The 288,358-nt window shown below is 41.8% G+C and overlaps 1 protein-coding gene across 4 annotated transcripts; it reads right to left on the reverse strand.

Annotated features, from left to right (window-relative positions):
* Positions 1 to 22,715: 22,715 nt before the first annotated feature.
* Positions 22,716 to 205,063, reverse strand: PDE7A (phosphodiesterase 7A). 4 transcript variants are annotated; one of them, XM_089685335.1, is made up of 14 exons: positions 203,741 to 205,063; positions 106,732 to 106,792; positions 71,733 to 71,765; positions 71,190 to 71,273; positions 60,501 to 60,652; positions 58,950 to 59,013; positions 55,612 to 55,707; positions 40,401 to 40,501; positions 40,147 to 40,278; positions 34,515 to 34,606; positions 32,349 to 32,493; positions 28,620 to 28,716; positions 26,061 to 26,141; positions 22,716 to 24,746 (listed from the first exon to the last, which is right to left on the reverse strand). In XM_089685335.1, the coding sequence occupies exons 1-14, from the start codon at positions 203,876 to 203,878 to the stop codon at positions 24,577 to 24,579; spliced, it is 1,446 nt and encodes a 481-aa protein (XP_089541461.1). In that variant the 5' UTR covers positions 203,879 to 205,063; the 3' UTR covers positions 22,716 to 24,576. The 4 variants fall into 4 exon arrangements, with proteins under 4 accessions (XP_089541461.1, XP_089541463.1, XP_089541462.1 ...); XM_089685337.1 differs by lacking the exon at positions 203,741 to 205,063 and adding an exon at positions 123,111 to 123,279; XM_089685336.1 differs by lacking the exon at positions 71,733 to 71,765 and having other exon boundaries at positions 203,741 to 205,062.
* Between the last annotated feature and the right edge of the window lie 83,295 nt (positions 205,064 to 288,358).

Below are 288,358 nucleotides of genomic sequence, written 5' to 3' on the forward strand. Positions count from 1 at the left end.
TAGTCCGTAGGTATTGTTTGACCCCATGCATATCGGTTACTGCAGTTTGAGAAAAATTCTGTCCAAGCAGTTCATGATCTAATTCAGATTCATGAATTTGTTCATCCTTGTACCAATCAAAAACTAATTTGGCTTCATACAGGAGGTTGATTTTTAGCAATAAAAAAAAAAAATCAAGAAAAGTGGAGGAGCATCTCTGGACATTTCCATCTGCAAAGAGAACAGGCTTCGATATTCTCATGTAAGTATAGGAACAGAGGGTGCAGAAAACTGAAGATTAGAAAATTGTAACCTGTTTTGATGCGTCAGAATCTTCCCCCAGCACACACTCTTAAGTGATCTGGGGCAGCTTGCAACGCCTATGAACAGTGCCACAACTGGAGTCCTGTGGCCATCTGCTCTTGGAGTCCTCTTTAGCTCTATCGGGTGTGGCTGAATACTGACTTTTCAGCTGAAGTGTCTGCCACAATCGTGCAAAACTTTATGGCCCAAATCCCTCAAGTTTTGTGCAGACTCTGTTCACAGATTTAGAAGACCCTAATTTTCCAGTCGTTGATTTATTACCCTTGAGGAGTTGCCTTCTGTTATTACTCCCAAAGGTAAAGGAGACTGTTTTGACTCTTAAGGCAATGCACACCACTCAAACTAGAGGATCAGCCTGTTTCATCTACTAGTGCAGTTTCCAATCTTGGATTGTTTAAAGCTCCAAAGGCCACAAAGACTTGCCCTTTTTTCTCCCTTTTCTCTCTGTGAAGATTGGAAGTACCTGATAAGTTGTTTTCCCCTCTTCAGGCACTTACTAGCCATCTATCTGTGCAGTGAGGATTTAGTACAGATGTCATTCCCACTGTGTATTCAGCTATGTCTCACCTTTAAAAAGGTGCTTGTAGTTCAGCCAGAGAATGCGCTTGTCTTTAAGGAACCCAACTCTTTCTAGAACTCTGTTCTGTCTGGCAAGTCCTGCCCTTTACCCAGTTCTGACTGTGATAATACTTTTGTCAAATACAACTGACTTGTCAAAATCTCTTAAGCTGGATCTAACAACCACTGCAGTTGATTTCTTATTTGCTGAACATGTGGAGCAGATGGCTGCATTGAGCTCCTTCCAGCAAATTGCCACTGCTGAGATTTATCATTTCATATGTGTCATGTCCATATAATATGCATAGGTGCAGGCTTCACTATTTAGCCCTGCTGCATCTCCACTGCCCGATACTTAACCACTTCCCGACCGGCCGTTGTATATAAACGGCCGGACAGTGGCACTGCAGGGTCGGGTGGCCGTCTATAAACGGCCTCCCCGCACCCTGCTTGTGCGCGCTCCCTGGGAGCGCGCAGCACCGCGATCCGGTCCCGCTGTGTCTTCCGGTCACAGTGAAACACCGATCGTCGGACGGGACCTCTGTACGAGGTCCCGATCATGTGATCACTGATTGGCCAATCAGTGATCACATGCAAAGTAGTAAGCAAGATGTCACTTCTGACATCATTGCTTACTATGTGTGAAATCTGTGAATGATCACAGAGGTCACATGGTACAAGGCTATTCATAAAAGCCTTGTACCATGTGACAAGCTATGACCAATCACAGCTCACTCAGTTCTTTTCAATTATTATTATTATTATTATTATACAGTATTTATAAAGCGCCAATAGTTCGCTCAGCGCTGTACATTACAAAAGGGAGACAGAACATGTGACAGAACAATACCAATACAATGCAAAACATGAGGGGATCAAGGGCCCTGCTCTTTCGAGCTTACAATCTAGGAGAGTGCAAGAATGCACACAGAGAGAAAGAGAAATGATTGCTTTTATATCCTATATGGGTGTAAAAGCAATCCGTGTAAAAAAAAAAAAAAAAAAATCTTCATCACCCCTCACAAGTAGTACAGTGTCACCATGGTGACACTGTACTGCTAGGGTGACAGTATGTAAAAAAAAAATAAATAAAAAATAATAATATAAAAATGTTTAAAAATTATAATTTTTGCTTATAAACTAATTTGGATTTTTTTTTTTACTAAAAAGATAACGGAATAAATTTTGGCTAAGATTTATGATGAAATATTATTTGCAAAATTTTATTAAAAAAACACTTTTTTTCAAATTTTTTGGACATTTCATTTACATAGCAAAAAAATACAAATCCCAGTGGTGAATAAATACCACCAAAATAAAGCTTTATCTATCTCAAAAAAATGGTAAAAAATTCATTTGGGTACAGTGTTGCATGACCGCGCAATTGTCATTCAAAGTGTGATAGCGCTAAAAGCTGAAAATTGCCCTGGTCAGGAAGGGGGTAAAAGTGTCCGGACTGGAAGTGGTTAAAAGACCTCCTGTTGAGGGAACAATCAGTGAGGAATCTGTTGGATGTGTCCTTCGCTGTTCATGCATTCCAGTAGTTTGGATGGAACCTGAACCAAATAATCACTTGAAGTATCTAGGTGTAGTTCTGTACATAGCTTCACAGCAGCTGTGCTTTCTACAGGAGAAATTTCAGACTCTAGTCTCTGGTTTGAACTCCACTGCAGGAGCTGTCTGACTGTTTTTTTGCTTTTGAGACCCTCTCCTTTACCAACTACCACTTAACATCTGCAACACAATATTCTATCCTCATAGAACAAATCTATCTGGTAACTGGGATTTTTCACCAAGAAACAGGTTCTCCCTGCCTTGATGGCTCAGGAATCCAACTCTAGAGTCAGAGGTCCTTCCTTTCTGACTTTTTGTACAACCCCAATTCTAAAAAAAGGTGGGATGCTGTGTAAAATCTACATAAAACAGAATTTAATGATTTGCAAATCTCAAACTGGGTCGGCGACCCATCGATCGCAGTCTACCTGTCAACTGCAGGCAGGTGACAGGTAGACTACGCACAGGTCCCTCTCCTCCAGCCTCCTCCACTGCTGCTGTCATCCTCCGTGCACAGCAGAGAGCAGAAGGCAGCACAGCTCCGGACAGAGGGCAGGTTGAGGAGCTGGCCAAATTAACTTTTCACATTAACCCGCAGGTGATTGCTAGGACCAACCTAGCAACCAAAAAAAGGGGGTGAATGTGAAACTTTTCTCTGGCCAGCTCCTCCTCCTGGTCTCCTCCATGAGCCCTGCTGTCTTCCACTCTCCACTGTGCACCGAGGATGACAGCAGTAGCGGTGGAGGCTGGGGGGGCAGAAGACATTGCTGAGGGGGCCAGAGGTCACTGCTATGGGGGGATAGGAGAGAGAGGGGTCACTGCCACCCCCATAGCAGTGTCTTCTACTGCCCTTCATATCACAACACCCCACAGTAGTGTCCTCTGCCCCCCTTCTCCCCCCTATATCAGTGACCCCTATGCTGGCACTCAGCATGCACCTGCCACCTTAGGGAATTGTGATCCCCAGCCACTTGCTGGGAGTTCAGATTTTTCAAATACCTGCCTTCTAATGATCCCTTTTATTGTCCTCCTGGAGCAGCTGAAAGCTAGAATCTTCTCCTCACACTCCCACCAGCGTAGTACAGCTGCTGCAGGAGGAAAATCCAGGGGATCAGTTTAGTAAACTCTTACTCCGCTGTCCCTGTTCCTCTTATTTTTTTTTCTACGGCCTGGCCCTTCCCCTCCAAGTGCTCCCCTTTCAACAGGGCTCCTAAAGAAATTGTGAAAAATAATAAAAATGTAAAAATAAAAACTGCCACCATCCACTGCTCTACTGACTGACACTGTCCATTTTTAAGTTACGTTTGTATTTTTACAGTGACATTTGTTTTATTAGATTTTTCTACATTTTCCTTGCTATTTAGTTAGGCCTTGTTAGTTAATTTTGGTTTTTTAAAATGGTGCTGAACCCTGGTGATCTTTGATCTTTCATGTCCTTCAGGTAGTTCTCCACCTTTCAAAGGTTGCCTACCCTGTCATAAACCCATATTTTATTAATATAAAATGTTTAAACCGAGAACATTAATATTTTAAGAAAAAAAAAACACTTGAACTTTATGACAGAAACATGTCTTAAGTTGGGACATAGTACAATTTACTTTGCCATCTTTTTGTTACTAACAAGGAAGAGCTGGAAGAACATTTTGCAACTAATTAGGTTAACTGGCAACAGGTCAGTAACATGATTGGGTATAAAAGAGCATCTTGTAGAGTTATGCAGGCCATAGATGGGTCGAAAACTGTCCGTTTAAAAAAAAAAAAATTAAAAAAAAAAAATTAAAAAGCGGTCAAGACCAGGAGTACACATGAAATGAAAAGAACACTTTTTACTCAGAATATAGCATCGTCAATTAAACGTCTGGGATATTGATCTGGCAGAGGGGGTTGTTTATCAGTTGCTTTGGTGTTAATGAAAATAACAAGTGCACTAGATGGGCAACAATGAGACAATCACTAAAACAGTAATAGTTTTTACAGGTGGAGGCCACTGCTGTTTTTTTACTAGTTTTGCATTTTTCTAGGGTCAGTGTCACTACTGGTAGCATGAGACGATACCTGGACCCTACAGAGGTTGCATGGGCAGTCCAGCTCCTCCAGGATGGCACATCAATATGTACCATTGCCAGAAGGTTTGCTGTGTCTCCCAGAACAGTCTCGAGCATGGAGGAGATTCCAGGAGACAGGAAGTTACTTTAGAAGAACTGGACAGGGCCATAGAAGGTCCTTAAGACATCCGCCAGACCGGTATCTGCTTCTTTGTGCAAGGAGGAACAGGATGAGCACTGCCAGAGCCCTACAAATTGAGCTCCAGCAGGCCACTGGTGTGAATGTCTCTGACCAAACAATCAGAAACAGACTTCATGAGGGTGGCCTGAGGGCCCGATTGTCCTCTAGTGGTTCCTGTGCTCACTGCCTGGCACCATAGAGCTCTTTTGCCATTGAACACCAGAATTGGCAGGTCTGCCTCTTACACCCTGTGCTTTTCACAGATGAGAGCAGCTTCACTCTGAGCACATGGTAAAGGGTCTGGAGAAGCCATGGAATCCATTATGCTGCCTGTAACATCATCAGCATGACCATTGTGGTGGTGGGTAAGCGATGGTCTGGGGAGTCATATCCATGGATGGAAGCACAGACCTCTACAGGCTGGACACTGGCATCCTGACTGCCATTAGGTATCAGGATGAAATCCTTGGACCCATTGTCAGACCCTACGTTGGTGCAGTGGGTCATGAGTTCCTCCTGGTGCACGAAAATGCCTGGCCTCGTGGTGAAAGTATGCAGGCAGTTCCTGGAGGATGAAAGAATTGATACCATTGAATGGCCCCCCATGCTCACCTGACCTAAATCCAATAGAACATCTATTGAGGTTGCACTTCAGACTGTCAGTGATGTCCTGGTACATATCTGGGAGGAAATACCCGAGAACACCATCTGTCATCTCATTAGGAGCATGCCTTGATGTTGTCAGGCATGCATACAAGCACGTGGGGGCCATACAAACTACTGCGTAACATTTTGAGTTGCTGCAATGAAATTTCAGCAAAAGACTAGCCTACTGCATCATTTTTTTTCACTTTGATTTTTGGGGTGTCTTTGAACTCAGTCCTCTGTAGGTTGATCATTTTCATCAAATGATGGGGCATCCCTATGTTCCTAGCGCCTAGTTTTTTTTTTTCCCATGGGCCCGCTAATTTGCGTACCTGTCTTTCTACTGGGAGCTTGCCTCACAACGCATTCCCAGCACAAAGACCAGGGTGTCAGTGAGAGCCCCTGGTCCCATTCTAACAATTGGGACTCGGAACTCCCGATTCCGGGTCAACTGATCACTGTGATAGCTTCTGATTGGCTTTTGCAGTGATCAGTCACTGTGAAGCCCACCCCCCTTGTTTTCTCTTTTTTAATGGAATCTTAATCTTTATATTAATGTATCTCTCTGTCCTTTCAGAGAGAAAACGCACAAGGGTGTGTAAAAATAAACAAAAATACCTGGATCAATGTTTGATCTAGGTCTGTGCCAGGGTTAGTGTTTGGATCAAGGTCATGGTTGTTTGTTTTTTTTTTGTTTTTTTACATTTTTAAATTAGTATTAGTGACAGGATAAAATAAAAAGCAAATTGCGCACTATAGTTTCTGACCTGTACTACAGGTACAAACAACCAACAGACAAATGTGGTATCACTGCGATCGTCAGGAGCAGGAAAAATTATTTTGGGTTGTTTGGTGGCAGGCTATAGTAGTAGCAAGAAATATACAACTAAATTTTTTTAAAAATATACGGTTTTGCTAACATGTCAAAGTTACAAAAATTGTGCTTGGGTGTTAGGCTTTGTTTTACCCTCAAGCACGAAGTTAAATATACAGAAATACTCAGGTATTGCCACATTTGACCTGCAAGCATCCAAAGGAGAGCACACCTTAATGCCAGAGTAACAGCAATGCACAGGGAATCCCCTTGGTGGGCACCAAAACACAAAGAGAGGCTGACAGAATAGAGGATGGGTTCTGCATACCTATATTGAGAAAAACCTATAATTACAATTGCCTGTTTATGGTCATCCAGAATAGCAGCACTGTCCCATTGAGTTATTACAATTTATAAAATGCAAAATCTTGTGAGCTGCTATGCTAAAAACCAGAAATAATACTAAATATTTTTACAAAGAATTGTGAATTGCCCACACTATTCACACTCCTATACAAAATGTGTTATATGACAAATAGCAATCCAGTGCCACGCTTCACCTATATTTGTAACCATATAAACCAACTGTGACAAGTGACCTTGGATGTCTCAAAGAGAACCTGTCACCGATTAAAAAAAAAAGGGTTTTTTTTTTTCATTTTAAGCATATACCACCCCCCTCCCCCCCCAGAAAAAAATATTGAGGCCTCCATCCCCACATACAAACGTATGTAGATACCAAGCTGAGAGAACGGGCAGAGGAATAATAAAAATCAAAGGTAACTAGTGCCAAGATTGTTTAGTCTAATACTAGGCCATACCTTGTTTGTGAGAATAGTATGAACCATAAGCTTAATAGCTGTGTTTTAGATAAGATTTTAAAATCAGTGTCAATAAATAAGGTGATTAGACCAAGGGAAAATGGTAGCCTACACTTCAGGCTACAACAACATGGCGCCCAGGTAGACCATATATATTCAGGTATGAGCATCTTGCTGTCCAACCATTTCCCCTGATGAAGCCACATGACCCAGTAGCGTAACATATAGGAAGCGGCTTTGACGTCACAACGGTCGTAAGATAGAGTGTAGTACAGCTGGCTGCATACAAGCGGTTAGAGGATCCATACTAATATAATTTAATCCAATTGGATTTACTTTATGTGGCGCGCTTAATTACATCATACATGTGAGTAGAATACTGGAATTGTTTTATCAATAAATATTTTATAAGGATAAAGCACTATGTTCTGGTCATCTTTCAGTGCACATTTGATGGAGGAGGAGAGCTAAGAAAGTGGAGAAGATTTATGCCTATTGGACACAAGACATCAGTAAGGGACACATGCCATTTATGACCTCACCTAGTGGTTTGGTCATATCAGGTGAGAGCACATCCAGTGGAGGTGAACACACATGTTCATTGATTTACAGTAATAGAAGCACAGGGTGTTTTAAGAAGCACTATGGAATTAAGGCATCTGTAAAGATATACAACAATTTAGGACTATTTCTATTATCAGATGGACATATTTCATATTTTACAAATAGATGTCTATGTCATTTGTTAGAGCTGGTTTATATGGTTACAAACATAGGTGAAGTGCGGCAATGGATTGCTATTATTACTGTCCCACTGAGGCTGCGTTTTCATATGTGCATTTCCGAACACATTGCAACCCACAAGAAAACGCATGCTTTGCCGTGTTTCGAAAACGCGTGGCAACACATCATGTTTGCGCTACCATTTGTCACATTTGCCTGTTTCTGAACGCATGGCAACCTGCAATAAAAACCGCATGCAATGCCGCGTGTTTTTAAAATGCGCACTAAGGGGATTAAGAATATGTATGCTTCATACATACTGGGGGGGTACAACTGGGGGAATCAATGGTGGAGAAGGATCTGGGAGCTCTGGTAGATCACAAGCTTAATAATGGCATGCAATGCCAAGCTGTAGTTTCTAAAGCGAGCAAAATCCTCTCTTGTATTAAAAGAGGTATAGACTCCAGAGAGAGAGAGATATCATATTACCCCTGTACAAATCATTAGTAAGACCTCATATGGAATATGCAGTTCAGTTTTGGGCACCAATTCACAAAAAGAACATTGGGGAACTGGAGAAAGTACAGAGAAGGGCAACCAAACTGACAAGAGGCATGGAGGAACTCAGCTATGAGGAAAGATTAGAGGAACTGAATTTATTCTCTCTTGAGAAGAGGTGATTAAGGGGGGATATGATCAACATGTATAAATACATCAGTGGTTCATATAGTGAACTCGGTGTAGAGTTATTCATCCTGAGGTCATCACAGAGGACAAGGGGGCACTCTTTACGTCTGGAGGAAAAGAAATTTAATCTCCAAACACGTAAAGGTTTCCTCACAGTGAGCTGTGAAATTGTGGAATGGACTCCCTTGGGAGTTGGTTCTGATCAGCTCAGTGGATTGCTTTAGAAGGGGCCTGGATTCTTTCTTAGATACACAGAATATAACTGGATACTAACATTTATAGGTAAAGTTGATCCAGGGAATATCCAATTGCCTATCCCTGCAGGAGCAAATTGGATCATGATTTGCTGTGTTTTTTTGCCTTCCTCTGGATCAACTGTGGGTGTAGGATTCTAACTTTTTTTTTTTAATGGTTGAACTGGATGGACTTTTGTCTTTTATCAGCCAGACTATGTAATGTATGTGACACTTGCGTTAACATTTAGGCTGCATTCTCATTTACGGATTTCTGAATTTAAATAGCACAGAAAAAGCATTGGTTTTCTGTGCATGTTCTTGTGCTACTTTGGGGCATTTGTCGCATATAGGGCAGCCCATTTAAGTGCTCGTGTTGAAAAATGTGCAAGAAAGTGACATGCGTTTCCGCTAGGCTGAGGTATGAATGGAATGTGCTTGGGAGGAAGTTTTTAGGTAGCAAGAATGACCTAGGAGGGGAGGGTTAAATAAAAACACCAAAACACTGAGTTATGTGACTTTCATGTGGAGCTAGTGAACCAGGGCTATCTATTCAATCCCTCCCAGAATCAGCACAGCTATCTTTCAGAGCAGGCTTTGTATAATCCCTGGCAAAAAATTTGGAATCACCACTCTTGCAAAATGTTCCTTCAATTATTTAATTGTGTAGAAACAAAAACAATCACAGACATGCCTCAAAACCATTTTCATTTAACATTCCAGCATTCCGGGTTTAAGAAACCTATACAAATAAAAAAGAAAGAAAACTGTAGTCAATTACAACTGTTTTTGCAGATCAAGTAGAGGAAAAAAATATGAAATCACTCAATTCTAAGGAAAATATTATGGAATCACCGTGTACTTTGCAGTTCTAAAACAAACATTTGCATCAGATTACATCTGTTGGTAAAAAAGAGTGCTTGCACACCTAGGTGAGCTGTTCCACGAAGCTGACTGACAAAAATCATGACTCCAACACGAGAAATGTCAGTTGAAACAAAGGAGAGAATTATAAAACTTCTTTAAGAAGGTAAATCATCACAGAATGTTGCAAAAGATGTTGGTTGATCCCAGTTAACTGTGTCTAAAATCTGGCCAAGTACAAATCAAATGGGAAGGTTGTAAAAGAGAAGCGTACTGGTAGACCAAGGAAAACATAAAAGCATCAAGATAGAAAACTTGAAGTAATATGCCTTGAAAAAAGAAATTGTACAACAAAACAAATGAGGTACAAATGGACAAAAACTGGAGTCTGTGACCGAACTGTAAAACATTGTAAGAAATGGGATTTACATACACAAAAGCCAAAAACAAAAACCACCATTAACACCTAAACAGAAAAAAAGAAGATTACAGTGGGCTAAAGAAAAGCAATCATGGACTGTGGATGACTGGATGGAAGTGATATTCAGTGATCAATCACGAATCTGCATTGGGCAGGGTGATGATGCTGGAACTTTTTTGGTGCCGTTCCAATGAAATGTATAAAGATGACTGCCTAAAGAGAACAGAAATTTCCACAATCATTGATGATATGGAGTTGCATGTCAGGTAAAGGTACGGGGGAGATGACAGTCATTAAATCTTCAATAAATGCATAAGATTATATTGAGATTTTGCACATTTTTCTTATTCCATCAATTAAAAAGATGTTTGTTGATGATGACATCATTTTTCAGGATGGTAATACATCTTGCCAAAGGGCAAAAGCCGGGAAAACTTTCCCTCAAGAAAGACAAATAATATCAATGACATGCCCTGCAATTGAAAATCTATGGTGGAAATGAAAGAAAATGGTACATGACAAGGCTCCAACCAGAGAAGCTGATCTGGCAACTGCAATAAGAGAAAGCTGGAGCCGGATTGATGAAGAATACTGTTCGTTGCACCACCTCTGGCTTTTATAACAGCTTGAATTCTGTGAGGCATGGATTTAACTATCAACAAAGTACTAGTGGTGTACTGTAGTGTTTTTTGTTCATGATTCCATAATATTTTCCTCAGAATTGAGAGATTCCATATTTTTTTCCTTTGTTTGATCTGCAAAAACAGTTGCAACTAACTAGTTTTTTTTCTTAGGTGTTTCTTAAAGCCAGAAGGTTGGAATGTTAAAATAAAAATAGTTTTGAGGCATGTCTGTGATTAGTTTGTTTACTACACAATTAAAAAAGCTGAATGAACATTTTCCAAGAGTGGGGATTCCATACTTTTTGCCAGGGGTTGTATGTGTGTATACGAAAGGGTTTCCTTTTTGAATAATGCTGTGATCTGTGAGGCAGGATTGGGAGGTTTAGACTCTTCCTGTTGGTGCGACTGGGCAAGACTCTAATTAGGATGTATTCAATTCCACCCACCATCAGAGCTGTGAAGGAAGTTACATCATTTGCAGTCTGAAAGACTACAGAGGGCTGTGTTTCAGGCTATAGCTGCTGCAGGAAGTGGCTGTGGAAAGAAGTCTATCAGCAGGATATGCAGTGTGTCACATGGTACAAAGCCACAACTAAACCCAGAATATCAGGGGTTCTGCAGACAACAGAGCATCATGATCAGGTCTGATCTATGCTGGGATTGATCATTCCATTCAGTTCCAGTGAAAAGAAAGTTAGAGTTTAGCTTTAATGCAGTGCCATTTGGGGGCCTGAAGATCATGGGCATCCAATATTGTGTTTGAGTGGTGTGCATAGAGATTTCTCCAGATTCTCAGAATCTTTAAATAAATATATCATCGTCTACAGTACATGATATGAAAATTATTTTGCGATTGTAGATTAATGAACATTATTCTGAATAAATTCAATAAGTTTTAGATGCAGCTTTTCATAGATTGCTGAACCTCTGCCCATTTTTACTTCGAAGATGCTCTGACGCTCTAAAGCCAGATATAGATGCAGCCATTTTCTTTCCTGCAACCACAGGTCGCTCGATACCCCCATTAACAGAGTCAATGTTGATGGGGGAATCCCACCCATGCAGCCATTGTTTTCCTGGGTGTAGGAGCCTTCGCCCCTGGGGGAAAACAGTGATTATTGCTAGAAGCTACTGCATATCAATAATTGCATGTAAAACCCAACAGGCTTGTTGTTCCCAAGTTGATCGATCAATCAACTTGGGTACATTTAGCTTGCCCATACATAGTTAGAACCATCTATGGCTGGCTTAATATGCTCTTTTTGTTTCCCAATCATGTTACTGACCTGTTTCAAAATGTTCTTCCAGCTCTGCCTTATTAGTACCACTTACTTTGCCAGCTTTTTGTTGTTCTGTCCCAACTTTGCTGCCATCAATTTCAATATAACTGCACACAGTGGGAGTCAATGGCTTCATGGCTGGGACCTGCTGATCAACTGTGTTCAATCACAGGCCTGTGCCCTATGTTGACAATCAACACTGGGCTCTGTACAGAGAGAACAGTCTCTCTGTTTCCTAGATACAAGGATAAGAAACACAGAGATCTGTCAGAAAAAGCAGCATACTTTACACAGCACACATTTAACCCCTTGATTGTCCTAGATGTTAACCCCACAATTTATGTCTCTTTTTATATTGCTATTTGATTATATTCATATTTATTTTTTCCACTTCACTTGATGGTCTTTAATCACCTTTTTTTCCACGTTTCAGTTAATTCTGTTATTCATTCCACTTCCTATTGATTTTGATAGTGGTTTTTGGGTAACTTATTCACTGACATTTGTTTTCTCCTTGTGATCACATCATTCTTATTTGTTACACCATTGTGGATTCACTCCTGTAGCTATTATTGTGCACTTTTTGGCACTGGTTGTATGTGAAGTATTTTATCTATCTTGTTTTGTGATTATTCACTTATCAGCAGTTAATGTGATATTGTGTAATTAGGCTCACCTAAGTAGCGCAGCACCATTTTTTGTCACTGATTGCCTTTCACTATTTGTTTATAGTCAGGTGTTAGCAGCTACTTCATTTCTTTCTTTGGGTTAGTCCTTTTTTGGCAGCGCAGTGGGGTTCTCCCTTTCTTTTTTTCTACGTTGATGGCTACATACTGTAAATAATCAATGATGAACCTGAAGTCTTGCTGTGATGAGAGGTAGTTTGGATCCAGTCCTTGACAGAACTTGTCCAGACTTGTCAGCTGTGTACATTCCAGGCAGAGAACTGGCAGGCAGATTTCCTTAGCCAGCACTGTCAGAACCTGGGGGAGTGGTCTCTTAAGCCAGGGGTGTTCCAGGACCTGTGTCACAGGTGGAATACACTGGATGTGGACCTCCTGGCCTCCAGGTTCAGCAAAAAAAAAAAAAAGGTCTGGGTTGTCTCCAGGTACTAAGATCCTCTAGCAGAAGCAGTGCATGCTCTGGTGGCCCTATGGGATCAGTACACACTAATCTTTGCCTTTGCTTCCCTGAGAGTTGGTTAACGTTCACATTCCAGTGCGATTTGAGTACAGTTTGTTTTCAGCCCCTTCATGTGAATGGGCTGAAATCGCACAAAAAGTAGTGCATGCACTACTTTTGAAAAAACACTGCAACTGGATTACATGGTACTTTGGTACCATGCAATCCGGTATGGGCAAACACACCGCATTGGCTTTGTGAGTTTGGGAGGGCGGTAACTTTACACTGACACCCACTGCAGCCTGCAGACACAGCACACTTTAAACGTGGTACAGAAAATGCAAATGGATTATGGGTTTCCCACACCATGTTCCAGTTGGAAGTGGCACTAAAACTTCTTTCTTGTCTGCTTTGCAGGATCAAGGTGGAGGGCATTCCAGTTATCCCCATTGCTTTGGACTGGCTCAGGTTGATATGGTACACTGACTTGGTAAGACTCCTGGCTGTTGCTCTGTGGGCACTGCCATATCATCAAGATCTTCTGTCTCAGGCCCGACTTTAACGTCACAGCTGTTAAAATCCAGGTCTGTGATGTCTAGAAAGTCTATATTTTATCATCAGACTTGGAAGGCCTTCTTCACTTCTTGGGGTCTGGCTCCAGTTCACCCAAAGGAAATGACCTTCCCTTGTTTGGATGTGGGTTGGGCTGTCTCTCAGCTGCTGCCTCTTTCAGACAGGTTCCCTTTTTGTCATCCTAGCTTCTTGTTCACCATTCCTAGGTGGCTCAGACAAACCATCATGCAAGCTTGTGGTTTCAAAGATCGGGGTCCACCCTTTCCAGACAGGGTGCACTGCTTGGGTTTTTCGGCATCAACATAGAGATGTAAAAATTTCTAGAAATTTTGAAACCATGGGGAAAAAAAAGAAAATTTTTCTCCATAAAAAAAGGAAATTATGGAAAGATTTAAAAGAAAATTCAGTGTGGTGTAGTTTTACAAATTGAAAGTCATTTTGTTACACTCGGACTGTGAAATGCAGTGTATAGAAATGTATTATGATTGCAATAAAAGTACAGCTTATTCAGTAAATAAACTAAACTTGCTTTTTTAAAAATGCATTTTTGCAATTTCAAATGAAATAACAAGAACTTTTATGTTAAGAACATTTCAACTATACATGAGAACAGGTAACCACCCCCCTTTCCCTCATAATAATTTATAAGCTTCCTGCCAAAATGTATTTTCAGTTATTGACAATGCTGATCCAGAAGCAGATATTGCTCTTGCAATAGCTTGATCAATGTTCTCCTGATTTTCAGGTGCCATTTTATCTATAAATGTAGATATTGCATATTTTTGTGAGGCCGTGGTTTGGAACACTTCCTTCCTTGAAGATGCTGCAGGTGAAGAAACAATTTGTGGTAATCCAGAAACGGCAGAAAGTGTGTTTCTGGAATGAGAACTCTAAAGGGAAAAGCTACCTGCACTTTTATTATGGACCTCACCATTTCATTCCATAAAGTATTTTTAATGTCGTTAGGGTACCTCTGCCATGCAAGGATTTGTTTTGCTATCCTTGCAGCATTTGGACAAGAATATTCACAATATTTGCAAATTGCAGCTTCGCTCTTAGCAGAAATTGCAGTGTGAAAATGTTCCTAAACTCTAGATGTTGGTTTCATCATTCTACTGAGGAGAGGAAAAGAAAAAAAAAATTACTGATCAGATTATAGGTTTATACTGTGATGGTGGAGAATATTAACAGTCATCCTGATATAGGCCAAGGGGGACCACTCTCGTTCTGGGAGGATGTCCTATCAGTGATCAGTGGTGCGCTGTGTCCCTTGGTTACAGTGCATTACCGATCATGGTAAGATCTAATGACAGCGGCTCTTTACCACGTGATTGCTGTGTCCAATCACAGCTGATCACAAATGTAAACAAGGACCAGTAACTCATTTGTACCAGCCTCTTCTTCTCACACAGAGATCCTGTGTGAGGAGAAGCAAGTCCGGGAAACATGAGTTATGGATCTGTTATTACTGTGCACACCACCCCAGAATAAATAGTACTTGTCACCCATTTGTAGTGTACCCGTCACACATCGCCCATTAATGCCGCTATCACCAGTCCACGTCGCACATCACTCATCAGTGGTGCCATCAGCAGTGTACCCGACACACAGCAGCCATCAGCAGTCTACCTGTTCCAGCATCACCAGAGCCAGCCATGTCCAAAAAATGTTACCCTAGTGGGGAGGCATTTCAAATCCTCAGTATAACGGATGAAAGCAGCGGGGAGTTCTCACCATCCAATTCCAATTCGGAGTATGAACCTGTTGAAAGTATATGCTCAGTGACCAAATTAGAGGAGGAACGAGTCCCTCCAAAATAAGAAGGCACTCTGAAAACCAGTCAGCCACCAGCAGTGCTATACTCCCCAATGGTGAATCAGGAAACACCAATGGCACTAGACCCCTTGATGAAAGGCCCAGTACTAGTACTGGGGTATCATGTCAGACCCCAAGAATTAGGGCTCATAAAAACCTCCCAGACGCACTTGCGAACCCACCATGACCACCCTCCCACTTTGGATCAGCAAGTATTCCCCCCGCCCCCCTTTCACCGCACAGCCAGGTATTCAGACCAATACTGAAAATTTTTCATAAATGGGGAAAAATAATTAAAAAAATAAATAAAACTGACAGTTTAATTCTTTGTGGACCAGACCAATCTTTTCTGCCCAGCAATATATTGAAAACAACCCCAATTCATCCTATGCCCATCTGTTGGAATGGAGACGTCTCACAGTGAAGTTCATTTTTTTTTTTGTAAGCCCCATGTTAATCATGAGGCCCAAAAATAATTTGAAGGACATGCTTACTGGTCCACCCACCCCATCCATCACATTTATTCAGTAAAGACACTGACAGTATCTTTCTCAAATTTATAGAAAATATTGTCACTTCCCTTATCTACATCAGCAAGGATCTCCACCAGAAAACATTTTGGCGCTTATGAAGTCTGTTCACAGTATCACAGCATTTTCCCATGAACATTCCACCAACAGAAGCAGGCCGAAGACCCCCCCCCCCAAAAAAAAAAAGAAAAGAAAAAAAGTTGGGTATGCAGCAGAGGCATAGTTGACCCCAATAACCCTCCAAACTGGGCTATGCAGTGGAGACTGCTTCTGGCATTTTCACACATCACTAAAATATTATTTCCCCTTATTTTTAACAGACTGCCATTTCCACTTTTCTAATATCTGTGTTGACCAATTTCCTGCTGTCTCAACTAACCATGCCTCTGCCTTCCATCGTAATTCACCCTAGCCTGTCAACTGTACCTCTGCCTGCCACCTTTATCAACAACGTTTCTGCCTCCCACCTGAATGGATGTCGGCCCGTCAATCGACCATGTTTATTGCCTGCTGCTTAGACTGGTCGTTTGCCCTGTTACTGCAGTAGTGGGATACAAGACAACACAGGGGTTTCACATATGTAAGAGGCTTGAGCAGTGTTCCCAGTACAGAAAACCAGATTTTGGTTTTCTCCTGGTTTTGTAATTCCCAGATCAGGCTCTGGAGTCGAGAAGATTCGAAGAGATTTAGGTAGGAAGAAGCCTCTATCCCTGTGCCTAGGTCTTACCTGACTGAGGCCCTAAGCCTGATGTTCCTGTCTGGACCAATACTTTGGCTCTGCTAACCGTATCTCTGCTTGCTGCCTGTACTGACCCTGGCATGTTTATGGACCACATTCCTGCCTGCTGCCTGGAAGATTCCTTTGGCTGTTGCTAACCTTGTCTCTGTGGACAACTGCTCTACTAAAACCACTGGTAATTTTTTATATACCCTTTGTTCAGGCTCCTATACTTCCTGGCCAGTGAACATAGCATTGTGCTATGGGGGCAGCCATGTACCAGTAGGTTAGGCTTGCTTGGCTTTTAGGAACAGGAACCGCTGTAGGTGAAGCTACACTGCTATATTCACTGACCACTCTTACAGAAATGACCATTACAGTACATTGTTGTCTGTACAGGGTTGGTTGATTTTTATGTTACACAGGTTGCAATGTTGGGTATATAATCTGTTCAGTTATTGGAAAGGCCTTGTACATGTGGTATCCCCATATTTGGGAGGAGTAGCAAAATGTATTTTGGGGTGTAATTCTATGTATGTCCATGCTGTTTGTTAAAATATCTTATAGATTGACAACTTTGTGCTAATTTTTTTCCACTTTTTCCAAAAACTTGTGGAAAAAAATGACATGTTCAAAAGACTCATGCCTTTTAGAAAATATGTTAGGGTGTTTGCTTTCCAAATGGGGTCATTTTATGGGTAATTTCATTGTCTTAGTGCTCCAGGGCTTTCAAAAAATGTGATAGGGAGTTAGGAAATCAGATGTGTTCCTAGGACTCCTGAAGGTGCTCTTTAGATGTTGGGCCTCTCTATCTGGCTAGGCTGTAAATAAATCTCAACATGTGGTATCACCATACTCAGGAGAGTGTGTTTTATGGTGTAATTGCAAGCATGCCTATGCCGTGTGTGAGAAATAACAATATGACAATTTTGAAAATTAAAATGTTTTTTCTTTTTTCACAAAGAATAATGCCTCTTACTAAATACCTTGAACTGTCTACTTTCCAAAAAGGGGTAATTTGGAGGGCATTATGTACTGACTGCCTAACTCACATCTTGAGACCCTAAATACCAGGACAGTACAAAGGACTGATCAATTTTCAATGTTAGTATTCACAGCTTGTAGACTCTATAACTTTCACGCAGACTAAAGAATAGAAACTGATTTGGGTTAGTTTTACTAAAGCAATGTAGCAGTATAAATTCTGCCCTAAATGTACAAAGAAAAATTACTTATTTGCAAAATTTTGTATTAGAAAAAAAAGATGCATTTCTTTCAAACTTTTAGGTCTTTTTTTTTTGCTTATATTGCAAAAAATATAACCCAGTGGTGGTTAAATACCACCAAAAGAATGCTCTATCCTAACCACTAGCCTACAGGGCACTTATACCCCCTTCCTGCCCAGGCCAATTTCCAGCTTTCAGCGCTGTTGCACTTTGAATGACAATTGCGCAGTCATGCAACACTGTACCCATATGAAATTATCATCATTTTTTTGTGACAGATAGAGCTTTTGGTGGTATTTAATCACCTCTGGGTTTTTTATTTTTTCTTAAACCAAAAACCACTGAAAATGTTGAAAAAAAAAGTTTTTTCTTAGCTTTTGTTATAACATTTTGTAAATGAGTGATTTTTCTCCTTCACTGATGTGCGCTAATGAGGCTGCACTGATGGACACTGATAGGTGGCACTGATGGGCATTGACAGGCATCACTGATGGGCACTGAAAGGCAGCACTCATATATGGCACTGACTGGCACTGTTAGGCGGCACTGATAGGCAGCACTGACGGGCACTGATAGACGGCACTGATGCACACTGATAGGCGGCACTGATAGGCATTGCTAGGTGGCACTGATGGGTGACACTGAAAGGCAGCTCAGATGGGCACTGATATGTGGCATTGATGTGCACTGGTAGGCACTGAAATGTGGCATTGATGTGGCACTGGCAGGTGGCATGGATGAGCACTGACAGGTGGCACTGCTGGGACTACACAGATAATCAGTGCTCTGCTGATCAGTGAACATGTCCCCTCTGAGGGATGCCGATTACCGTCTCTCCTCTCCTCGAGCTGTCAGCATGACAGCTCGTGAGGAGAGAAATGCTGATAACCGGCATTTCCCTATTTACATGCAATCAGCTGTGATTGGACACAGCTGATCACATGACCGAGCCGACATCTTCGGCTCTGTCGATTGGTGATCCACATGTGCGGTTAGAATGGGAGGACGTCATATGACGTCCTCCCAGAACAAAAGAACCGCCTTGTGTCTGTCATTTTACTATATGGCGGGCGGAAGGCGGTTAAAGAAGGATAAAAATTTTGTTTGGGTGCAGTGATGAATGACTGAGTAATTGTCAAAGTTTGACAGTAGTGAAAGCTGAAAATTGGCCTAGGCAGGAATGGTGTAAAATAATCTGGTGTTGAAGTGGTTAATAGGAATCATTTAAATGTTATAAAGATAAACTAATTTGTCAGACAAATTCACCTTCTTACTTATCAATTAAGGCCTGATAGTTTCTGTCCTATCATCTACTGTATCCCAAGAATCAGCCAACTGTACAGGATGGAGCCTACAACCAAACTAAACTAGAACCTTTCCCCTGCAGTGCCCCCTAGTGGCTGATATGCATATTTCTGTTTGAGAACTGCATTGAGAAGTACAGTGTTACTTAATTGTATTCCAGGATTTGCTTGTCTTCAGCTGAGAGAACTTGCAATAATTTGGATTTTACATAATCTCATAAATTTTTAAATAAGGTCTTGATGTTAAATAGTTTAACTACCATGTCAAAATATTATATATACAGTGAAGGAAATAAGTATTTGATCCCCTGCTGGTTTTGAATGTTTGCCCACTCGCAATGAAATGATAAAAATCGAATGGTAGGTGTATTGTAACACAGAGACAGAATAGCAACAAAAAATTCAAAAGAAATGCATGTCCAACAAATTTTGCGCTGTTTTGCATGTTCATGAGGGAAATAAGTATTTGATCCTCTAGCATTCAGCAGGATTTCTTGCTACCAGGTGTCTTTCATACAGGTAAACAAGCTGAGATTAGAAGCAATCTCTTAAAGGGAGTGCTGCTAATCCAATTTTCTTACCTGTATAAAAGACACCTGTCCACAGGAGCAATCAAACAATCAGATTCCAAACTCTCCACCATGACAAAGACCAAAGAACTGTCCAAGGATGTCAGGGACAAGATTGTAGACCTACACAAGGCTGGACTGGGCTGCAAAATTATCGCCAAGCAGCTTGGTGAGAAGGTGACAACAGCTGGTGCAATAATTTGCAAATGGAACAAAACAACTGTCAGTCTCCCTAGGTTTGGTGCACCATGCAAGATCTCACCTTGTGGAGTGTCAATGATTATGAGAACAGTGAGGAATCATCCCAGAACTACACATGAGGATCTTGTCGATCTCCAGGCAGCTGGGACCACAGTCACCAAGAAAACAATTGGCAACACACTACGCCGACAAGGATTGAAATCTTGCAGTTCCCGCAAGGTCCCTCTGCTCAAGAAAGTACATGTCCAGGCCCGTCTGAAGTTTGGCACTGAACATCTGAATGATGTAGAGGACTAGTTGAAAGTGTTATGGTCAGATGAGACCAAAATCAAGCTCTTTGGCATCAACTCAACTCGCTGTGTTTGCAGGAGGAGGAATGCTGCCTGTAACCCCAAGAACACCATCCCAACTGTCAAACATGATGGTGGAAACATTCTGCTTTGGGGGTGTTTTTCTGCTAAGGGGACAGGACAACTGCATTGCATCAAAGGGACGATGGGTGGGGCAATGTACCGTCAAATCTTGGGAGAGAACCTTCTTCCCTCAGCCAGGCCATTGAAAATGGGTCATGGATGGGTATTCCAGCATGACAATAACCCAAAACACATGGCCAAGGCAACAAAGGAGTGGCTCAAGAAGAAGCACATTAAGGTCCTGGAGTGGCCTAGCCAGTCTCCAGACCTTAATCCGACTGAAAATCTGTGGAGGGAGCTGAAAGTTCGAGTTGCCAAACGTCAGCCACCAAACCTTAATGATTTGGAGAGGATCTGCCAAGAGAAGTGGGCTAAAATTCCTCCTGAGATGTGTGCAAACCTGGTGACCAACTACAGGAAACGTCTAACCTCTTTGATTGCCAACAAGGGATTTGCCACCAAGTCCTAAATAATTTTAATAAGTCCTAAATAAATAAGATTTTTAGACTGATCATTTCTTTGTGAGTGGGCAAACATTCAAAATCAGCAGGGAATCAAATACTTATTTCCTTCACTGTGTGTGTATACATACATATATATATATATATATATATATATATATATATATACACACACACACACAACGTATCCCACCCTTTTTCCTTATAGAAGCATTTGGGGGGAAAAAAACGGTTTTAATTTTTTCCTCCCAATTTTTCCGTTTATTTTTCTAAAGGCCTTCATGTTCTTTACCCAAGGTGACAATGTTCACTGTGCAACATCAATAGGTCAATGGGAATAGTAGTAGAGATTACCTCTCCTTTTATATGGTGTTATGTAGTCCACAGAGATAGCTAGGGGCAATGTACCTGTGCAGTACAAGCAGAAAACACAGTCATCAGCTCAGAAGATTTGAGGCCAGATCAACAGGTTTTTTTTTTTTTCGCACTTATCAAACAGATGAAATTATTTCAATAATATATGAAGGGTCAAAAGCAAGAAAATACAAGTAAATTTTTAGGATCTACCTACACTATTTTTCCACTAAAGCTGGCCATAGATGGATCAAAATGCATCTGGTTCAGCAGAAACAGGCTGAATTTAGATCCAACTTTGGTCAGGCTGGTTGTATTCAAGTCAATTTATCAACTTTGGTACAACCAGCCTGTCAGTTGCTTTTTGTAGCTGGTTTTAAGTTACCTTTTAATAGGCCTTTTGTTTATATAGGTATTCTGCTTTAATGCAAACATGACATCACCCTTGCTTGGAAATCTTCCTTATATTCAAAAAAGTGTAGCGCTAAAAATTATTCAATAGTTCTATATCTACCAATAAAAAGTGAAATAATAAATTATACACGTATATGTATAAAATGTGATCCAGTCCCACCACAATTAAAAGGAGAAGTACAGCCAAAGCTCTTTCGGACGTATTTTTCATGTGGATTACAGAAGTGCAGTTTATTCTGCACTCCTGTGACCCGTTTTCAGCTGACAGTCAGCTGACGTCACTCTGGGGAAAGATGCCGACTTTACAGTTTGGATCCACCCCAGAATCTAGAGCGGCACCTAGCTCAGTCTCTCAGCGAAGCGCTGAGAGCCTGAGCAAGCGGCTCCCACCCCTTCCACAGCCCAGTGCTCCAGTGAGATCTGAGAAGACAGCGGTGACTGACAGTCCCACACTCTGATCAGAGCGGAGAGGAGAACTCAGCAACCAGCTATCATGTGATCGCTGAGTTCTCACCCTTAGAGCCGGCGGGGGACAGATGAAGCATCGGACCGATGCTTCATCCACCTAGGTAAGTATAAGGGGGAAAAGAAAAAAAAAATAAATACCCATACTTATACCATTTAAAGTAGTTTTACTTGCACAATTTAAAAGATAAGAATAAATATCATGTAAAATAACGTATATAAATTATATGTATATATTTATAATTTCACTTTCTATTGGTAGATGTAGAACTATTGAATAATTTTTAGCGCTGTACTTTTTTGAAGATCATTCTTGAGTACTGTGTATTTGGGTATAGTGCTTGTTGCTGTATATAGTTTATTTGTGTCTTAGCTAATTTCTTTCTTCTTTTTTCAGTTTGTGAATCTGTTTGCAGAACCCAAAAGTGTACTTTTTGCCAAAAGTTGATCTGGTGGGCAGCAAACTTTATGGTCTTTCAATATTAAAGTGGAACTTTAGATCAAAGTTAAACATGGGTGAGCAGGCAGGAATTGTAATGCAGAAGAGACATGCTTTGTCTCTTCTAAATTAAAGTTACTTACCTGCCTGTTTGCCTTTGTACAGTAAGACCAAGCATGTGCAGCTTATTGTACAAATTCGGCAATGCTGAATCTGACTGAACACCTGCGCATGCACGGGAGTGACGTAATCCCCACCTAGCACTTAAAACCGCTGGAGACGAGGTGAGTATAGCTCCGCTTTAATGCACTCTCATATCTAAGGAATAGCAGCCATTTATTTTCAAAAGCAACACAAAATTGATTTTTTTCAATTTATTTTTATTCATCAAAACCGAACAGCAACAGGCACGTATTAAAATGAGTGTGGCAAAGCCGTGTACAAATGGCTTCACGCTCAAGCAGTCTCCCCCCACCCCCCCAAAAAATGTCTGTTGCAACAAACTGTAAACAGATGATAAACAGTCTTTAACAGCAATACCAAAGAAATTACAAATTAGCTAAAAAAGCACCATTTTTTTCCTTTTTAAATCTACATAACAGTTGTGCTCACTATACTTAAAACAAATTACAAAATAATGGAATGTTTTAAGTTTAAAATTAGTCCTGCCACTGGTCCTAAAAACAACTCATCGTACAACAAAATCCCACAGAACTGTATTTCACTTAAAAAAAAACCCAAAAAATAAAAAATAAAAAACAGAACAGTGAACAAAAAAAAATCAAAACAAAAACAAAACAAGGAACAAAAATAAATGCACATATCAAGAAGAAGAAGAAGAAAAAAAAAAAAAAAAACACCACGTTTGGTCACTTAGCTTTGTGCATAGATTAAGGCATTTTAGCAATTTGTTACAGTTCACTCATCGTACAGCGATGATGACTGAACCAAAACGTAGACCACGGGTGGCAGAGTCAACACAGCAGCTGAGCTGAACCTACAACTCCCACCATCTATAAGACTTTTAAAAATTATGGGAGTTGGCGTTCAGGCAAAAGCTTTTGTGAGGAAGATTCCAAACCCATGGGAGAGACACAAAACTGATCGCATGCACACTACGCATACACACACAATACAGCCCCTCTCAGCACTCAAACACACAGGCACACTGCAGCAAAAAAGGCATTTGTACCCTTGTCCGAACGACAATTCCCTTCCCTCTTTATTTCAGATTGGCAAATACCCTGAGCTGAATATGGTGTTTACATTAATTTCACCTTTTATGTGCAGTTCAAGTGTTCAGTAGTGGAAAAAGGAAAAAATAGCATGCAATGCATTTCACTGTAGCTCTGCCAAACAGCCAGGATACACTCCTTGTACTCTGCTGTTAAATTAGTAAAAAAGAACAAAAAAAGCTGAATTCCAACTACTTCTGGATTGAAGCCTGGCTGTATGCTTACAGAAATATTGCAAAATGGGGGTGTAGAGGTCTGTGGTAAAGAAAATGAAGTTGGTGGTGTGTCAAGGGTAAGGGAGGATTGCAGTCCAAATTTGTTCTCTTAAATAATCATACAAAAAAAATCCAGTTAGTGGTTCCTTCACAACCATGCGTCAAGGCAAGTTTTCAGTCAGTATTTTCAGTGTATTTGTAAACAGCATTCCTTGCCAAGGCAGCAAAGCAGTGCGGGCACTTCACATTTCCAAGTGAGAATTCAACACAAAGTGGAAGGTAGAAGATCAGTCATTAGATTCTGGCAAGATCCCACCAGGTGCTGACAAAAGGTTTCTTCCATTTCTAAGAAAACCGTTTCCCTTTAACGTCACCTAAAAAAAAAACCAAACAAAATGGGGGGGAGGGGGGGGGAGTGTAGGGACCTGTGGCACATAAATAAGAATCTTCCTGCAGTTTTCAGTCATTGCTGTGCTTTGCATATTCAAGCTTTGATACAAAAGCCAACTGAGGTATGTGCATATTGCTCTATGTTCAGGTCTTCTTGTGGATGGGGCCAAAAGAAAAAAGAAGAACGTTTAAGGAAAACTTGGAGATAAATAATGCTGGCATTATTTTTCTTAATGTGTAACCTTGGCAATCAGGCTCAATTGCTTTCTCACCAAGACCTTTTTCGTCTCTCTGATAAATCCACCAAAAAAAAAAACCTGCTGTAATACATGCTCTAGGTTCATGGTGCACAATCTTCCTGAGGTAAAACAAAAAATAGGTCAGTCATCAAAAGCAGGATCAGCTTCTTCACTACTAGACCGTTCCTGCAGCATTCCTTTCCAGCTGGCTTTATTTAGTCCGACGTGGCCTAGCATGGTCTGTGACAGCCTGGTGTTACTGAACCTGGCCCACTCCACAAACAATGGTTCCACCAAATAGGTGATAAAACCTTCGCAACAAAGAAGAGACAAACAAAGAAAAAGAGGACAAATTATTTAAAGTGTTACTAAAAGCAGATTTTTTTTTAATTAAAATAACAAACATGCTATACTCACCTGCTCTGTGCAGTGGTATTGCATAAAGTGGCCCGATCCTCCTCCTCTTAGGTCCCCTGCCGGCAATCCTGGCTTCTCTTCTTTGTGTGTCCCCATACCAAGCCGTTTGCTAGGGGACACACTGCTTGCTCACTCCTGGCCTGTGTTACTACGGAGCCGCGCTTCATAGACACACACAGCAGGACTTAACCCTGCCCCCACTTCCTCTTTACCGCATTTGATTGAAAGAAGCAAGAGCCAATGGCTTCTGCTGCTGTTCGAGTCCCTGTGTGAAGAGGAAGCGGGGGGAGAAGAGATGCAGCCATGCACAGTGCTGATCTTTTCTCCTCTCTCTTCCTCTTCCCACAGGGAAACTAAAAATGTTTTTTACCTTAATGCAAGCAATGCGGTAAGATAAAAAAAAAAGCTTTCAGGTTTAGTATCACTTTAAGATTAAAGTTCAATTAATGAAAAAAATCTAATTTCTGATGTTTTGGTCAGACTTGATATATCCCTCTGAAACCCCTATAGGTTACTACCCAACTTTTTTTTGTGCAGAACATTGTTAACAAATACAAACTCTTACTTAGGTGCGTAGGGTAAAGAAATAAAAATTACAGAATTCAGCCGGCCATAGACTGATCAAAATTTGGCTGATTCAGCAGGAACCGGATGAATTTTGGTCCATCTGTGGGCAGGCTGATTGTACTGAAGTTGATGTGTCTTTTTTTTTTTTTCTCTTTTTTCGCTTAGTAAGGACTGGTTCACATCTGTGCAGGCACAGCAGCCCATTCACCTAAACGGGTAAAATGTGAGTTTCATAAGCAAGCATTAGCAATGTTCTAATGAAAAAAATGTTTGCACTAACCTTTAGTTATTACAATTCTACAAGGGAAAGGATTTGAGTAATTTACACTTGTGGATATATAATCTAGTGCTGCTAATGCACCAGTGTTGAATGCTTATTTTCCTACACAGAATCCAGCTAGGTTGGGAGTACGGTAATGCTTAGCATAAAGTTGTGAATTTGCTTTAGCCAAAGAATTGTTCGGATCCTGTAAAGATCTTTCCCAGTTATTTATATGGAGGTTCATGCTACTCATGTGTTAAGAATTACCTTGCAGAGCTACATAATAAAATAATCAAATCCGGTTTTCAATATACTGATCCTGCAACCATGTACAACAAACGTATAAAAGTTACTTGCTACCACACTTGGTGCTTCTTACCGATCTGGATGTTGGCTATGTTAGATGTGTTCCTGTCACACAGCGGACTGATGTCCAAGTTGCATTTTCTTTCCACATCCCCTAACAAACAGATATGTTAATTAGTCCATTTTCAGCACACACTACAAATTTCGCTCTATGGTGTTTGATCACTAGAGGAATTTGTTGAAGATTTTTATGATATTTGTATGATATTTTTCTTGCATTGAAAGTTTCTAGAAAGTATTTTTTGCTCCTCCCCCCTCCCCTGCCCCCACTATTACCAGCAATTAAAGCTGGAAATTTCTTTGTATTACACAGCAAGAGCAGCTATCAAGATACAGTCACCACTATACAAAAAAAACCCCCAAAACTTACAGATAGCCTGCAAGAGTCACTGAATAAGTGCAATGTATTGTTTCATTGCATTTACTATTCCATTCATATGTAGAACTTTGATCTGCATATGATATCACCTAATAAAAAAAAGGCTTTTTAAATAAAACGTATTCCTATTTAGCCACTTATTAATGCTTAGTTAACCCTAGTAAACTCAATTCTTCGCTTCTCCCCTTATCTATTCTTCAGCTGCTTTTTCTGTTAACACTTCTGTTTACATATTTGCAAATAATGGTCATTCATATGACGGTCATGCCAAAAGGATAGTGCAATTACAAGTACAATTAGGAAAGGTGATGCTGGTTAAAGTAATGTCTCAGTGCACATAATGTGTGACAAGGAAAAGGAAGCAGAGAAGACTTGTAATACTAGAGCAGAGGAAAGTATTGCTAATAAACGCTGACAAAAGGAATATAGTAAATTACATATATACAGTATACTCTAGTAATCCAAGTCTCTACACTTGAATATGTAAAATAGTGCAGTCTAACCTTTCAGGAATTATTACAAATGTCCACTGGGCATTGGCTTTTTTAATGCAACTATGAACAAAATAAAAATGACATTTAATCTGAAACAGGCCAAGCCATCTATTACATTTGGCAGTTACAGAACTGGGACAAACCACATACACTGCAGGTGCTTACAAGAGTCGTATTTGACAGCCATACAGGTGCGTATCCTCAAAACGCACACTCTCTGCATTCAGGGACAAGCATCTGTATGGCTATCAAATTGGGACCAGTGGCTTTGTCTCAATAGACACGAATGTGACTGCCTGCACATGGATGCATGGAACACCTGTACATCCCAGGAGGGCAAACACGGCCCTTCACACACATGTACTCTTAAGTACACTTGTTTGAACAATTATTATTACGTGTCCATCTAAGTCTACCCTGTCAACAGGGTGACAAACTTGCTGTTCGATTTCACTTCAAAAGGAACAGTGTTTTCAACCTATAACTGGAAGTAGAAAAACAGCATCTGTACTAAACAATCGCATATCTCAAATCATAACTCAAAGTGCATAGATAAAGTGATCCTTCGTTAAAATCAGTATACAGAAATCAAATGACAATTACAGTATATATCTAAAAGTCCATATACTGCACGATCACATAGACTATAACAATGCAACCATTCACAGGTCAGGTATAAAGCGGAGTATACACGTATTGAAATTCAGCTGGACCAGCAGTAACCAGACTAATTTTGGTACGTGTTTGCATCTCTCTGTTCAACAGAAGCAGATTTAATGACCGGCTTCTGTTGAACGGTCCTGCTGGTAAACTAGCATTCCATCTGCACATGTAGTCATTGGCCGTCAGAATACAATAGTGCATCCACATAGCTTTTATGGATGCGGGGAGCTGTTGAGTCTTTTTCTGGTGAACGAAAAAAAAAAAGAAGAAAAATATGCCTATATACCCTGCTTAAGGGTCTTCCAATCTCATCTCCACCGGTAATGGGACATGAATTCAATACAGGGAGAATAAAAACACAAAGCACTCACAATAGTGAAAGACCAACAGTACCAATGATTTTAAAACAAGGGGTTTAAACCACATATCTGAAGTAATAGCAGATATATAAAACTGAGGATGCTGACTGGAAAACTCAGGAAGGATGGCCAAATATACATGGTGACATCAGTCCTAATTCAGTTTGAAGCATTTCATTATATGCAATGTCATCAGGGGCATGGTGTTCAACTTGTGTCCATGCCCCTAATGATGTTATGTATGATGAAACATGTTGGGTAGAGTTAGGGCGTGATTGATTGTGAGATACCTGTTATAAGTGTCACCTGATTCTTTACAACTGAATGTCATTTGTTTATTGCACTTTAGAACTCTGTTTGAGACACAGTGTGATCGTTATTGTCTATTCTCATACATGTAAATTGTTTTTGGCAATAACATTTATTGATTACTTTATGCATTTGCACATTCACATGCATGCAAGCTATTGATTTTATGAGGTGGGTTTAGCACATCACACTTGTCTCCTAATCATTTTGTGTATTGACAGTGTTTTGTGTTTATGTATGAGTGCTTATTCACCCGTTTGTTTGTTTTTTTCCTTGGATTTTAAGGAAGTCATGTAAATTTGTTACATACACAGGGTTTATTGCAGCACATTGGTTCTCACATTACAATTTAAATATGCTTTACTTACCTTGGTAGAAGAATTCTTCAGTCACTTTCTCACTCCACTGCTTGCTCAGTTCCCAGGTCCGGCAAGGGTTACAGATGTCTGCACACTTCAAAGCCATCTGTCAAGTCAGGACACAAAGCTGATAACATGTAAGCATTACAAAAGGCTCAACCTTTTCAAATTAAAGTGGAATTTCGACCTACTTGTAAATTCCATATCTTGGGAGAACAGTAAAGGACACAGGCTGAGTATTCACAGACCTCGTATTATATATATATATATATATATATATATACACTTTCAAGTGACTGGACACTGGCAAAGCTTATGAGGACATGTTCCTGAGTGCCCCAACTATAACCTGCTAGTTCTCTGTTTTGTAGCAAGCAATGCAGAGTAACCAGGCAACAGAAGGTTGGGTGGCCTGTGTTCGGTTCCAAGATATGGAATTTACAGACAAATCAAAATTTTTAATTGTACAATACAGGCCACAGGCTGAGACACAGACCCTGGGACCCTCCCAAGCAAAGAATGAGAAGGTCAGGCAAAGAGAACTGTGCCAACAGACCCAACACAAACACAGGTCAACAGATCCATCTTCACAGTTACTGCAAGAATCTTGTGGCCAAAAGCTACATCTGCAGAAAATTGGGCTTTCACCTGGTAAAAATTTGAAAAGGTATGAACAGAGGACCAGGTGGCAGCCTTACAAAGTTGGGTCACAGAGACTTGGTGCTGGAATACACCCACCGACCTGGTGGAGCAGGCAAGGAAAAGCACAAGAAGAGTTTTTTCTTTTAGAGTGCAAGCTCAAACAATTATTTGCGTTATCCATTGAATGATGATGGACTTGGATGCAGGGAGATAAGACAAATAGGCAGTCCATTTTTCTGATAGAAGCGGTTTTGCAATGAGGTAGACTGATGGCTCTGACTAAGTCTAGGCAATGAAGAGCAATTTCCTGGGGAAGAGCACAAATATGGAAGAACTATGACTTCACTGACATGAAAAACTGGTGCCACCTTAGGAAGGAATGATGGCCTTACATGTAGGATCACCTTTTCATTGTGAAAAATTAGCTGGCGGCTCTCTTGTAAATAAATCGTTACTCAGAGACAAGTCTGATAGGCGTGGTGGCAACCAAAAAAAAGCCACTTTGCAGAAGAGGGGATATACCTGATGGGCTCTAAGGATGATTTCTGTAGGGCAGACAAACCATTGGAAATCCTAAGGAACCACATGGTGCTGTAGGAGAGCCTGATCTGAGACACAACATGAATAAAGGTTTTGACAAGGAAGAGTAATCTCTAGGACTGAAGTGCCTGTGTTCACACCATGCAAAGAAGGATTTCCAGGTACTATAATAGAAGAACTTCCTTCTGGCAGTTGCCAGATTCCAAGACTCCTATGTGTCTTAAGACTTGGGATTCAACAGCCATGCCTTTAAAGCCAGTGATTGAGAATAGAGGGCCCCCTGAGACAATGTTTTGGGGAGAGGCCAAGGGTCATCTCCTAGTAGCCCAAGTATGTCTGCACACCAGGTTCTTCTCTTCGCCAGTTTGGTGCAATGAGAATCTTTTGTTTGCTCTTGATTTATTTTGTGGAACAGACGAGGTACACCTCACACTGGAGGAAAGGCATGATTAGGCTAAACTAAGACCAGGGGATTATCAAGGGATCCAATGCCAGTGCTAGAGGATCCTTGATCCTGGCCATAAACAGAGGACGTTTGTTGAATAGGGAGGCCAGGACTTCCACATACAGGGTCCTTCATCTCAGACATATCATGTTGAAGGGCTCCATTCCCCTTGGTCTGGGTAGTGGCAGCCTAGGTAATCCGCTTTCTAGTTATCTGCTCCTGGGATGTGGACTGAAGAGATTGCTGGACAGCAAGACTGTCTGACTTGCTTCCTTCAAAGCTGTAGGATTCCTGGTGCCCCCTTGGTGGCTGATGTAGGACATAGCAGTCACATGCATGGTGTCCTTGCTAAAGGAGGGGTCTAGTACTGCAGAGTCATCTTTACTGCTCTCAGCTCCAGGATGTTGATGGGGAGCTTTGTTTCCACTTATGACCAAGGGACTGGAACACTGCTCTCAAGCCTGAAACACTGGCATCTGGTGTTCTCACTTTCCAATGATAAGGAAGGAAAGATTTCTCTATTGTTAAGGCTGGGTTTGAGATTCAAGCATCTGAGTATAATATAAGGACTCTAGCCAGAAATGAAAGCAAAGTGTGTGACCATTGATGTGATGTGTTCCTGGTCATTTTCCTGAGGCTAAGGTCTGAATGGTTGAGTGTAAAGTTTTGTTGCAGGGTCCTACCTGTTTCTGGTTTGAAAGAATCACTTTTTGTTAGATCATGTCTTATATAGGACTGATTCTGAATGGGAGTGATTTTTTTTTTTCATTTTTGATCAGCTGATGCCCTTGCAGGGTTCTAATGAAAAGAGTGGCAGGGTCTGCATTCCCTCAGAAGTGATTAACAGTTTAGGAAAATCTCACCAAAACTGACATTTTTGAGGAATGCCCAAAATCAAACTTGTATCTTAGAGCCAACGTCTGGCCAGTTCAGTGAGCCAATCAAACAAGCCTGAAATGCCATCTCTTCTCAACTGTACAGAAAGCCTCAAAATTGCAATATTGCATTGAATTTTAAGTATACACAGGTGAGCAACCGTACAGGATCCAATGCCCGTAGCAACATTAACACTAGCCCCATGGTGTGGGGTTTGGGTACCAAGGTTTTAATAAGGTTGGACAGATCTGGATACCCTGCTTCCATTTTTGTATTATGAATACTCAACCTGTGTCCTGTACTGTATGATTAAGACATTTGTTTTCCAAGAGCTACATAGCATAGAGTTCCTTATTTGCCATCATACATTATCAAAGGATCAAATCGAGAAGAAAACAGGGAATACTTTTTACAGACATTTTGGGCAGGTTTTATATATGAGTAGCTCTGCAGCACATAGTGTGCACTTACCGCTGCCTAGCTGCAGTATCTTTCTATTTGTGTGAATTGGGTTTTTCACTTAAGCTTTTTTTTTTTCCAAGGCAAATCCCAGGCCATGGCTATTAGAAATTGCATCCTTGCGCCTGGGTTCACACACTACCTCCCACTGCCTTCAATGCAAAAATTGTGTCCCATTGACTGCAAGGCAAAAATGACTCCCATTGTCTTCAATGCAAAAACTCCTCTCAATAGCAATCCTATGTGAACACTTATCTCCGCTTGCCACTTATCACTTGTGAGTCTGGAACGCACCGCTACAAACTGGCACAGGACCCTTTTTGTAATGGCCCTCAAAACACAATGTGTGTGGATCGATTCTGTGTGAACCACCTCAATAGGAACATATAATATCTAGCCTGTCGTGCAAATCTGTGAATTTGGATATGCCTCCAGAACTGCAGATGTGCGAACCAGGGTGGTTCCATTCACAGCTGGGCATTTTTGTATTGTGGCAGAATGGCTGTGATCACTTGATGCAGGTTCAGGTGCCACCATTTTCAATGGCACCTAAAACGTGGTGCAATTTTTGCCATGACTGTCATGCAGCAAATTGCATGAAGCGTGTCGCCCAAAAGTTGCTTTGGCCTGGAGCTGACAAACCACGCTTTGCTTAAAAAAAAAAAAAAAACCTGGCTCCTAAGTTTTTTAGCTGGCTCTTAGATTCAAAGCAAATTTGTCAAGCCATGACATAAATGGAACTTTAAGGTGAACTAATATAAACAATTTATGAATACCTGCAGGATGAAATGGCGATGACCAGCATTGTCCAGGCATAAGTCACCTTTATCTAGATGGGTTCTGAACTGTGACAGGTATTCATTTTGCCGACTAATGTCTGTAGCAAGAATGATGGAACCCAACTGGCTTTCCATTTGTTGCCTGAAAAACAAAAAAACTAATGAAACATTGAATTTTTTTTTTTATTATTATTATTATATAAACTCACCCTCTCACGTTTGTCACATGTGCTCAGAGTGAAACCGCGCTCATCTGTGAAAAGCACAGGGCACCAGTGGTGGACCTGATGATTCTGGTGTTCAATGGCAAATGGCAATCGAGCTCTATTGTGCTGGACAGGGAACAGGGCCCACTACAGGATGTTGGGCCCTCAGGCCACCCTCATGAAGTCTTTTTCTGATTGTTTGGTCAGAGACATTGACATCAGTGGCCTGCTGGAGGTAATTTTGTAGGGCTCTGGCAGTGCTCATCCTGTTCCTCCTTGCACAAAGGAGCAGATACCGGTCCTGCTCATGGGTTAAGGACCTTCTACGGCCCTGTCCAGCTCTCCTAGAGTATCTGTCTGTCTCCTGGAATCTCCTCCATGTTCTTGAGACTGTCTTGGGAGACAAAGCAAACCTTCTGGCAGTGGCACGTATTTATGTGCCATCCTGGAGGAGTTAAGACTGCCTGTGCAACCTCTGTAGGGTCCAGGTATCGCCTCATGCTACCAGCAGTGACACTGACCCTAGCCAAATGCAAAACTAGTGAAAAACAGTCAGAAAAGATGAGTAAGGATAAAAATGTCAGTGGCCTCCATCCGTAAAATCATTCCTGTTTTGGCGGTCATCTCATTGTTGCCCATCTAGTGCACCTATTAATTTCATTAACACCAAAAGCAGCTGAAACTGATTAACAACCCCCTATGCTACTTTACTGACCAGATCAATATCCCAGGAGTTTAAATTGACTTGATGCTATACTCTTAATAAAAAGTGTACCTTTAATTTTTTTGAGCAGTGTACATATAACAGTCATCACAAATTAGAAACACACGCACATAACCAAATAAAACAGGGTGGTAATGTCCATGAAAAAATGGCATTGTTTAATGTTCAACCCCAGACTACAAACTTTACAAGGTCTGAAATACATGAAAAAGTGTATACTCTCTTTCTGAATTTTGTCCAGCCTTATGACAGATTCACATACAGGAAGGGAAAAAATATATTAATCTGTCACATGAAGGCTGGCACAGAAGCTGGAGTGTCCATATCGGATACCCTGATCTCATTTTAGTAACACTCCCTGTGAGCTCCCTGTCCATCCACTCCTCTTGCCATGTAGATAGGCATGGTAGCCAATAGGTTTTACTGCTGAGGGGACAGAGTATGATGAGAATTCTGAAAGACTAGCTTCCCTGCAGGTCTGTCTCCCTTTTGATTGACAATGAGCGAATTCCTTAACCGCTAGACAGCCCAGCCCAAACTGAACACTAACTGGTCTCTGTATGCGAACATAGACATGATCTTTATTGCATCCAGTTTTATCTACAAACTGGTAGTAATTTCTTCTTGAATTTTTACAGCCATAGAAACACATTGTGAAATTGGCAACCATACTGCCAAAAAAGTGTCACAAATGTATTATTGAATTGCCATCAAATCCCTCTTTTCTTCCAATTTTATAAATCTATAATATTTTTTTTTTGCACCATAAATTTCCCACCTACAGACACAATAAGATGCCCACTATCTCAGTTTTTCTACTGTGTCCCTCAGTTTCAGTTTGTTACCAGGGCCCAAATTTCTCTGCCTTCACAGTTTGGCCAAGGCAATGGTCATTTCCCTGTCCACGGAAAATACCAGGGACCAGTAAAGGTATTCTCAATGAGCAGGGTGATGACAGTTGTGGAACGTAACCCTGTTTTTCTGGCAGAGAAGCTTCTAACAAACACTGGCGTTGCAGTGTAATCCATATAAAAATTTAGTCAGTTAATAGTGAAACAGAAAAAATACAAACTTTCAGCAATGCACAACAGATATTAAACTTACACAGATATATCCAGCTTGTGCTGGTAATATTCTTGCAAAGTTAACTGATGCTCTGAATATCACAGAATAATGTGAGGGACATAAGCATTTCACATTAACCAACTAGAATGAAGAATACTAGTAACATACCTTTCTTCCAAACACGTGTGTGCAAACAAACCAGATTCTCGCAACAAGCCCACTGCTGACCTCCAGTGGTGGTTTTCTAATACTGAGGTATTCTAAAATGCAAACAGACAAGCAGTAAAAAAAAACAAATAGCACAGACTTGCTACATTATATACTTAATACTATTATTTCTATATTACGGAACACTGTTGAGTAGAACACTGAACTTCAGCTATGTTATCATATACCACATACCAATTATTCTGCTGCCAAACAATTCCCTATAAACTGCCCCTAAACGAAGCAAAACAAATTACACTGCAGTATATCCTCTATAAATAGAAAGGGAGCGTCTACTTAAATAAACTGTTGCAGTAATAAAGCGTAAACAGCTAGAGGTGGTGCAGAACCATTTCAAACCACATTCTTATTGATGAACCATTCAGGCAGGCAAAGCTCCAATACTTCTGGGTAGTGTTGGGGTCTGCCATTACCAATCCACCCACACACACATTCTTCTTGGTCTAGTACAGCGGTTCTCAACCTGGGGGTCGCGACCCCTTTGGGGGTCGAACGACCATTTCCCAGGGGTCGCCTAAGACCATCGGAAAACACATATTTCCGACGGTCTTAGGAACCGAGACACCGCTCCTCTCTCCGGCGATGTGTGGGCGGGATGATACGCTGCTCCTGTCACCTGGCCACACCTCCGGGATCGCTCAGCAGCTCCGCCTCCTCGCCGCTGATTGGCCACCGGAACTGTAGCTCAGGAGAGGCACACAGGCGGCCAATCACCGGCGAGGAGGTGGAGCTTGGAGAGGAGGAGCCGAGCGGCAGCACGCGTACATCAAAGAAGATCGAGGGAGCTGCCGGAGCGAGTGAAGAGGAGAGCGGCCAGAGAAGGAAGACAGCTGACAGGTAAGTGAGAGAGCGAGCCCAGGCTGTCACTAATACCAACGATGGGGCACTATTCCTCCCCCCACTGACACCAACGATGGGGCACTATTCCTCCCCCCACTGACACCAACGATGGGGCACTATTCCTCCCCCCACTGACACCAACGATGGGACACTATTTCCCCCCCCACTGACACCAACGATGGGACACTATTTCCCCCCCCCCGACCCCAATGATGGGGCACTATTCTCCCCTCCACCACACTGACATCAATGATGGGGCACTATTCCTCCCACTGACACCAATGATGGGGCACTATTCCTCCTCCCACTGACACCAACGATGGGACACTATTTCCCCCCCCCCTGACCCCAATGATGGGGCACTATTCTCCCCTCCACCACACTGACATCAATGATGGGGCACTATTCCTCCCACTGACACCAATGATGGGGCACTATTCCTCCCACTGACACCAATGATGGGGCACTATTCCTCCCACTGACACCAGTGATGGGGCACTACTCCCCCCACTGACACCAGTGATGGGGCACTACTCCCCCCACTGACACCAGTGATGGAGCACTATTCCTCCCACTGACACCAATGATGGGGCACTACTCCCCCCACTGACACCAATGATGGGGCACTACTCCCCCCACTGACACCAATGATGGGGCACTACTCCTCCCACCAACACCAATGATGGGGCACTACTCCTCCCACTGACACCAGTGATGGGGCACTACTCCCCCCACTGACACCAGTGATGGGGCACTACTCCCCCCACTGACACCAATGATGGGGCACTACTCCCCCCACTGACACCAATGATGGGGCACTATTCCTCCCACTGACAGCAATGATGGGGCACTATTCCTCCCACTGACACCAATGATGGGGCACTATTCCTCCCACTGACACCAATGATGGGGCACTATTCCTCCCACTGACACCAATGATGGGGCACTATTCCTCCCACTGATACCAACGATGGGGCACTATTCCTCCCACTGATACCAACGATGGGGCACTATTCCTCCCACTGACACCAACAATGGGGCACTATTCCTCCCACTGACACCAACGATGGGGCACTATTCCTCCCACTGATACCAACGATGGGGCACTATTCCTCCCACTGACACCAATGATGGGGCACTATTCCTCCCACTGACACCAGTGATGGGGCACTATTCCTCCCACTGACACCAGTGATGGGGCACTATTCCTCCCACTGATACCAACGATGGGGCACTATTCATCCCACTGACATCAGTGATGGGGCACTACTCCTTCCACTGACACCAATGATGTGGCACTACTCCTCCCACTGCAAAATTACAGTTATGAAGTAGCAACGAAAATAATTTTATGGTTGGGGGTCACCACAACATGAGGAACTGTATTAAGGGGTCGCGGCATTAGAAAGGTTGAGAACCACTGGTCTAGTACTATGATGCGCAGTCACACCATTTAAAAAAAATGTGTAAGACTGAAGCAGGGACAGACAAGTTTCATCACTATCAAGAAGTGCCAAGGATAAGTGTGTCAGAACAGCTAGGGATTCAGCCATCACAGAAGGATTTGCACTCCTATGTGTCTGTATGTAGCTTTGGAAACAGTGGCAATCAACTTTAATACAGAAAGCCTCAAGTGCAGCCCCTGATAAAACTAAGTGGACCACAAAAAAAAAAAAATCACTGAATGTAATGCTACAGAAAGTGGTCAGACATGCAACTGGAGATGGTCAAAAACTGCTAAAAGGAGTTTAAATCGGTAGTAAACTCCACTTGCTCACTTGTACCTACAGGTAAGCTTATAATAAAGCTTACCTGTAGGTACAAGGAATATCTCCTAAGCATGCACGGGAGTGATGTCATCGCAGCCATTCACATGGGCAGAGCCCGCAAACCTGGATGGAAGGCCGGGTGAAGATGGAGTGACAGTGTGCCACTGGTGGGCTTCATTTTGAAGTCTTTCATAATGTGCTACTATACGTTGCATACGAGAACATTATGAAATTAACTTGAGGGTATTTTTTTTTCTATGGGGGGGGGGGGGCGACACTTTACTACCACTTTAAGACTGGGGACATACTTCAGGTAACAGACTGGAGATACATTACATAAAATTTCTAAGTGATCACCATAACTACAAGGTAACAGGGAAACTGAATGTCTGCAGGAGCTCCAAGGTGTGCAGACAAAGTGCGGCATGCTGCAACCCAGGCCACAGGTTGGTCACCATGGTATTAAGAGGAAGCAAAGTTAATCTTACTCAAGACTGTCTACATCAAGTGCCACAAGTCTCGCTGTCTTGGCCGTGCCCATGCAGTACAGCCCTAAAAACCTTAATTAGGCCGTCACCTTTACTCTATGGTCTCACGACAGAGTCCCAAAGAAGTCTATGTGGCTGTAATGCACAGGCGTGGCCAGGACATTAAGGTTTTTCTCCAAAATTAGTTGTTTTTTGTAATAACCTTTAAACCTTTGTTAGTCTAAAGCTGCAATTAGCAGTCCACTAATGTAACAAAACATTAAACATCCAATTGAATGTGCCAACATGGAATGCATACACATACTTGTGAGCAACAAAAGCCCATTAACATAATTTATTCTGATTTACTAATCTATCAAATGAACAGCAATCCAATAAAATGGAGCGATGAAAAACTCAAAAGGACAAGGATACAGGATTATGAAACACTGGAAGCAGTCTGAGGTTTCACTGGACTTTAAAGAAAGAAAGCTTTTTTCCTATTTGATATTGTAGGTAAATTTCAGGTTAACAGCTATATAAAGGGTTAAAAATTGGACATTCAGTGCTCAGCATTAATGAGTACACCCCTTTTGAAAAGTAAGATTTTAATCAATATCTCAATGAACACAAGAACAATTTCCAAAATTTTGACAACACGGAGTTTTACAGAACATTTGTTTAGTTCATTACAAGAAAGTAAGGTTAATAATATAACTTAGATTACAAAATCTTCAGTTTTACTCAAATTAGTTGATGCAAAAATGAATACACCCCACAACAAAAACTACTACATCTAGTATCTTGTTTGGCCTCTATGATTTGTAAGGACAGCACCAAATCTTCTATGCATGGAATGAACAAGTTGGCGACATATTGCAACTTCTATTTTTTTCCATTCTTCAAGAACAACCTCTTTTAGAGCCTGGATACTGGATGGAGAGTGATGCTCAACTTGTCTCTTCAGAATTCACCATAGGTGTTTGCTTGGGTTCAGATCAGGAGACATACTTGGCCACTGAATCACTTTCACCCTGTTCTTCTTCAGAAATGCAACAGTGGCCTAGATGTGTGTTTTGGATCATTGTCATGTTGGAAAAATGCATGATGACTAAGGGCATGGAGTGATGAAAATATTTTCTCTTTCAATATAGAGCAGTACATCTGTGAATTCATGATACCATCAATGAAATGCAGCTTCCCAACACCAGCACAACTCATGCATCCCCACAGAAGGACACTGCCACCACGTTTCACTGTAGGCACCATGCATTTTTCTTTGTACTCCTCACCTTTGCGACACTATACAGTTTTGAAGCCATCAGTTCCAAAAACATTTATCTTAGTCTCATCACTCCAGAGTACAGAATCGCAGTGATCTTATTTTTCAGCATGGGCTCTGTCAAACTCAAGGCAGGCTTTTTTGTGCATGGGCTTTAGGAGAGGCTTCTTTCGTGGACGACACCCATGCATGCCATTCCTCTGCAGTGTACACCCCATTGTGTCACGGGAAACAATCACCCAAGTTTGGCTTTCTACTTCTTTAGCTGACAGCAGTGAACTTGCATGGCACGTTTCTTCAACCCTTCTCATCAGAAGATACTCCTGTCTGTGGATGGTCTGGATGTCTCCGTGAGATGCTTACAGTTCCAACAAAAAATTTTGCATCACTTTTGCTACAGTATTCTGACTGATAAGTAAAGCTTTGCTGATCTTTTTGAAGCCTTCACCTTTCTTGTGTAAAGATATGATTTTCTTTCTCAGGCCTTGTGAAATTTCTCTTCCATGTGGTGCCATTGATGACAGCATAAAATGGGAAGGGGTTTTCTTTGTTAAGTAATGCCCTTTTATAATCAACTGTCTGCTGGACACCTGTTTAATGAATAATTAGACTCACCTGTAGTTGAATTCTTGTTAACTAGGTTTTTGTTATCTAAAATTTATCTTTGCTCCTAAGACTTTCATTGGGGTGTATTCATTTTTGCAACATGGTCTTGAATGAATTTGTTAGGAAAAATACTTTTTTGTGTGTGCAAATTAGCAAATCTTGTTTGCAATCAATGGCCCGCATTTGCGGAAGTATTTTGTAGTATAGGGTCTCATAGAAAATGTGGATTCTGAAAGGAAAATAAAGGTTTTCTGACAAATATGTTAGATTTATGCTGAGCACTGTAATTAGCCAATACCACATGCAACACAGCATACAAAACTCAGTAAGTAAATAATTATTCACAATGAGCACTGGCACCATTCACTGTACCTTCTGAAAGTCACAATGGCACAGGTAAAACAGCATTGTCATTGTGACCAGGTTACATTGAAAATATAGTCATTTTATGCCATTGGACAATAAATGATTTACACACACACACACCTACTTTCTACAAGTACTGTCCCTCCCTCTTACAGTCTGAATTCTTCAGTACAGGCAATTATAGAAGATGTTATGAAAAAAGATTCAATCACCTAAGGCAGAAACCCCTTACACTCACTTACCTTATATAAAGTTGCTAAGTAGTGGTTTGTTTTTATTAAAAAAGACTGATTTACACCAGGATGATCCAGATCATGTGTTGCAGCTGCAATTAAACCCAGCAGGACATCCCATGGAGTGAGAGACTTGGCAAGCTGAAAGAGACAGTAAGACAGGCATTAGAGAAAAAATGGCAAGACTACCAAAACCGTTTATGGAATTAAAGAACTCTAAAGCACTGTATTTTCATCTGTACCCCAAGAAAGGAGATTATTACCTTGGGTTCCTTTAAATAACAGTACATGGCCTGAGTCACATCAGCAGCATGCACTGCGTTGTGGTATGGGTTCTGACTGTGGTAGTCTTCTTGAACCATAACTGTAAAACAAAAACAGGTCTTGGTAAAAACGTTAGCACATACCATTATTACTGGAATAATGCTCTCTGTGTGTCCAAACCTGACTATAATTACATGTGCTGATGCCCCTTGCACAGACACGGCAGAAACTCAAGCAGAACAGTGCCTGCATTTTGGACTTACTGTGCAACACAGAGTGATTAAAGCACTGATGAGCACAGTGCATGCATCTTAGCCAAAAGTTTGGGGAAGTGGGTTCAAGATGTGTACAGTGCTGGTTGATGTAAAGAAGCATTCTGAACAGAAGGTTTAATGCTACTTTAAGGCACAGTGCAGTAACAATGGTAATCATCAGTAGAAACAACATGAGACCATGAATCTATGCAGGTTGAGGGCGATGGTGAAGACTGTATGAATAACCATTTTTACATCCTACAGCAGTACCTCCAGCAATCTCTTCTTCTAACTGTTGCTTTATGGCAGCTATCCTCACTTTGCCAACTTATCAAACATAGATATAGGCAAAGTGGGGAAGAAATGATTGCATGATCACTAACTTCAAAGCACCTAATTTTTATACAGTTTGCAGGGAAAAAAACTTCAGATACAGTCCCTCCTCTCTATATTAAAACAAATGGTTTTTTTTTGTGTTGCATGTTAAAAAAACTACACACAAAAAATAAAATTACCTATTCCACCCATCACTAAACATGTTCTCCATCCATTTGTACACAAAACCGATATTCTACATTCCTGAAAAATCAATTTCTTAGAGCACATCACAGGACACAAGAGAGTTAATTCTTAGACTAATTCCCAGCATTCCCTCAATTTTGTCAGCAAGCAATACAGAGTGAAACCAGAGGGGAGGGATCTGCATCCTGTCCTGTGATGTCGTAAAGGGATTTTACAGGCAACTCAAAACTCCAGTTTTGTTAAAAAAAAAAAAAATCACAGGACACAGGAGAGTTAATTCTTAAGCTCAGTTTGCACAGGTGGCAGCAGCACATGCTGATATGTCACTACTTCACTGCCTGCAACCAAGTGCACTTGAATGGGTCGCATTCGGTGGCTGTACTGCCAGGTATTTGACTGTAGCACGGGCCTTACAGAGCCACCTGTAGGACTTTCCAGGCTGGCACCTGCTAAGGCTTAAATGAATACAAGCTAAAGCTTGGGCACTATGAACAGGTTGGAATAGTAACAGTGAAACATTTCTGGTTCTATAACATGGGCTATAACCCTCTGGATGCAATTGGTCCAGTACAACAAACAAGGCTGCACTTTTGTCAGGTGCAACATGTACATCTGATGACAAAGTGTGAAGCAGGCAAGACACAAAACTCCAACATGTAGTCTGTGGACACAAAGTTATAAACCCCTACATCAAAGACATTTTGATGGTCGCCAAGTCTCCCTCCCTACACAGTGGGGATGCCCCTTCATTGGGAAATAGGTTTGTTGCCTATCTTAGGAGGCTTGGGGCACCAGGACTTTTTCTGAAAGAAAATGTTCTGTTTCACCCCTAAGTTCAGGGGGCGTGGCCTGGACGAAGATGGAGTAGGACGTACGGGTACTGAGCTCCGCTTTAGACAATATCCTTACCTGCTATCCTGAGTGTCATATAGTTGCTATCCTGCATTTTCGAATCTACCTGGACCCTTGTTGGACTTTTACACTATGTCACCTCCTCGGAAGGCAGCAGTTGGCACTCTTTCCCTGGACAAATTTCGGAGACAGGAATGGGGCCCTCCAGAGGACGACGGTGCCTCTCCTGCCTCAGAAGCTCCTACTGTGGACATGGCGAGAGTACTGGAAGCAATATCCTCCTGTCAGGCGTCATTGATGAAAATAGAGGAGGTGAAGTTAGATATATCTCTTATACACCAAGACCTGCACAAACTCCGTGACAGAGTCACTGAGACCGAGGCTCAAATAAGCCAGGCAGAAGACACTCTCCACCCTCTGCGACACACCACTGAGGCCATGCAGTGCCAATTGCAACAGCACGCCTAGAAACAGGATGATCTGGAGAACCGGTCCCGCCTATGTAACCTCCGCTTTATTGGCCTTCCGGAGGGCAGGAACCCGGCCACGTTTTTGGAAAATTTGCTCAGCAACATTTTTGGTAGAAAGTCCTTCTCCACCACACTGGTAGTGGAAAGGGCGTATCAGATGCTGGCCCGCCAACCTCCGGAGGGGGCACCCCTTCGTATTTTAATGGCGAAACTCCTTAACTTTAGAGATCGAGATGCTGTGTTAAGATTATCTAGAGAGAGAGAGGCAACATTCCCTACCAGAATGTGAAGATATCGGTGTTCCCTGACTTCTTGGCTGAGATTCAGCGGCAGCGATCTCACCTCCTGGATGTTAAACAGCGCCTCCACGCTAAACACCTAAAAAATGCCATGCTCTTTCCTGGCCGCCTTTGGGTGGTGGGCGAAGACCGAGTACACTTCTTTGAGGACCCGGAGTCAGCCTCATCCTGGCTTGACTAACATGAGGAGCATTGCAGTCGCCCTGGTTGGTCCCCCGTGTACGATTCTGAGTTCGTATGTCTCCTGTTACACCAAAGGAGTCGGAAGGGGACTCTACCTTTGTCATTTGACCCTTTTTCTCAGGAACTTTTACAGCACAGCGTGCCTTTGAGGCCCCTGGTCTCTTTTTCTTGTTCCCTATTATGGTTATTTTTCATCCCACATCATGGTCCAGGTACCTAACTTCCTATCCTGCTCATCGCACTTTGAAACCATGTTACCTTCTCCCCCCACTCATGTGCTCCTCATCCCCACCCTCTGCCAACCGGGCTCGAATTATTCTGCATCACTGAGCGGCTGATCTCATGGCTAACCAGCATTACTATGACCAGCCACTTCCTGACACTAGCACCTAGTGTTCTGCTACCTACAGTGAGGAACAGATGTATTTGAACACCCTGCGATTTTGCAAGTTCTCCCACTTAGAAATCATCGAGGGGTCTGAAATTCACATTGTAGGTGCATTCCCACTCTGAAAGACAGAATTTAAAAAACAATTCAGGAAATCACATTGTATGATTTTTAAAGAATTTATTTGTCTTGCACTGCTGAACATAAGTATTTGAACACCCGAGAAAAGCAGTGTTAATATTTGGCACAGAAGCCTTTGTTTGCAATTACAGAGGTCAAACGTTTCCTGTAGTTCTTGACCATGTTTGCACACACTGCAACAGGGATTTTGGCCCACTCCTCCACACAGATCTCCTCTAGATCTGTCAGGTTTCGGGGCTGTGGCTGAGGAACACAGAGTTTCAGCTCCCTCCAAAGATGTTCTATTGGATTTAGGTCTGGAGACTGGCTAGATCACTCCAGAACGTCGATATGCTTCTTACGGAGCCACTCCTTGGTTATCCTGGCTGTGTGCTTTGGGTCGTTGTCATGTTGGAAGACCCAGCCACGACCCATCTTCAATACTCTGACTTAGGGAAGGAGGTTGTTGCTCAAAATCTCACAATAAATGGCCCCATTCATCCTCTCCTTAATACAGTGCAGTCGTCCTGTCCCTTTCACAGAAAAGCACCCCTAAAGCATGATGTTACCACCCCCATGCTTCACAGTAGGGATGGTGTTCTTGGGATGCAACTCATCCTTCTTTTTCCTCCAAACACGACGAGTGAAGTTTAGACCAAAAAGTTCTACTTTGGTCTCATCTGACTTTCTCCCATGCCTCCTCTGGATCATCCAGATGGTCATTGGCAAACTTCAGATGGACCTGGACATGTGATGACTTGAGCAGGGGAACCTTCCGTGCAATGCATGATTTGAAACCATGACGGCGTAGTGTGCTACCGACAGTGACCTTTGAAACTGTGGTCCCAGCTCTCTTCATGTCATTGACCAGCTCCTCCCTTGTAGTTCTGGGCTGATTCCTCACCTTTCTTATCATCAGTGATACCCCACGAGTTGAGATTTTGCATGGAGCCCCAGTCCGAGGGAGACTGACAGTCGTCTTTAGTCTCTTCCATTTTCTAACAATTGCTCCAACAGTTGATCTATTTTCACCAAGCTGCTTGGAAATTGCCCCGTAGCCCTTTCCAGCCTTGTGGAGGTCCACAATTTTGTCTCTGGTGTCTTTTGACAGCTCTCTGGTCTTGCCCATGGTAGTAGTTGGCGTCTGACTGTGGGGTGGACAGGTGTCTTTAAAGAGCTCAGACAGGTGCTAATAAGTTAGATTAATGAGTGGAGTAGAGGTGGACTTTTTAAAGGCACAGTAACAGGTATTTGAGAGCCAGAATTCTTGCTGTTTCTTAGGTGTTCAAATACTTATGTTCAGCAGTGCAAGACAAATACATTCTTTAAATATCATACAATGTGATTTCCTGAATTTTTTTTTTTAATTCTGTCTCTCAGAGTGGGAATGCACCTACAATGTGAATTTCAGACCCATCCATGATTTCTAAGTGGGAGAACTTGCAAAATCGCAGGGTTTTCAAATACTTCTGTTCCTCACTATATACATCTCTCCAGCAAGAGTTTGTCCCCTTAGGACTGTGTTTTATGATAGCCTGTTATGGGATTTATTCCCCCACCAGGTTTGGGTGAGGTGGGGGTAGGGGAAATGGTAGAGTTTGTATTTCAGTTTGTTATAGTTTGCAGTTATCAGATCAATTGGTACATTGCGATATGTCTTGTAGTTGCTCTATGTATGTTTCTCCAAGTCTGGGCCAAATCTTGTAGTATCTCTGCCATGGGTGTCTCGCTGTCGGTTACCTGCGGATATGTTACACAGCACCATATGGCATCAGTGAAATTTCCAACATGGAATGTGCCCGGGATCCACGTCAAACTAAAGCATTCAACACTGTTTAAATGCCTTATCGGGCTGACACTGTGGTGCTGACTGAGATTCATGTCACAGGCCATCTCCAATTGGCCTTGAAGCGCCCGTGGATAGGCTGGGCGTACCAAGCCATGCACACCCAATATTCTCGAAGAGTGTCGGTGTTAGTGACTAAAACTGTGCACTTAGAATTGCTCTCTCTCAGTACTAACCCCCATGGCATACAGTGAAGGAAATAAGTATTTGATCCCCTGCTGGTTTTGAATGTTTGCCCACTCACAAAGAAATGATCAGTCTAAAAATCGAATGGTAGGTGTATTGTAACACTGAGAGACAGAATAACAACAAAAAATCCAAAAGAAATGCATGTCTAACAAATTATGCACTGATTTGCATGTTCATGAGGGAAACAAGTATATGATCTCCTAGCATTCAGCAGGATTTCTGGCTACCAGGTTTCTTTCATACAGGTAACAAGCTGAGATTAGAAGCAGTCTCTTAAAGGGTGTGCTGCTAATCTTATTTTGTTACCTGTATAAAAGACACCTGTCCACAGGAGCAATCAATCAAACAATCAGATTCCAAACTCTCCACCATGACAAAGACCAAAGAGCTGTCCAAAGATGTCAGGGACAACATTGTAGACCTACACCAGGCTGGACTTGGCTACCAAACTATCGCCAAGCAGCTTGGTGAGAAGGTGACAACACTTGGTGCAATCATTCGCAAATGGAAGAAACACAAAACAAACTGTCAGTCTTCCTAGGTCTGGTGCACCATGCAAGATCTCACCAGGTGGAGTGTCAATGATCATGAGAACAGTGAGGAATCATCCCAGAACTACACGAGAAGATCTTGTCAATGATCTTCAGGCAGCTGGGACCACAGTCACCAAGAAAACAATTGGTAACACACTACGCCGACAAGGATTGAGATCCTGCAGTGCCCGCAAGGTCCCTCTGCTCAAGAAAGCACATGTCCAGGCCTGTCTGAAGTTCTCCTCTGCATCATTCAGATGTTCAGTGGCAGACTGGTTGAAAGTGTTGTGGTCAGATGAGACCAAAATCAAGCTCTTTGGCATCAACTCAACTCGCTGTGTTTGGAGGAGGAGGAATGCTGCCTATGACCCCAAGAACACCATCTCAACTGTCAAACATGGTGGTGGAAACATTCTACTTTGGGGGTGTTTTTCTGCTAAGGGGACAGGGCAACTGCACCACATCAAAGTTACAATGGATGGGGCAATGTACCATCAAATCTTGGGTGAGAACCTTCTTCCCTCAGCCAGGGCATTGAAAATGGGTCGTGGATGGGTGTTCCAACATGACAATGACCCAAAACACAAGGCCAAGGCAACAATGGAGTGGCTCAAGAAGAAGCATATTAAGGTCCTGGAGTGGCCTAGCCAGTATTCAGACTGCTTCTCTACTTGGCTGAGACAGGCCCTTCTCTTAGTGCTGCTCTCTGGGCTATTGAGGAGTTTGGAACACACTCCAGGCTTCGTATTAATTGGAGTAAATCGCAGATCCTTCAATTAGATGCCTGTCCCCCGTCATACATTTCGGATTCCATGCCGATAGGCAGAGTTTCTGTAATCCAATATTTGGGGGTTTCCGTCACCAGGGAACCTTGAGACTACCCCATGCTTAATGTTGAGCCACTATTTGCCACCTTAAAAGCACGGATCCAATCATGGACGAGGTTCCCACTGGGGGTTATGCCATAGCAATGGCAGCAGCAGAAGTACCCACCCTGTTGCTATGGCAACCTGTCAATCACATTACATTATTAGGCTTCCCAAAGACTCCTGGGATAGATGATGCCGATATCCCAAGAGTCAATGGGAATCGCCCAATGACGTCATCGCCTAGGCGGCCGGGACAGGAAGTGCCACCTGAAGAATTAGAATAAAGGTATTTAGAAACAAACAAAAAAATAATTTCCATTTCGCACTGTACATTGGAGGGGTACTGGAAATATTAGAAGTTTAAAAAAATACTGAAACTCCATTTTAAGATGATTCTTCTGCCTAAGTTCCTATATATGTTTTGGCACTCCCCGACATTACTACCCCAGAAAGTTTTGAAAACACTCGAGGGAATCCTAAATTAGTTTGTCTGGGGATCGGGCAGACACAAGCTCTCCTGGCTCATCCTTAAGAACCCTACTACGATGGGGGGGGGGGGGGGGGGGGGGGTTGGGGACGGCTCTCCTGGATTTTCACCCGTGTTACCTGGAAGCACAGCTGTCTCACTTTTACCACCTGGCTAGATCGGAGGCTATTCGGTATCAGGCTTTGGTATGTGGGCAACCTGGACGTACCTTATTTTTCCCCTTACAGGTGGTGTTGCGGGATGGCGGACATACAAGCACCCAGGCGCCTCGCAGCACGTTAATGCACCATCATAGATGCATATGGGAATTGGCCCTTAGACTTGTGGATGCCTCTGTGCTTCATTCACATGTTCCACTGTGGCTCAACCCTAGGCTGCCTGAACTCCTCACTATCCCCAATCCCGAGATGTGGTGATTGAGGGACATCATGTACTTTCACCAGGTGTTCACGTCTACCGGGCCCAAGCAGTTCCAAACCTTAAAGGAAGAGGTCAACCTCCCTAATCACATGCGATTTAGATATTTACAGCTCCGTTACACCTTGAGGGCCCAGTGTTCTGAACAGGTCCCTTCGTTTCAACCCTTAACTTTGATGGATGTGGTGCTTGGGTCTGAAACTACCAAATTGATCTCGGCTCTGTACACTGCCCTACACGCTCCAACTATAACCAGTGTGGTGGGGATGGCTAGAGCTCGTTGGGAGCTGGATGTGGAACCCCTGGAGTCGTAAATCTGGGATGAGGTGTTAGAGGATGTTAAACTGATGTCCCCGAGACTCTCTGACAGGCTCATTCAGCTCTATATCCTACATTGTGCCTACCTCACTCCACTCCAGGTCTCTAGATACCGCCCCGAGCAGAGTCCCCTCTGCTCAGGTTGCCTTGGAGTTTAGAACAGAACAAAAAGTAACTCTTCTTGGTTCCAGATGTAGACAGCTTCTGCCGCTTCTTTAGAGGTAAGAGTGTGCTTTCCTCCTATGATCTTCTGGATAAACTTATCAAGAGCAGTGTCAACGAGGTGCTACCTTCTGAAAGACGTTTTCAACTGTTTTTTTGTAGGGAAGCTCAGTTGACCAGCATTAACTGTAAGCCACATTGCTTGCATGATGTGGACTGACATAAGCCAGAGAGAATCTCCCAAGCCATCCAGGCAGAGGTGCAAACGCTTAAGGGAGGAGCTTCAAGTGTTGTCTGGCCAATCTGAAAGGCTCCAGGTTCTTTCACCATGCACTTGCCCTTTCCAGTAAGCTTGTCAAACTTCCATAAATGTAATGGAGTTTTGCTTGGCTGCACTAACAAAGGAAAAAATGCCTTAAAAGCAATTCAAATATTTTTTTGCCCACAGGGTCCTTCAACACCAACACATCATCCACTTGTACAATAAATGGACAATTTAAGTAAGACAAGCAGGGTCCACAGCAGGGACTGGCTACTTTTTGCAGAAACCAGGCATTGTTGCAGAAACCTCTTAGAGGGCCTCAAATACCTTGTCCAGATGAACCCGATGCTTGTACAGGCCCCCTTCAGAATGAGTATGCAACAGAAAGGATTTGGTTGGTTTTGTCGCTTTCCAAGACCCCAGCCCTGATACCTTAGGGTCCTGAAGGGTTCAGGAACAACAGTTTTAAAAGTTCTTACAGACCACCACTGAAAAAGCACCACTGTGGACCACTGGGATGGAGACACACAAGAGGCTTGGACATCCTCTTCAGAGGATTTGTCTGTTTCCTCAGACCCTGCTTTCTCCAGTTCCTCGTCATTCAACCCATGAAAGGGTGGTAGGGGAAATTCACAGGGTAGCTTTTGTGGGGATGAAGACCTATACCTCTTATGGTCAGCTCTCTGCAAATCCTTATGGGTATCCACCCGATGCTTTAAAACAGCGCAGAATGATTATGAGAATTCCTCCTTTGGCACAAAGTTGCCAGAGAACAGAGCTCCTGAAGAGTTAGAAACAAGATGCTGCCTGAAAACCACAGCTATTTTTCTGTCCCAGTAATGAATCTGTGGAAGTAAGGCGGTCTCCTGAAATAAGGTAAGAGAAAAAGAAGCGCCTCTAAGTGCAATATATGACAATGTTTATTGGCAGACAATGTAGAACCACTCACATTGTGTAAAATCAAAGTTAGCTCAACTGGGTAGGTTTGATTTTACACAATGTGAGTGGTTTTACATTGTTTGCCAATAAACATTGTCTTATACTGCACTTAGAGGCGCATCTTTTTCTCTTTCTTCCATACAGAGTTTGCTACTATATGAAGCTGGCCCTAGTGCTCTATGGACTTTTAGTCTTAAATTGGACTTTTATGCTGTTATATTAAATGTTTCAATAGCACTCCTGATATATAGGAGCGGGGTGTTTGTTCTCTGCACTGATTTTCCTCTGTATAGAGTTTTTTGTTGTTCCTGAAATAAGGTAGGCTATTCCCCCTGGTCCCTGCCCCTGACCTCAATATCATCGAGCCACTCTGGGGAGATCTCAAAACATGCGGTTCATGCAAGATAACCAAAGATTCTGAATGACCTGGAGGCATTTTGCCAGGACGGATGGGCAGCTATACCACCTGCAAAAATTTGGGGCCTCATAAACAACTATTACAAAAGACTGCATGCTGTCATTGATGCTAAAGGGGGCAGTACACAGTATTACAGAATAAGGGTATGTAGACTTTTGAACAGGGGCCATTTCATTTTACTTGTTGGCATGAAAATAAAAAAAGTGCAGCACAAGAATTCAATAAAATGCATAAAATACAAAAATAATATAATTAATATGATGCCATAAATATAAAATTAATGCGCATAATAAATCTGTGAAAAAAAACCAAACATCTCTGTGAAAAAAAATCTATAAAAGTCCACACAATCGTACTAATATGACTCCATCTTCCACCAGTGAATATATGAATAATGCAAGCGATCCACCTCTGTGCACCTTCACCTGCCTCCACTGACCGTTACCTCCACGCCGTGACCCATCTATGTTAGAGCACAGGTATAGCTTCTTTCTATTGCATAGCAGGTATTTCATCCCTTATGGTTTTAGTGGGTGGTCTACAAACGTATTCATTTCCGCTTTTACATACCCAATAGGTGGGTCACGGCATGAAGGTAAGGGTCAGGTAGAGGTGCACAGAGGTGGATCGCTTGGATTATTCATATAATCAATGGTGGAAGATGGAGTCACATTAACACGATTGTGTGGACTTTTATAGATTTTTTCACAGATTTATTAGGAGCACTAACTTTATATTTATGGCATCATATTAATGATATTTTTGTATTTATGCATTTTAGTGAATTGTTGTGCTGCAATTTTTTTTTATTTTCATTGTTTGTTCGTGTGGGAATACATTGCAGTGGAAGGCAGCAACAAGATTTCACTTAGCTTTTGTTTGTTTTTTAAATTTTTCACTTTTTATCTTTATTTAATATGACGTGAATATAGTGTGAGAAGATACATAATTTCAGGTGAGGTAGCATGTTAATATTTTGTTTTTAGTTTATTTTTTTACTTGTTGCCATGTTTTGTTTTATAATTGTGCCATTCTGATATGACTTACAATTGAATATGAATCCCATAAGAAATAAAAACATGTTTTGCATGCTCACTCACGTTTTTTTTTAACTTGTTGCCGACCGCAGATAGCCGAATGACGGCTGCACTGCGGCCGGCCAGTTCTGAGTGGACGTCATATGACGTCCCCCCAGAACGCGCTCTTCTGCGCGCCCCAGGGGGCGCGCACCCGGCGATCTCCGTGATCGCTGTGTCCTACGGACACAGCTGATCATGTGATGTGGTAAAAGGCCAATCACAGCGGCCTTTTACCACCTGATCAGCGGTGTCCAATGACACGCTGATCAGAGGGAAATGCAAGTGCCGGTTCTCGGCTGCACTTTCCTCACGCTGTCAGATCGTGAGGAAAGTGCTGCCGAGAACCGGCAGTTGTCAGAGCGGGGATCGGCACCGATCATCAGGGCACTGATGATCGGTGCCCAGCAGTGCCACCCGCAAGTTCCGCCCACCTGTGCCCAGCAGTGCGCCCACTAGCTCCGCCCACCTGTGCCCAGCAGATCACCCACCTGTGCCCAGCAGTGCACCCACCTGTGCCCAGCAGTGCACCCACCTGTGCCACTCTGCAATGTCACACACCTGTGCCCAGAAGTGCCACCTACCTGTGCCCAGCAGTGCCACCCACCTGTGCCCACCAGTGCCACCCACCTTTGCCCACCAGTGCCACCCACCTGTGCCCACCTACCAGTGCTGCCCACCAGTGCAGCCCAGCAGTGCTGCCAGTCAGTGCCACCAGTCAGTGCCCAGCGGTTGTGCCAGTCAGTGCCGCCAGTCAGTGCCCAGCAGTGATGCCAGTCAGTGCCGTCTATCAGTACCCATCATCAGTGTCACCTATCAGTGCCGCCTATCAGTGCTGCATATTAGTGCCGCCTATCCGTGACACCTCATTAGTGCTGTCTATCAGTGCCGCCTATCCGTGCCACTTCATTAGTACTGCCTATCAGTGCCCTTTAGTGCTGCCTATCAGTGCCCATCAGTGCCGCCTATCAGTGTCCATCAGTGCTGCCTCATCAACGCACATCAGTGAAGGAGAAAAATTACCTGTTTGAAAAATTTTATAATAGAAACAAAGAAACTTTTTTTTTTTTCAAATTTTTGGCAATTTTTTATTTATAGCGCAAAAAGTAAAGCGCCCAGTGGCGATTAAATACCACCAAAAGAAAGCTCTATTTGTGAGAAAAAAATGATCAAAATTTCATATGGGTACAATGTTGCATGACCGCGCAATTGTCAATCAAAGTGCGGCAGCGCTGAAAGCTGAAAATTGGCCTGGTAAATAAGGGGGTATAAGTGCCTGGTAGGCAAGTTGTTAAAAATGGTACTGTATATTACCAATTCTCAAAGGATATGCCAAATTTTGAGCACAACTGTATATATTATAGAAGCTTCAGTTGTCTCATCAAAAAACCCACACAGAGTTGTCAATTTAATAGGATATTTCTAACACACTGCATAGGCATACTCAGAAATAAACCCCAAAACACATTCTGCTACTCCTCCTGAGTGTGGCGATACCACATGTGTGAGACTTTTTTACTTTTTGGACCTATTGTATACTGGACATTGTATCTTGAGCATCACACAAATCAACGAATTGTATTAAAACCAATGTACTTGGATGGTCTCCTCTATACGAGCTGTCGGGGAATATAGCTTAGTGTTGCATCACCTATAGCAGACCCAATTCCTTGAAGCCAAGCAAGCCTAGCCTACTGGTACATGGCTGCCCCCAGGAATGCCATGCTCAATGGCCAGGAAGTACAGGAGGCTAAAGAAAGGAACAAGAGGGTTTCAGGAGTACAGTTGTTCACAGAGGATGGCTGGGACTGGTGTCTAGTAGTAATGTAGTCAGTCAGACATGCAGATGGGTCATTTCAAGCACAGAGACATGGCCAGTAAATAGGCAAAGAATCAGTTCAGGCTACAAGCAGAAATGTGGTCAATTAACAGGAGAGGGTTAATACAGGCAACAATCAGGGACAACTGTGACTGGCTACACAATTACACGTGAAGCTGGGGGATGGTAAAACCTTGCAGTTGCACAGGTTTTATCACCCCTCAACCACTAACCCCCTGTTACACAGCTGTGGTAGGAATTATACACCCTGTACACCCACCGATCATGACCCATTCAAGTAAATATGGGGGGGGGGGGGCTTGTGAAGGGTCCAAGGGGTTAAAAGCAGATGGTAAGGAGGCAATGCAATGCCTCCTCAATGCCTATCCAATGCTCTCTGAAGAGCGATCTAAATACAGATGGCTCTTCAGAAAATATCGCACATGTGAACAAGTCCTTATTGGTGACACTATGATGTAGCGGTGATCAGGAACACTGGGACTGTGGTGTGGCAGTGATCAGGGACACAGTGACTGGTGAGGGGGTAATTAGGGACAATGACTGGTGGAAATGGTGATCAGGGATTTTTTTTTACTATATAAGCAATATATAAAACTGTTCACAAGGTTTTATTCATGAAACCTTTAGTTCAGGGCTTGAAAAAGCCGCTCGCCCGCTCGCCAAATGCGAGGAGAAATTCCTCTGTGGCAAGCGGCGAGCAGCGAGCACAGATGAAGCATGGAGCAACTGCACTTGCGCTCCAAGCCTCATTGTGAAGCCGAGTTCTGGTTTACAACTTCTGGTTTCCGGCTTCTTTGGCTCCGCTGAGAGGAGACACCCTCTCCACCGCGGCGGGGGACTCGGAGGGACTAGGAGTAAGTACTCTATACAACATGTCATATCACTATAATGGAGTACATGGGAGATGGGATATACATTACTCAGTAATGTATATCCCAGCTCCCCTGTACTCCATTATAGTGATATGACATGTAGACAGTAATGTATATCCCAGCTCCCCTGTACTCCATTATAGTGATATGACATGTATACAGTAATGTATATCCCAGCTCTCCTGTACTCCATTATAATGATATGACATGTATACAGTAATGTATATCCCAGCTCCCCTGTACTCCATTATAGTGATATGACATGTATACAGTAATGTATATCCCAGCTCCCCTGTACTCCATTATAGTGATATGACATGTATACAGTAATGTATACCCCAGCTCCCCTGTACTCCATTATAGTGATATGACAAGTATACAGTAATGTATATCCCAGCTCCCCTGTACTCCATTATAGTGATATGACATGTATACAGTAATGTATACCCCAGCTCCCCTGTACTCCATTATAGTGATATGACATGTATACAGTAATGTATGTCCCAGCTCCCCTGTACTCCATTATAGTGATATGACATGTATACAGTAATGTATATCCCACCTCCCCTGTACTCCATTATAGGGATATGACAAGTATACAGTAATGTATATCCCAGCTCCCCTGTACTCCATTATAGTGATAGGACGTGTATACAGTAATGTATATCCCAGCTCCCCTGTACTCCATTATAGTGATATGACATGTATACAGTAATGTATATCCCACCTCCCCTGTACTCCATTATAGTGATATGACATGTATACAGTAATGTATGTTCCAGCTCCCCTGTACTCCTTTATAGTGATATGACATGTATACAGTAATGATTGCTGTATACATGTCATATCACTATAATGGGGAGCTTGGATATACATTACTGTGTACAGTTTTATATTTTGGACTCTTTATTCTAAAGAAAAATTTAATTTCATAAGCTTTAAGGGGGCGTGGACCTGGGCAAGGTTGGGTGGGGCAACTGGTAGAGAGTAAGTTTTGTGACCGGCTAGTAGGTCTGGACTCGAAATTTTAACCCCTGCTTTAGTTTATTACTGTGACTGGTCACAGCTACATGGTACATGGTCACATGGTACAACCACAGAGATCACACAGTAGTAAATAAGGTGTCAAGAATGACAACTTTGTTTGTTACTGTAATTGTGATTGGTCACAGTGATCATATGGTACCAGGGCCACTCACAGCGGCCCAATACAATGATCTGTGACTCACTGTGTCCTGTGGATACAGTGGTCACAGATTGTGTGGCTATGTGCTCTAGAGCAGGGGTTCTCAACCTTCCTGATGCCGTGACCCTTTAATACAGTTCCTCATGTTGTGGTGACCCCCAACCATAAAATTATTTACCCAGAAATTCTAATTCATGAGTGTCGTTTTACCTCCAATACTGCTGCTTTCAACACAGTAGCTGCTTTTAACAGAGTAGCTGCTTTCAACACAGCAGCTGCTTTCTACACAGTAGCTGCTCTTTACACATTGGAAATATGTGTTTTCTGATGGTCTTAGGGGACCCCTGTGAAAGGGTCGTTCTACCCCCAAAGGGGTCGCGACCCACAGGTTGAGAACCACTGCTCTAGAGAGTACACACAAGCGTCTGATGTGGAAGGACATAGGGGTGTGTCCACTCACATTGGCACTACTCCTTTCTGACCATATATGTACAGTGGCCAGACGGAAGGCTGATTTGTAAGTGGCAACTCTCTAACTGTTATGAAATGAACAAAAAAAGATGTTTTCCAGTTTACTGGTGAAAAACACTTTTAAACAATGTTAAAATTGTAAAAACTACAAAAAACCTTAATGAACAAAGACAAAGGATTCTCTAATCAAAAAATTAAAAGCACCAATACATATTGAATTTGAGGCTTGTGTCTTACCTAAAAATCTCCGCAGTTTCACCATGTCTAAGTGGAAGTGATCGATTAGACCATGATGATTCAAGAGATGAAAGGTTAAGGTGACAAGACTGTTTCCTGAAATCAAATACACACATGAGTTGGTTCCTTGAAATCCCCATAACTTTACACAAGACTTGCAGGGCTCTAGATAGAAATGGGATTGTCAAGCCTGGAGGGACAGCAGACTTAATAATTTCTTGAGATATCTTCCAGGAGACAGAGGGGCTCAATCTATGAGAATCCCACAAACGTAGAAGCTAATATTTTATTTCATACCAGTCTTTTTCAAAGTAATACAATTTTGAGAATACTAACCACCAGCAAAAGTTCATTTAGACAATCAATATTTCATGAACTAGATAAAATAACTGGTTTATTAAATTCATTTAGGGTCAGACCATGCTGAATGTTGGTTTGCAGTGTCCACAGCTAGGACTTTTATATCTGATGGTGCACTGGAACATTACATTACAAGGAAACTGTCAGAAAAAAAATACACACTGCCAACTGATTTTTCCGCATGCTTCCAGGATTGTCATCCTTATCCTTCTGTCAAGATGTGTCACTGGCCTGGTACCAGCATGTGTATATTAGGTGCAGGACAGGTACATGTTTGTTTCAGGTCACTGATTTACTAGGTAATGAAGCCAAGGTAAAGATGACAGCCCTGATTCATGCATCTTCAAAAACCATTTAAAGCTGCTCCTTGCTACATTGCCATCTCGATAGGTTATCTTTTAACAGAAAGCAGCCAGATTATAGGCATTCCATGGCCAATTATTATGCAGTATCAGTATTTATAAAGTAAATTAGATTTTTTTTTTCAGTAAAAGGTTGCACCATAACATCATGATCTAGCTAACGTGCCAAATTTAATTTACACTTAAGAAATAAGCTCTGAACATTGTAAATAACTAAAAAGACGGCACCATTCTGATTCAAATGGTTTCAGCAACCACCGAGTCACTGAGCTAGAGAGCAATAACGGAAATTAGGGGCTCTATTTCCTTATCTGCATACACAGGTCAGTGTCTCAGAAAGTGATGAAGCCATGTAATCTAGGCAACAAGCATTTTCAGAACAATTAGGAATGACAGCCTCACATTTCATTTAACAAAAGAGTTAATGACAAGACAATTTATGGTGGTAAATTTATATTAAAATTTGGACAATTAGGGTGTTGTTAACTTGTACAACACTCCCTCCTTCCCATCCTCAATTCTCATATCTCCGTCACTGATAAGGGGAAAAGGGAACCAGTTTACTCTGCTGAAATAACGGCCATTTACTCTACATCTAATGGTCAGTTCATGTGTATATACATGTGTATATACAGTTAGGTCCATATATATTTGGACGCAGTTTTTTTTTCAGGTATTTACCAAAACATTCAAACTTCATTCATTTAAGGCAGCATTGCCTTAATCATTTGGCATGTACAGTTAGGTCCATATATATTTGGACACAGGTACAATTTTAGATTTTTTCAAGTATTTACCAAAGCATATTCAAGCTATAGTTATATAATGTATATGGGCTTAAACTGCACACTCTCAGGTTTAATTTGAGGGTATGTACATCCAAATTGGAGGAAGGGTTTAGGAATTACAGCTCTTAAGAGTAGCCATCCTCCTTTTTTCAAGGGACCAAAAGTAATTGGACAAATGAATATAATTATAAATAAAATGTTCATTTTTAATATTTTGTTATTATTATTATTATTATTATTATTATTAAACAGGATTTATATAGCGCCAACAGTTTGCTCAGCGCTTTACAATAGAAAGGGAGACAATACAGCAACAATACAGTTCAATACAAGAGGGATAGGAGGGCCCTGCTCCTTGGACCTTGTTGAGAATCCTTTACTGGCAATGACTGCCTGAAGTCTGGAGCCCATGGTCATTACCAAAGACTGGGTTACCTCCTTTCTGATGTTTTGCCAGGCTCTAATTGCAGCTGTCTTCAGTTGTTCTTTCTTCGTGGGTCTTTTTGCCTTCAGCAAGTGAAATGAATGCTCAACTGGGTTGAGAGCAGGTGATTGACCCGGCCATTGCAAAATATTCCACTTTTTTTCCTTCAAAAGCTCCTGGGTTGCTTTTGCAGTGTGTTTTGGATCCATCTGTACTGTGATGTGCCATCCAGTCAACTTTGCTGCATTTAGCTGAATCTGGGCTGACAGTATATCTCTAAACACTGCAGAATTAACCTGGCTACTTCTGTCTTCTGTCACATCATCAATAAACACCAATGACCCAGAGTCACTGGAAGCCATGCATGCCCATGCCATCACACTGCCTCCACCATGTTTTACAGATGACGTTGTGTGCTTTGGATCAGCATGAGCTGTTGCAAGCACTTTTTTTTCCCGTCATTCTGGTACAGATTAATCTTAGTTTCATCTGTTCAAAGAATGCTTTTCCTGAACTGGTCTGGCTTTTTTTTAGATGTTTTTTGGCAAAGTCTAATCTTGATTGTAGACTTTGACAATGATACGCCCACCTCCTGGAGAGTGGCCTTCACTTGTCTGGATGTTGTGAATGGATTTTTCTTTACCATAGAGAGGATCCTGCGATCATCCACCACTGTTGTATTCCGTGGACGTCCATGCCTTTTTATGTTGTTGAGCTCACCAGTGCGTTCTTTCCTCAGAACGTACCAAACTGTTGATTTGGCCACTCCTAATGTTGCTGCTATCTCTCTGATGGATTTGTTTAATTTTTGAAGCCTTACAATGGCCTGTTTCACTTGCATGGACAGCTCCTTTAAACGTATGATGAAGGTTCACAGCAATAGATTTCAAATGCAAATACCACACTTAGAATCAACTCCAGACCTTTTACCTGCTTAACTGATGAAGAAATAACGAAGGAGTAGCCCACACCTGGCCATGAAACAGCTTTTGATTCAATTGTCCAATTAGATTTGGTCCCTTGAAAAAGGGGGGATGGCTGTAATTCTTAAACCCTTCCTCCAATTTGGATGTACATACCCTCAAATTAAACTTGAGAGTGTGCACTTTCAGCCCATATCCATTATACACCTATAGCTTGAATATGTTTTGGTAAATACCTGAAAAAAACTAAAATTGTGCCTGTGTCCCTATATATGTGGACCTAACTGTACTAAAAAGAGCAAATGCCTTTAAAGTATTCTGTCACAAAGCACACATTAATGGAAAATATCTAATGGAAGCAGGTAAACCTCACATGCAAGAATTTTGCTTTGCCACAGAAACCCTTTCAGGCCTTTCTTGGTATGTCCAAGAATTAACAAAAATGACAATCCTAAATTAAGAAACATGAATATATTCTTACCATTCGTTAACCTATCAAAAAGAAATATATCGAAATTCCAGTTTCCGACTTTTTCCAGCATGCACTGAATAAAGATAAAAAAAATAAAAATTACTTTGAAAGTGAGAAAACCTATTGCTGTAGTTTCATGACATGCAGATTATAATTACAGATTGCTTGTTGCAGAGCTGCTGAGTTTATATAGCAAGACAACAAATACAATTGCAATAATCCATACCGTTTCAGCAGCATTCATTTTCACTGATCGAACACAAGAAAACTCAAATCTGATTATTTGTGAAAACATCCCTGATGCTAAAAAAAGTAAACAGAAAAACAAAAAATGTTTGTACACAAATAGACCTTGTAATACGTACCTGTTAGGGCATACATTCGTGCTATCTTCATTCTGTTGCATCACAAAGCTGTCTAAAGAATCATTACATCCGACACTTCCAGCTATGCAGGCCTCTTGTGTTCCCAGCCACATTCTCTGGCTGGGGACACTGGAGCTCAAAAAGCTTAAAGGCAGCTAAAGAACTTGGGCTCAATGGGGTTTTAGAGAGAAAAAGGCCTCAGGGCACAGGTGGTTAAAAAAAAAAGCAGCTTAGAAAAACATTGAATTTTGATGTGCCTGTAAGGTTATATATGCTGTAGGGTGGATAAAAATCGATAATTAAAAAAAAATAAATAAAGATTAGTTTTTTAATTATGTAGAATAAGGCTGTATATGTTTAATTTTTTGGTAAATAAATTCCATTAATCCATTCACAATGTCATGCTCTTCCAGAGGTTTTTGTAAGATTATTGGGCAGTTTCTCTGCCTACAAGATATTATCACAGATGCTTGGTTTACTTTTGCAGTTCTCAAAACTGAATTTGACTCAGCGGAGATCACATGCCTCTTCTTCACAGCAAAAATGTTATAACATGAACAGAGTTAAGAAAAAGACCTTAATCCTAACTTCTACAAACCTATGAATACAGAATCAACCCCTTCAGTGCTAAATTTCAAGAAGTTCAGTGAATAGAATAGAAACAATATTTTTCTGATTGTTTGGAGTGGAATAGATCTGCACAAGAAGAAAGTGAAACTAAGTGTGAGGAGGAAGGGGGTGACAGTAAGTTTTTTAAAATATATATATTTTGTTTAGCTAAATTAGTTAACAAACATGGATGTTTGTTTATGCAAATAACATATGCTGTAATGTTATTGTTTCAGTTGAATAAATCTATTTAAATTGTTATTATTAAGGTAATGATTATTTTTCTCCTTCCTAAAGTACAACAGAAAAGTTGTCCAAATATGAATGATTAACCTTTTAAACTGGGGATAAAAAAACGAATATGAAAAGTTGTTATTCTAAAAATCTTCATCTACTTGCATATTAAAGTTATACCAGCAAGAATTAGTCTTTATGTAGAAAACTGATTTAAATCAAGCCTTACTGACTAGTGATTTAAATTGATTTAAATCAAATCCACCCTGCCAGCTGTGCATTATTTTTTTTTTTTAAATAGCATGTTTAGCAACAAAGAGGGAAAAAAAAAACCCCACTACAAAATACAAACCTTGGCTTGTCCATTGTAATCATCATCCAAAATGTACAGTGAATTCTGTGGAGTGACACCACGGAAGAATCGAGAGGACCTTAAGTACCGCTGAAAACTTAACAAACGCCGTATGTTTCGTGCCGACAAGGAGATTTCAATTTCCGAATGTGCTGCAGATTAAAAACAAGGAAAGGTTAAAGCATACATCTTTTTATTAGAAGACTTTTAGCTATTAAAGCCCTACCACTGTCTTATTCAAAGGCAATAACTAAGACATAGATGCAATCCCTCTGAAAAAAAAAATTAAGCAGAACAAAAAACACATATCTGACAAAAACATAACTTGCTATTTTGGTTGTAATGTGCTGGTTTCCCAACTTCCTAACTATATAACACTCATTTTATTGGTTTTTTTTTTTTTTTTAAAAAGGCAGTGTATGAACCTAGCTTTAGCTATCATCGAGGCCTAAACTTTACACAGAATTTTAAATTGTTTTTGTAGCACAAAATTAAAGTGAAAGGTTGAACAGTTCATTGGCAATTCACAGCATTACTGTTATCTGCGTCTTCTTCTTATTACAATAATACCCTTTTAGACAAACAGGTGCAACCCATCCTTAAACATGAATCTAGAAATTGGAGTTATCTTTCAAAGAAGCATCTACCGCAAACTGTACTCTCTACTCAAGTGTATATAAACCCTAACCAAGGGTGCACTGCTGCACTGAAATCTCAAGCACGGGAAAAAAAAAAAGCCATGACATCATCCTCCACAGGGGATCAAGTGTATATTGCACTTGGTCCTCTTCAAATCTTCCCATTCATTTTTAAGCCACGTGGTTGAATAGATGTACCCCCTGCTGTTTACCAATGCCACTAGAGAAGAGATGGATTTGTTACTGATACCAGAGCTGCCATTCTTGGTTGTTAGGGCCAGCATGAACTGTGTCAGTCACTTATTTATAAGGCTTACCAATCGGAACAATTATATGGTTAACATGGCAAAATTACGCAGAAGCTAAATGTATGTAACAATTATAATGAAAAATTCTAACCTTATAAACTAACCCTAAACACCTGCTGCAGCTGCATCTAAAATATATTGAAAAATGAAAAAAATATATATCTACAGTGCTATTTCTGTAATATTCAATACAGTAAAGTGGAGTTCCACCTGAAAAAAAATAAAATAAAAGTCAGCAGCTACAAAAACTGTAGCTGCTGACTTGTAAAATACAGCCACTTACCTGTCCCTCGGTCCAGCAGTCCTCATGTCCGCTGTTTTCACCGGCCGTCTTTTTTCCCTGGCGCCGGCATCTTCAGTGTGACAGCTTCACAGCCAGGAGCCCACTGCGCATGTGCGAGAAGCGCTGCACTTTGTGAATGGCCCCGTAGTCTTCTGGGACCTGTCACGTGGACAACTTCCGCTTCCGATCGCATAAGCGATCGCAGAGGAAGTGGGAGCGGGTACCTGTAAAATGCGGGTACCTGTCAAATTCGGGTACCCGCTCCCCAAAGGTGCCAATCCTTAATGGGGGGTGGGCGACAAAGGTTTAAAGAGGAAATTCACCTTTTGGGTGGAGCTCCGCTTTAACCCTAAAAGTCAAAATCTATCCCAATGCAATCAAAGTGATGCTTACTGTATATACAGTACAAAAACATAAGTATAAGGTGCTGCTAGTAACCTCATAACAATTTGTGTCATTAAATTAAAGTACATTAAATGTCAAAAACCAGATTCTTAATACGGTAACATTAGCATATTCTGTGGTGTTGTATATTTCACCTATCAAAGTGCTGAATTGACAAAAAGTCCAGTGTCCCAAGATCCCAAAGTGCTACAGTTGCAAAAAAAATAATATAAACAAAATCCACGGAGGTTGAAGTATTAAAACTAGAGTGTGCAAAAACTGGTGCAGCTGAGCATGGTAGCCAATTAGCTTCTAACTTAAAGTGTTACTAAACCCACAACAGTATACGCAGTCTGTATATGCAGTAAAGCATGCAGGTTATACTCACTGTGGAACCTAAGGGGTTAATCCTCTGCATTGTGTAATAAGACGGTTTGATCCTGACTTCTCTGATCCTCCCCTTCTTCTAGTGTTACTCTTATTTCCTGATAAGACATATGGTGTGGAATCACTCTGCACATGCTCAGTTTGGTGTGTATTGCTAGAGAGGTTTTTTTTTTTTTTTCTTGGGAGAATGCATGTGATCAGCACAGGTCCAATCAGCAATGTCCAGACAGAGGTCAGGGGTTCTGCATCCTCCTAGAGCAGAAAGAAAACTCCCCCTACAAGCACTTTAACCAGTGCTCTGCTGAACACTGATAGAAGTCACAAGACTGCTCTAACTGCTGATAAGCAAAGGTATTTAGCAGTTTATATTTACTAAAATAATTGCATTTCCATGCAGTGTGTACTGTGGGAGACCAGATAGAGTGAATTCAGGGTCCTGTGTTTAGTAACACTTTAACCTCCCTAGCGGTCTGATTATGTCCATATTTCTGTGCTGAAAGCGGTACATTTTTTTGCATGGAAATATGTATTTTTTTATTGTAGGCCTGTAGTTGTTAGGAATAACTCACTGAAATCTGTCCGAACAAGAGTCTAGTAAACATCCCGGGTATGTTACAATTTGAAACACGAAATCATAAATTATAATTTAATAAATCATAAAAAAATAATAATATAATAATAATAAATTTAATTCAATAATATAATCAAACCAAAAACACTGAAATTTGAAATTGAGCGCCAACTTCGCACATCACTGAGCAAAATCGCAAAATCGTTTTCAGTGTCTGATGACGAATTTGCCCACGAATCATTATCACTCAGTTCTGAAAGTGGTTCTGATTTACTATCGCTGTTCTCTAGCTGGTCTAAAACCGCTTTTGACCTAAAGGGACGTTTTTTGGACGCCATGGACATTTCTCAGTTTCCAGGCAGAAAGAACAGTAAAAATGCAGGCAGGGCACAGGACAAAGCACTGGGGACAAAATGTATGTGAAATGGTTTGATACAGTAATGTTTTGCTATGCGATTTTAGTGTATTTAGTGAATGTCATTTTTTGTCATTTTCAAATTTCCCGCCTTTCCGTCCCCCGTACATCCTGACGCTTGCAGGGGACGGAACCCAGATAACAAATGCCGGCATCCGCCGGAGGACATTGCCGGGGACACTGCAGGAGGGACATCGCGGGAGCGCAGGACAAGGTAACAGATCGAGGGATCCCGGAGCAGCGCCGCATGGTAAGCCCGAGTGTAGCTCGGGGTTACCACTTGTGATACTGAAACTTTACTCCGAGCTACACTCGGGAATACCGCCAGGGGGGTTAAGCTTGTTCAATTAAGCTTTGACAAAAAACCTGGACATTTACTGGTTTCAGTGCAGAGCTGTACCCGATTTTGAGCTCTTCAGTTTTAGTAAATCAACCCCACGATGTCCAAAGGATAAATGTGAGCCAATCTATGTAACAGTCCCAGACATAGATAAGATGATGGTCACACTTCAATCAAAATGATAATCCTCTCCCAAAGGTTTCTCTATGGTGGTATCCTCACCTTAGGATTTGTTCACTACATTAGTTCCCAGGTCTACCCTGCTTGTGGATGGTATGGGGTAATTATGTCTTAATTTAATGACACTAGCAGCACCTTATAGTTATTATAAATACTTCTGTTATTGTACATAAGCACATTTTTTTTGCATTGGTAAGGATTTTGACTGTTAGGGTTAAAATATATGTTACCCAAACATTTCATGTTCCTCATATGTGTATGTTGCACCATATACTTGTATTAAAGAGTTACTAAATTTTTTTTTGTTTATTAAAATAAATAAACATGTTATACTCACCTGCTCTGTGCAGTGGTATTGCACAAAGTTTCCCTGATCTTCCTCTTCTTGGGTCTCCTGGCGGCGATCTTGGCTCTTCTTCATGTGTCCCCATAGCTAGCTATTAGCTATGCGTCTATGCAGCAGTGCTCCATAGACACACACAGCGGTACTTAGTCCTACCCCCACTTCCTCCTTACTGCACGTGATTGACAGCAGCAGAAGTTAATGGCTTCTGCTGCTGTTCAAATCCCTGTGTGAAGAGGAGGAGAGGGGAAAAGAGATGCAGCAGTGCACAGTGCTGAATCTACTCTCCCCTCTCTAACCCTTCACACAAGGAAGGGAGATGACTGAGAAATAGAAAACTTTGTTTTCTATGCAAGGAATGCATTAACGGAAATCACGTGTCGGTGATGTCACAGTGGGGCGGGATCTCCAGATGAAGTCACCAGATGGCCCCGCCCTTTCGTTATTTAAGAGCTGTCAGACGGCAGAGCTACAGGATGGTGGGAGCCTTTGTTGGGACCAGATGGGGGGGGTTTCCCTTTTTCGGGGTCGGCAGTGGCGGCAGGCACGTGATTGACGATGGATCTACACTTGGGGGGACTTTTTTTTTAATCTAATAAATGACTTGTCAAAAACTTGTGTTGTGTTTTTATATACTTTTTACACTTTTTTTGTGAATGCGTAAAAGGGGACTTACAGATTCCGATAAGCCCCTGCCTGCAGACCCCCACAACCACCGGCCAGGGTTGTGGAGAGAGGCCCTTGTCCTCATCAACATGGGGACAAGGTGCTTTGGGGGGAACCCCCTTGCATCCCCCATGTTGAGGACATACGGCATGGTATGGTTCAGGGGGGAGGAACGCTTTTTAAAAAAAAAACATTTGGTGTGGGGTTCCCCTTAAAATTCATACCAGACTCAAGTATAGATGGGGGGGGACTGCAACACCGTTTTTTTTCACTTTTTTTTTTAATTGCCAGCAATGTTTTTTTTTTATATATAGCCGTCAGACAGCATTGCAGAGGTGTAAACAGAAGCTAAAAGCTTGGGCCCATTTACCTCCATCTCCCTTTGGACTCATTAATATATTCCAAATGAAAATTCCCCCAGGGTTATTATATTTTTTACGACACTCCCCCGTCTGGATCCCAAGAACTTTCATTCTACAGTTTGACTTTGTCTCAACTTTTCTATGGCAATCCCACCCGGCCCCTTTTGGTAGAAAGTTACTATGTAGGACTTGGATGCAGGGCAGACTGGCATGTCTGGATCTATACACTTATTATTTAGCAGCTATGCTCACCCGTGTCCATAACTGGCTAATCTCAGATGATGCAAATGCCTCAGTGGTACTGAAGGCAGCATTCTCAGGCTCCTATGAAATATTACGCAAAATCCTTTACTGAGGATTGCGGGCCTCCTATCCGCCTCTCACCCCTGCAATGCGGACAGTCAATAAAGCTTGGAACATTACTGTGCTCAAACCTAATGTTTCTAGAGGTCATAGGTCCCCTAACACTCCACATGCTGGTTCAATTCCAGTCTCCAGAATTTCAGCCAATACCAAATCCTATATCGGCTACTAGGGGTAACAAATACTTGGAGCATATACACTATATTGCCAAAAGTATTGGGATGCCTGCCTGTACGTGTACATGAACTTTAATGGCATCCCAGCCTTGGTCTGTAGGGTTCGATATTGAGTTGGCCCACCCTTTGCAGCTATAACAGCTTCAACTCTTCTGGGAAGGCTGTCCACAAGGTTTAGGAGTGTGTCTATGGGAATGTTTAACCATTCTGCCAGAAGCGCATTTGTGAGCTTAGGCACTGATGTCGGATGAGAAGGCCTGGTTCACAGTCTTGATCTAATTCATCCCAAAGGTGTTCTATTGGGTAGAGGTCAGAACTCTGTGCAGGCCAGTCAAGTTCCTCCACCCCATACTCATTCACCTATTTATTTATGGACCTTGCTTTGTGCACTGGTGCGCAGTCATGTTGGAACAGGAAGGGGCCATCCCCAAACTGTTCCCACAAAGTTAGGAGAATGAAATTGTCCAAAATGTCTTGGTATGCTGACGCCTTAAAGATTTACCTTCACTGGAACTAAGGGGCCAAGCCCAACCCCTGAAAAACAACCTCACACCATAATCCCCCCTCCACCAAACTTTACACTTTGCACAATGCAGTCAGCCAAGTACCGTTCTCCTGGCGACCGCCAAACCCAGACACATCCATGGGATTGCTAGACAGAGAAGTGCGATTTGACACTGCAGCGAATACGTCTCCACTGCTCTAGAGTCCAGTGGCGGCGTGCTTTACAACACTGCATTCGACGCTTTGCATTGCACATGGTGATGTAAGGCTTGGATGCAGCTGCTCTGCTATGGAATCCTCCTCCTCCTGAGAGCGACCCATTCTTTCACAAATGTTTGTAGTAGTATTTTGCATGCCTAGGTGCTTGATTTTATATACCTGTGACCATGGAGATGATTGGAATACCTGAATCCAATAATTTGGAGGCATTCCCCAATACTTTTGGCAATATAGTGTATGTGCAGGGGGAAAGCTGGTCACTTTTGGAAGCCCTGAAAAGTTAATTTACATTACCAAACTCCTGTTCAGATTGCTTCAGCTTTGCCATGTTTTCAGTCGCAATTTGGCTCCAGGATGATAATTTATGTAAATGTAAACCTCTTTTCAAGATTTATAAAGCTGCCTAGTAACAAACACCTCAGTGCTGAAGGAACCAGTCTCTCGGATTCGGCTGGTGTAAAAGAAAGTGCAATTTCCTATGCCAATAATGTGCACAGTGGAGAGAGCAAGAGTAAGAACAAGAAGTTCTACCCAAGAAAAGATCAGCTCCACGTCTTCTTGAACAACACAACTTCAGACTTGTCACTCATGGATGGTTGGTGAATGCCATGGCCACGGCATTGTGTGACTACATCCTGACAAGAAGGCCTTGAAATCGACCAGTATAGAAGAGCCAACTAAAATGCGTGAGGTTCCAGGATGATAACCAGCAACTTCTGCTCTGACGATCACATTCCCTGGAACCTAGAGGTACTCCAAAACACCTCAGCAGCCACACAGTCTGGCATCTCATAAAGACTTTCCAGCTCATTGGAAGGATCTCCCGGCATCCAGCATCTGCTTGAAAATCTACCATTACAGAACTGACCTGGTCTTGGGAGTCAGATGCATTGGCAGATCTTATCTCAGCTTCAGAGTCAACTGCTCTCTGAGAAGCTGATAGTCTAGGTACCCCACAATGAAAATACCCTACGTTCACACCTGAGAACTGGAGGCAACAACTTGGTAAACAATTTGGGAGCAGCGGACAGGCTGAAAAACAATGCCACACACTGGTAGTGAAGAGCTGTCACTGTGAATCCCAGAAACCTTTGGTGAGGCTGGAAATTCAGTATGCATAGGTAGGCATCCTTGATACCCACTGGTACCAGAAGAAATTACCAGCTGAGTGGATTCCATCTTGAATTTATTTTACTTTCAAGAACTTGTTGACAGTCTTGAGGTCCAGAATAGACCTGATGTCTCAGTTTGGCTTAGGAACGTAAACATGTTGAAATAGAAGCAGTGAAGCCTCTCACTCTGCAGCAGAGGTGCAATCACCCCCTAGAAAAGCATCCTTTCCAGAGCCGCAAGGAAAACCTGCTCTTTTTGGCTCCGAAGACAACCCTTGAGTGCCTAAAACATGGAGGGGCAAAAATCAACAAAATGCCAGCTTGTAACCTCTTGACACCATGCCCTTTTATTACAACCCTTTAAAGCTGGAGACTGTGAAGCAGGGTAGAATAGAGGGCCCTGGGATAACAGATCTTGCCTGTTAGGAAGAGGCCAAGGGTCCTCTGCAAGAAGTCTGCACATGTCTGTGTACCAGGTTCTTCTGGGTCAATTCACTGCCAGAGGAATCACAGTGGAGTAGGCTAGGTAGAATGCTCAGTTAAGGGAATTAACAATTTAGCCTGAAAAGAGACCGGGTGATAACTGGAACATCTATGCCCGAGTTGCCCATTTATGGCAAATCGGACTGAACACATCTGGATGAAGTGACCATTCCACTTGGTTCAAGCAGTGGCGCCTGAGATAATTCACCCCCTTGTCCATTCCTTGATTCGGGAACTGCAGAAATTGATGGACAGCGAGTCTGTCCATAACAGAATCTGATTTGTTTCCCCTCAGGGCAGCCAGGCTCCTCATGCCCCCTTAATGGTTGATATATGCCACTGTGACATTGTCTCACTGCACCCAAACTAGGCGACAATTTAGAAGAGGCGGAGAGGGATCCAGTACTGATAGTCCGAGGGATAGCCTAACAGCATTGAGCTTGGACTCTTCTCTTTTGACCATGTTCCCTGAACTGTTAAGGATTAGAAGAGTACTCCTAGGCCTGAAAGACTTGTGTCTGTTTTAAGGACTTTCCAATTGTATGAAAGGAAAGATTTTCCTGTTGTTAGATTTGGAGTGGTGATCAACCAGAACAAGGACTTTCTTGCCTGGATTGTTAGGAGCATGGGTAGATCCAGGAGGTTACCTAGATAGCTTGCACCTGGATGCCCTGAATTTTAAGAAGGGCAAGCATGGTTGCTAGGATTCTTGTGAACACCTTGGGAGAAGAAGACAGGCAAACTGGAAGTGGTCATCTGCGACCGTGAGGTGGGTAAATGGGAACACGTAGCTAAGCATCTTGGATGTTCACAGATGCCACGTGTTCCCCTTGCCTCAGAGACACAATTACTGATGTTTCCACATGAAATTTTGTAATGTGAGGGTATTTGTAGAGGAAATTTAAGTCCAGGATAAGATGGACACCTCCATTGGGATTTGGCACTGTGAACAGGTCCCGTGAACCTGTCCTGTGGTGGTCCAACAACTCCATTTGGTAAAACTCCCTCTGAGAATATGTGGTTCAGGGCCTTTTGCAAATCTGAATGAGGAAAGAACAAAGAGAGGGCGCACAGGCCTAGTGCATTACCATAAAAAATGTTTAATAAGAAATAAAATAGGTGTTGTACTCACAAACGAGAATAAAGTCAAGGCACATCATAAAAGAACAGCTGGGTCAACACCACGCTGAGTAACAGTCCGCAATGGGGTGTGTAGATATCCAATATACTGACGCGTTTCGAGGACTTGCCTCTTCCTCAGAGCTCCGAGGAAGAGGCAAGTCCTTGAAACGCGTCAACCTATTGGATGTCAACACTCCCCATTGCGAACTGTTACTCAGCGCGATGTTCAACTTGTATAGCACTCTGTCAGGGACCCCAGGCTTTACCACGGCGCATAGGTCTGCGCATGTGCGGTATGCCGGGGCGCACTAGCGTGCGGGCATTAGGACCTGGGTGCGGTGCGGTAAAGCCTGGGGTGCGCGCATGCGCACTTGTGATCGCGGACACGCACCTGGCACCAATGAGGGCGCAGGGCGCCCTAATTACACAGGCTATGTCTATGCTCAAGTTGCCGTATGGTCTTTACCTGTATCCTGTGTTTCCTGAGAGATTGCCTTGTTGCCGACCCTGCCTGACCCTGATTCGCTGACTGTCTCCTGCTCTGATCCCTGGCTTGTCTGACCATTCTCCTGCCTAATCCTGCACTTTTGATCTCGCCTTACCGAACCTGGCCTGTGACCTGTCTATCCTTTTGCTTGCCGCTTGTACCGTCCTGCCTCCACCGTTACCGACCTAGACTGTCTGACTTCGCTCACTCTGCCTCCTCACATCAGGCTCTCACCTGCTATATACCACCGGCAAGTGCTTCTACCACAACTGGTTGCGCCCAGGGGCCGCGACCTGGTTTTGGCCTGCTCCAAGTCCATCCCCACCATCAGGGGCCCTGGTGAACAAGCAGGTCGGGGCTTAGATTCTGCGCCTTGGGGAATCCCGGTCTGTGGAGCACTAGAGGCTACCGCCGGCTGGTCCATAACACACTCTGTGACTATGAATGCATTGCACCAAGTGCCAAGGTGAGTGTCCAATGCAGGAACCAGTGACTGAAGCAACATTACAGGCCGTCCCCATAGCTCAGCATCTGGGTACAGTTTCCAAGGTTTTAGAGAGGTTGCACCAATCTGAATACACTGCTTTTTTTTGTAGGCATTAGAAAGAGTTGAGAATAGAAGTCAGAATTAGATAAAATAATAAAGGAAACAAAACTAGTGAAGCTATTTTTTTCCGGTCCGTCACCTACAGACACTAACAATAAAATGAGGACTCATGGACTGGGGTAGGGTTATAGGGGTGGCGCCCCAGAGGGACATGTCCTCAGAAGCTTGCCAGTGTCCAATCACACGAAGGTAAGAGTCTATTACCCATGTTGTATGAATAGGTTGCATGCATTCAGGGGATGGGTATATGCCTGGGCAGGGGATTCCTAGCTCTTTTTTTTTGGCCTATCCATTCATCTAAGGGTGACAGTATAACCCAAGTAGCTATGAATATGACCTGTGTACGGTGATGTACAATAAAGAATAAAATACAAGCAGCAACTCAGCACACTGATTATTTGGCTATGCATTTCAATGGTAAGCCACTTTTTGGCTTCAATATTCTAAAAGTAGGCACATTAATTATTCTACTATGTATTTCAATGGTAAGCCACTTAATTTTCTGCTATAATCAATATTCTCAATGTAAACATATCTCTGTGTCAGGATGATGTAAAACCTTTAATTATATATATATATAAAATTTATTTTTAATTACGGTAGTTCATATGGTTGCAGATGATAAACAGGCCAAACATAAAACATCACAATGAAATAAAATAAATCCAACACCGACACCTAGTGGCATAAACAAAATGCATCAATGGCCTGTGAAACCATGTGTTTTTCACTGACTTACAGTGCAAAATACGAAAATCAATGTAAGGGTGAGAGCCACGTCTTTCAGACTCAAAGCCGGCTCTGCTTCTTACTCGAACATCTCCTATGAAAAGAAAAAGAAGAAAGTAAACAGACAGCACAGTTATGTTATCAGTACTACTGGTGAAGCTCTTTCATTTACACTACAAGAAAAGAAAAAGGATAAAAAAAAAAAAAAAAAAGAGGATACACTATTATCTTACACAACTCCAAAATTATACTTTCAAACATGCAACTGCATGCTCTTATAGTGTCAATTACTGCCTGCGCAAACCAAGTCAAAGCATGTGTTAAGCATTCAGATGAGCCTAAACTGTATGTTCTTACAGTGTGATGGTACAAGGCACCTAACTGTGACAATACAAGATCACTTTTCATTCAGTAATATCTGCCTGAAGGATGCTCACAAACAGGAGTCTGCATAGTATACAAGGCTCAGCACCTAGAAATGGCAGATTTTTGCAGCTCAGCTTTTTTTTCCCCACACTCAGTAATGCCATATGGACCCACTAGTGTTACTTACTTGCACTCAGCTGTTTGAATATTACACAAGAGCCTATCAAAACACCAAAACTCAGTATTAACATAATATACTGTCAAATAATGAATTATCCACTGAAGGTGGTCAACATTAGCTATTTCAGAGAAGGGTAATACAAGTGAACCGATTCATATTTTTAAATTATTTAAATGGATACCACCCAACTGCATGCTTTCCTTCCAACTTAAACTACCTTCCAAAGCTGGCCCTATATGGGTAGAATATTGAAAATATTGAATGAAAATTCTTGGTAAAAGAAGGTTATAAAGAAAGTTTGTCCGTTTTTCTTATCATTAATACAGTAGACACAAAATTGACATTCATTTTCAACCACAGTTACGAAAACATTCGAAGGAGTAGGGTTCAAGATTTTTTTCACAAATGAACAAATTTCTAACAGTGTATGTGTTCCTAAGACTTTTATTAAGAGTTTTCCTTGAGATTCTATCCATCTCTGGGCAGCTTATAGAACAGATGAAAGTTCTAGCAAAGGAAAAAAAAATACACACACACACGGACACAGATTACAAACACTTCCTTTCCTTTGACTGCCTGAGCTGATGGGAAATTGTATTGTCTTATTTGCCCAAGTTTAACACACTTTTAGGGGAAAAAGAAAGACTTAATTTAAGCAAGCTATAGCTGATGCAATGTTCTTTCCTACAACCTCTCCTGCAGCACTGTTGTATTCCGTTATTAGGGAGTCTTCCCTGCTGGCAGAACACAATGATTACCACTAGCGGCTATAGCCACCGACAGCAATTGCATGCAAACAAAAAATCAGACAGGCTGGTTATAATTGTCAGCCATTTAGTAACCATAGTTCATATCTTGTGGCCTCTGTATGGATTTGTTAGATTGTTCTCAACTTTGTATGGGATTCCTCACACAAATCGAAAAAAGAAAATGCAAACAGGCTTTAAAAAGTGTGTTTCTGTATGATGGGTCTGCAGAAAACAGTGCATAGTTTGTTTATCATTTTAGGTCCTTGTACAGTATTAAAAAGCTCTGGTTTTTGTCTCTTTATAGAACACAAACCAATTACACTCTTGATGTCAGGTCTGCACTCCTGGAACCCAAGGCCATCCTGCAGTGCTCTTTATTAACTTTTGATAACCATATAAATGACATTAAAAGGATAGACAGAAATGTGCAAGTCTTGTAATAAACCCCTTATGTCCCCTTTTTTACTCATTAGCAAATAAAAAAAGTAAACACATATAATCTTACAAAATACTGTTTTGGGTTTTTTTTGCGAGGACATATAGGCCTCGTTCACACCATATATGTATAAAACTGATGGAAACTGATGTGCAGATTTCACATGCAGAGACACGAGTTTACATCAGTTTTCATGCACGTTTCAATTAGTTTTATACATGTTGCAGATTCCTGTGCAGAAAACATCCACACAATACTATTGTTAAGGTGTGAACTGGGAACATTGAGAACATTCTTTTTTTTTGGGGCCCTTGCAGAACACATGCAAGAAAAACTCACATCTCTGCACGTTGTGTGAACAAGGCCTTAGGTTATGTGCCCCCACATGCAGTCTGCCCCATCTGAATCAAATCCCATCATTTTTGGGTGCCCTGCAAGCACAGTTGCAATGTCCAGTCAAAAATCTGCCAAATCTATGACAGGCTGAAATATGTGGTGGTTGGATGCTGCACTGAGAAGTACTCATGTTAAGGGATGTATGACGCAGATGCAGAAGTCCTGCTTTCGGGGCATATGTCCTGAACACATACAACCCTATGGATATTCCTGTAAACACTTAAAATTGTAATACAGCAATAATAACAAAACATAGAATCCTACGTGCGTTAACGTTTATTTAAGGGTCAAAAAGGCCTCCAACATATATATCATTGTAATGGGAAAATAATGCTGAATAAATATCAACTAATATTTTACTCTGCATCATTGAATCTAATTTATTTAACAATCTATTTAGAATAAGTATATATTTTTAAAACAATTTTTGCATTTGGAAAAAAATGCCTATGGAAAAACCATTTCACAAAAAACACCTGTAACCACAGTAATAATTAAATATTATAAAATAATTCAAAACTCTACAAGTCAAGGCATATCAACAATTAGCAATCAAATGCTAAACACTCAAAGTGGTATAAAGGTATTTTACCTGATGCTTTCTCTGCATTAAGATAAAAAATCCTCAATGGTCAGTCCCCCTTTCCCCCAGCCCCCCTTAAACTTTCTGAGCCCAATCTCGATCCAGTGATCTCAGCTCTTTCCCTTCTCAGTGGCTCAGAGTCAGCAGCTGCTTTCAATCACAGCCAGTGAGGAGGGAACAGAGGCACACAGAGCCAGCTCAGGAGCGAGCAAGCATCAGTACTCCCAACAGTGTCACATTTGTAGCAGCTCTTCTCCCCTCTTCCTGGTTTCACATACTATGTTGATTGACAACAGCAGAAGGAATTGGCTCCTGCTGTGGTAAATCAAATCTTACGAGGAGGGATGAGGCGGGCCTGAGCTGTGCTGTGTGTGTTTATAGATGAACAGAGCCCGGCTTGGGAATGTGCCCGCACGAGTGTCCCATAACAAGTGGTCTGGTATTGGGAAAAGGAGAAGGGGAGAGCACTGGCGAAGGACCCCAAGAGAAGAGAAGGTGTGGGGCTGCTCTGTGCAAATTCACTGTTTAGAGCAAGCAAGTAAAACACCTTTTTTATTTTATATATATATATATATATATATATATATATAAAAATGTATTTTTTAAAGAAGTATAACCAAAGCTCTTTTGACTATACTTCTATGGATCACAGGAGAGCAGTTCAATTCTGCACTCTCTGACCAGTTTTCAGCCGACATCACTCAGCTGATCCGGGAAAGACTAAGCCAGCCCCTCTCGCACCTCCACAGCCTGGCCCTCCAGTGAGTGCTGAAGGGGCAGAGCAGAGAACCAGTGAGTGAGAGTCACCGCACTCTGCTCAGAGCGGAGGGGGAGAACTGAGCGATCAGCGGTGTTTGATCGGCTCAGTTCTCGGGCCGGCAGGGGACAGCTGCAGCTGGGATCGGTGCTGCCACCTACCAGGCGATTATGATTTTTTTTTTGCGCTTTCCTATACTTCTTTTAAAGTCAGTTTGTATGTACAAATAACCAAACATGTCTGTCTAGTTCCCAAATGGTTCTATTAAATTTAGACACAAAGAGGACTAACAGATAGAAGGTACAGTATATATTACTTTAATAATAGCTGCCATATCACCATACTATGCACAATCTAATCCTTCAGCAGTCTTTAAATGGATTTACTAAAATTTATATTTTCAAATGCAACAAAAAAAAGAAAAAAAAAAATCTCAAGCTTGTAATCACGTTCAGTTTTTAAACATACAGTATGCTCACCTTGACATTTATTTAAAAGTAAGGAGCCAAATTGAAAATTACATATAACTTTTACTTTTGTAATAAATGCTTTTAAAAAACTTTCTACATATGGGTTGCGTCTTTGTTCAAGTGGTTTTAAAGGCTCAAGGTAAAAACCTTCTGTGTGTGGCAGCCTCCCCAGCTCTCAAATACTTAACTGAGCCCCATTGAGATCCAGAGATGTGCACAGGTTCCCTGGGGACTCTTCCTCCTCATTGGCTAAGACAGCAGCGGGAGCCATTGGTTCCTACTGCTTTCATTCACAGCCAGTGATCCAATAAAGAAAGGAGGTGGCAGGGCCGCACTGTGGCTGTGTGTGAATGGACACACAGAGCAGCGGCTGGGGAGTGTGCATGCCCCCATAGTAAGCAGCTTGCTGTGGGGGGCACCCGACAGGAGGGAGGGACCAGGACCATCGGAGGGGGATCTGAGAAGAGGAGGATCCGGGCTGCTCTGTGCAAAACCACTGCACAGAGCAGGTAAATATTACATGTTTGTTGTGTTTTTTTTTATATTGTCTTTAATATTACTTTAACCACTTGCCCTCCGCCCTATAGCAAAAGTGCTGTTACAGGGTGGCAAGGCTGTGCAAAATCACGTATATATGCGTGATTTCGATTTCCGGGTGTGGGGGCATGAGTTTACTGCCCTACCCGCGCCGCTTTTGGCGACTACAGATGTCAATCCCCGGGTCCCGGCCGGCACTCTGCTATCGCCGGGTAAATCTGACAGGGGAGAGACCAGTGTGTAAACAACACAGGTCTCTCTCCTGTCAGCATGGACATGCTGTTTTGTATCTCTCTGCACAGCAAAGAGATACAAAACAGCAAGTCTCCCGAGTAAAACACAGCACACAGCAAAACACACACAGCACACAGTTAACCCTTTTGATTGCCCCAGATGTTAACCCCTTCCTGCCCAGTGTCATTATTACAGTGTCAATGCTGTTTATTAGCACTGATCACTGTAATAGTGTCACTGGGGATGTCAGTAGCAGTTAGTTTCCACCCAGTGTCAGAATGCCCACCGTAGTCATTGATTGTCGTCATTAATAGCAAAGAAAATAAAAATTCCAGTACATATACCGCCATTTGTAGATGCTATAACTTTCATGTAAACCCATTAATTTACACGTATTGGGATTTTTTTTTTTTTTTTTAGCAAAGACATGTACCAGAATACATTTTGGCCTAAATGTACAAAGAAATTTGATTTTTTTTTTTAATTTTTATTGGATATGTTTTATAGCAAAAAGTCAAAAATATTGTTTTTTTCAAAATTGTCAGTATTTTTTTGTTTATAGCACAAAAATTAAAAACCGCAAAGATGATCAAATACCACCAAAAGAAAGCTCTATTCGTGAGGGAAAAAAAGGACATTAATTTCATTTATCTACACCGTTGCATGACTGCGCAATTATCAATATATAAGTAACACAGTGCTGTATCACAAAAAATGGCCTGGAGGGCAAGTGGATAATGCACTTGGAAGCCTTTTGAAATCAAACAATTGTAAATTTTACAGCATACCTGAAACAAATCTGACAAGAAGACATATTTACATAATGAGATTTCTACCAGAGAACATGAGGTACACTAAACCTTGACATAAAATGAAAAATTTTCAAACAAAAATCTACTAGTTTAAGAACATTTGTTTGATTTTCTAATCATCAATGAGGTCAAAATGATATTCATTTTTGGCCACAATGAGAAAATCCAAAGGAGTAGGATGGAAACATTTTCTCATACAATTAATTTTTGAAGAATGTGGTTTTCATTCAGTAAAATCCATTTGTTCCAAATTTAAATCGGAGCTCCACCCAAAAGAGGAAGTTTCGCTTTAAAGACAGGTCTCTCGCTCCCCATTAAAGATTGGCACCTTTGTGGAGGGGTTACCTGAAATTGACAGGTACCCGCTCCCACTTCGATTGCTTAGGCGATCGGAAGTGGAAGTGGCAGTTTTTGTAACTGCTGACTTTTATTTTTTTTACAGAGTAACCACTTTAATGTTAAAAGCAAACAAAATTTTGAAGTACTTTTGAATGACATTCATCAAGTTACCAAATGTACAAATACTTTTTGTACGAATCTTTCTACAAAGGTTTTCTCAAAAATCCACCAGTGTATGACCAGCTTTAGTGTGTGCCCTGATGTTAGCTGAATATAAAACTGCATAATACATATTTCTAATGTCCTTTAAGATGAGAACATCACTGAATTATATAAAGTGATAAGAACATTTCAGCTTAAAAAAACAAACAAACATGTAATACTTACCTGCTATGTACAATGGCTTTGCACGGAGTAGCTTCGATCCTCCTCTTCTTGGGTTCCCCATCTTCCACACACGAGCTTCTAGCGTTCCGCTCTCCCCCCTACCCCGCTGAGTGCCACCAGAGCAAGCTGCTCGCTTCCAAGCCATCTCTGTGTGTCCATAAATACACTGTGTGTCCCTCTGCCCCCCTCCCTCCTCATTGGCTGTGATTGAGGAGGGAGAGACCGGGAGAGCCGATGGCCTTGTGCACATTGCTGAATCTAAATCAGGCTCAGGTAAGTATTGGGGGGCCTGCTTTCATGTATAGAATGCATGAAGGTAAAAAAAAACAAAAAAACTTCAGCCTTTAGAACCACATTGAAAGCTGCCCCTTTGTAGAAAGGGTGATGTCACCCTAGGACAGTGGTGGCGAACCTATGGCACGCAGGGGCCTCTCTGTCGGCACATGAGCCAAGTAGCCCCAACAGCCGAGCATCTGATAACAGCGCACATAGGGGCCAATGCACATGCTTGGAAAGGAGAACCGGCTACAGGCTATGATATCACGAGCAGTGACTAATTAGCCACGACTCGTCCAAGCTTTCGCATGGCCGGTCAGTGTGCTGCCAAGGATAACATTCGTTTTTATTAACACAAGATTTTAGCTTGTGCTGCTGGTCAGTGGAAATTTTCCCTCTCGTGCTGGTGGTCATTGAAACTTTGACCCTTATGCTGGTGGTCAGTGGAAGCTCTGTTAAGTGTTTTTCTTTTAAGACAAAAGATATAAAATGTATGGGTTGTTTTCTCTAGACTAAAACTTCAGTATTCAGGTTTTTTTGCAGAGTGGGAACTGTACAATAAATAGGTGGGTTTTGGATTGCAGTTTGGGCACTCAGTCTCTAAAAGGTTCGCCATCACTGCCCTAGGACAAGAATTGTGTTACCCTCAAAACCACTAAGTGAAATTTGAATAAAAGGGGAAAAAAGGCAGAAAAAAAAAAACAAATGGAAGCACCCAAGATATCAAAGTATTGTTACTCTGCAATAATACATTTTTGTTCCTGGGTTTAAGATTAACAATCAGAATACATCATAAACTGGTCTGACTTTAGCAGAGGAATTCTGTTTGGGTTTCACTTAATTACCACTTAAACACTGTCACAGAAAAAGTGACAATGCATTTCTAGGCAAACTCAGGGCTGTATTGCTGATAACGTTAACAATAACTTAGAAAGGATGGGGGGGCTTTAGAAACCCTTTTGCTCTGAATGGCCAAAGTGATGATTTCACTCTTTTTTGAACATGGCTGTTGTGTCTAGATTGCTACATATGCACAACTGGAAATGGTTTACGTCTTAAAATACACTGCTAACTTCATAAAAATGGTCTGCTGTATATCATTATATTTATACGTCTGTCCTTGAGATATTACAAGTTAATATAGAGCTCTCTGAAAAAATGTACCAATAAAGTAAATAAAACATTGAAGGACATAACCAACAGGAAACATACATCAAAGACTAGAGTGAATGTGTGGAAATCATTTTACTTCCAGTAGGAAACCCGTGTTGATTAAAATGCAGCTGCCATAACTAATTGGCTTTCCATGATTTCTTCCAGAGCTGTCATCCCAATTCTGGTTCGCTATTATGACTAAGCGCTGTTTGTAGTAAAACGTTCAAGAGGTCAATCAGATTTTCTATTTGTACTACTGCTAATGTAATAAAAAGATTTCTGCAATACAGGTTGGTTGTTCCGTCATCATCATCTTCTGAAGTTGCCATTGATCAGCAGAGAGTTGGACATGCACCTGGTGTTTGGTTCAGACAAGTGTGGACCAGGGGCGGACTGACAACTCATAGGCCCCTGGGCAATAGGGGATCATGGGGCCCGTGTCCTCGCCCATACCAAAAAAGCCTATGCAAAAAGCCAATGAAAGGTACCTGGGGCCCCATACTGACCCTGGGCCCTTGGGCAGTGCCCGCGTGCTTGAATGGTCAGGCCGCCCCTGGTGTGGTCTCACCTGGAGTGGTACAAACTAGTATAGTGAGTTACTAACTTGGAACAGCTATGCAAGACGTGGAATACACAGTTTTCAGTCTTCACTAGCAAGCAACTCTCTGACCTGCAGCAAGTATGCAGCTAATGAAGTAAGGATAAACAGGACAGCTCTGGAGCCTGACTAATGCTATTCCTCCTGCTATTCCATTGCTGTATCTGTGCACAGAGGCTGCTGTAAGCTTTTTATTACGTTCCCTCTCCTAACAAAGCTCTCTAGCAATTCCTAGATAGCAGCTGTGGAAACTCTGCAAAAAAAAAAAAAAAAGGACTTTACTTATTTTCACTACCTGTAACCACCTCATCTTCACTGGCTGAATGTATTTTTATCAACTGGCTGACTTCTAAGTCAGCCAGAGGCCATTGTATCTGGTCAGACTGGAAATATCTGACTGTTTAAGGCAAGGTTGAAATTTACAGCTATTATCTAGTGATTACTAGACATCTGACATGACAGAGGAAGCAATAAAATAGCTTACAGTAACCTCAATATGCAGGTACAGTTCAGCCTCGTACACATAAGACTGTCGGACAAATGATTGAATGATGCTTTTGTTTGCATGCTAGTCTCATATCAAAAATGAATGGGTTACTGGAGTTAAAAGGATAGGTTCACCTTTTAGACAAAAATAATAAATGCACTTTTTTTTTGCAGGTAAAAAAAAAACTGTGCACTTATTATTTTTGTCTACAGGAGCCTGGAAAGCATTGCACCAGTGATCAGTAGATCGCTGATGCCATGCAGGTCTCCTGCAGACCTGTCAAAATATCTGCTTGCTCTACAGTATGTACAAGCAAGCAGATATTCTAACAAGAGGCTTGAATGAACTACCACGGTGCTCCACAGCGCCGTGGTAGCTAATTGAAAACTACAACCTGACAGCTACTAAGGCTGTTGGGACTTGCAGTTCATTCATTCACGGAGGTCCGCGAATGAATGATACAGCCGTGTGGGCAGAGCCCCGCACGGCTGCGCTGTTTTCAAATTTGATAGATAGTATGGGGAGACTTCTCCCCATACTGTCAGAGGGAGGGGGGGCAGCGGTCGGATATGGGAATATGTTACATGTTCCACCCTAAAAACAGGTGGAACATGTAACATGTTCCCAAAGGTGAACCTATCCTTTAAGAAAATTCTCTTAAAACAGAATACAACTCCCATGATGATGTGATGTATTGTATTGTAATGCATTCTTTTGTTTCTGAGCATGTGCGGTCTTGGTCACTCTAATACTGTACTGATTACATGAAAATAGTTTGTTGTTATCTTGTGAGAAAAATTTTTGTGTTTGTCTGTTTAGATCATTTTGCATGAGCTGTCATGATAGGCTCTTGAAAGCTGTGTACCAACGACCAGATTATAGGATGATCGCTCCGAAAGCAGTATTGTTTGGACTATTTTCTCATCGTGTGTGCTGTGCATAACATGGTATCCATGCAATAGTGGTGAAAGTAATGCGCACTCACCGGTCCTAGAGTCACCAGAGCACAAGAGTCACTTTATCTGCTTATTGGAACTTTTTATATAATTCATATAATTTATATATTTCTATTATTTAATTTAGTGTATCGGAGAAGGGATATTCATATATTAATTTACAATTTGTTTTTTTTTTAATATTTTAGTGCTGCACTCTCTTGTTTATATTGATGTTCTAGGGTGACATTGGTTACCTTTTTGTGCATAGAATCTTTTTATATTAAGGTGCTTACATTTCTGTTTTACACATTACTAACTGTATAGTTTAGGACAGTATGAGTGACTAACGCTACTTCACCCTCCTGCAATATTAGTTCATTAAAGCAAATCATTTTATATTACATCTCAGCTGTCTTGTGCTTCCCAGATTAGAAAAGGAAACATTTATTAAACATTGATTATTGTTCTCGTGCTCTTTTCCCAATTTTTGGAGGGCTTCTGTTGTCTTTAAAATGTCTCAAATATTTCAGTGTGTCCACTTCACGCACTTTTTATTCCAATAGTTTTTATTGAATAATTTTCAAATAACAAATAGGACAAGTAAACAATAGTCATGCCACAATGAGTAGATTTCAACACAATGCAAAGAACATAGTTTATCGAACATAAGACACGCACTAGGAAACTAGAAACTCTGTAGAGTAGCTATTGAATAATCCAAATAAAAAGTCCACATCATTTATCCAACCATATATAGGCGACGGACACAGTGATGGAGGAAGGAACATAGTGGAAGAGGAATGGGAAACAGCCATTGTTCGTAGACCTGAGAATACACACAGAGTAAGTGTTGTTTGAGGCATGGCAAATGTTGTAGAACATATAGAGATTAGGCGTAACCAGCCCCAGAGCACGGAAAAAGGGAATAATAAAGAATAAAGAAAAGCGGATAGAAAAAGAGAAAGAGAGGGTCAAGTCGAGAGACATTAAGGCATGGAAATATATCGAGTCCACGAGTCCCATGTCTTATCAAATTTACTAGTATTGTTGTGTAGAACACATTTGAGTGTGTTAATCATAATCCAATTCAGTTTATTCTTAGCATAATCAATCAAGATAACCGATTGCTTCCAATGTCTAGCAATAGTAAATCTCGCTGACAACAGCATATACTGTAGGTGATCAGTTTAAGGGATTTTCTGGGAATGGTATCCAGGAATTGATGAAAGAGGACCGTCTCCAGGGATCTGTGAATATTCACCCCCCTCACAGTATAGATGAAATTAAACACGCGGATCCAAAATATGGTTGCTATCTGATATTTCCACCAGATGTGATACATAGAGCCCATCTGGCCGCAATGCCGGAAGAACATCGGTGAGGCAGATGGATGCATCTTCGCAGTCCCAGTAGGGTCCAAGTACCATTGTAGTAACATTTTGTAGTTTGCTTCAAGTAGAGTAGTGTTGATGGAAACTTTAGATAGTTCCACGGCAAATAGGCCATAAGTGTCATTCAGGTCCCGTTGCCATTTATCCATATAGGGAAGCTTACAGTTCGGATCAGTGAGGAGAGTATACACTGTGGAGAAACGGCTTCTGGGAAAATCCCTATTCTGGCAGGAAAGTTCAAAATTGGTAAGTATGGGTGATTCATCCAATAAAGCGATCTTCGAGCTAATAAAAGACAATTTGATTGTATCTAAGGATTTCGGAAGAGGGCATTTGAAATTTATCTTTAAAGTGTTGCAAAGAGTGAGTTCAATCACCCTTAAGGTAGTCTCCTATCCGTAGTAATCCTTTATTAATCCACCATTGGAATGGGGCAGGAAATAAACCAGGTACAAACTCAGGGTTACAAAAACAGGCACCAAGGGCGTGTGTGGAGAAGCTAATGATTTGCGATGGCGCACTCTATCCCAGACTGTCAAAGAATAAGACAGCATGGGGCACAGTATAGGAGGGCGAGATCAATTAGGAAGCCAAAGTAAAGAGCCGACTGCTAAGGGATGGCAGGAGAGAGCTTCGATAGAAACCTAGAGGGGAGTAGGTCCCTTAGCAGTGGTGTAGGCCAGTTGGGCAAATTGAGCAGCTTGGAAATATGCTTGAAGATTAGGAAAGCCAATCCCGCCTCGCGGTTTTGAGGCACATAATGTCTTTTGGTTCATCCGAGGTCTTCTATTGTTCCAAACGAAGCGGAGAACCTCAGCTTGTAAATGCTACAACTCCCGTCTTGGAATTGGTATCGGTACAGTTCTAAAATAATATAGCAATCAGGGTAAAAACGTCATTTTAATCGAGTTGATTCTGCCAAACCAGGATAAAGAGTAATCAGCTCATCGATGAAGATCATCTTTTAGTTTATAAAAAGGAAGGGGGGGGGGGTAGTTAGCTTGATAAAGGGTCTCAACAGAAGTAGTTAGGTGGATCCCAAAATAAAGCAAAGAGTTGCGTGCCCATTGAAAGTTATAAGTAGTCGTAAACTGCAGTTCTACAGAAGAGGGTAAGGAAACGTTAAAGGCTGTCGTTTTTTTAGAGTTTAAGGAAAGCCCAGAAAGGTCAGAGAAGTGGCGCAAAAGAGACTGTAGATTAGGTACGGTACTCAAAGGGGAGGTAATATTCATAAGAACATCGTCAGCAAATGGGGCACATTTACGTTCCTGTTGTCCACAATGGACAACATGGATTTAGGGATGGTAACGGATCGCCATAGCTAAGGGTTTGATCGCAAATGCAAAGATCAATGGGAAAGTGGAAAACCCTGTCTAGTGCCACGTCGAATTGGGAACACAGAAGATCTGTAGTCTCTATTGGAAACTTGAGCCGAAGGAGTATTGTATAGCGAATGAAATAAAGCAAGAAACGTAGGACCAAATACGAAAGCTTGCAAGGCAGTAAACAAATATTCCCAAGTTAAACTATCGAAAGCTTTATGAAGGTCCAAAGTAAGAAGCAAAGTTCCCTTGATAGGGGAGCATCCCATTTAAAGCGGACAGCTGATATCAAAGTGATAGAACAACAAATCTGATCCATTGTTTGGAGACCAGATATGAAGCCTGACTGGTCCTTATGAGCATAATGCGCCATATAGGAATTAAGACGCAAAGCCAAAAGTTTTGTTAGAATTTTCAAGTCACAATTAAGGAAATGGGGCGATAGTTGAGAATATCAGTAGAGTCTTTATTAGGTTTGGGAATGACACTAATATGTGCTTTGTTCTCATCTAAAGGGATCACACCCTCATCTCTTAAAGAATTGAAATAGAGTGTCATATGGGGGAGAAGCTGTTCGGAAAAGGTTTTATAGTATGCATTCAGGGCCCGGAAATTTATGCGACAATAGCATTCTAGCAACTTTGCTAAGCTCCTCGCTAGTAACAGGTTGTTCCATGAGTTCCCCATTGGCCTTGGTGAGGGATGGAAAAGGCAAAGTCCCTAGAAAGTTTTGAACTGAAGAAGGGTCAACAGGCTGGGGTTTACTGTAAAAAGTAGCAAAGAAGTCAGGAAATTCCCGAAGGATCTTCTGAGGATCCTGTGAGATATGACCTCCCAAAAGCAGTAGGTATGTTTAGGGGTAAGTTTACGTGCTAAGAGGGAGTCTGGTTTGTCTCGCCATGTGAAAAGTTTATGGTTCATCCAACGCAGTTGCTTTTCTGCTTTTGTAGTAAGACAGAAGTTAAGTTGCAAATGAGCTTGCTCTATCTTAAGTAACAGGTCAGAATTTGGGGCAATTTTATGCTGGGCCGACAAGGCCTCATATTCTTTAGATTTGGCAGAGATCAACTCTTCGCAAGATCTTTTAATTGTGGAGGACAGTTGGAAAAAAAAGCCTCTGACAGAGGCTTTGTGGGCTGCCCAATTAATAGCAGGGGTCATATCTTCTGCTTTATTAATTGTAAAGTAAGATTTCAAGTGTTCCACTACTTCTAGACAAAAGGACTCATTACTAAGAAGGGACTCATTTAATTGCCAGTGTGGCTTGACCAGGTTGGTTGTCAAATTAGAAAGCGTCAGCATCATAGTGTCATGGTCTGACCAGAGCGTCGATGCAATTTTGGCTGAAAGTAATTTAGATAGCATTTCCGAGGGGAGAAAAATGCAATCTATACGAGAATAATGATTATGAGCTGAAGAATAATGGGAATAATCTCTTGAGGTGGGATTAGCCTCTCTCCAAGCATCAAGGTATAGCGATACTTTGTCAAAAGTCATGACTTTGTTTGGAAGGGGATTTAAGTTTGACTGTGTGCGACCTATCAAGTGTATAATCTAAGGCTAGATTTGAATCCCCTGCCAAAATAACATCGCCTTGCAGTTCAGCGAATAAAGATTTAAATAGGGATTGAAAAAAGGCTGCCCGATTCACATTAGGGGCAAAGTAAATCAGAAAAGTTACCAGATTTCCCCCTAAATGGCCCTTAACTAAATGGAATCGCCCTTCCTTATCCCTTATCACTTTAGTTTTGGTGAATGACAGCCGTCTGGAAAGACAGAGCGCTACCCCTCGCTTTTCTTTTCAGAGGCATTAGCAAAAAAGCATACAGGAAAATCCCTGTGAATATACCCAGCTGTAAAAGAAGGGGCAAAATGTAGAGCAACATTATCAGCTCGCATGGACTTATGATGGGAAAAAACTTGGAGGCGCTTAGAAGGGGACCCAGTCCTTGAACATTATGGGAAAGCAATCGTTCACGCACTTTCAGTGTTACATGATGCTTTACTGTACAGTCAAGCAAAATCAGTCAAATAGAAATTTTTGGTAATAGAATAATGGATCATAATAAAGCAGCCTCATTCCTTTTTCCTTAGGGATAGCTAATCTATCCAGCCATATCAAGGGGAAGATGCAGGATTTCTGCAAAGTATCTGTTCAATGTAAAATGAAAACCTGCCACAAATCTGCTTAATGCAATATGACAAAAATGCATAAGCAGAGGTTTCCCATAACGCATATCAAAATGATTCGTTAATTAAAGAGATAAAAGTAGCTATACGTGTTTATTATCGTAAAATTCAAAACTGGCCTTGACCCCTGCCTACCTCAAGAGCCTGCCTAAGGGCAGCCTCATCAACCACCAGAAAGTTCAGGAGGCAGCAAAACCAAGTACAACATTCATAGGAAAAGTGGAGCTACTGGCCATTTTGACAATTGGGTCTCATGCACACTAGACTCCTCTGATCAACGTTAAAAATGTGCCTAAAGAGTGTTTGGATGCGTTCATGTCAAGTGATTGAACATTCATTCATTTCATTGGCCAGATTATTTTTTCTGGACATTGAAAATAATAAATGCTCACACACTAAAACACGCCTAGCATTTAGGAGTGTTTGGACGCTTAGGTGTTTTTTTTTCTGCCCACACACTTCTCTGAATGAGATTTTGCTACAATAAGATTTCTGCCTCTAAACATCTGTGTGCATGAACACATACGCTAACACAGAAGAGCGTTTAGGGGCAAAAAAAAAAAAAAACCTGTCAAAAACCTGTAAAAGGGACGTATGACAGTTGCAGTGTGCATAAGGACTTAGTATTTCTCTAGGGGTAACATTTGCCCACATTCTTACTACTTAGTTGGATTTTGTCACAAAAAGGTGGAGTTGCAGTTAACAGCATTCCAAAACAGAAGTGAGCCATACAAATGCCATGTAACCAGCACTCATGTTTTGTAGCAGTTTGCATGCATTTCATCTGGGCTCTTAATATATAAACTGGTGATCAACTGACTTCATGCCAATTGGCCGTAAGGTATTTGCCATATCATAAGGCTATTCAGGAGCAAGGTTTGATATAAACAGATCAATGTTCTTCATATAGCAGTTAGGAGCAAGAATTAATCCAGAAATGTTTTAAACAGACAACACAATTGGGGCAACAGAACTTAGCTTGCTTATGAAAATACACGCCATGGGGTAGAAGTATGGTATATTTTTCCATATCAAAGAGTTTTAACATTACCAATCCAACTGCCCTATACCAATAATATATAAAAACCTGTATTTTTCACTACACAATTGGGGGGAGTCTGCTTCCACCAGACTCATACCTTTCAGAGACAGGTACATGGATCTGTCTGTGTCTACACCTTCCTCCATCCCTGACCACAGCTGCCGTCACAGTGACAGGCACTATGTCAGGGAAATTGTACTAGAGGTGGGAAGAGCCTGATGGGGAACTGAGAGACTTTTTAGCCATTAGGTCTGCACTACTTTTGACAGCACACAGCAGTGGGTGGATCCATAGCAATTATTCTCTCTAACAGGAGCTTCTGAATCTGCGCACTAATGTGCACTATCAATCAATAGCAAACTGAACCTAATGGGGAACTAGTCTCTCAGTTCCCCCATCAGGCTCCTCCCACCCAGTGACAAGTCGTTTACCATATTTGGACAATGACCTCACCTGTATCCTTGTTTATATTGAGCTTTTGGCTGGGGAATGGGGACCAAGGACAAAGCTCTGTGTGGGAAGCTAAAACATTCATAACTGTTCAGGACAGGCACGACCAGCTCTGAGTACTGGCATACCTTTGTACACCAGGTCAGATGGTCTTAATTACTGCCAGTTTCCCAAACTGAGAACTGGCAGTAAAACAGTAAGAATTTGCCACTTCCATAGTGACAGATTGTCAAAGTAGTTGTAGTAAGAACTACCTAAATATGCCACGTGTTGGTAACGTCACCAACAATGGAGCAAATGTGTGAGCTACGTGCATGTAGTTCTTAACCACTTTTACCCTCTCCTAACCAGGCAATTTTTTGCTATACCGCACTTCATTGCTTTAACTGACAATTGCGCAGTCATGCAACACTGTATCTACATGAAATTCATATCATTTTTTCACACAAACAGAGCTATTTGGTGGAATTTGATCACCACTGGGTTTTTTATTTTTTGCTATATAAATGAAAAAATTACAAAAAAGTTTTAAAGAAAAAAAAACCCAAAAAACTTTTCATCACCAATTGGTGGAAAACTATGAAAAGTGTGGAGCACTGCTGTGTTTAATGTTATATTGATTGCTATTCATGACGATTGTTTTTAAACAGAAGTAGCTAGCGCTCAAGCTTAGGTGCATTCACCATTCTTACATAAGTGCAGGTAATGTGCATTGGTTGCATGCATTTTTAGCACATTTTTATTTTATAGTTTTTTGATAATCCTAGCACCTATGGATGTGGTGAATTTTTTAAATGCTCGACAAATCAATTTAGATGCACTGTTTTCCTCTGAACAAGCGAGTCAGCCTCAAGAGGATTATAGTGGTATCTTTACAGCCATGGGTAATTCTTATTATACAGGATTTATATAGTGCCAACAGTTTGCTTGACGCTTTACAATATAAAGGGAATCAATACAGAAACAATACAGCTCAATACAAGAGGGTTAGGAGGGCCCTGCTCCTTGGAGCTTACAATGTAAGATGGAGGGGCTAGTGGTACAAAAGGTAATAACTGTGGTGGATGAACTGATAAGAGGAATAGAAGATTCTGTTATTAGCTGAAGGCGGGATAGGCTTCCCTGAAGAGATAGGTTTTCAGAGATCGCCTAAAAGTGGGCAGAGTAGGCAATAGTCTGATAGATTGGGGTAGAGAGTTCCAGAGGATGGGGGAGGCTTTATAGAAGTCTTGGAGACGAGCATGGGAGGAGGAGACTAGGGAGCTAGACAGCAGGAGGTCATGGGAGGAGCAGAGAGGATGGCTTGGGTGATATTTGGAGACAAGTTTGGTGATGTAATTTGGGGCAGAGTTATAAATGGCTTTATTTGTTATTGTTAATGTTTTGAATTTTATTCGTTGGGCACTGGAGGGATGGCAGATATGGAATGGTTAGTAAGGTGGATGGGTCTGGCAGCAGCATTCATGATAGACTGAAGAAGGGATAGCCTGCGATTAGATCGGCCAATGAGGAGGGAGTTACAATAGCCAAGACGAGAGATAACAAGGGAGTGAATAAGTTGCTTAGTGGTTTCAAAAGGTTAAGAACGGGCGGGAGGGGTGGGATATATGCACCATGAAGCATTACCTAAAAGAAAAGATAATTTTTTGCAGATTAAGATGGGAGGTAGCCCCACAAGATGGTCTCAGGGATGAGAAAACTGAATCAGAATGGTACAATTTTTTTAACCTCCCTGGCAGTATAACTAATCAATATTTTTGAATGTCAAAGCGGTACATTGTTTTGCATGGAAATTTGTTGTTTTATACACCCTGATCCAAATTATTATGCAAATTCTATTTAAGTGTCACAAAGATTAAATATTTTGTTTTTCAGTGTAACTCATGGATGGCATTGTGTCTCAGGGCTCTTTTGGTCACTGAAAACACCTGTGATAATTAGATTGGCAGGTGATCCGAATTTAAAGGAAAAACTACTAAAGGAGGGTGTTCCACATTATTAAGCAGAGCACCATTTTCAAGCAATATGAGGAAGAAAAAGGATCTCTCTGCTGCCGAAAAGAGTGAAATAGTTCAATGCCTTGGACAAGGTATGAAAACATTAGATATTTCATGAAAACTTAAGCGTGATCATTGCACTATTAAGAGATTTGTGGCTGATTCAGAGCACAGACGGGTTCGTGCAGATAAAGGCACATTGAGGAAGATTTCTGCCAGATCCATGCATCGGATCAAGAGAGCAGCTGCTAAAATACCATTACACAGCAGCAAACAGATATTTGAAGCTGCTGGTGCCTCTGGAGTCCCACAGACATCAAGGTGTAAAGTCCTCCAGAGTCTTGCAACTGTGCATAAACCTTCTATTCGGCCACCACTAACCAATGCTCACAAGCAGAAACGGCTGCATTGGGCAGAAAAATACATGAAGACTAATTTTCAAACAGTCCTGTTCACTGATGAGTGCCGTGCAACCCTGGATGGTCCAGATGGATGGAGTAGTGGATGGTTGGTGGACGGCCATCCTGTTCCAACAAGGCTGTGACATCAGCAAGGCAGCGGTGCAGTCATGTTTTGGGCCGGACTCATGGGAACAGAGCTGGTCGGCCCCTTTAGGGTCCCCGAAGGTGTAAAGATGACCTCTGCAAAGTATGTGGAGTTTATGACTGACCACTTTCTTCCCTGGTATAGAAGGAAGAACTATGCTTTCCGTAATAAAATCATCTTCATGCATGACAATGCACCATCTCATGCTGCAAAGAATACCTCTGCGTCAATGGCTGTTATGGGGATTTAAGGAGAGAAAGTCATGGTGTGGCCTCCATCCTCCCCTGACCTCAATCCTATTGAGAACCTTTGGAGCATCCTCAAGCAAAAGATCTATGAGGGTGGGAGGCAGTTTACATCCAAACAGCAGCTCTGGGAGGCTATTCTGACATCTTGCAAACAAATTCAAGCAGAAACTGTCCAAAAACTCACAAGTTCAATGGATGCAACACTTGTGAAGCTGCTATCAAATAAGGGGTCCTATGTTAAAATGTAACGTGACCTGTTAAAATGTTTAAAAAGTTTAAATGTTGTTAAAAGTTTGATTGAAATAGCTTTTGATTTCAATAAATATGCTGCAAACACAACAAATTACAATTTTCAGTTCTTTACAACCTATAAAGTGTTTTGAAACTTACTGAGCGTAATAATTTGGAACAGTGCATTGTAAGTTTTTTCATGTTTAAAAAAAATACTGTTATCATTAGGAGGTTTGTTCAATAAAATTTGAATTGTACTCTTAATAGTTGATAACATGAGAATTATGCTGACTGTTATTTACATCAATTATTTAGGTAAATGAGAAAAATATCAAATGCATAATAATTTGGAACGGTGTATTGTAGATCTGTAATTTTTAGGAATAACTCACTGAAATCTGTCCAAACAAGAGTTTAATAAACATCCGGGGTATTATAAAGTTTGAAACATGAAATCATAAATTATAATATAATAAATAATTATAAAAAATAATAATATAAAAATAAATGTAATGCAATAATGTAATCAAACCAAAAACAGTGAAATTTGAAATAGAGCACCAAGTTCACACACCACTGAGCCCAGTCGCAGAATTGTTTTCAGTGTCTGATGATGGATTTCCACACAAATCACTATCGCTCAGTTCTGCAAGTGATTCTAATTCACTATCGCTGTTTTCTAGCTGGTCTAAAACCACTTCTGACCTAAAGGGACACTTTTTGGATGCCATAGACGTTCTCAAGTTTCCAGGCAGAAAGACCGGTAAAAGTGCAGGCAGGACACTGGACAAAGCACTAAGGACAAATGTTAGGTGAAATGGTTTGATATAGTAATGTAATACTAACAGATTAAAATGTATTGTGTGTATGTCAAATTTTTTTTTTTAATCTCCCGCCGGTTCCGCCCTCCACAACTAATTTGTGTTACATTGGTGAGTTTTTCACCTAGAGGAGGGGAGTGCAATGGGCGTGAGGTTTGCGCCCATTCTGGCGAACCTCTTCATGGGAGAATGGGAAGATAGACGTGTTCAGCAGAAATAAGGGGGAGGTCATTTTTTACCAAAGGTTTATTGATGACCTGTTATATGGGCAGGATCAGAGAAAGCCCTATAATAATTTTTGCTGGAGCTGAATAATAATAATAATAATAATAATATAAAATTTGAGTACCAGTGGAGTAGTGAACAAATTCACTTCCTAGATGTTAATATCTTTAGAGAGGGGGATAAACTCTTAACCAAAGTGTATTTTAAGCCAACTGACAGGAATATTTATCTGTCTTTGTCGAGTGGTCATCATCTGTTATGGTTAAAAAATATCCCTAAGGGACAGATGAGAGTCAGGAGGAATTGCAGTTTAGAATCTGATTTTGTGAACCAATCTCAAGTGATATAAAAGAGAGATTTGTCCAGAAGGGTTACAATAGTGACCCAATACAGAGGACAATCCAGGAAGTAATGGAGGTGCCAAGAGAGAAATGTTTAAGAGAAAAAAAACACAATAGAACTAATAAAAGCCAAGAGTGGGGCTTCATTTCTGATTTCTATGTACAATACAGGGAGGTTGAGGCTATTTTCAGGAGGCACTGGCACATTCTGCGTATGAACAGGGAGTTAAACCCGGTGCTTCCAGAAAATCCACCTTTTATTTACCGGAGAGACCCTAATTTGGGGGGTAAAGTGGTTAAAAAGATTCCAGACACCCCTAAGAAACAGATGACATTTTGGGATAAGATGTTTATTTGCCTGTCGAAAGTGTAAAGCTTGTAAACAGGTAAACAAATGATTAAGGGGTATAACCATCTTCACATCCTCAGCAAACAATAAGGACTTTAAAATATCTGAATTTATTACATGTAGCACCACTCATGTGGTATACGCTTTGGAATGTCCTTGTGGGCTTATGTATATAGGTCGCACAAAAAGACCCCTTAAAAAAAAGAATAGCGGAACACATATATAACTTTGGAATGGGATACCAATAGTACCGTAGCATTTCGCTACATTTTAGACAGTGTCATGAAAGGGATCCTACCAGTTTAAAATTTTAGGGGGTATATAGGATCTTTCCTCAGTGGAGGTGTAGTAATATGGTGAGGGATTTATCTAAAAGAGAAATTAAATGGATTTATATGGCAGATACATTAACTCCCAAGGGCCTGAACATTGAAATTTATATCAACTGTTTTATTAGTGACTATTAAATAGATATCAGTACTGAGCTCATAATTTTAGGGGTTTATTTGAAAGTTCAATGCATTGAATGTTATATGTATGAAGGTTATTATGCATTTTATCCAAATTTTAAATAATGTTTGTGATGTAAAGAGACTGATTATAGACAGGTTGAGGGATAAAGTGTGGCTTGATGCACGATTATTCTATGGAGGTCTGCTAACTGAGATCTGTTGAAATAGTTTATCACATTGGATATAAGTAGATGTACTATGATGTGTGACCACTAGATGTCTCTGTCTGGATACCACTGTGGTTAATAGAATGAACATTGATGGACAAGGGAGTATAAAGTGTTAAATACCAAAGGAGGTCAGTTATAAATAAGGGAATGCCATGCCATTTGGCCATTCAATAGAAGAAATTGTAAGGATGAATCGTTAGGGACGTGGCTAAACGACGTGAAGGAAGTAACATCAGTCCGTGGATCGACATGGTGGTGAGATATCGCATGCCTTACCGTGATGGCGGAGGTCTGACGTCTAACAAATTGGGATTGTGATAAGCGATCATTCTTTTTATGTTTGAGTTTTTAATGGGAATGAACAAGCAATACATTTGGGGTTTACGCTATATGTGTTGCTTTGTTCCCTTATCTTGAGTTTTAGAGTTTTAAAGTACTGTGTGGGGAAGAAAGAATTTTGATGGATCCACCTAAATGGATGATCGAATAAAAGTGCTGTTTGCCCATCAGTAATATGACAGGCATTTGCTTGCAGTGAGTGTTGTATCCTGAGGGAAAGTTGTTCACTGAACACAAAGGGCGATTGATCTGCTACTCTGATTAAAGGTGGAGGAGTGAAGCTATGAGCTATCTACCCAGAGGAAAACATCTAAATGTTCGGGATTTGTTGCACTTTTCATCAACGATTGGTGGAAAACTATGAACTTTTAAAAGTGCGGAGTGCTGCTGTGATTAACCGCTTCCTGACCGCCCTATAGCAGATACACTGCTACAGGGCGGCACGGGTGCACAAAATCACAGAGATATCTCTCTCTCTATATATATATTATTTTTATACAGGATTTATATAGCACCAACAGTTTGCTCAGCGCTTCACAATATACCGGAAGACAATACAGCAACAATACAGTTCCATACAAGAGGGAAAGGAGGGCCCTGCTCCTTGGAGCTTACAATCTAGGAATATACACACATATACACACACACACGTGATTTCACTTTTCCGGGTAGGGGGCGCATACCCTACCTGTGCCACCATCAATCACCGAGTCCCGGACGGTGATTAGTCGCCGGCACCCGATGATTGCCGAGCATCTCCGAAGGGGAGGAGAACTGTTTGTAAACAACAAGTACTGATCACTGTATTGGTGTCACTGGGTCAGTTCCCCCCAGTGTCAGAATGCCCACTGCCTTTACTAGTAAAATAAATAAATAAATTCCAGTATCTATACCGTCATTTGTAAGGGTTAAACTTTCACGTAAACCATTTAATTTACACGTATTGGGATTTTTATTTTTTTTTAGCAAAGACATATAACAGAATACATTTTAGCCTAAATTTATGATGAAATTAGATTTTTAAAAAATTTTTTACTGGACATATTTATTAGCAAAAAGTCAAAAATATAGTTTTTTTTAAACCGCAAAAAAATAAAAAACAAACAGGTGATCAAATACCACCAAAAGAAAGCTCAATGTGTGGGAAAAAAGGACATAAATATCATTTGGGTGCAGCGTTGTATGACCGCGCAATTGTCAGTTAAAAGAACGCAGCGCCATAATGCAAAAAATGGCCTGTTAGGAAGGGGGATAAATCATCAGGAGGGCAAATGATTAAGCCTTTAGAATCACTTTAACTACCGGTACTTCAACTAAGTCTGGACACTTTCACCACCTTCCAGTCCAGGATAATTTTCAGCTTTTATAATTTTTTAAAACACAAATAGAGCTTTTTTTTGTGGTATTTGATCACCACTGGGGTTTTTACTTTTTGAGATATAAACAAAAAAATTTTGAGGGGAATTTTTTTTTTACTTCCTGCTATAAAACATATCAAAAAAATAAAAAAAAATCTAATTTCTAAATAAATTTAGGCCAAAAATGTATTCTGCTATATATTTTTGGTAAACAAAAATCCCAATTAGTGTATATAGATTGGTTTGCATGCAAGTTATAGTGTCTACAAACTATGGGATATATACTATGGGATTTATTTTTATACTAGTATGGTGGCAATCAGTGACTTATAGTGGGACTGTAATAATACGGTGGTCAATCGCACACTGACACTTTGTGGGAACCAGTGACACTAATACAGCGATCAGTGCTAATAATGTACACTGACACTGTACTAACGACACTGGTTGGGAAGTGGTTAATATCTAGGGGCAATTAAAGGGTTAAGTGTATACCTATGCTACTACTATACTATTACTAGGGGATGAGTATGTCTTTATTGCAGGGAAACAAATCTGCACATCCCCGCTGACAGGGCTGAGCTCTGTATTGTTTACATACACATACAGTGCCTTGAAAAAGTATTCATACTCCTTGAAATTTTCCACATTTTGTCATGTTACAACCAAAAGCGTAAATGTATTTTATGTGACAGACCAACACAAAGTGGCACATAATTGTGAAGTGGAAGGAAAATGATAAATGGTTTTCAAAATTTTTTACAAATAAATATCAGAAAAGTGTGGCGTGCATTTTTATTCAGCCCCCTTTACTCTGATACCCCTACCTAAAATCTAGTGGAACCACTGGCCTTCAAAAGTCGCCTAATTAATAAATAGGACCCACCTGTGTGTAATTTAATCTCAGTATAAATACAGCTGTTCTTTGAAGCCCTCAGAGGTTTGTTAGGAAGACATTAGTGAACAAACAGCATCATGAAGGCCAAGGAACACACCAGACAGGTCAGGCATAGAGTTGTGAAGAAGTTTAAAGCAGGGTTAGGTTATAAAAAAAAAATAAGCTTTGAACATCTCACAGAGCACTGTTCAATCCATCATCCGAAAATGTAAAGAGTAAGGCACAACTGCAATCCTACCAAAACATGGCCGTCCACATAACAGACAGGCCAAGCAAGGAGAGCATTAATCAGAGAAGCAGCCAAGAGGCCCATGGAAACTCTGGAGGAGCTGCAGAGATCCACAGCTCAGGTGGGAGAATCTGTCCACAGGACAACTATTAGTCGTGCACTCCACAAATCTGGCCATTATGGAAGAGTGACAAGAAGAAAGACATTGCTAAAAGAAAGCCATAACAAGTCCCGTTTGCAGTTTGTGAGAAGCCATGTGGGGGACACAGCAAATGTGGAAGAAGGGGTTCTGGTCAGATGAGACTAAAATGTAACTTTTTGGCCTAAAAGCAAAGCGCTATGTGTGGAGGAAAACTAACTGCTCATCACTCTGAACACACCATCCAATTGAGAATCTGTGGCAAGACTTGAAAATTGCTGTTCACAGACGCTCTCCATCTAATCTGACAGAGCTTGAGCTATTTTACAAAGAATGGGCAAAAATTTCACTCTCTAGATGTACAAAGCTGGCAGAGACATCCCAAAAAGACTTGCAGCTGTAATAGCAGAGAAAGGTGGTTCTACAAAGTATTGACTGAATACAAATGCACAGGGGGGGGGGGAGGGGGGAAGGGGAGAAGGGAGAAAGGGGAGCAGGGGGGAAGGGGGGAGGGGGGAAGAGGAGGAAAGGGGAGGGAGACACAAGGGGAAGAAGGAGAGAAAATACTACTCAGATAACCATGGAGCCCAAACTTTGTCATACTTCCAAGGACATCCCTGATTAATGTATGCAAGTCTATACATGGGCAAAGCAGCGTCTATCTGCACCTCCCAGGCCAATAACTCCGGAGGGGCCGGGGAAGTCCACTTAAACAAGATCTCCTTTTTAGCGTAAAACAGTAGGTAAGATATAAGAAGCTTAGTGTGGTGGGACCACTGGTCATCCTCATGAATGCCCAACAGGGCCAACTCTGGCAAGAGAGGTAATGCCAAATGCAACCTGAGATTGATCTCAGCATAACTCTCAGACCAATAGGCCAGAATCATGGAGCATGACTAAAACATATGAAAAAAGGACCCAGGTTCAACACGACAACAGGGACAAACAGGGTCCCAGGCAGGGTAAATTGTGTGAAGCCTCTGAGAGGTATAATAAACTCTATGAACGAATTTGACCTGAATCATTTTATCCCTAGAAGAGATAATCAGCCTAGGACCCCTTTCCAAACAATCCTCTCTGTCCAAGGTTGGAATATCAGCCTGCCATTGGTCCCACACACACTTAAGCTTGGGAGAACATTAAGAAGCGCTCGTTGGCACGGATGGGGGGATAGAGGTACAATGTATCACATTTGGTGGGTGTGTCCTAAAATTCAAGAGTATTGGGGGCAAATAGTAGATATGATCCAGAAAATAACGGAGGTTGATATTTCAAAAGACCCAGAGACTTGCCTACTCCATGGTACTAAGCTATCGGTTAAGAAATATAAAAAATATGGTTTACTGTATCATCTTAATGCAGCGAAGGGATTGATACCCAAGTTTTGGAAGAAACAGGAGGTACCAAAAATAAAGGATTGGATAAATGGGATGGACCAGATATATAGATTAGAAGAACTTTACCATTTGAGTGAAGATAAGATGGAGAGTTTTCGTGCCAAGTGGAAAAAGTAGGAGGATTTTAAGAAGTCAGAATTAATCCTAGAGTACAGTTGCAAGAAAAAGTATGTGAACATCTTGGGATTACGTGGAGTTTTGCATGAATTGGGCATAAAATGTGCTCTGAACGTCATCTAAGTCACAACAATAGAAGAACACAGTCTGCTGAACATAATACTACACAAACATTAGATGTTGCCATGGTTTAATTGTACATAACATGTAAACATTCACAGTGCAGGGAGGAAAAAGTATGTGAACCTTTGGACTTAATAACTGGTTGACCCTGCTTTGGCAGTAATAACCTCAACCAAACGTTTCCTGTAGTTGCAGATCAGACCTGCACAATGATCTGGAGTCATTTTGGATCACTCCTCTTCACAAAACTGTTTCAGTGTAGCAATATTCTTGGGATGTCTGGTGTGAATCGCTCTCTTAAGGTCATGCCACAGCATTTCAATCGGGTTGAGGTCAGGACTCTGACTGGGCCACTCCAGAAGGCATATTCTGTGCTGTTGCAGCCATTGTTTTCTTGAATTACTTGTATACTTTGGGTCATTGTCCTGTTGCATCACCCAAACTCTGCGGAGCTTCAGTTGGTGGACAGATGGTCGTACGTTTTCCTGCAAAATGTCTTGATAAACTCTGGAATTCATTTTCCCATCAATGACAACAATCCGTCCAGGCCCTGAGGCAGCAAAGCAGCCCCAAACCATGATGCTCCCTCCACCATGTTTTACAGCGGGGATGAGGTTTGGATGTTGGTGTGCTGTGCCTTTTTTTCTCCACATGTAGTGTTGTGTGTTCTTCCCAAACAACTCAATCTTGGTTTCATCTGTCCACAGTATATTTTGCCAGTAGTGCTGCAGAACATCCAGGTGCTCTTTTGCAAACTTCAAACATGCTGCAATATTCTTTTGGGACAGCAATGGCTTCCTCCATGGTGTCCTCCCATGTACTCCATTCTTGTTTAATGTTTTCCTTATTGTAGATGTGCCAACAAAAATGTTAGCATGTGCCAGAGATTTCTTTAGGTCTTTAGCTGACACTCTGGGATTCTTCTTTACTTCATGCAACATTCTGCGCTGTGCAGGGAGAGTAGCAACAGTGCTAAACTTTCTCCATTTGTAGACAGTCTGTCTTACCGTGGACACATGAACATCAGGGCTTTTGAAGATACTTTTGTAACCCTTTCCAGCTTCATGCAAGTCAACAATTCTTGATCGTAGGTCTTCTGAGAGCTCTTTTCTGCGAGGCATGGTTCACATCAGACAGTGCTTCTTGAAACCAGTAAACCCAAAACAGGTGTGTGTTTTTTAAGGGCAGGACAGCTGTCAGCAACACATCCAATATCATCACACTGATTGGAGTCAAGGTTGGCTCACTCTTGGCTCCAATTAGCTCTGGGAGAAGTCATTAATCTAGGGCCTCACAAACTTTTTCCTCCCTGCACTGTGAATGTTTACATGTTATGTGCAATTAAACCATGGAAACATCTAATGTTTGTGTAGTATTATGTTCAGCAGACTGTGTTCTTCTATTGTTGTGACTTAGATGACGTTCAGAGCACATTTTATGCCCAATTCATGTAAAACTCCACGTAATCCCAAGGGGTTCACATACTTTTTCTTGCAACTGTATATGGGAGTGTAATAGAGAAATACTGTGGATATGTTTCTGAATTGGGATCTCCAGAGGGAGTGGGAAAGATGCAGAGTGGAGGTTTTGGGGGGGGGGGGTCGAAGGGAGGGGGGGGGGTATGTGGTTGGGTGGTAAGGGGGGGGAGGGAAAATGTTACGGATTTTTGGTTAACAATTAGATATTATGACAATCAAAACTGTGGTAGTTTTATGTGTTTATCTGTTTATGGTTTGTTTGTACAAATATGAAATTTTGAAAATGTAACAAAATATTTAAATAAAAAAAAAGAAAAACATTAAAAAGAGCAGAGAGGGGCTTCGCCAATTCGGGCGAAGTCAAGAGCTCCTCAACAGGGTCAGTCTGGAGGAGGTGTGACGCCCGGCCGAACTGAGCCCTCACAGCATGTCGCAATTGGAGGTATCTAAAAAACATATGCGGTGGAAGTTTAAAAGTGATGGAGAGCAGGGAGAAAAGGTAAAAGGGCCCCCCGTGGCATAATGTCAGCCAGAGTCCTAACCCCATATTGTGCCCAAATTGGATGGTCCGCAATGGTACGGAATTGAGGAAGAGAAGGGCTACCCAAGAGTGGCTGAGCTGGGGACCATTGACCAAGCACCAGAAAATGGCGCCAGGCTGCCACCCACACCCTCTACTTAATACGCGTAGGTTCCGGCACCCCTTCATAAGCCTTTGGTTCCCTATACATGAAGTTACGTGGGTCCGATAGGGAGCCCAGGGAGGCTGCCTCTAAAAACACACCGCCGCATTAGATTTAGAACCCATGCACCACCAATAAACGTAGACTAAGACCGCCACACAAAAATAGACTCGAAAATTGGGCAGTACCAGCCCCCCAGCCTGGGAGGAAGCCAAAGAGTGGACTTCGCCAGCCAAGGAAGAGAGCTATGCCAAAAAAACGAACTAATACACATATTGAGGTGAGTAAAAAAGGAAGGGGGAATCCAAACAGGGCAATTCCAAAAGACATAATTAAATTTAGGCAGATAAATCATTTTGATGAGGTTAATACGGCCAAGTAAATTCAAGGGAAGGTCTGCCCAAGCAGAACACTGCGCTTTGAGGGACAAAAGAAGAGGATGAAGGTTATGGGCCAGATACCCAGAAAGATCCCTAGTCACCTGAATGCCAAGGTACTGAAATTCATCGACCCAACGCAATGGTGAGGGACACGCAGATTCAGAGGCACGGGTATCAAGAGGAAAAAGAAGCAACTTAGACCAGTTGATCCGGATACCAGAAAAAGACCCATAGAGATCAAATATACAAAGGGCTGCCAAAAGCGACTGGCCAGCATCATTAAGATACAGAAAAGTATCGTCAGCATACAGGGATATTTTCTCATCTAAGGGCCCCAGTCGCAACCCCCGAACCTCCAAAGACTCACTGATCAACACTGCCAAAGGCTCCAAGGCCAAGGCAAACAGGCCAGGAGCTAATGGACAGCCCTGAAGTGTTCCCCGATGAAGCAGAAAGGGTTCCGACAGTCTGTCATTGGTATGGACCCATGCCCTGGGTGATCTATACAACAATTGAAGCCAATGCAGAAATTTCGGGCCAAAACTGAATCGCCTAAGGACTTCCCAATGGTAGGTCCACTCCACCGAGTCAAACACTTTTTCAGCGTCAAGAGATGAAACGACCCTAGAACCAGAATCAGCGTAGGATACAGAAAGATTCAGGAAAAGGAATCTAATATTAATGTCCGTTTGATCCACATTAACTAGATCTTCAATTACCTTGGATAGACGTGTAACAAGGATCTTCGCGAAAAAATGTTTGCGTCCACATTTAGTAGGGAAATAGAACGATAAGAAGTGCAATCCTGCAGGTCCTTACCAGACTTAGGAATCAAAACAATAAGGGCCTCTTCTATAGATACAGGGAGTGATTCAAGGGACGAAAATTCAGAAAAGAGAGCCAACAGTCGAGGAGCCAACAGTTCAGAAAATTGGGAGTAGAACTCTACATTGAGTCCATCCGCCCCGGGGGTCTTACTGTCCCGCAACCGCCCAATCGCCTCCTGCACCTCCTCAAGGGAAATATCTGCCTCCAAAACCTCCATACCGGACGCAACCAAACAAGGAAGAGAAACGGAGTCCAGGAAGGCAGACAGTGCAGATGAAGAAAAAGACACCAGAGAGGAATAAAGGTCCCTATAAAAATCCAAAGAACAAGCATTAATAGAGTCTGGCAAAAAAAGTAGCCGATCCGTCGCATCCCGAATAGATGGGCAACGTTGGGGACCTGTCCCTAGCCAACCATGCAAGCAGCCTCCCATTTTTGTCACCATATTCAAATACGTGCTGGGCAGAAGAAAGCAGAGCCTTTTTGGTTTGTGCAATTCTATAGGTAGCCAGCCGGCGCAAAGCCTGCCACCAGGTCGCATGGCGGGTCTGGTCAGGAGCAGCAACATATGCCGCCTCCAGGCCAGACCCCTCCTCCACCAGAGTCTTGAAAGAGCAGACCGCCTCCTTTTGGAGAACAGAAATGCTGGAAATATATTTTCCCCTCTCATCCTTGTCTTAAAGGAGTCCCATAGCACCAAGGAAGAAGTAGACTCCCCATTCAGAACCCAATGATTACAAATAGATGCAGTAAGAGGTTCCTGCAAACGTTCATCCATTGCCAAGAATCTGAAAAGGCGCCACAACCTGCACTCCGGTGGTGAGGAAAATTACAAGGTCAAGGATAGAGGAGCATGATCAGACACCCCACGAGGTAATATCTTAACTGCTCCAACACACTGCAGGACCACGAAGATGCAAATGCTAGATCTATCCTAGAAATGGTCCTGTACGTAATCAGAACACCAAGTCGCGGCAAGTAGCCTATCCAGATCCAGGCAAGGGACCATATTAAAGTCACCCAACAGTAGCACATTATTCATGTCATAAGTTACAACCAGTTGCATAATAGTATTCAAAACCTGAACAGAGGCTGGAGAGGGTAAATACAGTCCCACCAACACCAGCTCCCTGTCATAGATTCGGGCATGCACCATAACAAACCTGCCATCCAGGTCAGTGAGAACGCCAAGGACCTGAAAGGGAAGAGATTTATGAATGAGAATACTCACCCCACGAGCGTAGTTAGAGTAGGTAGCATGATAGTGGGCACCCACCCATGGCCTCCAAAGACTCATAATTTTAGACCCCAACAGGTGAGTTTCTTGCAAGATACAGACATGGAGGCTGAACTTAAAAACTAAGGACCTCTTAATGGTGGAGTTAGGACCCCTAACATTCCAGGAAACAATTGTCACCTGAGGCATCTATAAGGCCAAGAGTAATAATAGACAGGAGTAAACCGTGGTGAAATCCACAACTCCACATCGCTGGACCCGGATAGCAGGCTGTACAAAGGAAAAACAATGGGTGGAGAAACAGGCTGGAGACAAAACATAATCACATAAACCATGTCACACACCGTGATGGAGAGCAGCAGAGTACTCACAGGGCCCACAATCAAAGATGAGGTGCTAAAGTTTCCAGCCAGACAGAGGCCTCGCACGGAGAAACAAAAAACCAAACAGTCTCCCCATCCTGGACACACAACAGAGCAGGGTACAGGACACAGTAGCGGATACCACGGGTCCGCATGGTCACCTTCAACTGGTCAAACGATCCGGAAAAAGGAGTAAGCGTCCATTCTGGTAAGTAAGATCCCCCTGTAGCCGAGCCGCTCGTAGAGCTTCATCCCTATCACAGAAGTTTAGGTGGTACATGATGCACCCTCTCCACGGTGTAATAAGAAGAGAACTGAGCAGCAGGGAGCAGGGTATGCAGCAGATCCTCAAATACCGCCGGGGCAGTGCCCTCCGCCAGGCCCACAATGCGGATGTTATTCCTCCGGTTCCAGTTCTCCGCATCCTTCGCCTTGTATTCTAGGGCCTTAACCTTTGTTTGCAAAGAGCGAAGGGCAGTAGCGTGATCAGCAAGCACATCCTCCACCAGACTAAACCTTTTCTCCGCCATAGAGATCCGAGAACGTAGCTCATCAAAATCCTGCCACATCTATCCCACGTCTAGCTGTACCGCCTCTATTTTAGATGTTAAAGCAGTTTGGCAGGAAGCAAATCGCCGCCATCAGATCAGATAGGTCTGGAGGAATGGGACCGGCCCGCTCCTCAGGCTCAGTTTAGGACGCCATGTTTTGGCAGAGCCAAGCGCTCAGTGCCACGTGGCCGCCAGGAGTCGGGGTGTCAGCCTCCTCGAGCGGCAGAAAAAAATGGAGCCTCTTCCCCCTACTGGCAGGTGTTCCAGACTGCAAATGCATCAGGGGGAGAAATAGGTGAGTCTATGTAGGGAAACCAGATAAATACAGGATAATTCCAGCAGAGCTCCGACAAGTGCAGCCGCTCCGGTCACCATTTTGGCCACGCTCCCCATAGGTCATCAGTTTAGTGTTAGAGGTGGTCTGCTGCTCGAATAACATGTGTTACGCAATCAGCGTTTTCATGCATAGGTACCCCAGTGCGTGCTTTTACATTTGTATGTGCGTATATGTGGGGGTGGGGGCCTAAAAAAAATTTTTTTTTGAAGGGGTGGTTGATGTGCTTGCGTGTAACTAATTTTTTTTTTTTTTTTAGAATTAAACAAAAAAATGTTTTTTTCCTTTATCACATAGGGGGGCAAAAAGTCCCCTTTGTGATGATGTTTGGTGATAGACTCCGGATGTCTCAAAGAGAACCTAAGAGACCCTGCATGTCTCCCCTGTACTCCACATCGCACTGCATTACATTCTTTCCCGGCCTCGATGGGTGAGAAATCTGTCAACCGGGACCCGGAAGTGACATCAGAACGTCACTTCTGGGTCAGGACAAGAAGAGGAGGGGAGCGGACATGTCCGCTTTCCTCCATCCCCACTACAGGCTGGCATTGCTGAACTGGTCCCAGGCCTGCAGATGGGCAAATGGAGCCCGGGAGACATAGCAGGCAAGACGGAGGTACTCAGGGTGGTGGAGGAGGCTGGCACTGTGGGCTGTGTGGAAGCAGTCGGTGTTACTACCTGCCCAGGGCCCTGAACTACATGTCCCGGGAGTCGGGCCATACAAACTGAACATCCCTGACGCACTAGGTATTTGATCCAGTGCAAGAGAGCCGTCTTACATGCAAGTTATGCGGTCAGCAAGCAGTTAAGAGTATATGTAAACCCTCACCTTGCAAAACAGCACACTAGGCTTAAAATATAAATGAACATTTTCATATAGATGTAAAAAAACATAATATACACCTTTTTCCCCTCACTTTTTGTATAAGTGATCACATTCCCACTGTCCACGCTGTGCTCATGCCTAGTGTTGTCAGTTTTTAATATAAAAGTAGAGGGACTAGCAGAACACCAGAGATTTCACACAACGGAAGAAAAACAGGCTACTTTTTCTTACAAGTACAAGGTACAGCAGGCACATATCATGGATATGAAATGTTGGGTTTACATATTCTTTAATTAACCACTTCAATACCAGGCACTTTCACCCCCTTCCTGCCCAGGCTAATTTGCAGCTTTCAGCGTGTCACACTTTGAATGACATTTGCACCATCATGCAACACTGTACCCAAATACATTTTTTTAATTTTTTTTTTATACAGATAGAGCTTTATTTTGGTGGGATTTCATCACCACTGGGATTTTGACATTTTGCTAGAAACATAAAAAAAAAAAAAGACCAAAAATGTTGAAAAGATAAAAAGTTTTTTCTTAGTTGCAGCTATAACATTTTGTAAAGAAGTAATTTTTCTTCTTCACTGATATGCGCTGATGAGGCTGCATTGATGTGCACTGATAAGCTGCACTGATTGGCACTGATGGGGCTGCATTGATAATCAGGGCATTGATGATCAGTACCCTGATTTTCAGTGTAAATAATGTGCTCACTGTGCCCTGTCAGACTGGCCGGTTATCGGCTCTCCTTCAAAGCGTGTGAGGAAAGGAAATGGCGATAACTGGACATCCTCCCAGAACTGGAGAGCTGCGCTGTAGCCGTCTTTAGGCTATAGTGCGGTCAAGAAGTGGTTAAAGAACCAAAGAGGCAAAAATCTGTCTTTAGGGCCATTTTGAATTCCCCCGATTGTCTTTCCTTCTTGTTAAAATGCTGCTCACCTAGAATGCTACTAGATATTAATACTGCATTGCTGTGCAGTCGTGCCATTCATTATGAATGGCACCCCACAGCACTGAGGAAATGCACCTGTGTTCTAACATGCTGCAAAGCATGGTAGTGCATTGCATAATAACAAACATGTTCTAGTGCATTAGCAGCTCATTCATTCTGAACTGGCTGTCTTAACCCAGAGCATTCAATTACTGCACAGGAGTATGCAGGCTAAAGTTTAAAAAAAAACAAAAAAAACACACCCCCCAAAGCCTTATTCATTGTGGTGCACTGTAGTGCGGGTGCTTTGACTTTGTACATTGGAGGTGCTCTTCAAAATTAATAGCACTTCAACATGCATACAGCAGTGCTCACTTGATTGTAAAGGCTCAAGGTTTTTTACCTTCACGCATTCTATGCATGAAGTTAAAACAAACCTCTGTGCAGCATCCCTCCCCAGCCCCCCCTAATACTCACCTAAGCCCCCTCTCGATCCAGCAATGTGCACTGGCTATCCCAGGACTCCCTCTTCTCATTGGTTGAGACAGAAGCGGGAGCCATTGGTTCCCACTACCGTCAACTGGCTCCAGCATTGTTCTGGTTTCTTCTTGCTGGAAGCTGCCATTTTACTGAATCCCAGAGCCTTTGAGCAGCAGTAAGTCTTTAGAATGTCAGTAGATCAGTCTCTAGCATCTCTAATTTTTGGCACTGTGCGTAAAAAGAGAGAAAATGAGCATGTGCAGAGCAGGGTGAGTGTGTATTAATGTATTTTAAGGCCTCATGCACACTGGACATTTTCTAAACTCTCCTAGAAGCCTTTCTCCTAGCAGCAGCATTTTGGCAAAAAAACAAAGCCTGATGATTGTAAAAGAGTGTCACGCGTTTAGCTGCACTTCAAGGAAAAAAAAATTATTCTGGCCACTGGCTGTGTGAATTTATTATGGTCACTGAAATGAATTAACATTCAAGCGTTAAAAGCAGCTAGCGTTAGCACGAGTTTAGATGAGTTTACAAGCGTCAAATTTTTTTCTGCCTAAACTTTGTGCTCCTAGACACACTGGGGTTTTTTTCCTGCTTCTAAACGCTGCTAAAAGCCTATGTGTGCATGGACACATAGGCTAACATGCAAGGGAGTTTAGAGGCACGAAAAAAAATACCAGCATAACTGTAAAATTGTCCAGTGTACATGAGGCCTATACAGTATAGACACTTATTTGTAATGTTTTACATAGCTATACCTGCAAAAGGGGCCAGCCTGAAGCGATCTAGCAGAACTTCACTTTCTGACTAAACGTCCACTTTAATGTTATGTTAGTTTTTCCAGGTGTGTTGCAATGTAATGTACGAATAGCAAATTTGTGCCTAGGACTGCCCACTCCTCCAGAATGACACCCAAGTGTCAGGGCATTTCGCTCCTCCCAAAAGCCATCCCAATGAGGGCTGAGGACTCTTGAGAAGGGCACTAAAACAGGATGCTGTGAAGTTTTCAGGAAGCTGCTGGTATCTCCCAACAACCATGATCTGCATTGCAAAGAAAGGCACAGGAATCCAGTAATAACATCACAGTGTAAAAAATATATGTTATGAAAAGCAAAGGGTTTTATTTAAAAAAAAAAACATCATATTGATGGAGGTGGCAAAAGGAGAAACCAGGGAAGGCAAAATATAAGAAGAGTTATCTAAAGTTTTAATGAGATTAAAGTCAGCACTGAAAATTTTGTTAAAAATTTTCTTGGCAGCATACATTTTTCCTGCACAAAACTGTTCTTTCACATCTCTTGCACACAATGTCACTTACCTAGCATACGAATGTACAAGGCAGTTTGGTCAGAGCTGTCATAAGATATTGCCCCACGTCTCTGCAAGAAAAAAAAAAAAAGCAGAAACATTTAGCTTACAAAGATAAAGGAATTAATAAAACAAACATTATATGATATGATATAATATATACAATATAATAATAAAAATAATAAGAGCAAAAAACAAGACAAGACAAAAACGAGGAAGATTTATAAAAACTATGCTCTCCATTTTTCATATCAAGCAAGTTGAAACCCAGTTCAAAAAAACAAAAAAAAACAAACTGTATGCATACACAGCTCTGTGTACATTTATGGCAACCCCTGTGTGGGGATTGTGCAGAGTGACATCATTGTGGCTCAGCCATTCAAGAAGCCAAACAGATTGAATCCAGAAAGAAGATCAAGAAAGCACCTATGACAGCAATGGGCAAACTACGGCCCGGCGGACCTTTTAATCCGACCCGCGGAGAACGTGAGGGGAGCTAGGCTCCTCTCACAGTCCGCCCTGAAGACCGGTGTAGCATGAAAATCTGTCTCCTATGAGGATCTGTCCCCCTCGACGTATCTGCGCATGTGCCAGAGATCGCCGATCAGCTGCTAATGCCTGAAACTGGCACATGCGCAGATACGTCGAGGGGGACAGATCCTCATAGGAGACAGATTTTCATGCTACACCGGAACGGCGTGGGAACACGGCGAGAGGAACACGCGGAGCAAAGGTAAGTGAATTGACACAGGGGGACTTGGGGACTTAATATGGGGGATGAATTAATATGGGGGATGAATTACTATATGAGGGATGAATTACTATGGGGGATGAATTACTATATGAGGGATGAATTACTATAGGGGGGATGAATTACTATAGGGGGGATGAATTACTATATGGGGGATGAATTACTATATGGGGAATGAATTACTATATGGGGGATGAATTACTATATGGGGGATGAATTACTATATGAGGGATGAATTACTATATGGGGGATGAATTACTATGGGGGATGAATTACTATATGGGGGATGAATTACTATGGGGGATGAATTACTATATGGGGGATGAATTACTATATGGGGGATTAATTACTATGCTTACTATGGGGGAATATTACTATACTTACTATGGATGACACATACACATCATTCATCTACTCTTGGTCCGGCCCCCGGGTCCAATATATGAACCCATTGCGGCCCTCAAGTCAAAAAGTTTGCCCACCCCTGACCTATGACCAGCAGGAGCACAGTATACTAGCACATTATGGCATAAAGCTCCTGCAGGCCCATTTAACTAAAAAGTACCAGCATTTAATTTCACTTGAAGTTTAGGGGTTGCAGAAGAGGCTGTTCCTTCCTTAACTCTCCACTCCAGCGCTGTTCTCTTCCCAAAGCTTCGGTCTGTGTACAGATCCTCGGTGCAATTACATACAGTGCATGACTATTAACCCTGTATTGTGCACGGTGGAGGCAGGAGTGCAACTGCAGCAGGTTGAAACTTATAGAAGAGGTTGCAGTGGACCCCTTGCACAGACCATGTAAGCGATACATCTTTTGCAACATCCTAGATTGAAACAATATTTAACCCTTGCAGTGTTAGGGTAGGGAGTAATGCAAGGGTATATTTTGTAGCTTTAAGTCTCTTATTTGAAATACACAAAATCTGCAACTAACTAAATCTTTCATTACAATATGGAGTCTATATTGCTAAATTTCATTTTTCAGCAAGGAGCCACAGGAACCAGTCTTGTAGCCCCACAGCATAGGAAAAACATTTTATTGCCCAGAGATGGGCATTAAGATAATAATGATCAGGCTGAAGCTACAAATCATGAAACTGAATTCTTGGTGATTCGTATAATTATATACAACAAGCACAATGCTTATCATCGTATCTCAAGAAAGAAATTTTCCCTAACGTGTTTTCAAATGCTTTCAGCAAACATAAAGGCCAATGTAACCGATTCAGAATTTTGTAAACTAGGAGACCACCCTATTTATATTTTCTAGTGGTGCACCGAAATTAAAATTCTGGTGCGGAAACCAAAAATTCAAAATGCACTTGGCCGAAAACCGAAACCGAAATGCGCAGTTTTTAAAAATGAATATATATTTTAATTTTAAAAAAATGCACTTTGATTAAGAAAACAAAAAAACACAATACATACCCCAATTTTTTTGTAAAATATGAAAGAGGAAGTTACAGCGAGCAAATAGATACCCAAACATGTCAGACTTTAAAACTGCGCATGCTCATGGAATGGCGTCAAACTGCGGTACTTAAAAATCTCCATGAGGGATGCTTTAAAAAGGTCTACAGGTTAGCAGTGTAACGTTACAGAGAAGGTCTAGTGTTAGAATTACTGCTCTTGCTCCGACGTTCTTGGCGATACCTCATGTGTGGTTTGAACACCGTTTACATATGTGGCCGTGGCCTACGTATGTGTTCACCACTACGTGCAAGCACGGGGGGACAGGGGCACGTTAAACTTTTTTTTATTTATTTTATTTTTTTGCACTGTTCCTTTAAAAAAAAATGTAATCGCTTTTATTCTTATCAAAGTGGATAACTTATCATAAGGAATTCATGCATGCCTTGTGATAGAAATAATTAGTGACAGGTCCTCTTTATGGAGAGACATGGGTTCAATAAGACCCCACAGCTCTCTGCAATGTAAAGCATTACATTAAAAAAAAGCATTGATCTAGTGCTTTAAAATAAATAATAAATGGTCTGTACCGGAAGTGACAAAAGCTCCGGTCCTCCAAGGGCATAGAGATGAGTGGATGCCATCTTCCCTTCTCTATGCCCAGCACCGGGATTGTTCGATGGTTTGTCAGGTAAGGATGAGAACTATCGAGCGGCAGCCGATGGCAGCGGTGAGTTTTTTCAACACCTGTACCGATGCTGTTTTTCCATATTGGCCAACGGCTGATAGGGGTGTCTTCAGCCGAAACGTTTCAGACACCGGAATTTCGGTGCACCCTTAGTATTTTCAGCACAAGAATTATCTATAGACAGTGAAGTAACTTGTGGATAACTTACAATATGGCTTTTTAGGATTGTGTTCTGTCTGTATGGTCTATATGTCTGAATGCAATTGCTGTTCTAAATGTGGCTTCATTATGCAAGAAAAGTCAATTCTAAAGGAATAGACAGGACAGAAAAGCATAACCAAGGCTGAAATTTCCTGCTATGTGTGGACATCATTTTACACAGTACGGTGACAATCATGTTCTGAAGAGGGGGCAAGCACCAGAGTTAGACAATTGTGTCATTCAGGTATGCTTCACATTAGCTTATGCAGGTAGCTATATGTTGGCTAAACAACTAAACCGTATTGTGCCATCATATCTATTATACTGCAAAAAAGAAATATGCAAAAAAGGAGTCCTTTATTAATGCAGTATTACTGATATGTCGAAGAGTGGAATCAATTACATGACATAGCTGAACATGCTGTACAGTGTGATTTGTAGAGAGAAATTGCTCATATAGCTATTTGTTTTTAAACGTCATCCACCCAACTCTCCACATCAGCCAACCTGAGTAAGCCTTGTATTTGCAATAATACAATGCTTCTCCTGAGTCACAGTAATATGGACTCTTTACATCCAGCAGCAGAGAGCAAGTGTCTTGTTCAGCTGCTGGAACACAGATCCACTTACTGTACATAGCATAAACTAAAAAGAACGATGCTGCTCTCAGGCACAGTGCTGGATCAAGATCAGGCAAGTATTTAGGGGGGGGGGGGAGATAGGGCACTAATTTTGGGAACTTTTTAACCTTAATGCAGAGAATGCATTAAGGTAAAAAAAAAAAAATTGGTAATTTTCCTCATTTTAACACTGCAAGTGCATCAGCTAATTAAGACCATGTTCACACTTGTGAATTTACTCCTGCAGTTACTTTCGCGGAGACATGTGGGTCAATGGAAATTACATTATTCTCTATGGTGCCTGTTCACAACAATGCTGCGCACCGCAGTACGTTTTATGAGAAGGTGCAGTGCAGCATGTTTTCGTCCCATAGGCTGCAATGGGAACACATGTACATGTGTTTTTAGCATGTTTTTGCCAGAGTTTTGTATACTGCACTACCTGCAGTAAAGGATAAGTTCACCTTTTGGACAAAAATAATGAATGCACATTTTTTTGCAGGTAAATTAATTTATTAGTTTTGTCCAAAGGAGCCTGGAAAGTATTGCAATAGCGATCAGTAGATAGTGGTAGTTCATTGAAAACTACAAGGCTAAGGTTGTACGGACTTGTAGGCACTCATTCACAGAATTCTGTGAATGAGTGATGTGGCCATGTGGGCGGAGCCCCGCACGGCCACGGCAGGCGCAGCTGCAGCTATGGGAACATGTTACATGCTTATCCTTTAACCGCCTCCCGTCCGACATATAAGGAAATGACGGGCGCAAGGCAGTTCTCTCGTTCCAATGTAAATAAGGAAATGGCGCTTATCGGCATTTCTCTCCTCACGAGCTGTCACCCTGACAGCTCGAGAGGAGAGACGGTAATCTGCATTCCTCAGAGGGGACATGTACACTGATCATCAGGGCACTGATGATCAGTGTGCCCTGATGATCAGTATAGCCCCAGCAGTGCCACCTGTCAGTGTCCATCAATGCCAGCTGTCAGTGATCATCAATGCCACCTGCCAGTGCCACATACCAGTGCACATCAATGCCACATATCAGTGCCCATCTGAGCTGCCTTTCAGTGTGACCTATTAGTGCTGCAAATCAGTGCTGCCTAACAGTGCCACCTATCAGTGCCAGTCAGTGCCATATATGAGTGCTGCCTTTCAGTGACCATCAGTAATGCCTGTCAATGCCCATCAGTGCCACCTACCAGTGCCTCCTCATCAGTGCCCATCAGTGCCACCAATCAGTGCCCATCACTGTAGCCTCATTAGAGCACATCATGAAGGAGAAAAATCACTTATTTACAAAATTTTATAACAAAAACGAAGAAAAAACATTTTTTTTTCAAAAATTTCAGTTGATTTTGGTTTGTTTAGCAAAAATAAAAAACCCAGAGGTGATTAAATACTACCAAAAGAAAGCTCTGTCTAAAAAAAAAAAATGATAAAAATGTCAAATGAGTACAGTGTTGCATGACCGTGCAATTGTCATTCAAAGTGTGACAGCGCTGAAAGCTGAAAATTGGCCTGGGCAGGAAAGGGGTATAATTGCCCTGTAGGCAAGTGGTTAAAGTAATTAAAACACACACACAACAACATGCAACTTGCATTACTGGTTCATCATCCCCCCAAATACTTATCTGAGCTCTCTCTCTCAATCCAGCACTGTACCTGTCAGCAGCAGCGCAGGTCACTCTCCCCCTGATCTCATAGGACACAAAGGCAGCAGCAACTATCATTATGGAACTATAAAAAATAATACTAAGCTTCCTGGTGCCACATCTCAAAAATATAGAAAAAGAGAATCCAAGAGGAGGTAACTTTGATAAATACAGTGGGGATCGAAAGTTTGGGCACCCCAGCTAAAAATTTGTATTAATGTGCATAAAGAAGCCAAGGAAAGATGGAAAAATCTCCAAAAGGCATCAAATTACAGATTAGACGTTCTTATAATATGTCAACAAAAGTTAGATTTTATTTCCATCATTTACACTTTCAAAATAACAGAAAACAAAAAAATGGCATCTGCAAAAGTTTGGGCACCCTGCAGAGTTAATATCTTGTACTGCCCCCTTTGGCAAGTATCACAGCTTGTAAACGCTTTTTGTAGCCAGCCAAGAGTCTTTCAATTCTTGTTTGAGGTATCTTTGCCCATTCTTCCTTACAAAAGTCTTCCAGTTCTTTGAGATTTCTGTGCTGTCTGTCACGCACTGCTCTTTTAAGGTCTATCCATAGATTTTCAATTATGTTGAGGTCAGGAGATTGTGAAGGCCATGGCAAAACCTTCAGTTTACGCCTCTTGATGTAATCCCCCGTGGATTTCGAGGTGTGTTTAGGATCATTATCCATTTGTAGAAGCCATCCTCTCTTTAACTTCAGCTTTTTCACAGATGGCATCAAGTTACCATCCACAATTTGCTGAAATTTTATTGAATCCATTTTTCCTTCTACTCGTGAGATGTTCCCTGTGCCACTAGCTGCAACACAACCCCAAAGCATGATTGATCCAACCCCATGCTTAACAGCTGGACAGAGGTTCTTTTCATTAAATTCTGTGCCCCTTCTTCTCCAAACGTACCTTTGCTCATTCCGGCCAAAAAGTTCAATTTTAACCTCATCGGTCCACAGAACTTGTTTCCAAAATGCATCAGGCTTGTCTATATGTTCATTTGCAAAGTTCAAACGATGATTTTTGTGGTGAGGACGTAGAAGAGGTTTTCTTCTGATGACTCTTCCATGAAGACCATATTTGTACAAGTATCTCTTTATAGTGGAATAGTGTACCACAACTCCAGTGTCTGCCAGATCTTTCTGGAGGGATCGTGCAGTCAAACGTGGGTTTTGAATTGTTTTTCTCACAATCCTGCGAGCTGTTCTGTCTGATATTTTTCTTGGTCTTCCAGATCTTGCTTTAACTTCCACTGTTCCTGATGACTGCCATTTCTTAATTACATTCCGAACAGAGGATATTGACATCTGAAAACGCTTTGCTATCTTCTTATAGCCTTCTCCAGCTTTGTGAGCGTCAACTATTTTAAGTTTCAGTTTCTAGACAACTGCTTAGAAGAACCCATGGTGCTGATTGTTGGGGCAAGGTCAGATGAGTCTGGGCATTTAAAACCTTTGAGATTTACATCATGTGGTCTTCCCAGACGATGATTGAGAACAATCCATGACACTGGCAGGTCTCAGCTTGCCAAAGGGGGCAGTGCATGCTATAAATTCTGCAGGGTGCCCAAACTTTTGCAGACGCCATTTTTTTGTTTTCTGTTATTTTGAAAGTGTAAATGATGGAAATAAAATCTAACTTTTGTTGACATATTAGAAGAATGTCTAATCTGTAATTTGATGCCTTTTGGAGATTTTTCCATCTTTCCTTGGCTTCTTTATGCACATTAATACAAATTTTTAGCTGGGGTGCCCAAACTTTCGATCCCCACTATATATCCTACAGCGAGGATAGCACCTGTGCTATTCCATCTCCTCCAGTGCAAGCACGCCTTTACACAGAAGTGACATGCGTCTGACGTTACATAGTCTGGCTGAATAAAGACAAAAGTACACCCAGTTCAACCATAAAGAAGAAAAAAAAAAAAAGTTATAATCCTATACCCACAGTTGATCCAGAGGAAGGCAAAAAAACCCAGCAAAGCATGATCCAATTTGCTCCTGCTGGGAAAAAGATTCCTTCCTGATCCCCCGAGAGGCAATCGGATATTCCCTGGATCAACTTTACCTATAAATGTTAGTATCCAGTTATATTCTCTGTATCTACGAAGGAATACAGGCCTTTTATTAAGCAATCCACTGAGCTGGCCAGAACCAACTCTTGAGGGAGTCTATTCCACATTTTCACAGCTCTCACTGTGAAGAAACCCCTCCATGTTTGGAGATTACATTTCTTTTCCTCCAGACGTAAAGAGTCCTCTATGATGACCTCAGGGTGAATAGCTCTACACCGAGTTCACTATATGAACCACTGATGTATTTACACATGTTGATTATATCCCCCCTTAATCTCCTCTTCTCAAGACAGAATAAATTCAGTTCCCCTAATCTTTCCTCATAGCTGAGCTCCTCCATGCCTCTTATCAGTTTAGTTGCCCTTCTCTGTACTTTCTCCAGTTCCCCAATGTTCTTTTTGTGTATTGGTGCCCAAAACTGAACTGCATATTCCAGATTAGGTCTTACTAATGATTTGTACAGGGGTAATATGATATCTCTCTCTCTGGAGTCTATACCTCTTTTAATACAAGAGAGGATTTTGCTCGCTTTAGAAACTACAGCTTGGCATTGCATGCCATTATTAAGCTTGTGATCTATCAGAACTCCCAGATCCTTCTCCACCATTGATTCCCCCAGTTGTACTCCCCTAGTATGTATGATGCATGCATATTCTTAGCCCCCAAGTAACCTTACCTTTATCAACATTAAATCTCATTTGCCACATAGTTGCCCAATTAAACAGTGCATTGAAGACATCCTGTAAGGACGTTATTCCACTGCACAGCTTGGTGTCATCTGCAAAGACTGAAATGGGATTTTTAATCCCAGACCCTATATTGTTTATAAATATATTAAAAAGTAAGGATCCCAACACTGAACCTTGGAGTACACCACTGACAACTCTAGACCATTCAGAGTATGAATCATTAACCACTACTCTTTGAATACAATCTTTTAGCCAGTTTTCTATCCATTTACATACAAGCCCATAGACTTTACTTTGCACATTAGCATTGTGTGAGAAACTGTGTCAAATGCTTTTGCAAAATCCAAGTATACCATGTCCCCAGCCATCCCTCTGTCCAAGGTTTTGCTCACCCCCTCTTAAAAGAAATGAGATTTGTTTTACAACTTCTGTCTTTCATGAATCCATGCTGTCTGTTGCTTAACATATTTTTTTCCAGCAAGAACTCATCTATGTGGTCTTTTATTAAACTCTCCGGTATCTTCCCAACTATAGAAGTTAAACGAACAGGTCTATAATTACTTGGTAAAGATTTTGACCCCTTTTTAAATATTGGCACCACATTGGCCTTACGCCAATCCAGTGGTATTATGCTAGTCATTAAAGAGTCCCTAAAAATTAGAAACAATGGCTTTGAAATGACAGAGCTCAATTCTTTAAGGACCGGTGGGTGTATGCCATCTGTTCCAGGTGCTTAGACATCACTTAGTGCAGCTACAATTATGGCGGACATAAGCCACGCCATCATGGCGACGGGCCGTGGTGTATCTTTACGAGGCCGGCTGTGATCAGCGCGGTGGGGCACTTGTTTGTGGCATTCGGCGATAGACTATAGGTATGAGCTGCAGTTTTCCGTACCACATTGTGGATGTAGCATATATCATACTGGCTAGATTACTGGGAGAGATATATGGCTTTCAATGCAGTACTCATGGTCTTTTATTACTTTTTTTATAGGGACTTTCCATGGGGATCAGGTGCAAGTTTATACTGTCCCATTAGCTGGATTAACTCACACGTTTATGAAGGAGGTGGAGTATTACATTGAGTGTTATGTATAGTGAGTTATTTCATCTTATAAGCTATAAGACTATCTCCTGAATGTATTGTTCTGTTTGTGGTACTATAGGTGGTATCTCTAAAACACACCATTGTGCGTTGGGTCCCTGTTAGGTTGTCCAGTTCGAGACTTCATGTACTGGAGAATATATTGTCTATTTCCGCTTGGCCACACCAGTAAGTTTGCCATCTCCACACACAAAATATTGCTTTAAGTCTTGTTTAGCACATGTCTAATATACAGTTGTTATTTCTAGGCATAATAACGCCTCTTTGGTTACATCTCTGCCCTAAATTGCTACTAGCTTCTACATTTTGAACTTTTATTATTCCAGCTATATGTGGGCACAATTTATGATCATTGTATTAGTTTATACATTTGGCTTAAATATTTGGTAATAAGTAGATCTTTACCTATAACATACTTATATTGTGTGCTAGTGGTATTTTGTGCTTCCTTTTATAGGATTCTAGATATGTCAGTAGGCTCCCTGCTCCCTGGTTTGTTGCCCGGGTGTTTCACATTTGAGTCTCCTATGTCCCCCCCCCCCCAGACTAGTTATCACTGGCTGCCGCTTCCTAATGTAAGCCCAATGATTGTCTACATAATTACATGCATATATTATGTTGCTTTATGTAATTGATTGTGTACATACTCTTTGCTTTTTTGTATTTTATTTATAGTAGTACTGCTTCCCTTTACGTAGATGTCACGGTCCTGAAGAAGCCACATGCACAGGCGAAACGCGCTGACCGTTTCTTATCGTAGGGCTATACTCTTTTGGAAGAACAATTTGTCCACTAGGTGATATGTACTACTCAATATGTAAAGGGCTATGTCAGGCATTATTTCCCGCTTTTTTGTTAGGGGGTTTTGCATTTCTAGTTTTATTCTGTTTGTTATCATTTTATGTTTAATAAATTGTTATGTTTTAACATGGCAGTTTGGCCTCTCACTGTGCCTAAAAAATCTACTAGTTTGGCTGTACAATTTCTGTCTGGCATTTTTTTATACATTAGGCAACTAGTAGACAGTAAGGAGGTGATACAAACACAGATCGCTCTTCAGAAAGCACAGCAAGTGTAAACAAGCCCTTAAAGATAGGCATAGAAGGTTTCTGGCTTCAATGACCTTTTAACATATTCAAACTTGAACTGAAGAGTTCTTTTGCAGCTTCAACAAAGCTGAAGTTTGCTGAAAGCTTTGTAACAGCTACCCAATTAGAGTGCTCTTCTACAAGCTAAAATTTGTACTAAGCCTTGGGGTTCCAAGCTAAAAGGACATGGTAACAAATCTCTAAGGGATGCATGCTCTCAATGGAAGAAAGGAGGGGGCAGGACCTTGTTAGACCTTCTGCACTACTGTTCTAAAGATCTGAAATGGTTAGCCACAGCAGCACTAGAATGAATGGAATGACAGGAAGAGGACAGGTATTTCTGCAGTGCAGATTACTCTAAGATACATGAAACATACTTCAAACACAAGTAAGTCATGTGACTAAAGTTAGTGTTTTTTATAGCAAAAATTTAAAGCAGATCTGTCACTATAGTATACTGACTTTTGTTACATTTACTGTGGACTGTTATTACTTTTACAGTTATTTGCATTTATTTTGCAAAGTATATGAAGTGGCCATTTATAAGCAAATAATTTTCACTCATGCATGGATGGTAGGAATAAAAGCAGCTACACTTGCCTTACAGGTATGATAAAGCGGAAAGACTATCTGGAAACACCACAACACACTGGCACAATTCACGTGTTTAGAAGTAAGCAGGCAAAGGCTGGTTTGGTGAAGCAGTGCAAACTTAAAGCGGAGCTCCACCCAAAAGGGGAAGTTCCACTTTAAAGGACTGGTCCCCAGCTCCCCATTAAAGATTGGCACCTTTGGGGAGCAGAGAGGGAGTGGGTACAAGAAATTGACAGGTACCCATTCCCACCTCCGCTGCGATTGCCTAGGCAACTGGAAGCAGAAGTTTTCCTCCCTCTCTCCCCATAGTCTTCTTGGACATGTGATGGGTCCCAGAAGACTACAGGACCAGTCACAAAGCACAGCACTACTCGCGCATGAGCAGTGAGCACCCGCCTGTAAAGCCGCAAGCTTCCGTGGGATTGAAGGACAGGTGTCAGGTTTTTTTTAACAGTCAGCAGGGCACCCTGACCCATCTGACTATGTAGCCCCTTACACAAATTGCAATGCTCATTTTTTCTGCTTTCAACACATCAACGTCAGGAAGAACATGTTTACTTGCTGCTTAATATATCCCACCACCTTTAAATGCCAATGTAATAAGATAATCAATGGTATTAACTTTACCTGTCAGTGGTCATAAAGTTATGGATAATCAGTGTTTAAAGTATTTAATAAACCAAAACTGGAACTCAACTTAAAGCAGAACTCCGGGCAAAAATATCTTTATATGTCCTTGTTGCCGATCTCCTACATGCACTGAATATGTCATCAATCTTCTCGTTCATTCAGTAGTTTCTCTGAAATAGCCTATTCTTTTTCAAATCAAACTGTTAGTTCTCTTTGGTCTCCTGGTTGTAAGACTAGTAGCTGCTATGCCTTCTATTCCCTCAGTAACTGGTCTTGGCACATCCCTTCTGTAGTTCTTTCTCCATGTAGCAGTGATATAATTCAGCCCCACTTGCAGTAGTGGGAGGACTGAGACTCTCAGACAAATTCAACATTACCTGCCAACATTCACTTCAATTCCCTGTGGTTGATTAATGGAACTGTAGTTTCCTTTTTTTCCCCTAGACTTTTCTCCTCAATAGTAGGGAATTTCAAAATTGTATTAAACTGTTTAGTTGCTTTTGTGTGTGTGTGTGTGTGTGTGTGGGGGGGGGGGGGGGGGGGGGGGGGGTACTAATGGGCGATTGTTTTGGCTGTCCCGGAGTTCTTCTTTAACAACATGTACACTGCTCAAAAAATTAAAGGAACACTTTTTAATCACAGTATATAGCATCAAGTCATTTAAACTCCTGGGATATTGATCTGGTCAGTTAAGTAGCAGAGGGGGTTGTTAATCAGTTTCAGCTGCTTTGGTGTTAATGAAATTAACAACATCGAGAAAATCCGCACGTTCCTAACCCTGGAAACCACTAAGCAGCTCATCCACTCCATCATATCACGACTCGATTACTGCAACTCCCTCGAAACTGGCCTGCCTCACCACAGGCTATCCCCGCTTCAGCCGATCCTAAATACGGCAGCCAGACTCATCCACCTTACCAACCGCTCCATTTCCGCCACCCCCTCTGCCAATCCCTCCACTGGCTTCCGATTGCCCAACGGATCAAATTCAAAATCCTAACACTGACGTACAAAGCTGTCCATCATACTGCCCCAAACTACATCACCGACCTAATATCTAAATACCACTCAACACGCACTCTCCGCTCCTCACAAGACCTCCTTCTCTCTAGTTCCCTGGTCTCCTCCTCCCATGCCCGCCTCCAGGACTTCTCCAGGGCGTCTCCCATCCTCTGGAACTCCCTACCCCAATCCATCAGACTATCACCTACTCTCCTCTCCTTTAGGCACACCCTGAAAACCCACCTCTTCAGGGAAGCCTGCCCCACCCCCTGCTAATTGTCGACTTCCTCCACTCTTCCTACCACTCCATCCCCCGCAGCCATTTCCTCCTGTACCACTATCCCCTCCCTCCTAGATTGTAAGCTCGAAAGAGCAGGGCCCTCGAACCCCTCGTGTATCACATTGTATTGTTATCGTATTGTCGCATGTTCTGTCTCCCATTGTAATGTACAGCGCTGAGCGAACTGTTGGCGCTTTATAAATACTGTATAATAATAATAATAGATGGGCAGCAATGAGATGACCCTGCCACGCTTAGAATGGCAATTGCGCGGTCGTGCAACAATGCACCCAAACAAAATTTTTATAATTTTTTTTAGACATATAGAACTTTCTTTTGGTGGTATTTAATCACCACTAGGTGTTTTATTTTTTGCTAAACAAACGAAAAAAGACCAAAAATTTTTGGGGAAAAAAGTTTCTGTTAAAAATAACTTATTTACAAAATTGTATCTCTTTCATTGATGTGCGCTGGTGAGGCTGCACTGATAGGTGGCATTGACAGCTATCACTGATGGGCACTGACAGGCAGCATTTATGGACACTGAGAGGCATTACTGATGGGCACTGATGGGGATGCACTGATAATCAGGGCCATGATTATCAGTGTAGATGTCCCCTTTGAGGATTTATGCTCATCAGCTCTCCTTTCCTCATGCACTGTCAGCGTGAGAGGACTGCTGATCACTGGCATTTCCTGTTTACCATGTGCTCAACTGTGTCCAGTTACAGCTGATCACATGTAAAGAGTCTATGTCATCGGCTCTTTACCTTGATCGGTGATTCGCTGTGTCCTGGGGACACAGATTACCCTTGATCGCCACGCTCCCGGACGCACGCATGTGCAGCTAGAGTAGGAGGATGTAATATTACACCATTCCAGAACAAGAGAGCTGCCACCCGTCTGTCATTTCCAAATATGGCGGACGGGAGGCGGTAAAAGAGAAGTTTGGTATTTAAAACAAAAAAAAAAACCAACAAAAAAAAAAAAACCCATACATTTATACTCACTTCGGTGTATGCTGTAACGATCCAAAGCTGCATCTGTCCCCAGCCACCTCTACACCGAGAACTGAGTGATCAAAGACTGCAGATTGCTCAGTTCTTGGTCTTCAGTGAGCAGAGAATATCTGATTGTCAGTCAATGGCACTCTGCTCTAACCCTCCAGTGCTCACTGGAGTACTGAGCTATGATGGGGGCAGGAGTGGCTGACTCAGACTCTCAGCATTGCACTAAGAGGCTGAGCCAGCTGCCCCTCAGGCATCTAGGATCTCTCTAGAACCTGGACTGGCAAAGTGATGTTAGCCAACAGCAGACTTTAGCCCACTGTCTACTGAATATGAGTCACAGGAGTATAGAACAAAGTGCACTCTTGTGACCCACAGGAGAAGCAGGGCCAAATAAGCATTGGCACTACTTCTCCTTTTACTACCATAAGCAAGAAATGATGTAAAGAACACAAAATAGTGATGACATATTCACATTGACTATAAGTGTACAATACATTTGCAAAAGTGCTTGGAATTTACACAACACCTGCACCAGGAAAGTTAAATGAAAATGGCATTTTTGATGAACTGCTATATTCAACTTAAACATGCTACAGTGGCACCAATCCCCAACTCCAGTGTTCAATATGATGTCTACTACAACTTCCACCAAAGGTTTAATCACCTGTTGCTATGCCATGCTGCAGGCAGAAATCGTGAAGTAATTTCCCTTAACAGTGGAAAGGTAGTGGAGGATGGACCTTGACCCCTTTATAGAGGACCAGTTTGAAGAAGCTCTTCAAGTGGTTCCACAATGCTCTCTTAACATGAAAAAAGAGACTTCTGCAACTGTATATGCTTCTGAGAGTTCACTTTCCGCCGGTCAAGCCGTGCAAAGTGGGCCTTTTAGCCAACACTACTTGTGGTAGATGCTGCAGGGACCACAGTGACTTGATCCATTTAATGTGGTGCTGTCCCAAATTGCATATATACTGGGCTGGGTAGTGAACATGCTCAATGCCGTTTTTCAGATTTCTATTCCCCTTGACACTATATCATGCCTTTTGGGCATCTTAGATGACTTCCGATTGCCGGCTTGTACTAGAGAAGCAGTAGCTAAAGCCCTTTTTTAAGCCCAGAGAATAACATTGCGCCATTGAAAATCCTATGTATAGGTGAAACTCTCAGGCTGGTTAAGTTCATCTACTAACATGGTGAATTCCCACATAAACTTGAAAATCTTTGGGGCCCATGGTTAGATACCCCAAGCCAGAGCTAGCTTGACCTTGTCATAGACAGGCTGCTAGTAGGTTAATGTGTACCCCTTTGGTTGCTGGTCTTAGGCAAGTACTCAGATAACTTGGAATGGTGCTATAGCTGCAAACTGTCCTTTGTCAATTGTGTAGTTTGTAAAATATATGCTCATTTCAGTTTGTATCACTGACTGAATCTACCATTGTACACGACAGACATGTTAACTGTTATGATTGGGAGTATGTTCTGGAATCTCTTAGATTGTAAGCTCTAATGAGCAGGGCCCTCTGAATCCTCCTGTATTCATTTGTATTGTAATTGTACTGTCTGCCCTTACATTGTAAAGTGCTGTGTAAACTGTTGGCGCTATACAAATCCTGTATTATAATAATAATTGCTGCATGTATACTTTCTCTTTTGAATAAAACTTCTCTCTTTTTTTAAATTTAAATCAAAATAAAAAAAAATAAAATAAATGAAAAGATGATATTGAAGAATCACTTCAATTATGCGAGTGTTCATTGTAGCACAACTTAGGTTTCCATAAAGCAGTGGCTTACAAAACTAACAGAAGATAACATAGGTGGGAAATCGTGAGAAATAGCACCAACAGCAAAAATTACATCTGATGAATGATATAAAGCTGCCCTTCTCAACATTTTTTTTTACTACACAGGGACCGCTCAAATAATTTTGTCTTAGGGAACCCCTGTACACCAGTTAACAGAGCGTCAATGGGGGGAAAAAAAGGGCCTTCAATGACTTTGCCAAGTTGTGTTGGCCCTGGAACTATGAAGACAGAATCAAATGTGAGGTCAATAAGCCACATAACCCTGGTTGAGAAGAATGGCTGATAGAGAACATGAAATATATTTTATATAAAACACACACACATACACACATATCCACAATATAATGATAGTTGCTTTTAGCAACAGCACTAAGCACCACATTTGCAATACAGAAACCAACTCTATAATTAGCACAGATGCTTGCTGTAGCAACTAAGTACAATACAGAAGGTTACATATTACATGCACTTTAAAAGTGACACTTAAAGTGGGACATTTCCAGTAAAAAAAACCCAACACACTGTATTTTATGCCAACATAGAATAAAACACAACAGTGGGGGATTATTTACTAAAACTGGAGAAAGCAAAATCTGGTGCAGCTCTACATAGGAACCAATCAGCTTCCAGGTTTCATTGTCAAAGCTTAATTGAACAAGTTGAAGTTAGAAGCCGATTGGCCACCATGCGCAGCTGCACCAAATTCTGAATGCAGCAGTTTTAGTACATCTCCCCCAGTGTATCAAAGCTCAGAAAGAGGTGTTAAAATATCTGCATACCTTTGAAGTAATCCACTTGATAAGAATCACAGCTATTGATCAGATTAATGTAATTCCCATTGAGTCACAAAAAACACTGCATCATGTCTTCCGTTTGTCCCCCCAACAGCAGAAAGAGGCTTTCAGGGAATGCTTAATGACAAGAAATCTGTGACATTAAACAGATCGGCTCCAAGTGAGCTGAGCTCTAAGCAGCTGCACTAACACAACAGTCATCTGATGACTGTGGGCAGAGTCCCTGTATGAAAATGCACTGGATCAAAATACTGCACTGGAACCTGTAGCAACAAGACGAGGGGATCACACACAGCTCCAAAACACAGGGGCACACAGCCACAGTTAGGAAGAGACAGCTTAACATGTCACAAAATATACCATTAATTATTAGCTGAAAAACCGGTTGGTAGCAAAGGCCCTCCCTTTGTTAATTCCCTTTTCAATTATAACTCCCTAGAGCAGTGTTTTTCAACCTTTTTTGTGCAAAGGCACACTTTTTTCATGAAAAAAATCACGAGGCACACCACCATTGGAAAATGTTAAAATAATTTATTGAAAAACTTTTTGACTTGAGGGCCGCAATGGGTTCATATATTGGACCCGGGGGCCGGACCAAGAGTAGATGAATGATGTGTATGTGTCATCCATAGTAAGTATAGTAATATTCCCCCATAGTAAGCATAGTAATTAATCCCCCATATAGTAATTCATCCCCCATAGTAATTCATCCCCCATATAGTAATTCATCCCCCATCGTAATTCATCCCCCATAGTAATTCATCCCCCATATAGTAATTCATCCCCCATAGTAATTCATCCCCCATAGTAATTAATCCCCAATATAGTAATTCATCCCCCATATAGTAATTCATCCCCCATAGTAATTAATCCCCCATAGTAATTCATCCCCCATAGTAATTAATCCCCCATATAATAATTCATCCCCCATAGTAATTCATCCCCCATAGTAATTCATCCCCCATATAGTAATTAATCCCCCATAGTAATTCATCCCCCATAGTAATTCATCCCCCATATAGTAATTCATCCCCCATAGTAATTCACCCCCCCATATAGTAATTCATCCCCCCCTATAGTAATTCATCCCCCATATAGTAATTCATCCCCCATATAGTAATTCATCCCCCATATAGTAATTAATCCCCCATATAGTAATTAATCCCCCATAGTAATTCATCCCCCCTATAGTAATTCATCCCCCGTAGTAATTCATCCCCCATATAGTAATTCATCCCCCATAGTAATTCATCCCCCATAGTAATTCATCCCCCATATTAATTCATCCCCCATATTAAGTCCCCAAGCCCCCCCTGTGTCAATTCACTTACCTTTGCTCCGCGCGTTCCTCTTGCCGTTCCGGTGTAGCATGAAAATCTGTCTCCTATGAGGATCTGTCCCCCTCGACGTATCTGCGCATGTGCCAGTTTCAGGCATTAGCAGACGATCGGCGATCTCCGGCACATGCGCAGATACGTCGAGGGGGACAGATCATCCTGACAGTATCACGCTTCGCGGGCCGGATTAAAAGGTCCGTAGTTTGCCCATTGCTGTTCTAATGATTGGTCTATTTGTGAGCCGAGGCCACATGTTACGGATGAAATTGCAATTTTTCCCACGGCACACCAGACAATATCTCACGGCACACTAGTGTGCCGCGGCACAGTGGTTGAAAAACGCTGGTCTAGACAACCAAGGTCTGGAAAAGGGAAATGGTCTCCATAGTAGGTTGCAGGGCATGGCATGCAAGGGAAAATAAGATCTTAGGAAGAGATTCAAACCTTTTATCTACAAGGTCTTCAAAAACTAGCATGTCCTCTACAGGGTTTTTCTTAAGAAATGGCAATGTCCACTACAGGCATAGCCAACTTTAAAAAGAACATCTCCTTAAAAGGATATTTGTGGGCAAAGTCCTTGGAAAGAGTAAAGACCTTATCTGGATTAGACCAATCACTATACAAAACAAGTTGTGGCATCGAATGCTTTGGAAAAGTTTTTAACAAGCCGGGTTTTAGTAGATTCCAGACTGGTAACTAAGTGTAGCTGATGCAGGTTGTTCCAATTGTAAACATGTGCAGACTGCCTCAATAAGAAGCAAAATGGTATATTTAAAGAAGAACTCTGGGCACTGCATATGGTTAACTGCTCGTTTTTGTCTAGGGGTGAGGAGAGTGGAGATATACTTTGTTAATCTGCCGATCTTCTGGACTTCTGCTTTAAGCTTAACAGTTATGTTAGCAAAACGCAGACTGAGTATCAACTCCTCAAACAAGGACAGGGTACATTCCTCTTTATCCTTGGCTGAAGCAGATGCAGCCACAGGAAAAATAATATCACTCTCTGAAGGTGAGGGCATGGAAGCATGCATATTGCCCCTGATTTCCAAGTCAGCTAAAATGGCTAAATTTCCATAAACTCATATAATAGCAGAGAATTCCTCCCTGAACAAGTCAGAACAGGGAGCTATGGCTGCAGGAGTCAAGAAGGATTCTGAGGAGTGCTGAGTTAGGCAGGAGAGAGTGGTTTGAGCTATTGGTGTCTCATCCCTTAAGAGGTGCACTGCAAGCCTAAGTGTCCCTTCCGTAGGGCAGAGGTGTAGAAATTCCTTCAAAGTCCCCAGTGACAGCTCTCAGATGTCTTCCTGTACATCCCTGTGCATTTTGCAGAAGGATGAAGAGTGCTTGATCTCAAACCAGAGGGTCTGACAGTAGAGGAGAGTGTCAGATGTCTCATCCCCTAGACAAATAGAGCAGGTATTCCTTGCAGTGGGGAGAGGGACCTCTCCTCAAAGCTTGGCTTTCATCTTTGAAATAGATTATTTTTTTAGTTTTGGATAGCGTAAGGAATGGTTAGAACCCCTGTCTGTTTTTGCCCTCTGCCCTGAAACAGTAAAAAACTGACAGATGGTCAACCCTTCCCTACTGTATCTTAAACTAGAATTTAAAAATAATGTATACACTTCACCAAATAAATGAAGATTTAGCACAAGGGATGAAGGAGGGGGAAGGAAAACACACACACACACACACACACACACAAATAAGTAGCTTGGTTGCTTTTCTGGTTTGGTTTGAATCTGCACTAGTGTCACTGGATTGAAGAAATACTTTTTGTTACTCTCCATCACTAGGACTCCCTCCCACCCACAAGGACACCTGTCAGTCTTGGCACCAGTGTTTATCCATGCACAGAAGATTTAGCTCTGCGCGTAGATAGCCTGCCCAAATTAGGCCAACCTCATCTGCATTGACATCAGTGCTTACAATTTTGGAATCCAAATGGACAGAAATAGCCTCACTGAGGTGCATGGTATACAAACACTATCTGCCAGAGCATGTGTAGATGCGTGTGTTGTATAACAAGACATTTAATACACATACATGAAACAGTGCTAAATGTACACACAAGTTATGGGATGACAGAACTTCTCACAGCTGTCAAATTAGAGGGTAAACAGCACATAGTAATCAGCACTAACTGTACCACAGTAATATGAAACAAGACCTCAACTTACTATGATGCTGCTGATGTCCCAAACACAACCACATACATAACTTAGTACATCAAGGTTTAATTTTTCCTGTGTATTTGCATTAAAAAGATAAATGTGAACAGAGACGGAAAAGAGTGGTCTGGTACACAAGCAAAGACAGACTGCATCTGGTTATAAAACTACATACAGATACAGGAATGATGGAAATTCCGTATGTAGACAGTGGTGTTGCTGTGTATCTTGGATACTGTCAGCAGTCACCATCTACACGAAAATTCTAACACGCATCTTAGCTGCAGTCACTGGCAGGACTATATGCATATTCCCTCACTGACCACAGCTATAACAGAAACAAGAAAGGTAAAAGTTTGCAAAACAAGTCTCCTATTTAATGAATGCTGGATTAGATTGGTTATGGAGCCAGAGAACAATAACAGAGGATACCAATTATCAGAACTTCAAGCTGCTGAGATTTAAATCAGTATTTATGACAAATAAAATTTTGAACTTTTGCATGTTATCACACCTGGTAATTATTGTATTCTTGTGACTAGTGATGCACCGATATATCGGACGAAAACAGGGTTGTCGATTTAAAAAAAAAAAAGTGCCCTTAGGGATAACAGAATTCAATGCAAAATCATGTGCCATTGACTTAAATGGAAAAATGCGTCCCATTGCCTTCAGTGCAAAAAACGCTTCCTGTTGCCTTCAATGCACAAATACCCCCTATTGACTTGCAATGCAAAAACGGCTCTATTTACGTTTTTTACATTTTATATATATTTCATATTTCCTGTCCAAATTTTGTGTGTTACTTTCAATAAAAGTTGTTTTACGTTACTGGATTGTATTTTTTAAATTCATATTTATGATATTATTTAAAAGGTTGAATACAATTATATATGAAAAAAATATATAAAAAAAAAAAACTGTCCATTTTGGTTTCGGTTTTCGGCCAAGTGTATCCTGAATTTTCGGTTTCGGTGCAGAATGTTCATTTCGGTGCACCACTCAATTTATATGCAGACTGCAAGCATTGTGATTTTGACTTAATTGCAATGTTTTCAACATATTCTAAAGCTCCTTTCACATGGGGCGGACTCCATTCCAATCAACTGGGGATCAGATCACAGATCCTATGCTGATTGGAGCAGACCAGGGGGATGACACATTCATATCTACTCAGTTTCTACAGAAGTGAACAGAGCTGCTCTGCTCTATGGGCAGCTGGGAGTAAACAGACTCTGATATCCCTTTACACCAGACTACCCTCCAAGCCAATTCACCTAAGCGAAAAGGATAGCCTCCCTTTTTTATTTATTTTTAGCAGACTGGATCAGACCCAGGGGTAGGTTAGATTAAATGGACACAAGTCCGTTCACATCCGCCTGTCCATAGGAATGCATGGACCTTCCAATGTTTTCTTCCAGGGTCTGCAAGGCCCGTTTATATATTTTCTATAATAGATGCTGACGCAAAAAAGTGCATGCTTTTGCCCAAGAAGAGGGGAGGGGAATGTAGCATTGGCCTCCTCTCATGACGAAAACATGGACTAGGAAGGCTTTGACTTGCCCAATTGACTTCTCCTTCCTACAAGAATGTTCAGAAGGGTATTAAGGTGGTCAGGTGAAGCCTAGAGATCTACAAATCTTCCCAGACAAACCAGTAAATTATTGGACTGTGCAAAAATGTATTGTCTGTAGAACCCTTAAGAGACCCAGTCACCAATTGCAAGCATTTTAAATGCTTATTAGCAGTGTTTCTCTTTTCCATAAATGATTTTTACTCCCTTACAACTATGCAAGAAAATGACCACTTTCAGAAATGTCAATTCAATACCAGAGCTTTCTACCTCCTTGCACATCATAGCCATATCCTCTTCTGGGAGTGTCTAATTATTTTCTGTACTGGCCCACCAAATCCACTTTTCATTTCTCTACATAACCTTTTATGTAGCCGCCGGGGGAGGAGTGAAGGGGAACACTATAGTGCAAAGGTGTTCAACCTGAAAATTATAGACAGTCTCAAGTGAGACCCCAACACCTCAAGAGGAATGCACAATAGCAGCACATTTCCATACCTCAGTATCCAAAAATTTTGGTCCTGCTGCATTTTTTGAAGTGTATCCCAATGCACACTGAAGTTGGACCACAATAACCCCCAAATTGGTGTCAGTGAGTGTAATCCTAAATCCCCAAGCATTAGTATCAGTGAGTGCAATAATAACTTTCAACATTGGTGTCAGTGATTGCAATAAAAACAGAACAGTACAATGACAACCCCCCTCCCCAGCAACATCAGTGGTCAGTGGAGGCGATTTATCCCCCTCCTGCACTGGTGGGGTCAGTAGTAGCAAGGGTTAACCTGCCTCCCCTGCATTGTTGGTCAGTGGCAGTGATATTTAAAGTGGAATTGCACTCTGCCAATCAACACTGAAGACATAGGAAGGTCTATTATATTTACTTGTTTAAACTTTTTTCTTTTTTTTTGTTACATTTCTGCAGTTACTTACTGGTTTCTATGCCTAGGCAAATGAGGTCATATATCACAAGAGTCTTCAGAAGTAGAAGAGGAGAGGAGGGCATGCCCCCTGGCAGCATGCCTAAGGTAAGGAAAGATGGATTCCATCAAGTAAATGCTACATGAATCATCTGCCCTTACTGAAGATGGGCGCAGCTAGAAATGCTAAGGGGTGTTTTTCAAAGTGATTTCTCAACAAAATAAAGTATGGAGACATGGATGGGTGGGGGAGTTTGCTTTGAATAGTAAAAATGAATCAAAATAGCATTCTTGGTTTGTGGTGCCCAGATGCAGTGTAGTTGAGTTTTAACACCCACCTCCCTCACACATTGTGGTCAACAGAAGTGATATTTAACCTCCACCCCCTTGTGGTGAGAGGCAGTAACACATTTATTCCTCCCACCCCCCCACCCCCAGCACTGTGGTTAGTGGCAGTAAAAAGTGAATCCTGCTCCCACCCATACTGTGGTCAGTGACAGTGAAAGTTAATAAAATGCATGTCAAAAACAGTCACACTTGTAATGGGCACTGCATAGCAATTTGAGATGAATGTCAATGCACATCATAATGTACAAGACACAAGCTGATATGTGAACTGAAGTATGTTGCTAACATATGTGTACTTGAAAATATTTCAAGCAAAATGCAAAACGATACAAATCTAGCCAGTCACATCCTGATGGAAGAGTGTTGAGTCTAAAGCCTCGTACACACAATGAGAATATTCGTATGAAAATGCTCAGAGGCCCTGGCTGCTAGTGACCCTGGAGGTAGTATCTCCTCTGTTGAAACTTTACAAGTACTTTTGCAAATATTTGGCTTTTAGGTAGAGGACAGATAAGGCCTCATGCACACTTTTTGCAGCCACTTTTAGGGTATCGGGCTTTTTTATTTTTTACTGCTTGTACACAGTCCTTCATGTTATCCTATGTCTCCATGCACACAGACTTTTAGAGGCAGGAGAGTTTACAGGCAGGAGAAAAATCCAGGGCCAGCGCATCCAGGAGCAGTAGCATTTTGGCAGAAAAACGCTTTTTGTGTGTAAACGCATGTTATTGCTAGACACGTTTAACACTTGAGCATTAATTCATTTCAATGGCCAGCATAAATTATTATGGCCAATTAAATGAATTAACGCCCAAGCGATTGACGCTTGTAAAACTGTCAGGCACTTTTTCTGCAAAAATGCTGTGGCCAGGAGAAAGACATCTAGGAGAGCTTTTTTTCCTTTTTAAACTCCTGTGTGCATGAGTCCTAAAATTAAAAAACAAACAAAAAGTTAAAATAAAAAAAATGAACACCATTACAACACATTACACACGTAGCCAATCAGATTTCTTCCTATAATAGTAGTCTACGATTAATACTGCAGTTTTGCAGTGACCTTTAACCACTTCCCTCCCGCAATGTACTGTAGCTGGGCGGCAGCTACAGGCAAGGCGCCGTACCCGTACGTCGCTCTGGCTGTACTAACACAAGGGGGCACTGTGCACCCCCCTCCCCCCCGACTGCTGTGTCCAGCGGACACAGCGGAATGAAGATCCTGGTGAACGGGACCCGGTGATCATGTGATCGTTTGGTTCTCACATGATCACTATGTAAGCAAAGCTGTTATGAATCGATGTCATTCATAGCAGCTCTGCTTCTCTTCCTAGTGAGCTGTGATTGGCCCAAAGCTATCCCATGATACACGGGGCCAGGCACAGCACCCTGTACCATGTGACCAGCTCCAGCCAATCACAGATCACTATCTGGAGCTGTCAAAACTTAACTCATTTATAACAGTTCATGAATGAGTTAGGTTCTGACCGCAAGCTTTACATTGCAGGATAAATTATCTTTATTTCCCTACAAAGCAAAGTATAAAAAAAAAAAACCCTGATCACCCCCTCACACAGTAGTGCAATGTTACTATGGTAACATTGTACTATTCTGATAAAAGCATAAACAAAAAAAAAATAAAAAAAGTGAGAATTTTTGTAAGAGGTTTTTTTTTTAGCTACTTGCCAACTGCTTACCCGCATTTTGAGGGTGAGCAGCAGCTCTTGGCAAAGTGACATAATCATGCGTTGCTTCCCATTTTGACGTGTGAACACACCTGTGCCCACCACTGAAACCCCCCCCCCCTGTCCAGGGAGAGAAGAGAGAACACGGCACCGAGTAACAGCACCACTACATTTTACATGCATGCGGTATATTAGCGCATTTAACCCTTTGATCGCCCCTATTAACCCTTTGATCACCCCATCACCTAGCTAGTACCATTTGTAAAGGGTCAGTATATAGAATTTTTCACTGATCACTGTATTCCTGCGCCCCTCCCAGCCAGGGTCAACTAGCGTTAGATTGCCCACACACTATTGCACTCACGCTACAGGTTGCTGATCACCACCATTACTAGTTTAGCGTTTGTATGGATCAATATATTGATCATGAACAGAACTATACTAGTGTCTCCTTTGTATAGTGTCCACAAAAATGCAGAGTTAGCAGGATCGGCCCCGTTTGCTGCCAGCACTAGCGTTTAGCCCCTCTGCTGTTTTTAACGGAAGATTTGTATCAGTTGATTGTGGGCCAATGCAATTTATACGCACAATACATGGCTGCCCACCCAAATTCAGCTCTTGACAGACAATTCGCATGGAAACCTATAACGGATTCTGAATTTAAAACTCTTTTGGGCCTAACCCTCAACATGGGCATTACAGAAAAGAATGAATTGCGGTCACTCTTTTTCAAAATTTTTGGACATTTGTATTTACATAGCAAAAAAAATAAAAATCCCAGTGGTGAATAAATACCACCAAAATAAAGCTTTATCTGTCTCAAAAGAATGCTAAAAAATTCACATGGGTACAGTGTTGCTTGACCACGCAATTGTCATTCAAAGTGTGATAGCACTGAAAGCTGAAAATTGGCCTGGACAGGAAGGGGGTAAAAGCGTCCGGACTGGAAGTGGTTAATATGTGCTGCTACACCAGAGATATGCAGTAGCGCAACTGGCAATTGTTCTCCTATAACCACACAATGCCTCTATAAAATTGCATAGTAGAAGCTATCAGCAATTCATGATCACTCTTAGGCACATTCACATGGTTCACAGCAAGATCCAGCATACAAATTGTTTTTTAAATTTTTTTTTTTAAAAAAGAAGAGGTTTTGTATGCCTCAGCCATTCAAGAATGACTATTCTGCACATGCTCCACCACTGCATGAATGACTCTTTCAGGGCTAGCACATACTTAAACATCACAAAAGTGTTTAACCTGTAGAACAGGTGCCACTGGCTACACATTCCCTGGAATTCATAAAGACTAGAGTAGACAGATTTTGCAAGTGTCTCTCATGGGTTCTAAAAGTGGTGCAGCTTGCATCAAATTCATATACCCGTCTAGAATGTATACTTGATACTTTTGCAAAATCTGTCTGCACCAGTTTCTCTCTCTGTACGCTAAAAGAGTTGGAATTAGCGCCCTTTATGTAAGATACAAACTGTTGGTACTTTATTTTGAATTCTGCACCACAGTGTAAAAGTAGCGCATTTTAGAACTACCTGAATTTGGTGTATGAGTCACAGTCAGAATCAAAAGTGTCCCAGATGCTTCATGAATTTGGCACAGTACATTCAAGTGTTACTAAACTCACAACAGTAAAATCAGTCTGTATATGCCGGAAAGAATGCTTGTTATACTCACAGTGGAACCTAAGGGGTTAATCCTCTGCATTATGTGAAAATGCTGTTTGATTATGTAAAAATGCTGTTTGATCCTGACTTCTCTGATCCTCCCCTTTTTCCCGTGCCCCCCTCTCATTTCCTGATCAGACATATCGTGTGGAGACACTCTGCACATGCTGAGTTTGGTGTGTACTGGTAGAGAGGTTTTTTTTTTGTTCTTGGGAGAGCTCATGTGATCAGCACATGGCCAATCAGCACTGTCCAGACAGAGGTCAGGGGTTCTGCTTCTTCCTACAGCAGAATGAAAACTCCTACAGGCTTTCATCAATGCTCTGCTAGACTCTGATAGTAGTCACAAGACTGCTCTAACTGCTGATGAGAAAAGGTATTTAGCAGTTTATATTTACTAAAATAATTGCAATTGCCTGTTCTGTGTACTGTGGGAGACCAGATATAGTGAATGCAGGGTCCTAGGTTTAGTGATACTTTAACAAGAAAAATTAAAAAGTTGTGCAGCGACTTTATTGAATTCCCCTCATTGTGTATATTTACATTTCAGCCCTAAGCAGCAGCTAATATGGTGCATGTACACTGGACATATGAAGCAGCTCAAATATGTACATGCCAACAGTATACAATAAGTCAGAAACTACAAGCCTTAATGTTGCTGTGTCCTTCTGGGGCTGGCTGTCAGAATACACTAGCCGGCAGGGGAGATTCATTCTATTTGCACTATATAGCATAGATAGAGGAATCTGATTTCTTTTATTTAACCCACTGACTGTATGTATGGGCCAGCCTAAAGTTTACACATCAGAAATACGCAAACATTATACAAACGCATATTACACTGGGGGAAAGACATAATTGGTGTCAGTGGCATTCCAGGCAGTAAATTATTAACGTCCTGTCTGAACAGCATTATACATACATACCAAGTCGTAATGTTTACTCTAAGTCACGGGTGAAACAATATGATGTGGCCTCTGCTGACCTTAATTATACAATTGTGTGTTCTGAACAGTAAAAGGCTATATACATTGTATGTTTACTATAATGACAAGTACAAGAATTAGATTTCATTAGTCAACCTGTCAAAACAACCAATGGAAATTGTATGAATAAAGTGTAACAAACATGCAAAGTGCTCATATTACTCCATGGCAGGCAGAGACTGATCAAATTGAGCTGAGAACCACTTCAGGTGTTAATCACATCTGGTAGAAAGACAAAGTGGTTTCTCTTATTTTTGGATAACCTGCTTACCAGTAAATTCAAGGATACAGCAGACAGACTCTCAAGCAACAATGGTCACAAAAGCTATGTATAAGCTGTAAATGTTTTGATTTTCCTCTATGCATGCAGATTTTGACCAGTCAAAACTACCTGGATCCCTAAATGGGCCACAGACAAGCCATACAATTTATATTTAAGCAGGAAAGAAAAGAGAGAGAAGAGAGAGAAGAGAGAAAGAGAGAAAGAAAGCGAGAAAGAAAGAGAGAGAGAAAGAAAGAAAGAGAGAGAGAGAAAGAAAGAAAGAGAGAAAGAAAGAGAGACAGAAAGAAAGAGAGAAAGGAGAGAGAGAGAGAGAAAGGAGAGAGAGAAAGAGGAAATGAGAGAGAAAGAGAGAAAGAAAGGAGAGAGAAAGGAGAGAGAGAGAGAAAGGAGAGAGAAAGGGGGGGGGGAGAGAGAGAGAAAGGAGAGAGAGAGAAAGGAGAGAGAGAGAGAGAGAGAGAGAGGAGAGAGAGAGAGAAAGGAGAGAGAGAAAGAGGAAAGGGGAGAGAGAAAGAAAGAAAGGAGAGAGAGAGAGAAAGGGGAAAGGAGAGAGAGAGAAGGAGAGAGAGAAAGAGAGAAATAAAGAAAGGAGAGAGAGAAAGGAGAGAGAAAGAGAGAAAGGAGAGAGAGAGAAAGGAGCGAGAGAGAGAGAGAGAAAGGAGAGAGAGAAAGGAGCGACAGAGAAAGGAGCGAGAGAAAGAGAGAAAGGAGAGAAAGGAGCGAGAGAAAGAGAGCGACAGTGAGAGAGAAAGAGCGAAAGCGGGAAAGAGCAGAAGAGAAAGATCACCTAAACTGATCATCATTATGTGTGACAGTCCCATTATAAAGTATGCGTAGCTTATAGGCTTCATGCACACTGGATGCTTTGGCCATCTCCCCTAGATGCATTTCCACCTGGCAGTGGTATTTTGGCAAAATAATGGCGATAATCACTTCAGTGGACAGAGTATATTATTCTAGCCAACTAAATGAATTAACGCTCAAGCGCTAAACAAGACTGCCAAAACGCTGCAGCTCCTAGACGTGCTGGTAACATTTTTTTTCTTCCTCTAAACACCTTTGTTATCATGGACATAGAGGAAAACATGCAGGGGTGTTTAGAGGCAGAGAAAAAAAACAATAAAAACACTTCCCTAGAGCAACATTAAAAAGTCCAGTGTACTTGAGGCCATAAAATGGATCAGCAAGTGTCTGTATTTGCTGATGGCGATTGGTGAGCGATTATATTTTGAAAAGTGGTTACACTAAAAGCTGGTTCAATAGAAGCCAGTCGATATTTGACAAGTGTGTACAGCTATCTAACAACCGCCTTCGGTCGAACGAGCATGCTGGAAAACCAGCATCCAATCAGCACCTGCAGCCAATGGCTGTGAGTGCTGATCAGTGTGTGCTAGCAGGGTGCAGTCCCCTTGTCAGGGCAGCAATCTTCCCCTCTGAGTTATTGTGTTCTAGCATCACTTAGTTCCGTGACCTCTCAGTTTTTTTGCTCACTCCCCGCATTAAAATCATAAATTCAAAATTTTGGCAGGACGTCATTCTTTGCATGAAGGTAAAAAACCGTCTCTGTGCAGCATCCCCCCAGCCCCCCCCCCCCCAATACTCACCTAAGCCCCCTTTCGATCCAGCGATATGCAATGGAGTCTCGACTATCCCGGGACTCCCTCTTCTCATTGGCTGAGACAGCAGTGGAAGCCACTGGCTGTCAATCACAGCTAATGAGAAGAGAGGGGGCAGGGCCAAGCTGCGGCTCCGTGTGTGAATGGACACGGAGCAGCGGGTGCCCCCAACAGGAGAGAGGGGCCAGGAGTGTCAGCTTGGGGCCAGAAAAGAGGAGAATCAGGGCTGCTCTGTGCCAAACCATTGCGCACAGCAGGTAAGTATAGACATGTTTGTTATTTAAAAAAAAAATAATAATAAGCCTTTAGAATCACTTTAATACTATCACTTAAGAGGATCATAGTCATTGTTTTAAGGATTTTAGATGTAAGAGCAGTAAAAGTAGAACTATAGGCAAAACTTTTTTTTCATTTTGGATAAAAATAAGGGAGGTTTATAACCCGTCAGTTTATTTTTTGCTATCTGCGTCCCATTGGAGAGATTTACCTTCACTTCCTGTCCCACAGCCAAAACAGGAAGTGAGAGGAAATCTCTGCAAATAAAGGGAATTCTTTAGGGACCCCCAGGTCTCCAGAACTAGTGCCCCCATTGGAACATTTCCCCTATTACTTTTTTTGGGGACAACCCAAAATTTGAGGTTTCTTTCACTTTCAATGACAATGGAAAACAGGACAAAATTACGGTGAATCTCCCTAATGTGGGCAGAGACAGCAATAAAAACTGACAGGTGTTCTAAATCCTCTCCACTTTGTATAAAACAAAAAAAATATATGTTTTGCCTTTAGTTAGACACTTTGAAGTTAATAACCCGTCAGATTTGTTTTGTGTCCCATTGCAGAGATTTACCTTCATTTTCTGTCACAAAACAAAACAGTAAATTGGAGTAAATCCCTGCAAATTAAGGGACCAGAACTAGTGCCCCCATTGGAAGATTTCTGCTCTTTTACTTTTCTGAGGACAACCCAAAATTTGGGATTTTTTTTACTTTCACTTTCAATGATAATAGTAAACAAAACAGCACAAATAGAGAGGGTGAATCTCCCTACCGGGAGCACAGACAGCAATTAAAACCTGACAGGTGTTCTAATTCATCACCACTCTGTCCAAAACTTAAAAAAAAAAAAGAAGTTTTGCATTTAGTTACACTTTAACCCACCTCCTGACCATGCCATAGCCTAAAGACGGCTATAGCATGATTGCCTAGTCCACGGAAGGTGTCTATATAAGCATGCTCTGTGTCCTTTGGACACAGATCGAGGTACAGAGCCAATTTTAGATTGTAAGCTTCAAGGAGCAGGGCCCTCCTAACCCTCTTGTATTGAACTGTATCGTTGCTGTATTGTCTTTCTTTATATTGTAAAGCGCTGAGCAAACTGTTGGCGCTATATAAATCCTGTATAATAATAATAATCACAGTAGCTCTTTACCATATGATCAGTTGTGTCCAATCACAGCTGATCACATGTAAACAAATGCCAGCATTTCTTTTCCTCATGACCTGTCACTGTGTGAGGAAAGGAAAGCTGATAACCAGCAATCCTGCGACAGCATACATTTTCACCGATATTCAGAGCACTGGTCATCAGTGACCATCAGTGCAGCCTCATTAGCACTCATCAGTGAAGAAGAAAAATTACTTATTTGCTAAATTTTATAACAGAAACTAAAAAACACATTTTTTTTCCTCAAAATGTTCGGTCTCCGTTTAGCAGAAATTAAAAACCCAGTGATGATTAAATAGCGCCAAATGAAAGCTCTGTCTCAAAAATGATTAAAAAACTCATATGGTTACAGTGTAGCATGACCGTGCAATTGTCATTCAAAGTGAAACAGCTCTGAAAGCTGAAAACTAGCCTGGGCAGGAAGAGGATGAAAGTGCCCAGTATTGAAGTGGTTATATAAAGACCAAGAATATGTAAGCCAACGTGTAAAATAGTCTTATTTACTGGGACCAACTGTATATCACCGGAAACATTTTAGCATTAAAATACATTAGGGTTGATTTACAAAAGGCAAATAGATTGTGCACAAGTGCAGTTGCTCTAGACCTGAGGGGAAGCACTGTTGATCTTTATCATCCAATAATGTGCAAGCAAAAATGCTGTTTTTTTATTTTCCTTAAATGTGAATGGATATTCTTTATGCTTTAACTCATTTACTAAGCTCTGAAGCAAGTGCAATTCCTTTGCACAGTATATGCATGTATAAAAAACATTTTTGGCTGGAGTGGGGAATTAAAGCCAAACTCCAGGGGGGAAAAAAGGTGGTGCTCTGTGAATGGATAAGGGGAGGGGTGGATAAAGATTAAGATCTTTACCTAGGCCATTCACAGAACACCTTGTATTCTGATTAAAGTATACAATACGTCTTATGAATGGCTGAGGTGGAGAGCAACTGATCCACTATGAGAACTGTATTAGAGTCGTGATTCAGTGTCAGATGTTCAGCACTTCCAGTGGTGTACAGGACTAATGACAGCAAGTGTTTTACCAAATGCAGCAGCCAGATATGGGACAACTATTTTTTCCCAGGGTTCAACTTTAAAGTAAGACCTTAGGATTCAAAGATGTACCATAGCAAGTGTATTTCCACTTTCACAGTCAAATTCAAGAAAACACCATTATATATATATATATATATATATATATATATATATATATATATATATGTTTCTTGTATGTTCCCAATCACACAGCACACCAAAATAAATACTTTTTTTTAACTTTTAGATGTTATTCAATAGGAAGTTTCATGGCGGACAAGTTTTTCTGAATAAAGTTAGTTAGTCTGTACCAGGTTTGTCCTCTTTTACATACAATGAAACAAGCCCAGTCTCTACACCTTTAACCCTTTGTTAGGAAAGGCAGTGTCCATATCTAGTTGCTATTGATAACTGGGATCTGCCTGCACAATACAGAGTTAATTATGACAAACACAATTTCCCAGCCCCATCATAGACGGAGAACTACCTAGGATTCTTATCTTGCAGGAGTGCTCACAAGAGAACATCTAAAAAGGTTTTTAAAATGTTTTTTGTCATGCTATGTGAATGGAAACCTGGAACAAATATAAAGTAGGTGTTATCCCAATGTGGCTGCAAAAGTAAAATTACAATTTAAATTGTATTCTACTTTTTGCAATCAAATTTGGAAAAACCCCACAATATATTTGGTATGTGTTTCTATTCACAGATTACCTAAAAATAGCTTTTAAAAAAATCTTAATGTTGGAATGTTTGTATGAGACAGGCCTCTGGGCAGGCTGCAAGCTATTCAAAACAATTTCACAGTGATTCTGTTCCCACAAAGACACACAATGCAAAAAGCCCAGCTTCTAGATCAGGGGTCTCCAAATGGTGGCTCTTTGATAGTCTTTATCCAACCCTTGGTGCACTATTCCCAATGATATGAGGCATTATTCCTCACACTTACACTAACAATGTGACACTATTTCTTCCACTGATACCAATGATGGTGTACTATACCTCCCACTAATATCAATGAGGGGGCACTACTCCTCTCACTGACCACCAACCCTGAGGCCATGTTTACTTTCACTGATGCTGGGCCTGATGAGCGGCATGGATAAGCAGCACTGATGGGCACTGATGGGGGGCACTGTTGGGCACAGGTGGGTGGCACTGTGGGGCACTGATCATCAGAGCCGATCTGTTCTCTGACAGCTGACGGTTATCGGCAGTACTTTCCTCACGCTAAAAGTGCAGCCGATAGCCAGCAACTGTATTTAAATTGTGAACTGCTGTGTCATTGGACACAGCTGATCACATGGTAAAAGGCTGCTGTGATTGGCCTTTTACCACATCACATGATCAGCTGTGTCCGTAGGACACAGCGATCACGGACATTGCAGGGTGCGCACTGCTGGGTGCATTCTGGGAGGACGTCGTATGATGCCCTCCCAGAACTGGACAACTGTGCTGTAGCCATCATTCGGTGGTTAAAAAGCTGCTGCTTACATTTTAAGTTCTTTTATGTGAATGGGAAAATGTAAGAAATATTAAGTAGGTGTTATCCCAACTTGGCTACAAAAGTGAAAATACACTATAGTGCTTGATACACACTGGAAAATGTAGATATCAAAAATTTTCAATATCTAAGGGCAAGGCTTAGAGAGCTGCTCATATACAAATTAGCTGGTTTCCTAAACCACCCACCCAAAGTAATTTGTTGACTTTGCCTCTGGGATTCACCAAAAAAAGTTGTTTCTGTGACCGTTCCCACCACTGACACCCAAGACATACCATGAAGTAGCAGCTAATTACAGGTATAGATCCTAATTTCTGAAAATTGTACACGTCTACATCTGCTGAAATCATGGAACTCCAAAAACAGCAAGTTATGTGATCTGTCTCGGGCAAACATTACAGAACTATATTCACCTGTTCTCCAGTGCTGTGATGTCCTGGAGCTCCACACTGGCAGCTGACATCCTCAGACCAGCAGCTTCCTGGTATCGATCCCCATCCATTTCCATTGGCCAGGCCAAGATGATGTAACATAATAGGTGTTGTACTCACAAAACGAGACTGACGCGTTTCGAGGACTTGCCTCTTCCTCAGAGCCCAAAGAGGCATGTCCTCGAAATGCGTCAGCCTATTGGATGTCTACACTCCCCATTGCGGACTGTTACTCAGCGCGGTGTTGACCCAGCTGTTCTTTTATGATGTGCCTTGACTTTATTCTCGTTTGTGAGTACAACACCTATTTTATTTCTTATTAAACATTTTTTATGGTAATGCACTAGGCCTGTGCGCCCTCTCTTTGTTCTTTTCTCATTCAGTATATTTGGATTCCCCCGGTCCATTTGAGGGCAGCAAGGTGTGCATGTTCCAGGACATTCTTAATGTGGTTGTAGCCTGCATCGAGTCCATCCCCAAGCAAAGGAGCATTTGTGTTTGCTGGTTCAAGATGATGTAACTCCTGAACATGAGATGAAATTCATTCATCCTAGCACTGCTAAAATTCTTAGAACTGCACATGTGCAGCTCAGCATACAGGGGCGTACAGGCAGGTAACTGTAATACAGAAGAGCAAGTCTCTTCTGCATTAAGAATCCTGACTCTTTTTTACTTTGGTAAACGTTCCACTTTAACAACTTTTTGCCAGCTGACCCTTGCCCTTTAACCACTTCCAGACCGGACACTTTTACCCCCTTCCTGACCAGGGCAATTTTCAGCTTTTAGCGCTATCACACTTTGAATGACAATTGCGCGGTCATGCAACACTGTACCCAAATGAATTTTTTACCATTTTTTTTAGATAGATAAAGCTTTATTTTGGTGGTATTTATTCACCACTGGGATTTGTATTTTTTTTGCTATGTAAATGAAATGTCCAAAAAAATTTTTAAAAAGTGTTTTTTTTATAAAATTTTGCAAATAAATAATATTTCATCATAAATCTTAGCCAAAATTTATTCCGTTATCTTTTTAGTAAAAAAAAAAAAATCCAAATTAGTTTATAAGCAAAAATTATAATTTTTAACATTTTTTTTTACATTTTTATTTTATTTTTTTATATTATTATTTTTTATTTTTATTTTTTTTTTACATACTGTCACCCTAGCAGTACAGTGTCACCATGGTGACACTGTACTACTTGTGAGGGGTGATAAAGATTTTTTTTTTTTTTTTTACACTGATTGCTTTTACACCCATATAGGATGTAAAAGCAATCATTTCTCTTTCTCTCTGTGTGCATTCCTGCACTCATTGAGAAATACAGAGTGAGCTGTGATTGGTCACAACTTGTCACATGGTACAAGGCTTTTGTGAATAGCCTTGTACCATGTGACCTCTGTGATCATTCACAGATTTCACACATAGTAAGCAATGATGTCACAAGTGACATCTTGCTTACTACTTTGCATGTGATCACTGATTGGCCAATCAGTGATCACATGATCGGGACCTCGTACAGAGGTCCCGTCCGACGATCGGTGTTTCACTGTGTCCGGAGGACACAGCGGGCACCAGATCGCGGTGCTGCGCGCTCCCAGGGAGCGCGCACAAGCAGGGTGCGGGGAGGCCGTTTATAGACGGCCACCCGACCCTGCAGTGCCACCGTCCGGCCGTTTATATACAACGGCCGGTCGGGAAGTGGTTAAGAGGATCTTAAAGTAGAACTATGCCTAGCAATTTAAAGTGGAACTATAAGCACCTGTTCTCCAGTGCTGTGATCGCTGGAGCTTCCCGTCGGCTGCTGGCATCTTCAGCTCAGCAGCTTCCGGGTATCTTTCCCCAGCAATTTTAATTGGCCGACCTGAGATGAATCCCGTGCATGGGCATAAATTCAGTCATTTGGCGATGCCGAATGTCTATACTGTGTGTGTTGTGTCCCTTGTGCTGCTGTCTCCTGGTTTAGCAGAAATCTTCCTCCTCCAATCTCTCCCTACCCTTGCCACCTAAAAACTGGTGGGGCAGGGATTTATAGAGCTAAGTGAGCTGTGAAAGGCACCCATTAGAGTGTCAAGTATACAGTTATGTTCAAAATAATAGCAGTGTGTTGAAAAAAGTGAATAAAAGCTCAAAATCCTTCTAATAGCTTTTATTTCCATACACACAAATGCATTGGGAACACTACACATTCTATTCCAAATCAAAACATGAAGAAAAATATATCAAATTTGTGTTGTTCCTCTAAAACAATTGAAGAAAAGTGAATATTAGACTGTTCAAAAAAATAGCAGTGTTTGTATTCTTCTTTACAAACTCAAACATTCACTATAAAAACTGAAAAATGTTTGAAGATTTTGCTTTCCTTTGAATCAATTAATATTTAGTTGTATAAGCACTGTTTCTGAGAACTGCTGTACATCTGTGTTGCATGGAGTCAACCAACTTCTGGCACCTGTGAACAGGTATTCCAACCCAGGATGATTGGACTACATTCCACAGTTCTTCTCTATTTCTTGGTTTTGCCTCAGAAACTGCATTTTTGATGTCACCCCACAAGTTTTCTATTGGATTAAGATCCGGGGATTGGGCTGGCCACTCCATAACGTCAATCTTGTTGGTCTGGAACCAAGATGTTGCATGTTTACTGGTGTGTTTGGGGTCGTTGTCTTGTTGGAACACCCATTTCAAGGGCATTTCCTCTTCAGCATAAGGCAGCATAACCTCTTCAAGTATTCTGATGTATTCAAACTGATCCATGATCCCTGGTATGCGATAAATAGGCCCAACACCGTAGTATGAGAAACATCCCCATATCATGATGCTTGCGCAACCATGCTTCATTGTCTTCACAGTGTACTGTGACTTGAATTCAGTGTTTGGGGATCGTCTGACAAACTGTCTCCGGCCACTAGACCCAAAAAGAACAATCTTACTTTCATCAGTCCACAAAATGTTGCGCCATTTCTCTTTAGGCCAGTCAATGTGCTCTTTGGCAAATTGTAACCTCTTTAGCACGTCTTTTTTTCAACATTGGGACTTTGCGGGGGCTTCTTGCAGATAGCTTGGCTTCACATAGGCATCTTCTAATTGTAATAGTACTCACAGGTAACTTTAGACCTTCTTTGATCTTCCTGGAGCTGATTGTTGGCTGAGTCCTTGCCATTTTGGCTATTCTTCTATCCATTCCAATGGCAGTTTTCTGCTTTCCTCCACGTCTTTCAGGTTTTGGTTGCCATTTTAAAGCATTTGCGATCATTTTAGCTGAGCAGCCTATCATTTTCTGCACTTCTTTATATGTTTTCCCCTCTCCAATCAACATTTTAATCAAGGTAAGCTGTTCTTCTGAACAATGTCTGGAACGACCCATTTTCCTCATAATTTCAGAGAGAAATGCACTGTAAACAGCATGTACAACATTTGCTGCCTTCCTTCCTTAAATAAGGGCAATAATTGCCACCTGTTTTTCACAGAATGAATGACCTCACTAATAGAAGTCCACACTGCTATTATTTTGAACATGCTCCGTTCAATTAGTGATTCAATTACACAGAATCAGCAGCATGCATGTCATGACTGTTGGGTCTGTTGGCAAATAATTTACTAGCAGGTGTAGTAGAGTAATAGAAATCCATGTACAAATATCATTTCTACCAAAAACAGTGATTGATCAGGTTAGTGATGTCTGACTGCTATTATTTTGAACACAACTGTACATGCCTTTTCATCCACCTCCTCCATTCACAGGAGCTGTACTGCAGCTTATATGATTGAAAAGCAACCTCTTTTAAACCAAACTTAGGATTTAAAGAAGAACTAAACCCAATGATTTAACAGTTACGAAAAACAGTTACATTCCTGGCACATGCTTGTGATCTCAACCAAACTGTCAAACCATCAAATGGTTGGTGTCATAACTGATCAAATGTGCAGCACTATGGCAGTTGATGAGCAATCAGAAGCTAAGGTGGCAGCTTGGCTGAAAAGGATAGAAGGGTTTTGTTCCTTCCTCTTCAAGTTTCCAGTGTTTGCTTACATTACATCATGTACTGCAAGTGTTCAATGTCCTATCTGCTCCTTACATTACCATTCTAAAGGGCAAAAAGGAGGGGGGGAAAAAGAAAAAGGTCATTGCACTGTGTTTTAAGAAGTGCACTTGTACTTTAAAAAAAGCTGGTATCATGTATTGACAACAGTACCCCAAATTTAACTTTTAATGCTGGGTGACAGACCCCTTGCTGTAAATCTTTTCCTCCCACGGTGATCCGGTATACACCTCACTGCTTTAGGTTATTCTGAACAATCCAACTTAAAATGCTTTGATGTTTAGGGAAATGGAAAAATAAACCGTCAAAACAAAAATAAGCGAATATCAAACATTTCCAACAACCTATCCCTGCAAAATTACATGAGAAAAAGGTATACATATGATTTGGAGCACATGGCTTATTATAACATGATCTCATATTGTTAAAGGAAATCCACGCTGAGAAGATTCCAAAAGACATGCTGGTAGGTTAACTGGTCCTAGTATGTACATGTATGTATGTATGTATGTATGTGAGATAGGGACCTTTGAGTATAATCTTCTTGAGGGCAGGGACAGACGTGCACGCACAAAGTATCCACATCGCTGCGTAAATTGCTGACACCATATACATAGCTGTGAAAAATCCCTGTGCTGTCATGCCGATTTAAAGGTTCCATCTAAATTTGAATCACTGACCTGGGATAAATAGGTGGAGAGGTCTTCACATGCTGCATACCTCTTCTGAAGTAAATCAAAGTATAGAAGTCAGAGACTGCCTTTGAAAGCAGTATTTTCAGAAGGATGTCCAACAATAGCCATCTTCAATATTTCTCTCAATACTGGTACATTTTTTGTGTACTTAACTGATATCACAAACAATGTTATTGGCTTTTCAAGTCATCTTCTGTGAACTACCAAAACCATTCCTCAATTATAATGGAGATAAGAAGGAGACATTTGTAGTCCAAATCAGGGGAGTCACCCTAGGGTGACAATGCTGTTCCCCCATAGATACAGTATGAGTGCACCTTATCAACCTAGGACAGGAAGTGTATCACCACATCTGACGACTGGTAAGCTTCACTATATAACAATTTTATTTCTCGGTTTAGAGTTAAAGTTGCACTTTTTCACGCATTACTGCAGCACAACAACAAAACCACAAACAAAATTGTATCTGTACTTTTTACCCATAAGTAGGACCAAGAAACAATAGTGCGCATTTTGTTTTTTGTCCTACCTAAATACACTGACATTAAATATAAAAAACGTATATTTTTCCTGAAACACACTGACCCAAACTCTGCCACTGGCACTAAGGCTCCATGCACACTGGGCATTTTAATAACACTGGTAACATTAGCTGTGTAAAGTCATGTTAAAAACGATTTTTTTTCAGCGGTTTTTTTTTTTTGCTCAAAAAAAGTCCAAAAACGCTGGTTTGCAGCATTCTACCGCATTTTTCAGCGTTAGAGTACTTTTTCCAGCCAAAAAACGCTGATTAACAGGCTATGTATGCATGGACACATACGATAACATGCTAGGGAGTTTACTGGCTATGGGAAAACAATGCCAAAAAAAAAAAAAAAAAAAGCAGCTGTAAAAATGTCCAGTGTGCATGAGGACTGAGGGCTCATGTACATGGGGTGTTTGGAAAACTCTTCTGAACGATGTAAACTGACTGCCAGAAAATGTAGGTTAAAAAAACATCAGTTTAGCCACGTTTGTACACCACGTTTATGCGCATTTGTGTGCATTTGCGTTTAGAAATGTTTTTAAAAGATAACCTCAGGAGACCTTCCCAAATGCCCAGAATGCACTGAAAAATAGTAAATTAACAATTTCAGACATTGAGAGAAATAGAGAGAGCAGAAGCAGATAGAGCAGTGTGTGTTAAGATGACCTGTCTTTTCTGGTTGTATTCACTATGGATCCCATCATGAGCATAATTCTGCGCGTTCTACCATTTTTTCCTTCACGCAAAACCTGGAACTGACTGCGCTGGTGTACTGGGTCCATTTGAATACATGGAAAACACTTTGCATGCATTTCTGATGATGAAAAAAGGCTCTGGACAGCATCTGGATATGGAACAGTTAAAAAAATGCTTCTAAACGCAAAAAAACGTGGTTAACCGCGTTTACAAGCGCTTGAAACGCCGGTAAAATATACTCCTGAATGCAAGTTTGGTGTGTTCAAAAAAACGACTGTAAACTCAACTGCCTGTAAACGAATGTGTGTACATGGAAACATTAGGGAGAGTTAAGGGGCTGCTGAAAAAAACCACTCAACAGCTCCTAAACGTCAGTTTAGGACGGGTGTCGGCAACCCGCGGCTCCAGAGCCGCATGCGGCTCTTTTTCACCTTGGCTGCGGCTCCGGAGCACACTGCCCACCAGGTGACAGGCAATAGGGTCTTCTGTGTGCCGGGCGCCCGCTCCCCTCCCTCCTCTCGGGCGGCCGCCCCAAAAGTCAGGACTCTGCAGCTAGCCCAGCAATGGGCAAACTACGGCCCGGCGGACCTTTTAATCCGGCTCGCGGAGCGTGGCAAACATTGGCTGTCAGGATGTAGGCGGGGCAGCGTGACAAACTCCTCTCCTCTCACAGTCCGCCCTGAAGACCGGAACGGCGCGGGAACACGGCGAGAGGAACGCGCGGAGCAAAGGTAAGTGAATTGACACAATATGGGGAATGAATTACTATATGGGGGATGAATTACTATATGGGGGATGAATTACTATATGGGGGATGTATTTTCAGTTTTAAAAATGTGGCTCTCAAAATAAATTTCAATCGTGATTTTGGCGAGATTTGGCTCAGTTGAAAAAAAAGGTTGCCCACCACTGACCTAAGGCTATGATTGTGATTATGACGATACACTGTGGCCCTGATTAACCCTTTGCTTACTGGGCCCTTAAACCCCCTTCATGACCAGAGCGCTTTTTGCAATATATGCAGTGTCGGATTTGTTTTAAATGTTGCAATGGTTTAGCGGCTCCCAGTCTTTTTTTCCCTCTCGGAAACGGGTCCAAGTGGCTCTTTATGTCTTAAAGGTTGCAGACCCCTGGTTTAGGAGCTGCAGTGTACAGGAGCCCTTAATGATACTGCCTCATTAAGACTTGCTTTACTGTCTGAAGTGCAATCGCATTTGGACCACTCTTTAGACAGCAATAGACAAGCAGTGAGGAGGTGTTGTATTGCTTTCTCAACGCCTGTTTTAACCCCCTAAATTACAGTGTGCAGTTGCAATGCAGCACCATTCACTTGTATACAATACACAAGCATGGTTGCAGCATGTGTACACCTCTGGCTGCTGCCTCAGCGGCAACAGGGGGAGCATCAGAAACACGGATCAACCGCAGGGGTTTACTGCCCCTCAATCCTAATGTAAATGAGCCCTTACACTCACAAAAGTGGATCAAGCCCTGATCTAGTTAATCCCCCCCCCCCAAAAAAAAAAACAACAACTTTTTTTCTCTCTTCATAAGAGGAGAAACACAGGGATATGCCATCATAGCAAGCATGTGATCGACAGCCAGTTTTCACAGTTCCTGATCATTATTACGACATCTGGAGCTGCCAGTAAAAGCTTGGTCTCAGTGCTGGGAGTGTGCGGTTCCAGCACAAACAAGGGAACACCTATGCAGCACATAGAAATATAGCCCACTTACTGAATGCAGCATATATATGTTATGTGGTTGTGAAGGGGTTAAAGCTATAGATATATGCAAAGAAGGGTCCAGCTAATTTAGGTGAGCACCCAAACTTGACTTCTATTTATCTACAGATCTTCAAAATTATCAAATCTTCAAAATTTGGTCTCATTTACAGCAGGTAAAATAAGTATTGAACACCATTAGTACTGATCACCATAACTTAATTTCTGAACTTATTTGTTTCTGTTTCTTTGTATGTATAGATTGCATTGGTTGTTACCGACATGTGGTGAAAATTTCATGTCAATAGCACCTTTAGAGATAGATTTACCTAGAAAAATGGTGATATATTCAAAACTTATTTTACCTGCTGCATAGGTTTCCCCCTTTAAATCCCTTTCCACTCAGCAAACATATGTTATATACAGTATCCCCCCCTCCCTATCAGTCAAACAGATTTAAATTTACGCCACAGCAACCATATATAAGGCTCTCTACCACAGACTTGCTTTATGTGCTTGATCTGCATGGCAGTCATCCTCAGTTCACCAAGTTAATCAAAGCCCCTAAAAAAAAGAAGTACAAAAGGGAGTGAAAGTGTCAGGAACCTCAATATGAACATACTAACGATGAAAGGCAAACTCATAAATGTCAGCTAAGTATCCATAAAAGTATGGAACCCATTACCTACAAAATTGTGAAGGGTAAAATCATCTCTTTCAACAGTCTTTTCAGTTTAGGTTTAGTATTCCTTTATAAGGGGTTTCTGCATTTAACAAATAGAGGCAAACCCCTTCTTGGCCATACCAGACTGGCAGGGGTGCTGACCTGTATTAGCCAATGACCCTTGTCCATTATAGATACAGAAGGATTGTGCCCAAGAAACTATGTTAAAAAAAAAAATATTGCGTAGAGTGATAAATCAAGACTGCTGCACATAAACAAAACGTTCAGATACAAGACGCACACAAAACAATTCAACCCACTAATCAGGTGGGGTGTCCCTTTAACTCCTATATAAATGAAAAAGTGCCAACAATCCATTAAAGTATAAAAAAAATAAATACATTTCAGGAAAACCCTGTGCAGACAATACAAATCAGTGCAATTAGTATATAAATCTCTCAAATATAAATTGCAAAACATTAGTGAAATTAAGAAGCTAAAATCATTAGAAAACAGAATAGAAACAAAGATAGTCCAAATTCATGAATATGTCCGAATAAATAAAAAGAATCCCAAAGTGTGACCAACTTCCAGGTGAAAGAAGGCATCCTACTTAAAACGGAGTTCCACTCACCCTGTCAAAAAATAAAAGTCAGCAGCTACAAAAACTGTAGCTGCTGACTTAAAAAACAGCCACTTACCTGTCCCTCGGTCCCGTGGTGTGTCCCCCGCAGCCCGTTTCACCGGCCGTCCTGCAACTTGCAGATTTAGAGCCGGGTACCTACTGTGCAAGTAGCGCTGCGCTTCATGAATAGTCCTGTAGTCTTCTGGGACCGGTCACGTGTCCCAAAAGACTACAGGGAGAGAGGGAGGACATCTTCCACTTCAGATCGCCTAGGCGATCGGACCGGACGTGGGAGCGGGTATCTGTCAAATTTGGGTACCCACTCCCCCCCGCCCCCCAAAGGTGCCAATCCTTAATGGGAAGTGGGGAACCAGTCCTTAAAGCGGAACTTCCCCTTTTGGGTGAAGCTCAGCTTTAAAAATCTGAGGCGTTTACGAACAGAATTTTGATCAGAATGAGTGGTACTGCAGGGCAGCAAGGTGACTGATGATCTTTGTGTTATCTGAATATATGGTAAGGAGCCTGTTAACCCTTTGGTGAAGTGATCTGGTGGCACCCTGTCTCTTGTAGCACCAAGTTGAATGCTCTTTCTACCAGGAAGTCAGTCACACCTTTTTTTTTTATTCAGACTTTTATAAATTTGGATGGGCTTTGTTTTTATTAATTTTTTCATGGATATATGAGCTGAAAAGTATTGCCATTTTCATGAATATGGGATTTTACATTTCTTTCTGATGAATTTCACTTGTTTATTGCACTAATGTTTGGCACTTTGTATTTATGTGATGATAGAGGGGGCGATACTTTTACCGCAATTTTTTTTATAACATTAATGCAAGGATGCATTAAAAAAAAACCTCATGCATAGGCTATAGAATATTTAAACTGTAAACCAAACCCATAAAAACTATATAATTTAATAATATTAACAACAAAAGGTGTACCACATTCCATTGTAATGATGAGCCTTTTAGATTAATTCAAACCTCACTGGGTACCATGCCAAGCTGGCGGAGTTCTACTGACGCACTTTTATTATTTCACTGACAATGGAAAGAAACCAGAAAACAAAACCGTTAAAAATGGGGAACAGCTGATTAATACATCGTGCAGCTTTGTGTAATCAGCTGAATTAACTCATTTGATTCCACCAAGGTTAAGCAATGTTATGAAAATCAGAAAGTCAGTTTTAAAAAATCAACACAAGATGGAATTCAACAAAACAGAGCAGGCCATACACGATTCATTTTTTTTTTTGTCGTTCAACCAGTGGATTGAATGAAAAAAAACACAAAAAAAAAAAAAAAAAAACAGATTCTCCCATCCACACAATATCAGCAATCATCATTGTTTTTCTCAGTGCAACCTTTTTAAATACGTTACAATAAAACTGGGTAATAGATTGTGTTTCTGGTGACTAAAATTAGGTCAGTGTATTTTTCTTCGTTACTGAAAAATTGTGCTTGATAAACCAATATGCTAATATTGTGTGACATATCCAACACATCCAAACTACCACCACTTTCTTCTCTAAGGTCACTGCTTTCTCAAACTACAGTATATACAATACACATTGTTTGGGAGTTTAAAATGTTTTAACGTGTGCAAAAATGACTCCGGCAGTGAAAGGGTTAAAAAGGTGAACTCCAGGTAATCAGTTTCTAAAATGTGCAGGATTATTATGTGATGTGCATGCCACCTCATAAACTTACATTTAAATTACATTTTTACCACGTGCCAGGAACATGCTGTAGCTTTTGCTATACCTCTGTTGCTCTGATGATAGACCTTCTGGTCTGATCCAGCAGCTGCAGGTTCACATGCAGCCACTCTACCCACTTCTCCCCTCCTGTGCTTTGTATTCTGAATGGACAGTAGAGGGGAGGAGTGGGCAAAGCTGCTGCTGCTGCGAGAAAAAAATAATCTCTTCTATCAGAGCACCATTAGAGATGGCTATACTCCCATCTTTACTCCCAGCACTCAACAAGACTGTCAGTTGTAAATAAAAGAATTCCACAAGGTGCCATACACCTTCTTGGACTTATTACCATAGTAAGTCAGCATATTACAGAATTTGATGCCTTCATGTATAGTCCCAGAATTCTCCATACAGGAATAATCAGGAAAGCATGATAAAATAAAAACGCAACCACTTCCTCATGGTTATTTTAAGAATCCACTTGGTCAAGTTTTTTTTTTGCTGTACGCTTTTAATTTATAAGTTAATAAACTGAATTGCACTTTTATACACAGAATATGGGCATTGGCTTGTTTTTTTTTTTTTTAAGTTTTTCTTGACTTTTGGATGAAAAAAAAAACAACAAATATGGGAGTTTGAGAGTCACAATCAGATTTTTAGCCTTTCCATTGTAGTTCATTTTAAAATGTGGTTGAATTCCAGGAGTTCAGCTTTAAAGAAGAAGTGCAGGAATCTTAAAAACAAAACATACAGTACACACTTACCTACCTCCTGCAGCATGGGTCCAAAGCAGCAAGCTGTCCCCCGCTGGCCCTAAGCCTGAGAACTAAGCTATCACATGACTGCTTCTCGCTCATTTCTCAGGCTTCACTGAGCAGAGAGTGGTGTCTGTCAATCACAAAAGGTTAAAACCGCTTCCATGCTGCCCTACAGCAGAAATACTGCTACAGGGGAGAACGGGTGCGCAAAATCACGTATATTGACGGCTGTCAATCACCGGGACCCAGAAGGTGATTCCTCACCGGCAGCCGGCAATCTCCGAGGATTTCCGACAGGGGAGAGACCTGTGTGTAAACAATACAGATCTCTCCCCTGCCAGCTCTTGCACACTGAAAACGCACACACACAGAGCTCCCATAGTAAAATGGTACACAGCACACAGTTAACCCTTTGATCATCCCACTTGTTAACCCCTTCCTGCCCAGTACCATTAGTACAGTGCTTTTTTATAGCACTGATCACTGTATTAGTGTCACTGAGGATGCCAGTAACACCAAGTCAGTTCCCCCCCAGTGTCAAAATGCCCACCACAGTCCCACTATAAGTCGTTGATCGCCGCCATTACTAGTAAAAATAATTTAAAAAAAAATCCCAGTCAGTGACCCCAAGTCAATTCCCCCCCAGTGTCAGAATACCCGCCGCAGTCCAGAATAAGTAGCTGATCGCCGCCATTACTAGAAAAAAAAAAGTCCTGAATATATACCGCCATTTGTAAACGCTATAACTTTCACGTTAACCAATTAATGAATTGTGATTTTTTTTTTAGCACAGACATGTAGCAGAATACATTTTGGCCTAAATTTATGATGAAATTTGATTTTTTACATTTTTTTACTGGACATGTTTAAAAGCAAAAAGTAAAAAATATAGGGTTTTTTTTTTTTTTCGAAATTGTTCATAGCGCAAAAAAAAAATTAAAAACCCGCAGAGGCGATCAAATACCACCGAAATAAAGCTCTATTTGTGGGACATAAAATTTCATTTGGGTGCAGCATTGCATGACCGCACAATTGTCAGTTAAAGTAACGCAGTGCCGTATCGCAAAAAATGGCCTAGTCAGGAAGGGGGGTAAATCCTCTGGAGGGCAAGTGGTTAATGACCCCTGGACAAGTAAACAAAAGGTTCAAATAAGACATATCAAAAGGCGCCAACTTAACAAGATGAAGTTCTGTTAACTCACTGTATGAAATAAAGTTAGAATGAAAATAGCCAACTTCATCTCAGAAGAAAATGAAGAGAACCAAGAACAAAAACTAAACAAATGGCAAGAAGAGAAGTTAGAAAGGAAATGCTTAGCTGCTCAAGACATACAGGTAGAGAACAGCGATAGTACATAAAACGTGTACAAGAAGACACGCTTTGCACCAGAACAATTCTTTGGCACCATCAATGCATTTATTAAGAAGGATACAGTACTAAAACTGGCTCTTAGAGCAGTTCATTCTATTTTCTCAGTCAATCGTTTCTACACCACTTAGGGTGCGCCACACCAGTACTGTTGACTTCTAAACCTGGAACACAGGCTGCCTCAAACTACAAAGAAATGTTGTGACATTGAAACATAAAATAAATATGGAAATACCATGCTCTTTATTAAAAAATATATATTCATAGAATGCTATATTTTTTTTCTTCTCCTCATCTTGTATTCATTGAAACAAAAATACAAGGATTTCTATGAATGTAGCACTGTCAAGCAAGCGACCCCGTGTTCAATGTGCAGCGGGGGAAGCAGCTCACACAGGACCCTGATGGTCGCAGCTATCACTGTAGTGGCATTGACTGTTATAATGATTGTCACCTTTCCTAGCAGCCCATTCACTATAAGATACACACACTTTCACCATGCCAAACTGGACAAGTATGCAATACAGATCATACCTGTAGTTCAGCTTCAAAAGGATAAGTGCACTTTAACACCAAGTGAACCTATCCATTTTGCCCCTTCCAAACTTAACCCACCCTCCCCTTCCAAAGATGCAAACTTGCCTCCTTTCTAGAGATGTCAAATTTCCAGAGATTTTTGAAGCCATGAGGGGAAAAATAAAAAAACTATTTTTTTCCCCTGGAAAAATTTAACATTTTCGGGAGAAAACAAATCAGTGTGGGGTAGTTCTACAAATGGAAAGGTTTTGTTACACTACACATTGGAGTGTGAAATGCAATGTTATATAAATTATTATGCTTATTCAGTAAATAAACTAAACTTGCTTTTTTAAATTTGGGAATTCCAGAAGCAGCAGAAAGAGTGTTTCTGGAATGAGAACTTTGGAGAGAAAGCTACCTGCACTTTCATTATGGTCCCCATTTAATTCCACAAAAGTATTTTTAATGTCTTTGGGGCACCTCTGGCGTGCAAGGATGTATTTTGTCATCCTTGTAGAATTTGAAAAATAATATTTCTTCTCACAATATTTGCAAATTGCAGCTTTGCCCTTAGCAGAAATTGCACTGTGGAAAAGTTTCCAAACTCAAGATGGTCTCACCATTTTACTGAGAGGAGGAAAGGGAAATCCAATTTTTCCAGGCAGACTATAGGTAAACATTATGCTGTGATGGTAGAGAATATTATTATTAGGAATCATAAGGATTATAAAACATAACATTTGTCAGACAATTTTTCCCTCTTACCTGTCAATTAAGGAGGTACAGGATGGAGCCCACAAGCTAACTAAACTGGAGCCTTTCCCTTGTAGTGCCCCCTAGTGGCAGAAATGCATATTTCTCTTGTTTGAGACCTGAATTGAGAAGTGCAGTGTTTCTTGAACTGTATTCCAGTATTTCCTGGTTTTCAGCTGAGAGAACATGCAATTTAGGACTTACACAAAAAGTCTCAGAAATCTTTCAATAAGATGTTCACGTTATACAGTTTGAATACCATGTCAAATATATTATTTATCATTGTAAAAATATGTTCTACAGTCCTTGTTTTTTTCCAGAAAAAAAAAACAAAAAAAACACGGCTTTGGGAAAAGAAAAAGAAAAAACACACACACACCAAAACAAAAATCGTGAAAAAAAAAACAGTTTTCCCAGATGTTTGTGCCGATCCTGGTTATGTCTGCACATTATATCCCACAGAATTCCATGGGATGTCTCCATTTTGTCTCCAGTCTTGGGACACAACCCCATAGAAGTTTATAGGACTGTAAAATGCAGGCATGGCCAAGACAGTGAGAACTGCTGCGCTGCATGCAAACAAAATCTTTGGGGCTGTAGCCATCAGTTTGAGGCAAGTATGCATCAGTGAAGGAGGGTAGATGTTATGTGAGATCAGAGTAAAAGGGACAAAAAAAACATATTATGTCCACTTATCTTTTAAGCTTTTTCAATCCCATATGCAGTGGTAATTGGGAGAAGCAAAACTAGGGGGTGTCAATGAAAAGTCTTAGATTCATATGTGCCAACAAAGATAGGATCCCCTTATAAGTTTGTTGCTGCTCCTTCACTGTCCAAATCTGTGCCTTGCTATAATCCTGTCTCTGCAGGCAGTTCCTTTTACCCTATGGCTTTTGCACTGATACAGTATGCATTAAGCTGTGAGGCCTTTTTTTTTTTTTTTTTAGAGAAGTGTGTTCCTTTCCAAATTAAGTCCAATCATTTTAATTTACCACAGGCAGACCCCAATCAAGGTGTAGAATATCTCAGAAACGCTTAAAGAGAAATGGGAGGCCTGGAGCTAAATTAAGTGTTGTTGCAAAGGGTGTGAATACTTACCGTATTTTCCGGCGTATAAGATGACTGGGCGTATAAGACGACCCCCTAGTTTTCCTGTTAGAATATAGGGTTTAAGCTATACTCGCCGTATAAGACTACCCCTCTTCCAACGCACACCAAATAAAAATGAAAAAAACATCAGATTTGATTTCAATATGGTTTGCTATTTCAGTATGGTATTCCAATGATGGGGTGCTATACCTCCCACTGACACCAAGGATGGGGCACGATTCCTCCAACTGATACCAATGAGGAGGCACTACTCCTCCCACTGACACCAATGATGGGGTACTATTTCATCCACTGACACCAATGATGGGGCACTATTCCTCCCACTGATACCAATGATGGGACACTATTCCTCCCAGTGATACCAATGATGGTGCCCCAGCATTAGTGTCAGTGTGTGAGGAATAGTGTCCCATCATTAGTGTCAGTGGGAGGAATAGTGCCCCATCATTAGTCAGTGGGAGGAGTAGTGCCTCATCATTGGTATCAGTGGGAGGAATAGTGCTCCATCATTGGTGTCAGTGGGAGGAATAGCACCCCATCATTGGTGTCAGTGGGAGGAATAGTGCCCCATCATTAGTCAGTGGGAAGAATCGTGCCCCATCATTGGTGTCAGTGGGAGGAATCGTGCTCCATTATTGGTGTCAGTGGGAGGAATAGCACCCCATCATTGGTGTCAGTGGGAGGAATAGCACCCCATCATTGGTGTCAGTGGGAGGAATAGCACCCCATCATTGGTGTCAGTGGGGAGAATAGCGCCCCATCATTGGTGTCAGTGGGGAGAATAGCGCCCCATCATTGGTATCAGTCGGGAGAATAGCGCCCCATCATTGGTATCAAGTGGGGAGAATAGCGCCCCATCATTGGTATCAGTGGGGAGAATAGCGCCCCATCATTGGTATCAGTGGGGAGAATAGCGCCCCATCATTGGTGTCAGTGTAGAGGAGGAATAGTGCCCCATCTTTAGTGTCAGTGGGGGAGAGGAGCGGCTGCTCCTTCTTCCAGTTTGGCCGCTCGATTTTCGCGGGGCTGCTCGGCTCCGCCTCCTCGCCAGTGATTGGTCGCCTGTGTGCCTTTCCAGTGCTGGCGCCCAATCACCGGTGAGGAGGCGGAGCCGAGCGGCCACGTGACCATCGAGCGGCCGAACTGAAAGAAGGAGCAGCCGCGTTTCCTGGACCGGATCGTCGTGGGACCGGAGCCAGGTAAGGTACAGCAGCCCCTCTGCCCACCCCTGTACTTAGTGTCCGTTGGAGGAGGAGGAGGGGGGGGGGCAGCGCCGCGCCGCCCCTCGAAAAAGTGCCGCCCTGACACTGGCTCGCCGTATACCGGCGTATAAGACGACCCCCGACTTTTCAAAAGATTTTCATGGGTTGAAAAGTCGTCTTATACGCCGGAAAATACGGTATGCCAATGTGAGATTTCAGTTTTCCCTTTTTTTATACATTCATAGACATTTCTAAAATTCTGTTTTCCCTTTGTCATTATGGGGTACTGAGTGTAGATTAATGAGGAAAAAAATTAATTTAAACAACTGCAGTATCACACTGCAACTTTACAAAATTTAAAAAAAAGTGCATGTCCGTTCACATATATGCAGATTTGATGCGGCTGAACCGCATCCAATTTGCATGACATGAAATAACATTGCTCCTATGGTGCCTGTTCACATATGTCCGGTGCACTGTCAGTGAAGATTCAGTGCAGTTTAACTACTTGCCCTCCAGAAGATTTACCTCCCTTCCTGACCAGGCCATTTTTTGCGGCACAGCGCTGTATTATTTAACTGACAATTGCGCGGTCATGCAACGCTGACCCAAACAAAATTTGCGTCCTTCTTTTCCCACTAATTGAGCTTTTAGTGGTAGTGTTTAGTATTTGATCGCCTGTGTGCTTTTAATTTTTTGCGGTATAAAAAAAAAAAAGAAGGGAAATTTTGAGAAAAAAAATAAACAATATTTTTGACTTTTTGCTATTAAACATGTCCAGTAAAAATTTTTTAAAAAATCTAAATTTCGTCATAAATTTTGGCCACAATGTATTCTGTTACATGTCTTTGCTAAAACAAAATCCCAATACATGAACATTAATTTGTTTACATGACAATTATAGCATTTACAAATGGTTTTTACTAGTAATGGCGGTGATCAACCACTTATAGTGGGAGTGCGGTGAGGCATTTTGACACTGGGGGGAACGGACTTGGTGTTACTGGCATCCTCAGTGACACCAATATAGGGATCAGTGCACTGACACTGTACTAATGGCACTGGGCAGAAAGGGGTTAACATGTGGCGGCGATCAAAGGGATTAACTGTGTTCTGTGTTAGTGCTTTACTGTAATCACACTGCTTTGCACGGCTATGCTATGCACAGCCATGCAAAGCAGTGTGCAGGAGCAGACAGGGTAGAGAACTGTACTGTTTACAAACAGTTTTCCCCCATCGGAGATGCTCGGCAATCACCGGACGCCGGCGAGTAATCACCGGACGCTGGCAAGTAATTACCGGCTGGGACCCGGTGATTGAAAGCTAAGGTCACGAATGGCAACGCGGGTAGTGCGAAAGCCCCCTACCCGGAACTGCAATATCACGTGTATATATACACACGTGATTTTGCGCACCCGTGCCGCCCTGTAGCAGTATGGGAAGAGTGTCCGATTTCTGAGCAGTGCAGTCCGGTTCAGGTGTGCATTACAGGCTATTGGCTCCTATGGGAACCGCTTCTAAACCTGACGTCTGAACAGGATAAAATCCTGAGCTGATCCTGTCCTGAACCTGATGTAAACCAAACCTGAAATCTTGAAAAGCTGCTGTATCCCTTAGCTGTGAAACCTGAGCTTCAATCCGCACCGGAGATGTGTGAATCAGCTCTGAAGGGGGTCTGAATACTTTATGAATGTACTGTACATTTGTCAGATATACAGCATCTAGAAAAGTCCTAAAATATCTTGAAGTTGATTTTAAAAAAATGCAATTTTCGAGAGGCCAAGCCATAACTTCTTTGGTCTTTGTGTTACCAAACAACCTTTGTGTTTTTCACCATTCACTTCTGGCTCTTGTTAAGGGAAGTGTTCTGCTCTTTGTCCTTATTTACTTTTATTATACCTGAGCAGTATCATTAAATACAAAAGCAAATGAAGGAAGGTTATAGATGGAAATTTCCATAGTTTAAAGGCTATTAGAAAAACAAATATATTGTACAGGTATGTTTTGCAATAATAGCTTGTATAATTATATAAAAAGTTACAAAGGCACAGTATAGAATTATAAAACACTAATTATACGCAAACACAGTGGCGGATAATACCAGGCTAAGGCTGCGGACCTCTATCCATCTGAAATTGCTAGTTCTCTGACTGTTATGCTGCTTCTATAATACATTCTTATTTACTAACCCAGAGCAAGGATGCAGACCACTAGATGATGGCTTTCTGAAAGCCAAAATACAAGTCAGTGACTCAAAATAATAAAGTGTCAGTATCATAGACAGGCAAAAAGCACTTTTGTGAAAAGTTTAAAAAGGAGTAAAAAAACACAACCACAAACACACTGTATTCTTTATGGTCAGGTTCTTTTTAATTAATATTTTAGGAGGTTTTAACCTCAATTCCTATATATCATACATGAGTACACCCCAACAAATTTGTCAGAAAACCTTCACTTTCCTTTCCGAATCAACATTTTCTATGGGACACGATACTACAAAATACTCCCACAAATGCGGACCAATGGTTGCAAACAAGATTTGTTCATTTGCACACACAAAAAAGTATTTTTCCTAACATATTCATTCAAGACCATGTTGCAAACATGAATATACCCCAATGAAAGTCTTAGGATTTTGTTGTCTAAAATCTAGCTTTGCTCCTAATTAACAAGAATTCAACTATAGGTGAGTCCAATTATTCATTAAACAGGTGTCCAGTAGACGTTTATATAAGGGTGTTACATAACAAAGAAAACTACTTCTTATTTCATGTGGTAAGCAATGGCACCACAAGAAAGGGAAATGTCATAAGGCCTGAGAAAGAAAATAATTTCATTACACAAGAAAGGTGAAGGCTACAAAAAGATCGGCAAAGCTTTATTTATCAGTCAGAATACTGTAGCAAGAGTGATACAAAAATTGAACAAAGATGGAACTGCAACAATCTCACAGAGACGTCCAGGTCGTCCATGGAAGTTAACACCTCGACAGGAGCGTCTTCTGATGAGAAGGGCTGAAGAAAATCATCATGCAAGTTCACTGCAGTTAGCTAAAGAAGTAGAAAGCCAAACTGGGGTGATGGTTTCCCGTGACACAATACGGAGTACATTGCAGAGGAATGGCATGCATGGGTGTTTTCTATGAAGGAAGCCTCTCCTAAAGCTCATGTCTAGAATTTGACAGGGCCCATGCTGAAAAAGAAGACTACTGGGACTCTACTCTGGAGTGATGAGACCAAGATAAATATTTTGGAACTGGTGGCTTCAAAACTATATGGCGTCACAAAGGAAACTAAAGAAAAATACATGGTGCCTACAGTGAAACATGGTGTTGGCAGTATCCTTCTTTGGGGCTGCATGAGTGCCGCTGGTGTCAAGGAGCTGCATTTTATTGATGTATCATAAATTCACAGATATAGTGCTCTATATTAAAAGAAAAGTTGCTACCATCACTTCGTGCCCTTTTTCGACGTGTACTTTTTCAACAAAACAATGATCCAAAACACACTAAGGCCACTGTTGCATTTCTGAAGAAGAACAGGGTGAACATGATTCAGTGGGCAAGTATGTTTCCTGATCTGAATCCAATCCAACACCTATGGGGAATTCTAAAGAGACAAGTTAAGCATCACTCTTCATCCAGTATGCAGGCTCTAAAAGAGGTAATTCTTAAAGAATGGAAAAAGATAGATGTTGCACTATGTTGCCAACTTGTTCATTGCATGCCTATAAGACTTGGTGCTGTCCTTACAAATCATGGAGGGCATACAAAATACTAGATGTAGTAGTGTTTGTTATGGGGTGTATTCATTTTTGCATCAACTAATTTGAGTAAAACTGAAGATTTTGTAATCTAAGTTACATTATTAATCTTATTTGTTTATGTAATGAGCTAAACAAAAGTTCTATAAAACTCAGTTGTGTCAAAATTTGGGAAATTGTTCTTGTGCTGATTAAGATATTGATTAAAATCTTACTTTTCCAAAAGGGGTGTACTCATTTATGCTGAGCACTGTATATATGTATGTATGTATGTATATAAAAACAAACATTTCAGAAAGGAGCATGGGATCTTTTGAGAGGGTAATAGAGGGATGCAGACTACTCACAACACCCTTAACGTTTAACTAAAGCTTTCATGTAAGAACACATATTGGGAAAGACCAAATAAATCATGAAAAGGAGAGTGAGGAATCATGTGTGATCTCCCTACCAATACACACAACAGCTAGACAACAGTTTCTTCTCTTGTACACCAAAGCCCAAAAAGGTATGCGAAATGCAAGAAAAATAATAAAATTAAAAATTATATATATATATATATATTATTTTTTTTTTTTTTCTGCTTTCATGTTATCTTGCAAATGAGGTCAAAGCAACGATCAATTGGGCATAAGTATCACACACAAAGAGATGGTCTGTATGTACCTGCATGGCCTTCAGTTGCCTGACTACAAACAGAAAGAGGCCACTTCAAATTTCAAGACCCATACAGTAACCAGGTGATTTAAAATAGCTAGACATAGCTTGCAGCCATCCTGAGGACAGTGGGAGGGGAAAGACCCATGTACAGAACTACTAATTTTATATGAACTCCAAATGAACTTGCACATTTTAAGGTAGCTGCATAGAACATGATCAAAAGCTAGGCAGTATAAGCCCACTGGGTATGCAACCTAATTTTTTTAAAACATTTCCTAAAAACAGGCTATCTGTTCCAATATTTACTAGATCAGGCCACCCCACTGTGTAAAATCCTCTTATTGTCAGGAACAGAAGGATATTTATCAACTTTCTCACACAGCACGGCAGTTCAAAGAAGAAGCTCTAATAAAAATAGGATGACTAACAGTTAGAAGCTAGATTCATAAAACTAGACTGTCCACTGCCAAGCTGTACTATGCCAATATAAGGCCTCCATTCCGCTTCTTTTCTCTTCTGTCTTTTTTTTTTTTTTAAAGAAAAAACAACAAGCATGTCTATAATTACCTGCTGTGTGCAGTGGTTTTGCACAGAGCAGCCCGGGTCCCCCTCCTGCGCTCCTGGAACCTTCCTCCTGTCGGGTGCCCCCACAGAAAGTAACTTGTTAATGGGGCACTCGCTGCTTTGTGTGTCTTTTCACACACGGAGCCGTGGCTCGGTCCAGCCCTCTCTCTTTTCATTGGTTCACTGGCTGTGAGTGACAGTGGTGGGAGCCAATAGCTCCTGCTTCTGTCTCAGCCAAAGCAAAGAAGGAGTTGTGGCATAGTTGAGACTCCAGTGCACAATGCTGGATCGAGAGGGGGCTTAGGTGAGTATTAGGGGGGGCTGGTGGGGATGCTGGTGTTTTTTTTAACTTCATGCATAGAATGAAGTTAAAACTCCAGCTCACACTTTTTTTTAGCATTAGGCTCCATGCACACTGGGCGTTTTAATAACGTTGGTAACGTTAGATGTCTAAATTCATTTTAAAAATGTGAGTTTTTAAGCGTTTTTGCATTAGCGTTTTACTGGGGTTTTTTTTTTTTGCACATAGAAACGTCTAAAAGTGTCAGTTTGCCACGTTTTACTACACAGCTAAAAATCTCTTCTAGAAACCTAATAGTTTTGGGGTTTTTTTCCAGCCAAAAAACACTGATTACAGTCTATGTGTGCATGGACATATAGGATAACATGATGGGGAATTTACTGGCTGTAGAAAAAACGCCAAAAGCCACAAAATGTCCAGTGTGCATGAGGATTGAAAGTAACATGCAGGTGAAACTCGAAAAATTAGAATATCGTGCAACAGTTCATTTGTTTCAGTAACGCAACTTAAAAGGTGAAACTAATATATATGAGATAGACTCATTACATACAAAGCAAGACAGTTCAAGCCGTGATTTGTCATAATTGTGATGATTATGGCTTACAGCTCATGAAAACCCCAAATCCACAATCTCAGAAAATTAGAATATTACAAGCAATCAATAAAACAAGGATTGTACATAGAACAATATCGGACCTCTGAAAAGTATAAGCATGCATATGTACTCAGTACTTGGTTTGGGCCCCTTTTGCAGCAATTACTGCCTCAATGCCGCGTGGCATGGAAGCTATCAGCCCGTGGCACTGCTGAGGTGTTATGGAAGACCAGGATGCTTCAATAGCAGCCTTCAGCTCTTCTGCATTGTTCGGTCTCATCTCTCTCATCTTTCTCTTGGCAATGCCCCATAGATTCTCTATGGGTTTCAGGTCAGGCAAGTTTGCTGTCCAATCAAGCACAGTAATCCCACGGTCATTGAACCAGGTTTTGGTGCTTTTGGCAGTGTGGGCAGGTGCCAAGTCCTGCTGGAAAATGAAGTCAGCTTCCCCATAAAGCTCGTCTGCGGAAGGAAGCATGAAGTGCTCCAAAATCTCCTGGTAGACGGCTGCGTTAACCCTGGACTTAATGAAGCACAGTGGACCAACACCAGCAGATGACATGGCTCCCCAAATCAACACAGACTGTGGAAACTTCCCACTGGACTTCAAGCATCTTGCAGTGTGTGCCTCTCCATTCTTCCTCAATACACTGGGTCCTTGGTTTCCAAATGAGATGCAAAAGACCAAGTCTGTTTTTCTTTAGCCCAGGCAAGTCGCTTCTGACGTTGTTTGTCGTTCAGGAGCGGCTTGACAAGAGGAATACAACATTTGAAGCCCGTGTCCAGGATCCGTCTGTGTGCGGTGGCTCTTGATGCACTGACTGCAGCCTCAGTCCACTCCTTGTGAAAGTCCCCAACACTTTGAATGGCCTTTTCTTGACAATCCTCTCCAGGCTGCGGTCATCCCTGCTGTTTGTGCACCTTTTTCTTCCACACTTTTCCCTTCCACATAACTTTCTATTAATGTGCTTTGATACAGCACTTTGGGAACATTCAACTTCTTTTGCAATTACCTTTTGAGGCTTTCCCTCCTTATGGAGGGTGTCAGTGATGGTTTTCTGCACAACTGTCAGGTCAGCAGTCTTTTCCATGATTGTGATTACTACTGAACCAGACTGAGAGACCATTTAAAGGCTCAGGAACCCTTTGCAGGTGTTATGGCCTTATTAGCCGATTAGAGTGGGATACTTTGAGCCTAGGATATTTCACCTTTTCACAATATTCTAATTTTCTGAGATTGTGGATTTGGGGTTTTCATGAGCTGTAAGCCATAATCATCACAATTATGACAAATCACGGCTTGAACTATCTTGTTTTGCATGTAATGAGTCTATCTCATACAGTCATGGCCGAAATTGTTGGCACCCTTGATATTTTTCCTGAAAATCAAGTATTTCACACAAAAAAGGTATTGCATTAACACATGTTTTGCTATACACATGTTTATTCCCTTTGTATGTATTGGAACAAATATAAAACAGAGGCAGAAAAGCAAATATGACATAATGTCACACAAAACCCCAAAAATGGGCTGGACAAAAGTATTGGCACCCTTAACTTAATATTTGGTTGCACACCCTTTGGAAAACATAACTGAAATCAGTCGCTTCCTATAACCATCAATAAGCTTCTGACACCTCTCACCCGGAATTTTGGACCACTCTTCCTTTGCAAACAGCTCCAGGTCTCTCTTATTGGAAGGACACCTTTTCCCAACAGCAATTTTAAGATCTCTCCACAGGTGTTCAATGGGATTTAGATCTGGGCTCATTGCTGGCCACTTCAGAACTCTCCAGCGCTTCTTTGCCATCCATTTCTGAGTGCTTTTTGACGTATGTTTGGGGTCATTGTCCTGCTGGAAGACCCAGGATCTTGGACGCAAACCCAGCTTTCTGACACTGGGCCCTACAGTGCGACCCAAAATCCTTTGGTAATCCTCAGATTTCATGATGCCTTGCACACAGTCAAGGCACCCAGTGCCAGAGGCAGCAAAACAACCCCAAAACATCATTGAACCTCCACCATATTTTACCGTAGGTACTGTGTTTTGTTCTTTGTAGGCCTCATTCCGTTTTCGGTAAACAGTAGAATGATGTGCTTTACCGAAAAGCTCTATCTTGGTCTCATCTGTCCACAAGACGTTTTCCCAGAAGGCTTTTGGCTTACTCAAGTACATTTTGGCAAACTGTAGTCTTGCTTTTTTATGTCTCTGTGTCAGCAGTGGGGTCCTCCTGGGTCTCCTGCCATAGCGTTTCATTTCATTTAAATGTCGACGGATAGTTCGCGCTGACACTGATGCTCCCTGAGCCTGCAGGACAGCTTGAATGTCTTTGGAACATGTTTGGGGCTGCTTATCCACCATCCGGACTATTCTGCGTTGCAATCTTTCATCAATTTTCCTCATCCGTCCACGACCAGGGAGATTAGCTACAGTGCCATGGGTTGCAAACTTCTTGATAATGTTGCGCACTGTGGACAAAGGCAAATCTAGTTCTCTGGAGATGGACTTGTAACCTTGAGATTGTTGATATTTTGCCACAATTTTGGTTCTCAGGTCCTCAGACAGTTCTCGTCTCCTCTTTCTGTTGTCCATGCTTAGTGTGGCACAGACAGACACACAATGCAAAGGTTAAGTGAACGTCTCTCCTTTTTATCTGCTTTCAGGTGTGATTTCTATATTGCCCACACCTGTTACTTGCCCCAGGTGAGTTTACAGGAGCATCACATGCTTGTAACATTCTTATTTATCCGCAGTTGTGAAAGGGTGCCAATACTTTTGTCCAGCCCAATTTTGGAGGTTTGTGTGACATTATGTCGAATTTGCTTTCTTTCCTCCCTTTTTTTGTTTTGTCCCAATACACACAAAGGGAATAAACATGTGTATAGCAAAACATGTGTTAATGCAATACGTTTCGTGAGAAATACATGATTTCCTGGAGAAATATCAAGGGTGCCAACAATTTCGGCCATGACTGTATGTTAGTTTCACCTTTTAAGTTGCATTACTGAAATAAATGAACTTTTGCACGATATTCTAATTTTTTGAGTTTCACCTGTATTTTTCCCTTTTGGAGCCCTGGTTCCCACTGATGCGGTGCGGAATTCGCAGTGTTTTCAGTGCAAATTCCGCACCGCATCAGAATCGCACTCCGTTCATGCGAATCACTATGGGTGTGTATGTTAGGTTAACACCACCCTAAAATCTGATGTGCATAATCGGTTTGCATAGGTGTGAATACCTATGCGATTCGCCTCTAGTGCGGACCCAAAAAAGGGTCCTGCACGTTTTTGGTGCGGGTGCGATGCGAATAGGGCTATACAAAATATATGGCTCCAATCACACCGCACACAAATCACATATGCTTAGCACAGGAAGGCGGTGCGGTTCCTGTGCGAATCACATGTGATATACCGCACTGCACATATGTGAACCCAGGTGGAACAAAGGTTTCACAAAAAATAAAAGCTAAGCATTGAAAGACAATGTTAAATGGTCGTTTAAAAAATTTGAAAATATAGGAGAAAAAAAACCAAAACATAAATGCAGCTACCACATCTAAGAATTTGTAAGCGGCAATATAGTAAATAGCCATTTGATTTTAGGTTTAATAGTGCTTTAACCACTTGAACTCCGGAAGATTTACCCCCTTCCTGACCGGGCCATTTTTTGCGATATGGCACTGCGGTATTTTAACTGACAATTGCACAGCCATGCAATGTGGTACATAAATGAAATGTATGTCATTTTTTCCCACAAATACAGCTTTCTTTTGGTGGTATTTGAACACCTCTGGGTTTTTAATTTTTTGTGCTATTAAAAACAAATTTGAAAAAAAATTTTTTTCTACTTTCTGCTAAACAAACTATGGTTTATATACTGGAATTTTATTTTATACTAGTAATGGTAGTGATCAGCAAATTATTGCGGGACTGCGATATTGCGGTGAACAATTGAATGGTAACGAACACTAACTAGCACTTTGTGAGAACCAGTGACACGAATACAGTGATCAGTGCTAAAAATATGCACTGACACTGGCTGGCAAGGGGTTAAACATCTAGGGTGATCAAGGGGTTAGTTGTGTGCCTAGCTATGTGTTTTGTGTAGTACTGTGTGTGCTGTTTTCACTAGGTAATGTGCTGGATTGTATTCCCTGCCTTGCAGGAAAATAGAATCCAGCACATTGCGGCTGATAGAACACAGGTCTGCCGCTCTGCCAGGTTTACATAGGTAGAGCTGTGTTCTGTCAATGACAGCACCTGCTGATCGGCTTCTGCTGTGACCAATCACGTGCACTCATGAACAGGAAGTGCAGAATCATGCTTTTATATATGTTTCTGCACAGAACGGACACCCTGTAGCAGTATATCTGTTATGGGGCGGTCATCAAATGGTTAAAAGCCTCTGTCACAAGGACAGGACAGTGGTTCTGCCACTTGCAAATGCATGTTTTTTATTTTGAAATTCCAACACTCCTGGCATAGAGATCACTCGCATTTGTACATTGCGTTTAACTGCGATTACGTGCATTTACATGCGGCTGTGTTTAGCTGCAGTAGTAAATTCTTGCCTTTTCTATAGCAACTGTTTACTTATTTTTTTCTTTTTTACTGCAATTAACCATTTGTGTACAGGTAGCTGCGGTACATCGCTCCTGAAGGCTGTCAACTTTATTTTTTCTAAATGCATAAAACTGTATGTTATAAAAATGTTCCTAAACGCAGTGTGTGAATGGAGCCATAGGGATGTATTATCTGCATTTAGCTGAGGTAAATAAGGCTGGTCATGCACTATACAATTTTCTGTCCAAATTCCTTTAGATTTACCTTCAACTATGCAGTGAAAGGGCCTGCCTGATTGGATACAATTGAAAGTGTTGTTTGGGTTTGACCTCAAATTATATGGTTTTTGGTAAATCTAAAGCAAAATTCACAAGAAAATTGTATAATGTATGGCCAGCCTAAAAAACAGACAAACGGAATGGATGGCATCCATTTACACCTACTCTATTCCAACATTTCTAGACACACCCTTTTCTGTTTAAATAAACTGACTGGAACAGACATGGATGTAAACGAAATGGTAAACAGATGATCATCTGTTTACATCCATAGAAATGCATTGCTGTTCGTTTTTCATCTGCCAACGTATGGTTAAAAAACGAACAGACAGTCCCGACCTTGTGAAAGGGGCCAAAAAAAAATAAAAAATCTCTAGCTAAAACATTGTCTTTAATTTTGGTTTAGGATATAATAGGGAAAAGTTAGAACCTGATACAATTTTAAATAAAGTTTTAAAATAAAATAAAAATGGGTAAACAGATAATTTAAATGCATATTTGCTTGATGTGGGGGAAAAAAAAACTTTTTATCCAGGATTATGATAAATTATTATAATCAAGCCATTATGTTTCACTACCAGGTGAAGATGAAGGGGGTAGGTCAAGTTCACATGTGATAAATCCATGCAGAGTGTACAACAGTTTCAAACTGCTCATGGTCCTTAACCCTTTCACACCTAAGGGTAAAACAAATCTAAATGCCTAAGCACAATTTTGCAACGTTGACATGTGTCAGTAAAACCGTACATATCATCACAACTACTTTGTACATCCAGGTGAATTATACTATGTTTTTTTCAGGAAAAATTGGGCTTTCATTTGGTGGTAAACGGTAATGAATATCTCCCAAAATAGTAAAAAAAAATATATATATATATTTTTTTTAGTTAGCTGTGTGTTTCTTGTTACTACCATAACCTACCACCAAAGAACCCAAACATTTTTTTTCCAGCTCTTGACGATCGCAGCGATACCATATATGAGTATGTTATTTGTTGTTTGTACCCGCAGTACAGCCCAGAAACAATAGTGCACATTTTGTTTTTGTCTTCTTTTTTACCTAAAACACACTGACACCATTTTTTTTTTTTAATTCTGACCTTTGACCCTGACCCAAACACTTACCCTGACACTGAACTAGATCAAACCTTGATCTAGGTATTTTTTCTTTATTTTTTAATATTTATCTTTCTTTTTTTTCACAAACATTTTTTTTCCCCCTCTATGCCAGGAGTTAGAGAGATACAATGCATCTCTCTCCTCCATTCATATAGAGAAAACAAAACAAGGGGGCCGGGCTGTACAGTGACACCGCGGTCTTTATGATGGGAGCACGCCATGCAGCGCGCTCCCAGCAGAGAGACAGGTACGCAAATATGCAGCCCCACGGAAAAAAGCCCAGTTCTGTGAGACTGCATATGTGTTGCGTAGGCGTCAAGGGGTTAAGTAAGGACCCATTCACTACATGCAGTTACCTGTTTTTTTTCCTGCAAACATGAGGGTAACTGCAAAGACACACAGAAAGCAAAAGTTTTCTGTGTGTCATGATCAGACAAAAAATGCAGTGTTACACTGCATTCAGAGCAGTGTGATATTATGCAACATGTTTGCATAATATTGCACCACTCTGCTCAGTCCCACATGTCACAGTACAGAAGCGCAGTGTACAACATGACACATCATTCATTTCACTGTGAAAACTCAGCATTGAGGGCAGGCCCATACAGCTGATGTGCGTCCGGTCACTAAGATGAGCTGCCTGAATCCAGCTCAGTGCTAGGACAGAAATAGAAGGGTAAATAAAGGGTTCTTCGTGCTGCATGGGGTTAAGCACCCGTGTGAATGATCCTACACAGAAGCATGCATACACAGCAATTTTTTTTAATTTTGCCCGACATACATTTTAAAACAAAATCATGAGGGCTGTAAACCTTCATAGTGTCCACATATTGCTTTTTAAAAACCCATTTGCCATTTTATTTTAATCCATAATTGTGTGGCTTGAGTAATGCCAAATTCAAAGTAAAATGGGCTAGAAAACTGAAGAACACAGATCAACAGAAAACAAAACAGTTCAAAATGTTGTCCACCCTGAGCGTATTAAAACAGCTAATGGACCAAAGCTTTTCCAGAAAAAAAGCACCAGAGGATTTACACATTACTTTTGACATCATAGGATAAGCTTCTCATGGTTTGTTGTTACATTTAGAAAACAGCTGGTCCATTTGTTATCTAGCCAAATACTCTCCTCTCTACAAGGAAATTTTAAGAAATGAGATATTTCATAAAAGACATAGCACCCACTCTCTAAAATTAGTTTATGAATAAAAAAGGACAATGAACAACCGTCACAAGAAAACATCCCAGCCAGGACACGTGCATGATAAGTACACACCTCATTGTCCCATTCATTTCTTTGCATGGTTTTTCATGGCAACACTCATCCATACGCACCAGGCACAGGTATGTTTTCTTTGTGATGGCTGTGTGGTGCTGGGTAGTTCAACCCAGTAAAGAACTGTGGAGCAGGGATGAATGCCAGTACTGTAATGTGCAGGCTATAAAAAGGAGGGGGGCAATATTTAAAGAATAAGAAAAACAGTCTCCTCTGGCTAATCTATGTACATTGCAAGGATTTTAATAAATGTTGTTTCAGATTTCTACCTTTTGTAATTCTGCAGGAATAGCGGTTTGTCTCTGTCCATGTGCTGAGTGAATCTGTATAGGAGTGGTTTTGTAAATTATCAGTCAGCTGCTACACCTGCTGGGCTCTAATGAGATCATTGGAAAGGTCTGGATAGACGTGATTTCCTATTGGGAGTATTTCACCAAAAATTAAATTTTTGTTGCAGGGGATGCTCAAAATCTTACTTGTATCTTAGTGCAGACTTCTGGGAAAATTAGTAAGTCAATCGCATATCCAGGAAATTACATTTCTAGGGGGTGTTCTGTACGCCATCTGTGTACAGAACGCTTCTCGGCTACCATGTTGCATTGCATTTTACAGAAAATAAAAGCGCTGCAGACTGAAACAGAAATGGTAATTTTTAATAAGATGCAATATGACTTGTGTCGCAATTGTATACGCTACATAATTTTATTTGCCTCCCTCAGTTCTATTTTGTTCTGCCAGCAGTGGGGGGCGGCACAGGGAGGCAGAACATAATGATTAATGCTAGTGGCTATAGCCACAAGCATGCTAAAATTCTGACAGGCTGAATGTACCAAAGTCAATCAATGAATCGACTTGGGTATAATGAGCCTGCCCATAGATTGCTCAAATCTGGGACAGTCACGTTTAGGAGCAGCAGTGTACATGAGGCCTAATGGCTCCTGCCGCTAGTCACAGGTGCTCACCTGTGAATGATCGGCCCTGGATGCAGACAGACACTCTTAAAAATTTTGGCAGGAATTTATCTTCACAAACCTGACAGCTAAAATGACAAAATGCCTTTACAACTGTAAGTGCAAAAAAGGAAGAATCTGATGCAATTAACACTTATTTAAAACAGTATTAAAATCCACTTATTTTCTAATGGGCCTTTGGGTGGTTTATGCCATAATGTGCTAGTATATGCAGAGTATATTAGCAATTGGGGGAGATTTACTAAAACTGGTGCACGTAGAATCTGGTGCAGCTGTGCATAGTAACCAATCAACTTCTAACTTCAGCTTGTTCAATTAAGCTTTGGCAATTGAACAAGCTGATTGTACACTATGCACAGCTGCACCAGATTCTGTGTGCACCAGTTTTAGTAAATCACCATTATGTCAGACATGCCTGTCAAAACAGTGCACTCCAGCTCCATGGTGTCAGCACTGCTCTTGGTCCTGAGCACTTCCATCTTTGCCCAGTCTTCCTTATGGATTTGCACTGATTGGGTGGGCCAGGATGACGCCATTCCCGCGCATGTGCACAGGAGTCCCACCATCACAGCACAAAGTGGGTGCCATATACAGTTGTGGCCAAAATTATTCAACCCCCAATGCTGTAAAGGGGTTTAGGGACTATAGTGTACATTTGGAATTGTATTCAGAATCAAATCCTACAAGGACGTTGTAACTACCCAAATGCAACTAAAATGACATCAATTGTTTATGTAATACAGTAGTAAATGGTTCTTATGTGGTTTCTTCATTGCCACAATTATTCAACCCCTTAAAGACTACCACTCTGAAGAACAGAGGTTCATACAGGTGCTTTCCATCAGGTATTGAAAACACCTGTGGATGTCACCGAGCAGCAATCAAGCATAATAAGCACCAATTAGGCAGCTTTAAAATGACTGTGATACTCAGCTCCTTCTAGACATTTACTGGTGTGGTTACAAACATGGTGAAGGCAAGAGAATGGTCCAGGAAGACAAGAGAAGAGGTGATTTCTCTTCACAGGAAGGGCAATGGCTATAAGAAGATTGCAAAGATGTTAAACATACCAAGAGACACCTTAGGAAGCATCATTCGCAAATTCAAGGCAAAGGGCACTGTTGAAACGCTACCTGGTCGTGGCAGAAAGAAGATGCTGACTTCGACTGCTGTGCGCTACCTGAAGCGTAGAGTGGAGAGAAGTCCCCGTGTGACTGCTGAGGAACTGAGAAAAGATTTGTCAGATGTGGGTACAGAAGTTTCAGCCCAGACAATAAGACGCACACTGCGTAATGAAGGCCTCCGTGCCAGAACTCCCAGGCGTACCCCCTTGCTGTCTCCAAAGAATAAGAAGAGTCGACTGCAGTATGCCAAAAGCCATGTGGACAAACCACAAAAGTTGTGGGATAGTGTTCTGTGGACTGATGAAACAAAATTAGAACTGTTTGGGCCCATGGATCAACGCTATGTTTGGAGGAGGAAGAACAAGGCCTATGATGAAAAGAACACCTTGCCTACTGTGAAGCATGGTGGAGGGTCAATCATGCTTTGGGGCTGTTTTGCTTCTGCAGGTACAGGGAAGCTTCAGCGTGTGCAAGGTACCATGAATTCTCTTCAGTACCAGGAGATATTGGATGGAAACGTGATGCAGTCCGTCACACACCTGAGGCTTGGGAGACGTTGGACCTTTCAACAGGACAATGATCCCAAGCATACCTCCAAGTCCACTAGAGCATGGTTGCAGAGGAAAGGCTGGAACATTTTGGAGTGGCCATCGCAGTCACCAGACTTAAATCCGATTGAGAACCTCTGGTGGGACTTAAAGAAAGCAGTTGCAGTGCGCAAGCCTAAGAATGTGACTGAACTGGAGGCCTTTGCCCATGAAGAATGGGCGAAGATACCCGTAGATCGCTGCAAGACACTTGTGTCAAGCTATGCTTCACGTTTAAAAGCTGTTATAACTGTAAAAGGATGCTGTACTAAGTACTAAGATTGAATGTCACTTGGGGGTTGAATAAAACTGATAATGCTGTGAGCACAGAAAAGACATTTGTGGTTATTTCATTATAACTGTTATGTTATATTTGTCTGACCTACAAGTGCCTCTTTAATGTAAATGTAAGCAAGATGACTGAATGATCAAAAGCAATGTCAAACTGGCCAAAACACTCAATTTCAGTGGGGGTTGAATAATTTTGGCCACAACTGTATGTGCACTGAGCTGCACATGTGCGCTCAGTGTAGATGGCAGCTGACAGGCAGAGGGAAGCATTTACAACAGAAGAGACCAATAGGCAGGATTTTCATGACGGAAGAAATTTTTTAGAAAAACAAGTTTAATACATTTTATATGAAATAAAACAGAATGTTATGACGCTGTCAGTGTATAAACTAATTTGTGATCTCATATGCAGCAGAGTGCCAGTACTAGTGCCGCTCTACCTTTTGGTGAACTGGCGAGCACCAGCGGCCTAGTACATCCTGGTCTTTCACATACCAGCACTGCAATATCACTTGGTGATGTGGCGAGTCCCATAAGTGCAGTACAAGCTGGTGCAGTGGCAAGCACAAGTATTGTCCATCAACCGCCAAGAATTTGCACACAGGCCGTAGGGCCCCTAGCATCCTTCCAGATGTGCATGCAAATCCGATTGTCAGCCCACAAGTTCTACAGCACCCGTACTTCTCCATTCACTGCCCAACCCCGAATTCAGATGGAAACAGTAGATTTAACTACTCCCCTTGATTTTGTGGAGCTGTTTTTCATGGAAGATCTGTATACATTGATTGTGGATCAAAGCAATTTATATGAAGAACAATTTATCGCCGCCAACCCAAAATCAAACCTTGCCAGACCACTCGCATGGAAACCCATTACAGTTTTCGAATTTAAATTTTTTGGGGGCTCAACCCTCAACATGGGCATTAATTGCGGTTGTGTTGGTCCACAGACCGAATTCATCATATGGCCGTATTCTCTTGGCTAGGCATAGATATGAGAGTATAATGTGTTTTTATGCATTTCAATGACAATACACTCTGTCATCCTCGGGGTGACCCTGAATTTGACTGGCTCCACAAAATTTGGCCCCTCGTAAATCACCTTAACTACTTGACCTCCAGAGGATTTACCCCCCTTAATGACCAGGCCTCTTTTTGCTACTCAGGGCTGTACTAATTCAACTGATAATTGCGCGGTCATGCAATGCTGCACCCAAACGAAATTTACGCCCTTTTTTTCACACAAATAGAGCTTTTTTTCAGTGGTATTTGATCACCTGTGCGCTTTTTATTTTTCACGCTATTAACAAAAAAAGGCCAAAAATTTTGAAGAAAAACAATATTTTTTTTACTTTCAGCTATAAAAAATATATAGTAAACTCAAAGTTGGTTATAAATTTAGGCCAAAATGTATTCTGCTACATGTTTTTGGTTAAAAAAATCCCAATAAGTGTATATTGATTGCTTTGTGTGAAAGTTATAGCATCTACAAACTATGGTATAGATACTGCAATTTACGCCATTTTTTTGCTATACAGCGCTGCACTAGCTTAACGGACAAAAACTTGTGGAAAAAAAATAAATCTTCCATGGACTCAACATGCCTCGCAGCATAATGCTTAGGGTGTCTACTTTCCGAAAAGGGGTCATTTGTGGGTGTTTGTACTATCCTGGTATTTTAGCACCTCAAGAAATGTGGTGGGCAGTCAGAAAGTAAAAGCTGTATAAATTCCATTATCTATATCATAGTTTGTAGACGCTATAACTTTCACACAAAACAATCAATATACACTTATTGGGATTTTTTAACCAAAAACATGTAGCAGAATACATTTTGTCCTAAATTTATGACTAACTGAGTTTACCATATATTTTTTATAGCCGAAAGTAAAAAATATTGTTTTTCTTCAAAATTTTCGGTCTTTTTTTGTTTATAACGTGAAAAATAAAAGCGTACAGGTAATCAAATACCACCGAAAGAAAGCTCTATTTGTGCGAAAAAAAAGGATGTAAATTTTGTTTGGGTACAGCATTGCATGACCGCGCAATTATCAGTTGAAATAGTGCAGTGCCGAATAGCAAAAAGAGGCCTTGTCATTAAGGGGTGTAAATCCTCAGGATGGCAAGTGGTTAAAAGTAAAACTTTACCAGTAATTGAGCATTATTTTTAAAATGATTATATCAATGCAAAAAAATCTGAGCTATGTATCAGATTTAACCTCTAATAGTGTATGTACATCTTTTCTGTCTGTTATTATTAGAGTGGATTAGATTTCTTGTTCCCTAACCATAAAGCAGGCTATTTATATTTACCACTGCATTTTATATATTTATTTTTTTTTTTTATAATTTTTTTCAAAATTAAATGATTTATGTATTTTATTTATTTTTTTAGAATATTTTTTTTTTAAACTTTACATATCAATTAAACTACAAAACACACTTTTGGAGGTTTTTTTTATCCACTTAATCAAAACAATAAAAAAAAAGGCCAACTAATTGATTATGAAAATAATCATTAGTTTCAGCCTTACAAGGCAGCTTGCATTCTGTTGACATGCTGTGATTGGCTACAGCTAATCACATGGTACAGGGTGTTGGGTACCATGCGATAGCTATGGGCCAATCATAGCTTCACAACACTAAACAAGCAGTCATGAATGTAAACCATTCATGACTGTTTTGTTTATATTGTAATCATGTGTTTTCTATAACTGGTCATAGCGATCACGATACAGCTGCCAGGTACCAAGAGCCATTATCGAATTGCGCAGTTGCACAACCCGGGGTGCACACTAGTGTATATGTGCCAGGCAATCACTGTGCCACCCACTAATTGTATACGTACTGTTAGAGGGCAACAAGTAATAAAAGTATATTTGAACAAAAAATAAATAATAATAAATAAAAGTAATTTTCTATATTCTAGAGAATATCTACAAATATTGTGCTGGAGAACTACCCTGAAAAAAAATTAAGAGTGAGCTCACTACTGTGTTGCCTTTGCCAGCAATTTTTTGGGCACAACTTCTACAGTTCAGTTTCTCTTTAAAAAAAAACGGTTGTGTTCAGCTGTACTTTTCCTTCAAGTACAAACATGACTGATAATTAAAGATGTTCAAATCAATGATCAATTGCCCAAACAGTAAAATTTACTGGCGTCCGTATTACATGTTCAATCAAGTATCATGAAACAAAAGCTTGAGTTCTGAGATAATAAAATGGGAATGCAAAAAAGCAAACAAGCACTGATTAATAAAAAAGGGAAGTAACAATGAAAGAACAAAATTTCCCTTTGTAATGAGTTCCAACAAAATGTGGTTCTAGTGCATGGCTTACCATTCATTAATATGTTTGTGCTGTGGATGGCCTGTGAATAACATCTTGCGTAAAAGTTTAAAGTGAACCTGTCAGACTAGAAATACAGGAGCTGTCAATACTGACTGTTTTATGAAGGTGCAGCACTGTAGCCAATATTATTATCCTTGCTTCATGATGTAGTTCATCATGACCTGGAAAAGCATACAAGTATAAAATGTCCAGAAACTGATACACACATTTCGCTAAGCATGGAGGCCAGAATGAGAATGATGGCCCCAAGCCCAAAACCCCCAAAACAAAATCAGCATCCCTATTCCTGCCCTGTCAGGTTCATTTTCAACAGCAGTGTACAAAAAGTTGCCTTCCTGTGTGCTCCATTTCTAAAACTTCCTTCCAAATACAAACTAAAACACCATTTTAGATTGCCTAGATCAGGGTTTCTCAATCAGGGTTCCTCCAGAGGTTGCTAGGGGTTCCTTGAGCAATCAGCAATTTTTGCCTCTCAGGTAAGCTCCCACTGACATCATTGATCTTTTTAGCAATCTGTAAGGGGGTAATTCTTCCTAATTGCCACAAGTGTAAGGAGCATTCTTACCTCTGACTATCACACTAATGTATCATGAATTGTAGATATAGTCATTTTTAGCAGGAGTTCCCTGAGACTGGAAAGTTATGTCAAGGGTTCCTTTGCGTTGAAAAGGTTGAGAAAGGCTGGTCTAGATGTTCAGCATCTACAGGTGGTGCTGTCACTACATTTGCATACTGATTCTACAGTATAGGTTTAATACGCAGCTGCATGCAACTATATAAATAATTATCCTTGCAAATATTTTCTCTGGCTTCTTTCTCTGGTCTCTAACTGCACACCTGAGAGAATCACACAGGACAAAGGGTTAACTTTACCTATATACAAAACATGTCATGTATGTTTAAAGTATTCTAATTAACCCTTAGCACATACATTTCTGAAACTCCCTGCTATCTTCAGGTCTTCTCTTAGAGATCAAATATTGATGTAGCACAAACGCAGAGCTGGGGTCCCCCACAGCACACACAAATTCCACTCTTCCCTATCCTCATAAACAAATTCAGTTATACTTAATGGAGAACGTTATGGCACTGGGAGATATTCTGCCCTCACTGAAGCTTCAAACAGTTTACGGATTTCCTGTTCCCAAAGGAGAATCATTCGTGCTGCAGAATTCAAACCCTACAGAGGATACCTGTTCATCTAATATAGGGGTCTGCAAACTGCAGCCCTGGGGACGGATGAGGCCCTTTGTGTGACTTTATCCAGCCCTTGAGGCATTATTCCTGCCACCGACACCAACAATGAGCCATAATTCCTGCCAGTGACACCAAAGATTGGGCATAACGCCCTCCAATAACCAAAATGTGCACTATTCTTCCCTGAAACCAATTATTTCTCCCCCTAATACCAAAAAGGGGCATTGTTTTACCCCCACGGGGCACAGTCCGACCCCCCCTAAAGTTGGAAGGACAGTAAACTGCCCTTTCTTTAGAAAGTTTGGAGACCACTGATTGAAAACTTTAAATGCTAGAGACACCAATTTATCTCTCTGAGCCATGCACTTTGCTGTGCAGAGAGCTGCGATTGGACAGGCAGCCTTTGACTGGGCATCATTAAGCCCCCTCCCGTGTTTGCTGGTCTGTGTCTTTATAGTTTGACTGCCAAAAGGATAAAATATCCCTTTCTATGCTCTCCTTAGATTTAATAACTCATAGTAGTCAGATTTAAAAAGTAGACTTTTGTTGTTTTTTTTTTTTAATCATACTTACCTAGGTGGATGCATCGATCTGATGCTGCATCTGTCCCCCACAGGCTCCAAGGGTGAGAACTGAGCAATCAGACACCACTGATTACTCAGTTCTCCCAGCCATTCTGAGCAGAGAGCGGTGACTCTGCTCTGTGCTCCCCCAGCTCTTAATGGAGCGATGGGCTGTGGAGGGGGCGGGAGTTGCTGGCTCAGACTCTCAGCAGCTCGCAGAGAGGCTGAGCCAGACGCCGGTCCAGGATTATTACTATGGACTTATATTCAGCTAATGGTTTGCACTGCACTTTACAATATAAAGGGAGAACGTACAGCTACAATACAATCAAAACAAAACAAGACGATTAAGAGAGCCCTACTCATAAGAGCTTAAAATTTAATAAGGTGGGGCAAGTGGTACAAAAGGTTATAAATTGTGGGGGATGAGTTGAAGTGATAAAAGGTCTATTCGGAGGCATGATAGGCTTCGCTGAAGAGATGTGTTTTCATGGATCGCCTAAAGGCAGCCACCATAGGGGATAGCTGGACAGATTGAGGGAGAGGTTCCAAAGGATGGGAGAGGCATCTGGGTGGATCCTGACTTTAAAGTCTGGATCTTTCCCCAGCCTCGACCAGCTGAGTGACATCAGCTGACAGCAGACTTTAGCCCGCTGTTGGCTGAAAACGAGTCACAGGACTACAGAACAAACTGCACTCTTGTGATCCACAGAAGTACAGCCAAAACGAGCTTTGGCTGCACTTCTCCTTTTGCCACTTTCCAACCGCGCTATAGCCGAATGACGGCTAAAGCGCGGTTGTCCAGTTCTGGGAGGACATCATATGACGTCCTCCCAGAACGCGCCCTCCCATGCGCCCCCAGTGATCTCCATGACCGCTGTGTCCTACAGACACAGCTGATCGCGTGATCAGCTTTTACCACGTGATCAGCTGTGTAAAATGACACAGCAGATCACCAGGTAAATACAGTTGCCAGTTATCAGCTGCACTTTCCTCACGCTGAAAGTACTGTTGATAACTAGCAATTGTCAGAGAACAGATTGGCACTGATGATCAGTGCCCAGCAGTGCCACCCACCAGTGCCCAGCAGTGCTGCATATCAGTGCAGCATCATCAGTGCCGTCTATCCGTGCCACCTCATCAGTGCAGCCTATCAGTGCCCATCAGTAAAGGAGAAAAAAATTACCTGTTTGCAAAATTGTATAATAGAAACAAAGAAAAACATTTTTTTTGCTCTTTTTTTGTTTATAGCACAAAAAAATAAAACACCCAGCAGCGATAAAGGTCTATTTGTGTGAAAAAAATACTAAAAGTTTCATATGGGTACAGGGTTGCATGACCGCGCAATTGTCATTCAAAGTGTGACAGTGCTGAAAGCTGAAAATTGGCCTGGGCAGGAAGGGGGTACAAGTGCCCGGCAGGCAAGTGGTTAACATATCTGAGAATTTTGCTACACATTCCCAATGTCTAACGTTCTATAAAGCTGGCACACTTTTGGTAGTACATCACTTTGCTTAAAACCATTTAGCATTTGCCTAGTGATACAGGACAAACAGTATTAACCCCAATCAACTGATTTCAGATGGACTACTCTGAATTACTGCACTTTACAATGTCAGTCTGAAGTCCTTCAGCAATTACTGAAGTGGCATTGCCCAAGGAACCCCAAAACATTATATATATATTTTTTTTTTTTTTTTTTTTTAAACAGAGGCTTTAGAGAATAAAAACAGTGGGTGTTGAGATTTTTTTTTATGTCACACAGTATTTGCACAGCGATTTTTTAAATGCAAATTTTTGGGAAAAATAAAAACATTTTTTTGCCAAACACAATATGCTTTAAAAAAAATGTGCTTGCAAACTACGTACATTTTTAATATCCATAGGAGGGGGGGTGTTGGAGATTAATTTTTTTTTCTTTACGCTGTGCCTTTCATTTTTTAAAAATCACTTTTATTATTACAGGGGATGTAAATATCATCCCTTTCTGTTTTTTGTAAAAGCGATCCAGCAGCTAATTAACGGCTAGGATGACTTTTACATGAAAGCCAACTGCCATCTGGAAAAAAAAAAAAAAAATACAAGGATGATGTCTGTAGCTGCACCTGTAGCGGAATCATCTTGGCATAACCACTCAAACTCCAGAGATGTACCAATATGTTGCTGGTCCTACTTGGGCATTTATAATGTACAGCGCTGAGCAAACCTTTTGGTGCTATATAAATACTGTATAATAATAATATATGTAATGTTCTTTTTTTCTTTTAAATGCGTGAAGTGCATTATCATCTCATATCTATGCCTGGCCATGGCAGCAGAGGACATGGGCATATGATGAATCGGGTCTGTGGACCAATAGGACCGCAATTAATTTTTTCTTTGTAATGTCCATGTTGAGGGTTAGGCCCAAAAAAGTTTTAAAACCATGACAGGCTTCCATGCGAATTGTCTGGCAAGAGCTGAATTTGTATTCAATGTATTGTTGTGCGTAGAAATTGTTTGGCCCATAATCAATTGATACAAATCTTCCACAAAAAACAGCAGAGGGGCTAAACACTAGTGTTGGCTACAAACGGGGCTAACACTGCATTTTTGGGGACACTATACTAGTATAGTTCTGCTCGTAGTCATAATATTGACCCGTACAAACACTATACTAGTAGTGGTGGTGATCAGAGACCTATAGCGTGAGTGCGGGCAATCTAATGCTAGCTGACCCTGCCTGGCAGAGGCGCTAACTGACCCTGACACTATCTGATGTCGTTAGTGGCAATAATACAGTGATCAGTGAAAAATTCTATATACGGACACTGTACTAATGGCACTGGCTGGGTGAGAAGGGTGATCAGAGGGTTAAATGTACTAAATCTAAAAGTGTGTGTGTGTGTAAAATGTAGCGCTTTTACTCAGTGTGGTGTTCCCTCTTCTCTTCCTAGACCGACAGGGGGGCAGTGGGGGGCGTGTGCATGCACGCTCACACCCAGAAATAGAAAGAAAACGTAAGGGTACATCACTTTGTCCAGAGCCACAGCTCTTTCTTTTAAAAAATACTTTCGTCAGAGTAGTTCATCATTACCATGCACTATTCTTCTACTCTGGGGAAAGGGGGGGAAAAAAAATCAGGGATTTTGTTTTCTTTTTTTTTTACACTTTGCATTGTAGATGCAGTAAGGACTATTGCACCTGCAATGCAATGCTTGCTTTGAACTGTTATGAATGGGTTACGTTCATGACAGTTCAAAATACTGTGATTTGGCTATAGCTAACCACTTGGTACAGACTGCTGTGATTGGCCCATGTACCATGCGAGAGCTGTGGGCCAATCACAGCTCACCAGGAATAGAAGGAAAGCTGTTATGAGTCAGATTGATCACATGATCACTGTGTCCAGATTTCCAGGATCCGCATTTCGACACAGTGGTCGTACCAACACAGTGCCCCTCTGAGTTAGTATAGTCAGAGTGACGTACCAGTTCAGCACATCACTGTCATGCCTGTACATATATACCGACCGCCCACAGTAAAGAAAAAAAACAAAAAAACAAAACCCATCTGCATATGGTTGTCTGAGGTTGTTTTAAACATTTTTGATGGTATGGTGGTGTAGTGTGGGATGGGTACAATTTTGCTTCTTCGTGGTTTCTGGAGGCCCTCATCCTGACACTGTTCCACGGCAGCCAGAAAATCACAGTACACTCCAGAATATGTTTTCCTCTACTTCGCATCACAGATTAAATTCTGCTGAACTGAAACCTTGGAATTCCTAACATGCACAGATGACATCAGCAGCATCAGCCCAGTCATACAGAGGAACAAAGACACAAAATAGCACATGTGGAAAGAGGGTGGGGGATGCAGTGTTTATCACAGTTTGCCTTTAGCTTTGCCAACATTATGCTAGCTTTACACTTGCTGGTTTTCATTTACAATATAAAAAGGGATATTAAAATAGGCTTTTACGCAAGAGAAAGAAAAAAAAACTAAACAAAAATCACAGAACACCATCCTCCTCCTCCACAATGATGCACTTACTTCACAATTTCCCGTCTTACAAAAGCTACCCCTCTATTCCCCCTTTCCATCTTACCAGCACTGGGAAACAATAGCGTTAATATTAAAAAAAAGCATGGAAAAAAACTGCTGAACAGCTGCATTAAGAAGCCTGCACTTTGCAAATATGCACTATTTTTTGGAATGGGGGGTTCCCAGACAGACACACCTGCCATGTTGTGAACTTTGCAAAATACTTTAACATATCAATCTACAAGATATTAAATATTCTTATAGTTAAATAAAAATAAAGCATTGGAAAAACATCAATTCCGAAAGCTAAAATTCCAGGCACATCTAAAAAAAAAAAAAAAAAAGACAATAGAAAACTGTTCAGGAGTGTTGATGGTACCCGAAAAATTATGTAAAAGCAATGCATTACAGATTGTACTTTCTGTTCTTTGTTTTTTTAGTATAAGTTAACCACTTGCCCTCCTGAGGATTTACCCCCCTTCCTGACCAGGCCATTTTTTGCATTACGGCGCTGCGTTATTTTAACTGACAATTGCGCGGTCATGCAACGCTGCCCCCAAATTAAATTTACGTCCTATTTTTCCCACAAATTGAGTTCTTTTTCGGTGGTATTTGATCGCCTGTGCGTTATTTTTTGCACTATAAGCAAAAAAAAAACTACAATTTTGAGAAAAAAAAATATTCTGGACTTTTTGCTATTAAACATGTCCACTAAAAAAATTTTAAAAAAATAATTGTCATAAATTTAGGGCAAAATGTATTCTGCTACATGTCTTTGCTAAAAAAAAAAAAAGAATCCCAATACGTGTAAATTAATTGGATTATGTGAAAGTTATAGCGTTTACAAATGGCAGTATAGATAATGGGATTTTTTTTTTCTACTAGTAATGGCAGCAATCGGCGAATTTTAGCGGGACTGCGGTGGACATTCTGACACTGGGGGGGAACTAGCTTGGTGTCACTTACACCCCAGTGAGACCAATACAGTGATCAGTGCTAAAAAAAAAACACTGACACTGTACCAATGGCGCTGGGCAGGAAGGGGTTAATGTGAGGGGCGATCAAAGGGTTAACTGTGTGCAGCTAATTCCTGGCCGGACCCGGTGATTGACAACCGTAACAGCGAACGGCGGCGTGGGTAAGGCACGTGCCCCCTACTCGGAAATGCAGAATGTAGTATATATACACGAGATTCTGCCTACAAGTGTCGCCCTGTAGCAGTATATCTGCTATAGAGCAGTCCTTAAGCGGTTAAGGATATATGGATAAGTTCACATTTATTAATAATATTAAAAAAACACTTCTTTTTGCAGGTACAAAAAAAAAAAAAGTGTGTATCGTTTCTCGTAGTTAATTCATTCACAGAACTCTGTGAATGAATGACAGAGCCATTTGGGCGGAGCCCTGAACGGCTGCATTATTTTCAAATAGTGACTGCAGGTACAGGAAGAAGATCCCCGACCTGCTGACACAGGGTGTGCAGAGTATCGGGGGGGGGGAACATGTTACGGTTCCACCGTAAAAACGGGTGTAACATGTTCCCAAAGGTGAACTTACCCTTTAAACACTGCTGTACCTTCCTGCCCCAGCTTCCAGAATGGACAATGAAGGTGCATCAAGTCACCAAGTAGACCATTTTTCTGCTCAACTCCTAAAAGCATGTCACCCCTGCCCCTCTGCATTCCTCCTGCTAGATCTTGCCTCAGGCAGGTGCTGGAAGCCAGAGAGAGAAGCTTCACTAGTAAAGCAGCTGTTTCTTTGCTAGCTGCGTTGGCGGCTGTTTGTTAAGGGCAGGTGCCTTGTCCAACACTGCAGCTAGCATTACAGGTCACCTAGAAAGATGGGACAAATTAATACATTTATTTTTATTTTGGCCCATCAGGAACTGAATAATATTAAAAAAACCCTACACACCACACCATAAAATAAAACTTATTTAGAGTGCCAATTTACTGGGATAAGTACGAAGGTCAAGTACACCAACACTTCCCTGGCTGCACATTTCAATCAGTGGCCAAGTCCTTAAGGTACTACTACAGAATAACAAACCAGATGCAGGAGTCATTGTGGTGTGGATTGCTGCCCAATGTATTAGTAATTTAAAAATAACAAGCAAGGAAATTTTCTGGTTATGGCAAACTTAGCACCAAGAACACACAAAATTTACCAGCCCCAGGGCTGTTAAACCCATGTATGTAAATCACTAAGACTAAGTTTACATTTTCTCTAGGGTGTGCTACCACAACAAATTCTGTGCGCAGCTCCAAAGTATATCTTGCAGAAAGCTACCATGCACTGTTGTGCTCAGCATTGTCAAAAATGGTACATTGCCAGCCCATTCATTGTAATGGGCTGCCTTATCCCAGCGCAGGTTGATGTGTGAAAATAAAAAAAAACACAGGTGTCAACTTACCTGCATTGACACAATTTTAACACACCGAGAAGTGTGAACCCAAAATTACTTCAGGATGCCTTGAAAATCCATCTCCTCATATACAAAGCAAACTGGAAAGATTGGGCTGGGTCTCCATAGGGTTATGCAGGCCACAGATGGGTCATTTATCGACCGAATTTTAGACCATACACCAAAAAAAGGAAAAAAAAAAAATCGGCCGATAATCACGACGTTAGTGGGGCCAGACCATCAGCCGTTTTTCGCGGATCTCTTCATTTATTTTTATTGGTCATGCTGGAAAATCTGCGAAAAACGTCCGTTTTTCGTGGACATGGGTGGCAAAATCGGCAACGGGGTCAACCGATTTTTAGTTTATCGGCTGAAAATTCGGCTGATAAACAGCCCGTCTATGGCCTGCCTTAGACTTGGCAGTGTGAGAGGAGTGTTCTCCCACAGAGGCAACCATGCAGCCTAATCCAGCATCCAACAGCATACTCTTGCACTGCTGTAAGAGGTTAAAGCTCCTATTTCAAGTGGACTTGAATACAAAAAGTGAAGATTTGCTATCTTCTAGACTAAAGACACAAATGTTAATCATGCCCAAGCAGTCCTCTGAAAAATATAGCTTTTGCCCCAGTTCCTCCTGAAATATAGCAGTGAACTTCCTCATAGCTATACGTGTGTAGTGAGAATGTCACTGAATGCTAACCTAACTAGATTTGGGGATTCTATTACTTTGCTGCTCAATGTTCTCTATGGAGAGGAATTGTGTGATCTCTTCTCCGGACACCTCCCCTGCTGCTTCCTGAGTATTAGAGAATTCCAGGTATTAATATTTTTGCATGATTACATTGGTACAGCTTGGACCAATGTAACTATGCGTATAATATCAAAAGAAAATTGAGAGCGCTTGAAGATTGGAGCAGCTAGCACAAAATAAGGAGTGACAAATCCAATGGTATATTTTTTGCATAGAATATACCTGTGGAATCACTCTGAAAACTGGAAGTCACTGTAGCAGGCATCCCTCCTACGATGAACTCCTCCAGCTTCTGGGTCTTATGCATGGCTGTCTTGCTGCACTGTGAGCACAGGAAGTCGATCACTGGGGACGGGCATCATTTAGAAAATGCATTGCATTTTCTCAATGAATGCAAAGCATTCTCTAGTTGAATAAGGTGGACAGTGTGACAACACAGTTCTGTCTCTCTACCTCATCCTATCACAGAATGCTTTTCAGCAGACCTCCTGCATTCACAATGCAACAGAGCAGCTGTTTGGCACGGGACCCAGGAGTTAGTGGAAATCACTATAGTAACAGTGTCTATTACAGTAAATTCCAGGTTCCACAGAGATCCCACAGAAGTGAATACACCCCTCACATTTTTGTAAATATTTTATTATAACTTTTCATGTGACAACACTGAAAAAAAATGACACTTTGCTACAATGTAAAGTAGTGAGTGTACAGCTTGTATAACAATGTAAATTTGCTGTCCCATCAAAATAACTCAACACACAGCCATTAATGTCTAAACCGCTGGCAAGAAGAGTGAGTACACCCCTAAGTGAAAAAGTCCAAATTGGGCCCAAAGTGTCAATATTTTGTGTAGCCACCATTATTTTCCAGCACTGCCTTAACCCTTTTGGGCATGGAGTTCACCAGAGCTTCACAGGTTGCCACTGGAGTCCTCTTCCACTCCTCCATGACAACATCATAGAGTTGGTGGATGTTAGAGACCTTGCGCTCCTCCACCTTCCGTTTGAGGATGCCCCACAGATGCTCAATAGGGTTTAGGTCTTGAGACATGCTTGGCCAGTCCATCACCTTTACCCTCAGCTTCTTCAACAAGGCAGTGGTCATCTTGGAGATGTGTTTGGGGTCATTATGTTGGAATACTGCCCTGCGGCCCAGTCTCCGAAGGGAGGGGATCATGCTCTGCTTCAGTATGTCACAGTACATGTTCGCATTCATGGTTCCCTCAATGAACTGTAGCTCCCCAATTCTGGCAACACTCATGCAGCCCCAGACCATGACACCCCCACCTCCATGCTTGACTGTAGGCAAGACACACTTGTCTTTGTACTCCTCACCTGGTTACCCCCACACACGCTTGACACCATCTGAACCAAATCAGTTTATCTTGGTCTCATCAGACCACAGGAGATGGTTCCAGTAATCCATGTCCTTAGTCTGCTTGTCTTCAGCAAACTGTCTGCGAGCTTTCTTGTGCATCATCTTTAGAAGAGGCTTCGTTCTGGGACGACAGCCATGCAGACCAATTTGATGCAGTGTGCGGCGTATGGTCTGAGGCACTGACAGGCTGACCCCCCCACCCCTTCAACCTCGGCAGCAATGCTAGCAGCACTTATGTCTATTTCCCAAAGACAACCTCTGGATATGACGCTGAGCATGTGCACTCAACTTCTTTGATCAACCATGGCGAGGCCTGTACTGAGTGGAACCTGACCTGTTAAACCGCTTTATGGTCTTGGCCACCATGCTGCAGCTCAGTTTCAGGGTCTTAGCAATCTTCTTATAGCCTAGGCCATCTTTATGTAGAGCAACAATTCTTTTTTTTCAGATCCTCAGAGTTCTTTGTCATGAGGTGCCATGTTGAACTTCCAGTGACCAGTATGAGAGTGAGAGCAATAACACCACCTTGTAACACTAATGAGTCACATGACACCAGAGAGGGAAAATGGCTAAGTGGGCCCAATTTGGACATTTTCACTTAGGGGTGTACTCCCTTTTGTTGCCAGCGGTTTAGACAATGGCTGTGTGTTGAGTTATATGTTGAGCAAATTTACACTGTTATACAAGCTGTACACTCACTACTTTACATTGTAGCAAAGTGTCATTTCTTCAGTGTTGTCACATGAAAAGATATAATAAAATATTTACAAAAATATGAGGGGTGTACTCACTTCTGTGAGATACTGTATATTCATAGGACTGTAACTATGTAAACATATCCATGGAAAGACCCAGGCCATCTCTATGGTCTAAGACAGAGGTCTCAAACATTCTAAACAAAGAGCCAGTTTACAGTCCTTCAGACTTTAGGGGGGCTAGACGGTGGCAGTCAAAAAGGTCCCCAAGTCAGTGGGAAAAAAAATTCCCCATCTTTAGTGTCAGTGGAAAGAAAAGTGCCCAATCGATTTTTTATCATTGGAAGAAATTGTGCCCCATCATTGGTGTCAATAGGGGAATAATGGCCCATTGTTGGTATCGGTGGATGAAATAGTGCCCCAAGGGCCGGAGAAAAGCAAGCAAAAGGGCAGCATCTGGCCCTGGTGCCATAGTTTGGAGACCACTGGTCTAAGAGACCGGAAGCAGCACCATGACGTCACTTCCAGTTCTGGCAGATGCAAACGCTGCCTTTACAAAAATCCACGATATTAATGTTTTTTTTTTTTCCCTTTTTTGATCTCATGCTTTTATAGACCCCAGATATTTCCATAAAGAGCACCTGTCTTCCTTTATTTCTATCACAAGGGAAGTTTACAATTTCTTGTTACAGGCATAAAAGTGATGGAAAAAAAAAAAAGGAGAAAAAATATTTTTTTTTTTTGCAGCGCCCCCATCTCTCCGTAAAGAAGCGAGAGCATACACAGGTTGCACACACATATGTAAACTGTGTTTGCACCACACTTGAGGTATTGCAGCAAACATTATAGTGAGAGCAATAATTCTAATGCTAGACCTCCTCTGTAACTCAACTGGTAACCTGTAAAACTTTTTGAAAAGGTTCACCTATGGAGATTTTTAAGTATCACAGTTTGTCGTCATTCCACGAGCAATTTGAAAGCATGACATGTTAGGTATCCATTTCCTCAGCGTGAACATCATCTTATATTTTGCCAAAAAATCATTCATTCATGAAAAATTATTAATATTCATTAAAGTGTATTTTTTCCAAAAAAAGTTTCATTTGAAAATTTTGTTTTGTTCCCCTAGCCACTTAGTTATCCCTTTTGCCTTATGGCAAGGTGCTCCATCATGCTAGAAAAGGCATTGTTCATAACCAAACTGTTAATGGAAGGTTGGGAGAAGTTACTCTCTGAGGATGTTTTTGTACCATTCTTTATTCATGGCTGTCTTCCTGGGCAAAATTGTGAGTGAGCCCACTCCCTTGGCTGAGAAGCAATCTCACACATGAATGGTCTCAGGATGCTTTACTGTTGGCATGACACAAGACTGATGGTAGCACTCACTTTTTCTTCCACATGCCCCAAACAATCAGAAAGGGGATTCATTAAAGAAAATTACTTTATCCCAGTCCTCAGCAGTCCAATCCCTGTACCTTTTGCAGAATAAACAGTCTGTCCCTGATGTTTTTCCTGGAGAGAAGTGCCTTCTTTGCTGCCCTTCTTGACACCAGGCCATCCTCCAAAAGTCTTCTCACTGTGCACGCTGATGCACTCACACCTGCCTGCTGCCATTCCTAAGCAAGCTCTGCACTGGTGGTGCCCCAATACCACAGCTTAATCAACTTTAGGAGATGGTCCAATAAATGGTTGATTTAGGTGCAGTCTTAGTAACAGCAATATCTGTGAATCCCTTTTTTGTGCAAAGCAGTGAAGACTGCATGTGTTTCCTTGCAGGTAACCATGGTTAACAGAGGAAGAACAATGATTTCAAGCACCACCCTTCTTTTAAAGCTTCCAATAGGATATTCTAACTCAATCAGCATGAGAGTGTGATCTCCAGCCTTGTCCCCTTCTACACTGAGACTTGTATTAATGAGAGAATCACCGACATGATGTCAGCTGGTCCTTTTGTGGCAGGACTGAAATGCAGTGGAAATTATTTTTGGGATTAACTTCATTTTCATGGCAAACAGGGACTTTGCAATTAAATGCAAGTCATCTGATCACTCTTCATAACATTCTGGAGTATATGTAAATTGCCATCACAAAAACTGAGGTAGCAGACTTTTGTGAAAATTAATAGTTGTGTCAATCGCAAAACTTTTGGCCACGGCTGTACAGTAGTTTGTTTGGACCAGCTTGGCATAATCTATACGTCTTCTGCCTGCCAATCCCACTAACCTAAAAGAAAAAATGTAAAATGACCTGAAACTATGCTCAAACATGAATGTACCCTTAAAGTCAAGTCAACCTGTGAGGCTATGTCTTACATGAGCAAAAAACACAGGTTCATTTTAAAAGTTGAACTTCACTCTGTCAACATTTAATTTCTAATTTTTAATCCTTATGCTGCTAGCATTAGTAAATAGTCAATAAAGTATATCATTTTCTGGTTTTAAACTTTTTTTTTTGTTTTTTACATTTCTCCAGGTCAAATAAATATATGACATCTACTGTATGTCAGCATAATGAAAAAATCTAACTAGCCTATAGCCAATTTTAGATGCTCATAGAATATGCCCATACACATAAATAGAGGTGGTGTTCTCAAAATGTAGAATATAGATAACAATGTCAAATGTACAGTGCTTCGCTTAGACAGGAAATCGAGCATGTTTAGCTGTGCACAGTGTCTCTTCAGACTATCATGTCAATAGGACCCATTCTCCCCAGAGATGCATTGCAGTGCTCTTTAGAAATAATCTGCATGCTGCTGTTTTTGGAGCACACTGAACTGCACTTATTCCGTTCATATAGTCGAAGGAAATGAAGTGGCAAAAAAAAAAAAAAAAAAATTATAGTAGAATACACATTTTTATTTATTTTAATGCATTGTATAATAAATTACACACCATACTTCCTGCATCTGACATAACAACGGTATAACATACCAGGGTGTTTAGGGAACATTTGAGCTTTAATACTTGCCCTTTATTGAAAACAAGCAAATAGGCAGCATTAATGTATATGACCTAAAATCCACCTTCAGTATCTTACAAAATATCTGTTCTTCCACACGCAAACACAGTTGTGTGCACATGTGGGTCTATGCTGTTAAAGACCAGCTGCACTTATGTGTGAACTGCTGCTAATATTTACCATTGGAGTGTTATGAAAAGATCTGAAATAAGCAGTTTATTTACATAGCAGCACTGACACATTAACCACTTGCCCTCCAGAGGATTTACCCCCCTTCCTGACCAGGCCATTTTTTGCGTTATGGCGCTGCATTACTTTAACGGACAATTGCGTGGTCATGCAACGCTGCACCAAAGTAAATTGATGTGCTTTTTTTCCCACAAATAGAGCTTTCTTTTGGTGGTATTTGATCATCTGTGCGTTATTTTTTCGCTATAAACAAAAATAGACCAACAATTTTGAGAAAAAAAAAACTATATTTTTTTTTTGCTAGTAAACATGTCCAATAAAATTTTTTTAAAAAAGCAAATATTGTCATAAATTTAGGGCAAAATGTATTCTGCAACATGTCTTTGCTAAAAATGTGTAAATAATTGGTTTACATGAAAGCTAGTGTTTATAAATGGTGGAATATATATATATATATATACACACACACACACACATATATATATATATATATATATACATACATACATACATACATATATACACACACACACATATATATATATATATATATATATATACATATACACATACACACATATACATACATACACACACAGTAATTTTTTTATTTTGCTAGTAATGGCGGCGAACAGCGACTTATAGCAGGACTATGGTGGGCATTGACACTGAGGGGAACTAACCCGGTGTCACTGACATCCCCAGTGACTCCAATACAGTGATCAGTGCTAAGGAAAGAAAAAAAAAAAAAAAGGTCAAGGGCACTGTACTAATGGCACTGGGCAGGAAGGGGTTAATATCTGGGGCGATCAAAGGGTTAATTGTGTGCATTTTACTATGGAGCTGTGTCTGTGCTTTCCACTGTAACCACACTGCTTTGAATGGCTCTGCTAAGCAGAGCCATGCAAAGCAGTGTGCTGGAGCTGACAGGGGAGAGAACTGTATTGTTTACATACAGTTCTCTCCCCCAATCGGTAATACTCGGCGATCACCGGGTGCCTGCGAGTAACCACAGGCCGGGATCTGGTGACTGACAGCCAATGCCACGAATGGTGGCACCGGTAGGGCGCACGCCCCCTACCCGAAAATGCTAAATCATATATGTGATTTTCGCACCTCTGCCTCCCTGTAGCAGTATTTCTGCTATAGGGCGCCAGTAAAGTGGTTAGAGTTTCTTATGCACACACAACAAAGTCAGTATCCAAAACTTCTGCATCAGCAATTATCACTATGCATTGGTAAAAGAGAAGATGACTGTAAGAATTGACAACATAAGATCTAATAGCAAACTGCAAGGAGTGGTTTGCTGTCTGCTCTCTATACCCAGAGGTAATGTGTATTCCTTCTAACTCAAGGTGGCAAAACAGAACAGCATGTGAGTATGTGCACACGTTCACTTTAAAGGTTTTAATGCCAGCAGCCAGATGATGATATGCATTCTTTTATTGCAGTGTTAGGAAGCATTTATAATATGTAATGGACTGAGGACAACAGATTTTAGGAGGCATCCCTGAACTGCTTCCTAGCAATACCTTGTCAAAATCTGTCAAGTTGCAAGATGCTGAAGTGATTTTTACTTAGTGGAAGGGCTCAATGTCACAAAGCATGAAGTTTCACGCAGAAGGATTTTACTTTTTTTTTTCAAATTGTAGCTATTAACCACTTGCTGCCTATTTTGATGCTTCTCACATACAAGCGGAAATCTACAATATGCATTTTTTTTTTAACTAGATAATTACTTACAACCCCCAAAGATTATATACTTTCTGAAAGCAAAGGCCGTGGAGAAAAAAAAAATAATAATGCAGTTGTTGCAATTTTTTTTATGTTGGATGATATTTTGCAGCAGTTTTACAAATACAAATTTTCAAGAAAAATTACACTTTAATGAACACAAAACAATATAATCCCCGTTTTTGGTAAAACATAAAATGAATGTTACGCCACGTAAATAGATGCCCAACATTCAAGCTTTAAAAATTGTGCACATCCATGGAGGCAACAAACTATTATATGTAAAAATCTCCATGGGCAACGTATTAAAACATATGCTTTAACCTCCCTAGCAGTCTGATTATGTCAGTATTTCTGTGCTCAAAGCAGTAAATTTTTTTGCATGGAAATATGTAGTTTTTTTAGTGTAGGCCTGTAATTTTTATGAATAACTCACTGAAATCTGTCCGAACAAGAGTCTAGTAAACATCCAGGGTATGATAAAATTTGAAACACGAAATCATAAATTATAATTTAAGAAATAATCATTAAAAATAATATAATAATAAAATTTAATTCAATAATATAATCAAACCAAAAACACTGAAATTTGAAATATAGCGCCAAGTTCACACATCACTGAGCAAAGTCGCAAAATTGTTTTCAGTGTCTGATGACGAATTTCTCCACGAATCATTATCACTCAATTCTGCAAGTAGTTCTAATTTACTATCGCTGTTCTCTAGCTGGTCTAAAACCGATTTTGACCTAAAGGGACGCTTTTTGGACACCATGGACATTTCTCAGTTTCCAGGCAGAAAGAACAGTAAAAATGCAGGTAGGGCACAGGACAAAGCACTAGGGACAAAATGTATGTGAAATGCTTTGATACAGTAATGTTTTACTATGTGATTTTAGTGTATTTAGTGAATGTCACTTTTTGACATTTTTAAATTTCCCGCCATTCCGTCCCCCGTACGTCCTGACGTCCCAGGGAAAGGAAGCCGGAAGACAGATGCCGGCATCGGCCGGAGGACATTGCTGGGGACACTGCAGGGGGGACATCGCGGGAGCACAGGACAAGGTAAGTGCAGAAGGGATCCCGGAGCAACGCTGCAAGGTATTCCCGAGTGTAGCTCGAGGTACAGCTTGTGGAGCTGAAACTTTACTCCGAGCTACACTCGGGAATACCGCCAGGGAGGTTAAAAGCGTTTACAGGATATCAGTTTAGAATTAAACAGGAGATCTAGTGCTAGAATTATTGCATTTGCTCTGTCCCTTTAAATTTTTTTTAATCATCTTTTTGCCATCACAAGGCATGAACAACACCCCTTTGATAGCATGGGCAGTGATAGATCATCTTTAATGAGAGAGATGGGGTCTATTAGGGAAGATTTACCATATTTGTCCTGGTCCAACACAGAGTGATGGGAAAGCCACAATTTTACAGATGTCACCAGAATAGGACCAGTGGGGAAATCTTCAAATAAGAACACCTGTTCTGCTGGCAACAGTCTAAGATGGGATTTCCCTCACTTTTCCTCCCACCGCTTTCTGTCTCTAAAGCAGGAATTGAAGGAAAATCTCCCTAATGAGACACAAACAGCAAAATAAAGAAAAAAAAAAACAGAGATTAAAAGTCTAAAGCCAAACTTTTTTTTTTCTTCCTTTTGGTAGGAAATGGTTAATACACTAACAGCAAGACTGAGGTGCACAAATGGATATGGAATCCAGGAACAAGCTACATTGACAAGAACTAGAGAAAACCTGTGTCAGCTGTAATTGTTTTTTTTTTTTTAAAGCAGACTACCACTCATCTATAGCCCTTCCCATCTTCTGTCTACCCCTTGAAATCTTCCACATTTTGGCATTTTACAACCAAAAACAAAAATGTATTTTATGTGATAGACCAACACAAAGTGGCACATAATTTTGAAGTGGAAGGAAAATGATAAACGGTTTTCAAAATTGTCTACAAATAAAACTGGTGAGAACTCTGGAGTGCATTTGTATTCAGCCCCCTTTACTCTGATACCTCTAACTAAAATCTAGTGGAACCAATTGCCTTCAGAAGTAACTTAATTAGTAAATAGAGCCCATCTGTGTGTAATTTAATCCCAGTATAAATACAGCTATTCTGTGAAGCCTTCAGAGGTAGAGAACATTAGAGAATAAACAGCATCATGAAGGCCAAGAAACACACGAGGCAGGGGTCAGTTGTGGAGAAATTTAATGCAGGGTTAGGTTATAAAAAAAAAAAATCCCAAGCTTTGAACATCTCATGGAGCACTGTTGAATGCATCATCCGAAAATGGAAAGAGTATGGCACAACTGCAAACCTACCAAGACATGTCCGCCCGCCTAATCTGAAAGGCCAGGTAAAGAGAGCATTAATCAGAGAAGCAGCCAAGAGGCCCATGGTAACTCTGGAGGAGCTGCAGAGATCCACAGCTGAGGTTGAAGAATCTGTCCACAGGACAACTATTAGTCGTGCATTCCACAAATCTAGCCTTAATGGAAGAGTGGCAAGAAGAAAGCCATCCAATTTGAAAGAGCTTGAGCTATTTTGCAAAGAGGAATGGGCAAAAAAATTCACTCTAGCTCAGTGTTTCTCAACGCTTTTTCAGTCAAGGCACCTTCTAAAATTATAGGCAATCCCGAGGCACCCTCTTAAATTATGGAATGGACAGTTTTGAGGCACCCCATTCTAAAATGTAATAGTTTTAGACAACGCAGCAACATCCACACATAGGACACCCAACGATAGAGGTGATTTATTCTTCCAAAACAAATACATTTTTGCACACTGGTACTGACTAGTATTCCAATGTTTCTCTTCTTCCTCAGTTTTTCTCCATCACTGAACTAATGTGACTCCAGCACTGATGGAGAGGGGCAGGGGAGGGTCAAACAAGGATGCTATGCAGAAAACCAACATCCTCCTTATCAACTGATGATGTAATTAATTGTTGTCAGTACGCCAGTGCCTAGAAGGTCCTAATGGTGCGTAATGAAAAACCGTGGCTTTTTGTAATTAAAAGGCCGGCTTGTACACAAGTTTTGTGCAGTTTTTAGACATTTTGATAAGGCACTTCTCAAGCAACCTCAAGGCACTCCAGGGTGCCTGGGCACCCTGGTTGAAAAAGGCTGATCTAGATGTGTAAAGCTGGTAGAGACCTACCCAAAAAGACTTGCAGCTGTAATTGCAGTGAAAAGGTGGTTCTACAAAAAGTATGGACTCAGGGGGGCTGAATACAAATGCCTGTCACACTTTTAACATACTGTATTTGTAAAATAATAATTTGAAAACCATTTATCATTTTCTTGCCACTTTACAATTATGTGCCACTTTGTGTTGTCTATCACAAAATACAGATAAAATACATTTACATTTTCGGTTGTAACATGACAAAATGTGGAAAATTTCAAGAGGCATGAATACTTTTTTCACAGCACTGTAAAATGTGACTGGGTGGTTATATGGCTGCTAGGATCACTTTCACATTAAAAGAGCATCTCTGGCTCTAAAAAAAAAAAATATATAATTAAAAAAATAATAATACAGGGGCAGCGATCCTGGTAGAACCACTAAAACCCAAGGATGTACAGGTAACTCCATTTGTGGGAAGTCGTTAAACCCCTTAAAAACAATGTTTTGTGCCTTCTTATAGGATGATGGGCTGGGAAATATCTGCCTCATTCTTGAGCGAGTCATTTCAGCTCCAGAACCCACTGAAATTTTTGTGTTATGATGAAAATAACATATAACAGTATGTTAAATCACATGGGATATGCTGTCCTTAGAAATTGAAAGTAAAAAGCAGAGCAGAAGGTGCAAATCATGCAGGGAATCCAGGAAGTTGTAAAATAAGATGGGTCAATGGGCAGCAATTGCAACATTACCCACCTAATCTCGGGTAGGTCCCAATGCAGGCATGGATGCCATTAGAGCTCCGAAGGTATGTTGTGGTATCTGGCAGCAAGCCGTCAGTAGCAAATTCTTTAAGTTCTGAATGTTGCAAGGCGGGGCCTCAATGGATCGGACTTGTTTTTCCAGCACATGCCACAAATGCTCAATGGATTGAGATCTGGAGATCAAGTGAAAACCTTGTTGTGTTCCTCAAACCATTCTTGAACCATTTTTTAAGTGAGGCAGGCATAATAACCTGCTGAAAGACGCAACTGCCATCAGGGAATATAGTTTCCAAGAAGGGGTGGACTTAGTCAGCAACAATGTTTAGGAGGTGGTACGTGTCAAAATAACACACATGAAAATAAGGGCCCAAGGTTTCCCAGCAATACATTGCCCAAAACACCTCACAGCCTCCGCCGGCCTTCTTCCCACATTGCATCCTGGTGCCATCTCTTCCACAGGTAAGTAGCACACATGCATCCAGCAATTAATATGATGTAAAATAAAAAGTTATTCATCAGACCAGACCACCTTCTTCCATTACTCGGTGATCTAGTTTTGATACTGACGTGCCTATTGTAGGCACATCTGTCTGTAGACACGGGTCAGCATGGACAGCTTGGCCGGTCTGTGGCCCCATACACAAATGGAGATACCCATTTTTTCTTATTTTAACATATCAACTTACTGCCTAAAATATCCCACCAACTTTCAGTTGCTATTGTAACGAGATAATCAGTGTTATTAATTTTAATGGTCAGTGACATTAATGTTATAGCTGATCAGTGTATATTGGATTGTCAAAAATAACTATTGTTCATTTTGTTATTACAATGCTGAGGTTCTAAAATGAAAAAGTGTATTATGTGACCACAGATTCCATTTAATGCTTCTTTACTGAATAATGCAGGATCCATTTGCATGGACAGTTCATAAAAATCCAAACCACAAGAGTCCGTCATCATCACCCCCCAAGTAAGAAACAGACTAATTATCACAAAAAGAACTGTTTTCTATTGTCAGGCCAGGTTTGGATACCCTTAGCACATATGGATTGCAGCTGGTAAGTAAAAATATAGATGATAGCTTTAATTAGTGGATTAAGAAATGTGTCCTCAAAAGCATGAGCCAAGTCTGCAGTACACAAAGGGTGGAGATTTGATAACTGATCCACACCTTAATTCTAAATATTTGTTAATTTGCATTTTTGAGCACAGGTGCAATATACTCTTCTACACAGGCAAAGCCAGCTAATTGACGCCACACATGCAAGAAAAAAACAAACAAACATACAAAGCAACAGCAGAATATCTCTCATGAGTGTATATATGCATTTTGGGCATTATAGGCGAAGTAAACTTATCTAGGCATGTGTGGAAAAATAATGTTCTAATGCAGGGGTTGTGCCTGTCATTGGCATGCATAATAAATGGATACTCCATAGAAATAAATGGTATATTTATGAACACATGCAAAAGAATCAAGGGAATGTCCAGGAGAGTTTACAATGGCTGCTCCTTGTGGGGCACAATTTGGAGTGTTGAGAGATACGTGTTAACCTGGGTACACAGGGTCTGAATATCGGCTGGCTCAGCAGGAACCGGCCGACATGCAAACTGCATGTACAGCTGTCCTTCCGCCAGAAGGCAGTCTAAGGACCGGCTTTTGTCAATGGAAACCAGCATCCGATCAGTGCTCACAGCCAACTCAGGGAGTCCCCCTGTCAGAACACAAGGGCACAGCAGGAGAGATCACTGCACTAACATTGCTCAGTTAGTACAGCAATCTCTCATGCTTTTTTTTTTTTTTTCATTCAGCTTGATGGTTTGAATGAAAAGAAAAAACAAAAAAACACAACAACTTTAGTGTGTATCCGTCTTAAAGGCAATCAATTCCCCTGGCTTTTTCTGGGCTGTGGTGTTATGCAGAAAAATAAATAAATAAGTTGCTAGCATGGTGGGATTGGTGTGTGTGGTTTTGCATAGAGCAGCCCAGATCCTCCTCTTCTCGGATCCGCCACCAGTGCTCCTGGTCCGTCCCTCCTGTTGGGAGCCCCCAAAGCAAGCAGCTTGTTATGGAGGCACTAGAGCAGGTGCACACAATGGCTCCCGCTTGCTGTCTCAGGCAATGAGGAGCCAGAGACCAGGATCAGCTGAAGCTTTTATTCATATCGATGGATCACGATAAGGCTCAGGTATTGAGGGGCTGGGGGAGCTGCTGCACACAACAGGTTCTTTACCTTCATGCATAGACTGCATGAAGATAGAAGAAAAAAAAAAAAAAAAGCCTTTACAACCATTTTAACAAACGGTAGTTTCAGAGAACCACACTCCCTGCATTCTCCCCCCCCCCCCCTCCACAATGTCAAAACCTGTTTTGTTTATGCTTTACGTTTTTTTTTAACTTTGTTTTGCTATGGTCCTGCCACCACTCTCACCTATGTGACAATGTAGTGTCCATGCTGTGTACCTGCGGTGGCAGATGTTTACCATGCAGAACAAAACATGTCACTACACATTGCCCCAAGAAAAAAAAAAAAAACCCCAACAAGAAAGCAGGGGAAAGAAAAAAAAAAAAGCAGATGGAGAACAATCTTCCTTTTTAAGTCATATTCAGACAAAACTTGCGTTTTTGAAACAGAAACCATAAATCCCCTGCCAGATTTTTTTTTCTGTCTGTCTATACAGGGAAGATTTACCATATTTGTCCTGGTGACCATTGTCCAACACAGAGTGATGGGAAAGCCACAATTTTACAGATGTCACCATAATAGGACTAGTGGGGAAATCTTCAAAGAAGAACACCTGTTCTGCTGGCAACAGTCTAAGATGGGATTTCCCTCACTTTTCCTCCCACCGCTTCCTGTCTCTAATGCAGGCCATAGATGGGGAGAAAACCGGACGGTTTTTTAACAAAAAAAGAAAAATCAGTCGTTCAATAGGCCGACGTTACCACCAACAGTTAAAAAAAAAAAAAAAAAAAAAAAAAAATCGGCCGATTTTCTTCCCGTCTACGGACGGCATTTAATTACTTCTGTCCCAGCAGAGAGCCCAGCTATTATATTTGACATTAAAAAGTATTGCGGTTGCAACATTGTATCTATTTGTATCCATTTTGGATAGATGTTTTTCGGATACAAATAGATACATTGTTGCAACCGCAATACTTTTTAATGTCAAATATAATAGCGGACTGGAATTCTTCTCTCTTCTTCTTTCTTCTCTTCTTCCTCTTCCTCCTCCAGGTCACGGCTCATGTGCAGATTTTTTATCGGTAAAAAGATCGGCCGATTTGGCCATCATTGCCATGAAAATCAGCTGAGCGGCAAAAACAGCCGATTTTTTTCCAACTTTACCGATCAAAAAAATCTGACAAAATACAGAAAAATGGCCAACCAATTAACCCATTAACGGTGCAAAAATCGGCCAATTTTCGACCCATCTATGGCCTGCATAAGTCAGGACTTGAAGGAAAATCTCCCTAATGAGACACAAACCGCAAAATAAATGAAGAAAAAAAAAACAGAGATTAAAAGTCTAAAGCCAAACTTTTTTTTTTTTCTTCCTTTTGGTAGGAAATGGTTAATACACTAACAGCAAGACTGAGGTGGACAAATGGATATGGTATCCAGGAACCAGATCCTTTGACAAGAACTAGAGAAAACCTGTGTCAGCTGTAATTTTTTTTTTTTAAAGCAGACCACCACTCATCTATAGCCCTTCCCATCTTCTGTCTCCTCCCCACTTACTTGAAAAAAAAACCCAAAACATCACAACATGCACACAGGACACTGTGCAGACACACAGTCAGCCTGTATTCCATAATCTGTTGACTGCTTGAACAGGGGGTGTGTTCAGGAGGCAAGCTGTGATAGGGAGGGGGCGTGTGCCAGAGGCAGGCTATGATTGGTTGGGGGGGTGTGACAGCTAAATAAACTACCGAATGCAGGCATGCTGTGTGTCCTGTGCCTCTGAATGGCCACCCAAAGGGTTAGAATTGACCACGAAAGAGCAGATTAGATTCGGTACTGTGTGTGGTCAGTTTAGAACAAGGAAGAAAGGTGACTGACAGGATCAGCTAGGTACTTCAGATGAAAGCAGTACAGACAGACAGAGACAGACAGACAGACAGATAGATAGGAGATTTAGGGTAAAGTACACTTTAACCTCTTCACGTTGGCAGCACACAAATGTGCGGCCTCCCGGCATCTGGGCCTAGACGCCGAGCGGCCGCACATTTGCGTGCAATTAGCAAAAACGTGTACTGAGAGCGCGCAACCTGCACGCTCCCAGCACAAATGTCCGGTACTCACAGAAAGGTCCCGGTCTGCTCTTTCGATCGGGACCTTTCCCGATCATGTAACCGCCGTGATGACGCGTCACGGTGGTCACATGATCCCTAAACCCCGCCCGTCCCGGCTTCTGAAACTCTTAAGGGGCCAGCAGGCGCCAGCAGGAAGGGGTTAAGGATCATTGTCTACCAACTTCTGGGAGTAAAGTAGAAGTCTGGGCTACAACGATCCAAGCTTAAACCTGCCACCGCACATTCTATGCTCTATACCAACTACCTTGTAAGGGAAAGATGTGTATACTGATCTAAGGGTGCTTCGGTCCAGTCACATGATCTCTCCAGCAGCAAACTGCAGAGAGAGGAAAGAGCAGCGACAACGGCTGCAGTGCCTGTGCGGTGATGTTACATATAGACTTACTATGGGGCATCCATTGTCCGCTGTCCTTCCTTTACACTGATGTCAGCCACTGGGAGCCAATCACGTGACTGGACAAGAGCACCCTTAGACTAAGTAAGCATATACATCTTTCCTTTACAGGGTAGTTAGTATAAGTCTTAGAATGAGGGTGGGGGCAGGTTTAAACTTTGATAATATTAGCCCGGACTTGAACTACTAAGTGGTATTAAACTCAAAACCAACCATTAGATGTGGTGGCTGCACTGGTTTTCTTTTGTCTTTTTCCTCTTACCAGTAAAACCAGTATTAGTGAGAAAACTCTGGATGAATGAGTGCAGGAGGCACAGCAGATTGCAGCTTTGTCAGTCTGGGGGGAAGGGAGTGCTAAATGTATTCGCAGATTAGAATACAATAACAAACTGAAACCAAACTCCAGCTCACACTTTATAATCAGCTACAGTAAACAATTTTTTTCCATTTGGGATAAAGGTTTTACATGAATAAATAAAAGCTGATCATTTTAACCACACTTGCCAGTGGTAAATGCTTGGTCTCATGCCTTTTAAACTGATACATTCTGCTGGAGAGCTGGTTCCTTTGTTAAACAGACTTTCTAGCTGAATCACCAGATGAAAATAGAAGAAAGAAAGCCTAAAAAGGAAACAAATGCAGCCATCACATCTAATAATTGGTAAGCTGCATTATAATAATGGTTTGCTTTTGGGTTTAATACCTCTTTAACCACCTCCCATATAAGGAAGTGACGAAAGGGCGGCGGTTCTCTTGTTCTGGAAGGACGTCATATGACGTCCTCCCACTCTAGCTGCGTATGCCCATAACTGCCACCTGTCAGTGTCCATCAATGCTAGATATCAGTGCCACCTATTAGTGCCATATAAGTGCTGCCTTTCAGTGCCCATCAGTGATGCCTGTCAAAGCCCACCAATGCCACCTATCAGTGCAGCCTCATTAGCGCACATCAGTGAAAGAGAAAAATTACTTATTTACAAATTTTTATAACAAACTAAAAAAAAAAACTTTTTTTTCTTTCAAAATTTTCTGTCTTTTTTTAGTTTGTTTAGCAAAAAATAAAAAACCCTGTGGTAATTAAATACCACCAAAAGAAAGCTCTATCCGTCGTCTCAAAAAAATAACAATATGGTATGGGTACAGTGTTGCATGACCACACAGCACTGAAAGCTGAAAACTGGCCTGGGCAGGAAGAAGGTAAAAGTGCCCAGTAGGCATGTGGTTTTTAAAGTGGATGTAAACCTCAGGCAAGAACTAAAAACAAAGCATATCCCTGTCTAGTGTGTACTTGTCTCTATTCAGAGCATGAAGTGTCATTTGTCTGCTTCTTTGTCCCTCTACTAACAGCATGAGTAACTTCTGTCAAGTTTTCCTTATTCCAAGAAGGGAAAAAAAGAAAAAGTGACAGGAAGGACCTCCAGCAGATTGACAGCCTCAGCTCTATTCCTGTGTGCTGTGTGGAGGGGGGGGGGGGTCCCATCCCTCCAATCAGCTCTTGGAGCTCTCCTCACTGAGCTCTGCAAAGTGTAACTCCAGCTCTCAGTCCCTTTTTTTCCCCTGACAGCTCAGACAAGCTTTACAAATTCTGGATTTTGAACAGATGTAGAGAAGAGAAGACTTTAGATAAACAGGTACTACTTATGTAGGATGACTTGTTTAATCTCTGTGCATCACCTGAGGCCAGTCATTTCATTGGGTATATGTAAGAGTTCACAACCACTTTAAACCTTCCAGTGTACATGTAGCCTTACTCTACTGGCAGCAGAAAACCGCTAAACGTGGAAAAAGCATGTAAACACAGTCCTGCATTTAGTGCTTGGATGTTTATTTCATTGGCCAGACATGGTTAGCGCTTAGGAGCATTTACACCACATTTGGCTTTTTTTTTTAGCCAAAAGGTTCCTTTCCTGAATGTGATTCTTCAGCATTCAGGAGAGGGACTTTTAACTGCCCCTAAACCCTGCTGCTTCTAAACTCTGATTAGATCCTATGTGGGCATGGACACAAAGGGGTTTATTTACTAAAGCTGGAGAGTGCAAAAATAGACTCACTTCTGCATAGAAACTAATCAGCTTCCAGCTTTTATTGTCAAAGCTTAAACCCAGGACCCTGCATTCACTATATCTAGTCTTCCACAGTACACATTACACAGGTAAGCAATTATTGTAGTAAATATAAACTGCTAAATACCTTTTCTCATCAGCAGTATATAGCAGTATTGTGTCTTCTATCAGTGTCCAGATGAGCACTTGTTAAAGCTTGTAGGACTAGTTTTCATTCTGCTCCGACTGTTCTATGAGGCTGCATAACCCCTGGCCCTCGGTCTAGACCAGCAATGGGCAAACTACGGCCCGGCGGACCTTTTAATCCGGCCCGCGGAGTGTGATACAAAAAAAAAAAACAGCCAGGGCAGGCAAACATTTGCATCATTCAGCGCGCTCAAATGCAATGATTGGCCAGTCTCGCTGCCACTCACATCCTGATAGCCAGTGATTGGCTGTCAGGATGTGTGTAGGCGGGGCAGCGTGATGAACGTGAGGGGAGCTAGGCTCCTCTCACAGTCCGCCCTGAAGACCGGAACGGCGCGGGAAAACAGCGAGAGGAACGCGCGGAGCAAAGGTAATTTACTTTATATTAATTCACACATACACATCATTCATCTACTCTTGGTCCGGCCCCCGGGTCCAATATATGAACCCATTGCGGCCCTCAAGTCAAAAAGTTTGCCCACCCCTGGTCTAGACAGTGCTGATTGGCCCTGTACTGATCACATGCACCCTCCCAAATAAAAAAAAATAACTCTCTAGCAATACACACTAAACTGAGCATGAGCACAGTGACTCTTACAGCTCTGTACTATCAGAAGATGGATTGGGGACAGTAGAAGGGGAGGATCAGAGAAGACAGGATCTAACAGACATTATACACAATGCGGAGGATTAATCCCTTAGGTTCCACAGTGCGTATAACAAGCATGCTTTACTGCATATACTAAACCCACAACAGTAAAATCAGTCTGTAACACTTTATTTGAACAAGCTTAGGTTAGATTTAGCAGCTGATTGGTTTCTATGCAGAATTGAGCCCAATTCTGCACTCTCCAGCTTTAGTAAATAAACCCCATAGGCTTTTATTGAGTTGAGTTCCGGGGCTTAGGCAAAAAAAAAAAAAAACACCAAAAACTCCTTAAGTTCACGTTTAGGAGCAGCAGTGTGCATGAGGCCTGAGACATAACTTCTCTGTCCCAATACACATTCCATCCAAATGCCCCAATGGATGACACTTACCTGAGAAAGCTGCCTGGGGTTGGGGCATCCAAACAACGCGGAGCTGGAACTGAAGCTGATGGCACCTCTGCGGCTTAGGACATGCTTGGGCACCGGCCTGTCCAAGGGCAGCACCGGCAGCTGGTAACATACTTCCATTGAACAATGCCTCAGGGGGGCAACTCACCAAGAAACACAAAAGCAAAAACACCTATGTATATTTATACACACACCCACAGCTATGTGCTTCGAAAAAAAACTACCGGGGTCAAAAATGGGGCAACTCAGAGAACAGCCAGACTAGAAATAAAAAGCCCAGTCCAAAAGGAGAACATTTCTACGGAAACCCACTCATGGAGAGTTCATTGTAAAGTCATGCCATGCAATCCTATGAGGAGGAGGATGGGGCAGAGGGTGGCTGATCCTGGAGGGAGCACGCTCAGCAGGGGGTGGGAGGACTGGGATAAGGGAGAGGTATAGGATGCCAACCTTGCCAGGGCTGATGGAGTGGCAGGGTTCAATGGTGGGGCACGGGATCTATAGGAGGGGGGGGGCAGCGATTTATATCTTGGAATAAATAGAAGAGATGGGAGCACAGGGAACACTCCCAGACACAGCAGCTCCTTTGGCCGACACTAGAGCTGCCAGATTGCCAGTCTGGGCCTGGAGGGGAGTGCAGCTCCTGGGAGTAAACAATGAATGAGTGAAGGAGGAGGAGGGGAGCCCCTCTCTCTGCCAGAGTCAGTGGGATATGTGGTGTGGCCCTGTGCTGGGGCCCCTGCGGACAGTGCCCGGGCTCCCTGCTCTTGCCCGGGGCTGGCACTGCTGTGAGCTCGGTGCTGTGGACGGGCAGCTGGCTCTTCTTCTTCTTCTCCTCCCTCCGGACGGGCTCAGCACTCCCATCTTCTTCTCCGCCGCCGCCGGCTCACAGTCTCATCTCCCCTCCCTCGGAGCGATGAGGCGGCTGTGGGGCCTCCCACCTCCCCCTCCCGGTGGTCGCTCTTCAGCGCCGGACTGATGCCCTGGATGGCCGGGTAACGCAGGCCGTGTGTATGTGTGTGTGAGGAATGGCAGCCGCTCTATTGTCAGTCAGCGAGCTCCTCCTGCTCCGTCAGCCCCGTGGAGCCGCACACAGCCCCCCTGTCTCCGGTGCTCCTCTCTCCTCCGGGATCCCGCATGCCGCGGACACAGCGCGACTAAAAATAATAATAATAAATAAATGCAAAACTAAAAAATAAAAACGTAAATAAAAGCACCGTGTGCACGCCTCTCAGCAGCTGCCCATACCGCCGGCTGCAGCCACCAGCACACTCCAGCCTGGATTCCTGGGGCTTAAAGGACACTTCATGACATCACGGTCATATGATCCGCTCGGGGGTGACGTCAGGGCGGCACGTGATTCGGGCGGGAGAATCGAGTGGCGACGACCCGTATATACCTGCTCAATGAATAGAGCCGCAGTGTGTCATGTCGGCTTGTCATGGCCTGTGTTATGAGGGCAATAAACGTGATTTCACACGGACTGTTCATGTTTTGTATAAAGAAAGAGATAGTGTGTGGGCCATATAATGCTGCAAGGATGGCTTTACATCTGAGCTAAATAGTAACAGGCAGGGGCGGACTGACAACTCATGGGGCCCCCAGGCAATAGGGGATCATGGGGCCCCCAGGCAATAGGGGATCATGGGGCCCCTGTGTCCTTGCCCAAACTCAAAAGGTACTAGGGGCATCTCATGGGGCCTCCTACTGACCTCGGGCAGTGCCTGAGTTTCCAAATTGTCAGTCCACACCTGGTAACAGGTGTTAACCTCCCTGGCGGTATTCCCGAGTGTAGCTCGGGGTAAAATGTCTGTACCAAAAGCGGTAACCCGAGCTACACTTGGGCTTACCATGTGGCGCTGCATAGGGATTCACTGCAGAGCTTACCTTGTCCTGCGCTCCCGCGATGTGTCCCCTGCAGCGTCCCCGGCCATCTCCTCCAGCCGATGCCGGCATCCGGCTTCTGTGTTCCGGTCCCTGTGACGTCGGGACGTACAGGCGCCGCCGCCGCCGGCGGGAAATTTGAAAATTTTAAAACGTCATTTTTTCCAAAACACATTTTTCATAGTGAAACATTGCTGTTTCAACCCATTTCACATACATTTTGTCCCTAGTGCTTTGTCCTGTGCCCTGCCTGCATTTTGTCTGTTCTTTCTGCCTGGAAACTAAGAAACGTCCATGGCATCCAAAAAGTGTCCCTTTAGGTCAAAAGTGGGTTTAGACCAGCTAGAGAACAGCGATAGTAAATCAGAACCACTTGCAGAATTGAGTGATAATGATTCGTGGGGAAATTCGTCATCAGACACTGAAAACGATTTTGAGACTTTGCTCAGCAATGTACGAACTTGGCGCTATATTTCAAATTTCAGTGTTTTTGGTTTGATTATATTATTGAATTAAATGTATTATTATTATATTATTATTTTTTATGAATATTTATTAAATTATAATTTATGATTTCGTGTTTCAAATTTTATCCTCCCCGGGATGTTTAATAGACTCTTGTTCGAACAGATTTCAGTGAGTTATTCCTAAAAATTACAGCCGCATCAGTGTTAACGGTTACTCAATCATGTTCCTGCAAAGAAAAAAGATTCAGTTAACATCCGTCTTCCATTTATTTCCATTCTGTTTGCATCCATTTTCCATACACTTCCATTTTCTAAACAGAACAGAATAGAAATTTGTTCCATTTTTTTTTTAAATTTATCTGAATGGAAGTGACAAAAACAGAATGTAAATGGACAATGTCCGCAGGGCTGCTATTAGAAACCACGGGGCCCCATAAAGCCAACCTGTCAGGCCCTACCACCAAAAAAAAAAAACACAGTTTACTATGCTTCAGTTAGAATGAATACAGTGAGTGATTAGTACGATCACTCATTGTGTTCATTCAGGAAAGGAAGGGTCTGGTAAATGTGACATATTCACCGGACCCTTCCCTCATTCTCTATCCTGAAGGATCTCATTGTGTGATGGGTGTGGTGAGGTGGCAATTATTGGAACCAATCCACTGTATGGCTTTTTCAGCATCAGTTGAAAGCCAGTGGGAGGGAAAGGAGAAGAAACCAGTTATCAGCTGCTGCAGAGAGAGCCATACAGGGGATCAGCTCCAGTAATTGCCTCCCCAGTCGTGTTGATTACCCTCCCTGACCACATCTTATTCACCCTGGGCCCCCCCCCCCCCCCCAATGCATATTGAAATAGTTTCTTGCACTTAAAGAAGCAGCTGCCTAGACTTTTAATTTGTTGTTTTTTCAGTCCAAAAAATGTTGGTATGGCGCTTTTTCACTTCTAACTAAATTTCACAAGAATTTATTGCTGTTTGTTTTTTGTTCATCAACAGACAAAAGAAAAATGGACAGTTGAAATGCAGGGCTTTAATAAGGGGCCTTAATATCCAAACTGCAATATATTGCAACTTACCACTTTTTTTTAGGCTTTTTTATTATCACCTGGTGATCCACCCAGTAAGTCTGTTTTTAACTTCTTTTAACCACTTGCCCTCCAAAGGATTTGCCCTCCTTCTTGATCAGGCCAGTTTTGGGGATACAGCGCTGCATTATTTTACCTGACAATTGCGTGATCAAGTAATGCTGTACATAAATTAAATTTATGTCCTTTTTTCCCTCACAAATAGAGCTTTCTTTCAGTGGTATTTGATCAACTCTGCATTTTTTATTTTTTTGCATTATAAACAAGAAAAACCCAACAATTTTGAAAAAAAAACTATATTTTTGAATTTTTACTATTAAACATGTCCAATAAAAAAATTTAAAAAAGCAAAGTTCATCATAAATTTCATCTGCTACATGTCTGCTAAAAGAAAAATCACAATACATGTAAATTAATTGGTTTTATGTGAAAGTTATAGCGTTTACAAGTGGCAATATATACAGTATACTGGAATTTGTTTTTCTTTTTATACTAGTAATGGCGGTGATCAGCGACTTATAGCAGGACTGTGGCGGGCATTCTGACACTGGGTGGGAACTGACTAACTGCCACTGCCATCCCAGGTGACACTAATGCAGTGATCAGTGCTAATAAAAAGCACTGACATTTTACTAATGACACTGGGCAGGAAGGGGTTAACTTTTGGGCGATCAAAGGGTTACCTGTGTGCTGTGTGTGTTTTACTGTGTGTGCTGTGTTCTGTTTTACTAGAGAGGCATGCTGTTTTATATATCTCAGCTGTGCAGAGAAATACAAAACAGCATGTCCTTGCTGGCAGGAGAAAAACCTGTGTTGTTTACACACATCTCTCCCCTGTCAGCTTTGCGTGGCGATTGCTGGGAATCTCCAACCAGAACCTGGTGATTGACATGCCTAGCCACCAATGGTGGCACGGGTAGGGTGGCATTCATACTCTCTACCCGGAAATGCAAATCACGTATATATACGTGATTTTGCACAGCCCTGCTGCCCTGTAGCAGTACTTCTACTATAGGGTGGTGGGTAAGCGATTAAAAGAGAAGTATTTTTTTTTTTTTTTTTTTAATCATACTTACCTAGGTGGGTGCTGCATCTCTAAGGGTACGCACCTGCCCTGATGACGTCTTATGAGTGACGAAATGCGTAGGGTAGAGCCACAACGTGTGATGTGTGACATCACTATGGACCGCAGCCATTTTGATGAATGGAAACTTTGTATTGATATGCCAGTTTTTATCCTGCTAATCATAAGTGCAATACTTTAAATAAATATCTTTTACATATTACACTATGAGCAGTTACTTTTTCCCTCTTGAGTATTCACTGTGTGGAGAGTCATCTGCCATCTAAGAGCTATATGCAGGGGCGGACTGACCATTTGGAAACTCAGCCACTGCCCGAGGGCGCGGGGTCAGTAGGGGGCCCCATGAGATGCCCCTGGTACCTTTTTCATAGACTTTTTTGAGTTTGGGCAAAGACACAGGGGCCCTATGATCCCCTATTGCCTGGGGGCCCCATGAGTTGTCAGTTTGCCCCTGGCTATGTGATATCCTGTGTATTGTCTGGATTTACTGGGGGACCTGTCTGCCAGCCCTTGGTACATCCGCCGAGCCTGATAACTGCGCTATTTGACCAATCCTTTGGGTGATCAAATTCTCTGGAAAAGGCTGTGTGATTGGGTGGAAGATGAAAGACTTTCTCTATTCTTTTGGTCTCTGGCTTCACTTAAAGCACCAGCATTTCCAGATTATGTGGACTTTTTCATTTGTTAATTTGTGTCATTTTTAGCTAATTTCTCACCTTTAGTGGGTGCTTGGTTGTAAATAATAGTTATTTGTATTATCAATTTAAGCACTACACTAACAGTTTTTATCTCTAAGGATAAGAACTGAGTGATCAGACACCGCTGATCGATCAGTTCTCCTCACCACTCTGAGCAGACAGCACCGGGCTCTGGAGCACCAGTGGCTTGCTGAGAGGCTGAGCCAGGTGCTGCTCCAGGCTCCTGGGTTGATCCCAACCATATGGTCACGATCTTTACCCAGCCAAGACCAGCTGAGTGATGTCAGCCGACAGTGGACTTTAGCCTACTGTCAGCTGAAAACGGGTCACAGGAGTGCACAACGAACTGCACTCCTGCAATCCACAGGAGAAGTACAGCCAAACATGTTTTGGCTGTATTTCTCCTTTAAGGCCCCCTACACATCTGAGCAGTATCAATCAAAATGCATTGAAACACCCAATACACTTTTTTATGCTATTACTTTTAATAGCACCCCAAACACACAAAGAGATTGGGTGTTATGTCATTCGATGAATTGGTCAAAAAACCATGGCAATACATGCAATTCATGCAATTCAAAAGAATGCTAAAGTAGCCTCCAAAAAAGGCACAGAAATTACTTTGGCGCATTCCTATTCATTCATGTACAGTGCAGCTCAGGCTAAGTAAGGGGAAAAAAGACAACAGGTTTTTAGACCCCTGATGTCTCTCCAAAGCTCCCCTCCACAAAAAAGTACAAAATATTAAGAATAAAATTGTAAGAAAATACAAATAATAAAAAATAATAATAATAAAAATGCCTTGTTCACACTGGGCATACTACTGTGTATGCGCCTGTGAGGCCGTGTTTACCTGCATGGGGATGCACAGATGTTCGTGCATCTCCACGCAGGCATTCCCACTGATGTCAATTGGGATGTACATACTGCATGAACCTAAAAAATCTGTAGCACTTTTTTTTTTATTCTACAGGTCATGTGCTCAGAAAATGTATGGCTTGGGGGGGGGGTCTTTTACAAATTCTGAGAGCTGTAAGTGAAAAATTATAACCTCAGATTTTTTAGAGTAAATTGTTTTTGTTTACAGTTTAGCACAAATGCAGTTATCACCATTTCACAAAATGGCGCAGTTTAAAATTTACAAATATTTGTTATTTATTAACTCAATACAGTTTTAGCTTTTATATTTAGTGGGAACTTAGCAGGATTTTGTAAGTTTTGACATATATGTATACAGTAATAATGATTTTAGTGTATTTTTAGTGAAAATAACAAATTGATAAACACTGCATGGCCGAAAAAAAACTGTATTACATTTCTTTATTCTACTGGTCATGTGCTTTCCAAAAATATATGGCTTGGGGGGTCTTTTACAAACTCTGGAAGCTGTAAGAGAACAATGATAGCCTCCAGATTTTGAGTAAATTGTTTTTATTTACAGTTTTGTGTAACATCCATTCACCATTTCACAAAAAGGCGCAATTTAAATATTTGTTATTTAATAACTCAAAACAGTTTTAGCTTTTATATTTAGCAGGAAGTTTGCAAGTTGTGCCATGTATGTATCCACTAATAATGATTATAGTGTATTTTTAGAAAAAAATAGCGAATTGATAAACATTTGTACAATTATCACAGGGCCTAAAAAATCAAGAGAGCACCTTTTTTATTCTACTGGTCATGTGCTTTCAGAAAATGTATGGTTTGGGAGGTCTTTTGCCAACACTGAAAGCTGTAAGGGAAAAATAAAAGCAATGGAAAAATTGCAAAAATAGTCTAGCCACCTGAGTTTATAAGAGGAATGCAGAGCCTGGCAGCGAAATGGTTAACGGCTTTCATTCATGACATCTTGCTAAGTATTGTGATGTTGTGATTGGTCACAAGTGATCGCATGGTACCTAGGCCAATCACAGCACCCTGTGCCATGTGATTGCTTGTGACAAATCAAAGCATTATAATAGGAAATGCTGTTATGAATGAAAGCGATTCATACCTACAGCTTATAACAGTGAGCATCCCTGCTATAAACAATAAGAGTGTAAACAAGAAAATCCCTGACCCCCACCCCTTAAGAGTAGTACAATGTCACTATGGTGACACATAACTACTCCGATGACAGGAAATAAAAAAAAAAAATTGTAAAAAGAGAAAAATGTTAAAAAAGAAGAAATGTTTTAAAAAAATTGTATAAAAAATTATTGCATTTTATTTCTCACATACTGTCACATACAAGTCAGTATCTCTGATCACCGCCATACCAGTCCTTTTTTCATTTATATATCAAATATAAAAAAACTCAGTTGTGATTAAATATCACCTAAAGAAAGCTCTATTTGTGAGGAATTAAATACATTTCATTTGGGTACAGTGTTGCATGACCGTGCGATTGGCAGTTAAAGTAGCACAGTGCTGAATAGCAAACAATGCCCTGGTCATGAAGGGGGTAAAACCTTCCAGAGATCAAGTGGTTAAAGTGATTGCAAAGGATTTTTTTTTTAATAACAAACGTCATATTTACTGTACCTGCTCTGTGTAATGGTTTTGCAAAGAGCAGCCCGTATTCTCCTTTTCTGGGGTCCCCTGCCGGCACTCCTGTCTCCTAATGCCTTCCAAGTGTACCCCTTGCAAGCCACTAGGGGAGTACTTATGTGGCTGGATCTTGAGCGGCACTATGTGTCTATTGACACTTTTTATGTGAAAACTGATGAAACTGAACTAAACTAAAGACGTAAACCGACGTAACCTAAATCCATATTAATTATTTTTTAGCAAAAAACATGTCATTCCCACGTGCTTCAATACCATGTGTTTAAGCAGCATTTATGGAGCGTTTGTAAAGCCTCAAAACCCTCCCTCCTAGATTGTAAGCTCCAAGGAGCAGGGCCCTCGAACCCCTCGTGTATTGTATTGTATTGTTACTGTATTGTCTCGTGTACTGTCCCCCACTATAATGTACAGCGCTGAGCAAACGTTTTGGCGCTATATAAATACTGTATAATAATAATAATAATAATAATAATAATAATAACTGCCCTTCAATACCTGCCATGAATATTACAATGAGGATTTGTGCTGGGAGAGGGGGATTTGGAGGGGAGGTGGAGAGGATTTATGGTCAGAGGGGAAATTTGAGGAGTAGAGGATTTGTGCTCTGAGGGGAGATTTAGGGAGGGAGCAGATTTGATCTGGGAGGGGGGATTTGTACTGGAAGAGAGTACATTTTTTGTCTAGAGAGAATTTTGACTTGTGAGTGTGAAGATTGATGCGTGATTGTTTTTGTGGGGGGGGGGGGGGGATTTTTGCTTACACACAATGCTCATACATTTTGGGGGGCGGTGCCGCTTGGCATCTTAGACTTGGGCACTAGATTACCTTGCTCAGGATAGAAAAATCCTCCCCACAGTGCTATTGTATTCTGACAGTGGGATTCCTCCACTGTCAGAATACACTGATCAGCTCTGCATCGACTGATCGAATGAAAAGTTTCCTGCTGACAAGCAGGAACAGCCATAGATGGATGGAATTTCAGCTAGTCCCTGCTGAACCTAATTAATTTTGACCCATCTATGGCCAATTTAAGAGTGAAGGTCTATTTTAGAAACATTCCAGGTATATCAAAACAAAAGGTGTGAAAAGGCTCCATTCACACTTTGCCATGCATTTTGGAATTGTGTGCAGAATCACTGCGATTCTGCCTGCGATTACAAATTGCAATCACAGCACAACATGTATTGTGTGTTTGGGTGCCATTCTCCTGTAATGGCACCGCAAATGTGATGCGATTCTGCCATGATTATCACGTGAGAGGATCGCAAACCATAGCAATATTGCGTGAAGCTTGTCGCCCAAAAAAGAGCAGGAGCTTATTTTCGGACGACAAATGTGCACAGGGCAGCCCTTTCAAGTAAATGGGTTGGCCCTATGTGACACACAGAATCACATGAAAATCGATCTGTCAAAATCACAGAGCGTGAACGGGCCTTGAGGCTCATTCAGACGGGCAATCTGCAATTCATGAGGGCAAGGAAACTACACCCATGCCCACTCTGTATATGAACAAAAGCGGTGCAGCCAGAATTGTAAACTGCTAGGAGCTCTGACTGGCCCTGGGTGCTGGGTCCGGGCTGGCTTTTTTGGTCACACACAAATTGGATACAGCTAATTATTCAGTTTGTATGTGGCCATGGCAGAGATCTTCTGTATCCAAATGCAACATTTAGCTGCATCTGAATGCTGCAGCCTAGCTGCTCTCATTCACCCATCTGAGTGAGTCCTCAAAAGTAATTTTCTTGGAAAGCAGACTCGGTAGAAAATCTGCCAGAATACTGTAGAAAAGGAGCCTTGCTTACTGTGGGGAAGCAGTGGTCTCTATGCAGACTCCCTACCTGATGAGTCAGAGCTAGAATTCTCCAATCAGCGGAGAGCATTAGCTTTGCTAATTTACTAACTGCTGACACAACAGGGTTCGTGTTGAACCTCTGCAGAGAGATAGATGCTTCTCTGTAGAAGTTTCTAACTCTGCAGCTGCTGTTTTTGAAAGAAAATTGTGAGACACTAAAGAACTTTTGTTTTGATGGGTCTGAAATGTATTTAGCTACCGTATATTTGAAATACAATTTCAATTGGACTTTAAAGTGGACCTAAAGCCTAAAAAGAAAACACTGCAGAAGAGACATGCACTGTCATAAATAATAGAGAGGTTGGAATAAATAGTTCACATACAAAGCTAAGCGGGGCAATAACTTCACAACAGGATATAGCAACTTTTACAAGAACTACTTAAAATGGAGGGGTGGGCAGCTTGATGAGGTTCAACATAGAAAAAAGTAAAGTAATGCGCATGGGAGGTAAAAATATGAATGCAAGTTACACACCAAGGGGAGAACCTCTTGGGGATCGAGGATGGAGGAGGATACAGTATGGGGGTCCTAGTAGATGACAGACTCAGCAATAGCATGCAATGCCAAGCTGCAGCAAGTAAGGCTGGCAGACTACTAGCATGCATTAAAAAGGGTATATACTCAAGAGATAAAACAATAATTCTATCATCCTACAAAACTTTGGTTCACCCACATCTGTAGTATGCTGTCAAGTTTTGGTCACCAATCCTAAAGAAGGATGTGCCGAGACTGGAGAGAATCCAGAAAAGGGCATCAAAGCTAACAAGTGGGCTGGAGGACCTTAGTTATGTAGAACAACAACAAACATTAAACATATTCTCCCTGGAGAAGATGCACTTAAGAGGGGATATGATAACAATATACAAATCCTCCAACAGTGACTCTTGCATTGGGAGGAAAATGCTTTAATTGTAGGCCTCTAAAAAGACATAACTTGAAGTTGGACAAGAAACGGTTCAATCTTAAACTGTGTGTAGTGCTACCCTCTTGAGGGCCGCTGTGTTTCTAGGTCCTCCTAAGCTCTACACAGCCAGGCAACACGCATTTAACACACTTGCATCCACAATCAGTGAACAGTCTATGATCCAATAACTTGGATAGGGTCAAAGGGATTATTGGATGCCCAACTTGACTGAATCAATGCAAAGGGACAACTTCCTACCTATTTACAGAAACAGATCCTGGACTGTTCTTCTCATTGAATGCAGTCAGTCTTTATGGATTAGAAGCAAATGCCCCAAATGGGCTGGAGACTCTCAGCCCTTCTGAACGTTAGCTTGTGATGTTGCAAACTACATGCAGCAATATCTCCTCTCCCCTGTACAACTGCACCCAGCTCCACAGCCTGCAGACACTACCAGCCCTCCTGGCTGCTCTTAGGATCTCCCAGAACAAGGATAAAGAGTTAAGCACAATGCTGTCCTTTTAAAGCTTGTTGCATGTGGTAGTCTTTTCCTTTATGAATGCCTGGGTGTGCAGGGCCTCCAACCCTGGAATTGGTTAGACTCCCATAAATATGCAGATTAAAGTCTCCACCTCTTCCGCCCACTGACTTCTGTAAGCTTCCATGGTCCTCCAGAACCAGGTAGAGGCGATAGAGTCCCAACCTGTTAAGTCATTCAGCCTGACCTGTAGTAACCCAACCTATTTACAGATTCACACAGTTACTATGAGTCGTACTCAATAAATGTACCTACACCAACCCTAGCAGCACACTAGAGGGTGCTACATGTGTAGGGAGTTATTTACTGTTGAAGCAGTGAGGATGTGGAACAGGGATATGGAAAACAGTAGTCACACATGGACACACACACATTCTCAAGTTGAACTAGATGGACCGGTGCCTTTATTCAACCTTACAAACTATGTAACTATGTGTACACCAAATGCAAACCCCATTATTACATTGCCAAAGTAGCAGTGACATCATCACTGTGCTGTACATAGCCTGTGCAGACAGCAGAGCTGCGAGAGGGGCCCAGTAGACCCACCTACTGCAGCCTGCCTGCAGAAAACTACAGGAGGGGGCGGAGACAAGACCAATCACCCTGCACAAAGAGAGAGAGCAGCAGTGACCGGTCTTTATTACAGGAAGCTCCTGCACAGAGGAAAGGTTTCACACTGGATTACTGCACAGATCTGGATAAATACACAATGCACACACAGATTTAAATAAGAATACACATGCATCTTGTATGTAGGAAATATTTCCTTATTCCAGAGTTCAGCTGTAGGTCCTGTTAAAAAAGTCATGCTACATATTTTGCCTGTGGTTCTGCCAGTTGGGCAGGCCGTTCTTTCTTGCATTCCGATCTATAGCACAGTATAGTTCCAAGAATTTGCCAGTATCAGTAGGGAGGTGGTCCTAAAAGGTGAATGGATAAGAAGGGAACTCCAGAGCATCCACTGAAAAAAAGGAAATGTGAGGAGAGGCGGCAGAGCTCTTATGGTGTAGTAAGTTGATCATGCTTTTAGAAGTATATAGTACTATGAAAAAATAGAGAAGAGGTCACTTACATTTGGTGAGGTTGCGATTGACTAAGTGTACTGGTAAACACAACTTTCCAGGTACCTTTGTGGAGATTACGTTTGTCTCCACATAGGATGTGGGTGATCGCTGATCAGTGATGCCTCAGGAACCCAATCCTAGGTCCTCATTGGGGACATCAGGATTATTGAAGAACTTATGAGAAGAGCAAAAACCCCTCCATGTATGGCAGAGACACCCTTGCTTTTGGCTATAGAGGTGTCAGAGTCATTATATTTAGGGTAATGATAATAAATTAATCTATTACACCAAAAAGACACATTTCATGGCTGATATGCCACTTCATCTGTTTTCAGAGAGGTTTAGTGGTTCCTAGTTGCTGGCCAGTCATTGGCATGAATCTGTGTTAGATTCCACCCAGCGATTATCTAGCCACTGCTGTGTAACACTGATAAACTGGTGAAGTGACATCAGCCACAAAATGAATCTTTTTGGGATAATAAATACTTTTATGATCATTACCTTGACTATGATAACTCCGACCCCTCTATAACCAAAACCACAGGTGCTCCTGCCATACAAGCATTTGATGAGTTTTTTTACTCTTCTACTCATAAAGACTTTGCCAAAGTGTGGTTCTTATGGGGGCATGCCACTGCTTTTCTCAATGCTAGCTAAGCTGAACATTTTTTTTAATGTTACAAATGTGTTTATTTTTTTTCTCAAAGCTCCTCTATGTGGTGCATTGTTGAATCACGTGTGAACAAAAAAAGTGAAATCACAGAACACCAAAAAGTGCATACAGGGTACAGAAGTGGCCAAACCTCTGAAGAGAAAGGCCTTAAAACATGAACCCCCCAGGGCATAAGGCTCCTGACAGGGGCAAGATACTCTGTGGCAGGGGCGGACTGACCATTTGGAAACTTGGGCACTGCCAGAGGGCCCGGGGTCAGTAGGGGGCCCCATGAGATGCCCCTGGCACCTTTTTCATAGGCTTTTTTGAGTTTGGGCAAGGACACAGGGGCCCCATGATCCCCTATTGCCCGGGGGCCCCATGAGCTGTCAGTCCGCCCCTGCTCTGTGGTCTAACACAAAGCCAAGTGGATACCGCTCTGTACAGACAACCATAGCCAGCCCACCAAGCACTTGGTGAGAAGCTCTCCCGAAGAGAGACCTCTCTGGTTGGAGAGAATCAAAAGACAAGAAGGCTACAAAACTTCCACTCTACATCAGGGCAGGCAGCGATAATCTACACCTTGCATTTTTGTGCAAAAAACACACACTTGCATTGCAAGTGCCCATGATAAATAAGTGTACCAGGCTAGATTCAACCCAGAAGGAATAAAGTCCCTTCCACTGTTCCCATATTATTACATTGGGAAAATACTAAAATACTGACCGGCGCCCCCCCCCCCCCTCCCAGGGCACCACTTAAAAGGAATCACAACTTGCTGCACCAGTTTTCTTCTTCCTGAAAATTAACAAAAACAGATGCTACGTTTGATCTTAGCAAAAAGTCTGAGAAGTGTTCTTTGTTTCTTTATGTTTGTATAACAAGCTATTAAAATAGGTACAGCAACTAGCAGCAGAAGTATTAATTTATATATAGAACATTATCAGCTTACGGTTTATATTCCCTGTGCCTTAGAGCCTTAGCCTTAGTTTGACACTATTCATGTAGGAGAAAGGACATGTGTCATAGTGTGCTGCTGACTTGCAGACAAGGGATATTCCCTTCAGATCTGGAGGTTTCTTTTTATGCTGATCTGCATTACTGATTACCCTTCCCCTACACAGTGTGAGTCATATTTAAGCTCTGGGGATTCACTTTAACCATTTACTGGTCTCAATTGTGAACATACTCAAGAGAGCTGTCTATTGTACATGGTTTATATAACTGGTTTCTAAGGCTAGTGACAGGATTGGAACATTAGTCCGTAGAATTTTTCCTCCTGAACAAGACCAACTCTACTATAACATGCCTTTTGCTTATTCTACTCATTCTTGTAGAGTAATTTTAAAACATTTCACCTTTAACTGCCCCTCAAGAAACATGTAATCTGAGGTCAGTTTAGGTAAAAGCTTATTAACCCTCAAGGAATTGGGCTATGCTCTAACAAATCCCTCACAAGGTTCCTGACCCAGGCAAAATTTGCATATGGCTCATGCACAGCAAATGTACAGTATCCTTTGCTACTTGGGAAAGAGAAGAAACACTAAATGATATCTTTATTTTCCAAAAATAATCCATATACTTTATTTTAGATTTGTAAACTCTCAGGAGCAGAGTCCTTCTAACCCTCTTGTATTGAATCGTAATGTTGCTGTACTGTCTTCCTTTATATTGTAAAGTTCTGCACAAATTGTTGGTGCTATATAAATCCTGTATAATAATAATAATAATAATGATGCAGAAGAAATTTGGGGTTTAAAGAAAAAAAACATCCATACTCATCTCTCATACTCACACCAGTGCCAAAACTATCCCAGATCTTCCCTAAGCCTGAGAACTGCCTGGTCACATGATTGCTGGTAGTTCAGTTCTTGGCCTGCTCGGACTGGAGAACAGTGACCGTTGGCCATTATTCTATGCACTGCTCGTCCAGTGCTCAGTGGAGTGCTGGATGTGGGGGGAGCAGCTGGCACAATCATCTTGAGTTATGTAGCTACAATCACATTTAAAAAGGAATCATAACTTGTGCAAACATTGTAAGAGAAACACTGAAAAACCAGTTTGGCAGTGAAAGAATGTATTTGTGCTACTGGTTTCCTGAAAGCTTGCCTAATTAGTGATACTATGATAATGCTACTACTGTCCTTATTAGTGATAGCTAGCTATTTACACATTTAGAGGAATCTTTGCCCTCTACTGTCTGTATTTGTGAATATGCATGCTCTTAATATTTCAGGGTTAATTATGTATGCACTTCCTGTCTCTGGGAGGCTGGGTTAAAAGCCCCAAAGGAAGGAAGGATAAAGAGAAAGAGAGGGAGGGGTGTGGAGACCAAATGTGCTGCTATAGAGGAGCAATTGATGACCCAGGCCAGAAGCAGAGATTATTAGGCAAGTGTCATCATGTATGTCTTGCTTAATATTGTTGCCAATAGCTTCTGGTTGTATCTACATGTACAGTATATCTAAGGATGGATCTGTCCTCTTGTTGGTATCTTACAAGCACTTTACCAGATAGTTTGGTCTGTGACACAGTGTTTGGGTGTATTGATCACCTTGCTGTATGTCAGCAGGTAAGCTGTTTATTGTAATAGAGTTTATATGCAGCTCCTGTTATTCTCATCAACCCTGCCCCTTCTGGCCTGGGATTCTTTTGCTAGCTTTAGCTCAGAACTCAGTAACTAGCACAGGCTACAACCAGGTTAGGCATGGACCAGTTCTGGTAGTAGTTAAGTCGAGTTTCATGGCAGATTAGAAGCTACTAGGGACTAAGATGCAGTGTATATGTCAGGGCGGGGCTGTGGAACGGACAGGTAGGCCTAGTGGCAGGGTAACGCACTGGCTGACGACAACCACCACCAACAGACCGAAGTCCCTCAGGGCGCGAAGTCTAAGTCCCAGGCTGCCCTTCACCAGGGCCCCTGATGGTGGGGATGGACTTGACGCAGCCAGGAACCAGGTCGCGGCCCCCGAGACACCCCGGCTGCGGTAATGGCCCCCGCCAATGGCGTGTAGCTGGTGGGAATGACAATAGCGTAGTCAGGCAAGCTGGGTCGACAACAACGGGACAAAACGGTACAGAACAGTAGACAGAGAATCACAGGTCACGGGCCGGGTTCAGCAACGGAAGGTCAGATCGAAGGAAAACACAGAGAATGGTCTTAATCACAAGCCGAGTCAGAATACCAGAAGAGTCACGAGCGTATACACAGAGCTGTAGGAAGACAAAGACACAAGTGCAAAGAGCATGTGCGGGCCACAGGCTTATATGTCATCAGCCACACCCCTCTGGGGGATGGACCTCAGAGACCTGAAGGCATAAAAGGATTCCCACCATGCACAGCAGAATCCAAGATGGACGCCAGCACATGGAGTAACAAAACCTCAGGGAAAAGGTAGGACCTTGACAGTATATAGGCTGACCCTGAGTTAAAGAATCTCATCACGGTTTCTGCTTGTAAGAAGCTGCATTCTAGGCTGGTTGGACAACAGTTGGAAGATCTCCACATCACCATTGATCCTGTCTTGAGGTCTTCAGCACAAAGACTGAGGCTGCATTGTGATCATTCTCAGGGACCCCTTCAACTGGACTTTTCTTCAACATTCATCTGGAGGTATTTTTATTAATGACTTTATATACCTGGGTACATGTTGAGCCCTTTGTTGATATTACCTGTTTATACATTGGTGGTATGTACTATTATTAACTTTTTATTATATAAAGCTCATATTATTCCCATGCTGGTGTGTGTACACATGCCTATATTTAAAGTAATATACTGGCAGCAGAGTTTCCTCTTCTCTAAATTACTTTGATTAGATCACTGGCTAATTTCCTAGGAAGAGAATCCCCTCTATTTACAGAGGGCCTGTCCTGCAACTTTATTATCAAACACACTCTTCCACTTAGTGAAAGTTCTGTTTCTCTTATTAACTACAGGTTTTGTGCAATATCCTGTTTTGGGGAAGTCCATTTCTCATACCCCCCCCCCCCCCCACGAAAAAAAGGGCTACACATTCTTTCTCAAACCTTGGGGGAAAAAAGACTATATTGGTCTGTGGAGAGAGACTGTGTGATGGCAACCTTGTATGTACAGAAGGACTGTTTATTTTTTTTAATTTTTTCTTGAAGTTGTTTGATGCCAGAAAAGTTGCTTATGTGTATTTAATGGTGGAAATGCAATAAAGCTAGTTACAACTATTATTAAAATGGAACTGCACTGCATCTGAGCACCACAAACCAAAAATGCTATTTAATTCATTGTTAATATTCAAAGAAAACTCCCCATCTATCCATGTCTCCATGCTTTATTTTGCTGAGAAATCATTTTGAAAAACATCCCCTGGCATCTCTGGCAGTGGCCATCCTGAGTAAGGGCAGATGATTAATGTAGCATTTACTTCCTGGAAACCATCTGCCCTTAGTTCAGGCATTGGCTGAGCTGAGAACCCTCCCTACCCTACTGAAGATTGCTGGGATGTATGGTTTGCCTAGGCATGGAAACCAGGAATAAATGTAAAAAAAATATTGTAAAACAAGTAAATATGATATACGTTCCTATCCATTTAAATTTTTACATTTACATGGCAACAGCATGAGGATTAAAAATAGTCAATGTTGATTAGAGAATTAAGTTCCACTTTAAATTTGTGCAACTGTTTGCAAAATTCCTTGTTTAAGGCTCTCTGCCTCAAAAGAAAGTGCATGCAAGGCTGCTGTCATTACATGTTCTTGTGTAGTCATGATATGGTTGCATTCTTGAAACATCCCTCCTATAGTCTGTTCTTTGTCTATTTTTTTCCAGACGTTAATTTTCGTCATTTGTTTTTTTTTTGCTTATATATTATGTGACTTTTCCTTCAGTCCATATTGTTTTCTCAATGTACTGTAATTAGTTACTTGGGTTTAGCTTTAGGCTGGATTCACACTGTTTCACTGTAGTAATGTGTACATTAAGGGAAAGGGTAAACTATTATGCACATTTATTCTGTATGGTATCCCCCGCCACCTGCCTTGCATTACACCACAATGCACAGTAAGGAACTACTGTGCATTGTGGTGTGCTGTATTACAAAAAATAGTGTGTGCACCTTTTTTTGATGCGTAAATTAATGTGCAGCATAACGTGATTAACACATGTGCGTTAATTCAACACAACAGTGTGAATCCTGCTTAAAAATGAAAACAGTTTCCTGAATAATGATGAGGAACAGCCCAGCAGTGTAAGGTTGTAGCCAACATCAATATTCAGAAGCTAACCTTTGAAATAAAAGCGGAAGTATAGCAAAATTTGAATGTTTCCCCATTATGTTTCATAACCACATGCATTTCTTTAGAAAGCAGACAACAAGGTTTATCAGTAACATTTTCAATAGCATGAACCTTTAAGTGACTGTAACACACTTCTAGTTTTCTGCCTTGCAGTTTCTGATGACAGATAAGAATTCCATGATCCACAATGTCATGCATGAACCTGTTGAACCTGAAAGTGTATGTAACTTTAACAGTTTTGTTTAGGTGAATAGAGTAGGGAATGGTGACAGCCCCTGTCAAGTTTTCTTGTTTTTTTGCAGCTGTCCCATTTGAGAGACTTCCCTTCACTTACAGAACCAGAGACACATAAAAAGGTGAGACACAATTTCTCCAAGTTGAGGGGAATTCTCCTTTTAGACAGGTTTCATCAGAGGAGATTCATTCATCTGAATATTTCCCCTTATCTCTTGTTCCTGCGACAGCTGTAAGGCATCATGCATACTGGATGTTTTTAATGCTGCTGTTATGGGCCTCTGCTTTTTAAAAACGCCTGCATTTTAGCCTATGGGTACATGCACACACAGGGTTTAGAGGCGAATAGAGGCAGGGACATTTAGAGGCAGAAAAAAAAAACCACACTGCCAGCAAATCCAGACGTAGCATCGTTTTGGCAAAAAAAACTCAAACACGTGTAAACACATGTAAACGCGTCAAAAGGTATGTTGACTAGTGATGGGCTGTACACCCACCTGTCGGGTTTGCAGCTGAACCTAATGAATGTTCATCCGTGAACTTTTGAACTTAATGCAAGTCTATGGGACTTGAACTTGCAAATTCAAAAGTGGCCATTTTGAAGGCTATTTATTGCAAGCTATTGGCCATATAAGGGGTATGGGGACTTGTATACTGCCCTGAGGGACATGAATCAGTGACATTTGTTTTTTAAAAAGTACAGTTTTTAAGGAGCCAGGCATTTTTCATTGCTTAAAGTAAGAAAAAAAAAAGGAAAAATTCCTTTAAATATCATGCTTGGGGAGGGGGTCCCCTTAAGCTACCTGCAAAGTTGCACATCTGTACAATGTATAGAACCTGCTGCAGCTGGACTGTCTTTTTTAAATATTCTTTTGGTAGGAAGGTTAGGAGGGACTCCACAGTAATTTTTTTTTTTTACAGTATGTGGGGGGGGGGGGGAGTTCATGCAGTTCTCCCTAAAAGCCATTCCAGGCCCTTTAGGCCTGTAAGACTTTTAAGGGGAACCCCACCCCCCAAAAATGTGGGTGGGGAAAGCATGGAGTCCTCCCTAAATTCCTACCAGACTCTTGATCTGAGGCCAGGCCTGGCAAGGCAGGGATTGGGGGGATGAATGCCCTCCCCATGCAGCTTACCAGGCCACGTTCCCTCGGCATGGGGACAAGGGTCCCTTCCCCATAACCCTTAGTGGTTGTGGGGGTCTGTGGGCAGGGGAGCTCATTAGCCTCAGGGGACCCCTTTAAATAAGGGGACTCTGATGCTGACCCCCCGGTGAATGAGTAAAGGGTACTTGTACCCCCACCCATTCACTAAAGGGTTAAATTGTGAAAAAATAAACATGCCAGACTTTTGAAAAAAATAATTTATTGAACAATGAAACAGAATGTCAGTTTTTGACAAGTCCTTTATTAAAAAAAGGCCAAAAAATGGTTCCATCGTTGTAATCCATCGATAATCATGGCGTCCAGTGTTGTCATGATGACACCGACTCACCGAAATATAAAAAAAACCTGTCCACACCCGCTGAGCACTCACCACAATCTGACAGTTGCCAGTCAGATGTAAACATTTGGGCGGAGTTGGTGGGGATGTCACTGCTAGCTCTGCCCATTTGTGCTGTGATTGGCCAAAACATTGCACCTGACCTGTGGCGAGTGAGAGCGCAGTGGTATTGTGGGGCGTGGCGGGCAAAAAGCCCACCGAACTCAGTTACCGTTTGTGTTTTCGCCAAACACATGAACAGCCAATGTTCAAGTCCAGGGGTTTCCAAACTTTCTAAACAAAGAGTCGGTTTACTGTCCTTCAGACTTTAGTAGGGCCAGAGTGGCTACTGGGAGTAGAAAATGTCCCAGCGTCAGTAGGAGTAAAAAAAAATGACATGGTGCTTGTAGTTCGTTGAAGAAGGAATTGTGACCAGTCATTGGTATTAGTTGGAGAAACAATACCCCATCATTGGTATTAGTGGGAGGAATATTGCCCCATAATTGGTATTAATGGGAGGAACAGTGCCCACTCATTGATATTAGTAGGAGGAATATTGCCCCATAATTGGTATTAGTGGGAGGAACAGTGCCCCATCATTGGTGTCAGTGGGAGGAATAGTGCCCAATCATTGGTGTCAGTGGGAGGAATAGTGCCCCATCATTGGTGTCAGTGGGAGGAATAGTGCCCCATCATTGGTGTCAGTGGGCGGAATAGTGCCCCTTCATTGGTGTCAGTGGGAGGAATAGTGCCCCATCATTGGTGTCAGTGGGAGGAATAGTGCCCCTTCATTGGTGTCAGTGGGAGGAATAGTGCCCCTTCATTGGTGTCAGTGGGAGGAATAGTGCCCCATCATTGGTGTCAGTGGGAGGAATAGTGCCCCTTCATTGGTGTCAGTGGGAGGAATAGTGCTCCATCATTGGTGTCAGTGAGATGAATAGTGCCCCATCATTGGTATCAGAGGAAGGAATAGTGCCCCATCCTTGGTATTAGTTGGAGGAATAGTACCTAATTGTTTATATCAGTGGGAGGAATTGTGCCCCATCATTGGTGTCAGTGGAAGGAAAAATGCCCCATAGTTGGTGCCAGTGGAAGAAATGGTTCATCCTTGTTGGTATCAGTGGGAGGAATAGTACCCCGAGGGCCGTATAGAGGCAAGCAAAGGGCTGCATTCGGCCCATGGGCCGCAAGTTATTATTCTGGCTAATGACATGAATTATGCCCAAGTGCTTGATGCGCCTAAACATATCTAGATGAGTTTCACATGTTTAGAAGCCTCTGACATTCTGCTAAAGTGCTGCTGTCAGGAGAAAAGCTGTTTAGGAAAGATGGGCAAATGCCCTGTGTGCATAAGGGCTAAAATGTTGATTTTCATATTTGTTATGTAATAGACAACGATGACCAGGACAAACAGGGAGGGCAATCTTCCCAGCATAGAAAACTGACAGTAATAAAAACCCAACACTATAAAAAATGGCTTTGCATATACTTTAAAGCTGAACACCAGTAGGATTAAACATGTTTCCTTGCAATGGAGCTACTGGTACGTACCTAAGGCATACCAAATAGGGAGATGGGCATGCTGATCTCTATTATAGGCACCCACACACAAGTGGTAGTACTAAACTCACCGGCAGCTGATGCAGATTGAACTCTTTTTAGGTATGTACTTGTATTAACAAAAATCCTCAATAGATAGAGCAGAAGTTGCATGGGATAATATTGCTTAGTTCAGTTAATTCAGTTATCCTATATTTATATATCAAACACCTCCCATGTATAGCTAATATTATATACTGTATGTACATGGCCTACAGCCATTTTAATCCTCTTTTTTACTGTTCTGCCTAAGCAGGATGCTGTATAACAGCAATTTTTATTTGTAGCTAAAATAGGTATATTTTAAGTAAAACAATTTAATGATTTGATAGTGTCTAAGTGTACCTCATTGTGATTATTAATTATAAGTCTGGTATACGGTCACCCCAAACTTTGCACAAGTAAATTACTTTCCATAAATGTAATAACCTATAAAGGCATGCATTGATCAATAGGTACTTTCTAGATTATTCTATTGTATCAAATGTATCATATTCTTATTATTATCGAAGAAATAAACAAATAGCCAACTCATAAATGGAAATAACCTCAAAAGAAAAAAAAAGAGGTCAAGTGTGAATTGCAAATATGCGTTTGTCAATTGTAGTTCATTAATTCAACTCTGAACTCTACTCTGATGGGAACCAAGCAGAGAAATCTTGTGTGAGTTCATAAGCATAAGGGATCTAACATAATGATTGTAGTCTGTCTTACAATTAAAATTATATGACTTTTAGATTACTATTTGTACTTTTAAAAATTACCACATTCCTAATGCTGAAGGTTTTTCTGATTACAAATAAACCAATTACGGTATAATTTTTCAGACAGGAAATATTTATTATATTTATGAAATAGTATAAGATCCATTTATCAGTTTGTGTGAATCATAGCATGCAGGGGCGAACTAACAACTCATGGGGCCCCCGGGCAATAGGGGATCATGGGGCCCCTGTGTCCTTGCCCACACTCAAAAAAGCCTATAAAAGAAAAAAAAAAAAAAAGGAGGTACCAGGGGCATTTCATGGGGCCCCCTACTGACCCCAGGCCCTCGGCAGTGCCCGAGTGCTCGAATGGTCAGTCCACCCCTGATAGCATGACTGCAAATAGGGTAAATTGCTAAGTAGGGATAAGCAAAATTGAGAGGTTTTATTTCACTCAAGATTTTGGAGAAAACTGGAAGATTTCTGCAAAATATTACAATTTTGGTGAAATGTATTGCATAAATGGGAAAGAGAAGGGTTTACCTCCCTTCATGACCAAGGCATTTTTTGCTATACACTTCTGCGCTACCTTAACTGACAATTGCGTGGTCATGCAACACTGTACACAAATGAAATTTATATAATTATTTTCACACAAATAGGGCTTTTTGGTGGTATTTTATCACCTACTGGGTTTTTTTTATATATACATATAAATGAAAATAGATGGAAAACTTTGAAAAAAGAATATTCTCTAGTTTCTGTTATAAAACATATCCAATAATAAAATAAAAAAATCTAAGTTCTTCATAAATTTAGGCCAAAATGTTCTTCTGCTACATGTCTTTGGTAAAAAAAATCCCAATAAGTGTATATTAATCGTTTGTGCAAAAGTTAAAGCGTCTAAAAACTATGGTATATATAAGGGAATTTAAGCAGCTCTGACGCTATACTGTAATGACACTGATCAGTGACTTATAGTGTGACTGTGATAGGGTGGCGGACGATCTGGCACTAAGAGACACTATCTGGGAGGGTCAATAACTGACACTGACATATCACTGACCACTGTATTGGTGTCACTAGCTAATACTGTATGCTGACACTGTACTAATGACACTGTCTTGGAAGGAGTTAACATCTAGGAGCAATCAAGGAGTTAACTGTTTGCCTAACAATGTGTAATATGTTCTACTTTTACCTTACTATCTGTCTGTTCTTTTCTCCCTGCTTTGCAGGAAGAAGAAACAGGCAGATCGCTGTTTCCTGTACAGAGAGTTCTGTGTTTGTGTTTTTGTGATTGGCCACAGCTGCTAAGCTGACTTCAGCCAAAATCAATGCCTGAAATCAGCTGCCAAACTCTGCTGTGTCCAATCACAGCTGTGGCCATATTTGGTCAATGACATCACCAATAAAAACTGTCCCCTTTGTCTACATTTAGCCTAGGGCCCAGGAGATGTCATTTGGCAGTGCCAGCTGGAAGTCGATTGAGTCAAGGTTTGGCAGGTATTTTATTTTTGGCAGGTCAACAGTTGTCGATGTGATTAGACGGGGGGCACAGTCAGACGGGGTGCATTTCTCTGTGTGAGTGTGTTTTATGCTGGAGTGTGAAGCTGCAGTTGAACACAGCCCCCCAATCATGTCTTTTCTGCTTTTTCACAGGTAAATGCTGCTCTCATCTCCACCTTAATCTGTAATTTCTGCAACGCATAGACTTCTGCCAGCTCTGGGTAAATGCTGCTCTCATCTGCAACTTAATCTGTAATTTCTGCAATGCATAGACTTTTTGCAAAACTCAGAACAATTAGTGTATATCTTTTGGTCAGTTTGTGGTGATTGTCACCTCCCCTTGCACCTCTTTTATGACTTTGGCCTGTGTCTATGGCTGGTCTGTCCTTGAGAAACATCCCCCCCCCCCAATTCATGTGATCCTTATCAGTTCCTAATTAGGGCGGAGAAGAGTTGCTCATTTGCACATCTCGCTATAAATCTAGACCAGCTCATGGGGGAGGCCATAGATGGGGGGCACAGTCAGACGGGGTGCAGTTCTCTGTGTGTCTTTTATGCTGGAGTGTGAAGCTGCAGTTGAACACAGCAATTTAACTAAAGCAGGATAACTCAAGCAGCAGGAAGATACAACAAAGAACTCTACTGCACGCTGGATGGACTGCAAGCAAACACCCTGGGAAACATTTCCTACAAGTCTGAGTCCCACTCCATCTACCTTTTAATATGCCATCTCTACTCCTCCTTTTCATATTACTATTCTGTGTTCCCAAAATCTCACTTCTTTACCCCTCTGCTCCACCTCTAAGCTTATACATCTCACTCGCACTGCTACCATCTCCCTACTACTGCTCTCATCACCTCTTGCTGATACTTTACTCACCTGCTGACCCAAACACCAGGACAGGAAGGCATGTGCACTCATATACATCCCTCTTTCACCTTACTTTCCTCACCCTCCTTCTTCTCCTAACCTCTGGGGATATCTCCCCAAAACCTGGTCCTCCACTATCTCACCCCCACACCAGGCACCCTCTTTCCTCCAGGAATAGCCGCAATCCACTTAATTTAATATCAATCCCCATGTTCCTAAAAACCACCCTCCCTTTTTCATCTACACTCTGGAATGCCCGCTCTGTGTCAGGAATGGACTCACCACAGGTGGTGCTGTGGCTCACCTGCCTTGTGGGCTGCAGTACCAGTGCTGGCCAGCGGGTGCTTTCAGCAGCCAGAATCTCACTCCTGCAGTCAAGCCATCACCTGAGGCTGATTGCAGGAGGTGTATTTAAGCAATGGCCAGGCCTGCAGTCAGTGCCTTGGTGCTTGCTCCCATGAGCCCCTGTACCTGCATCCTGCGTACTTCCTGCCTGATCGTGACTCTGCTAGAACCAACCCTGGCTATTCCTGACCACTCTCCTGCCTGCTTCTTTGTACCTTGTCTGCCCAATAGTTACCGACCCGGCCTGCCTGACTGCGTTTGTGTTCCCACACATATTGTGATTTGTTGGAGGTTTGGTTTTTGCACTGTGTGTACTGTATAGTCTTAATAAATTATATTGTTTTACACCATACTTGAAGACTGCGTTTCCCTGTGTCAGTCCACACATCTCTGGTCATACCCGGATCCCTGACACTCTGTCTGTAATAAGCTCACCTCTGTCCATGACCTTTTTGTCTCCCACTCCCTTAACCTACTAGCAATTACAGAAACTTGGCTTCAAGCAACAGACTCTGCTTCCCCCGCAGCACTTTCCTATGGAGGATTTCTTTGGACTCACCCAGACCCAGTGGTCAGAACGGTGGTGGAGTTGGTTTGCTTCTATCACCACTGAGCACCTTTCAAGTTCTCCATAGCCCTCCCTCTCTATGCTTCTCTTCTTTCGAGACTCACTGCATTCAGCTGTTTTCTCCTATTTCTCTGAGGATTGCAGTGATCTACTGAACTGCTGGACCAGTGTCCTGCTTTCTTGATGACTTCTCTGCCTGGCTACCCTACTTTCTCTCCTCTGAAATACCTACTATCATTCTTGGAGATTTTAACATCCCCATCAATGTGAACAACCCAGCTACATCCCAACTCTTCAACCTAACCTCATCTTTTGCCTTAACACAATGGACACAGTCCTCCACTCACTCTGATGGGAATACATTAGACCTTGTTTTCTCCCGTCTTTGCACTCCCTACAACCTCACAAACACCCCCTTTCCTCTCTCTGATCACAATCTCATCACCTTCACAGTCTCCTCATCTTCAAACACTTATCCCTCCAAACAGCAAACAATTACCCGCAGAAACCTTCATATCTTTAACCCTTCTCTTTTCTACTCTGCAACTGACCAACTCTATGACAGAATCTCTCCCCTGTCCTGCCCTGACCTGGCCACTGCTGTCTACAACAGTTCACTTTCATCCACATTAGACTCTAACCACGCGAAGCATCAGGCCCCGACCATTACAACCTTGGCAGACTGACTACTACAAGAAATCTTAAGAGACATAGTCATGCGCTGGAGCGAATGTGGCGTAAAACCAAATCACACCAAGCTTTCACCCTATATAAATCTGCTTTCCTAACATACAATTCCTCCCTCTATGCTGCCAAACAAGCCTACTTTGTCACTCATCAATAACTTGTCATCCAGTCCTCGTCGTCTCTTCTCTACTTTTAACTTTCTACTTTCTCCACCTTCACCTCCACCCAGCACTTCACTCACTGCTTACAAGATTGTAAATCATTTCAAAAACAAGATTGATGCAATTCGTAAGGGCATCGCTACTGCGCAGACATCCATCCCACTTGGCATACCTTACTCTGAACCTCCGTCAACACTTTCCTCTTTTGACCTTGCTACTACTGAAGAGGTCACTAAGGTTTTCTCAGAAGCCCATCTCACTACCTGCCCCCTGGATCCTGTCCCCTCACAACTACTACGGTCACCCTCTTCTTCTATCCTATGCTCCCTCACTCACATCTTCAATCTATCCCTCTCTAATGGTGCCTTCCCCACCCCTCTAAAACATGCACACATCACTCCAATACTTAAAAAGCCCTCCCTGTACCCCACCAACCTGAAAAACTTAAGACCCATCTCCCTGCTGCCATTTACCTCGAAACTCTTAGAACGCTTAGTCTACAATTGCCTGAGCTCCTACCTCACTGACAACAACCTTCTTAACCCTTTACAGTCTGGCTTTTGCTCACTCCACTCCACTGAAATTGCCCTACCAAAACTCATGATCTACCAACTTCTAAAACCAATATCCACTACTCCATACTCTTACTACTTGACCTCTCTGCGGCTTTTGATACCGTTGACCATCCCCTCCTCTTCAAAAAACTCCACTCTTTTGGCCTGCAAGACTCTGCTCTCTCCTGGTTTTCCTCCTACCTATCACAGCGCTCCTTCAGCGTTACCTATAACTCTGGCTCCTCCTCTCCACTCCCTCTTTCTGTAGGGGTGCCTCAAGGTTCTGTCCTTGGACCCCTTCTCTTCTCCATCTACACCTCCTCCCTTGGTTACTTGATAAACTCCCATGGCTTTAAGTACCATCTCTATGCTGATGACACACAAATCTGTCTTTCTACTCCTCACCCCTTCAGTCTCCTCTCGCATTACTAACCTACTAAGTGACATATCAGCATGGATTTCACTCCACTTCCTCAAACGCAATCTTTCCAAAACTGAGCTCTTAGTATTCCCTTCAGCTCATGCCCCCTCCTCTGACTTCTCCATCAAGACCAATAATACAACCATCAGTCTTACCCCTCATGCCAGGATACTAGGTGTAATCCTAGACTCCCATCTGTCCTTTCATCCCCAAATCCAATCACTGTCCAAATCATGTAGACTTCACCTCCGCAACATCTCCAAGATACGCCCGGTTTTAACCTTGGATACTACTAAGCAACTTTTCACTCCCTTGTTATCTCTCGCCTTGACTATTGTAACTCCCTCCTCATTGGCCTACCTCATCTCAGGCTATCCCCTCTTCAGTCTATCATAATTGCTGCTGCCAAACTCATCCACCTTACTAACCATTCCGTATCTGCCACCCCTCTCTGCCAATCCCTCCACTGGCTTCCCATTGCCCAACGGATAAAATTCAAAACATTAACAATAGCAGTTAAAGCCAGTTATAACTCTGCCCCAAATTACATCACCAATGTTGTCTCCAAATATCACCCAAACCGTACTCTCTGCTCCTCGCACAACCTCCTGCTCTCTAGCTCCCCTTGTCTCCTCCTCTCATTCTCATCTCCAGAGCTTCCCCCATCCTCTGGAACTCTCTACCCCAATTTTTCAGACTACCGCCTACTCTGCTCACTTTTAGGCAGTCTCTGAAAACCTATCTCTTCAGGGAAGCCTATTCTGCCCTCAGCTAATAATGGAATCTTCTACTCCTCCTATCAGTCCATCCCCCACAGTAACTACCTTTTGTACCGCTAGCCCCTCCATCTTAGATTGTAAGCTCCAAGGAGCAGGGCCCGCCTAACCCTCTTGTATTGAACTGTATTATTGCTATATTGTCTCTCGTTATATTGTAAAGCGCTGAGCAAAATGTTGGCGCTATATAAATCCTGTATTATAATAATAATAATAATAATAATAATTGGCCATGGATGAACATTGTTGGGTTTTTTATATCCATTTAAGAAATGATCATTAAGTGCTGTGTCATTTACTGTATGCTTCTTTTTTTTTTTTTGAATAAGTGAGGTATGTACCCCTTCACATGGAGGAGACAGCATTTGAGGGTCCCTGTATCTTAAAAGGGGCTTCAAAATTCCGATACGCCTCCACCCCCCCAGGCCATAGATCCTCACAACCACCAGGCCAGGGTTGTGGGGAAGAGGCCCTTGTCCTCATTAACATGGGAACAAGGTGCTTTGCCAGGGGGAATTTTGCATTTTTTAATATTTAACGTTAAGCATTGTTAACCAGTTGCTGACCGAGTACTGTAGCTTTACTGCTACAGTGCAGGCCGCCTGTGCAAAATCATGCATATATAAGTGATTTTGCTTTTCCAGGTAGGGGGCATGCACATGTGCCCACCTACCCGCTGCCATTGGCTCACTGACATGCTGTTTAGCAGGTCCTTGCCATTGATTCACGGCAAGGACCCGCTGATCATCGGAGCTAGCTTTATCAGAGAGTTAACCCTTTGATTGCCCCAGATGTTAACCCATTCCTGTCTAGTGTCAGCACATTTTATTAGGACTGGTCACTGTATTAGTGTCACTGGTCATGTCAGTGGCAGTTAGTCAGTGTCAGAATGCCCATTGTACTAGTATTAACAAAAAAAAAGTCACATATACAGTTGCAAGAAAAAGTATGTGAACCCCTTGGGATTACGTGGAGTTTTGCATGAATTGGGCATAAAATGTGCTCTGAACGTCATCTAAGTCACAACAATAGAAGAACACAGTCTGCTGAACATAATACTACACAAACATTAGATGTTGCCATGGTTTAATTGCACATAACATGTAAACATTCACAGTGCAGGGAGGAAAAAGTATGTGAACCTTTGGACTTAATAACTGGTTGACCCTCCTTTGGCAGCAATAACCTCAACCAAACGTTTCCTGTAGTTGCAGATCAGACCTGCACAATGATCTGGAGTCATTTTGGACCCCTCCTCTTCACAAAACTGTTTCAGTGTAGCAATATTCTTGGGATGTCTGGTGTGAATCACTTTCTTAAGGTCATGTCACAGCATTTCAATCGGGTTGAGGTCAGGACTCTCACTGGGCCACTCCAGAAGGCGTATTCTGTGCTGTTGCAGCCATTGTTTTGTTGAATTACTTGTATGCTTTGGGTCATTGTCCTGGTGCATCACCCATCCTCTGCGGAGCTTCAGTTGGCAGACAGATGGTCATACGTTTTCCTGCAAAATGTCTTGATAAACTCTGGAATTCATTTTCCCATCAATGACAACAATCCGTCCAGGCCCTGAAGCAGCAAAGCAGCCCCAAACCATGATGCTCCCTCCGCCATGTTTTACAGTGGGGATGAGGTTTTGATGTTGGTGTGCTGTGCCTTTTTTCTCCACACATAGTGTTGTGTGTTCTTCCCAAACAACTCAGTCTTGGTTTCATCTGTCCACAGTATATTTTGCCAGTAGTGCTGTGGAACATCCAGGTGCTCTTCTGCAAACTTCAAACGTGCTGCAATATTCTTTTTGGACAGCAATGGCTTCCTCCGTGGTGTCCTCCCATGTACTCCATTCTTGTTTAATGTTTTCCTTATTGTAGATGTGTCAACAAAAATGTTAGCATGTGCCAGAGATTTCTGTAGGTCTTTAGCTGACACTCTGGGATTCTTCTTTACCTCATGCAGCATTCTGCAGTGTGCTCTTGCAGTCATTTTTACAGGATGACCACGTCTAGGGAGAGTAGCAACAGTGCTAAACTTTCTCCATTTGTAGACAGTCTGTCTTACCGTGGACACATGAACATCAAGGCTTTTGGAGATACTTTTGTAACCCTTTCCAGCTTCATGCAAGTCAACAATTCTTGATCGTAGGACTTCTGAGAGCTCTTTTCTGCGAGGCATGGTTCACATCAGACAGTGCTTCTTGAAACCAGTAAACCCAAAACATGTGTGTGTTTTTTAAGGGCAGGACAGCTGTCAGCAACACATCCAATATCATCACACTGATTGGAGTCAAGGTTGGCGCACTCCTGGCTCCAATTAGCTCTGGGAGAAGTCATTAAGCTAGGGCCTCACATACTTTTTCCTCCCTGTACTGTGAATGTTTACATGTTATGTGCAATTAAACCATGGCAACATCTAATGTTTGTGTAGTATTATGTTCAGCAGACTGTGTTCTTCTATTGTTGTGACTTAGATGACGTTCAGAGCACATTTTATGCCCAATTCATGCAAAACTCCACGTAATCCCAAGGGGTTCACATACTTTTTCTTGCAACTGTATATATATATATATATATATATATATATAATAAAATACAACCAAAAGAAAGCTCTATTTGTGTGTTGCATGACTGCGCAATTGTCAATTAACGTAGCCGTATAGCAAAAATGGCCTGGTCATGAAGGGGGGGGGGGGGTGAATCTTCCCAAGGGCAAGTGGTTCGCAGTCAAACTGAATTATTAAAATTTTTTTTTAACTTTGGTACATGTTTGCCAGGGCAGACTAGATGTAAATGAAAAAGGTGGACTAAGCAAGCGCTGCAAAACACAAAGCAGCTGGAACTCCAAAGGTAACCATAAACCTCCTATAGATAAATAAACTTAAAATTGGGTGCAGCGCTATTCATTAATAAATATATGTACAAAAGTGCTTTATGCAGAAATTTGAATGATGACTCATTCAAATTAAACCATATAAAGTGCTGATGGTGTAAAATAAAGTGACATAAGTGTTAAAACATATGCAAACACATTGAATAAAGTGCACAATGAAAACCACATATAGTGGTTAAAGTGATAAGTGAAAGTCCAATGTATTGAACATGAGGATCATGGGGGATCTCAAAATAGGTATTCCAATTCTTTAATCCAGAGTGGTAGATGGTGTGACCGATATTAGGTAAATTGCGCACTCACCAGATGCGGGATTTAATCATGCATTTGAGATATAACTGTCTCATCAGGTCAGCCAGATCATCCACTATGGTGATAGCCAGGTTCTTGTTCCCTTCAGGGGCCTCCAATTAGTACCAGCAACATCAGGTTTCCTCTAAGATAGGCTCTGTGAATGGTGAGACTAACAGAGAGCCCAAAAAAAGGATGCCACATAGCGTGATGCGGTTTTATCAGAGGATATTTATTCCCAAATCAGGGTGCAACAACAGAAAAGACAAACAGACTGACCATGTATGTCCAAGATGGCCGCCAACGGCGGCGTGACGTCAAGGCGCTGTAGCTCCCTCTGACGCGTTTCATGCTCTAGAGCATACTCATAGGGGGTATGCATACAATGCCCGATGTCTGACTGATCCTATTTATTGTAAAAAATGGCGCGTGCGCATAACGCGCCCGCCATTTTGCCGGCTACCCGACACATGCGCAGTGTGCCGCAGCCATTTTGCCGTGGACCGAATTGTTACCAACATGTCCATAGTATCATAGATGGAATGCGTGCACATCCCCACGCCATCTTCCCGGCAAAATTGAATCACAATCTATCACAAGCGCAGCGACTTGTATTCCGTGGGGTTAACTATCAATGTTTGTTGTCATTTATATATTAGTATCATCCATCCCTTATCTTGAAGATATTCATAAGGATTTAAGCCTTTCTATCCCAGTTATTTATGACTTTTTTAAACATAAATCTGTATTCTGGCAAGCTTTGTGATAGATTGTGATTCAATTTCGCCAGGAAGATGGAGCGGGGATTCCATCTATGATACTATGGATATGTTGGTAACATGCTAAATGGGTGTATATTCAGAATCTAAATGGTATGGGGGGGATATACAGTATATGCAGTATACCAATTTAGCATCTACATGCGCCTAATACTCCATATACAGCCATTACTTGTATACTACATGTATCCCCCTATACCACCTGTATACTACCTAATATCTCCTAGAATCCTTTCATACTATCTATACCTCTACCAACTGAATATTGCATATATTCCCCTATACCTTTTTATTCTGACTATACCCCTTTTTACAGCTTATATAATGCCTATATTCTTCTATACCTGGACTATCCCGCCTATACCTCCTATATACTGCCTATATCCCTTTTACACTGACTATACCACCAATATACTGCCAACCAACAATACGGAGGTCCCGCCACACAGAAATCCTTAAACACAGAAACACAGAGATCCAACAACACATACCTCATTATTCCCAGTACAAGGAAATATAATTGCCCCATGTTTATCCCCTGCCTTGCTCAATATATCCCATCTACCCAGATCCCCACTATAGTACACTCCGTGGTGCGGTGGTGTGCGGCACAACCGCTCCTGAGTCCACTCCTGGCTCTCCCGGCCCTGCTATATTTTCGCAAAAGGCGCCAAACCTCGCCATTATGTAGCACTACCTTTGTGAGGACTGCTGCATTGTGGGTACCCCTAAGTTCTGCACAGCCAGGCAACAGGTATTTTTTTTCCATACACACAAACTTGCATCCAAAAGACAGTAACCAGTCCATGGGCTTGGCTTTGTTATTTTCTTAGCTTGAATAAAATTAACTTGAATAGGGAAATAGGGATTATGGGATGCCCAGTTTGGCGTGAATCATTGAAGGGGTATTACGTACCTGGTGATGGAGGCCAATGGAGAGAGGTAAGGGCGTTCGGCAGGCTGTGCGCCTGCCTCGACCCACAATGCACTGTCAGGGTGCTGACACATGAAAGAATGTTTTCACTACTAAAATACTGCATGACTTAGTAATATAACTCATGCAGTATTTTAGTAGCTGGGCGATATCTCATCACATACTCAGATGCGGTAAGATACCGCTTAGTGAATTGTCCCCTCTGTTCAAAGTTTGCGGTTGAACTTTCGCTAGGTTCATATGTTCGACCACGAACCGAACAGGGGGGTGTTCCACACATCACTAGTAGAAATATATAAATTTCTAATGCAAATAAAACAAGAAGTTAAAACTGTTGGTCCTAATGGATATCTTCTGCTTTGGACACCAAACAGTGCACCTATAGATTCCTGTGTTGGAAACCCAACTCTGTATGTTAATATAAAATGTAACTGGATGCAAATGTTTAGCAGATCATGCACATAGTTTTTCTTTGTATGGGTTGAATATTAGGACATTTGATCTTTTTTCATACATGTAGCAGTTATAAATAAATCAGCCGCACACTTCATTTGCACATACCATCAGTTGTGAGTTTGAATTCTGCCAGATCAGTGTCAGAAATGCCAGCTGGTCAAGCTATAAATAAATAATTACTTTTATGGTGGGGTGGTCATAAATTGGAGAAAGAAAGTCAATTATTAGTTTAGATAAACCAATTAATCATTAATGATATTCCTGCTTACTTTGGTGTTTCAGATGATGTAGACGTATGTAAACTGAGATACATATAATAAATCTAAAGCTACAGTGCATAGAAAAAGTATAGTTAATGGCCACATTACTTTTTGGTTTAAATTGCTGTCCTGTTGTTGTCTATTTGGATAATGAGAGTGTAGGATGAAAAAATGGATGTGTTATCTACAATTCCTTCTAGATGCATATTCACTGGCATCACAGTACATTGGAATTCCTTCTAGCATCTGTGGGTATAATTTCATTTCACCGAGCTTGAACATTTAACTATCCCTACTTAGGTCTGCTTTTACTAAGCAGGAGGTTCAGATTAGTGAGGGGCCGAACACGCCTCTGGTCAGTTCGTGGTCGAACGTTCGAACCTAATGAACGTTTGACCCCGAACTTCAAACTCAATGCAAATATGTGGACTTGAACTTGTAAATGCAAATGTGCCCATTTTGAAGGCTAATTATTGCAAGTTATTGGCCATAAAAGGGGTATGGGGACTCAGGTACTGTCCTGAGGGACATAAATCAGTGAAAAAAAAATCAAAAAGTACTGTTTTTAAAGGGGCAGTCATTTTTTTTATTGCCTAAAGTAGAAAAAATAAAAAAAAATCCTATAATGCCTTGGGGGCTCCCTTAAACTACTTGCAGTGTTGCACATCTGTACAATGTATAGAACCTGCTGCAGCAGGACTGACATTTGTTTTTTAAATTACAAAAGAAAACGCAGTGTGGGGTCCCCCCCAATCCATATCAGACACTTTAGGTCTGGTAGGAAGGTTAGGAGGGACACCACAGTAATTTTTTTTTTTAAAGTACTTGTCGTTCCCCCTAAAGGCCATACCAGGCCCTTTAGGCCTGGTAAGACTTTTAAGGGGAACCCCACCCCCCCAAAATGGGGGAGGGAAAGCATGGGGTCCCTCCTAAATTCCTACTACTAGACCTTTGATCTGAGCACAGGTCTGGCAGGACAGGAAAGGGGGGGAATAATCGAGCACCCCCCCTTGCGGCTTATCAGGCCACATGCTGTTGGGGACAAGGGCCTCTTCCCCACAACCCCCTGCCGACGTCACTGCTAGCTCCGCTCTGTTGTTTACATCTGATCAGCAACTGTCATGTTGCGGCGAGTGCTCGGTGGGCGCGGATGGGTCAGGGGACGTCACTATGACTTTGGCCAATCATGGCTCCCACAGTGCATTGTGCTGTCATTGGCCAAAACATTGAACCTGATCTGTGGTCAGGTGCATTGCTTTGGCCAGTCATGGCTCTCACAATGCACTGTGAGAGCACAGTGCATTATGGGGCGCTCGGCGAGCGAACAGCCTACCAAACGCCCTTACCAATTGTGTGTTTGCCAAACACATGAACGGCCAAAGTTTGAGCCCAAACACTAGTTTAGATGATTAGTAGTAGAGGGGAAAGTATACTTCAGTCACGACTATATCGTACCTATATGGTTTCACATATAGCTCTTCAATGTCTCCTCTGTGTCATTCAGGGTCCTAGTACAGCAAACATATATTTGCCCTTGTACTGTCACAATGAATACATTATACAAGCAACTACAGCAAATAATGCTTGGAAAATGTTGAGTGACATTCTGTTGAATTTTACTAATTAAATTTCAATTCCATCCGATTTTTCTTTGTTTTTGAATGCAGAAGAGCTACTGCTTCCATCAGATTTTTATTGTTGACTCCTATGCATTCAACTCTTTGGAAACTTGAACAGCTTGTCAAATGGACATACAGACCTTTACACATGAAGAAGGGATCCTCTGAGAGTCTGTTCATGTTGACCAGAAGTCATTGTGCTTTGGGACCCTTATGTAGTCCATCAAAGGTTTAAATGATGCCTCATTATCTACATTTTAAACATGTTTCCACATGCACAGCCTGCACTGGACAAAGATGTTTGCATGGTTTGATGGAAGTGGTGTTAGTACATTGTGTCAAATGCTCTAAGCTCACATTAATTATTGTGTATACCTGATAATCTTTAATAATTGACTCCTTGGAATCTCAGCCTCGCCTTTCCTGATTTTATTGTAATTACCTACTAATCTGTTTTCCCTGTTTATGGAATGTTATGCCAGTTTAAACTGTAATTCATCTGTCATATCCAAGCTCTACATCTCTGCATTTTCAAAAAATATTTCTCTGACATGCTGCAGCCCATGCTAGTTGTAACCAAGCACTTTTAAATTTGTCAGGTTTAGCAATAGGTCATATAATTCAGAAATCTCCAAACCCTCCAAACAAAGGGCCAGTTTACTGTCCTGCAGACCTTAACCACTGGGAACTTTTACCTCCCTCCTGCACAGGCCAATTTCCAGCTTTCAGCGCTGTCTCATTTTGAATGACAATTGTGTGGTCATGCAACACTGTACCCATATGAAATTTTTATCACTTTTTTTACACAAATAGAGCTTTCTTTTGGTGGTATTTAATCACCTCTGAGTTTAATTTTTTTGCTAAACAATCAAAAAGATTGAAAGTTTCTTCCTTTCTAAAATTTTTCAAATAAATAACATTTCTTCATAAATTTAGGTCAAAATGTATTCTATTGAGAAGAGGACACCCCACAACTGACCCCAGGAGTCAGATGTATGGGATGGCCTCAACCACCGCTTTGGCCACGCCCTCTGATGTGTTTCACCCTGTTCACAGAGCTTGATTAAAGAGGAGTGGCGTCGTAATATATTTCTATTGTTATCAAATGTATTCTGCTACATTTCTTTGGTGAAAATAAAGTAAATCAGTGTATTTTATTTAGTCTGTAGGAAAGTTAAAGAGTCCACAAACTATATATGTGTATATCTGAAAATAAATCAATCCTGATGTATTGATAGCCTTATCTTATTTCTTGAGGCCTGAAATTACCAGGATAGTACAAATATTCCCCATATGAACCCTTTTTGGAAAATAGACAGTTCAAGGTATTTAGTAAGAGGCATGGCAAGTTTTTTTTAAGTTGTAATTTGTTGTCACAATTTTTTGAAAAATTAAGAAATTAAAAATGTTCACAATTTTTTTTTTCATATGGTCACCAGTCCAGTACAGCATCATCATATAACTGGCGTGGTGGTGATTAGGGACACTGACTGCTGACAGTATGTTAAAAAAACAATATTAATACTTTTTATTTTTTATTACTTTCTTTTCAATTTTTGTGATTTTTTTTAACACACTGTGACCAGAGCAATACAGTGTTTTCATAGTAACACTGTAGTACTTTGGGAAGTGATCAGGATTTATTTTACACATTATGATTGCATATACTGTACCTATGAATTTCATTGATATAAGAAACCATTTTTACTGAATGAAATTGATTCATTCAGTGTCTTTTGTTGTGATTAGCTGGTTGTGAAACTGCAGTATGAGCTGGAGTTTGGCTACAATTTGTCAGTGCATCTAAATCTGCTAGTGCTTCTAACACTCCCATTCCCCCACAAGATAAACAGTGCTGCTGTCCAAAGGTGCCCCCATGTGCCTTCATCCAGAGTGAAGGAACTCCAATACAGGAGGTGTGTTACTGGCGAGATCACCAGGTGAAAACACACAGGAAAAGGCCTAAAAATGAAAAAAAAAATGCAGCCACCACATCTAAGGATTGGTAAATTGCAATATATTACAATTTTGGTTTTGGGTTTTATATCACTTTAAAGGCCTGTTCATACCAATGCACTGTGGTTACATGTGTTTGAAAAATGTAGAGCAGGCTGCATTTTATCCCAATTCATTGCACACGAATGTGCGTAAATGCAACGCAATGCATGTGAATATAACTCATTAAAAGATTTCCTTTCTTAACACACTTAAAGCGTTACTAAACCCAGTATCCTGCATTCACTATATCTGGTCTCCCTCAGTACGCAGAACATGGAAATGCAATCATTTTTTACGTGTGGCAAACACTGTCCCAAGCTTACAACCAGGGACCACCAGTACAGCATGGTGGCAATGCAATCATGGTTTGGGTAGCCATATTCTGGTATTCTGCAGGCCTCATCATCAACTTGAACGGTAAACTCACTGCCAGCCAAAGAAAAGGCAACCCCTCTATGTGCAGACTGAAAGACAGCTTTAATTCTTTAAAAGGTAAGTATGTAGGCAACTCAGCACGCCTCTCTGTTGTGATATTGCCGCTGTGGAGTAGTAGATGGTGGAGCAGGCAGGGATGAAAAGCCAACTGGGAACTTCGTCGGTCTGTGGAACATGGAAGCCCACTTGGAGCGCAGCTGTGGACTGCAGCACTGGCATCTGACGTCACCCAAGTGCAATGCGTTTCTGAGCATGTGTAGGGACCGGAGTAGACCTGTGTGCTCCTTTTTCAGGACAAAGGAGAAAAATAACACGATACAAAGGGCAAGTAACCTAACATAAAATGGAGTGTGGTGGTTCAGCATTAAATATGTATTATAAGGGCAAATTAATGAAAAGTAAAAAAGGCAAGTAAATGGACATGGGAAATTGATCATAAATAAAATACACAGAATATATAATAATTAATTAATTAATTAATTAATATTTGGACATGCATAAGAGAAGGAATAAATAAGTAAATAAATGGTGGATTGTACAACCCCTGGTATGTTACATATTAGAGTATAGTGTGAATGGATGGCTACATTAAGGTATTCTGGCATATAAGATGATAAGAAATTACTGGAAAAGGTATAATTGTGACCACAAAGACAAATATAATGAAATATTGGTGATGGCATTTTATACACATATGCCCATTCATATTTATGTGTGCACATACAGTATATGCACACTACCACATTATTATATAAAGTACTTACTAGACCAGATCACCCTCAGAATTAATTTGTTATGTAGACTACCCACAAGAACCAAAAAGTTTAACACCTATAAATGAGGATAATAGTGTTATTGCATAACAACTATTGGATATACTAATAGGGAAAAATAGTGAACTGGTCATCCAGAAACACAGAGATAAATGTGTTAATGTATGAACACTTATAATATGGTGGCCATCCCTAATTCCTCATTTAAGCCAGCAGGGGCATATATCCAAGTCTCCTTTTGGCAGAGCCTATGATAATGCTTTGCCTCGGGGAAGTCACTGCCAGCAACTATGTACAAATTTTGGTTGACCATGTGTACCCCATAATGAAGACATTGTTTCCTGAAACAGCACCACATACAAAGACGATAATGCTCCAATTCACACAGTTGTTGTTTTTAAATTGTGGTTTGGTGAGCATACAGACAAAGTCTCGCACCTTCCCTCGGCACTGCAGTCACCGGACCTCAATATCATAGAGCCACTATAGACAATTTTGGAGGTTCAGTCTCATTTTGGCATCTCTGCAAAAACTGGTACAATTTTGGCATGAAGAGTAGTATTAAAATTCCATTATCCACCATCCAAGACTTATATTTGTCAATTCTCAGAAGAATTCAGGGTGCCTTGTATGCCAAAGGCGGTCCAACACCATATTATGCAACTATTTTGTTCTTTTACCTGGTGTTACATAATTTTGTCTAACCCCTATAGAATGCAGCAGTCAGAATTAGAGTATGTAGTGTGTAGCATGCACAGTCAGGACTACAATATATAATGTCCAACAATGTATGGAGTGCAACAGTAAGGTATATGTAGCAGATAGTGTATAGCAGTCAGAACCATGTAATGTACAACATAAGTGAGTGCAGCAATCAGGAATACGAAGCATACAGAGTGCAGCATTCCTGACTATATACATACAATTTAGTGTATAGAGTGTGGTGGTGAGGGTTATGTAGCATACAGAGTGCAGCATTCCTGACTATATACACACAATTTAGTGTATAGAGTGTGGTGGTGAGGGTTATGTAGCATACAGAGTGCAGCATTCCTGACTATATACACACAATTTAGTGTATAGAGTGTGGTGGTGAGGGTTATGTAGCATACAGAGTGCAGCATTCCTGACTATATACATACAATTTAGTGTATAGAGTGTGGTGGTGAGGGTTATGTAGCATACAGAGTGCAGCATTCCTGACTATATACATACAATTTAGTGTATAGAGTGTGGTGGTGAGGGTTATGTAGCATACAGAGTGCAGCATTCCTGACTATATACATACAATTTAGTGTATAGAGTGTAGTGGTGAGGGTTATGTAGCATACAGAGTGCAGCATTCCTGACTATATACACACAATTTAGTGTATAGAGTGTGGTGGTGAGGGTTATGTAGCATACAGAGTGCAGCATTCCTGACTATATACATACAATTTAGTGTATAGAGTGTGGTGGTGAGGGTTATGTAGCATACAGAGTGCAGCATTCCTGACTATATACATACAATTTAGTGTATAGAGTGTGGTGGTGAGGGTTATGTAGCATACAGAGTGCAGCATTCCTGACTATATACATACAATTTAGTGTATAGAGTGTGGGGGTGAGGGTTATGTAGCATACAGAGTGCAGCATTCCTGACTATATACATACAATTTAGTGTATAGAGTGTGGTGGTGAGGGTTATGTAGCATACAGAGTGCAGCAGTTGGGGCTGTACAACATAGCATGTGTAGTGCAGCTTTCAAAGTGCATGGGTGCAAGCATTCAATGGCCATGACTTTAGACGGAAGAGTAGAAAGATAAAAAAAAGGTCACTTTTTTCTGACGTCAAGCTATGTTTCTATTGTTAACATACTGTATAAATATCAACACCATGGTCGAAATTTTGAATTCCAATCTATGATATTTACAGTACAGATAGCCTTGAATTGTTTTATATGTCAACAAAACCTTGTAAAAACAATCCTTATTAAAGCACTTGTCTTCATAAATCACACTACATGACAATTGTCCTCTGCGCTCACTTCTAAGGGTTCATGTACACTGCAGCTGATAAACTCATTCAGGAGATTTTCTGCGTTGTTTTCAGCAGCCCCTGAACTCTCCCTAATGTTTTCCTATGTGTCCATGTACACTATGTCGTTTACAGGCAGTTGAGTTTACAGTCGTTTTTTGAACGCACCAAACTTGTGTTCAGGAGTAGATTTTATCAGCGTTTTAAACGCCAAATTCTTGTAAACGTGGCTAACTGCGTTTAGAAGCGTTTTTTAACTGTTCTATATCCAAATGCTGTCCAGAGCCTTCTTTCATCATCAGGTATGCATGCAAAGCGTTTTCCATGTATTCAAATGGACCAAGCACACCAGCGCAGTCAGTTCCAGGTTTTGCGTGAAGGCAAAAAAATGGTAGGATGTGCCGCATTATACTCATGATGGGTTCCATAGTGAATACAACAAGAAAAGACAGGTAATCTCAACACATACTGCTCTCTCTGCTTCTGCTGTCTCTATTTCTCTCCAAATGTCTGAAATAGTTAATTTTTTACTGTTTTTCAGTGCATTCTGGGCATTTGGGAAGGTCTCCTGATGTTATCTTTGAAAAACGCTTCTAAACGCAAATGCGCATAAACGCGGTATGCAAATGAGGCTACACAGATGTTTTTTAACCTACATTTTCCAGCAGTCATTTTCCAGCAGTCATTTTCCATCGTTCAGAAGTGTTTTCCAAATGTCCCGTGTACATAAGCCCTAAGTTGAAATGACTCTCCTTCAATGGGGGGGATTTACTAAAGGCAAATAGACTGCTTTCTGCAAGTGCAGCTACACTCATTTTCCCCAGAGCTCAGTGGATGTGGTGATGATCTGGTGATTTCCATCATCCAATCATCTGCACGCAAAAAAGCATTTTTTAAATTTATTTTCCTTGCACCTGATTGGGTATTCTTTACAAAGATAATCTTCACCACATTCACTAAGCTCAACATCTTGGTGTACATGAATTTAGAAAGCTCAACTTGATTTATTCAGCCGCTTCTTAGTCCCTGTCATAGTAAGGGGCAATGTGATATGGGGTTGAACTATCAATTCTCAACCCAGTACTGAATTTTCTATACTGAGTGCAAGTACACTTAAAGTGATAGTAAACCCAGGACCCTGCGTCCACTATATCTGATCTTCCACAGAACATGGAAATGCAATCATTTTAGTAAATTTAAACTGCTAAATACCTTTTCTCATCAGCAGTTAGAGCAGTCTTGTAACTTCAGCAGAGCACTGGATACAGCTTGTAGGAGGAGTTTTTGTACTGCTCTAGGAGTGAATATGGATGTGAAACCCTTGACCCTCTGTCTGGACAGTGCTGATTGGCCCTGTGCTGATCACATTCACTCTCCCAAGAAAAAAAAAAAAACCTCCTAAGTAATACACACTAAACTGAGCATGTGCACGTGACTACAGATTCAGTCTGTATCAGGTGGTCATTTCAACAAGGAGGGGCAGAGAAGTAAGGATCAAACAGCCTTTTAACACAATGCAGAGGATTAACCCCTTAGGTTCCATAGTAAGTATAACAAGCATGCTTTATTGCATACAGACTGATTTTACTGTTGTGGGTTTAGTAACACTTTACAATAAAAGTGTCACCTACACAAATGTTTACCTAAAAGCGCACAACAGCATTAAAAAAATAGCCCTGTATTTGTCTGCTCAATCACACGTATTCTACATTTGAGCATGAAAGATCTTTGTTTGTCATCATATTGAGCTTTTTGCAGCACTATAAACACATGAGACATAAATACCTTATATCATACTAAATCAATAAAGGGCAAAGAAGTGTGTGAAAAGTGCAACTGAGTGAATCAATAAATGTCTGTGATGTCTATATATATCATAATGCAGGCAGTAAAAACTGCTAATGTCCTTTATATGGTAACTAATCCAAGTGCAGAAGTGCAAATGTGCAGTTATTCATGAAGGCCATCCACCACCTTGGACGGATGTACACTCACCAGACAGCAAACAAAAAAGCGCATTTGTTTATATCACACATCTTTGGGTGCAGTGGTATACTGACAGCTCCAGATTTAATCCTGCAGCTCCATCCATCCATCAACTGGGGCAGGTCTCCATTAATCCTGGGAGGAATCAGCTCAGCCACAGGAGTCAGAAAGTGCTTATATAGTGTAGTATTTATTGGTAAACTTTCATAACAATAGTAAAAACATTAACGTAGCTGCACTAGATTTTGCACTCTCCAGTTTTAATAAATCTGCCCCAAGGTCAGGGTCAGGTGAATCAGCAACTGTCAGACTTCAGGTGATCCCTGCCTTCTATTCCTCATACTGAATGGTCAGGCTTAATGTGATTGAAAACCATTACATAAACCCTGTGTAAAGTGTCTCTAAGTTATGGGGGATATTAGGGAGGACCCATTTGAATACCTGACACATTTTAATAATATAAAATTAAAGTGGTTGTAAACCCTTACATATACCCAGTGAAGTGACTGATCTCAGGTGATATACAGAGATGTAACAAATCCTCCAATATACATTGTACCTGTTTATCTGAAGCCCTCTCTCCTCTGCAGCCTTCTAAAACATTCAGATCAAAGGCTTTTTCTCAGCTCCAGAAGGCAGGGGGTAGGGATCTGACATCACACACTGTACATCATAGAACACGGAGCTGAGTGTAATCTGAGACTTGAGTGGAGGAATGGACACAACTCCCTCTAAACAGTCTCATAAGGAAACATACACAGCTTAGGTTGTCAATAACCTTCTGTGTGCTGGAGGGGGGACAAAGCCATCTCTCGGGATTGCATAGTGTGGTGTTAGACTGTCAGACGTGAGTCATGCAGATAGCAGAGAAAGGAGAGTTCAGAGAGGAACTATGCTAACTGCATTGGATTGAGGAAAGTGCATACTATAGAGGCATATGCTTAGTTCATTTTTCATTTCAGAGGTCCACAACCACTTTAAGGTAGACTAAAGGGTCATTTTTAATGCATAAGCCCAATCTTGAGGGGTTCTCTTAATGGTATTATTGGAACACATCACGATGACCCAAAATGAAAAGGTCCTAGTTTCTTCAGTCTTGCGATATCTAGATGGCTGTTGGCCAGCTTAGTCAATACTCTACGTGGCTATGTGGGATTTTGGTCTGTTAAAGCTTAGTGGCTGAGATCTGACAGTGGCATGAAGGTAAAATAGAAGCCATCTTCCTTGTTTCCTCTAGACAAACTGACAATTGTACCCCTTACTTTCTCTATTGTAATGTTGTTAAAAATGGGGTCTGGATGGTAAAATACCAGGGTATAACTGTGCATTACTTGAGATATTCATGTTTAATATTCAGTACATAATATTCTACTCATGCTATAAAATCATCACATACAACCATTTTTGAACACCATTATTCCAAAAGCATGACTGTTATGTGACACATATGACATTTATGTTGCACGTGGAACAGCAATATGCGGTTATATTTAGATAGCTGTTGTGATTTTCTTTGATATGTTTTAAAAGGTCCGTGAGGGAGCAATTGTGGGCATGGTGGGACTCTATGATTCAGACTTCCATTTATCAGCAGCAGAAGAGAAAGTACACTACAGTATGTGGTAAGAATTGTTTAGTCGATTTCTTCAAATAGGTCACAGAGAACAATGAACTTACTTGCGTCATATACATTTGGACATGTTAACAAATAACAAAGCCAAAAATAAGATAACATTGACTTGTGTCATTGGTTTCTTGGCTTATGTACCAAGTACGCAATAGAAGATTGCGACTGAAGGAGAGGGGAATTAAACTATACAGTTTACATGTATTTGCCTAATGTCGCCAATAAATGTACAGTATCTTGTCTCTGTGGCTGGTTGTAATCAAAAGTAAAATAAATATGTTTGACTCTAAAATAATACAGAAATAATCATTCAAAGTGACATTTTAGTGAAGGACGTGCAAATGTCACTGATGTGTATTTTAGCGTTAAACAAAAACAGTTGGATCAATCTGGGTATGACGAACTTCACTTGGTCTTTATTGAATCTCAATGACACGGAGAGGGGGGAACCTTCAATTCTGAGCTTGGACTTTAGATATGAAGCTTTTTTCTCTCTTATTCTTGCAGTCTTTCAGTAATGAACATTTATTTTCTTTGTCCAACATAGTGCTTTGTATTTTTTTTTTTTGCTAAATTGCCGTTAATGTTCACATGTTTATATTAGGGATAGTAGGCTTTATCAAGCTCATTAATCTAGCAAAAAGACCGCTGGGCTACTCTACTAAACGTCTTTCAGTGAGAGCCGTGTATTGTGTAAACATCACCTACCCCTTTGACTCTCACTCCCATTGCCTTTGGATTAAAATAACTGCAGCCAACACCATTTATTTTTATTATTTCTTTTTTTTTCAGTTTATCTGCCTTCATACTGAGTTCCAACCTACTAGATAAATGCTAAAATAAGGCTTTCCTAAAACCAAGTACAAACGATCAGAAAATCTGACGAAATAAAATATTTTCAAAGCGATCATACAATAATCTGATTGTTAATACACAGCTTTTGAGAGCCAATCACAACAGTTCATCCAAAATATTTTGAAGCAGCATGAGCGAAAATTTCTTCTTGTCAGATAGAACATCTAACGATAGTCGTATGATTAGAATGGTGACATGCCTGCTCTTTAAATTAATGAATGATAGGTAGAGCTATATAAATGTTTTGCTCTTGTTTTTTTGGGGGGGATGGGTGAGAGTTCAGGGTAGGCATTGAGAACCAAAAGCATGCACTGACGCATATTGCTCAGATGTGAAAGCTTTAAATGTATTGTGATCCTTGTTATGGCAATGGCATGCAACTGTATACAGATATCCTGTATATAGCACATACTGGGAATCACAAGGGTATGAAGATTACTTTACAATTCATTTGAAAGCAAACAATTCTTACTTATGCATCTAAGTATTAGGGTTAGATTGACTTCTGTTGAACGGACAAGCTGGAAAACGTTTGTTGATCATCAACTGCAGCCATATTCTGAGAGTGGAGAGTCCCGCTGTCAGAATAGAATGTCTTGGGGGAAGGGGGGAAATATCTACATCCACCTCGTTTGTGTAGATGGATGAGGGTGGATGAATCTGTTTCTTTTAATTCAGTCCTCTGGCTGACGAAAAGAAATAAAAACAAAAACATTAAACCATCTAGCTTAAAGTTGAACTTCACTCTATCAATCATCACTGACTATCTTTAACCCTTAGGCTGCTAGCATTGGTAAATAGATAGGAGCCTATATCATATATACTTGTTTAACTAGTAGCCGACCGCAGATAGCCGAATGACGGCTGCACTGCGGCCGGCCAGTTCTGGGTGGACGTCATATGACGTCCTCCCAGAACGCGCTCTCCTGCGCGCCCCAGGGGGCGCGCACCCGGCGATCTCCATGATCGCTGTGTCCTACGGACACAGCTGATCACGTGATGTGGTAAAAGGCCAATCACAGCGGCCTTTTACCACGTGATCAGTGGTGTCCAATGACACGCTGATCAGAGGAAAATGCAAGTGCCGGTTCTCGGCTGCACTTTCCTCACGCTGTCAGATCGTGAGGAAAGTACTGCCGAGAACCGGCAGTTGTCAGAGCGGGGATCGGCATCGATCATCAGGGCACTGGTGATCAGTGCCCTGATGATCGGTGCCCAGCAGTGCCGCCCGCAAGTTCCGCCCACCTGTGCCCAGCAGTGCTCCCACTAGCTCCCCCCACCTGTGCCCAGCAGTGCACCCACCTGTGCCCAGCAGTGCACCCACCTGTGCCACTCTGCAGTGCCACCTACCTGTGCCTAGAAGTGCCACCTACCTGTGCCCAGCAGTGCCACCCACCTGTGCCCACCCACCTGTGCCCACCAGTGCCACCCACCTGTGCCCACCCACCAGTGCTGCCCACCAGTGCCGCCCACCAGTGCAGCCCAGCAGTGCTGCCAGTCAGTGCCACCAGTCAGTGCCCAGGGGTTGTGCCAGTCAGTGCCGCCAGTCAGTGCCCAGCAGTGATGCCAGTCAGTGCCGTCTATCAGTACCCATCATCAGTGTCACCTATCAGTGCCGCCTATCAGTGCTGCATATTAGTGCCGCCTATCCGTGACACGTCATTAGTGCTGTCTATCAGTGCCGCCTATTCGTGCCACCTCATTAGTACTGCCTATCAGTGCCCTTTAGTGCTGCCTATCAGTGCCGCCTATCAGTGCCCATCAGTGCTGCCTCATCAACGCACATCAGTGAAGGAGAAAAAATACCTGTTTGAAAAATTTTATAATAGAAACAAAGAAACTTTTTTTTTTTTCAAATTTTTTACACTTTTTTTATTTTTAGCGCAAAAAGTAAAGCGCCCAGTGGCGATTAAATACCACCAAAAGAAAGCTCTATTTGTGAGAAAAAAATGGTCAAAATTTCATATGGGTACAATGTTGCATGACCACGAAATTGTCAATCAAAGTGCGGCAGTGCTGAAAGCTGAAAATTGGCCTGGTAAATAAGGGGGTATAAGTGCCTGGTAGGCAAGTGGTTAAGGCCTCATGTATGTAGCACCCTCTAGTGTGCTAGTAGGGTTAGTGTAGGTACATTTATTGTGTATGACTCATGGTAACATGGTAAGTCTGTAATTAGGTCAGGGTTACTGCAGGTCAGGCTAAATGACTAAAGGACTCTATCGCCTCTCCCTGGTTCTGGAGGACCATGGAAGCTTCCAGAAGCCAGTGGGCAGAACGAGTGGAGACCTAAATCTGCATGTTTATGGGAGTCTAGCCAATACCAGGTTTGGAGACCCTGGTACAGTGGTAAGAAGGCTGGCAGGGGAGTTGAGTGGAATATGAGACTGTCAGTGACCTGGGAGGGGTCCCCTAGATCTAGGGGGGGCTGGCCTCCAAGCTGGGCTCAGTAGGATACATTCAGCATCACAGCATGAACAGAATCAAGGCCTGGGAGTAGTGGGAGCAAGAAGAACAGGGTGAGTACATCAGCACACCCAGGGATTCATAAGGGGAAAAACGTGTAGTGTGTAGCAAGCTTTCAAAGGACAACATTGTGTTAACCTTTTATTCTTGTCCTGGGAGATCTTCAGATCAGCTAGGAGGGCTGGTAGTGTCTGCAGGCTGTGAAGCTGGGACCAGTTCTACAGGGGAGAGGAGATATATGTGCATGTAGTTTGCAACAATCTAAGCTAAGATTCAAAGGGACTGAGAAGGGACTTTTGCTACTGATCTGTAAAGACTGACTCCATTCAAGGAGAAGAACAATCCAGGATCTTTTTCTGTAAAAAAGTAAAAAGTTGTCCCTTTGTATAGATTTAGTCAAGTTAGGAATCCCATAACCCCATCTAAGTTATTTTCGACTAATAAAACAAATACTAAGCTCATGGACTGTTCACTGACTGTGGATGCAAGTGTGGAAAATGTGTGTTGCCTGGCTGTGTGAAGTTTAGAGGGACCAGCAAATAAAATTAAATGTTCAAGAGCTCATGTGAGGTAAGTTTCTAAATGTTTTAATGAACCCTTTGTTAGGACAGACAGTGCTCAAATCTTGTTAGCAGCTGATAAGGAACTGAGAACACAGTGAGGGCAGGATTAATTGTGTTAAATGTTACTCCACAGCCCCCTCCTAAACACTGCAAAGCAGGGAGAGCACATTAAGATTTTTAGGCAAGTAAAAAGCGCTTAGCAAAGTAACATGGAATTTCCATTTTTTTTAAGTTATGCTATTTTAATGAGGACTTGTAACAAATATAAAGTAGGTGTTATCTCAATTTGTCTGTAAAAGTGGAAATACATTTTAAAGCAAACCAGCACCATGCAGACTAAATGCAATGTCTCTTTTCTTCTGTCTCTGCATACAGAGCTGGCTTGCTCCAAAGATGGCTGCTGTCTTTTTGTGCTAAAAAGATTCCAGGCAGATTGCCTGAGAGACTCTTATAAGGACTTATTGTACACCAATGCATTTACATACCCTGTTTTAAAGTACTTGTATGCCAATAGTGCCATTATCATCTTTTACTTTATATATGTTTTATCCTTTTCACCCTTACACTACTCTTTTAAAGCAAACTGTTATGCCTCCCATTCCAGCAAAACATGCTTACCTTTTCTTTGATATCATGACATTTCAGTTCAGCCACCAGGAGTGAATTATGTAAACTCTGTCTGAACTTCAAGTTGCTGTAATCAAGGTTTATACAGGGCTAAAGGCTAAGGGCTCCCACTCCCCTTGTGACAGCACTGACACATAGATAGAAGGGGTGTAGGTCACATGCTCCTCCATACCTCAAAGTACAGAGTAGAAAGTGGTAGCTGGGGGGCAACAAAATGTTTCTGTGGGGCCCTATTCAGTGTAGTTATTGAGCATGAAATATATTAGAACCATTAAAGTCAACCCCATCTTCTTTAGGAGATTAAAATTTAACACACCTTGTTCATTCAACAAAGCATAACTAAAGGCTAAAAAATTTTGTTTAGTTTTGGATAGAGTGGCGATGGACTAGAACCCCTGTCAGGTTTTATTGCTGCCTGTGCCCCCATTGAGGAGATTCACCCTTTCTATTTGTCCTGTTTACCATTATCGTTGAAAGTGAAAGTAAAAGAAAATCCCAAATTTTGGGTTGTACCCAGAAAAGTAATAGAGGGGATTTTTTTTTAAATTATTATTATAATAATAATAATACAGGATTTATATAGCGCCAAAAAGGTTTGCTCAGCGCTGTACATTATAGTGGGGGACAGTACATGAGACAATACAGTAACAAAACAATACACGAGGGGTACAAGGGCCCTGCTCTTTCGAGCTTACTATCTAGGAGGGAGGGGATAGTGGCACAGGAGGAAGTGGCTGTGGGGGATGGAGTAGTAGGAGGAGTGGAGGAGATCAGCAGTTAGGTGAGGGTGGGGTAGGCTTCCCTGAAGAGATGGGTTTTCAGGGTGCGCCTAAAAGTGAGGAGGGTAGGTGACAGTCTGATGGATTAGGGTAGTGAGTTCCAGAGGATGGTGGAAGTCCTGGAGAAGTCCTGCAGTCGGGCGTGGGAGGTGGAGACCAGGGAGCTAGAAAGTAGGAGGTCTTGTGAGGAGCGAAGATTACGGGTTGGGTATCAGGTTGGTGAGGTAGTTTAGGGCAGCGTTATGAATGGCTTTGTATGTCAGTGTTAGTAGTTTGAATTTGATGCGTTGGGCAATCGGGAGCCAATGGAGGGAATGACAGAAGGGGGTGGCAGATGTGGAGCGGTTGGTAAGGTGGATGAGTCTGGCCGCTGAGTTTAGGATAGACTGAAGCGGGGATAGTCTGTGATGAGGTAGGCCGGTGAGGAGGGAGTTGCAGTAGTCCAGACGTGAGATAAGGGAGTTGTTTATTAGTGTCTGGGGTTAGGAACATACGTATTTTGGAGATGTTGCAGAGGTGGAGCCTGCATGAGTTTGCTAACGATTGGACATGGGGTTGGAAGGACAGATTTGAATCTAGAGTGACACCTAGGACTTTGGCTTGTGGGGTGGGACTGATGGTGGCGTTGTTGGTCGTGATGAAGGGGGTGGTGCGGGATGGGGGGAAAATTAGGAGCTCGTTTTTGGAAAGGTTCAGTTTAAGGAAGTGGAGCGACATCCAGTCTGATATGTCGTTCAGCAGGTGGGTGATACGGGCGGAGACTGAAGGGGTGAGTTGAGGGGTGGAGAGGTAAATTTGCGTGTCATCGGCGTAGAGGTGATAGTTGAAGTCGTGGGAGTGTATCAGTTTGCCAAGAGAGGTGTAGATGGAGCAGAGAAGGGGCCCGAGGACAGAGCCTTGGGGGACCCCAACAGAGGGGGAGGTGGTAGCGTTATAGGTAACGCTGAAGGAGCGTTGGGAGAGATAGGAGGAGAGCGGAGTCTTTGATGCCGAGGGAGTGTAGTTTATCAAGGAGGAGGGGGTGGTCAACTGTGTCGAAGGCCGCGGAGAGGTCAAGGAGTAAGAGGAGTGGCCATTAGCTTTGGTGGATAGCAGGTCATTAGTGATTTTGAGTAGGGTGGTTTCAGTGGAGTGTAGGGGACGGAAGCCAGATTGTAGTGGATCGAGGAGGTTGTTGCCAGTGAGGTGGGTGCTTAGGTGATTGTAGACTAAGCTCAAGGAGCTTGGAAGTGAATGGCAGCAGGGAGATGGGTCTAAGGTTGTTCAGTACAGTGGGGTCCAGGGAGGGTTTTTTGAGTATTGGGGTGATGTGTGCGTGCTTTAGGGGGGAGGGGAATGCGCCAGTAGAGAGGGAGAGATTGAAGATGTGGGTGAGGGAGCGTAGGATGCCTGGAGGAGTTGTGTAGGGACAGGGTCAAGGGGGCAAGTGGTGAGGCAGGCTTCTGAGAAGACCTTGGTGACATCCTCAGTGGTGGCAAGGCTGAAGGAGCAGAGTGTTGGGGAGGTTATAGTGTGCGGGATGTTAAGGGTGGTAGGGGGCAGGGCGGCTGCGAGGTCAGAGGAGGGGAGAGTTGGAGGGGTTATAGTGGGAGGGAGGCTAGGTGGAGCATTGGCAATGTTCTTATGGATTGCGTCAATCTTATTTTGGAAGTGAATGGCAATCTCGTGGGCGGTGAGTGAGGTATCGGGAAATCTTCCATTGGGAACACTAGTTCACTAGTTCTGATGACCTGGGGGGTCCCCAAGGAATTCCCTTAATTTTCAGGGATTTTCTCTCACTTGCTGTTTGGCTATGCGACAGGAAGTGAAGTTAAATATCTGCAATGGGACACAGATGGCGAAAACAAATCAGACAGGGGTTTTAGCCCTCCCTTACTCTATCCAAAATGAAAAAAAAAAACAAAACAACTTTTGCCTATAGTTCTACTTTTAACACATACATTAGGGCTAATTATGCATTGAATCTTTTTAGCTTCAAGCAGATCTAAACATAGTCACTAAAATTCTATATACTGCAAGTTTAAAAAAAGTTAATATAATTAAAAAAATTTGTTTTCAAATTTGTTTTCTTTCATTTAAAGAATAATGGGTGTTCCTGCCATACGTCTTTGTTCAGGTGCTTCCTATTATAGGGTGATGTGTCTCCCAAAATGTGTGCTTCTTTTGTTTTTTCCCTGTCACAGGCGCTCCTGGTGGAGACTGCAAGCAGCCTTGCCAACACACTCAGGTTTGGTCAACTGTTGTAATTTTTAGTAAATTGTACCTGTGCAATGATTTGCAGCTAGTGCTGGAGCAAGAAGAAAGAAGCAAGGCACGCTAGATTGCTTTATATTATGGGAGGAAATGGGAGCACCCTAAGAAAATGCACTTGAATATAGGCAGAACATGCAAACTTCTTACAGACAGTGTCTCTAGTGGAAACTGAGTCCATAATCCCAATTCTGCAAAGATATAAAAGCAGTATTAACCCAAAAAATAGAAATGTAATATATTGCAGCTTATAAACCATTAAATTTGGTGGCTGCATTTGTTTGTTAAATCTCTTTTCCCTTTATGCTCACCTAGTGATCCTGCCAGTAACACTTCCTGTCTTAGGGTGTCCCCACTCTGAATGTAGAAGCCCCTTTGGGCAGCAAAATCTTGGGAGAGGGTAGTGTTAGATGCAGCAGATTTAGATGTACTTGGCTAAAGCCAAACTTCAGCTAACACATTTTAAGCAGTTCAAGCAACAGCTTTTCTTCTTTTTGGAATGAAAGTTTTATATAACTAAAAACTGACCACTGTAAGCACCCATGTCATTGTTAATGGTTTTCTCAAGCCTCTAACTGCTGCTTTTGCTGCACAGTTTGGTCTGTTAAAGGAAGTTTCAAAATAACTGTTTTACTGGCTGATCACCAGCTGAAAAAGAAAACAAATCTAAGAACTAGTAAGCTGCAGTATAATAAATATCCACATGAAGACCAAACCTTTTCTGGCACTTTTTTTACATGTAACAATGAGTATTTTCTGCTAGAACCTCCAAACATTATGGTATATACAGTTGTGACCAAAATTATTCAACCCCCAATGCTGTAAAGGGGTTTAGGGACTATAGTGTACATTTGGAATTGTATTCAGAATCAAATCCTACAAGGACGTTGTAACTACCCAAATGCAACTAAAATGACATCAATTGTTTATGTAATACAGTAGTAAATGGTTCTTATGTGGTTTCTTCATTGCCACAATTATTCAACCCCTTAAAGACTACCACTCTGAAGAACAGAGGTTCATACAGGTGCTTTCCATCAGGTATTGAAAACACCTGTGGATGTCACCGAGCAGCAATCAAGCATAATAAGCACCAATTAGGCAGCTTTAAAATGACTGTGATACTCAGCTCCTTCTAGACATTTACTGGTGTGGTTACAAACATGGTGAAGGCAAGAGAATGGTCCAGGAAGACAAGAGAAGAGGTGATTTCTCTTCACAGGAAGGGCAATGGCTATAAGAAGATTGCAAAGATGTTAAACATACCAAGAGACACCTTAGGAAGCATCATTCGCAAATTCAAGGCAAAGGGCACTGTTGAAACGCTACCTGGTCGTGGCAGAAAGAAGATGCTGACTTCGACTGCTGTGCGCTACCTGAAGCGTAGAGTGGAGAGAAGTCCCCGTGTGACTGCTGAGGAACTGAGAAAAGATTTGTCAGATGTGGGTACAGAAGTTTCAGCCCAGACAATAAGACGCACACTGCGTAATGAAGGCCTCCGTGCCAGAACTCCCAGGCGTACCCCCTTGCTGTCTCCAAAGAATAAGAAGAGTATGCCAAAAGCCATGTGGACAAACCACAAAAGTTGTGGGATAGTGTTCTGTGGACTGATGAAACAAAATTAGAACTGTTTGGGCCCATGGATCAACGCTATGTTTGGAGGAGGAAGAACAAGGCCTTTGATGAAAAGAACACCTTGCCTACTGTGAAGCATGGTGGAGGGTCAATCATGCTTTGGGGCTGTTTTGCTTCTGCAGGTACAGGGAAGCTTCAGCGTGTGCAAGGTACCATGAATTCTCTTCAGTACCAGGAGATATTGGATGGAAACGTGATGCAGTCCGTCACACACCTGAGGCTTGGGAGACGTTGGACCTTTCAACAGGACAATGATCCCAAGCATACCTCCAAGTCCACTAGAGCATGGTTGCAGAGGAAAGGCTGGAACATTTTGGAGTGGCCATCGCAGTCACCAGACTTAAATCCGATTGAGAACCTCTGGTGGGACTTAAAGAAAGCAGTTGCAGTGCGCAAGCCTAAGAATGTGACTGAACTGGAGGCCTTTGCCCATGAAGAATGGGCGAAGATACCCGTAGATCGCTGCAAGACACTTGTGTCAAGCTATGCTTCACGTTTAAAAGCTGTTATAACTGTAAAAGGATGCTGTACTAAGTACTAAGATTGAATGTCACTTGGGGGTTGAATAAAACTGATAATGCTGTGAGCACAGAAAAGACATTTGTGGTTATTTCATTATAACTGTTATGTTATATTTGTCTGACCTACAAGTGCCTCTTTAATGTAAATGTAAGCAAGATGACTGAATGATCAAAAGCAATGTCAAACTGGCCAAAACACTCAATTTCAGTGGGGGTTGAATAATTTTGGTCACAACTGTAGAACATTATATACTTTTAAAGCAGAGGCCCTAGAGGATAAATTGGTGGGTGTTGTAATTTTTATCTCACACGGAATTTGCGCAGTGGTTTTTCAAATGTTTTTTTGAATGCAAAAAAAAATATATAACCCAGTTTTTTTGTGAAACCAAACTTGTCACGCTTTAAAGTTGTGCACTCCCATGCGACGACAAACAATGTAAATTTTGCTATCCATAGGCGATGGTTTTAAAGCCTTAAAAGCTACCACTTTAGATTTACACAAGGGATCTGTTGCTAGAATTACTGCCCATGATCTGATGTACATGGTGATAGCTCACATGTGTGGGACGATCGCTGTTTGCCATTGTGAACAAGCACAAGGGGACAGGGGCGCATTAAAATTTGTAAAAAAGGATTTATTTATTTTATTTTTACACTTACGCTTTTTTTGATCACTTGTGACAGCAATAGGCAGTGACAGGTACTCTTTATGGAGAGATCTGGGGTTTATAAGACCACCAAATCCCTCCTCTGCCCTTAAAAGCATTTGATCACACCAAGATCAGTGTGATCAAATACTTTTCATTGTTAAAAATAGAGCTGTTTACATCCCAGGAAACTGGAAGGGATGTATGCTTATTGCCTCTGGCTTCCCATATCATAGATGCAAACAGAGTGGTTTTGGTCTTTGTTCCCTCCCACTACTTGTAAAAGCGATCCAGCGGCTAGTTAGCCTCTAGGATTACTTTTACAAGAGAGCCAACCTTTGATACTAGGATGATGCCTGCAGCTACAGACAGCATCCTAGTATAACCACTTGAAGTCCAGTGACATACCAGTACGCCGCTGGTCCACAAGTGGATATAATACATTTATGTTTTTGGGTTTAATACTGCTTTAACCACTAAGAGCTGTTTAGACTAGATATATTGCAAATATGTATATTAATGTTGTGCCTTTTAACATACTTGTCATGTGCTTTTAAGGACCGCAAAAAGGATATCACATGAGGATACACTGTTTTGGGAAGTTTGTTTAATTTTCTAGGAGTGCATTTAATGCAGCAGACTGAATGAGCCCTAAGTCCCTATACTATTATAAACAGTTAGATAAATAATTCCTACATATTTTCCTGATGTTTGTATATACTGTATAAGGCGTTTGAGGCCTTAGAGCAAAAGCAACATCCTAACTACAAAACTGTCGAATTGTACATTCCATATAGAATAATGCCTGCATTTACGCCATCAGGGGGATTTGAAATTTTGTTTTTCTTTTTTTGGCAAGACATGAGAAAGATAAGGCAGCTCTGATGACTGCACTTCATTACTTCCATACATCTAGTAATCTTCTCTTTTAAAGCAAAGTAGATTGAAAGTGAGCACATTGACGTCACTTGGGTTCATAAATAAGAGCAGTTTCCTGTCAGTTGAACCACAGAGCTTTCTAAACTGTCAGATACAGTTAAAAAATCTAATTATGCAATGAAGCAAGCACAAAGGGGAGTGTAATGTTATTAGGAGGTTTCACTGTATCCAAGGTCTTGGGGCCACATAAGTCTTGTTTTTTTTTTTCATCTCCTTATCAGGCAAGGCAACTGTTATAGACAGTTTCACAGACTATTTTGCTATATCGAGAGTCAGCAATGTTTAATATCAGCGTGTTTGCTTTGTATTGTTTAAAAAAAATATATGAATATTGAAATAACTTATATGATAAATATATAATAATATTGCCCGATTCATAAATGGGAGAATGTTTTAGAAAAAGAAAAGTGTTTAAAATTGTTTATAAAATTTTACCCTCAGCAAAATGTTTACCTTGTTTTAACTCATTTTATGTGTTCAATTGTAGCAGATTCAGGTTATAAGTAAACTATCCAAAAGTAGATTGAGCCAGCAACTCAGTATGATCTGTGCATATAGGACTTTATTAGCTACGTAGTCAAATACAGCAACAGGTAGGCTATTGCATTTCAGCTGTCAAGTCTTATTCATAATATACAGTTTCAAGAAAAAGTATGTGAACCCCTTGGGATTACGTGAAGTTTTGCATGAATTGGGCATAAAATGTGCACTGAACGTCATCTAAGTCACAACAATAGAAGAACACAGTCTGCTGAACATAATACTACACAAACATTAGATGTTGCCATGGTTTAATTGCACATAACATGTAAACATTCACCGTGCAGAAGGAAAAGTATGTGAACCTTTGGACTTAATAACTGGTTGACCCTCCTTTGGCAGCAATAACCTCAACCAAACGTTTCCTGTAGTTGCAGATCAGACCTGCACAACGATCTGGAGTAATTTTGGACCACTCCTCTTCACAAAACTGTTTCAGTGTAGCAATATTCTTGGGATGTCTGGTGTGAAGGTTATGCCACAGCGTTTCAATGGGGTTGAGGTCAGGACTCTGACTGGGCCACTCCAGAAGGCGTATTCTGTGCTGTTGCAGCCATTAATTTGTTGAATTACTTGTATGCTTTGGGTCATTGTCCTGTTGCATCACCCATCCTCTGCGGAGCTTCAGTTGGCGGACAGATGGTCGTACGTTTTCCTGCAAAATGTCTTGATAAACTCTGGAATTAATTTTCCCATCAATGACAACAATCCGTCCAGGCCCTGAGGCAGCAAAGCAGCCCCAAACCATGATGCTCCCTCCGCCATGTTTTACAGTGGGGATGAGGTTTTGATGTTGGTGTGCTGTGCCTTTTTTTCTCCACACATAGTGTTGTGTGTTCTTCCCAAACAACTCAATCTTTGTTTCATCTGTCTACAGTATATTTTGCCAGTAGTGCTGTGGAACATCCAGGTGCTCTTTTGCAAACTTCAAACGTGCTGCAATATTCTTTTTGGACAGCAATGGCTTCCTCCGTGGTGTCCTCCCATGTACTCCATTCTTGTTTAATGTTTTCCTTCTTGTAGATGTGTCAACAAAAATGTTAGCATGTGCCAGAGATTTCTGTAAGTCTTTAGCTGACACTCTGGGATTCTTTACCTCAGGCAGCATTCTGCGCTGTGCTCTTGAAGTAATTTTTACAGTACGACCACGCCTAGGGAGAGTAGCAACAGTGCTAAACTTTCTCCATTTGTAGACAGTATTACCGTGGACACATGAACATCAAGGCTTTTGGAGATACTTTTGTAACCCTTTCCAGCTTCATGCAAGTAAACAATTCTTGATCCTAGGTGTCAGGAATGGACTTGCCAGTAATGGTGGGACTCACCTGCCTTGTGGGCTGCAGTACCAGGGCTGGCCAGCGGGTGCTCCCAGCAATCAGAGACTCAACCCTGCAGCCAGCCAAACACCTGAAGCTGATCATGCAGGTGTATTTAAGGGATGGCCAGACCTGCAGTCTCTGCCTTGGTGTGTGTTTTTCCTGGGCCCTGTATCTTGTTCCTGCATTCCTGTTCCTGTTCCTGTCCATGTCTCTGTCTGATTCGTTGCTGACCCTGCCTGATCCGGACCTCTGCTGACTTCTCTTGTTTTATCCCTGGCTTGTGACCCCGACCATTCTCTGCCTGACCCCCTGTACCTACCTGCCCGATTGTTATTGACTCGGCCTGCCTGACGGCGCTTGCATTGTATGTACTGTTATCTGTGGGTGGTTTGGTTTGGTTCGTTTGCACTGTGTTATGTTTTAGTATTGCACTGCGTTTATGTTTGTATTGTTAGTCTTTAATAAATTATATTGTTTATAACTTATCTGAAGCCTGCGTTTCCCTGCGTCAGTTCACATACCTCTGGTCATACCCTGGAGCCCTGACACTAGGTCTTCTGAGAGCTCTTTTTCGCGAGGCATGGTTCACATCAGACAGTGCTTCTTGAAACCAGTAAACCCAAAACAGGTGTATGTTTTTTAAGGGCAGGACAGCTGTCAGCAACACATCCAATATCATCACACTGATTGGAGTCAAGGTTGGCTCACTCCTGGCTCCAATTAGCTCTGGGAGAAGTCATTAAGCTAGGGCCTCACATACTTTTTTCTCCCTGCACTGTGAATGTTTACATGTTATGTGCAAATAAACCATGGCAACATCTAATGTTTGTGTAGTATTATGTTCAACAGACTGTGTTCTTCTATTGTTGTGACTTAGATGACGTTCAGAGCACATTTTATGCCCAATTCATGCAAAACTCCACGTAATCCCAAGGAGTTCACATACCTTTTTCTTGCAACTGTAATCAGACACAAACTGAATATATATTTAAACTGACCTCCCCCAAGGCAAATGAAGTAGGCAGGCGATTTGTGATTAAAACCAATCAAAAACGAAATCAGCACTAGTACACACGATCAGAAATCATACAAAATTTACCTCTTTTGAAGACATCGTACGATAATCTGATCGTTAGTACACAGCTTTTGTCTGAAATTATTCGAAGGGACAAGCACAAAAATTTCTCGGACGATACCAGATCGTACAATTTTATTTTAATCAGTACAGTTTTCATCCAAAAACACCATACAAAACATCACATCTGAATTTTTATTATTTAACTTTTATAACCTCTTCATTTTCAATATGGAGACTAGCATGCAAAAAAAAAAAAATGACATCCGATATACTCTGTGTGTACGGGACTTAAAGTGTTACTAAACCCAGGACCCTGTATTAACTATATTTGGTCCCCCACAGTACACTGAACATGGAAATGCAATTATTTGAGTAAATAACTGCTAAATACCTTTTCTCATCATCAGTTAGAGCAGTCTTGTGACTTCTATCAGTGTTCAGCAGAGCACTGGTTACAGCTTGTAGAAGGAGTTTTAATTCACCTGTAGGAGGATGCAGGACCCCTGACCTTTGTCTGGACAGTGCTGATTGGACCTGTGCTGATCACATGCACTTTCCCCAAGAAAATAAAAACTGTCTAGCAATACACACCAAACTGAGCATGTGCAGCTTGCCCCCCAAGCCTCTATTCTATGAGGAGATATTTAGGAAACACTGGAAAAAGGGGAGGATCAGAGAAGACAGGATCAAACATCCTTTTTACACAATGTGGAAGATTATCCCCGTAGGTTCCACAATGGGTATAACAATCATGCTTTACTGTATATACTGACAAACTTTACTGTTGTGGGTTTAGTAACACTTTAAGCCTAGATCCAAACAATAGTAAAAACACACATATGCACACAAAATATAAACGGACAAGCAATGTAATATGATCTGTCATAAGTATAGAGCTGTACAATTGTGCAAAGTATGTTACAAATTACAATTACAGTTGTTAAAACAAATTATATCCTGGAGTGTATGAGTGGAAAAAATAGGTGGGAACTAGACAAAACAAAAATCAAAACTGATATTTGTTACTTCAAAAACAATTCCACAAGGTTGAATGTATGCATGTGTGGTTAAGGTTGGATAATTAGGTTAAGTGTATGTACATATTCTTGTATGTAAAGTATAGATCCACTATACTTTCTTTTCAAGCAATGTTCGGTACATAGCTCCTCCGGGAAATTTCAAAATGTGCTCTACACCACAAAACAAAAAGGAATCAATGGTGCCCACATGTTGTTTGGAAACATTAAAAATGTTTCTAGCATTATGATTAATGGAATCACTAAAGCGTTCCCCTATCCTGATTCTAAGCGGTCTAGTTGTGCAACCTATATGTTGAAAAGCACATAGGCAGCACTCTATTACATAAACTACATTTTTTGATCTACAATTGATGTACTGTTTTATGGGATTAACAGCATCCATTGCAAGGGGTTGAGCACTCGTGCATTTGGCATGCTTGTCACAGTATCGGCATGTGTTAGGACTGAAATAGTAAGAGCCAACTATTGCAAGCCATGTATTGCATCTCTTGTGAGAGCTAAACATGCTGGGGGACAATATACTACTGTTTTAACCACTTCTTGAGGCCAACAAATGCAAAGATAGTACAAATATCCCCTAAATTACCCCTTTTGGAAAGTAGACAGTTTACGGTATTTAGTAAGAGGCATGTTGAGTTTTTTGAAGTTGTAATTTTTTGTCACAAGTTTTTGGAAAATGAAGAAATTCAATAAAATCTTACAGCCTAGATGCATAGAGGGACCCAAAATCCAAGGAGTACTTTTAGGCTTTCAAGAAGCATAAATTACGCATCTAATCTGACCACCAATCAAATTTATTGAGTCCCTGATGCTCCAGGACAGGCTAAGCACTCACAAAAAGACCACATTTTAGAAAGCAAACACCCAGTGTATTTTCTGAAAGTCATAGTGAGCCTTTTAAATTTTTATTTTTTTTTGCCAAAAGTGTTTGGAAAATGAATCAAAGGAAATGAAAATGTAATATTTTATACAAAGTTGTCAAAAAATTAAGATATTTCTAACACACATTATTGGCATACTTAGAATTACACCCTAGAACACATTCTTTTACTACTACTGAATATGGTGATACCACATGTGTGAGACTTTTTCACAGGCTAGCCACACAGATGGGCCCAAAATCCAAGGAGGACCTTCAGGCTTTCTAAGGGCATGTTACGGTATAAGGTCAGGTTCAGAGGTCAACTGCTACAGCAGTTGTAAGGCTTACCTGAAACCAGCAGGATTGGTACACCAGCGGGTCACCCTGGTAATGACGCAGGCTCACCTAAGGTGCGGGGTCTAAGTATCCACCGGTTTTCACCAGAGCTCCTAATGGTGGAGATGGATTTGGCTGCGTGTGAATACCAGGTCGCAGTCTCAGGATCACCCCACCAGGGAGAAGGCAGGCTGGAAACCAAGAGCGGATCAAACAGGGATAAGGCGAAAGCGGAGTCAGTGACAAGCAAAAATAAGTAAATATATATCCTCCTGCGCTTTTATGGTAAATACAACACTCAGCTATAGAAGCAGCCAACATCTATCCTATACCAAAAGGAGGACAATGAAAACATATATATAAAAGTGATGCAGCGCTAACAAAAGACCCCACTCATCAATTTAGAAAGGATCTTGTTGCATTGGTCAAGAAAGGAAAGGATAATAAGATACTAAATAAAAAAGAAGCTTTATATCTGGTTCCAGATGTATGCAGATTATTAGTTATCTACACTTTACCAAAAGTGCATAAAGACCCTTTGCATCCACCAGGGCGACCCATTGTCAATGGGATACAATCTGTTATGTCTAGGATGGGTCAATATGTTGATACATTTCTTCAACCCCTTGTGATTAAAACTAAGGCCTATCTGAGAGATACCAAGCACCTTATACAACTTTTAGATGGTATTAGTAGCAATGATGGTGTGTTGCTTGCGAGTGCAGATGTGTCTGCTCTATATACCATCATTGACCATGAAGATGCAATGGACTCAGTGGGATGGGGTATTGGAACATATGGTGACCTTCAGTGGTCACAGAGGAAATTTGTCTTGGAAAGTTTAGAGTACTGCCTCTCCCATAACTACTTCTGGTATAGGAAGCAATTCTATAAACAAATGAAAGGAGTGGCTATGGGGGCAAGGTTTGCCCCCAGTGTAGCCAATTTGTTTATGGCTCACTGGGAGGAAGAGGCAGTATATCGTGATCCCCCTAGACAACTGCTTTTGTATAAAAGATATATTGACGATATTGTCATTATTTGGGATGGAGTGGAATCTGATCTATTGAAGTTCTTGAATCAGTTGAATAGTAATGACAAAAATATTAAGCTTTCATGGGAAGTAAGCGGTACATCTATTAACTTTCTGGATTTGTGCATCTCTATTAAAGACAATAATCTGCATACAAAAACTTTTTTTAAAAAAGTCGATCGTAATGGATACATTCCATTAGATAGTTGCCATTTTCCTCCTTGGCTAATGAATATTCCGAAAGGACAACTAGTAAGACTCAGAAGGAACTGTACAGATATTAAGGATTATTATGAGCAACCAAATATTATGGAAGAGAGATTCTGGAGTAAAGGTTACCCTAGAGAAATCATTAAAAATAAGATTGCTGAAGTGGGAATGATGGCGAGAAGTAATTTCCTTTTGGATAAACCCAAAATAAAAGGTTCTGAGGATCATATGGCAATTATTCTGGATTTTACCAGTAATTATAAACAAATAGAAAAAGTATTTAAACGACACTGGCCGATCTTAATTACAGATCCCGCTCTTTCAAAATTACTACCTTTAACACCTATATATAGGAAGGCTCCTTCTCTTAGGTCTAAATTGGTCCGTAACGTACTAGACCCCCCTACTAAGAGTCTCAAAGTTACGTTTCTTGACCAAAAAGGGTTTTTCCCGTGCAAATCTTGTTATGCTTGTAGGGCCACTAGGGGTCTAAATTGTAGATTGTAGATTGAGTTCCTTCACAGCTACTAGCAATGGAAGGGCCTTTCAGATCAAAGATTTTATATCTTGTAAGACAGAGGGGGTCGTGTATGTTCTCCAATGCGGATGTGGCCTGCAATATGTAGGACGAACAAAAAGGCCCTTGTGGGTTCGTCTGAGAGAACATGTCCAAAACATAAAGAAGGGTTTTCCGAAACATAGTTTATCTAACCATTTTCGGCTTTGCCATAATCAAGATCCCTCCAGTCTTAGATTTTGGGGAGTTGAAAAATTTAAAAAATTTAAAAAACATTGGAGGGGGACCCATAAAGTGAGGTCTTTGAGTCAGGTGGAATCTAGATATATCTTTTTGATGGATACGTTTGCCCCTATGGGACTTAATATTGAGTTCGATTTGAACTGCTTCATCAGTGATCGATCATTTTTCGATACATTTTTTTATGCTGGTTTATGTCTGTTATAATGTATTAGGAGTGAGAGTCCATGCATGATCACAGGGGAGTTATATATATATTTCATTTTATTTTCATTCATTTTTTCTTTTATGGCTTTTTTATTATTATATTTTATATATATATATTTTTATCAAATTTGTTTCTTTATATATATATATTTCTTCGTTTTCATCATTTAGAGTGTATTAAATCAGGGCATGTCATGTGTTTATGGACATGCGTCTAGATTTATTTTTATATCTTTTTTAATAAAGTATGTGGTCTTCCACATCTGGTTTTAATGTTTTTCCCAAGATCAACATACCTCGTATTGGTATGTAGTAATTGTCTGGTTTTTTTTCCAAGTTGTTATCCTCCTTGTCCTATTGCGAGTATCAGACGCAATGGGAAAGTGTCTGTGTACACTGGACTACGAGAATATGGCCGCGATGGAACCGCCCACCTTTTTTGATTGGTGCGGTCCCCGGCCTTTATAAGGAAGTACTGTCGGCCAATCACGCTGTCCTGACGAAGTCACGAGTTACGTGACGCAACGCGTCGACGGTAATAGCGTGGTGACGTACTTCCGGCGTAGCGCCATTTTGGAACACCTTCTGATCATGCTGTACACCCAACCTATGGGAACTAATCGGAAATAAGCTACTGTTATGTAAGTGTATGCATCTCTGTTTTCTTGGCTTATTGTTACTTTCTGGCCATTAAAAGCAGTAATACACTATGAGGATTGTGTTTCTTTCCTCATCTATGAGCATATGAGCTTTCTGACATCTGAGGAGGGTACATTCCGTTTGCCCACTGGTCCGGCTGGAGACTGTTCATATTCATGTGATGACCGCCCATGCCATTTTTCTCTGAGGAGCTACTGGTTGGAGGGATCCAGAGGTGATCTGCATTATGCTTTGTGGCCCTGTGGGGTCATAGAGTGGAGGTGAGAGGCCATTGCAGCCAGACTGCCTTGGATCACGTTTGGAGTGTGCTGTGATTCACCTGCACGTTTTAGAGATATGAACTATGGACACTTTATTTTGCACTAAGCCACTATTATTTACCTGCTAAGGGTCAGGGTCTCTTCCATATCCCCCGGTGGATTTGGGTCATTTGTCATTATATTTATTGTATAACATATTCTTTATTGTTAGCGCTGCATCACTTTTATATATAAGTGACAAGCAAAAGGTCGGTCACAAACGATATAGACGGCAGCAGTACGGATGCGTGGGATATTGGCTGGAAGGCACAATAATCTGGCAAGGAGGAAGTGCCTGGACATGGCTTTTATAGGAAGTTGATGGGAGGAGCAAGCAGTTCAAGGCTCAAGACAAACAGGGCCAAGGCAGGATCATCCAAACGATTGTCAAGGGAGCTGTCCAGCATTCCCGGTAGCTCAGTGAGAAGAGTTACTGCCTGATACAGTAGAAGTCCCAGGTTCAAGTTCAGGCCCTGACAGGCCATAAGTTACACATTTCATTTCCTGACTACCTTTCACATTTTTGGAGGCCATGGAGCATAAGGTCAGTAGAAACACCCACAAAATTACCACATTTTGAAAAGCAAACACCCCAAGATATTCTCCAAGAGACATGGTGAGTCTTTTGAAGACTTAATTTTTGCCAAAAGTTTTTGGAAAATGAGGCGTGAAAATGAAAATGTATTTATTTTACACAAAGTTGTTAATTTAACAAGATATTTCTTACACACACCATGGGCATAATTAGAATTACAACCCAAGACACGTTATACATCCAAGTATAATGATACCACTTTTTCACTGTGTGGACTGATTATGTACCGGACATTGTATCTTGTGAATCACACAACTCAAATAATTTTGTCAGTACCAATGTAATGGTTGCCTCTGTACGAGTGGTCATGGAATATAACTTAGTGTTGCATCATCTATTGCAGTCCCTATTGTTATAGGCCAAGCAAGCCTAGCCTACTGGTACATGGTTGCCCCCAGGAATGCCATGTTCACTGGCCAAGAAGCATAGGAGGCTGAAGAAAGGAAGAACAAAAAAGTTCCTGTGGTTCCAGGAGTAAAATTGTCTGCAGGGGATGCCTGAGACTGGTGTTTTGTAGCACCATAGTCAGTCATATGTGCAGATGGATCAGTTCAGGTGGCAGGCAGAGACATGGTCAGCAAATAGGCAAAGGATCGGTCCAGGCAGCAATCAGAAATGTGGTCAATAAACAGGTCAGGCAGCAGGCAGAGGCGACACTGCATTGGTGTGGTGGTAATCAGAAACACTGCTGCTAGCTACACTGGTCTGGTGATAGTGGGACTTGTGTAGCAGTGGTAAGGAACACCACTACTGGCAAGGAACACCACTGCTGGCTTACACTGGTCCGGTGACACAGGGTCTAGTGTGGCAGCAATCAGGAACACTGCTGCTTACTTACACTAGTCTGGTGATACTAGGACTGGTGCGGTGACAATTAGGGACACCGATGCTGGCTTACACAGGTGTGGCAACATTGTGATTGATGTGGTTGTGATAAGGAACACTGCTGTATACACGGGTCTGGTGACACTAGGTCTGGTGTGGCGGTGATCAGAAAAACTGTTGTTGGGTGCAGTTGTCTACTGTGGTGACAATCAGGAACACTGATTCTAGCTACACTGGTTTGGTGACACTGTGGCTCGTGTGGTGGTGATTGAAGACATTGACTGGTTACATGTGAGATTGGGGGGTGGTAAAACCTTGCAATTGAGCTGCGGTTTTACTGCCCCTCAACCGCTACCCCCCCCCCCCCCCCTTAGCTGCGGAGGCAGTGGCCGAGGGCGTACCCATGCTACAGCTGCAATGCTTTGCTTCACAGCTGTTGCAGGAATTATACTGTACGCCGGCTGATTATGACCCATTTATGTGAATGGGTGTGTGTGAGGGGTCCAATGGGTTAAAACAGGTGGTGAGCAGGCACTACAACTCCTCCTGACCACCTGTCAAATGTTCTGTGAAGAGCATTCTAAACATCTCTCTGTTCTGATGGTGATCAGGGACACTGGAACTCGTGTGGCAGTGATCAGGGACACTTGGACTGGTGTGATGGTGATCAGGGACACTGGGACTGGTGTGGCCATGATTAGGGATAATATGACTGGTGTGACTGTAATTAGGGACACTGTGACTAGTCCTGTGGTGATTAGGGACACTGTGAGTAGATGGAGGTGATTAGGGACACTGATGTGGCAGTGATTAGGGACACTGACTGGCAGCATTGGTCTGGTGACATTGTACTGTTGTGGCAATGACCAGAAACAATGGCTAGTGGCACTGACATACAGTGATATCAGGGCAGCCAGCCATTGTACATGATCACCACAACAGCAGTACAATGGCACCATAGAGACACTGCAAATTTCGTTTTTTAAATACTGTCACCAGTGCAGTGCTCTGTTTTTTTTTTTACACTGTGATTGTCTAGACATTCACTGTATAAGCAATCACTGTATAATGCACCGTTTGCTGCATTCATGATGGCCTTGTTTACTAGATTGTAAGCTCGAAAGAGCAGGGCCCTCGAACCCCTCGTGTACTGTTTTGTTACTGTATTGTCTCATGTTCTGTCCCCCACTATAATGTACAGCGCTTAGCAAACCTTTTGACGCTATATAAATACTGTATCATAATAATAATAATAATACTGTGATCACTGTGATTGGTCATGATGATAACATAGTACAAAACCAATTTCATTGGCCCTGTACCATGTGATTTCTGTGACTGATCACAGAGATCACAGTAATAAACAAAGCCATTAAGAATGAAAGCCAGTGTTTAGTACTGTTACTGTGATTGCTGTGACAATCACATGGTACAGGGCCAAAGACATTGGCACTGTGTACTCTGATCTGTGATCCCTGTCATCCTCCTGGATCAATGCTTGTCCCGTCCGGCCATTTATATATAGTGACTGGGCAGGAAGCAGTTAGCAGCAACATTTCATACAGATGTTTCCATGTTCTGCATTCAATGACTGTTACAACAAACTGAAAAACTAGATGGTTTCTCTCTCTGATTTGAGAGGGATAAAGGGTCATTTAGCTATGTGTGCAATAAAGCTTTTTGCCTAGGGTACCAGTAAAAAGCGATTTTACTTAAAGAGGAACTTCATTCCCCCCTTTAGTGGTTCCACCCTCCCTCCTACACTGACATTATGGAACATGCACAGATGTGATGAAAGACTCTGTTTGGCATTTGGGTCCTGGCAAAGTCCTTTGGCACGTTTGCACATGTGCAAAAAGTTTGGAACTTCCATAATAGATGTCTTTGCATATGCATGCGGAAAATATGCTAAGGGAATATGTGCATGCACAGATGTGCCACAAGGAGGGGGGCCAGGTAAACAAACGTCATTCTCACCTAGGCACCACAAAAAAAAATCCAATTGATGGAGGGAGTAGGCAGGGCAATAAGAAACTTAGCTGAGGATGAAGATCCACTTTAACTTATTCCTCGCTCCCACAGCATCCTTACTTACAATACAAAACTAACAGTCCTGCATTGCACATGATGATAACATCACAGCGGCAACTACTGGCCAGAGCACTGAAGAGCAGAGACTGCAAGGGACAGGTCCCATGGAAGAAGGAGCATCCAGGATTGGGGGATAAGGCGAGTAAATAAGGGGATAAGGCAAGCAAGATAAGATTTCTAAGCCCTGGTTCACAGTTTCAAATTGCATGACAAGTTGCACCCTATTGTCTGCAATGGAACCTTTCTAATTGGCGTGTCTCTGACTTTCCAGTGCCGCACTAATTTGAAAAAAAATGTTCCTACACTGTTTTTTGCTATCTCAGGTGTGACTGTGCATGAAGTCACACAGATGTCAGCCAAGTCACACCTGAAGTTGTACTGACATGCAGCTTTGAACTGTGCAACTTCAAGTGAAGTTGCATGATTTTAAAGTCAGATTCAGTGTGAACTGTCAGTAAGTGTCTATTCATATATGTAAATATTCTGTTGGATATAGTGGGCTATTTTTTACTGGTAGGGAAACCCCAGGTAACTTCCATGCAAACAAGCTTCTACAACAGGAGGATGGGTGATAGGCTGAATGATGAGACAGAAAGTACCTTTAACTGTTGATAAACTGGTTCAAAATTAGAAGCAATAATATAAAACAGGTTCATAAAAAAAACAAAAACACACATACATGGTAGAATATGGCTATTTGCACAAACATATGAAAGATGCACAGACATGGACTCTTCACATCAATGTCTCTGTGAATTAATCAGGGTAACATGTGGCTACAAAGTCTCTAAGACTCACTACCTCAGTAAAACAGTGCAGCACACAGCTACTTGTGATTATCCACATGGACAGCATCCATCACAATAAAATCTAGGGTACTCTAATAGCAATTAGAGAGAGCTCCCCATACTATTTCTCATTTGGAGAAGCTGCATGCTATTAGTCTCTGGCGTTGCTGTCTGCACATTGACAATGGAGAATCTCAACTAGCCTCAGATCACTTGTCTGGCTACCTCTGCTTCTTCAGTTGTGGCATTTGTCTAAGCATGCTAAGTAAATGTACACTCGCTACACTTCATTCCACTTAAACCTGCTATGCCTGGCAAGTTTACAGACCATTCTTATTCATCCTGCAAAAATCCTACAGGCGGTTTCCTAGAATTAGGTCTCTGGGAGAGCATCAGGGGTTGAGTCTTAGTTCCATCTTCCTGGACAAAAAGTCTTCAAAAGGGTCAGTGGAGGTGGTAAAGGGGGTTCCACAACAGGTACAGGGACCTGAGCTCGGGGACCAATGGGCTGTATGCTGTCCTCAGGATATGTAATTTATTCTGAGGATCTTGGAGATAATTGTGGAAGAACAAAGGGCAGCTACCACTGGACCTCTGCTGGTAGAAATATTTGTGGCTCACAATCCTGAACAAGTTCTTAAAATCCCTCGATTGACCCTTTATGGGTCTCAGTGGGTTTGAAGAGTTAACAGTATATGCGTCTTAGTTTTTCTTGGGTTCCTTTTCTCTAAATATTGTTGATTGCCACACCTGGGATAGGCTGTTGAAGGTCAACTCCAGGGACTTATTTCCATGGTGTCTACAATTTTCCTTTACACTAGTGTGTACCTATATTGCACTAGTAGTCTGTCCCCAGGTTGAAAGTCTGATGTTTCCAACTCTCCTTGCTCCACCCATGACCGCACTTTAACAAACTGTTTGACTTCAGACAGTCTTTATTTCCACTACTGAATTCAGGGAGGCAGAATGTGTTCAAGTTCTTCTGTAGTCGCTGTGGCCAATAAGTCTGTGGGCCACCAGGGAGTACAGCCAAATATAACATGATAGGGTGAGCAGCCTGTTTAGTAATGTACTGTATGGTTGTATTTCCAAACCACTTTGGATATATAATGGGTCAGTATTTCCAGTGGGGCAAGGATGTGCAAAGTCAGAGGTGGAATTTGACCCTCAGCACCTTTTGATACTGAACCGACCACTAATTTTCAGCAAACGTTTTCAACCAACTGGAACAGATCCACACATATGGCTTGTCTCTTGAACCCAAGTGTCCTGCTTTCACATGAATTCTGTCTGCCACACAGAGGACCTGGCCCCCTGACAGTACAAACTTCCAGATCACTGACCAGTCACGAGAAAACATTTTTCTGCAATAAAGTCTACCAGGGTGACACAGGATCTGTCAGGGCTCCAGGGTATGACCAGAGGTATGTGACTGACGCAGGGAAACGCAGGCTTCAGATATGTTATAAACAATACGATTTATTAACACTAACAATACATAAATGCAGTGCAATACTAAAACATAACACAGTGCAAACAAACCAAACCACCCACAGATAACAGTACATACAATGCAAGCGTCGTCAGGCAGGCCGGGTCAATAACAAACGGGCAGGTAGGAACAGGAGGAGCAGGCAGAGAGTAGTCAGGTCACGAGCCGGGTACAGCAACTAACAGGCAGGTAGGTACAGGGGGTCAGGCAGAGAATGGTCGGGGTCACAAGCCAGGGATCAGAACAGGAGAAGTCAGCAGAGGTCAGGATCAAACAGGGTCAGCAACAAGACAGGAACAGGAACAGGAATGCAGGAACAAGATACAGGGCCCAGGAAAAACACACACCAAGGCAAAGACTGCAGGTCTGGCCATCACTTAAATACACCTGCATAAGCAGTTTCAGGTGTTTGGCTGGCTGCAGGGTTGAGTCTCTGATTGTTGGGAGCACCCACTGGCCAGCCCCGGTACTGCAGCCCACAAGGCAGGTGAGTCCCACCATTACTGGCAAGTCCATTCCTAACAGTACCCCCCCCTCAAGGAGCGGCCTCAGGACGCTCCAAACAGTCCTAGCTGGGCACAATGTTCCACCGCCCGGGTCTGGTAACTGGCGGGATATCAAAGACTGGCACATCGGGCAGGACTCCGGGCAGCGGCACACCGGGCAGGACTCCGGGCAGTGGCACACCGGGCAGCGGCACATCGGGCAGGACTCCGGGCAGCGGCACATTGGGCAGGACTCCGGGCAGTGGCACATTGGGCAGCGGCACATCGGGCAGGACTCCGGGCAGCGGCACATCGGGCAGGACTCCGGGCAGCGGCACATCGGGCAAGACTCCGGGCAGCGGCCCATCGGGCAGGACTTCGGGCAGCGGCCCATCGGGCAGGACTTCGGGCAGCGGCCCATCGGGCAGGACTCCGGGCAGCGGCACATCGTGCAGCGGCCCATCGGGCAGGACTCCGGGCAGCGGCCCATCGGGCAGGACTCCGGGCGGCGGCCCATCGGGCAGGACTCCGGGCGGCGGCACTTCGGGCTGGACTCCGGGCGGCGGCACTTCGGGCTGGACTCCGGGCAGAGGCACATCGGGCTGGACTCCGGGCAGAGGCACATCGGGCTGGACTCCGGGCAGAGGCACATCGGATCACCAGGCGAAGCAGCAGGCACCGGGCCACCTGGTGGAGCGGCAGGCACCGGGCCACCAGGCGGAGCGACAGGCATCGGGCCACCAGGCATCGGGGCGACAGGAATCGGGCCCCCAGGCATCGGGCCCCCAGGCATTGGGGCGACAGGCATCGGGCCCCCAGGCATTGGGGCGACAGGCATCGGGCCCCCAGGCATCGGGCCCGCAGGCATCGGGGCGACAGGTCTCGGGCCCCCAGGCGGAGCGGCGGGCGCCGGACCCCCAGGCGGAGCGACAGGTCTCGGACCCCCAGGCGGAGCGGCGGGCGCCGGACCCCCAGGCGGAGCGACAGCTCTCGGGCCCCCAGGCGGAGCGACAGGCACCAAGTCACCAGGCACGACAGTGGGCTCCGAGTCAACTGGCATGACCGCGGGCACTGGGTCAGACATTGGATCGTCTGACTGGACAGTGGGCATCGGGTCACCAGGCATCAGGTCATTTGGCTCGACAGCAGGCACCGCGTCATCTGGCAAGGCAGTGGGCACCAAGTTACCAGGCACGACAGTGGACTCTGAGTCAATTGGCCCGACAGCGGGCACCGGGTCATCAGGTTCCGGATCGTCTGGCTCGACAGCAGGCACCTGGTCATCTGGCGCTGGATCGTCTGGCTCGACAGCGGGCATCGGATCACCAGGCATTACCGCGGGCACTGGGTCATCAGGCATTGGATTGTCTGGCTCGACAGCGGGCATCGGGTCACCAGGTATGACAGCGGGCACTGGGTCACCAGGCATCAGGTCATTTGGCTCGCCAGCGGGCACTGCGTCATCTAGCAAGGCAGTGGGCACCGAGTCACCAGGCACGACAGCGGACTCTGAGTCAATTGGCAAGACAGCGGGCACCGGGTCACCAGGTACCGGATCGTCTGGCTTGACAGCAGGCACCGGGTCATCTGGCGCTGGATCGTCTGGCTCGACAGCGGGCATCGGGTCACCAGGCATGACAGCGGGCACTGGGTCATCACGCATTGGATCGTCTGGCTCGACAGCGGGCATCGGGTCACCAGGTATGACAGCGGGCACGGGGTCATCAGGTACCGGATCGTCTGGACAGTGGGCATCGAGTCAACTGGCCTAATAGGATCATCAGGCTGGATCAGTTCATCAGGCTGGGTAGAAACATCATGCTGGGTAGAGGCATCAGGCTGAATGGAGGCATCAGGCTGAATAGAGGCATCAGGCCGGGTAGAGGCATCAGGCCGGGTAGAGGCATCAGGCTGAATGGAGGCATCAGGCTGAATAGAGGCATCAGGCCGGGTAGAGGCATCAGGCTGAATGGAGGCATCAGGCTGGGTACAGGCATCAGGCTGGGTACAGGCATCAGGCTGGGTACAGACATCAGGCTGGGTACAGACATCAGGTTGAAGTGCGGGTGCCGAGGCACCAGGCTGAACCACGGAAGGCTGGTTCTCAGACGGCAGGCTCACCGGTTTGGATACTGGCAGGATGGTACTGGTTGGAAAGAATTTTCGCTTTTTTCTGGTTTTAACTACTGGAGCACTGCAAGTAAATGCAGGTCTGCAAACGAATGGAGCAGCTGGAGACAGAGAAGAGCTGGAGGATGGAACAGGGGAGGGAACAGTTGCTACAGAGGACTTCTTTACAGGGTTAAAGGCAGGATAGGTGCAGCGAGTGGGAACAGGGTACTGACATGCGGTAGATAGCAGGGCAGGAGGAGCTGTTGGGAATGCAGGAATAGAGCTTTGAGGAAATAGATTAGAAGCAGGACTGGGTTTTTGCAAGCTGACTGAGGCTGGGTGCAACAAATCTGTTCATGTCTGAAGTATGGGTTGAACAAAGCTGAGCTTACACAAAGCCTGTCTGACCAAAGACTGCACTGCGTTTATACAATCCCTTAATACCTGTGGTGAACATGCAGCATAATGCTCCAAGAAGCAATCTACATCATCCTCTAATAACCATACCAGGGACTCTACCTGGTCTGCACTAAATGGCGGCAAAAAGTCATTCCTGCTTTCAGTGGTACCAGATGAAGCCAACTCTACACAAACCTGAATCAAAGGTTTCACCTCAGAGAACTCTGTGCCCTGATCTACTAGAACATGAGCGATCCATATACATTCTAGCAGTTGATCCCGGGGATGCTCCCTCAGAGCCTGATAAGCATATTCTCTGTCATCAAACACTAGCAGAGATAAATACACAACCTCATCAAGATCCATCCTTCCCAGCAACAAGCCAAGATGGCTTCCCTGTGCAGCCACTTCTGGTCAGGAATGGCCTTGGTGTAATGTCTGGGCTCCAGGGTATGACCAGAGGTATGTGACTGACGCAGGGAAACGCAGACTTCAGATATGTTATAAACAATACGATTTATTAACACTAACAATACATAAACGCAGTGCAATACTAAAACATAACACAGTGCAAACAAACCAAACCACCCACAGATAACAGTACATACAATGCAAGCGTCGTCAGGCAGGCCGGGTCAATAACAAACGGGCAGGTAGGAACAGGAGGAGCAGGCAGAGAGTAGTCAGGTCACGAGCCGGGTACAGCAACTAACAGGCAGGTAGGTACAGGGGGTCAGGCAGAGAATGGTCGGGGTCACAAGCCAGGGATCAGAACAGGAGAAGTCAGCAGAGGTCAGGATCAAACAGGGTCAGCAACAAGACAGGAACAGGAATGCAGGAACAAGATACAGGGCCCAGGAAAAACACACACCAAGGCAAAGACTGCAGGTCTGGCCATCACTTAAATACACCTGCATAAGCAGTTTCAGGTGTTTGGCTGGCTGCAGGGTTGAGTCTCTGATTGCTGGGAGCACCCGCTGGCCAGCCCTGGTACTGCAGCCCACAAGGCAGTTGAGTCCCACCATTACTGGCAAGTCCATTCCTAACAGGACCATTCCCTGTTTGTAGCTTTCTGATAGTAACTTTGATCCTTTTCCAAGACTGAGCCATATAAAATAACCTAGTTGCCTATGTTAGGGGTGCATCCTCTAGATCCTCTCTCTGTGTCTTTGCCCAGGTATATTCTTCCAGTGCAGAGAGGAGGGATGGGGGAGGTCATTCCACTTTGCCACCCCATTGCTTGACTCCTGACAGTAGGGCATTCTAGTTTTCCAACTTTCGCTGTATATGGTTGGGTCAGTCTCTCTGACTATAGGCCCAAACTCGACAGTCCCAGCAAATGCATGGTAACCTTGCTCACCTTTAAAGCAGTGTTTGCCTTCTCTACAAGGGAGCATTCCCTTTTTTCATTTGGAGCAGTAATCCTGTTTGCACTTAAATGCAGATAATGCTCTGTCTGGAGCTGATCCATTAATTCTATTAGTTTGCAGGTGGCCATCTTCCATGGAGCCGTATGTTAGGTTGCAGGTGAATCTATCTATTTCCTGCCCAAGACAGCCATACATATGTCCAAGTCTGTACATCTCTATTCTGACACGCTATGGCTATTTCTAATAGTCCATGGAATTTCGAACTGGGGTTGGTTATATCTTTCACTTGGAAGGTTTCTCAGACCTTGTCAGAATGCAGTCCTTCTACAAAATTTACCTTTAACCAACCATCAGCATTATTGCAGCTGGGCTTTTCTACTTGGCCCCTTTGCCTGAGGCGTATCACTGCTGCTATTTCTTGCAGTTTTAGTGCATGTTCAATGGATTCTCCCGTTCTCTGTTTTCTGACAATGCAATGGGCTCTTAAGTCACCTAATAATGCTGTTTGGCTATATACTGCTTGTAAACAGTTAAATATCTTTTCAAGGGAGTTTTGGTTTTCCTCTGAAAGGTGCGGGATTAACCTTCTTACTTCCCTCCCTAAAGCATTAATGGGCAGTTCTGCCTCCTAAAGCGGCAGAATCCCTTGTGGATAGATCAGGTCCTATAATCTCTTGATCCAATAAACCAAGCTATGACCTGGCCCTGTGTACGTGGGTAATTGCTACAGCAGGAATACTGCTAGGAATAAGGGGGTCATTACAGCAGGGGCTGTAGGTTGCCTGCTTCCCTCTGAAGTAGTACTACTGAGTACTGCTGTAATGGCACTCCCATCACCATTGACTGACCTGGCCGTTCCTGTTCATGACCCCAAATTTAACAGAATGGGCAATGAATAATCAGACAGAAAGTAACTAATTTGCAGTTTACTAAACAGGTGAAAAGTTAGAAGCAATACTACAAAGCAGGTTCAGGATGGGCAGAAAAGCATGCATATACTGCGGAACAAGGAAAGCCATACCAACATATGAAAGATGCACAATCATTAAGCTTACTAAATGTTCAAAGTTAAATAAGTGGACACCCTTCTGACCACACCTCTGTTTAATCATGCCTACAAAACCACACCCTCATTTGCAGCCACGCCCACAAAATCATGCCCCCATTTTTCACATGCCCTGAAGCAATTGGTCACAGACTTGTGAAAGAAGAGACAGACTTTCTTTTACTACCAGGTTATTTTATTTTGTGTTTATTTATTTTTTAAATTATTTTCTTCCCATGTCATATATGGTTATGTGGGAAATGTAAAAAGGTCTTGTCAGGAATTGTGGCGACTTTTTGTATTCGCTTGCTTTTTTCTTTAACCACGTTCCCTCCTGAGGATTTACCCCCGTTCATGACCAGGCCATTTTTTGTGTTACGGCGCTGGGTTACTTTAACTGACAATTGGGCGGTCATACAATGCTGCACCCAAATGAAATTTATGTCCTTTTTTTACCACGAATGGAGCTTTTTTTGGGTGGTATTTTATTGCCTCTGCGGTTTTTATTTTTTGCGCTATAAGCAAAAAAAGACCGTCAATTTTGAGAAATAACAATATTTTGGACTTTTTGCTATTAAACATGTCCAATAAAAAATTTAAAAAATCAAATTTCGTCATAAATTTAGGCCAAAATGTATTCTGCTAGATGTCTTTTCTAAAAAAAAAATCCCAATATGTGTAAATTAATTGGCTTACATGAAAGTTATAGCGTTTACAAATGGCGGTATAGATAATGGGATTTTTTTTTCTACTAGTAATGGCAGCGATCAGCGACTTTTAGCGGGACTGCAGTGAACATTCTGATACTGGGGGGAACTAACTTCGTGTCACTGACACCCCAGTGATACCAATACAGTGATCAGTGCTAAAAAAAAAGCACTGACACTGTACTAATGGCACTGGGCAGGAAGGGGTAAATGTGAGGGGTGATCAAAGGGTTAACTGTGTGCTGGGAGTGCTTTACTAGGGGGGTGGTGTTCTTCACTGTATGCACACTGATTGGGATGGCTGTACTGTGCTCGAGCTGACAGGGAGGAAGATTGTTTGTAAACAAAACAATCTTCCTCCCCATTGGGGATTGTCGGTAATCACCGGGTGCCGGCTGGTAATTACCAGCAGGGACCCGGTGATTGACATCCGCGGCCACGAATGGGGACGAATGGCGCGCCCCCTACCCAGAAATGTGAAATGATGTATATATATATATATATATATATATGTTATTCTGCGCACAGGTGCTGCCCTGTAGCAGTATATCTGCTATAGGGCGGTCCTTAAGCAGTTAAATAAACATATTTTCAGGGTATTCAGGGTATAGATATGAAATACCTTGAGCACCAGAAGAGAGGGAATAATGTAGCACATGTTGTGCTATGTGATGAACTGTCAGTGTGGCCAAATTGTGATAACATTGGGGTGCGATACATGATTTAGCATTTCCGGGTAGGGGGCACATGCTCTACTCACGCTGCCATTGGCAGCTTCACCTGTCGATCACCAGGTCCCGGCCGGTGATTCTCCGCCGGCATCCCGGCGATCGCCGTGTATCACCGATGGGGGAGAGACCTGTATGTAAACAATACAGATCTCTCCACTGTCAGCTCCTGCACACTGCTATGTATGGCTTTGGTGTTACTGGGGATGTCAGTGACAGTCAGTTCCCCCCCAGTGTCAGAATACCCGCTGCAGTCCCGCAGTCCTGCTATAAGTCGCTGATCACCGCCATTACTAGTATAAAAAAAAAAAATTCCAGTATCTCTACTGCCGTTTGTAGACACTATAACTTTCACGAAAACAAATTAATTTACACGTATTGATATTTTTTTTTAGCAAAGACAAGTAGCAGTATACATTTTGGCTTAAATTTATGATGAAATTTGATTTTTTAAATTTTTTGTTGTATAGTAAAGTCAAAAATATAGTTTTTTTCTCAAAGTTGACGGTCTTTTTTTTTATAGCGCAAAAAGTAAAAATCTCAGAGGCGATCAAATACCACCACAAGAAAGCTCTATTTGTGGGGAAAAAAAGAAATAAATTTCATTTGGGTGCAGCGTTGCATGACCGCAAAATTGTCAGTTAAAGTAACGCAGCGCCATATCGCAAAAAATGGCCTGGTCAGGAAGGGGGGTAAATCCTCTGCAGGGCAAGTGGTCATGAGGTAGGGTTATCTAAAAATAAGCCTATATTTTTTATGGGTCAAAAAAGTGAAAAGCAAAGAGTACAGGAGTCAGGAATAAGTATCATAGATAGTTTAGGGATAAGGTTAAGTAATGCAGAAAGTTCAGGGGTCAGGAATGAATAAAGCACAGAGTGCAGAGGTCAGGATTAAGTAAGGCAGAGTATTCAGGGATCAGGAGTAAGTAATTCACAGAGTCCAGCAGTCAGGAATAAATAACACCTAGAGTGTAGGTGTCAGGTTTAAGCAGTGTAGAGAGTTCAGGAGTAACGGGGTCAGGATTAGGTAATGCAGAGAGTTCAGGGGTTAGGAGTAAGTAATGCCAGGAGTTCAAAATTAAATAATGCAGAAAGTTCAGGGACAGGAGTAAGTAATGCAAAGAGTTCAGGGGTCAGGAGTAAGTAACACAGTGAATCCAGGGTTTGAGAGTAATTTAGGGGTCAAGATTAGGTAGAGGGTTCAGGGATCAGGATGAATAGCACAGAGAGTTCTGGGGTCAGGATTAAGCAATGTACAGTGTTTAGGGGTCAGGTTAGGAGCAAGTAACTCATAGATTGCGGCAGGTGACCCCCAGGTCCAATATTCAACATCATCGTCATCCCCAGCATCATCCCAAGCACAGAGTAAATATTGCAGGTGCAACTCAAGTCTGCAAGTGTTCTAAATTGGCAGATTTTTTTTTTAAAGGAAACTTGACAGGGAGGCTCCTATTGTTGAACTTCTGAAAATTCTTTGCAACACGTCATCTAGTATATAGAAATACAATTGACCCAAATATATTATAGTTTTTCTTTAAACAAACTGTTTTTGGAATGTTACACTGCCTATATATGATTTACAATCACCTATGAAAAAAGCATTAAACAATAATTATTTAAAGAGACCCTGTTACCATACACTACTCTGCAAACTAAATACAGACAGGGAATCTGTATTAGGAGGATTAGCAGAAATGCTTCTTGCTGTAGAGAAGTGACTCCATTCAGCATATTTATCTCTATGGGGAGTCTGGCACTGACATAAACTCTTTGTTCTGGTATTAGAAAAAAAAACAAGGACCAGTTGTCCAAACAGTAATTTACTAAAAACATATTATAGTTTCCTTTTAAGAATTACAATATTTTCTGATATATTCTTACAGCTTGGGGTCTGTACTGTTTCTTCTATAACAACTGCAAGTATATGATCCAAACGCACACGTTCCTGCGTTAAAAAATGGCTGTGTGTATGAGTGGGTGCTGCAGTGACCGTCGGCTGGAACCGAACAAAATCAGCAAGGAAAAAATGTCACCAGCACACCGAGGATCACCAATATGGGTCCAAAGGTTTTAATAAACCATCACCTAGTTACAGCAAGGCAACGTTTCGGAGTCTCGCAGGACCCCTTCATCAGGCATGTGACAAATCGTGATAGAAACTGGAGAACTATTTAAAAAAACCATCCACCAATCAGAGTGAAGTGAAATGAGCTTGGCCCCACCCCATGATGTCATGTTCCCTCCAAAAATGTATTCAAATCAATGTAAACAGAAACAATACAAACTGCAAAAATAAATAAACAATAATCAGATGTACATAAACTGCATTCCTGGGGATATAAACATTGTGGTCACATGTGTATCATGGTACTCCCCGGATTGTAACAAAGGTGTCAGCTGAAAGCAGCGCTGGGTTCTGGAATCAACAACCAGCAGCATATATGTCCATGACAGAAGATAAAGACTGTTACCTAGAAATATGGGAGGGTTGTCTCCGATTGCCAAGTGAGCTGCAATGGGGACACACCTACAGTGGTCCTATTAGTGCAGCGGCCGACAGTTTCATAGCGACGCATGTCACCTGCATGCACCATGAGAGTTTACTACTCACACATGCGCTCAAAGACATTCCTGCACCGGTCGCCATCATCATGGAAACCCATGATGTTGGCGCCGGGAAGGACAAGGCGGAGGCAAATCGCCGGCGTCATAGAAACATATGGCGCCGACGCCACACAAACCAGTGGGTGGGCGGGGTTGCAGAGATGAGCTGTGAAGAAAAAAGAACACAAAGAAAACAGATTGAGGGCTAGTTCACACCACATGCATTTCAGTTACTTTTCATCTGCATCCAAAGATAAAGTAGTATACTATACATGGTTGCCAATGTCATAGTTCACATCAGTGTTCGTAGTTCCAGTGCGTTCCAGCTGCAGATAAAAAGCAGAACAAGCCGCATCTCACTCGTACAGAGTTGCACTAGAATACTGCAAAACGCATCAAAGCGCACCGGAGTGCACCAAAAATATGCCAATTACACATATCCCCATCTCAAATGAAAAAAGAGAGGGGAAACAAATGGACTAGAATGTATAAAAAATACTTTGGAATGCATAACAAACGCACAAGATATGCCAAAAACCGTGTCAAAACGCACAGGCAAAGACGCATCTGGAACGCATCTCGACTACGTATTCATAGTGCGAACCAGCCCTGAGAATGATGATAATCAGTCCATGAATGGAGCTGGGGAAAAGTGAAAGAGAAGGGAGTGATAAAATGGAAAAGAGGCAAAAAAAAAAAAAAAAAAAAAAAGGAATGTAAAGGGGTGACACAGCTCGCCTACTTGCAAGAAGAAAGAGAGAGACCACTGTGAATAGTGCAAATGTGAAAAATCTAAACCAAAAGTTATCTACAAAACTATATACACTTCAATCATGAGGAATCATTATAACCAAAGTTCATCTGCGATCCAAAAAGCACAAATATGATGTGTTAGTATTAAGTCCCCTCGGTTGTGTTGTGTCAAGGGTATGGATCCAATAAGCTTCACGACGGAGGAGGAAGTTGTCACGATCTCCTCCTCTCACCAATCGACTGACGTGTTCAATGATCATGCCCCTCAATTCATGTACCTGGTGTCCTGCCGAAATAAAATGGACCGCTACGGGTTTACTCAAATCAATGGGTTCACCTTTGGTACTCTTGACTAGAGCTGTCCTAATGTCACTCCTATGTTTCTGAAATCTTCGCTTAAAGGGACCTTTTGTTTTGCCCACATAAACTAGTGAGCATGGGCATTTCAGAATATAAACGCAGTGATCCGTGTTACAAGAACACCCTACTACATTACCAGAGTGCACATCCCAAGCATCTCCGTGATAGCCTGCCTATCTCACAGTTCAAGAGGGTGTTACGCATTTGTTCCTGTATGAGTGACAGGAGAGAACAACTTGAGGCCATGTATAGAAAATTTGTGGAAAGAGGTTATCCTACTTGAGTACTTGATCAGGCATTAGCCAGAGCTATGGCAGATTCTGAAGGCAGCCCTAGGGCAGTCAACAGGCCGCTCTTTATACACGGCTTCAATCAGGCATCTGAGCGTATTAAACAAGCGGTCATGCATAACATGAACATCCTTAGAGCTGATGACACTCTATCACCCAACTTAAAGAATCCACCATTGATGGCGCATAAGCGAGGTAGATCCCTACGTGACTTATTAGTTCAAGCGGACCCTAGGACCAAATACGCTAAGGCAGTATTTAAGTTCTCAGAAAGACAGGGTTGCTATAAGTGTTACAATTGTAATGTATGCAACTCATTGATCTGTGGGGAATATTTCACACATCCCCACAGTGGGAAACGTTACCAGATACAGGGTTACCTGAACTGTAACACGGATCACTGCGTTTATATTCTGAAATGCCCATGCTCACTAGTTTATGTGGGCAAAACAAAAGGTCCCTTTAAGCGAAGATTTCAGAAACATAGGAGTGACATTAGGACAGCTCTAGTCAAGAGTACCAAAGGTGAACCCATTGATTTGAGTAAACCCGTAGCGGTCCATTTTATTTCGGCAGGACACCAGGTACATGAATTGAGGGGCATGATCATTGAACACGTCAGTCGATTGGCGAGAGGAGGAGATCGTGACAACTTCCTCCTCCGTCGTGAAGCTTATTGGATCCATACCCTTGACACAACACAACCGAGGGGACTTAATACTAACACATCATATTTGTGCTTTTTGGATCGCAGATGAACTTTGGTTATAATGATTCCTCATGATTGAAGTGTATATAGTTTTGTAGATAACTTTTGGTTTAGATTTTTCACATTTGCACTATTCACAGTGGTCTCTCTCTTTCTTCTTGCAAGTAGGCGAGCTGTGTCACCCCTTTACATTCCTTTTTTTTTTTTTTTGCCTCTTTTCCATTTTATCACTCCCTTCTCTTTCACTTTTCCCCAGCTCCATTCATGGACTGATTATCATCATTCTCAGGGCTGGTTCGCACTATGAATACGTAGTCGAGATGCGTTCCAGATGCGTCTTTGCCTGTGCGTTTTGACACGGTTTTTGGCATATCTTGTGCGTTTGTTATGCATTCCAAAGTATTTTTTATACATTCTAGTCCATTTGTTTCCCCTCTCTTTTTTCATTTGAGATGGGGATATGTGTAATTGGCATATTTTTGGTGCACTCCGGTGCGCTTTGATGCGTTTTGCAGTATTCTAGTGCAACTCTGTACGAGTGAGATGCGGCTTGTTCTGCTTTTTATCTGCAGCTGGAACGCACTAGAACTACGAACACTGATGTGAACTATGACATTGGCAACCATGTATAGTATACTACTTTATCTTTGGATGCAGATGAAAAGTAACTGAAATGCATGTGGTGTGAACTAGCCCTCAATCTGTTTTCTTTGTGTTCTTTTTTCTTCACAGCTCATCTCTGCAACCCCGCCCACCCACTGGTTTGTGTGGCGTCGGCGCCATATGTTTCTATGACGCCGGCGATTTGCCTCCGCCTTGTCCTTCCCGGCGCCAACATCATGGGTTTCCATGATGATGGCGACCGGTGCAGGAATGTCTTTGAGCGCATGTGTGAGTAGTAAACTCTCATGGTGCATGCAGGTGACATGCGTCGCTATGAAACTGTCGGCCGCTGCACTAATAGGACCACTGTAGGTGTGTCCCCATTGCAGCTCACTTGGCAATCGGAGACAACCCTCCCATATTTCTAGGTAACAGTCTTTATCTTCTGTCATGGACATATATGCTGCTGGTTGTTGATTCCAGAACCCAGCGCTGCTTTCAGCTGACACCTTTATTACAATCCGGGGAGTACCATGATACACATGTGACCACAATGTTTATATCCCCAGGAATGCAGTTTATGTACATCTGATTATTGTTTATTTATTTTTGCAGTTTGTATTGTTTCTGTTTACATTGATTTGAATACATTTTTGGAGGGAACATGACATCATGGGGTAGGGCCAAGCTCATTTCACTTCACTCTGATTGGTGGATGGTTTTTTTAAATAGTTCTCCAGTTTCTATCACGATTTGTCACATGCCTGATGAAGGGGTCCTGCGAGACTCCGAAACGTTGCCTTGCTGTAACTATGTGATGGTTTATTAAAACCTTTGGACCCATATTGGTGATCCTCGGTGTGCTGGTGACATTTTTTCCTTTCTATAACAACTGGTCTCATTAAGGGCTACTCTGTAAATCACTATAAACTGACATAGTAACATTTAACGCTTGCCGACCCACCGCAATACATTTCCTGTGGCGGGTCAGCTCATACAGGTGCAATCACATATCTGTAAGTTGTGGCTGTCTTCCAGGTGTACTCATGCATGCACGTGCGGACCTGACTGTGCTGTCATTAGCAGCAGCACAAGCCAATCAGAAGATACTGACCAATGATTTATGGCGGGACTTGCTGATTGGCTGAGTGAATGACAGAAGAGAGCGCTTTGTTGGTAAACAATACAGGGCTCACTGCAGACAGCAGAGATGTTCTGTTTTTTTTTTTTTCTTCCTGCAAAGCAGGGAGTGAAAATTGGCACAATGTTTAGTACAACAGCACACAGTACACACACTAAACATGGTTAGGCACACATTTAACCCCTTGATCACCTTAGATGTTAACTCCTTCCCAGCCAGTGTCATTAGTACAGTGACAGTGCATATTATTAGCACTGATCACTGTATTAGCATCACTGGAGATGTTAGTGGCAGTTAGTGAGTCACCCCTCCCCGTGTCAGTTAGTGTCAGATTGCTTGCTGCACTATTGCAGTCCCACTATCAGCTCTCAGTCGCTGATCACTGCCATTATTAGTATACAAAATAAATAAGTAAATACAAATTCCAGTATCTATACCATAGTTTGTAGACACTATAACTATCATGCAAACCAATCAATATAAATTATTAGAATTTTTTTTACCAAAGACATTTAATAGAATACATTTTAACCAAAATGTATGAAAAAATTAGATTAAAAAATTAATTGCATATGTTTTAGAGCAGAAAGTAGACAAATTTGGGGTCTTTTCATTTATATTGCAAAAAAAAAAAAATCCAGTGGTGATCAATGATATAAAAATTATATAAATTTCCTTTTCATACAGCATTGCATGACCATGCAATTAACAAGTAAAAAAGTGCAGTGCCGAACAGCAAAAAAATGGTTTGGTTACAAAGCGGGTAAAATCTTCCAGAGCTCAAGTGGTTAACCAAGATATTAAGTAACAGCAAGTAGTCGCTCAAAATTAAGGCACTGTCAGACTACAATTGTCCACTATCTTTTTCAAATAGAATAGGACAGCTAAAGTAAATGTAATACCAATAAAGGAGACAAGTTAGTACAAAGCTAAACAAATGTTTTGTGCCAACCAGAAGGCCAAGGTCTTGAATCAGGGCAGGAGCATAAAGCAGGCAAGCCTTTACGAAGTTGAAGAAAGGTTCCATTGTTGTTTTCTACAATGGCCCTGAGAACTTTGATGTGCCAGATAGTTTTATGTCTTTCCAATTCACTGTTGTGTGCTTCATATAATTACATATTTGGATTTCTATTAGGCCAGGAGATCTTGATATAACTAGTTAATGTTTCATTTAGGAACTAGTGCAATTTAAAGTGAGCTAGATGTTTTATTGTATTTTTCTTTCTATATTATCATGTTAAAGAGCTAAAACATTTGAAAGTTATTTTTTTAATAGCCCTGTCAATATGTATTAATGTTTTAAAGTGGAACTGCACTGCATCTAAGCACCACAAACCAAAAATGCTATTTAATTCATTGTTAATAGTCAAACCCCCCATCCACCCGTGTCTCCGTGCTTTATTTTGCTGAGAAATAATTTTGAAACCACCCCCTGGTATTTCTGGCAGTGGCCATCTTGAGAAAGGACAGATGATTAATGTAGCATTTACTTCCTGGAATCCATCTGCCCTTGGCTCAGGGATTGGCTGGACTGAGTACCCTCCCTCCCCTCCTGAAGACTCCTGAGATGTGTGGTAACATTTGCCTAGGCATGGAAACCAGGAAGTAACTGAAGAAATGTAACAAAAAACTTTAAAACAAGTAAATATGATATACTTTCCTAATCCTTTACTAATACTAGCAGCATAAGGATTAGAAATAGTCAGTGTTGATTGAGAGTGTGAAGTTCCACTTTAAAGACCTTGCTTTAGTGCATAGTTTGTAACTGCAATGTATCTAACTTAATCTTATCTAATTTTGCAGATTATATGGATACTTTGTTATTCTGCACAATGCTTGTGTCATATGCCTTGTACACATGATCAG

Source organism: Staurois parvus, unplaced genomic scaffold (assembly GCF_062004578.1).
Source record: "Staurois parvus isolate SC_StPar_1 unplaced genomic scaffold, SC_StPar_1.0 ptg000371l, whole genome shotgun sequence".
Taxonomy (NCBI): Eukaryota; Metazoa; Chordata; class Amphibia; order Anura; family Ranidae; genus Staurois; species Staurois parvus.

Coding starts and splice junctions, on each gene's coding strand:
- PDE7A (XM_089685335.1), bottom strand. CDS start 203,878: ATGGAAGTATGTTACCAGCTGCCGGTGCTGCCCTTGGACAGGCCGGTG. Junction 106,793..203,740: donor ACCCCAGGCAGCTTTCTCAG/GTAAGTGTCATC, acceptor TTTTTCTTGCAG/AGACGTGGGGCAATATCTTA. Junction 40,279..40,400: donor GTTATTTAAAGGAACCCAAG/GTAATAATCTCC, acceptor TGTCTCTTTCAG/CTTGCCAAGTCTCTCACTCC.